The 288,358-nt window shown below is 41.4% G+C and overlaps 3 protein-coding genes, 1 long non-coding RNA gene and 1 pseudogene across 9 annotated transcripts in view; 2 read left to right on the forward strand and 3 right to left on the reverse strand.

Annotated features, from left to right (window-relative positions):
* Window positions 1–11,455, forward strand: part of BACH1 (BTB domain and CNC homolog 1) — an 11,810-nt gene extending 355 nt beyond the window's left edge. Inside the window, 7 exon segments of the mRNA XM_082220744.1 lie at window positions 1,293–1,586; window positions 4,607–5,965; window positions 7,885–8,091; window positions 10,795–11,068; window positions 11,071–11,109; window positions 11,112–11,129; window positions 11,132–11,455. Of these exon segments, the coding sequence (XP_082076870.1) occupies window positions 1,350–1,586; window positions 4,607–5,965; window positions 7,885–8,091; window positions 10,795–11,068; window positions 11,071–11,109; window positions 11,112–11,129; window positions 11,132–11,295 (2,298 nt within the window). The 5' untranslated portion in view covers window positions 1,293–1,349 and the 3' untranslated portion in view covers window positions 11,296–11,455.
* A 23,343-nt stretch (window positions 11,456–34,798) lies between these two features.
* On the forward strand, window positions 34,799–125,424 carry LOC309531359. 2 transcript variants are annotated; one of them, XR_014219246.1, is made up of 5 exons: window positions 34,799–35,348; window positions 52,242–52,324; window positions 57,523–57,664; window positions 122,153–122,276; window positions 124,726–125,424. It is a non-coding gene; the product is annotated as an uncharacterized lncRNA (long non-coding RNA). The 2 variants fall into 2 exon arrangements; XR_014219247.1 differs by lacking the exon at window positions 57,523–57,664 and having other exon boundaries at window positions 34,800–35,348.
* GRIK1 (glutamate ionotropic receptor kainate type subunit 1) lies at window positions 57,169–222,873 on the reverse strand. Of its 4 annotated transcripts, XM_082220735.1 has the most exons (18): window positions 221,520–222,873; window positions 131,943–132,110; window positions 127,570–127,827; window positions 123,721–123,902; window positions 117,906–117,959; window positions 116,149–116,322; window positions 113,559–113,702; window positions 99,238–99,345; window positions 96,445–96,489; window positions 91,609–91,722; window positions 90,917–91,120; window positions 89,739–89,962; window positions 77,945–78,063; window positions 71,732–71,949; window positions 67,566–67,791; window positions 65,139–65,389; window positions 62,552–62,717; window positions 57,518–57,654 (listed from the first exon to the last, which is right to left on the reverse strand). In XM_082220735.1, exons 1-17 carry the CDS (start codon window positions 221,641–221,643, stop codon window positions 62,568–62,570), a joined length of 2,763 nt encoding a protein of 920 aa, XP_082076861.1. In that variant the 5' UTR covers window positions 221,644–222,873; the 3' UTR covers window positions 57,518–57,654; window positions 62,552–62,567. The 4 variants fall into 4 exon arrangements, with proteins under 4 accessions (XP_082076860.1, XP_082076862.1, XP_082076861.1 ...); XM_082220734.1 differs by lacking the exon at window positions 62,552–62,717 and having other exon boundaries at window positions 57,169–57,654; window positions 221,520–222,870; XM_082220737.1 differs by lacking the exon at window positions 96,445–96,489 and having other exon boundaries at window positions 221,520–222,871.
* Window positions 222,874–281,181: 58,308 nt separating this feature from the next.
* LOC309531260 (claudin-8 pseudogene) lies at window positions 281,182–281,847 on the reverse strand (annotated as a pseudogene). The gene has a single exon. The product of its transcript is annotated as a claudin-8 pseudogene (transcript).
* A 5,541-nt stretch (window positions 281,848–287,388) lies between these two features.
* LOC309531345 (claudin-8-like) overlaps window positions 287,389–288,358 on the reverse strand; it is a 1,536-nt gene continuing 566 nt past the window's right edge. The window contains exon 1 of the mRNA XM_082220812.1: window positions 287,389–288,358. This exon is cut by the window's right edge and continues 566 nt beyond it. Within this exon, the coding sequence (XP_082076938.1) occupies window positions 288,078–288,358 (281 nt within the window). The 3' untranslated portion in view covers window positions 287,389–288,077.

Genomic DNA, 288,358 nt, shown 5'->3' on the forward strand with positions numbered 1-288,358 from the left:
TTAGGTAGTTGGTAAACAGCTTGGATTTTACAAACTTTATCCAGTGTCCATAAACGGTAAGCCATCACGGATGCTAAGGCACTGGTGTACTATGCCGTTGAAAACCCAAGTCTGTCAAGAGATTAGCTGCTATATTTTGCACCAGATGAAGTTTATGAATCCTATGTAGAACATTTTACAGTAACATAGTCCTGCAGTTAGAAAGATAGGCAGCTAGTTTACCAGGTTTTGAGTGAGTTTCAGCCATCTGTCTTCAGTTATCAGGCAGAGTTGGTGAAATAATCTTCTGTCAAAAAAAACATGGGCTGAAAAGTGTTATGTTGTGATACTTTTTAAATTAACATTTTCATTAAACAGAAAATTGAAGGGAGCTAGTAATTAGAAGCATTTTTGCATTAAATTTATGCAGCTTCTGTTATATACCAAATGAAAGTTCTGCTTAGGGTGTGGGTAGATGAACTTTGATCTACATCTTCAGTGGTTTGAAACTTCCTTTTTTCAGTCTATGTAGCAAATTTCCTATGTACATTGTTAGCTTTGTACACAGTTACAACTACCTTAGATTGTTGTGGTTTTGTGTTTGGCTTTTATGTGTGTGGTGATTTAAAAAACCCAACAACACTCAACTTGATCTTAACATTTAAAATAAAACTACTACTACTACTACCATATATGTGTCAGCTATTGGTCACAGCAAAAATAAATAAAAGCACTGAAACAACAGAATAGAACAGATATACAGCATACATGTACTTGAATAGTGATACATCTTTGCCTCAGACCACAAATCAACACACTGGGTAATCTAAACTATCCCAACTTTTTAGAGGATGAAAATGATTGTAAGCAGGGAGCCAGGCAGGCCTCCTGGCAAAGGCCTTTCAGTTGGATTTTAAAAATCGTAACAATATTTATTTACTGTTTTATCATATATCACACTCGTTTACAACAAAATGAAAATATAAAACCAAACAATAAAATCGTGAAAAGTGAATATAAATTCAAAACAAACTACATTTATGCTTGTAGGACGAAGTGGAAGACAGGAGTGCCTGGCATGCTCTGGTTCATGGGGTCACGAAGAGTCGGACACGACTAAACGACAACAAATTTAATGTTGTTCACCTGATTAGATCACATATACAGGTTATAAAATGCATCTATTAAGAATTGACAGTTTTGTTTAGTGGTGACATATCTTCTGCAATGTTTTTTCTTGGTTTAGATTCCTTTAACTTTATGGTGTTTTGTATTATTGAGCATTCTGTAAAAAAACTTTTCCTTTATCTCAGGTGTGAAGAATAGAAGCATGTTCCCTCTGAGATCTTCATCCACAGACGTGATACAGAATGTCTTTAAGTGAAAGGAACAGTGTGGTTTTTGCATATGAATCTTCAGTACACAGTGCCAATGTTCTGCTTAGTCTTGACGAACAGAGAAAGCAAGACCTTTTTTGTGATGTTACCATCTTAGTGGAAGATCAGCGATTTCGGGCCCATCGCTCTGTGCTTGCAGCCTGCAGCAATTACTTCCGTTCAAGAATTGCGGGTCAGTTGGAACCTGATCTTATTATTTTACCTGAAGAGGTAAGTGCTGCTGCTGCGGCTGCTACCTAACTCACTTCCTGTGTATGCTATTCTACCTACTCACATGCTAAAAATGTTGTTCCTGCTCAAGGTGGTGTAGATATTACAATTAGTGAAAGCATACAAGTGATGTTTAGAATTACTATGTCAAGCAGCCATAGAATGATTTTCTGGGAGGGCAGAAAACCTTCTGTATTAGTATTAATGATTTGACTTAGTAGCTGTCTATTACAGAAAGTCTCTTAAGCAACTTACAATAAGGTTAAACGCCAAAAAGCAATGACATGAAGAACATCATTATTATTGCAGTTAATTAATTAATTTTGTATACTGGCCTCCATCTGTACATCTCAGGGAGGTTCACATTGTAAAAATACAAGGTAAAAACACAAGATACACTATAAGGTACATTTCAGTAAAACAGTACACTAACTTGCAAGCAGACAGACTACTAACCAACATGTCACATTCTGTCAAATGCCTGGGAGAACAGATATGTTTTAATCTGGTGCTTGTTTATTATTCCAAGATTATAAAGTCTATGAATACTTTGTGCCCTGTATGAGATAAAATAGAGGATGATCCAATCTCCTGCCACATCTTTCCCTCACTAATTTCTCAAAGAGCTTCATGTACATATTTTCATGCTCACGATTATCCCCTTCAGTTTATATCAAGTGTAAATCTGCAGATAATTGCATCAGCCACTCCTTATTTCAGAGGTGTTTGTCAATAGTGTGAGAAAACAGATGTATCAGTTTCTTTCCCTACTAAAGATACAAATACAGGCTCACTTATGTTGAAAGGTTCTGAGTTTATAAGGAAGAGCTTAACAGAAACCTTCATGATTCCCAGACAACCATGTAAACAGTTCTCTAGAATAACCACAATTACATTAATTCTGAAACTGACAAAAAGAACTTCTCTTGCTATGCAGTCCTTCTACATGCACTTCCTCTATTTTCTTCCACTTGAATTTCCATTTCTGTAGCTCCTCAATGTAAATTTTTCTCTTTCTGTAAAAGGGGAAAAAAGTATATAGAATTCCTACAACAAATGTAATAGATGGTAAGCCACCGTTTGCTTGTGTCTTGAACAGTCTTAAGTGTGTTGCATCCTGGTGTAGTGTCCTGTTCTACAGCTAACTTCTTTTTTTGAATACTCTAGGAACCTAAAAACTAATACAGTGGTACCTCTGGTTACAAACACTTCGGGTTACAGACTCCAGTAACCTGGAAGTAGTACCTCGGGTTAAGAACTTTACCCCAGGATGAGAACAGAAATCACGCGGCAGCAACAGGAGGCCCCATTAGCTAAAGTGGTATCTCACGTTAAGAACGAGCCTCCAGAACTTATTAAGTTCGTAACCAGAGGTACCACTGTACGAGTTTTTGATTATATGTGTTCTTGTACAGTTTAGCCACTATTCTCTCCAAGAAGTATAATCCAGGCAAAGTAGTGGGTGTGCTTCAGTCAAGCCACCAGTGTCACAATGCTTGTGGTACCCTATAAATCATTGCTGTGGCATCTCCAGCTCCTAGAAATTGTCTGTCCATGCTCTTCTGTAATAAAAACATCCTTCATACAGCAGAGATAGCTTAGTAATAGCACCAGGAGAAAACATCATAGGGATCAATATCTGTACTTTTACAAATCCATTATATTCCAAATGAATTTACTTTAAAATTTTAACAGAATGCATTGAATTAATTTAGGGCTTGGTCTAAAGGTACATATTGCTGAAGTAAAATCTACTTCAAGATCCATATCCTTTTTGCAGGAAAGATGTGTGAAACAAAAATAGATTATCCATCTGCTTTTCAATAATTATTATTAAATTTTGCATGTTTTAATATCAGTTTTGCATTTTGGTAGAACAATTCCAGGGTTTCCTTTCATGGAGGAAATATGATGTGTTGGCATTGACTCAAAAGTGGAATACACACACACCCACACACACCCCTCCATAGTCCCACTTTTGTTGCTCAGTTAGTTTCCAAAGAATGTGAGTACTAAATACCTACTCCAAACGGGCACTGAAACATAGTGGTACATGGCCATCACATACCTCCTCCATTCTTACCCCCTCAGATATTAGAGCAGCAATGGGTGCACGTAGAATGAGTTCCTTATTTCAGCCCCTTTGAGCATGTTTCTTTCCTTTATACTGCAACTTTACCACCATGTTTGCATTCCACGTAATGTATTGATATTTTCACAAAACCCAATGAAACATCTGTGTAATATATGTGTGTTCCAGGTTACCAGTTTTGCATGCTTAGACTTCTAGTCTTCAGCTTCCAATCCTTCAACTATTTTCATTAGTCTGGTAACATCAATCTCTAGTACGTCTCCTCATTACTTCATTCTTCACTCTCTTCTTACCTGCTTTATTCTTTTCCTTTGCACATGCATGCATATACTGCCTATGTCTTTGGCTGCAGTTACAAGATGCATTGCTCTTTCAGAAGTATTTTAGTATAACATTGCATAGAATAAGTTGGAATGCCCTATGTATAAAAATGGATTTTCAGGACAGATTGTGCCGAGGTGCTTTTAGAGTGAAAATACTTCTATAAAAAGCTGTAAAAAGTGAAAAATAAAATGCAATCTGATTACTATTCCTTTGTAGCCGCAAATAACTTTAGGTGTTGAGCCACCATGTAACAAATGTACCTATATAGAATTTATAGCAGTTCTACAAAGCATTATTTGTAATAAAATTCTGTATAGTCAAAGTGTCCTGCCAAATATGCATTTGTTCTTTTATTGAAAGTTTTGATTGATTCTCTTCTTATATTTTCTAGTGTACATTGTAGCATTTGTTTGTCTAGCAATGAGACTGTTTGAGAGTAAGCAAGCCAAAAATAAGTCTGGTTATTTAGAAGCAGTTTTAATCATAACTTGTTAATGGTTCACATTGCTAAACAGGAAGGGTTAATTTTCATACAAGTGTCATTTTTGTCTTTTGCAGGTTAGAAATTTAACATGCATCTTTTTGCTCCTCTTCCCTGCAACAGGTAACACTAAATGGATTCGAACCTTTGCTTCAATTTGCATACACTTCCAAACTTATTTTAGATAAAGACAATGTGGCTGAAGTCTGCAAGTGTGCAGAGTTTTTGGGAGTTCATGACATTGAGGAATCTTGCTTTCAGTTTCTTAAATTCAAATTCCTGGACCATAAATCCGGCCGGCGGGAATATCTCCCCCAAAAATGTTGTAAACAGCGCTGTCAGAAAGAGCTTCATAAAATAGATGCTGATGATGGGGCTCTAGAAATAGATGGTGTGGATGACATTTTACAAAATAAACGCATTCAAAATCCTCAGTTGAATGCCTGCAAAAATGAACAAAATTTGGAAATGTCTACTCTGCAAGATAATGCCAGTCAGACCTGTGAGTCTGTATCAGAAAGGGGTCATGTCTTTGGTTTAGAGTCCCTATATCCCAAATACAGGAAGTTCCAAAAAGCTTTAGGAAATGATAAAGTCGCTATTTCGGAGTCCAACTCCAGTATTAAAGAGATTGCATCCGTTCATCAGACTGAATCAAATACTACTGGTGCTATAAAGAAATCTCTTGACTGTGCAGCTGTGCAGCCAGTCGCAAAATGTGAAGATGCTCAGGTAGAGATGGAAGAAGATGGGAAAGAAGAGTTCATAAAAGAGACAACCCCTCTGTTCCAAAGTATTGAATGCTCTGTGGAGAAAATGGATTCTGCTTATGCCCCCCACAGTTTTTCTGTTGCCACTCATGGACTTTATTCTGCCTCTTTCTTAAATGCATACGATCAATGTTGTAATTTGACTTTGAGTGGTATTCAGAGCAATACAGAGGTAGCTGAAAAAAATGGCATTGTTTCCGGAGCTGGAAGTTGCAAATCAGTGAATGAAAACGTTGAGGGCCCATCTTTGAAATCTCATTTGTGCGACAGAGAAAATGTGAACAGCAGTTCGCCTAGTAATCGCAGCAGTGTGGAGAGAGAGATAGCAGAACAGCTAGCAAAAGGATTTTGGAGTGATGTTTACAGCACAGATCCAGCGTGTCAAGTCAGCTTGTCTCCTGCATCATCGAAAGACTTTACAGAGCAGGTCTGTTCCGAAAAGAAAACGGAGTGCCCATGGTTAGGTATTAGGATCAGTGACAGTCCTGAGCATGGCCCTCAAAGAACTTTTACAACTTTGAGCTCCGTCACTTGCCCCTTCATCAGTAATCTTGGAACTGAAAACAGCACTGATAATAATAGTGGAGACTGTGTTCCAGAGCAGCAATCAGATCAGTGCCCTTACACCTGTGTGATAAACCTGGAAGAAGAATCCGAAACTGATACAGAAGGAGATAGTGAATCCTGTTCTGCCAGAGAACAGGAATGTGAGGTGAGAATGTACAAAGTATCCCCTTTTCTGTCTTAAAAGTTGCATTTTATAATTCAAAGAGCTCTTTCACTTTATTACTGGAAAGTTTAAAAGAAAGCTTAAGAGTTTCCTCCTCACTTTAAAACGAACAAAGGTTTTATATAATGACAGCTTTTCTTTGCAATAGTAAATGAATTTGTTTAGGAAGTAAATTCTGTTGAAATGGGTTGCGTAATTGTGCTCATTTTGCACTTGCAACACCTGCCTTAAGAAGTATATTAAGTTTTGAAAGATGAACTGGCTGTTGGGATTGAAGAAGCACTTGTATTTTTAGACTTAGTTTTCCACCATGTGTACCTGCAGCTAAAGGTACTTCCCCATAACTGGTTCCAAGATAATAATCACCAGAATGGAATTGTCACTGCCTAGGGCTTGCCGATCAGAAGGTTGGCAGTTCGAATTTCCGCGACGGGGTGAGCTCCCGTTGCTCGGTCCCTGCTCCTGCCAACCTAGCAGTTCGAAAGCATGAAGTGTAAGTAGGTAAGGGAAGGTAAACGGCGTTTCCGTGTGCTGCTCTGGTTAACCAGAAGCGGCTTAGTCATGATGGCTACATGGTCCGGAAGCTGTACGCCGGCCCCCTCGGCCAGTAAAGTGAGATGAGCGCCGCAACCCCAGAGTCATCCACGACTGGACCTAATGGTCAGGGGTCCCTTTACCTTTAAGCACTGTAACACAGTACAATTGATACTGGATTCTGGTATGAAAATGTCAGTTTTGCATAATTTCTGTCCTCCACTGAAATATAATTGTTGAACAATTAGATATTTTATTGCAGCTAATGTAAATTTATTTCCACAAGCCACACAAAATAGCATTTGTGATCGTGTTCCCAACCAGATTGCATGGTGGTCTCTCAAAAGACTCCCCTTTCAAAATTTGGGATCATGCACAGGCCACACTTACTCTGGATATAAATACGGGTCGTTTTGTATTGTGCAGCAGCTGCCTTACTAACATCTGTCTACATAGGTAGATGTGAACCATTGAACTTTTTTGCTTCCGGGCTGCCCAGTACTCTTGCATGTGTACGCACACTTTCTCTAAAGGTGTCTAGGCACAGCTCCTCTTCTGCACAGGCATGCTCTTAATATAATGTGATCAATCTCTTATCATCACCCTCCCAACCACAGACTGGACCAACCGAGGTTCTATTTAGAACAGCATTGTGGTTCTCCCACATACTTGCTCTTAACTGATTATTGAATTTCCCTGTATTCAGTTTAGTGAACTGAACGGCGACAAGCAAACCACCCCTACAGCTTGCCCCACTAATTCCGGAGATTGGCTATACATTCTAATTGTTCACATATCATGCACAGTATGGCTTTCTAAAGTGGAGCTAGGTTTTGACGACATCAATAAGGTGTTTGGTCTTCATCTTTGAAGAACCCTGCTGCTCTTAAGTTCCTCTCATACTTAACATACCGTATTCAGAATGGCTAATATTCAGACCTGCTAAAAAGGTTTAAATTAACTTCATGTTTAAATGCTCATGTTCCTCACTTTTTGCTAAGGATTGCTACTTCAAATGCCAAACATTTATACAGAAATTCCTCATTATTGCAGATTTAGTTAGATAAAATACCATTCCTTTCCATGTGCTGCTCTAAATATTAGCACTATAAGCATACGTGGTTGTGTTTCTTTAAGCATATAAGTGGTTGTGTTTCTTTCTGAATGTGACTCTTAAGGTGATTAGATATATATTTTCACTTTTAAGCTATTAATGTACCAATCAATTAGAAAGCAAGTATTGAGATTGTTTTTGCTGTTTTTTGGCCTTGTAACCATTCACGTAAATGATTGCACTAGGACATGGGTCTCCACATTTTGAAACACAGTAGGGTGTGCAAGTTTCTAAAGCTATATTTACTTTCCAGGTAAAGCTGCCATTTAATCCACAGAAGATAATTTCTCTTTCTAGAAATGACTTTCAGTCATTTCTAAAAATGCACAAATTGACGCCAGAAGAGCTGGACTGTATCCATGATATTAGAAGGCGAAGTAAAAATAGAATTGCCGCACAGCGCTGTCGTAAGCGAAAGCTTGACTGCATACAGAACCTTGAGTGTGAAATAGAGAAACTGGTATGTGTGAAAAGCATTTTTAAACCTACATTTTCAAAAGAATCCTGGATCATTTTTGCCACACCTGTCGATTACTTTCATCATGGTTGTAAGTTTTCAGAGATAGCTATATTGTTGAGCAGCCTGAGATCTTTCTGACTCCCATTCTCTTTATACCCTCACCTGAACTGCAACTATAGCAAAGTGTCTGATGGGCAGTAAGTAGCTGGAGGGAGAAGCTGTGTACACGGAGGTGGCAGTGCAGAACTGTGCATTCCAGAGATGAGCTGGCAACCTGCAAGGAGAAGCTGAGCACAAGAAGGCTGCTGCATTGACTCCCTTCTGTCAGGCTAGCCACCTACTTCATTTGCAGCCAGAGCAGTAGCTGTACCACAGCCACCTTCACCATCTGTTTTTGCATTTTCATTGCTACACTTCTTTCTGCTAAGCAGTGCCAGGGAGCTGCTTTAATGGTGAACATAACGGTAGCAGTGTATGGAGGATTGTGTGTTTTCGCTCTTTACAGGCTCTGGAGCAGCCTTTCTCAACCTGTGGGTCCCCAGATGTTGTTGAACTACAACTCCCATCACCCCAGCTAGCAAGGCCAGAGCTCAGGGATGATGGGAGTTGTAGTCCAACAACATCTGGGGACCTACAGGTTGAGAACCGCTGCTCTGGAGGTTGTGTTTCTTTTAGGGAGATTGAGGTCATGTTGCCTCACCAATAGCAACTGTATCAGTGATGGGGGAAATTCTGTGATGGTCAAAGTGTGTCTTTTAAAAGGGTTAGAAGGTCCCATCCTGTTGCCTCCCCAGTAAATTTGATGAGTCTTTTCTTACTTCTTGAAAAACTTTACATTTTTTCTGGTATCTCTATAGGGTATTGTAGGGGATAATAATAACCTTACTGGTGGCAAGTATCTTGATGGAGGGAATTTTGAAAAATGTCCTGAAAATCTCCTTAGTGCTGCTGTCTTTATGTTTCTGAATGTGTGTTGGATCTGAGGTGTATATTTGACCCTGGTGTTTGGTATGTGGTGTCATGCCAACAAAACAAATTGCTTTACAAGTCAGTGGTGATTCGTAACGCTACCTAAAACAGCAGTCCCTGAGTCATTTGTAGTAAAGATGCCATTTACTGTAGCAAGGGCTCTTTCATCCAGAGTACACACTTTATCAGAAACAAAAAGACACTTCTAATCCACACTGGCTAACTAGTGTTGCATTTCTTCCCATTTTTATTCATACATCTTAGAAGTGAAAATCATAACGACATGCTACCCTATTACTTTATAAATATCATTCACACAACGGCTAAGGGAGCTGGGCATGTTTAGCCTGGAGAAGAGGAGGTTAAGGGGTGATATGATAGCCATGTTCAAATACATAAAAGGATGTCACATAGAGGAGGGAGAAAGGTTGTTTTCTGCTGCTCCAGAGAAGTGGACACGGAGCAATGGATCCAAACTACAAGAAAAAAGATTCCACCTAAACATTAGGAAGAACTTCGTGACAGTAAGAGCTGTTCGACAGTGGAATTTGCTGCCAAGGAGTGTGGTGGAGTCTCCTTCTTTGGAGGTCTTTAAGCAGAGGCTTGACAACCATATGTCAGGAGTGCTCTGATGGTGTTTCCTGCTTGGCAGGGGGTTGGACTCGATGGCCCTTGTGGTCTCTTCCAACTCCAATGATTCTATGATTCTAACTGATTGTTAGAACACAATTATGCTATTAAAGAGAGAAGCTGCTGGAAACATTAGTAGGTAATTGAGTACCCAAGTTTTGAAACTTGACTGTCGATTGACTATTTTTTACCACTACTTCTTGTTGTGTATGCTTCTTCAGCCCTAAGTATATGTAGCTATCTGTGTAGAGCCTATTGCTATGGGAAATCTGGATTATTGCCACCCACCTAATAGCTCTGTGTTAGAGCATCATAAACATGGCTGCTAATAAAATGCCTAACATTTTGTTCCTTCTGGTACAAACACATTCACATAGGGCTGTAAGCTTGTAGACGATGTTATTGTAAGTCTTTAAAATAAAATGCAGTAGCTAGATTCCCTGCTCAGTTTACCTAGTTGTGTTTGTGAAGGTGTGCTTCCTCCAGTTGCTTATGTGAAGTGGTCCACAGATTATTTGGTCTGATACTCATCATGTCAGAAAATTCCATCATTTACATGAGTGAAGGAGCAAGAGTCTAGGAAACATTAAGAGACATGGGTATCTTCAGACAGAACACCACTCTTCAGCATGCTGCATTTTGTCCAAGGAATACCAGTTATCTACACTGCTACCTTTAAATGGATTGAAAGTTCAGTGTATCACCCTTTCACAAATATAGCCAATTAGATTGCTGAATTAGGCCACTTGAATTAAAGCTGCACATAAGTAACATTCTAGCTTTACTTTTGAGCTGTGATCATATTCCCACCTCCTTTGGAACCACATTGAACTCAGTACTTATATGTATGGGAGTAGCTATTAGTATTGTTTTAACACTGTTCGTGAACTTGTGTTACATTTCATTTTAATTTTTGCAAATGACTACACATCAAGCCATCTAGTGTCATCCATTATTGTTTTTTCTAAACTAATCCACACACCTGGAAGTAAAATTTAACTTTGATTTAAAAAATAAAATAAAGCTGCACAGTGCATTTCAGAATAAAGCATACTGCATTTCAGAGCAAAGTACCAAACTTATAACTCTTTTGTTTTTCTGTAGCAAAATGAAAAAGAGAACTTGCTGAAGGAGAAAGATCAAATTTTGTCAACACTGGTTGAGACAAAGCAGAATCTGACAGGACTTTGCCAACAAGTATGCAAGGAAGCAGCACTGAGTCATGAGCAAATACAGATTCTTGCAAAATATTCGGCCTCTGATTGTCCACTTTCGTTTTTGGTCCCAGAGAAGGAACAACCAGCACCAGCTGATGTTATGTCTGCAACGCCATTGTGTGTAGAATTATCTGCAGGCCTTTCTGTTGCATCAACAAATGATTAGAGTTCCACTTACCAAATGTAAAAGGAGCATGTGATACAGATATGATCAAGCACAAAAAATTGTCCAGTTCCTGTAATAATATCTGAGAAAACATTGTGTCCAAAGAGGTGTGCAGAACAGTATTGGTCTTGCCAGTTTTCATCAATGAATGATAAATGCACTACAGAAAAACCGTATTTTTGTCACACTCGTACTAACAGGGTTAAAAGATTGGTTGCTTAGGAGGAATAGTGTGAATCTGCTCATGCTTAACTATCCACCATTCTCTGTGAACCCTAAAAGTAATTATGGGCTTCTCTCTTCTGACATGTGAAGGAGCTGTTGTGCAATTTAGGCTGCCAGTGCCATATGAATCAAAATAGCTGGAACAATTTGCCTTCTTCTTAAAAATTCCCTCAAGTATCCAGCCTAGATGTGTTTCAAATGAATAAATGTACCTGGTGACACATCTTTGGGAATAGTGGGTCATTTCATTAGAGGCTTTCCCCATTCTTGGCGTGTTGTTCTTTCATGTTCTCCAAGGGTCGCACCCAGTGCTGCGACAGTGGGGTTCTGTTGACATAGTGGGACTCTTGTTTCCTTTCCTCCCCCAAACACCCACCAAATCTGCTTGGGGGACCGGAGTGGACAGGAGAGGAAATTCCATTCTATCCCTTGGGCAAAAGTCCTTAGGCATTGTTGGATACTGCCCCCAATACGTGAGGTTCTGCTTGACATAAAATTTGTGCTTCTTGCTTGAGATTTGATAAGTGGTTATAAGGAGAATTAAAATGATCAAGTATTCTAGAAGGATTTCAGCTTTTACTATTAATAGTGGGACCAGTTCGGATGTATTTAAAAACTATTCTCTTAAATGGATAGTTAATTTATATTCAGTTTTCATTGTCTTGTTCTTCACTTATAAAAATAGAATCACTTCGATTCTTCAATAGTTCTAACTATTAAAAATAAGCAAATAGAGAATTTTATAGTAGGCTTCTCTGCATTGTATTAATTACAGAAAATCCATATAAAATCTGTAATTGCTCTTAATAACAGAAGCTTTATCTACAGAACCTCAAATATTTTTGCTGGTTTACAAATGCAAAAGCCAATGGAATTCTTCATTTCCTACCTCAAAACAGGCATCTGTTTTTATACCTATGTTTGGAATATGATCATCTTTCTATAACTGCTTTGCAAGATTTTAGCATAGTAGACCTGCTATTTCTTAACATGCTAAGATACTGGTTAAGTTAGTGTTGACTTTAGCCTCTAGGAAAGTAAAATTGCATTTTATAAAATATAATGCGAACATACATGGGGAACATTTGGCCAAATACATAATCTGAACAGTACTTTTAATAACCAGCATGTATTACAAAAACTACACTACCTCACAGAATGATTTCAAGATCATTCAAAGCTGCAGTGGTATTCATAAATACTTGTCACGAATTAGCATTATGATTTACACAGCTTACAGACTTTTGACTTCATTGTGGAAGTTCCTCTCTAAGTTCATTTGTTTTCTTTTGTGTATGTTCAATTCCATTGTGATAATTTTAGGGAAGGATTCTAGCATTTTGGGTGTTGTGTGCATTTAATAAGGCACTTACTCTTGAAAAGTGCACATAACTTCTGTCCTAGGAGTCATATGCTTCAACTTCCTTCTTGATCCACCCTGTTCCTTTCTGACAAATCAGTTAGCAGTGCCAAATTTGTTTAGGCTTATAATGTAAAACTTATACTTTAAAGAAGTAGCTCTGTTTTGAAAGGATGTAATATTGACATAATTGCTTTTGAGATACAGCTAAGTGTCAATACTGTAAACTAAATTGTATCTGTAGGGAACTGGATTTTCTATGGGCTGGCTAGTGTTGAGGTTGACAGGGACAGTCTGGCTTAAGTCTCTGTCTCTCAAAAGCCAACTAACAAAGAGTCTGGAAGACTGGATTATTGTCCAGTAGAGCAGTGCATCAGAGCCAGCACTGCATTCTTGCTGTTGGTTAATAAATTTACTGAGTGGTATTCAACTAGTTTTACTCTCTGTCAATTTTTTGAAATTAATGGAGCTAACATAGGCATGTTTGCTAATTTCTTTGGGTCTATGTTAAGTAAAACTTAATTGAATACCACTCATGGTCTGTGAATTGAAGCTCCAGATTCAGTTCACATTTTTATAGGAATTGTTAAATATGCTCAGTTTCTAATACCTAATTGAAAAAAGGAGGTGGTTTAATACCTAATCAGCTACCTCTAGGAAAGTTTGTACAGTGATGCCTCAGGTTGTGTGCAAACACTGAACGGCTAAAACATCAACTTGCAAATATTGGAATGAACTTCAATGGCAATTTTAATATACAAGACTCTCAGGTAAAATGTGTATTTTTTTTTAGTTTCAGCCAAGAACATTCAGTTTTGAACTTGTAATATATTTGCATCAAGGCATGTCAAAAGTAGTTTAAAATATTTTGGGCAAATTGTTAGGTGTTCTAACAACAAAACAGCATCAAGATTGTAAAAGATTGTAAAGATTGAGAGCCAGTTTGGTGTAGTGGTTAAGAGTGGTAGTCTCGTAATCTGGGTAACCGGGTTCGCGTCTCCGCTCCTCCACATGCAGCTGCTGGGTGACCTTGGGCTAGTCACACTTCTTTGAAGTCTCTCAGCCCCACTCACCTCACAGAGTGTTTGTTGTGGGGGAGGAAGGGAAAGGAGATTGTTAGCCGCTTTGAGACTCCTGAAGGGGAGTGAAAGGCGGGGTATCAAATCCAAACTCTTCTTCTTCTTCTTCTTCTTCTAAAAAAACGACTCTCCATTAATTACAATTGATTTTATATCTTTCATAGTTCAGTGTTTTCTAATGCAATAAAAACCACTACCCTTTCTAAGGAGGTCTTCATTTTTGTAAAATTTTGGCATTGTAGAATTGATGCATACTGATCGATTCATTTAGTACTACTAAAGCTGAACTCTGGAAATAACATTATTTATACAGTTTATATAATATATTAAAGCAGCAAATATTACTGAATTGGAATAAAACTCCTAAAAACTCACTTTCCTGAGTCTCATTCTTAACTTGGAGAAACAAACATAATTTGTTACTGTGGTTAAGCTTTGGGTCATAAAACTATCTGTTTCTTAGGAAGTTTCTGAAATCCTTGCTTATAAGGGCTTACTCATACAGTGATGTAGTTCAGACATAGAAAAAAACATGGTTTCATGCCATGTGAATTAAGCCACCTTGTGTGGCTGTAAAGAGATTATAAGGTTTTGCTTCCACTTTTGAACAAAACACAATTCCTTTTTATGTTCCTCTGCTTTGTTTAAACCAAGAATGTGGAGCTTCTTTCAGTCTCAGAGCTGCTTTTCCTCATGGGTAAATGGGCAATCTTCCAGGGGTGGGTATGTCCTGAATTTTTTTTTGAGGAAGGGGGTAAAATGTAAAGGGAGGTGGTTTGGTCAATTGTAAGGTGAAGGGAATTAGCAATGGGGTGACGGGTGACATGAGCAGGAGCACATCCCTGTGTTCTTATATTACAGTGGTACCTCTGGTTAAGAACTTAATTTGTTCTGGAGGTCCGTTCTTAACCTGAAACTGTTCTTAACCTGAGGTACCACTTTAGCTAATGGGGCCTCCCGCTGCTACACGATTTCTGTTCTCATCCTGAAGCAAAGTTCTTAATCCAAGGTACTATTTCTGGGTTAGCGGAGTCTGTAACCTGAAGCGTCTGTAACCCGAGGTACCACTGTACTTTGTAATACAGGCAACTCCCAATTTACATGGGGGTTACGTTCTAAGGCACCACTCATTTAAGTGAAAACACATATATTTGAAACACCATTGAAAAAGCCTGCAAACATCCCATTCCGCTCCTGTACTGCCCCATTCTGTCCCTTTGTGTGATGTCACTTTCAGATTCGATGTGATGTGTGTATGTGCAGTTGTGCACATGTAGAACGCTTGTAGATGAAGAGTTGCCTGTAGTTGCAAACTGGTTGAAAGGTGGGATATAAATTTGCCGAACTAAATCATGCCTGGGCACACCTGAAATCCATATGCTGATGTAATATTGTGCATGTAATTCAAACCTTACCCCTCCAAGTGTAGGGTGATTGTGTTTTAATTTATTTTGATTAGTCTCCACCTTTCACAGAACCATAGAGTTAGAAAGAACTTCGGAATTCATATAATCCAGTCCACAGCTCAGTGCACAATCTGCATTGCAGGATGCAATGACAGCATCCCTGACAGATGGTAATCTGGCCTCTTCTTAAATACCTGCAGCAAATGAGAGCCCATCAACTCCCCTCCATTACTGAATGGCTCTTAGCATTGGGAAACTTCTTATGTTCAGCAGCCATCTGTTAAACCATTGGTTCTAGATATGTCCTCTGGAGCAACAGAGAACAAGACTGCTCCATGTTTTGTGTGATAGCCCTTCAGATATTTGAAGACCACTATGAGGATTCCCTCTTAACTTTAATCTCTTCAAGCTAGTCAAGTTAGTTGGACCTCTATAAAAGTTAGAAAGCAAAATGTGGAGGCAACATTCTAAGACTGACTCGGCAGATCCAGAACTACTGCTGTTGCTAAGCAAGGAATGTGAGGCATATCTTCCATAATAAAATGGTTTGCTTTCTCTCAACAGGTGCAGCTTGCAGGCAAAAGTACAAGTACAGGAACAAAGCAGATGGTGCCTTGTGGCTTTAATAGCTGTGTGGGAGGCATAAATTAAATAGGGTAAGCCTATTCTAGTATGGAAATATCAATTATGAGAGAAGGTTCTGTTTTCCATTACTTGTACATTCTGCTGTACAGTGGTACCTCGGGTTAAGTACTATATTCGTTCCGGAGGTCCGTTCTTAACCTGAAACTGTTCTTAACCTGAAGCACCACTTTAGCTAATGGGGCCTCCCGCTGCCACCGCACCGCCGGAGCACGATTTCTGTTTTCATCCTGAAGCAAAGTTCTTAACCTGAAGCACTATTTCTGGGTTAGCGGAGTCTGTAACCTGAAGCATATGTAACCTGTGGTACCACTGTACATTACTTGTGTGTGACCCCTGTTTTACCTTTAGACCCTATACTTCAATACAGCTTGTAATGTAGGGTTGCCATATTTCAAAAAGTAAAGACCAGGTAGTTTTGAGGAAACCACCAAAATTGTTAAGCGTCTTTTAGGAAAACCCAAAAGTTATTGAGTTGATGTCCCCCGGACATCAATTCCGCCTTTGAAATCCCGGTAATGTCAGGGGAAATTCGGATGTATGGCAGCCCTATTATAATGTTCTGAAAACTGATTTATTTATTTATCACCAAAGATAAGCTTTATAAGCTAAAAAAGTTCAGCTCTATGAACTTGAACTAGTTTGTAAGAGTATGAACATTAGCTTGAACTAGCTTCTTTTGGTACAGGGTTAACATGAGCTAGAGCTTGCTCCTTTTTAAAATGAATTTTCCAAGCATTGGTGAAGAGTTATTATACAATCTTACTTCCCATGAAGCTACCAGGAAGCAAGCTAAGAATTGTCATTCAGTGGTGATCACAGCCATCCTTTTAATAGTGTCACAAAGAGCTGTGTATTACAGAGGGAAGTACAGCAAGTGAATTCTGCTTGCTATATAGACTTCATGCAGTCAGTATCAATTTGCTAAGATTTTACAGTGAAATGTCTCATATCACTCAATTTTCTTGCTTGACCTTGACGTCAGCAAGTCAGTTTCTTGATTTTATTGTTACTCTTTTGCCTCAAGTACAACATAGCATATCTATCTATCTATCTTTCTTTCTTTCTTTCTTCCCAATTTGCAAGAAGGCAGAGTCAGTGCAAGAAGGAGAGCCACAAGGCATCTCCTTTTTCAAAACCTGGTAAATGCATTGATTAAAAACAAAACAAAACAAAACTTATTTGTGACCAAAGTTAAGGGTATCACGTTAGCTCAAACTCTACAAATTTGGGAAATTGAGTCATGGCTCAACAGATGTGTCCCCGATCTGTAACAATGTTGTGCAATGTCACAAATTGTGGTTGCTTACAACTTGCCCTCCATGCACCCACCCTTTTGCTTAGTCATTCAGGACCTTGAAACTGGTTCGGTAGCAGATGGTTTTTGTATGCAGTTTTGCATAAGATTTGTTTATTATTTTCACTGGAAAACCGCATTACAAAATTTGGAGAAGTGCAAATACATAGCTGTATTTTGGTTCAAGAAGTTAATAAAGTAGGCCGATGTACAAAATGAATGGAATTAATTTCTCCCTCATACCTACCTCTAGGATAGCTGTGAGCAATCCCTGACCTTTCAGATGTTGCAAGACCCCAGCAGCTCACCTGTTATCAAGGGCCACTGGGATTGTAGTTGAGCAACATCTGGAAGGCTGTAGGTTCCCTCTGAACAGCTTGGGACCATCATGAGGACACCTCAAGGTTAGCATTTACCCACATGAGCTTTTTTAAACATTAAGATATGTCTGCAGAAGCCCTTATTCTCAGTATATTTCAACAGTTCACTCATTGAGGGAAAATGAAGACTATTAAAAAAAAAAAAGTTGCAGACCAGTTAAGGATATTTGTTTATTCAGTCACAACTATTTCAGATCCACCTTTCAGTATACAAGTCCAGGGTTGCTTACAAGTAACCTAAAATTTCCCATTGAAATATCCAGGCAGCTGCCATCTTTGTATTTCTACAGCTAATTTAACTCTCCTGATTTAACTCTCCACATTCCAAGCTGTTGGTGAGCCCAGTTGAAGGGGATTTTCCTCAGGTAGGTACAGCTGGGTCTGAAATCAATAACTTTTCAGCACCTGATTAAATCCTTTTTATTGCTGTTCTTAATCTGGTTTCATATTGAAATAGTGCTCTGTTGAATTTGAATAGTAGTAGTAGTAGAAGAAGAAGATTATGATGGTTGGCAGTTTCTGTGGAAGCTCTTGGCCTGAACTTGCTTAAACTAAATGAATTTTTCAAGGCAGCTTACAGAGGCACAATAAAACAAAGTACAAATTGGTAGTTTTAACAAATGTGAAAAGTGTTTAAAAGCATCAACAGTGACAATCTAACAGATGAGTAAGAAGCAGTAATCTGAAAAGCCTGGTGAAAGGAAAATGGTTCCTGCTTGTCTAAACAAAGGCCACTGTGCCTCTGTTTGAAGACTGTTCCGTATGTTGGCTGCCTCCACAACTAATTTGAGTAATGTTTATGGTTAATTTGATGGCTGAGGGACCCAGGCAAAGGCCTTGGGAGTAGAATAAAGTTTTTGCACAGGGCAGGGGTGATCCTTGAGATATTCTGACACTGGGCCATAACACCAACCTGAGCCCAGAAGTAGGCTGCTGTAGTGTAAGGCTTGATGGTTGTTCAGTGGGGTTTCCCTGTCTCCTCTCTTCTTCTGCAGCATTTTACCCCCACCCCCCAAGCTGCTCCTGAGGTGACATCACATAACTCTGGAACTATGCTGGCTGGGGCTACAGCAGGGCAGAGCTTTGATTTAATGCCACATTTGTGTCTCCATGACTATGACAAGTTCCCTATAAAGATTGTCTAAATTTAGCTTTACTTCAAAAAAAAAGGGGGGGAAGGGTTTTGTAAAGGTAAAGGTAAAGGTACCCCTGCCCGTACGGGCCAGTCTTGACAGACTCTGGGGTTGTGCGCCCATCTCACTCAAGAGGCCGGGGGCCAGCGCTGTCCGGAGACACTTCCGGGTCACGTGGCCAGCGTGACATCGCTGCTCTGGCGAGCCAGAGCCGCACACGGAAACGCCGTTTACCTTCCCGCTAGTAAGCGGTCCCTATTTATCTACTTGCACCCGAGGGTGCTTTCGAACTGCTAGGTTGGCAGGCGCTGGGACCGAACAACGGGAGCGCACCCCGCCGCGGGGATTCGAACCGCCGACCTTTCGATCGGCAAGCCCTAGGCGCTGAGGCTTTTACCCACAGCGCCTGTACTCAGCCGTTATTAGTGATGGCTTTGTGCTAGCACAAAGCACTTCCTTCGTGCACCAATGGAAGCGAAGGCACAGAAAAAACTCAATATGGAGGCCAAATGGCCGAAATACTGGGAAATTTTGGAACAAGATGGAGACAGAATAAAATTGCAGAGCTTTGAAAAATTGAAAAACAAAGTGCAAGATTGGCTCCATTATTACCAAATAATGGAGGCTTACAATTTGGACAAAAAAGTTGGTTTCCAGGTGGAAAAATCAAAATTGGAAACAGAATTGTTGGATCCAAAAATTAAGAATTTGTCAAGAATGTATAACTTGCTGTTGAAATGGAATACTCAGGATGAAACGGTGAAATCAGCTATGATTAAATGGGCACAAGATGTTGGACATAACATAATGATGGTTGACTGGGAACAGTTATGGACCACAGGTATTTGCCCGACAATAAATGTTGGAAATGTAATGAGACTGAAGGTACATTTTTTCACCTTTGGTGGACATGCCCAAGGATTAAGACATTCTGGGAGATGATTTATAACGAAATGAAAAAGATATTTAAATATACTTTTCTGAAGAAACCAGAGGCCTTTCTCCTGGTCATGGTCGGCCAATTGGTGCCAAAGAAGGATAGAACTTTTTTATGTATGCAACAACAGCAGCTAGAATACTCATCGCGAAGTATTGGAAGACACAAGATTTACCCACCCAGGATGAATGGCAGATGAAGTTGATGGACTATATGGAACTGGCGGAAATGACTGGCAGAATCCGAGACCAGGGAGAAGAATCGGTGGAAGAAGACTGGAAAAGGTTTAAAGACTATTTACAGAAATACTGTAAAATTAATGAATGTTAGAAAAATGTTGGAATGAAGTTATATGGCTTTAGTAGAAATGTTATAAGGAATTAAGTATAGATAGATTAATAGAGTATTAAAGGGAAAAATAAGGTTAGAATGTGTTAAGATAATTATAGGATAGAAAACAGAGGAAGATGGAAAGGAATTGCTGAAACAATTAATAGAAGTGGAATACAAAAAGGGAGGTGTGAGGAGGTCGTGGAAATAAGTGAATGAAAGATAAGATATTGAAATTGGATTGTGTTTTAAATGGTTTTTGTTTTGTTTTGTTAGTTGTTTGTGTTAGTGTTTTGTAGTGTTTTTTGTGTTGTATTGTATTGTATTGGTTTTTTTTGGTTTTTTGTAGTGTTGTGTTTAAACTGTTGAAAAATTAAGAAATATTATTTTTTAAAAAACAACAAAAAAACAAAGCACTTCCTTTGTGCAACCAGTTTCCACTAATTCTCCCCGCAACATACACAACCAGGCCCTGTGCCCCTGGGAAACTGCTGCTGAGGGCTGAGCTACCCTCTGCCGCTGCCTGAGGGAGATGTAGCACAGATGGCTGAAGCTGGTGGGGAGGAATCAGTTATAACGGGATGCCCTGCCTTGTATGAGCAGAAAGTGTGGGGGTCTTTGGCCCTGCAGATGTTGTTGAACTTCAGATCCCGCCATCCCTGACCACCAGCCAAGCTTGCTGGGGCTGATGGGAGTTGTAGTTCAGCAACTCCTTTTAAATATAAGTCAGTAAGACCTACAAATCAAAGCAATTTTCGAAGGGCCAAAGGTTCCCCACACCTGCACTACTGCAAAGCCATCATGGTACACAACTGTTAGGTTCCAGGCCAAAGGTTGGTTCAGATGCGTGACTTTCTGCCATTTTCGTCTCATTCATGTTATGCTTAATCTGGGCAGTATAATGTGTGAGTAGGTGCTTAAGTTATCCAGCCCATTTTGGCATATATTTTCTCTATCAGCAAAGCCTAAAATGTTAGAGGGAAAGTCATTTTTACATAAACTTGTTGGGTGAGTGCGCATGCATGATGTGCATGCCTTGACTTGGTATAATTGAGGTTTATTCCAAAGATGGTTGCTGTCACTTGCCAACTTTGAACAGAAGATGGCAGCAGTCTCTTGCACACTGCCTGCAGCACTAGCCCGGTGCTTAGTCCATGCTGCTAACTAAATCAAAAGGATAGAGGTATTAAATCGCAAACAGAGAATTAATTCATGAACTTGGCAATTAAGCAGGCTTCATGTAGAAGCAAAGTCATAATCACATTGAATAATGCAGTATCCAAAATTAGAAGTCCCAGGTATGACTTTCTGAGCCTTCCGAATTAGATTTAATGACTTTTAAGCATAGCATGCTGCCTTTAGGAAAGCAGGACACAAAAACGGAGGCAATCAGATGATGAACAATAGGGCTCTGTTTTAGTCTGCAGTATTTCTAAATGATTCAAAATGACTTCACAGAATCGTAGTCCAACCCTCTGCAGTGCAGCAATCTTTTGCCCAACCCCATGACCAAGGGATTAAGAGTCTCATGCTCTTGGAAGATAGAGCAGTGTGTGCCATGGAATCCGTCTTGCGCCACCTTACCTGCAGTGCCCTCAGGTGTTGGTGGTGGACATGGTCTCATTGCCAGTGCTGATAACAGTTGGCAGCTATGGACAGGGTGGGCAGCACTCTTCAACTCAGGCCCTGTCAGTAGACTCAGTACAGTAGATTCCTCGCCACAGGCACCCAATAGCTATCTTAGGTAATCATTTTATATGAATCGGGGAGTTACACATAAGTGCACTCTGAACACGATAGCCCTCAGTCCAACCACAGAATGTCCAGTCTATGAAAAAGAGTACCAGAGGGGAGATTATGCTCTCAAGTTAAATAGTTTACCTTCCCAATTAAGGAAGCATGACTGCTTAGTGGGGTAAAAAACAGTATCAGCTGACAGCAATCTCTTCCAGAAGAAAAATAAACCTTGCCCCATTGTTGCCTGCTTGCTAATGTTAGCTCATTAAATGTATCATTTCAAACCACCCATTGCATCTGCTGTTAAGGCAAGTTTAAGGATTTAAAAATGATATCAAAGAATGAAGTTCAAAGGAAAATCACAGTTGTGTGGTATTAAATCTCGCAGGGCATAATTCTATTATGAAACTGACTGGTTCCTTAACCCCGAAAAGGTTCCAACTGGATACCCCTTTATTAATCATAACCATTGTTAATGTATGTATAGCCTCGAATAGCTCTGCATGTGTGATTTGTTGAATGAAATGCCAAAATAAAGTGTCTGGAGACTGATTCATTCTTAAACTCTAGACTCAGAAAGGTGATATACAAAAAATGAAAAATACTCAGAATTACAAACTCACTCCTTCTTTCACTAAATGCTTATCAATCGTTTTATTCCCTTTCTGCAAGAAATGTACCGCATTTACATCCCTCTCACACTATCTCTCACATACTTATACTCAATGTCAATAAAATCCATACTGTTCTGACAGTATGCTCTTACCAAACAGTGATATCTCTCCATCATAGTATATCTATTCATAGTATATCATCATGGTATATCCATATCTACATAGTATATCTATTTTTCATACATAGTACTATTTTTCATATATAGTACTATTTTTCATACATAGTCTATCTATTTTTCATACATTCCATCAACAGGAGCCATTTACTTATAAATTTTGTCTTCCATCCCACAATCAAAACAAAGCTCTGGGTTTCTCATTTCCACCACTTTCCAAATTTTAACTAGCCATTCTTTAATTGTCGGTTGTAGCTCTTCCATTTTTGGGATTCTAACAAATGGGCAGCAACATTTAACTATTAAGACTGCCTGGGTTTTTACACACTTCTTGACATAGAATCCCAAAGTGTCTACTCCACCTTTCTGTTACATTACACGGGTTATTTTCACATGCTGAAATTTATTTCTTCATGACATCCCCTTGTTTGGAATTTTGATAGCCCAACAGATGTAATGTGTGTGTGAGCTTTATTAATTTGAGAAAACAAAATTAAGCTTATACTCCTCCATCTGGCATTGAGCAAATAATTACTGTTCAATGTTAATCTGTGTTTTCTTTTGCAGATTTAGCGTGAGTGATGTTAATTTTGATTGCATTAGGAGTAAGCCAATAAAGGGGAGTGAGAAGCTTTGGAGTTCATTACAAAGGTTTCATTCATTTCAAATGCAACTCAAGGCAATATGTAAAGAATTCTTCTAGCGCAGCTCTTGTGTAGGTGTGTTGTCAATGTGTTGTCATAATATGGGGTACGGGTTCAAGGTTTGGAGATTACTATAGGCATATAGCAAGTACTTTTGGGAATCTTCCCATAGAGATTCTATTTGAGTAAAGACTTTGATCATAGAAGAATTATATGAAAATCCTACACCACATTGTGCTACTTTAAATATTGAATTAAGGAGAAACCTTCTTTCTTTCTTTCTTTCTTTCTTTCTTTCTTTCTTTCTTTCTGACCACCCTTTGGAGAACACATAAATATTTGCTCTTTGATATGACTTAATCTTTCTCTCAGTTAGATTTATTGGGAGTGTGTGATCCCACAGCTACAACTGCTTCAGCAACTGTGAGAGCACCCCCAGGGAAAATTGGAACTGCTGGTGATGAGCTTTAAAGTCCCAAATGGCTGGGGACCAGAATCACTTCCTACACTAGGAATTCCTTGGTGTTGCTCAGATATTACTCTTCTACTCTTGGCTGTAAATAGAGTTTTAAAAAATGGCTGTTCCACACTGTTTAGGGAAGTTTTAAATGTTTGATGTTTTATTGTATTTTTAATATTTTGTTGGAAGCTGCCCAGAGTGGCTGGGGTATAAATGAATTATTATTATTATTATTATTATTATTATTATTATTATTATTATTACTACCACTACTACTACTGCACTTGATAATGTACAACATTTCTGTTAATAGCCAGGGTGGCCATTTAAACATCACCAAAAAGGAGACACAGCTGCATAAAACATACATGTGATGATTTATATGTATGTATGTTTACTTTTTTCATAAAATTTATACACTGCTTGATTGTAAGAAACCTCGAAGTGGTTTACAAAAAGATAAAGCAAGAAAATCAAAAGTTAAAACACTAATACAGGTTAAAATTAGTATAGATACAGATTTTGAAATACAGTGGTACCGTGGTTTAAGAACAGCTTAGTTTATGAACAACTTGGATTAAGAACGCTGCAAATCCGCAAGTAGGTGTTTTGGTTTATGAACTTTGCCTTGGAATAAGAATGTGTTTCGCTTTCTGTTGAGTGTGTTTCATTTGTAAATTGAGTCCCCTGCTGCTACGGGAAAGCATGCCTTGGTTTAAGAAAGCTTTGGTTTAAGAACGGACTTCTGGAAAGGATTAAGTTCGCAAACCAAGGTACCACTGTAAGTACTATAACTTAATAGAAATGCCATAGGGAGGAAGACTGTACCCAGGTGACTTGAGTACCTGCTCATTCTGTGGTTCAGGTGCTGTTGGTGAGCAACTATAAGACACCTCCTAGTTTTAATTATCTTTAAACCACCCCGGTTGCTTCATATAGAGGACTCCTTAAACAGAGGGCTCTCTTCTGTAAAGTAAGACACATGGCCACTTCGTTAACATCTGACAAGGCCCACCCACACAGTGAAGTATGAGGAAGGCCATTTGATGAGACCCCTCTAAGATGGAGTGGGGGTGAGTGGGGGGAAGACAATCTTCCTTTTAGTGCTAGAACACAAGTACTGTTGTCCATCAGCACTTTTTACACATCTTAGTGCTCTGGGTTACAGAATGCACAGGGCTTCTTATTTCTGAACTCCAAAGCTTAGTGCAAGAGAAGGGGCTTTTCCCCTTCCACTCTCTTATAGAATAAAGCTTTGAAAGCCATAAAGCTTTGAAAGCAGCAAGGGTTTTATGCTTAGATCTGAGCAAAAATTGCCACTTAAAACTGTACTGCGGTGCAACGTTGCTAAATTTTCTTTGGGTGGCAGAGAATTACTTCAACAAGTAGGTGGAGCTAAGTGTAAACATCAGTTTTCTCAGCAGCAGCAACTGTAATGTCAGCCTAGCAGATGTTTTGCATCTACCTCAAATGCCTCAAACCTGGCATTGTTCTGGAGTATTGTTATGTGTATGTATGTGGAGAGGTGGGGTTATGGCCACCAGAAAAACAACAGGGATTCAGAGATATACTGCTGTAGTACATAGCCATAAGGCTACTAGGTATTGATAGTCTTATACTCCATAAATTTATCCCTCACCCTTTTAAAGGCATCCAAGAGGCCATTGCTACAACTTGTAGGAATTAATTCTGCATTTGCCTCTCTGCCCAACACCCACCTTTATTGGAAGATCTTGCTTTCTAATATTATGAGAAAGGAAGGGAAAACATTATTTTTTCACTTTCCCCATTCTGTGCATAACTGTACACACTTCTGTCATGTTTTCCTCCTTACTAACCTTTCTTCAATATTAAAAATTCAACTTTGAGTCTTATAAATCAGCACAGCCTCTTGCTGCTTTCAAAACCTCACAATTCAACCATCAACATGACTAATAGAAGGGAGGGACACTCTCCCACTTTCAGTGGGCCTGTGAAGGCTGTGCAGAGCTCTCTGACTCAACACAAGGCCCATGCATGCCCTGTCCCACCTCAGTTGAAACTAAGGAATGTAGCGAAAAAACAAAAAGCATTAAGTGTTCGCAGTACTTGTGTTTCATCACAATAAGGAAGTCTGTGGAAGGGAGAGTCAGCAGTAAATAGAATCGCTGAGGCTGCAGTGTTTCAGGGTTTTCCCTCCAGTCCGAATGCATTAGATCTAAAAAGGAACAAAACAAAAGAACAATGGTTTGCTGACAACACCCTCTATATATGATCAGTAGGGAGTGAGTGGACCAAAAAAAAGCAATTGGCTAGTATAAAAGTAGCTCAGGTTATCGGAACCATCTCCTGTATCAGGAATGGAGAACCTGTGGCCCTCCAAATGTTGTTGGATTCCCAACTCCCGACAGCTCCAGCCAGCATGACCAATGGTCCCTGCCCTATATGTGTTCCAGATCTTCAGAAGAGGGCCTTCTGTATTCCTCGCCACATCTGTAAACTTTCTTTTGGTGTCCCCCACCACCACCCTGTTGCCTCCTACGGACAAGAGGTAAACAATCCCCATAGTTCTCTTCTGTGCCTGGCTCAAACATTCCCATTCCCCTCTCCAAAGACCATCTGATTTACAAGAAATATATCATTTCCAATCTAAATGTTGGCTGCCTTTCAGCTGATAGCAAATGTTTATTACTAGGCATAAAACTCTGTAAATAGCCATTTATAACTGAAACACTGATGAAACTAAGCAATAAAACTAGACAGCACATCAATTCCAATGTAGTTGCCTGCTCCTTGTGCTGGACCAAACACACACACACACACACACACACCAATTTATAACACAGTCCTACATATGTCTGCCCAGAAGTAAGTGCCATTGAGTTCAGTGTACTTATTCTTGGGTAAGCATGGGATTGCATGCACTATTATGTTACTTATTTCCTCTATGCTGGATTATAAGAAACAGTTGTAAATTTCTCAGATGTTTATATGAAGAAGTGGTAATCCTCAAGGTCACCTAGTCTTCCCAAATAATCCCATTAACATAAATGGGAATAGAATTTGACAATTAACTCTTCTGCTCATTGTACTGATATGCACATATTTATTTGCTTTTTAAATGACAAGACTAGGAAATTGTTGCTTCCAAAGCAGGAGGGAAAGCACCCATCTGTGAGTCTTCTTTTCCTTTCAAGGATATTGACAATTTCCAGTGTAAATAAAAAGTTCTCTCTGACTAAACAAAACAGTAAGTACAAATGCATCTGCGAAAAATATACTTATTTCAGCATATGCTCCCTATTACCAATTATGTCAAATCATGCTTGTGAATTAAAGGCAGGAACTGAAACAGATGAGTAGTAAAACTCACACTGAGAGAGAGAGAAATTCTCACAGTGTGATTTACAGAACAGGTTGTGGCTAGTATAGTGGACTCATAAAAACAAATATAATTCAGTTGGAATTTAATGAGACACTGTTTTGGCCAAGGACAATCCCTTTCTATCTGAAGCCTACCTCAAGGCTTTTTTCTTTCTGCCCAGAAAATGCCAAAAGAATCTTACTTTGTAATGCATGATGGAGATCCAATGAGCTGCCAGGGCCCCAGCAGAATTTTTCATGTATATAATTTTGTCCTGGGTTCAAAAGGCTATCTTAGAATCTGTTTCAGTTGAACAACCTGCTTTCCAGCAGTTCACCTGGGCTGATCTGTGTCCATATGGATAGCTGTAGAAAGCAAGCAGATCCCCAGATTCCATCCGTTCAATCCATCTGTTCTCTTTCTCTCTTATCCAAAGAGAGGCTCCAGAGCAGAGATCGGGAAACTTTTCTAGATGTTGCTCCCTGTCCCATCTGAGGGCCTTCTGGTGATCCCCTTACTGCGTGAAGTGAAACTACAGAAAACCAGACAGAAGGCATTATGGGTAGTTGCACCTGCCCTGTGGAGTACCCTCCCAATAGATGTCAAATAATTATACAACTATATAATTTTTCCTAGACATCTGGAGGCAGCCCTGTTTTGGGAAGCTTTTAATGTTTGATGTTGTTTTTCCTGTATTTTTGTTGGGAGCCCCCCAGAGTGGTTGAGGCAACCCAATCAGATGTGTGTGCTAAACTGGGTAGACTAGGAGGTGGAGTTGAGGAAGGGTGGGGCCCGGGGAGAACCCTGAGGACCAGAGAAAGAGATATCTGAAGGGCCACGCTGCACCCCTGGGCCTGAGATTTCCCTACTCTTACACTAAAGGTAAACAAGCTAAGTACTTAAAATTGTCATTCAGGGCACCTGTTTTGCTGAGTTCTCTCACAATAATAATAATAATAAATTTTATTTATATCCCGCCCTCCCCAGCCGAAGCTGGGCTCAGGGCGGCTAACAACAATCAAAATAGTCCAACAATCTAAAACATTCATTATAAAATTAATTAAATCAAATTAAAATCAAATTAATGGCAACCATCAAGCAAAATTTTGTGCAGATTGCCAGAGGAGGGGGTCAGGCTGCGCCCTGACAAAAGGCCTGGTGGAACAGCTCTGTCTTGCAGGCCCTGCGGAAGGATGTCAGGTCCTGCAGGGCCCTAGTCTCTTGTGACAGAGCGTTCCACCAGATTGGAGCCGCGGCCGAGAAAGCCCTGGCTCCAGTTGAGGCCAACCTAACCAATATTGCCAGGCAGGCAGGACCTCCACAAAATAAACTGACTTTTGCCACAAAAGGGGACTTCACACACCCAGGGGAACATATCACCTGCTTCTTCCCTCTGGGGAGCCAGACCCTTAAGTATCTCAACAATATCTCTATCATATATAAAATTGTAAAGATCTCGTCACACTGCACTTCACTTGGCCACAGAAAGGTGGCGGTAAAAACTACAGCATGGATATCCCAGGAGAGGAGGGATCTAGAGGATGGAAATGCAAGCCCAGGCAATGTGAGGAAGACAGAACTGGAGGAAGGAGATGTGGACTGTTGAGCATGGGGACAGCCTGGGCAAGATGTTGTGAAAATGGAAAAATCTCAGCCAAATCAAGCAACACTTCTCTTACTGAAGAATGACATGTATTTGATCAATTTTTCACATTTTGTAGTATATGCTTTTTCTGTTAGAATGAAGCAAAATTGCCAGATATATTGTTTCCCCTTGTAAAAGCTATTTAATGAGCTGAAAGCATGACAAACATTAAGTGGTAATCTTGCCCTGCCAAGTCTTGTGAATATAATTAATGCATGTGCAATAAGCCATGGGTTTATGTAAATAATGAATGTCCTTTGTTTTTAATGTGTTCTGTTTTAAATAGCATTACATTAACATCACACTCAATTTTATCTATAAGCCTGGGAAGCAGAACAAATCAGGTAGGCTGGCTATTTGCTTACAATTATAGAATGAATTTTACTAAAGAGCAGGGTATAAATCCCTGTACAAACAAACAAACAAAGTAAATAGGTTGTTCCTCACCCCATCTCCACAGTTCACCTGTTTCTACTTTGCTTTGATGCAACAAAAGGATAGATGAGCACAATCAGAAGTGAGTCAAGCAGCCACTTACTGTAGAAAATAAATACAATTACAAAAGTAGGTACAAGTGGCTCTGGAGACTAGCTTCCTGCAGGTGCCTTTAGAGTAGAGGTACTGCTATAGCAGGCCTACATAATTTACCTCACCGCAGCCCACAAGGTACACATTGTGGATTTCCAAGTTCTTAACAACACCATCCTCCATTTTAAAATTTCTGATGAAGATCAAGCATATCAAGTAAACTGCAGTACATGGCTGGGGACAACCTTTAGCTTGATGTTTGTTGTTGCCCAAGGTTGAATCATATGGTGATGAGGATGCCACGTAGAATGCCTAGTTTCCGAAATCTTTGGGAAGGTCGAAAGGCAAGGGAATGGTTCAGTATGTCCAAACGAAAGGAAAAGCCAAGCCTCAGGGCCTTTGTTTTCTCATATCATGACCCAGATCATCACAAGTGTTGTCCTACACATTCCACAAAATAGGCATCTCTTTCAAAGTGTCCCACATCACAGACTGTAATCCAAAACAGCTCCTCTGTCTTCCACCCACAGAGTGATGCCAACACTCCTCCAATGTGGAGCTCTCTGTTTTGCCTGCCAAAAAGAGAGGAGGTGGTATTCCCAGTTATGGTAGTCTATGGAAGGCCACAAAGCAGGGTGAGGAAGGACTGAAACAGGGACTGAAACAGCCCCAAATTCACCAGATCCCAAGCCAGCCCCACTGCCATCACTTGGCAGCCATAGCTAAGCACGAATGTGTGAGCATGCAGCTACTCGCAGTAGAAATAGTGGCTGCTTTGATTCTCCCCAAGCCATCCTGCTATGCTACCTGTAGCTAAAAGGTGGTCTGGCTTAGCCATCCATCTGAACCTGAACTTGTGGTTTATCTTGCTCCAGATAAACCACAAGCTGTAGCTAAAGTTAATTCTTGACAGACCACCAAAGAATAGTCTAGTTTGGCTCTCATTAGGTCTTAATAAATTTACATCAGCATATGTGAATGTTAAGCAAATAAATTGTGGTTTAGAGCTAACAAACACAGAAGCCCAAATGTTCCTTCGGTGCAAAGATCCCAGCAATAATATGGCTTAAAAATCTACTTCTGTTTACATAAAATCTGCCCCATAATAACATGCGGAGACTACTTTTTTTAGGAAGATATATAGCAATCATGAACAGAAGGGATTAAGAAACATACTGTCATTTATTACAGCTACTGTATCCATTACTGCATGGAACATCAAGTACGTAAGTATATTATAGGAATGCTTAATTATTCCAAACATGGATTTAGATGAAAGGAATCCATCAACATAACTTTTAAATAGCCATACCCATGTTTATAATTTCTGTTTGTTGCAGCCTTCCCTGAATTAATATTACCCATCTGATATTTTTAAGGGAATCTGATTGTCCATCTAGCAGCTGGCTACATTAAAAGTGTTACGTTTATATAGCTTTAAGGCAGTAGACTTTTTGTGCTAGACATAATAGAACATTGCCTTGTGGCTGTGAGTGTAACAGGCCCTTTTCAAAACTTAGCAGTTCTTCTGTATCACTCAGCTTGCTTGGCCATGAGGAGATTTTGCTAGTATTCCTGAAGGATATTTGTCGAGTGATGGGCATCTCATTTCTGAGTTATCTCTCTCAAGTGAAGGAATACTGTCTGCTGAAAATCTATGGATTATGTGAATTACCTTGGGCAAATGCTTTGCAAAACGTTGTGACAGAATTCAGAAAACTATTTCATTCAGTTAATATTATTTTTTAAATCCCCCAAAATATATTTAGATTCTATTTATGGCAAGAAAAAGAAATTAATTATTCTGTCATATATTGTAGCTTTTGATGAAAGTTGGCAAGAGTCTCTGGAGATGGCTTATTATTTTCAATTATTTAAGAACACTTAAATATACTAGAAATAAATGTAAAGTTGGAGGGGGAGAAGACCCCCAGTACAATCCTAATCAGTCTAATCAGAAGTAAGCACTACTGAATTTAATGGAACTGGAATTTAATGGAATAAAACATAATGACTGAAGAGAGCTAGAATGTCTGCCTGTCTTCACCCTAAGCCGAAGTTTAGAACGAGAGGCCCATATATTAATAAACTATTAGCGTTATTGGTCATACCTTTTTCTTAAGACCATAACTTTTGTCTTGCATTTCAGCCTGGCTGAGAGGTAGACCAGAAGATGGGCACTGGAGATGGGGCACCATAAAGCCGTAGTCCACTAACCTTCAGTGGAAAGCATTATGTATTCAGCGTTTTTCCAAGCTCCAGGCTCTCATGCCACAGAAAGCCACTTTTCAGACTTGGTGGTTTGAGCATCTTATCTTCGATCCTGTGGGTTTGTGTATTGCTTTTTAGAGTTCAGCTGTACTAATAAAAACATATCCATACTCCAAAGGTATATTGTTTCTGTTGTCATGCCTTCTCTCCCAGAATCTTGAAAATTGCAGTTTTGTGAGGCGCTGAGAATGGGAAGTTGATAGTCCTCTCCTTAAAGAACTACAGTTCCTAGGGCTCCTTAAGGTAAGGAAATTTGTATTACTATTAGATCGTTTTAAGTCTAGGAGTGGGGAACTGTTGGCCCTCCAATTGTTGTTGGACTCCAACTTCCACTGGCCCCTGTCAGTATGACCAATAATCAAGGATGATGGGAATTGTAGTCCATCACCACCTGGAAAGCCCCTGTCAGTATGACCAATGATCAAGGATGATGGGAATTGTAGTCCATCACCACCTGGAAAGCCACAGGTTCAACATCTGTAATCTAGATGTGGTTTTGCCATCACTTGTTTCTGGTGGTGTTTTTGTTTTAACTGTTTTAAGTCGTCTGTGCTGTTTGCTTGATTTTGAGAGACACAAAGGAGTTTGAAATAAGACATATTCAAGAATTTGATACTGGTCTCGTTCTAAAAGTGGAATGGCTTTCTTTTAATATTATAAAAATACACATGAACTCTCTCTCACTCTTGTAGTGGATTTCATCCTTTGGGGTGACAGAGGGAGGGAAGGCACAAGAACATATATATTGGATGAAAGAGAATCTGACCATTTAACATACACGCTTTCCTATAATCCCTTCCTGCTCCGATCATTTATATTTGCTCTTGCTGGAAAGGAAGAAAGGGGAGCAAAGCAGCTGTGTACTAGAGGCAGGTCATGGGTCTCTAATCTTCTATTTGCTACATATAAGATTAAAGATCTGCTTTGAGTTTTGATTAAGAATTCAAAGTTAAGAGATTAAATACCCGCAAGCCAAATTAAAGAGGTTTAAATCCAATCTCAGAATTCATCAACCTACCAAAATTTTAAGCTGTCATTACAACATAGGATTGTGCAAAGCTCTCCTGAATCTTGATTTGATGTCCTTTAGTCCTCGCTATTTCTTTCTCTTTACACTGTGAGAAAGCTATTGCTGTGCTTTAGAGTTCATTTCACCTAGAATTAAAAAACTAGTTAAAAATCCACTGTGTCTTTTGTGATCTGCCACCTAAATAGCCACAACCACAGCATACCATTCTACATTGTGTCTTGTCCCTAACTATATTAGAATTTTGCTCTTTTAGGGAATAAGAGAAAGCTTTCCTAATAATTCACCTTGTTCTGCAATATGTCCCTTCTATATCCTCACTTGCCTTGATTATTGAAAAAGATATGTCGAGTTATAAGAAAAGGGGGAATGCAGTAAATAAAATGGCTGATTAATTTTGTGATTAAAGACTGTAACTAATGCACATTCCTGATGATAATCAGGAAATATTTCAGATAAACTTGACAAAGATAAATTATTTCTAAAATGGGTAAAGATTAATCTCTGAATCCTTCTACCCCAAATCTCCCCAAAGAAATTATGCAATGATCTATATTCAGGAACTTTCAGAATTCTATTTTTGGTTGGGTTTCAGTCACAAAGCAGCAAATTCAGGCTGTGCTATTAAAGTTGATTTGGAAGTCTTGCACAACATACCCACTTCCCCCGCAAATCAGACTTGTTGCCATAAGGAGAATGCAAACAAATCGGAAAGAATGCTCAATGGAGCCATCTAACTTTCCCACAAACTTTGTGCAAATAAATCAGGATTAATGCTCAATATCTAGGCTGTCTGTAAATTACCTAAATCAGGGCAACCCAACTTTTCATACCAAGTGCACCGGAAGAATATATTTTGACATGTTAGCGGCAGGCTGCACATTGCCTTGTTGCACGGGTGAGGGGAGGCGAGGCCAATATTTTATGCCCCGCCCCCTCCAGCCCTCTCGCTGCCTTCCCACAGCCAGATGAGCTGAGAGGCTCTGGCAGGGTCTTAGAGTTCCCTGATCTCCTTCCCAAAGCCCAGCAAAGCCCAGCGTCTCGTTTACCTGGCTTTGGGATGGCAACTTGAGGGCTGGGGAGGGGATGTCAAATGTTGTCAAGGGCTGCCCCAAAAGCCCTTGAGGACCACATGTTGGACAGTCCTGACCTAAACTACAGTGGTACCTTGGGTTAAGAACTTAATTCGTTCTGGAGGTCCATTCTTAACCTGAAACTGTTCTTAACCTGAGGTACCACTTTAGCTAATGGGGCCTCCTGCTGTCACTGCACCACAACCATGCGATTTCTGTTCTCATCCTGAACCAAAGTTCTTCTTAACCCGAGGTACTATTTCTGGGTTAGCGGAGTCTGTAACCTGAAGCGTCTGTAACCCGAGGTACCACTGCTTGCATTTTTTCTTATTGTAATGTTTTGGGTCTTTTCCATTTGGGTACTGTTCTGTTTTTAAAGTAGATGGTAAGTTCTTGCAATTAAAATAAGAATATTTTACTGGCTATGACTGTAACCACTTGTATGTATTGCACTGGAGATTACCTCTACTCAAAATGATTCCCAGAATACTGTGTTGTGTGTGAAATGACCCATGGAGAAAAACTCCATATAAACCTGGGATTGCAGGGAAATTAGTAGAATAAGAAGAATGCTACTTGGCTAATTTTCATAACACTATATGAATGCACACAATAAAATGCAAATACTCTACTGTTTTGTTGAAAACATCAGATTAATATTAAGGATGTGTCAGGTGAGCTCTAAAACAAGGCAATTAAGTTATTTGTCAGAGTTTCCCCCCAGTTAATTTACATAGTTAAATGCAACACTAGTCTTTATGGCACACTGTTTCTCTTTGTTTCATATTAGCATAAATAAAAGTGAATTATGTTATTTCCTTGTGAAGCTGTACTGTATAAACAGTAGTTTATATTGCATCCTGGATGGGAAAGCAGTGTAAAAGCCTGACTAACCACACTTAGGCCTCAGTAACCCCTCTAATAGCAAAGTTAAATGCTAGCCTGTGGATATAAAGGGTGTCTTTCCAGGCAACCAAGAAAGAACAAAAGAAAGTCTCTGCAGATGGTAAAGTCTCCTTGCAGAAAAATAGTGTGTGGGACTCAAAACAAGCTCCCTGACAAATCCCCCAAATGTTCCTTGGCCACAAGCTGTTCCTATGTGCATGCGTTAGCTGCGAGGGAATATCCCCAGTAGCTGAAGGCAGCATACATATGCTAGCCCTTGGCCTGAGAGGGTCGGGGAGACTGTCCATATGGCAGAAATGCCTTAGCTGAGTGGAAAGCTTGCTTTCCTTCTTCGTCAACACAAAGAGCTGCCAGCTGACAGGACTCTGGGTCCTCCTGTCTGCCACTGTAAAATTATATGCTTCATGCTTGCCCCCCTTTGCTGCCAAAAGGATTGCAAGGAGAGCAGAAACAGGCAGGGCATTTTTTTTTATAAGCATATACTGTAACATGTGAGGGAAATCCCATGCAGACCACATGAATCCCCCTCCTTGGTGCCCTTTTCATTCTTCCTGGCCCGGGTTTGCATTTGGGGAAAACACTGAACATGCTAGATCCTGTTTTGTGTTTTCCTCCAGACAATGTAATCTAGCACCTGACACCCTTCTTTTAAGCCTATGTAACCAACATGAATTGTTTAGCTTATTTTGTAGTTGTTGATATGTTAACAGTGTTTTATAGATTGCAATTGTTTTGTTGACGATTTGTTAATTATTCTGTACGATTTATGCAGGGTTTGTGATGTCCTATCATGTTATTGTTATTTATTGTTTGTAAGTCACTTGGGGGTTCATTTGAAAGAAACGTGGCACTGAAACAGAAGAAATCAATCAAATAGTACAGAAGTGGCTTAATTAGGCCTGTTACTTTAAGGAGCTCCAAGGCTTTTAAGAGCAGGTGTGTAAATTGGGGTGGGGAGAGAGAGAAAGCAACCCAAGGCTTTGGAAGCCATTTTGATTAAGAGCTGCTGAAGAGCTGAAGAAGAGGATTTCAGGGCAGGCCTGGCCTACCTTGTTTTAAAGGGTAAGCCCTATTTGCCTAGTTATTATCTTGGGGGGGGGGGAGGTCTTTCAAATCCACATGGCGGGAACAGCAAAATAGATTTGTGACTGTTTTCAAATTTATTCTAGAATATGCTAGAACCCTGAGTCAGGAACTCGCATTTCCCACCAGGGCAGCTCTGCAGGGACCAACCCCTTTCCCCAGCAATCCTGCTTTTTTGGGTTAGGAAGGTTGGGGAAGCAAAAGGATATTCAAAGTCCTGAGTTGGAAGAAGACTTTGGCTTGGGAAAGTCTGCTGCTATTTGTTAGAGCTTTATCTAGTTAAGAGCTGAAACTGAAGGAAGTTTGAACCATTCATCCCAGGAAGACTTGCTACTTTTTGTATAATCCAAGTGTAGGTGATAGGAGGCTGTGGGGTTTTTTTGTAGTGGGTGTGTGTGTGAAATATAGGATAGTACTTGCTTATTATCCTGGACTAAACAACAACAACAACAACAAATTTCTTATACCCTGCCCATCTGACCAGCCACTGTGGGTAAGCATGGCTTCCCTGTTGGCAAGTAGTGCCTTATGTTTTAGTATCTGTCCCACAGTTTGTGTCTGATCAGGGGACTCTCCTGCAGATGGATCTGAGGGAAAGTTTTTTTGGGTTGTTTTTTTTTAATCCATTCAAACTCCAGTTTCTCAACCATGACTGACTGGTAGGGGAAGTTCATTTCAGAGTCCTGGTGGAACCTAGTGCAAGGCAAGGTCTGCTGTCTGAGATCTTCTATCTGCACAGTCACAGAATTTATGAAGGCAGGATCGATGCTGTGTGCCCGAGTCTTTAAAGAGAAAGGTGGCATATTTGCAGATGAACCAGACAAACAGTGGCAAGAAATTTCTGAAGTGCTGCTTCACTTTGGAGTGATGTAGGACGTTCAGTGTTTGTGTCTTTGCCTGCTGTTGCCCATAACTTTTGGCATGGGGCAAAATCTTCTGGCAGCAACTCTCTCAGCACACTCGCAAACGGAAATAATTGCATGACCGTGTGTCATATTATGCTGGATGACACATGAACAAGTATGACAACACAGATAGTTAATACGTGGTGAAACATACCTCGGAATGAGAATGGTGCAGTGTGTTATGGGTTGTGGGTTATTGGGTTGTTCTTGTTCTTGTGTTTATTATGAATTTTGTGTTTTTATATTGTCATTTTATGTTGTATACTGTCCTGAAACCTGTGGGTATAGGGCGGTATACAAATTTAATAAATAATAATAATAATTCTTGGCCTGCTGTTGTCCAGAGACAGGAGACAATACCAGCCTGTTCCAGAGATTTATGCTGAGCAGGATTTTGTTAAAACAGCAGCAACACCAAAGTAACTTTCTGAGTTGTGTACATTGTTAGCTAATTCTTAAATACAGTGGTACCTCAGGTTACATACACTTCAGGTTACAGACTCCGCTAACCCAGAAATATTACCTCAGGTTAAGAACTTTGCTTCAGGATGAGAACAGAAATCGTGCAGTGGAGGCGGCGCGGAAGCAGCAGGAGGCCCCATTAGCTAAAGAAGTGCTTCAGGTTAGGAACAGACCTCCAGAACGAATTAAGTTCTTAACTCAAGGTACCACTGTACCAAGTTTCTTTAGATTACTATTAAAATAAATGTTTCATTAAAAGCTTAATTATGCACATCTACTTATTTAAAATGTAGCTTTAAATGTCCTTCTGCATAATTTTAAAGTGTACTTTTGAGTTCATGCACCCCCTCCCTCCATGAAAATTCATTTTTAAAAATTATGGGTCCAATACTACATGTACTGGGATGCCAAAACCTTCCAATTAATTTTGGTGTCAAAGTGAGTGATTTTCTTTCATCACTGAATAGATTGTAAGGGAAAGAAGAACTGGAATGGTGGTAGTGGAAAGAAAATGGACCAAAAAAAAGTGCGCCCTTTTCCATTCCCCTCAGCAATTTACTCTTCCTTTTCCTGCAATTATTTGCATGACCTTCCTTCTTAATAATGTGGATGACAATGCAGCTTGAATATAGGAAGGAAATGCTTACTATTTAAAGACTCTCACTCTCTCAAAGCTGAATTTCTTGTAAAAATCATTGCATCAATAACTTGGTTCATCATTTTGGAAATAGTATCATCAGTGCACTTATCACTTAAGGCATAAGTGTTGAAGCAATTGCTTCAATCACTGCCAATCACCGTGTCTTTGTTCGGCTGATGGAGCTAGTATTACGCTTCATGTACATATTTCATTACGCTGTGTCTCATTGACCACCTACTGAGAATGCTAGACATTTCCCTTTGGGATTTCATGTTTCTATCCTTAGAAAAGCAGAGTGTTCCAGTAAAAGCTGAGATGCAGACTAGATGAGATATGTCTGAGAGTTTATTCTATTCTATTTTCTGTTTTACATAACTGTGCAGGCAGGAAATGGTGCATGTAGTCAGGTTTGGGGTTGTTTTTTTAAAGCAAAATTCTTTTAAGCAATGTTCCAATCATTGCCCTGTCACCACTTCTATGCATATTAAGGCATGGGTATGTTATTCTGGGTTATTTGTACTCAAATTCAAAAAGATAGCAAAGCGTCCCTGAATGTTCTTTGTTACTAGAATAGTGATGAACCACCCTAGGTATGGGGATTATTATTGCTACATGTTGCTGTTACCATATAAGTGTTCACACCCAGAAGGGTTTGACTTATTATCTCGTGGGGGGGGGGGCTCTGTGGCTAAGATAAACTCCACTTGAGGAATGATGAAGTAGTTGCCTTCTACATAAGACCTACCTACTATGACTTTATATGATCAGGTATCGCCTCAGCCTCTTTTTCTCCCCCACACCTAACTCCCCACAGCACCAAAAAAAGGCAATCCCCAGTGTAGTCCACACTGATGGTTTGGTTACTCTACTGATGGTATATTTTTCCTTTATTGATTTGGTATATATTTTATGTGTAAGATCATGACAACTTTAGAATAACCTAGATGTTTTATGATCATGCCTTTTAAAGGCTCTCCCCCATGTTTTATGTTGGTACTTGAATATAATATGCTGCTTTGACTCACATTTTTTCATAGGTTTCTTGCTTTTCCTTTGTATGAGAGTCATTATTGACATTTATTGCCATTTGTTTATGGAGCATTCTGTTATAAACAAATTTTTCAGGATACCACTGCTCTGTAACAATTAGTACTTTCTGGTCCGAAAAAAAAGCTGCCACAATATCCTCTAGGAGGCATCCCAAAGAGGCATTCGGGCTCTTCAATGAGAGTTGTACTGTATAGTCAAAGATATATAAACAATGCCGTGTGTGAATGGTATTTGGAGAAAGATGTCCAAAGTAAAGCACACTGTTGCAGAAGAACACTGAGAGAAAAATAGTTACCGTATTTTTCTGCGTATAAGACTAGTTTTCCCCCCCTAAAAATATATGTTAAAAAGGGGGGGTAGTCTTATACACGGGGGCAATCTTCCCCCCATGTTCTAATTCTGAGCCTCCAAAATAGGAGGGCGTGTTATACACGGAAAAATACAGTATATTATTTATAAAGACCTCTGGGGAGTCATTCTGCTACCGGCAGTTAAGTAAATCATCTTTTTCTTTTTGAAGCTTTATTATCTGTGGCTTCATTTATTTATGGCTAAGTTGCACAAAGAAAAGGGATCAGATTGAGCAAGCTGGATCCCAGTGATACTTCTTTTTCTTATGTAAATTAAATGGTTTTAAATCGAAAATTAATGAACAAAAGCATTCTTAGAAATTTCTAGTTAACTTGTTGAACAAATGTATGATGATAAGTGTGAGAACTAGCTATAATTTGTTTTAGTTCCAATGGATTTCTGGCATCGAACAATAAAGGTGAATTGGGCCTATTGAGGTATTTTGTACAATTATGTCTCACAGAATTCAAGCTTGATTTGTCTTAGTCAGTTGTGATTATGAACATTTTATTTTATACTTGACTAATTCAGAAAACCAGTTGTCCTTAAACTTAGCTAAGGTCTAGACAGTGCCACCAGCATTTATTTATGAGCCCTCAAATACTAAAGTTATCAATACTATAGAAATGCCTTTATCTAGGTGGCTAATTCCCAGAGTATAGAGTTACATACTGGCTGCTGCATATTCATCCCAGAATGACTTGATTTTGTCTAATAGAAATATGATCTGAAGAGAAACCAGAGTTTTCTTTTTCTTTTGCCAGATTGCATCCATGCCTGTTTTTGTTTTGTTTTTTACTAGGCTAGCATAATTATCAGTAAAGTCTCTTAATGGGGAACAATTCACTTGCTTTGTTAAGAATAGCATCAAATTTATATTTCTGGTTTTGTAAGACATATTAGGTTCGATAGAGGCTTGCGTCTAATGCTGGAGGAAAGGGTGGGAGTAATGCAATTTTTGCATATTTCTTTTACTATTTCCTTCCAAAAAACCTGCTCCAGTGGACTGGGGGGGGGGGGCTCTCCACAACTGCATGAGGTGATGCTCTGGATTACAGGGTAGAAGCGGAAAGAGTGAAAAATGGCTTCCTCTATCAGAGCCCCCCCCCCTTTGAATTTTGCTTTCCTCTGCAAAGGGAAAGAGCCCTTCCATTACAAGTGTAAATTCAACCTTTTTATTTTAAAAAAATGTTCTTTGTGTGAAACAAGTACCAGTCCTTCCTCTGGACACAGAACATTAATCCCAAACTGAAACTGTATGTAACGGGAAAAAAGGATTATGGATATATCTTCTGGTACTTTACTAAGAGCTTCATTTTCCTGGAAATCTAGACCACGTCAGTATTTTGTCATCTTACGCCACCCACCACCTTGCATTTAAGCCAACTCAAGCAACATGTAATAGTAAATCATAGCAGTCTAGTGTGTTTCCATGTTTTACTCTTGTGTTTTACTCTTTTTTTTTTTTGCATTTTTAAAAGATTTTATTAGTCTTTCCATATATATACATTAAATCCGTGTTTCATACATCTCATACTTTTGGACTTCCTTCAACGTCCTTGACATTCATTCGTATTTCTCTCTTTATAGCGCATTCCATTCTTTCGTACTGCCATTAATACCATCTTTCAAACATTGTTTTCCATAAGCAATACTTCTTGGTGTTTTACAGTGCCTCTTTAAATCCTACTAGCGTTGTATTTACTAAAAATTTGTTCTCCAGATAGTCCGCAAATTTTCCCCAGTCATCTATAAATTTTTGATCCTTCATATATCTAATTTTCCCTGTTAATTTATCTAACTCCGCATATTCCGTTAATTTTAATCTCCACTCTGTTATCGTTGGGCCTTCTTCTGTAGCATCCTGCTTGTGGTTAACGCTTAGCTGGAATGAAATATTCAACGCAGCAACAGAGAAATTTAAAAAAATAATTTATTTGTCAGACAAATAAATAAGAGGCACAGTGGTATATAGTTACCAAGCTCTGGCCTGGCCTCCTGCCATTATGGCCAGCACTTATATTCCCTTAATCCAGCCCCCTTTGCTCCTCCTGTGGCTGCCTCTGTTCAATCAGCCTGGTTGGATTTCCTATTGGCTGATTGCTATAATTAATTCTAAAAGATACACCCATATCCTCCTGTCCTTATATGGAACACAAAGAGCTATATATTGTTACATCTATAAATGACAAATAAGTAGTAATATATCTTACATGTGTCTCAACAAGGAATCTTAATTACCAGCTCACCTCTTGCCTTCCTTGCCCTCCAAAACAGATGGTTAATAATTTTAAAATTTTATCTTGAACAGATGTCAGAGACCTTGGGTTCATATTCTCATGCATCATCAATGAAATATCTCCTTTTGGAGGTCTTTAAACAAAGGTCTGACAACCATTTGTCATGCGGGCTCGTTTGGCGTCTCTTGTCTGACAAGGGGGGCTAAATACAACTATATGAAATCTAGCATTTCTTAAATCCTTTGCATAATTACATTTAAGACAATATATTTAATACATAACATAGATAGCTTTTTAGAAGGATAAACTTCCTCAAAGTAAAAAGGAAGAAACAGTTTACAGCCTCAAAATAAAATAGGAGAAAAAGCCTCTTCCCCTTTTTACACTCCCCCCCCCCCTTCTCTAGCCAGCCATGTGCTCTTGGCCTTTTGTCCTGTGGCTCAAGTTTAACGGTTTTATTATGTTTGGTCTCTGCCCTTTTTTACACTCTCAGTCTGTAATTCCAGCTTTTACGACTTTGAGAATTGTTTTCTGCTATAAATCAAAGGGGGGCCCCTTTGTCTAGAAAGAATACACTGTCAGTGTTTTCTTAAGCAGTTGGTCTGCCTGGCATGAATACTTTTGAAAATCTAAGCCCATTTAATTTAGGAACCTGATCAAGATATAAGCCAATATATGCCTTGATTAAAAATGCAGTCTATATTCAGATGCCACATTCCCCCCTTTCAAGCTCAAGGACCTTGCCACCAAGAGTCCTTGATAGCTTGAACTTCATCATATTCCTGAGTTAAAGCTCTGTATAGGGCCATGATATGAGGTAGAGTTTCATTCGAAATCATCTTGCTAATTGTACTTCTAAAACATGAAATGATACATGGCATCAAACATAAAACCATCACTACTACTGTCAAGAAAAACAAGCAAGACAATAGTATCCCTTTTAGGTAACCAATTGGTGAGCCATCCCATATCCCATCCTTCCCATGTTTGTACTGGGACATGTGCTATACTCTCCTTCTTTGTGGCCAACACACGGATTGCCTCACCATTATCTGAAATGTTAAAGCAACAGGCATTCCCTGTCAAGTTCAAGACTCCACATAGGGCTCCCTGCTTGGCAAGTACATAATCCATTCCCATTTACAGCTGCAAAATGACGGCTCTACTTTCATCCAGCTGTTATGCAATAAGTCCCACTACTGCTTGCAATCGAATTATTCTGTTTAGATTATAAATAGGATCCCGTGCCCCTTGTATGGGCTCACCAGGATTCCAGGAGGCAGGATCATAATAGGCTATAATGCGCTCTGGTGGCCAATCATCAGTACCGCTCCAACTTTGGGTACTTCCTCCTGCTATATGAGAAATATCAGCGTTTCTTCGTGTTTGCTTTGCTGAACTAGTGGGCATAATCCACACTGGTGGTAAAACCCCCATCCCAGGAAACAAGTCCCACTCCATTTGGAAGGGAGTTTCTTGTATGCCCATTCTCCACATATCCACCACAACCATCGGGTCTGAGGGTTTTGGTATGTGGAGTGCATAAGGCAAAGTATCAAAAGGGGTATAGAGTTCACAGTGCAGTATGTTAGATTGCCTTTTTCTGTCACAGTTATGTTTCATACCACTTTCCATGCATGAATAAAAGAAGGTGCACAGGGCAAGGCATTCCGAGTTCGATAGGTAGTACCGTTTGCCCAGGTATTCTTAATATTATCCCAGGTATAGTGACAATGAGAAGAGCCTATCATAGTAGAATCAGCTGCATCTGATGATTTATGTACACAGAATTCCCCTTATACAGGTATAACTCGTAATGGTTTAGTTGAGTTCCATCCGGGGAAATTCTGTACTTCTGTGTGGTGTGGCATTTCGCTTACCCTACCAATGGCATTTAATGGTATTAGTAATAAGGGCATACCTCCCTCTGAATCATCTGGCCCAAGAGAGCAAACAAGGCAATTGGTCCTATTTGCAACATTGGCTACCATTTCAGCTAAACCTACCCACATATTGTGGTCATAGCGGAATCCATATTTAGCAAATTTGGTCAGATTCAAGGACCCTTCCCCTTCCCAAGGGATCAGGATTAATAATAAAATCATGTTGATGTCTAGCATATGCATTCCTTTCACAAAAGATTACCTTATTGTGATAGCAAATAAATATCAGTCCCAATATAATTCCCCCAGTGACAGAAATGGGGAACCACCAAGACCAAAACATATATCCCAAGGATCCCCAATGTGTAATATCTCTGATAATTGTTCCACAAGGGGGCAGTCAATCAATTGTATAAGAGAATCTTTCCGCTCACAGTCTCTGGTTCAGACGCTCCTCAAGCTTCAGGCGTGCGCAGGTCAGCCAGCTTCCAGTGTTGTGGCTGCAGCAGGCCGGTCGTCTAATGTCGCCCGTGACCCAGCCCGTTCCCCGTAGGGCTAGATACAGGGGTTTTTGGAGAGAGTCAGTTTTAAAGGATTAGAGGGGTCACCTTTGCACGTCCAACTGCCTTCGGACTTCTTCAAACGGGAGTGATGAATCCAGGGGGGTCACCTCAGCTACCTTCACCGCTGTTGGAGTAGAGAGCAAGACGGTGTAAGGTCCACGCCACTTAGGTGCAAGTGGATCACGTTTCCACTCTTTCACCCATATGCTATGCCAGCCTGGAGCTGATGAATCGGCACGGCAATGCTGCACGGCGTGCGCTCGAGGGCCCACCTGTTAAGATAAAAACAAACAAACAAACAAACACGGGAGAGAGACAAAAACACGGGAGAGAGATTGCACTTGTCCCTGTGTCGCATGGTCTCCTATTTGTTTGAGGTCAGTTGGAATATCCTGAACAAAGGAGGGCGGCCTCCCATACAGGAGCTCAAAAGGTGACAACTTAAGTCTTTTTGTGGGTGTGCACCGAACACGAAACAGTGTTATGGGTAACACGTCTACCCTCCTGAGACTTTAGACAGATTAGTGGGCTTCTGGCATGCCCTGCAGATACCTTGCACAAGCATCTGGCAGTAAGTGGTAAGCCTGGCCAGGTGAATTGCATTGTTTGGATCCCAATTAGGATCTTCCAAGGGAAAGTTGTCCTGGAGATGACTGTCAATATTATAAATATTTCCCACTCTGGCCTGCTCACGCAAATATATCTGTGCCTTTTCAATTATGTCTCTCCTTTCCTCAGTGGTGAAGAGAGTATTCAGGAGCTGGCGACAATCTGTCCAAGTAGGACTATGAGTATTTACTATTGAAGTCACCAAGTCCATCATAGCCCGAGGTTTTTCTGCGAAAGATAGGGTGTTTTCCAATTCATCAGAACCGTAGTTGTGAATGGAATGTACTGGAGGATCGAAGTTCAAGGTGGCCGTGTTCCGAGTTGCCCATTAACCAGCACAGGCTCCTCAAGTGCATCTGTCAGAGCTGCTACCAGGTCCCAGCTCACATAGGACCACGCCACACAGCGTCCACTTTAAAAGAGTCTTTATTGAGTTACAGGTTTCATTTCCGAACTGCAGCGTGCAGCTCTACACCTTCTGCTCTAGGTCGGCGAAGACCCGTCTGAGTCCCCGCCTCTTGCACACCAGCTTAATACCCTAGCCTTGCTCCACCTCCTTCGCCTCTCCCTACGTCTCTGGGTCCTTCTGCCCCCCTGGGCCTCCTCCCTTCTACTCTCCTCTGACGCTGACCCCCCTGATCCTTCTGCCTCCTTGCGGCGGGCTTTAGGACCTGGCTCACTCTCCGGGCTGCTTACTGCTCCAGCTTCCGCTGCATTTGAACTTGGCGCGCGCGCCCAACTCTCTACTTTCCTCTTAACCGTTGCCTCGCTCTCTGAGGAGGGCGTGACCACCCCTGACTCGTGCCCTCCCTCCTGCTGACAGCCTCCGGAACCCGATGCCTGGCTACCTTCCTCCCTGCTGCTCTCAGTCTTGAGCGTGGGTCCCGACTTCCAGCTGCTGCCGCCCTCAGTTATGAGCGTGGGTCCCGACTTCCAGCTGCTGCTCTCTGAATCTCCTCTGTTCCCTTCCTCCTGGGGTGTCCCCCCGGATCCCCCCCTTGCTCTGCTCACTGGGGCTCCCTTTTGGGAGTCCTCTGACTCACTGCTTAGGCTTGGAGATCTCGGGTCGTCATCATCACTCATTCTCCCTTCGGCTTCCTCCCCCTCGCTCTCTGTTTCCACCCTTCTCTGCGTCTCTGCTTCTGAACCCCTGACATCCATCCCCCCCTCGAAGCCCCCCCTTCCCCCCTCCCCGCTGTCAGGTGTGGGTGCTGGGCGCTCCATCATCATGGGAGGGAATGCTGGATACAGGTCGCTCCCCGTGGGTGGCCGCCAACTGAAGACCTCCGAGTCTTCCCCCTCGCGGTCGTCGACGTTGACTTGTTGCTCTTCCATCTCTGTACCGCCGTGCTCGAACCCGAGGTCCTCCCCGAACACGTCCATGTCAGTCTCTGCGTCGGTCGCTCGACCTGGCATCTCCAGCCACTTCCTGCGCCATCGCTCCTCTGGTCGATCGTCCCACCAATACGAGTTGCCTGATGCCGAACCTGCCGGTGAACCTTCTGGGGAACGGGTGCTCCGTGCGGGTTCCCCTTCTGAGTCGAATCCATGGAACGTGCTGGAAGAAAGTGTGGGTGTGAACAACCAGTCGTCGAAGAAGCTCGCTGGCATGGGTTTGTGTGGGAAGAGGGCATGAAACTCGTCCTTGAGCAGGGGTTCCTCCAAAGCGTAGTCTGGTACCCAGCTATTGGCGCTGGCCCGGGTGCCCTCTCTGGCTAAGAGGTATTCGACTCCCTCTTCCCCCCATCTGGAGTCCAAAATCTCCGTGACCTCGTTGATGTGGTCCTGGTGCTTCACCTCCCGCGTCTCCGTCCGTTCCCGGAGCGGACTTGGCGCCGTCCCTGGCTCCTGGAACCTGTGAGGTGCTTTGTAGGGAGTGAGCACCGACCTGTGGAACACCGGATGCATTCTGGAACCCTCCGGCAGCGCCAGTCGGAAGGCTACCGGGTTGATCTGCGCTTCGACTTGGTACGGACCGATCTGCTTGTGCCCCAACTTCTTTTTGGCAAGTGACCTGGTCGGCACTGCGTGGGCTGCCAACCAGACCCAGTCTCCCACTTGGATCACTTCGCCAACCCGCCTGTGCTTGTCAGCTTGCACCTTGTAGGCGTGCTTAGCTAGCTCCAGCTGCCGTCTGAGTTGATCGTGGCGCGCGCGCCCAACTCTCTACTTTCCTCTTAACCGTTGCCTCGCTCTCTGAGGAGGGCGTGACCACCCCTGACTCGTGCCCTCCCTCCTGCTGACAGCCTCCGGAACCCGATGCCTGGCTACCTTCCTCCCTGCTGCTCTCAGTCTTGAGCGTGGGTCCCGACTTCCAGCTGCTGCCGCCCTCAGTTATGAGCGTGGGTCCCGACTTCCAGCTGCTGCTCTCTGAATCTCCTCTGTTCCCTTCCTCCTGGGGTGTCCCCCCGGATCCCCCCCTTGCTCTGCTCACTGGGGCTCCCTTTTGGGAGTCCTCTGACTCACTGCTTAGGCTTGGAGATCTCGGGTCGTCATCATCACTCATTCTCCCTTCGGCTTCCTCCCCCTCGCTCTCTGTTTCCACCCTTCTCTGCGTCTCTGCTTCTGAACCCCTGACAGCATCAAATACTCTTCTAAGAGGGGCTACGACGTGACCTTTCTCTTCGCTTTGCTCTAGGGGCCTCAAATCATAGGGGATGGTATTTGTCCCAAGGCGTTCTTTTAGCAGCTTTATACGCCTGGCTGTATTGCTTGCTGACCGATTAAGGTCTCCCTGTAACTTCTGTAATAATTCTCTAGGACTTGGATATACAGGGGTTTGGGGTAGGCAATCAGTTATTCCACTAAAAGAGACTGTAGATGGAGTTCTACTGGGACTCACAGGTGGAATAACCACTTCTGCTTGGGCTTTATTATAGGCCTCCAATGCCTCCTGAAGATATTTATCATAATCTATCAAGGAATCAAGTTCTGTGACTCCACCCCCATTATTCATTCCACTTTCTTGCCTTGGGGTTACAACTGGTGGAGGGTTTGAATTATGCTCCCTTTGATGTGGAGCATAGGGTGGAGATAGAAGCACCTCTTCCTCTGGTCCCTCAAAAATGGGTTTGAGTTTATTTGGCAAGATTCCTTTCCTAGCTTCGGCTTTTACAGCCAATAATTTGCATCGTTGGACTTTGCATTCCCTTATCCATGGAGGATTTTTATTTAATGTGCTCAGCCAGGAATCTATATATGAAAATTGTTCTGGGCACCCTCCAGTATCTTTGGCGATGTTAGGCCAAAGTTTGCTTACTAAATTTATATCAAAGGTTCCTTGAGATGGCCATCCAGTATTTTGTTTCGGCCACTCTAATTCACATAACGTTCTCAGGCGTTCTGGCGTCATTTTGACTCCATATGCCCCTGAGAAGGCTTTCTTAAAATTATTTAACATACATTCAAGAGGTGTATTTCCCCCCTTTGAACCCCCAACTCCCATTGTATGGCCCTGTGAAGTATCCACTCAGTCACTCACACACACACCTTACTGGGAAACGAAGTAGTACTCACTCCACACTTAGGTCAGCTACACATTGTACTTTCTCACACATGCAATGCGCCAGATACTTCAACCATACTCTACCTCCCAATCTTCCCTTTTCCCTACACCAGATCACCATCTGATGTACCCAGCCACCTAGCGTACTCAGTTCCCCTTTACTGAGACGCAGAAGTTTGATCAGGACTTCTCTTCCTCCCAATTAATTGGAGGGCCAAAACCCCTTAGTGCACTTACCCTTAGCTGGTTCCCTGTTTATTTCTCTGGTCCCCCCCGGTCCGTCGCCGTCAGTGGGCAGGGTATCAGACAGACGAGACTGCTGCGTTCCCCTGGAAAAAAATTTTCCAGTGCGCGCTGGGTAGGCAATCAGTTGTCCTCTCTCTTGTACCCCGTCCAGTAAGGCGAAGGGGCTGCGTTCCAGCAGACCACTTATCCGAGTCGCAGGCACCATAAAATGTAGCATCCTGCTTGTGGTTAACGCTTAGCTGGAATGAAATATTCAACGCAGCAACAGAGAAATTTAAAAAAATAATTTATTTGTCAGACAAATAAATAAGAGGCACAGTGGTATATAGTTACCAAGCTCTGGCCTGGCCTCCTGCCATTATGGCCAGCACTTATATTCCCTTAATCCAGCCCCCTTTGCTCCTCCTGTGGCTGCCTCTGTTCAATCAGCCTGGTTGGATTTCCTATTGGCTGATTGCTATAATTAATTCTAAAAGATACACCCATATCCTCCTGTCCTTATATGGAACACAAAGAGCTATATATTGTTACATCTATAAATGACAAATAAGTAGTAATATATCTTACATGTGTCTCAACAAGGAATCTTAATTACCAGCTCACCTCTTGCCTTCCTTGCCCTCCAAAACAGATGGTTAATAATTTTAAAATTTTATCTTGAACAGATGTCAGAGACCTTGGGTTCATATTCTCATGCATCATCAATGAAATATCTCCTTTTGGAGGTCTTTAAACAAAGGTCTGACAACCATTTGTCATGCGGGCTCGTTTGGCGTCTCTTGTCTGACAAGGGGGGCTAAATACAACTATATGAAATCTAGCATTTCTTAAATCCTTTGCATAATTACATTTAAGACAATATATTTAATACATAACATAGATAGCTTTTTAGAAGGATAAACTTCCTCAAAGTAAAAAGGAAGAAACAGTTTACAGCCTCAAAATAAAATAGGAGAAAAAGCCTCTTCCCCTTTTTACACTCCCCCCCCTTCTCTAGCCAGCCATGTGCTCTTGGCCTTTTGTCCTGTGGCTCAAGTTTAACGGTTTTATTATGTTTGGTCTCTGCCCTTTTTTACACTCTCAGTCTGTAATTCCAGCTTTTACGACTTTGAGAATTGTTTTCTGCTATAAATCAAAGGGGGGCCCCTTTGTCTAGAAAGAATACACTGTCAGTGTTTTCTTAAGCAGTTGGTCTGCCTGGCATGAATACTTTTGAAAATCTAAGCCCATTTAATTTAGGAACCTGATCAAGATATAAGCCAATATATGCCTTGATTAAAAATGCAGTCTATATTCAGATGCCACACTTCCTGCTTCCACTTCTGCGCCACCACGATTCTAGCAGCTGTTACCGCATACTGGAAGATTTTACAATCCTTTCTTTTAATGTCTTTTCCCACCATACCTAATAGAAAAGCTTCGGGTTTCTTTACAAATGTGTAGCTTAATATCTTTTTGATTTCATTGTAGACTTCGTCCCAGAAGCTTTTAACCTTCCCACATTCCCACCATTGGTGATAGAACGTCCCTTCTTTTTGTCTGCATTTCCAACATTTGTTATCTGTTTTATACATCTTGGCTAGTTTAACGGGTGTTATATACCACCTATATAACATTTTTAACATATTCTCCCTTAGCAGTACACATGCTGTAAATTTTATATTCACTCTCCATAATTTTTTCCAATTCTCCAATTGAATATCATATCCAAGGTCCTTTGCCCATTGAGTCATCACTTTTTTAACTTTCTCATCTTTCATGTTCCATTCTAACAGTATTTTATACATACTTGACAGATTTTTCCGATCACAGTTTATTATCTCTCTCTGAAATTTCGATGTCTTTTCATCATATCCCCTCTCTTTCACTTCTTTTTTAAATATTTCATTTATCTGATAGTAACTCAGCCAATCGTATGTATATCTTTTTACCTGGTCATATGGTTTAATTTTCCACTTCCCTCCTTCCTTCAATACCATTTCTTCGTACCTACCCCATTTTTTCCCCATATTGACTTTCTTTACACTTATCAACTCCACTGGTGATAACCAGTGTGGGGTTTTTGGTTCCAGTATGTTCTTATATCTATTCCAAACTTCTATCAAAGGTCCCTTAAAGATATGGCTACAAAATCCCTTATGTGCTTTTATCTTATCTCTCCACAAATAGGCATGCCATCCAAATTTGTTCTTATAACCTTCTAAATCCAATAGCTCTGTATCCTCCAACTTTATCCACTCTTTAATCCAACAAAGGCATGCCGCCTCGTAGTACAGTCTCATGTCTGGTAGGGCGAAGCCCCCTCTTTCAGTAATATCTGTTAATATCTTAAACTTAATTCTGGGCTTCTTTCCTTCCCAGACAAATCTAGAAATCACCCTTTGCCATTCTTTAAAGTTTTTTGTGCCCTTTATTATCGGAATTGTTTGGAATAGAAAGAGCATTTTGGGGAGTACCATCATTTTGACCATGGATATTCTACCCCAGAATGATAATTTCATCCTTGCCCAAATCTCCAGATTTTTCTTAATTTCATTCCACACCGGGATGTAATTATTTTGGTATAAGTCAATATTCTTATTGGTAAGCCAGAGTCCTAAATATTTAACCTTTTTGACTACTTCAATTCCTGTTTGTTCCTGTAGTAATTCTATCTTATCTTGGTCTAGGTTTTTAACAATCATCTTTGTCTTATTCTTATTTAATTTAAATCCAGCTAACTTCCCAAATTCCTCCATCTCCTCCAGAATTCCCTTTAAGCTGTCTATAGGATCTTCTACCGTTAATACCACGTCATCAGCATATGCTTTAACTTTGTATTCGTTTGAACCTAATGATATTCCCTTAATTTGTTTGTTTTGCCTTATTGCGTTTAACAGAACCTCCAACACCACTATAAAGAGCAGCGGCGAAAGCGGGCATCCCTGTCTTGTCCCTTTAGATATTTTTATATCTTCTGTTATGGCATTGTTTATTATCAACTTCGCTTTCTGTTCTGTATATATTGCTTTTATCCCATTCCAGAATTCTTGACCCACTTCCATAATTTCTAAATTTCTCAACATGAAGTCCCAGGTGACATTATCGAAGGCTTTCTCCGCGTCAATAAAAATCAGGCTAGCTGGCTTATCAATTCTGTCCGATAAATATTCTATTATATTAATTATGCCTCTTGTGTTGTTTTTTATTTGCCTTCCTGGTAGAAAGCCCGCTTGGTCCTCATGGATTATCTTCACTAATATCTTTTTAAACCTTTTTGCTAGAATTCCCGCAAAGATCTTATAATCTGTATTTAATAAGGAAATGGGTCTATAATTTTTTACTTGGGTTGGGTCTGTATCTTGTTTTAGAATTATTGTGATAAATGCCTCCTTCCAGGTACTTGGGATCTCTTTTTCCTTTAGGGTCTTATTCATCACCTCAACTAACGGAGCCGTCAATATATCTTTCATTTCTTTATAGTAGCTCGCAGTGAACCCATCTGGGCCCGGAGCTTTTCCTCTTTTCAGTTCCTTTATCACTTCCTCTACTTCATCTCTGGAGATGGGGGCATTTAACATTTCTCTTTGCTCTGTCGAAATCTTCCTTACCATTTTCTCTTTTAAATATCTCTCTATTTTCCTATTATTGTTTCTATCCTTATTCCTGTATAGTTGCTCGTAAAACTCCACGAATCCTCTTCTAATCCCTTTCGGTTCAGTTATCTCTTCTCCGTTTATTTGTATTTTATTTATTGTGTTTTGTTCCTTTCTCTTTTTGACTTGCCACGCAAGCCATTTTCCTGGCTTATTAGCGAACTCAAAATTTCTTGTGTTTTACTCTTGTGTTTTACTCTTGTGTCTCCAAGCTGTTTGTGGCAATTCTGGACTATCCTGGTTAATGCTCTTCTCACATTTCCCCCAAAGTAGTAAAGAACTGAGAGAATGAATGCAATTCTGAAACTGCAGTACTGTATCTGTATCTGTAGTTTACACAGATACATTTACTTCAGTTTGGAACTAAACTTTATCTGCTGAGTGATATATTTTCTCTGGGCTCAAATGATGATGATGATGATCTAAAATGTCTGTTGCTCAGTTTTTCAGTTGTGAGTTAAATTAGCACAGCCAACCATTAGGAAGTAAAGATACACAGTATCTTCTTTGGTTAATTGGGAAGGTTTGAAGAAAAACACACACTAATGTGCCAATTATGACATTCAGCAGTGCTAAGTCCCGGTTGCAGAAACTCTTTCCAGAATAAAACCACCACACATTAGAACAGGATTTATATGTTGTGACCTAACTTGGCAGGACCTTAAATAAAAGCAACAACAGCTAAGGAACACACATACTAAAAATCTAACCTGCATTTCCCCTTCACTGTGTACCTTAGTGATTTACAGAAACTTAAGTGTTTTGTATTGTTTTTGCCTATAGGTCCCAGGGGTGGAGTACTGTACTTACTCAGGCTTTTGTGCCCAGATAGATTCTGCTAATAGACCAGCACTCGGCGGAAACAGGTAGGTTCATAATCCGCTTTCTTTTTATTAGGAATGACATATAGAAACATAAGAATCTTGCCGCTAGACACAGCATCACATACATCAGGGGTGGAGAATTCTTTTCAGCCAAAGGAATACATTCCTTTCTGAGCAGCCGGGGGGGGGGGGCACATACCAGTGTGGGAAGGGTAAGAGGGAAAACTAGCTGGAGAAATGAATATAAATGTTACTTCTGTATGTAGGCTGCTTTCCACCGAAAATCACACACCCCTTTCTATTCTCCATCCTGTCAAGCAAGAGGAACTATCATAGTTCAAGAACACATTCCAGCCAGACGGTAATGTGCAAGGAGGGTATGAAGCAAGGCAGGTGAGGGGTTGGTCTTTTTGGCAGAGGGCCTCTGGACGGAGGAGTTAGTGTTGCCTGAGGAGAGTCCCAAGGGTCAGGCAGAGAGGCCTGGAGAGCCACATTTAGTCCCTCAACCTGAGCTTCCCCACCCCTCTCATACAGTCTTGCCACTCATTCAGGTACTTCTTTCTCACATACATGTGTTGCTTTAAACCACACCAGACAAGTATCAGAGAAGAAAGTAAGCTTTTACATAAAATGGATAAGATGCATGAAGCGACAATTCCCTGTTTATCGTTTTTTTAACTTTGCCTTTGTCAAATTTCAGAGGCTCTCTAAGTTTATTTTATGGATTTATAAAGATCTGCTTTATCTGTGCCATGAAATATTGATAGGGCAAGATAGCTTTGCAATACCATTGTAGTTCATTCTGGGAAAGTCAGAACCTCAGCCAGCTGGACATATTTATGTTCTGTGGGAGCCTCTGTACACAAAATTGGAGAGTTGGTGAAATACATCAAAGTGAGCCAAGCAGCTTTTGTCTTCTCCCCTGGTAACTGGCTAGCAAGCAGGAAGCAGAGGCAAAGAATATATGGATAGTTTTCACAGTGGAAAGAAGTAATCAGCAGGGCCCCTTAAGGATCAATATCCCACAAGGATCTGTACTGGGAAAAGTCCTATGTAATTCATGAATAATCTCAAGTCAGGAGTGAGGCAACCATATATTCAAGTGTTAGCAAATTATTCAGGAAGGTGAAAATTGATGCAGATGCTGACTGCTCAGTTGGTTAGAGCATGGTGCTGACAACACTAAGGTTGCAGGTTCATTCCCCATAGGGGATAGCTGCATATTCCTGCATTGCAGGCGGTTGGAATAGATGATAATTTATTTATACCCCGCCCATCTGGCTGAGTTTCCCCAGCTACTCTGGGTGGCTCCCAATCAAGTGTTAAAAACAATACAGCATTAAATATAAAAAACTTCCCTAAGCAGGGCTGTCTTCAGATGTCTTTTAAAAATAGGATAGCTGCTTATTTCCTTGACATCTGATGGGAGGGCGTTCCACAGGACGGGGGCCACTACCGAGAAGGCCCTCTGCCTGGTTCCCTGTAACCTCACTTTTCGCCATGAGGGAATCAACAGAAGGCCCTCGGTGCTGAATCTCAGTGTCCAGGCTGAACAATGGGGGTGGAGATGCTCCTTCAGGTATACAGGACCGAGGATGATCTTTGGGATCGCTTCCAGCTTGATGTTTTATGTTCTAATTTGTTGGAAGCTGGCCAGAGTGGGCAGCATATAAATAATAAATTCTATTATTCTAAGATCTCTCCAGACTGGGTGCGTGAGAAACAGCATGACATTCAATGTAGGTAAATGCAAAGTTTGAGACAATAAAGTCCGATTTTTGTATATGTACTGTTAGGATGTATGCTGGCTGTGACTATGCAGCAGACCTTGGGGTCATAATGAAATGTTCCATGGAAATGCCAGCTTTTGTGTTTATTCATTGCTATGGATTATTAGGAAAGGATCTGAAAATAAAACAGCTAGTATCATAATATAGTCTTTATAAAATATATATATTTGCAGCCGCATTTGGAATACTGCTCACAGTTCAATTACTCCATCTCAGAAAAGGATACTGAAGGTCTAGAAAAGGTTCAGAAAGGGTAATGAAAATGACAAGAGGTTGGAGCATATTTTCTACAAGGAAAACCTCTAGCATTAGAGGCTTTAAAAAACAACATGCTCATAGTTTAAAAAAAGTTATGGCGCAGATGAAATCAATATAATGGAGATATTCCCCCCACCCTTTCTTAATAGCACTTGTGGTTGATAGTAGATTCAAGATAGACCAAGAATGTACTGTTTGACACAACATTTACATAGAACTTGCAGAATTCACTTTCACAAGATGTGGTGGAAGCCACTAGTTAAGGTACGGTAAATATGTGAATGGTAGTCCCTGGTGGAGAAACAATAGGGCAGGCACGTCCAAAGCCCGTTTTGGGGGCCCACCGGTCAGCTTAATCTGGCCCCTGTGGCAAAATCCTAAAAAAACCTCAACAACTTCAATCCTAAAAAAAGCCACTTTGGGGTAAAATCCTAAAAAAGCTCTTCAATCCTTCACTTCATCAAATCTGGCCCCCCTTTGAAAAAAGTTTGGACACCGCTGCCATAGGGAGAGGCCTGCTGCCTTTGGCCCATGCTTGTGGGCTTCCTGGAAGTATCTGGCTTGTCTCTGTTAGAAGCAGGATGGATGTTGAACCAGCTGGACCATTTGTCTTACTTAGAAGATCTAGCTGCTAATTCTCCACCGAAAGGGCCTAAAGTGCATGGCACTATTACCTAATCAGACAGTCATGTATCCATGTGCCTGAGCCTCGTACTACATGGTTGACTCACTGAGAGTAATCAACAAGTACATCTCCAGATGACAAGTATCTTGGGTAATAAGATTTGACGAGGATGTTGAGGTGAAGTGAACGTTTGCATAGCTTGCAGCAGTGCTTCCTGTTTAAATACAATACAGAATTCTGTGAACAGGCTCAACTAACCCTCTGTCATTTGTAGTGCATAATGTGCTAATATGGGGGAGTGTTGATACAGTTTTCTTTAAGTGAAATATATGAAAATGGACTAGTGTCGTGAATTAAAAATTCTCCCACAATCAGATTCAGGAGGTTGCAAAACATTTCCTAATGAACAATTCACTTGTGCATTTATTCCTTCCTGCCCCCTCTGTTATCACCTTCACCCCGGGTAGTTTATGTGATTTGTTACTTTTAGTTCTTAGCTGGAACCTGGAGAGCTAAAGAATATGAGAGTGTTGTTTTGAATAAAAGTATTGTTACATCTGAACATTAAATAATTGTGACACCCAGGAATCCTCAGGAGGGAAAATGAATTTTCAGGAGGGTGGAATCCTGCTTTAAGCAGGAGGGAGCACAGTTTTCTTGCCTTTATTTCTTTGTATTTAGTCAGATTGCCCACATGACTGTGACTTTTCAAGATGTGAAAATCATTTGTTCCTTGATGTGCACATTGTTCCATGCAATACACAAGCAGGGGGTGGATGCTAAAAATAATAATCCAATTCCTCTGTCCAGAACACTTACATTCTGTCATATAAATAACACACACACATTATTCAGATGGGCATGATTTTGCTGAAATCAGTTGCACAATTGAGTACTTATAAACTTCAGTTCCGCTCATGGCTACCCAGTAGTGGTGGCAGCATGACACTTCTACTAAAAATGAGGATTGAGGAACATGCATGGTTTGTAAACTTACTCTCTATTGCCCATGTACACAATGCTACTTCACAATAATGGTTTTGTGTGTGCCCAGTGCCTGAAGCAGAATTGTGTCTATCACAGTGGCACTGAGAAAAGAAAATCTCTTTTGTCTTCTGCTGCAGAACTCCATAGAACTGCCCTAGAAAGCTTTCTGAGATCATCTGAGAGCTAAAGCTGAAGCCTAGAGATGGGCAGAGCTCTCTGATAGATTTTGCTAGTCTTACTGTTTCGTATGTTTTGCCAGAGCAGAAAGGTTCAAATTCGTCTGGCAATGTACCTTTAGAGGTGCAGAGTTCCCCTATGTTCATCAGATTTTTTATTTTCATCACTTGAAATTCTTCTGATTTCACCTGAGCAGCAACCGTGCAACCCTTGTTTTGGATGAAATTCAGGGGAAATTTGAGAGATTGTATGTATGTATGTATTTGATTTTTTCATGTAAGCTGTTCGGACATCAGCATAACCCTTTCCCATCATGGAAGTGTAGAACTTCCTGTCAGCATTTGGTCCTATTAACATATTGGCTAAACTCACTCATTTGTCATACAGAGATCCGGTAACCTCTAGGCTAGATTACTACAGTCTATACATAGGGCTGTTTCTGAAGACGTTTCAGAAACGTCAGCTGGTGCAGAATTGGGCAGCTGGGCTGCTCACTGGGGCAAGACAGTTTGAGCATATTACACCGATTCTGACCTAACTTGCAATGGCTGCCAATTAGTATCTGGGCCCGATTAAAAGTGCAGGTGTTGACTTATCAAGACTTAAATGGCTCAGGACTGCAATACCTCAAGGACCGCCTCTCTCCATCATCATCTGAGGCCCTTATTTGTGTTCCTCATCCATGAGAATGGGCCTTTTCTGCGGTGACTCCCCATTTGTGGAACGCTCTCAGAGAAGCTCGCCTGGTGCCTTTATTACATATCTTTAGGCACCAGGTGAAAATGTTTCTCTATAACCAGGCCTTTGGCTGAATAATGTTCTATATATAATAATTTAAGGAGAAACAAGATATAAAGCAGCATGTTGCATTATTAAGTGATTATGTACTATTATGTATTATTACTTATTTAATTTCTATACTGCCCTATACCTGAAGGTTTCAGGGCGGTTTGACCTTCATTGTATGGCAGCTACCTGAGTTCAATGTAATCATGCTGAAGAAGAAAATGTCAGGTGACTTCTGATGAGGAAGTGAAAGAATAATTCAATACTGAAAAATCCCTGTTTTTATTCATTTAGAAAGCACATACAGCAATGAATGGGGAAGTAGTAGAGAGAGATGCAAAATAGGTGATCGTACAAATCATTTCAAAAGTAAAAGCGAGACGTTTCCTGGGTGATTTGTAGTACATCAGTCTTATGTGAGTTCTGAATCTGCTGTACCGCCTCGAGATTAAAAAAGGGGAAATCACACTGAATTTCTGAGATGTAAGCTGTCTCTTTTTAAAAATCCCTCCATACAATTGTCTGGTAGGCATAAAAAGTTTTTTGTTTTGCCTTTTACTCAAGATCTTTTCCATGGGGAAAGTTGAACTCATTCAAGCCATGGTTTCTTTTCTCAGTGTCCGCCTCTGATGACAAGTAAGGATACTTGTGAATGACGACCGCCCTTTAGTTCTTGTCCTTTTCTTTAATTTCTTCTGGTGTTTGAGTGAAATTCCAAGTTCCTCCATGATGGCATTGAAAGAAAGACACTAGTAGAAGGTAGCAGATAAAAAAAATAATTAATTACATTTAGCACAGATTGTCACCCTATTTTGCACAATTAATTTTCAACTAGATTCTGAACATACTAACTGGGAAGTTTGAATATCTCAGTTCACTGAGTTAGATTTCTTCCACTATTACTGTGAATTTGCAGAATTGAATTAGGGGTGTGATGTGTAAAGGATTCTTTATGACCCCAGAAATTGTAAATATTGGTTGCTTCTTTATTGAAATGTGTATGTCCCAATGCTGGGAATCTGGCTAATTGGCATTACACAGAAATAAGGGTTGCAAAAGAATAGAATCACATATTTAATAATATCCAGCCTCAGATGGAATTCATGTTGCCCCTTAAAAATCTAAATGAGGATAACCAAGATTTGTTGATTTAGCAGACTTATAACTTGCTTCCTACTGCAAAGCCTTACCAGTTGAAAAAAAAAAAAACTATTAATCAGCATACATTTTTATCTAAATAGCACTGAGCCAAAATATTACAAAATCAATACTTTGGAGCAAAATGGTGCTTGTGCTGTGGTGGGTTTCTGAAAACCCTGAACCATGCATTTAATTTGTTATTCTGCAGCTGTTTGCAAACTTTGACCCCACAAGAGAAGTGAGCCCCATCAAAGGACTGGAAGAAAGGGAAGCATCCCCACATAGATTAGGCAACCAGATGAATTTTGCTACTTTCCTTTGCTGTGCTGCAGTGACTCACCATGTTCAGTTGAGTGCAAGAAGAGAGGGAAGCAACACAACATTGCCTAGGCAATGCAAGGAAATACCCGTCTCACTCTTGCCACCAGCACAATGAGTGAACTCTCCCACCCTTGAAGTCTCCTCTGAATAACTGACAAAGGGAGGCAGTGGTGAAACTAGGATTGGTACCTCAGCTAAGTACAATTTTGGGGACTAAACTTGCACATCCTGATCAAAATCCAAGTTTTGGGATTTTAGCTAGTTCATTACCATGGACTTCAACAGAATAAAGTCAGCTTACACCCAAGTACTTAGTCTTATTTTGGTTGCTCATTAGACTGCCCACCACCTGCTCTACCTCATTGTCATTTTGCCCCTTACTGATTTTGTACCAGAAAATGTAGCCAAAATTCTGTCTATTGTGTTGAACTTTTTCATGCTTTTTTCAGCATGTCCAAAATGCAATATCAAAAGGCTTTTCCAAAGCTTTATTCTCCTGTTTAAGTTTGTAGGAAGCAAGACCAATGCTTGTTTTCTTTTTTTTCAAAGAGTGACTAGAACTTCTTAGATAAGTTTCATGCGTGAACAGTTTAAACAGGAACATTTTAAGCAGCAACATATCACTGTAGTGGTGAGAATTAACAAAGAAATAGGTTAACAATAATAAACATTTGTGGGCACCCAGATTATATAGCCAAGTGCCAATACCAGAAGTTGAGTTCTCAAACCCATGTACAATTTTTTTGTTTTTCGTCTCAAGAATTGCAATCAATTGTTCTTTTGTAACAAAGAGACTAGATTGCAAGAAAGAAACTGGAAAGGACTCGAGCTATAATTTACTGAGCCTGTTGAGGTATGTAGGAAGACTTGTAGGCAGCCAACAGGGATTTCATTCTTTCCCTTCCCATATACTACACTGAAATGGGAGTTTGTAGCTCCTTTGTTTAAAAACAAAGAAGATGATTGTGAAGATTGCTATGGTGGAAGTGGTGTTTTTCTTTTAATTCTAGTCTATGTTATGCATGGACAGATGGACAACAGAAATTATTGCTTGTGGTGAAAAACCACAGCTCATTGAAACTTATCTGAAATCCTCAAAAGCTGCTGCTAGCCAGTGTAAGGTATCTCAAAATGTTTAATTAGTGTTTGCTATTCAGGAAAGGAAGGATTTAAAAATAAATCCAAAAGCTTAGAGCAGGAGTGGCCACTCTTAGGGCCTGCTGATGTTGCTAGACTACAACTCCCATAATCTCTGACACTTGGACATACTGACTGGGCCAACTGAAGAGCCACAAAATATCCATTGTATAAATTATTCTGGTCATGTGGGAACGTGGGAAAAATGGAGTACATCTGAAATGCTCTATACCAGAATTGTATGGAAAATGGAGAAGGAAAGGTAGCAAGAGTTTCAGTAATATGCTCAAATAATTTAAAATTTATCTTAATAGGATAAATCAGAGTTTCTGTTTTGTTTTAAAAGCAGCCAATGAGCAGTGTCTGTGTCTATAAATAGTAAAAAAGACACATCTGCTATAATCTAGAGATCATGAGTTGTATGTGGGAAAAGGCTGTTGTGCATGTGTCAGCAAATGGCTGTGTGGCTCTGGTACCATTTATATTGAAAATCCATGTAGTATATAGAAATGTGCAAGGGCAAAGTCAGGCTAATGGGCTGCCTGGCCTGGTGCCAGATTGATTACACGGGAGCTGAATGCAAACCCATGTACAAATTGCATGCCTGTCAGAAATACATGCAACATGTCCATTGACTTGTTTTCTTTCCTTTGCCAAGATTCCTTTTTATAACATGGAATTTATAAACAAGATACAAAGGTAAAGTGAATACAAGAGAAAACAGTGAGTCATTGATACGCAGCTTGTAGCCATGGTTTAGTTAGCTTACAGAACATGGAAGTCAAGGGGAGTATAGAAATATAGAAATGTTGATCAATTGGCAATGGCATAAATTGGAAGCAGAATTCATAAAAGTATTGCATTAAATTAAATTAAATATTACTCTGCTGCCTTGGGCCAAACTGAAGGTTACATAAGAGGAGAAAAGCGCAATGTTGTGTAAATAAAGGGGGCGAGCATTTAGGACCATAATTTGAAGTAGACAACTGATGACACTGTGTCGTTCCTAGAATCTTATTTTAAACTAAAAGTTTTGTTGATGTCTAAGGTAACAATTCTGATCACAATAACTTTCCACTCAAATCAGTTTAGCTCTGAAGTAGAAGCAATGATAACTGGGGTGTAAGTGTGTGAGCAGTTTTGAAGTTGAACAAGTTGTCCTTAGTGGGTTCCCAATAAGTCCTGGACCTACTGCAAACATTGTCAACTGTGAAAAGTGAAGAATTTTAAGGGGGTGGAGAGAGACAAATTATGAGTGATATTTACTCGAGTAGATGCATCGAAACAAGTGGCTCAAACACAATCATGTCCATTCATTTCAATGGGTCTACTCTGAGTAAAACTTTGTTAACTACAACTCTACAATATTTACACTGGCCATAGTATAGATGATAGATGAGATTTCAGTTTTAAAAAATGGGCTCTGTAAACACAGTTCCAGATGCTGGATCAGGGATGGGAAACAGCTGGTGCAAGCAGTTTACCATTCTAAATGCATGGAAGCATGCTTTCACACATGTAATGGCCCCAATAGGATTGAGTGTATTTATGAGTTTGAAAGATAGCATTGCATTTTGCCCAAAACATTCTCATAATTGTATTTGGAAAGTACAACACAATGAAGCACAAGTAAGGTTAACTAATTGAAGTGATATGCAAATGGACAGTGTTATCAGATTATGATGCTATACTAGAGTAATTTGGAAATTGGATTCATTACTGGCTTGTGAAGTCTAGATATTTTATGGCATATAAATACTGCAATTTATTTGGTAAGTTCTATCAACTGGATTTTAGTTAGAAATATACGATTTTTTGAAAATCTTGACTTCACGGGCACAAAGCTGTCAGCAAAGAATGGAACTGTCTGTATCCGTGTGGTAGTTCTCAGAAGTCAACAGGCACCTGAAAGCTTATGACTGGATAAGAAAGAACAGCACTGGCTTTTAGTGCAGGGTAAAACTTATTATCTACGGTAAAACCCTTGGTTTCAGGTGCTGGTACTCTAATTAGTTCTGCCAGGATAGAATTCAAACAAATTTGTCTTACCTGAAAATGCTGAATCATGCAAAAAGAATGGTAAAAAATTATTGACCCCAATCCAAAAACAGATGTAAGCAGCAAGGCACATTACTGGTGGAGTGATCCAAGACAACAAGCCTTGCAATGTAGATAGGAATTAACATCCTCATAAAAGAGAATGGATAGGGATGTATGTTTCCTTCCACATTGTTAGACAAATGAGAATGTGGGCCTGCTCCAAACCAATGCATTGTGGATAGGGATTACATCAGATGTGTAGTAGCCCTTTCCAATGTATCTTGTACAGTGGTACCTTGGGTTACAAACACTTCGGGTTACAGACTCCGCTAACAGTTTCGGGCTTAGAACGGACCTCCGGAACGAATTAAGTTTGTAACCAGAGGTTCCACTGTATTTTACCAAACAACAGTTATTAATTATAGCATTCTGTTACACTGTGGTGTGGCATTTAGAATGCATTTTTAACTATACCAATTCTCAGGATGACTGGAGAATCATCCAACAGTTTGAACATAAAGCCTTGGTAGAAAAAGCTTAAAAGTATTTTAGACACTCAAGTGGTAGGTATACCTAGTAGGATTTTTTTAAATCTTTGAACAGCAGTTCCTGATAACATACCACAACCTGCTTTTGAAAGTCCTCTCACTTTCAAAAGCCATTTGCTATTTGACACGTGGGGCTACTATAAGAAACTCTAGCCCAGAACTGACTTTAACACAGTGGGTAGTATTCAACTGAATAGTTGTGCTGGCAGAAGGATTAGCAAGCGTAAAGGGGGTTCCCCCCCTTCCCTACATTCTGCCCTCAAATCTGCTTCAGAGGTTTTTTGGGGAAACCCAGAAGAGATTTAGAGGTTGGCTGTGGGGAGGAGAGGGAGAGAAAGTTCTATTGTGGAAGAAGAACTCCTTGTGCTGACTTAGCTTAGTGTTCTTCTTTGGATTCCAGCCAAAATATGGTTTCCTGCTAATGTACATTGTTGAAGAGGTATGCCTTAGGTGCACACACCTTTGCTTTACTGTAACTATACAGTATGAATTGAGGGTTGTGTTCGAATCCCTCGTTCCTCCCGAATTAATTTGCCACAGTCTAACTCCGTAGATAAGGTAGTCCCAGAAGTGGAGTTGGATGGATGCGTTTGCTTGCACTGCAGTCCATAAAAGAAACAAAAGGCCTTTTCGCATGCAGAAAGGAAAAGATGGAAAAAAGAAAAATAAAGATAATAATGGTTAAGCAAACCAACAAGAAAGTTTAAAATAAGAATGATACCAAAACTATAGGAAATGGGAAATGAAAACTGTCAAAAAGACGAAAAATTAATGGCCCCTCCAGACAACCTGTTTATTGAGCATTCATCAAGATTTTCTTGCACAAAGCTTATGTGGAGGATTGGTTATATATTGTCTTTACTGAGCATTTATCCTGATTTGCTTGTAGGGTGTTTGTATGTCTTCCTGTTTGTTCCTTCCATACTTTTCACTGTATTTCCCTATCTCTTTCCAAACAGCAAAAAGTCATTTAAAAATGGATTTGTTGTGCTAGGGCGAAAGAGCCCTTTAATCCACGCTTCATTAAACAAACCTAAACTTCCAGTGTGTGCTTGAATTCCTGCCGCAAAATAGTGGCAGTCTGGAGGTGCCATAAGTTAACCTTTGAAGATCATGTATATTTGTACTTTAGATTATTAAATGTTCATATTTTCAAGAACCAAGCAATCTGTATGAATGCTTTATCCTTTACAGTTCTCTTAATTCTTTCACTGACTAATGACAGAGGAGCAGAATAATACCCATATTACCATTCACCAGGGATGCATATGAGATTTCTTCTGAGATTTTGGGTTTCTGAGTTACCTGAACTTTTTAAAAGAGCGGCAGTGATGTGTTACCGATCCACCATTTTTCTGGGTTTGATTATCTGACTTCTCAAACTTCTGCATATGCAGAGAGTTTGTTGCCGTATCCAGCTTGTACTTCCACCCCCCAAAATTTCTGCTGACACCATGCAAAAAGGAATCTTGATAAGATTAACCTGTGTACATTGATTAAATCAGAGCACAAAAAGGTATCCTGATGACCATTAACATTTGCACATAATCTCATAATGAAAACAAAGAAGAAAGTTATGCTAACATTAATTTTCTTAATTTTCAAGGTAAATTTTAAGGCAGACATTACAGTAGACAGGGCAGAACCTACCAACCTGCATAACGATAATGATAAAAAAAATAGGGGCAACTGCTCATCCACCCCTGCTCTTTACAAGTTTCTGCCGTACAGTGAGATGATTTTACATAAATATGATATGTATTATGTCAGAATTCTCCTCTTGTGATGCACAGAATGCTGATCTGTACATAGTAGGAATTTATCAGTTTCACTGAAATGAATGTGTTGTTTCTTACTGGCTTCAAGACTGTAGAAAACATATGCCACCCAGCAAACACTGCTCTTGTGCAGCCCCCAGTCATTTTAACAGGATTTGCATAGAAGCAACTGACCTTTACTGTATTATATAGTTGCTCTAATAACAAAGCAACCATCTATCAGGCAACTCGCCATGCATTATTTGCTAATTTTAAGGTAAAAATGTTCCAAAGGTAGGATTATAAATATAGATTTCAAAATAGCAGGCTGATCCTATCCTTAGTGGTTCAGACATGCAGAGCCTCAAGCCACAGTGGCTGCAGCAGCCTCCTGCATTATTCGAGCAGAGCTGGAAAGCTCTCTGTTGCTGCATAGCAAAGGAAACACCCATGCTATAATCTCAGGATCGGCCACGGCTTTTCCAGAAGTAATGAATTGAAGCCACTCTGTCAGCTTTTATGATGGGCATGTCAGCAACACCTCTGAACCTCATAGAGACGTTGTAACCTCTCTGTGTGAGTAGCAGGTGCCAAGCCACTGTTCTCTTGTACTGGTGTTGGGAATTTAGCTCTCGATCATCTGCTTTGGTGTCATTATAGGATGTCCCAAATCAACTGGTACATAGCTGGAAATACAGCAAGGCTACACCCAGAGCTAGATATTTCTGCCTTATTTCCTTCCAAGCCAGCCTATGCTTGATTTCCGACAATAAAACAACAACTGTGCGCAATATTAACTGTGCCAAAAAGTTCTGCACAGTTTTGCCAAGTATCAAAAATTGGATGGAGCCCTTGGTACTTCCCTCTCCTCATTAACAAATGTACACAAGGCAGTGCCAGAAAGTCTGGCAGACTGTTAGTGGAGGAGTCTGACTCACAGAGCCTATTCTAAAGCTGAGATTCCCATGGGAGCTCTTGCACTGAAATGCCAAAGCCTGCAAAAACCTAACCTGGGTCTTGACCTGCTTCTTAGGTAGGTAGCTTAAGCACTGCATTCTCCCTTGCAACGAAGCAGTTATGCAGAAAGAGGCCGAGAGAGACTCTCGGCAAGTACTGTATTGCCAGGTCACAACATAACCTTGACAGCTGTTGCTGGCAAATGACCCTGTATACAAAGATAGACTTTTGGAATCTATGGAGAGAGAGCAGTTTTGGGGTTCAGTCTCCCAATCTCAAACCACACGCGAACACATTTTTTGTACCACACAGACCCACTCAAACTCGACCTACCTGTTCGATGTCACTGTTTTTCCTCGATTTGTAAATAAATTCTCCAATAGCTACAAACACAGAAAGAACAAGTCCTGCTGCAAGCACTATGAAGATGCCCCCAATGTTCTCCACACCAAGGGCACTAGCTTCTTTGCTGTCCTCCTCAGGGCAACCATTGCCTCGCCACCACTTCTCCTTCATCATGTGCAGCTTTCCTTCCTCTTGTAGCTGGAGAATGGCAATAGTGATTTTGTCTCTGTAAGGGGAGCCTGGGCCAGGGTGGGAGGGAAGCAAAACAAGAAGGTTTGAATATGACATTCAGGCAAGAGCCTAGGCAAAAGTAGAGTTACCAGTCTGATCCAGCTCTTTGTATAGCTGCTGTAGTAGTGGTAGTAGTAGTAGTAGTAGTAGTACTAGTACTAAGTTGACAATATCAAGAGCACTAAAATATACAATGTGCATTCAAGGCATCCAGAACTGGACTTTGTAACAATGTTACTTATGCTGGTTATTCATATTGCTTGTTATACCACACGGAATGGGCAATAGTTCTTTTTAGTCTTTTTGAATCTTGGTGATTTCTTTGTTCAGCCATTGATCCCATGGTTTAGTAGGACTTTGACCTGAGATCCAATTTTCTGTTCGTTGGATAACACTGCTCTTTATCCAAACGGAAAGTAATATTACAGCCAGACACCTGAACCTTTAATTTATCCAACACTGATCACGCCTCAATCACAGATAAAGTTCTCAGTGTTAAGAGTTCAATCCTGAAACATGTATATTAGTAATGTAGAAAGTACCTTGGAGTTTTGGTTTTCTAACCGTTCCATCTATGTAGAAGAATATTTTCCTAATATTTGGACAAAATAAACTTTCCTATCCCTTCCTATAACCAACACCACCTGTTAGTGGCAAGGCTGACAAAGTTGTCAGATGTCTGTAAATCCTGGAGAAACTTGACTTTCCCATCAGTCATCTTGTGCATTTGTTTTTTGTTGTTGGCAGTTCAACAACACCGCAGAGCAATAATGCAAGAAAACATTTGAGTTTGTTGATTTTGCGAGCATTGTAGCTTATGAAATATTTTAACTTTTTTGTTTCTTTCAATTGTGTGGATGACATTGAGATTATTGATTTCACCATAAACACATACATATCTTCCCAAATCTTTCTTTAAATTCATATTAATCATATAAGAAACCTCTTATAACTACATCCCCCAGCTGTATTTCTGATGCATACGTTCTCCCTAAGGAGCTACCATCTGTTCTAATTTATTCCTTCATTGTTTTGGGCTTGAAGCATAGAATCTTTATCACTGCCCTGAAATCTTTACAGTGCATCAATCATTATCTTGGAACCTTTGCATTTTCTCCTGGGGGCAGTGGTTGACGACTGCTGTCATGAAAGAAATTCAAATACAGTCTGAAACATTAGTCAAAATGCAACAATACTTTACAAATTAAGAGAACTTGGATAAACCTAGTCTAAAGGCTAATCTAGAATCTTAATATTAAAAATCAGCAGCATTAAACTGGAATGATGAACTGACACAATTGTTCAAATTTACTGAAATTATTGAAAGTATTTATTAGTCATATTAAGGTTGTAGCTCTACATGTGTGGAGAACATTGCCCAGGGGGCTCCCCTAGACATCCAGTATAATTAGTCCCTTTCATGCCAAACATGCCATTGTTGTGCTAGGTATGGTCCAATGTACCCAGATGACTGGGGCCTTGCTGGGCTTTCCTTAAGTGGCCTTGTGCCTGGCTTTACTCTTGCTTTTTCTGAGAGCAGCCTGCATATTGTGAATCTGGAGAAGAATAAGCTGCTAGATGTTGCAAGGAGATGCCTGCACTTGACATGAAATCTACTCTTTCCTCTTTAGGACCAAGGAAACTGAGGAACAATTATCTGGCGAGTGCCAGGCATGTTTTCAAAGTACAGAAGGGGAAAGGAAAGGGCAACTGTCCCTCTCAAAGTACCCACCTCCGTCTTTAACTTCTTCCGATGAAAAAGGCCCCAGCCTGGCTTCCCTAGTAGCTCACCTTGGTGCCTTAAAGAAGGCAAGCACAACCGAGGAAGCAAAAATAGCTGGTAGGGAAATAGGGCAGGAAATGCTGGAAACTACCAGGTCAATGCAATTGATCTTGCTGCTGTTGAGGCCTGGGGTTTAGGTGAACCTCTACGGGAGGAAAGTTCCATCAATTTAGAGTGCCTCTTTGTTTTTTCTCATTATTAAAATGAGAAGATGATATAAAATAATATAAAAGAATATAAAATAATAGCTTGTGGGGCTTATTTGGATATATTTGTGAAAAACATTGGAACTCTTTCGACCTACCAGAGCTCTTGCAAAGCAGTGAATCTGTCAGATAAAAAGGATTTTAATTTACCTATCTCAGTCTAGCAATCACCACTGATATTCATACACTTCTTACCAATGGGAGTTCCTACACCATAACCTTTGGAATCAATGAGCCCTCCAATCTGGGTGAGATTACAGTTCCTCTGAGTGACGTATTCTATGCTGGTTGATTCCATAAGCAGAGCGTAGTCGGTGGTGAGCACACGCTGGATTCCCTCGTCATTGTTCTTTACCAGCGCTGTCTGCTGCCTGCTGCTCATGAATGCCCACATTTTCTCATAAGTTGATATTTTGGATTTCTAAGAATAGAAGTCACAAGCGTCAGAAATAGGTCCTATTCACACACTATTATTTTTTTTTAAACCCTCACATTGCTGGTTGGCATCAGCTCTAGTTGTTGAGTGTAGGAGAATCCTTTGAGAATTGGGAATCTTTTCCATTCAGATATATTCTGCTGAATGTAGTCTTATGGGTCAGCACTTTTACAAATTTCCAACAGCTAATATAATGAGCACATGGCTTCTTTTAACACCATTTGTCACAAAATACCATAGAGGCCTGCGGTCTGTTTGTGACCCAGTGAGACCTACAATGGAAAACTGATGGACAGTACAGAACAATTACTGCCAGGTGTTCTATAGGAAAAGAGCTGTGCTCTTGCTCAGCTGTGATAGAATGTACTGTATTGTTCTTAAAAATAGTCCAGTCTGATAAAGAAAGACAGTTTGTTAGCTTCAAACAAAAATATAAAGGGAAACTAATAAAAAAGAATACAGGAACTTAAATGAGTGCTCAGGATAACCAAGGCCCCTGGTCTCCATTATAAAATTGCAGGTGAACTGTTTAATTACTGAATATTCAAAATACAGGTTCAATTTTTAAATTTATAGAGCCCAAAACACAACTGTGTTTTCTTTTATTCATAAAGAACATTATAGTCCCAGCCTTGTTCTTCCATCACTGACTGGGATATGTTCTTTTGCTAGTGATATCTGCTATCCAAATCATCTCTGTTTGCTGGAAAACACCTGAGGCTTTTTAAAAAAAAAATACTTAAGAAGTTGAGATTTGCATACAGAATATGAATATCACTTTGGATGGTACCAGGATCTTACATGGTGATGCTTATATTTCTAGTCTTGCATAGAAACCAGTACATTTCCATCAAGTTAAAAGGATCCTCTCCCATAAATCTTTAAGGAAACAGCTTGTGAATAAAGTCCCTATTGCCTTCACCAAACAAGAGTTGAATCCCATTACAGAGTCTTTATATTCATGGATGGGTGTAGCCAATACTTTGCGAGACAGGATGTCTCTGTAAATATAATCTTCTGGGATGGCCCCAAGGCAGTGAGATGTTACCTTATCTTTAAGCAGAAACTTAACCTTAGACTTTTCAGTATTTGAACTTTTACTATGTCTCTTCTAGTATGCTATTTTAAACAAAACATTGTTTTTGACTTAAATGTCAAGGTTATTTTGTACGCATTGAATACCATCGCAAACACTTGTATAACCCATATTTTACTGTAGGGCAACATAAATTTCCACATAACTGCAATCTGGAAAGACACACACATTCTGGCAATGCAAATCTGTAATTAATTAGCAACACTGGTTTCAGTGTGCCAGATTACAGTATTTATCCTTACAGCAGTATTGTGAAATAAGTAATTTATTAATTAATTCCATTGATTAATCACCTAATTAAAATATTTCTCTAGGTGACATATAAAATAATATACAAAAGTAAGACAGTGCTACAGTTCAGTAAAACCAATAAAATCTACCTCACAACAATTCGGTAACAAAAAGGAATTATGATTCTGTGTTTAGAAGCAAACAAGTGCAGAGAGAGAGAGAGAGAGAGAGAGAGAGAGAATGACTTAAAGCATCACTAGCACTGAAGCACAACTTAGAAGTGATTCATGTGGCCATCAGGCACATGGCAATTTCTGGAAATTAACTTTAAATCAATTGCATGTTTTGTTATGACCAGTGGTTTTTAGCAAATAAATTTGACTGACTGACATTGCAAGTGTTTTGCCTTTCTCCCTTAGTGGCCTGGTTGTTTGTGTTGGCATTCCGCTGCCACACAAATGTATAGGCTTTTTGCATGCATCACAGTCCACATTGTATCTGGCTGGGTGAATCTGTTCTCACCTGTGAGACATGACCAGGTCTTAAGTGACAAGGCTGCACTCTTCCGACTCCTGTTCATCTACTCCTAGCATCTGTTGGGTGTCCTCTGCAGCTTCCATGAGGAGAGCATAGGAGAGCTGGGATTCCTGCCTCTCCATCCAGACAGGATTTCTTTCCTCCAGCCTTGGCTCCAGCACTTCAGCCTCCCCCTCTTCCTCCCTCTCCTCATTGCCTGCCAGCCCAAGCCTGACACCATCTCAGGGCACTTCCAATATTTGTCATGCCCTGAAAGCTTTGCTACAACTCTTTCCTGGTATGGGCTTCTGAGGGTCAATGCCTTTCTTGTATAGTGGCATTTCAGCTTCTCTGTGTTGCATGATTTATAAGTGTGCACAGTATTAAAAAAAAATTTCGGCTGTAGCTTCCAGAGCCATCTTAGCAAAAACATGTTTATAAATGATATAGGAGAAATGTACATATTTCTCATAAGGAAAAAAATGGGGAAATGGTTTAAAAATACAACTATTCTTTAATTCTATTTATTTTAATAATAATAATAATAATAATAATAATAAATTTTATTTATATCCCGCCCTCCCCAGCCGAAGCCGGGCTCAGGGCGGCTAACAACAATAAAAATAGTTCAACATTCTAAAACATTCATTATAACATTAATTAAATCAAATTAAAATCAAATTAATGGCAACCATCAAGCAAATTTTTGTGCAGATTGCCAGAGGAGGGGGTCAGGCTTGGAGAACACCAACAGAATAACAATAGAAAGTACTAAATACTAATGCAGTTAGTTTATTAATCTCATTTCCAAGCAGCAAGGAAGGCTTTATTTATGAATAAGGGTATCAAGGAAGTTTGACATTAACTGTACTTTTGCAGCTGTGTTAGTACACTTAGATATTGCTAGTTTTTAGAAGAGTCAAGAATATAAAGGTTGTGAACCCCAACCCCACAGTTTCACCATGAACTTGTAAATGTGTGGTCAGTAACTGAAAGCAGCCATTTATTAAGTCATGATGGCAACCATAGAAATCTGTTCGCAGAAAACAGCAGAGATAGCAGGAGCACATTCCTTTCCAAATTCCCATAGCTTTGTCAATCTGTCACAGCGTCTTTACAGTGATAGCTTCTTAAAGGTTAGCTTTGACTCTGTGCACCATGCTTAGATCCCACAGTGGGGATGTGGATAACTATAATTACCTGCATCTGCTCAGGTGTTTCCTCCCTGAGATTACCAACTGCTGTTTATAAAGCTCTGCCATATTCATAGCTTGTTGGCATAATCAGGCTCAGAGTATGAAACTGATAAACTGAGAGCTGCCCCTGTGAACTAAATTAAATTTAATGTGATTATTCCAGAATAAAATGTGTTAGAATTGAAGACGTGATTTATTTTATGAGTTAAAGGTGCAAACCAATGGTCCCTGGGCATGTGTCCCAGGTACCATAAAATTCTGGCAGAGCTCCTCTCGGAAGCCCCCTCCCAAGAAATGTGGGAAGGGCTGCTACTATTACCTCATCACCATTGATACTCTAGGTCTAAAATATATTTGGTTTATATCTATATAACATAGTTTTGAAATTATGTAATTTTGTTTATATTTCCTTAGTTGTGGTACATCTTTCCAACTAGTTCAGATAGATAATTGCCAGAGTTGGTCCAAATTATCCCAACATAAGTGCCAATTTGATATTGTGTGTAATTCTGCCAATAACACAAAGTAAAGGCAACTGGTGATATATCACTTGGGATTCTGTAGACTGACTGGCCACATTTCCCCCAATTTGTCTTTTACTGCAGTAAGTTTTGGCTGTTTCCCAAATGCTGAGCTGGAGTTCTGAAGGGCTTACTGGTGGCTCCAATCTATTTTGGGCTGCTTGTGCAATGGAGGGTTCCTTTGCAGACTGAGCAGTATGGCTTTGAGCAAAGATCTTTGAGTTCGGCAATGGAACAGTGCAGGTCACACACAGTTTCCCGCAGCTATTCCGACATGAATATCTCAGGTTCATTTGATTTCTCCATTCACATTTACCATCTAGTTCAAGAAAAATTGTCACCTGATAATGCAAACACCACCTTACCTTAAAGAAGGTCATAGTTGAGCCATCTCTAACAGCTCCGTATTCTATCTTAGTTTGCTTTGCCAGATCATCTGCAGAATCAATGGGGGATTCCATTCTCTCAACAGTCAAGAAGGCAGCCAAATTAGCAGTGTAGGATGAGATTATGATCAAGGTGAAAAACCACCATATTCCTCCAACTATTCTGGTGGAAAGAGCTTTTGGCATGAGCTCAGATCCTATATAACACCATCAAAACATTTGTATTACAATAGGGTGAAATAAATGTCAAACTAGTTCTACGGACTTACGTTTAGGAACATGCTAAAAGTATGAACAACAGACTACAATGATTTGATGTAATAATCGCGGACATACAGAGTTAACACTAAACAAGGAAACATACTTTGAAAAAGAAGTATGAATGCTAAATGATAAACACATGGATGTCCTTGGGTCTGAATTCCAAATTCACCCCCCAAAATTCTTTGTCATTAATAATATATCTAAATTGCTGTTCCCAGTAACATAATTGGGCTGTGATGCTGAACACACTCAGATGTAAGTTTCATTGACATTACTGTAATAAATGTGGTTAGGAACAGGGAACTTATATTAATGTGAATTATTTTCCTTCCACCTCAGTAATGGCTTGGTACCACGAAATCACATGGAGGAATAGGTTTACTTTAGTAACAGCTACAGAGCTTTAATGGGTAAGAGGAAAAAGGGGGGAAACACATAAATTGTCTTTTAAATATACAGTTAAGCTCTTAGGGACAGTTAAAAGTGAGAACCCTAAGCCATAATGGACACTGCGATGAAGCAACACACGATGCAGCAAGCTTAGGACAGTAAATGGATAATTTTCATGTTATTTCATTGTTGAAAGTAAAATTCTTTCCGCACATTAAAGATTTAGTTCTATCTATATGTTTATTGCATTAATTTGAACCCATTTTACCATCCCTGCCCCAGTAAAAATGGTTCCAACTTAATATTTGGTGCTCATTGGATGACTTTATGAAATGATCCTATTAAATATATATAACCATTTTTAGAGAGCCTGCTGACATCTAGGCCCTTCAGAATTAACAAATTCTCACAGGACCACTTCAACATCACTGCCAGGTCAAACTGTTATGTCAGAATCAGCCCTATTTGCCCTGCATAGCCTTTCAATGCATGGAAGACAGAAATATTATTAAAAGTTTTCTTCAAGCACCATGAAGTCAGTCTATTCTTCATGGCTGAGCTGACAGACAAGCATATTAGCAAATCAAATACTGATTCAAGATGTTTCCATGGCCCTCTCCTGCACATTCCCTTTCCCTTTCGCGTACTTGCTTGCTTCCCCTTCCTATTCCTGCTTTATCCAGGGAAAATTAACAAAGTGCCCTTCAGCCTCTGGGCAAAACGTAGACATGAAGTTAATTACCTTTCAAGAAAAGCTCCCACTCGCACACATTGTTAAACTTTCCCACCTCATGGGTGCAAGGTGGGCTCAGGCTTCCTTGTAGCAGCTATTATAGAGGGCTGGAACAAGGGATTGTGCCACCTGAAGCAGGCAGAAATATTGCTGCCACGCCACCTCTTCTCACCCTCCCATCCTCCTCTTTGCAGCAGCAGCGATGGTGCTCTTCTTCCTGCTCTTTACATGTCTTCTTCCCCCTGTGTTCTTCTCCGAAAAATGCATTAGCAGCATCATCACTAGAGGGAGGTTTATCTGCCTCCCTCTTTCCTCCAGCTCCCTGGCTCAGTGCCTTGCTATGTGGAAGGGTCAAAAGTGTCCAGGAGAGAGGCTGTTTAAACTTAGAAACTTTTCAAAAGATGCTTTTAAGTTACTTAATGTTTTTCCAATGCTTTTCCCCACTGTGGAGTGGGTGGCTGAGACCCTTATCTTGTTAGGGGGCAGACAGGCATCTAGCGGTGTTGGCAGCAGCGACAGCAGGACCACTGGCCAATAATGAGATGAGTTGGGGGCACTTGGGATTGGGACAGTTCACTGCTTCCCTATGACCGCAGCCCAAAACAGTTGTCTCATTTCTCCTCATGTTTGGGTTGACCCTGTATTTGCATAATAGAAACTGAGCACACCAAGTTCATCAACACAGTTAACATCGCATCTAGTGTGGCTCCCCATTTTGGGAACCAGCCAGTAGAGAGCTTTGCTAATTTTCACCAGGTATAGGAGGGGGATGTAGCAACAAGGGAGAGAACAAGGAACCGGGCAGGGTCTGTATGCTCATCTGTTTAGTTTCAGCTGGGAAATCACATTTGTGTATCTTCTCTTCAACTGCAAGTCTCTGCTCCTACTGAATTTACAGTTGAGTCAAAGTACATGCTTAAATGCTTATTGGACTAAAGCATACATCAGCATGTGGTCAAATTTTGAGCTGGATACTAAACACTTGATACAATTTGTTCAGCAAACATTTTTTGGCACTGAGGTGCTGTGCCTTCTAAGACAATTATGTGAGATGAATACAAAAGATCGATGGCCTTGGCAAATTTATTAGTTTATAAACTGTATGGCTGAAAAAGGACCATCATTTTCCAAATGATAGCTGAAAAATAAAACTTCTCTTTATATCAATATGTCTGTGCTAAGAATGAGTCAAGGCTCCAAGCATGTTGATGTAGGCATTTTGAGCGTAATTGATGGGAATTTCCTCCAGTTACTTAGAGTTAAGTGGGTGCCTCTGATTCTATTCTTTCATTTTGTGTTGTATTCTATGTACATACATGGAACGATAACTTCCATTTTATGGGGAATACTTGCCAAACACACGTTTCTTTGTAAATGAGATTGGTAATCTGACATATTGCTTGGGTTTTGGATTGGGATCTGCATATTTATGGCACATGCAGAGCTGCTTAAAAATTAACAGCCTGATCCAGCAAAGATCTGCACATAGAGGCCATCTTCCATGTGTGCACCCAGTGCAGATATGCAGCTAAAGTGCAATACTCAACCCAGTACCACTAAACTAAATGGATTTGTTTATTTTGTTTTGGATATGAATGATCATCTCAGCCCAGGGTCACTAGTTGTCTACAGTAAGAGCTGGATAGTGTCTGTTTAATGGGATTGTACTCCTCGTTACTCAGAAGCAAGTCCTTCCTGAATTTAACATGACTTACCTTCCAGTGAGTAGATGTAGGATTGCAGCCAAAGCTTCCTATTAATCTCAGAAATGCTATTTTTAAAACCAGTATCTTTATCTCCACTATAATTCTTTTCCTGGCACTCCAACAATACAATTTATTTTTACACACACCAACTCTTCCAGGGGTGATGCCCTTAGATTTGATCTGCAGCTGATCTAAACCAGCGCAAGAGGCAGCTGCAAAGAGTGCTGATTCAGTTCTTCATGAAAACATTATTTACTAAAAGCTCAGCAAAGGAATATAAATTATGTAGACACTGATGTAATGCCACATTTTAATGAATATAGATGGTAATAATGGCTACCTACATTTCAGAAACCATTGCAACTTGGAAGAATAATCTAGAAAATTGGCTTCCTAGATAGGTGTTCCACAATAAAACACTGGGAAGTTTTGAAAGGTTTCAACCTCTAGCTAATTCTAATTTCTCTTTCCTCTGATTTGCTATCATAAGGAAACTCAGTTGCTTGAGTGAAAACAGAAGGTCTGCATTTTACCTCTTTTAGATTTGGTTAGGTTGAAAATTGCTGAGCTTGTAAAGTGTCAGTGGACACCATCAGCAACTGCCTTAAGCAAGTAAGAAGCTGAAGGCAAGCAGTTGGCTCACAGGACCATGATGACTTACAAATTTTGATTGCTGATTCAGCACAGCTAAAGAATGAACACCTTTAGACCTACTTGGGTAGCATACAGATCTTTTTACAAGATATTCAAGAGAAATCATTGCTGTCTTTTGCCTCAGTCCAGATCCTCAGGCAAGCTCTGATGCGCACATGAAGCTCTTCTATGTGCAATTTCCCCTAGTAATCTTTTTGAGGGGAGCAGACCTGTAAGTGTAGAGCTTTATTGTTGCCCCATTCATCCCAGTGAAGTGCATGAGCTAAAACACCTGTGAATTAGGAGTTCTATATGTGCATCAGAGTTGTGGCACATACAGAAAATTGCTGGATCAGAAGGTTTTCTTCAGGGGACCTAAGATTCAGAATATGCTTAACAACCTGATCACATTCATGGGTTGGTTTTTTTCTTGCGTAAGCCCTATGGAGTTCTTTTTTTATTCTTTTATTATTATTACTATTGCTATTATTATTGCAATTTTGTTACCAAGCACAGGCTTGTGTTATGACACTAAAATACTATATGTGTCTAAAAGAAGAGTGTCATTGAGTTTAGGGAGATAAATGGACATGGGATTGCAGCCTTAGCCTTATTTCATTCATAAGATATTGCTCTTCAAAGCAGCACGATGTACTCATTTCAGAGGATTTTCACTGTCATTAAATAGGCTAGTAAGGTGGGAGCCATGACCTATACATCAATTAATTAGCCAAGTATTTTGATAACCTTTCAAAGAAAATATGCTGTATTTGTACAGAGAACTTAAATAAGAGGTGTGAGAAAATAATGCTATTATTAAGAACCAGAGTCAGACAATACTTGCTGAAGACTCTCTAGTGCCTTTTTATGGCAGACATGACAGCCAATCCTGATCCAGACTTTGCTCACGCTCTGTAGAAAAGAGAAAGTCTGATCATCACATTTTAAAATGTAATAAACCAGTGGCTTCCAATCAAGCACAACAAGCAGCTTCTGTTAACAAGAAAGAGCATAACAATAGATGCAGAGGTTAGCAACCATTCATCTCTTGTTCAGACTCTACATGTTAATGATGGTGCACTTACAGTCCACACGTACCACAAGTTTGTACATGGAAACATTTGCTTCAACTTACAATTTTGGTTTTTTGCTTTTAAAGCTTCTTCAAAGACAAGCAGAGTCTGGTTGGGGCTGACTGTCATGTACCCAAGGTAGTGGTAACTAGTAGGCACGGCATCCCACAGTTTGCTGTGGATGATGGTAAACTCCAAAAATGGAAGGCCATTCAGAACACAACGTATTTGGGCACTTGCACACACAAAGCATTCACAACTATAGACCTGTCCAATACTGTAAAACCTTAGTCTGTGTTTTACTGACAAACTGGGACAAGAAGCTGATTTTTCAATTCATCTTGGATAGAATCCATTCTATTCTGTGCTTGACATCTGCCCACCTTCCCACTTAGCCCAATAAATGCCTAATATACTACAGGGAACAAAATCAATGGCCAAATTTCCACTGGTGTTAGAAAATCAGGCTTATGAAATTGTGATGTTTGATTTCTACTCAACCCCAATTTGTTATTCCTCATATTAATTGTTCTTTGAGTGGGTCTAGGGGTGTTTTCACTTGCATGCCTTTATTAAAATATTTCACTATTCTCATGATTTTCTCAGTGTGTGGTTTTTTGAGGGGGTTCACAATGATTAAACATATATTCTGAACACGCACCTCACATAGAGGCAAAAGCCTATTAATGGGGGCCTCAGAATGAACACATCATATACACACATGGTTAGTATATGCACCGCTGATTCTTCACGTCTATAGCACCTCATTTCCTTTCATTGTAAAATGAGCATCTCTGTGCAGTTTCCAGAATCAACAGCTGTTAGGACGTTGTGGGTGTCAAAGGCTGGATGCATTTACAAGAGGCAAAACCATAAAGACCTGCAGAAAAGTGATTAATTAAGTTTGGGGATTTTTAAGCAATAGAAGTTTGACAAATGCTCATGAAATAATGATTCCCACAAAATGTATTGTGGCCCTTAAAAAAAACAAACCACCTTGCCTTATCAGTGTTTTATAATGGCATGAAGTCTAATTAAAAATTATTTTCTTCTGTAGTTTGATTCATATAGATTACTACTTTCAGTGAAAACAACACCAAAGCCATCTTGCTCCTTAGATTTTGCCTATCAAAGTACAACCATGTGATATAAAAAACAAACTTTGCATTTTATTGCATGCTTTCCTTCAGTAGATTTACTTTGGATTTTAAAAGTTTTAATTTCTTCCCCGGACCCCCTTTTTAATTGTTAATATATATAATGTTGTGGCATGTCTCTTGTCTAGATCAGGTTTTACAGTATATGCTAGAGCTACAAATGGTGGAGTTTACCAGCACAGAAGCTCTTGAGCAGACTGTGGGATGTGTGCAGTAATGAGGTGTAACCGGTGTACCTTGCTGCATGAGAGCTCCAACTCCAAACCAGAAACTATTAAGTAAAGTAAAATTGTTTTCCACCACATCTGAGTCAGGGTTGCACGGGTGGGGGTTATACCACTCATAGGGTGTAAACCTGTGGTAGTTAACAGAAACAGTTTGTAAACATCAGATTAAAAAAAAAAATACAGACAGCACCAGCAAACCTGCTGAACAATGCACAAAATGCAAAGATTAATGAGGAAAACAAAAGAGAAGAAAATTAAGGCCATATTCATAAATGTACAGCCACAGCATAGAAGTTCCAAGGCAGCTTGGCAATGCAGCAGGCAGGTTTTAGAGCACCAGAGTCAGTCACATGCCTTAACTATAATTGTACTTTGATTCTAATAAGCCCAGCACACTCTGCAAAGAGAAGGGAAACTGCTTCCAAATACTTGCTTTCCAGGTGACCCTTGAACTATAGTTTTGAAGATTCTTTGTGATGCAGAGAAGACTGTTGCTTCAGATGTGTTCTTGCCAAATGCACTCCAGTTTGCTCTCAGCTTTCTCCAGGCAGGCAGTGCAACCGCATGCATGCCTACCCAGAAGTAAGCCTCAAGTTCAGTGGGACTTGATCCCAAGTAAGTGTTACAGGACTTCAGCCTGAACAGCTTGATTTCTGGAAAAGGAATTGATCCACATAAATGTTCGGATCATTTCCATCCAGTTCACTATTCAGATGTGTATATTTGTGGCGCCACAAATTAGGGTCAATTCACGCTTCATACTGCAGTTGTGAATACCAGGATTATGCTGACCACATGCATACATTGTGAAAGGGGTGAAATATTTCCGAACATTTGAGTACATGGCGTGGATTCATAATTGGACATGGCCCACCACACACACCCCTTTCGTGTTTACAGGTACTCTTCTCATCTTCTCATTATGCAGGAGCTTCACACATATATCCCAGCGGTGCCAGATGCAAGGCTCTTCCTAACTCTTGTACAGTGGTACCTCTGGCTACGTACTTAATTCGTTCCGGAGGTCCGTTTTTAACCTGAAACTGTTCTTAACCTGAAGCACCACTTTAGCTAATGGGGCCTCCCGCTGCTGCTGCGCCACTGCTGCGCGATTTCTGTTCTCATCCTGAAGCAAAGTTCTTAACCCGAGGTATTATTTCTGGGTTAGCGGAGTCTGTAACCTGAAGCGTATGTAACCCGAGGTACCACTGTATCTATGTTTTGCATTCCTACGCAAAAATATATATAAAAAATCTGTTTCTACTTGCTGATCTATGACATGTGTTTCTAGAAATGAAATGGCTAATAATAAAAATGGTTGATATTGTGAAGTTCTTGTGCTCAAGTATTATATGGGTCAATGGAAGAAATTATAAATTACCCTTTTGCAAACGGATACCCTCAGTTCTTGCAGAAAATGGACACTATTCTTTTGTGATCTATACTTCACAAAATTATTTTAAGACTGTCCTAGCCACAGAATCCTGCCTGTTGCTGATTATCACAGCTGTAGGGCATACTTTTATTGTGATGTTTATGAATATGGCTTTAATTGACAATGTCATGCCAGTACATTTTAATTGCTGTTTTAACAATATAATTAAGCTTTGAATTTATGCACTCTTGCAACTAGAGTGCTGTGCTAGGCTTGAAGCAATGAACACTGATAATAATGAAGGCACTAATTGAAACAGTTTTTAGTTTAGGATGCTGTTAGTTAAATAACATCATCATTATTGGTACAATAGATAATTAAAAAAAACTGTAACACAAGATGCAGAATATAGCTTCAAGAAAAAAAATACATGCATTATATAAAGTCCCATTAAAAAACCCAAGTTCTCATATTTAAAGCACAAGAATAGCAGCATTGAGTCTAATTGAGCATCAGAGCTCTATCTGCCCTCAAGACAAGAGTTACACCTGCTCATATGACAGTTTTAAATGAGCTGACCTACCTGCTGTCCCTTGCTATCCATTGCCTACTTATTGTTGGCTCCCCCACTGCATGCTTATTATACTCAAAATGACAGCAATGGACAATACTAGCACAGTATGGAGGTCTCTCGAGAGCAAACGATTATGGCAGACAACATGCACTGGGGGAAAGAGCTGGGGAAATAGTTAAGTCCAACTGAATTCAAAAACCTGGTCTAAATTGGTCTATAATCTGTGTCACCTCCTGCCCACACTATTGCTTAACCCTCTAGATAACCTTAGTATGATTTGCTCCCTTGTAGAAAAGCAGTTTATGTGCTCCATCTGGAATCTATGGAACAAAATATGGATGGATGGACGGACCTAAAACTTGTCCGTCAAATAGAAGTAAATCTGTATGCTGAATTACAGCCATGAAGGACTTCCACTGAGTACAGGAAGCTGGTTTCTTTTTTAAAAATTCTTTTTTTAAAAAAACTGCAGGGTTGTATTCAACTAACTCCTACTCAAAGCAGATCCATTGAAATTGATGAACTTAAGTTAGTCATGTCAATTAACTTCCGTGGGTCTTCTCTGAGTAGGACTATCATGAAATATAACCCATAATGCTGAGTAGGAGCAACTTCCTTCAGACCTTGAAGATAAAGATGCACTCCAATTATTATTAATATTATTATTATTCTGTCTTTCTTCCAAGTTGGGATTCAAGGCAAATTATGTTATGTGGCATACTCTATTGCATTTCCTGTCAACTGCAGGGCTGTCCTACAGGAAGCAGAAGGCAGACCTACTGACATTGGGTAAAACCTCATTGGCTTGGTTGCAGGTCAAGTTCAGTTCAATTAGGAACTGACATTGATTCAGTTAGATTTACTGAATGCATGTTCCATCAACCATAGGAAAACATTCAACAAAATTGTTTCAGACTGATATATCCAGCAAAAAGTACAGTATATTTTTTTGCGTCCTCGGTCACTATCACTGCTTCTAGCTTTTATTTCCTTTTTAAAAGTGATCAATCTGAGGTAGTATTAGCTGTTTTTAAGATGTGAGGAAATCACTGTTATATAGTTATGATAAATGTAAAAATAAATAAAAGACATAAATGCCCTTTAAATATTGAGAGCAACTGGCATTTGAAACCTAATCCAATTCACCTTCCTCTGTTCACCTCAGTGCAAGCCTGAGGCTCTTAACATATTGTGCAGGAGGCTGCTGTGAAAGAAATACATCAAATTGGATTAAATTCTAATTTGGCGGAAGTCAGTGGCTGCGGCTAGGCATAATAGTATGCATACATAACATCCTTTAGCAGCATTAACAATATGTTAAACCACCCACAAGGCTGCAGGACATCACATAACCTCCCCTCCTTTCTTTAGACTTCAGGACCCTCTTGCAGAATCGAATCTACCACTAGATGCCCCATTCTATAAATAGTGCAGGCATGATGTCTAAAATTTTCCAATTCTGGCACAACCAATAGGCTCCCTAGGAAGAGAACCAATTATCACTCCACATATGTGCATTTATGTCCTATTAATACTGCATTCAGTATTAAAAAGCAAAGCATTTGTGCTAGGGTTGCATAAGCAATATAGCGATGTTTGCAAAAAAGTAAAGTGTGACTGTGTTGCTCAGATACTGGCTTCTTAAAATGGACAACAAGTTAGAATTACTGAACTACACTCCAAATATATTATGTTAAAATGATTTCTTTAACATAATGAAAACTTCAAGAAATACAGTCACCCAAAGTGGCACATTTCTTGGACTGAGAAAGGCCCACAGAAAAATCCCAATATAATTTGCTTCTAAAAGCTTTGTATTATTAGAAACAGACTTTTCCATTTATATTGCACTGCTGTAATAGCTTAGGCATTTTATGTGGAAAGTAGTTCACATCTGGAACACAAAAGATCAAGAAAATCTATGACAACGGATATCACCAATGAATGGTAAAAAGAATCATAGCTTTGGAAGATAAAAAACAATTTGGAAGTATAAGTAGAATGTTCTAGCATTTTTTTAAAAAAATGTAATTTGAGTTCTGTTATCTTAGCTCCTTAGCCATCTTTTCTCCCAAAGTGAGCATGTGCTGATAATCATAGTATAATATATCCCAAAGTTATTTTTGTCTAAAATCATAGCTCACAGTTCTGAAAACACTTCTATGGATTCCATTTCTCTATACAGGGCAGCAGCAGAGAACATAGTGGGGCTGTGCTGCTCATTTTACCTCCTTCCAGCTGAGTTGCTGCTGCATACTGACCCAAAGAGGTGGAGGCAGCAGTAAGGTTGGCCTAGAGACAGGCCAGAGCACTGGATTGGCACCGCTGGTGTGTTTGCACCATGCTGACCTCGCCTGCCTGCCTCCCTTCTCTTCCTCTCCCCCTGGTGTTCTGCAGCGACTCAGCCAGAGAGAGTTCAGGTGAGTGGTTCAACCCCACTGCCCATTGTTCACTACTGAAGAGGTTGGTGAGGCCATACGCAAAGGGGTAATTGAGATGTTTTTCAAAAAGCAGTTCGTATATGAGTATAGCTAGCTACGTATTTGAAAGACAGCCTTCCATACAGACCCTCTTAGGTGTTAAGATCAGTGATGGGAGATCTGTTGGGAGCTCCATCACCCTTAGAAGGTCAGGGTGATGGCAGTCTGCAAAAGGGAAAACTCTGGGCAGCCCCTAATGTTTGGAATTACCTCCCCATCAAGTTGCTCTGGCACTTTCATCATATAGCTTTAGTTATTTGCTGAATACATATCTCGTAACCCTAGCCTTTGACACCTGAAAAAGATGTTTTTAGGTTCTTTTGATTGTAAATTGTTTTAGCTGATTGTAATATTGTGTTTTGGCATTGCTGTAACCCACCTGGAGATCTTGTGGTGATGCACTGAGAAGAAATCTAATAATAGCAAGTACAACTTCTCAGGGGTGTCTTTGTGCATGTGTGCATGTCTGTGAGCATATTATAAAAATGAGGTATATTGAAAATAGAAGAAAATATAATTTTAAATGAAGAAAATTAATTATTCTCAGAAATAAGTTTGCAGAAGGCTTCCGATCCCACCTGCCTTAATGGAGGCAGCCCCCATGACAGCGGGGGATCATCAACGAGTGAAAAAGATGACAGAGGGTAAATCATCCTTGAAAATTCCCCGCAGGGACGGGGGAGGGGGGAATGGGCTTCACTTGCAATTCGTTTTGGTACCTGACTTTGGGTCTGGCATGGAATGTGGGAGGTAGAGAGGCGCTGAGTGCAAAAGCACTTTGCCTGGCAAAACCCCTCGTATGCCACCATTAAGGGCAGAATAAAGATAATAGTTTGAGTTCCTCACTTGAAGCTTTATAAATTTATATATTATAAAATCCTGAATGGAAATCATTAATTATAGCTGTTGTCTTAGGGAATTAATTGTTATTGTTATAATTTGGCTATTATTGGGGGTATATTGGAAAACTGATTTTAAAAATTACAAAAAAAGAAATAAGCTTGCAGAGATCCCTGTGTGGTGTTTTTTGATTCTAGTTAGCAATCCATAGCCCCCTGACCTGTTGTCTGGACACTTCGCTTGTCCGTTGAAAATTCTAAAATGTTAAAAGATCGCTGCTGCCGCTCTGCCGGTGAGTCTTGGGGAGGGCCGCTCCCCCTGCAAGCCCATTCTCCACCTTGGGCCTGGGAGCGGGCCCCAGACTCCACCTCAGCATATAAGGCCCCAAGGAGGCCTCGGGACATCGCTGCTGCCGCTCTGCCGGTGAGTCTTGGGGAGGACCGCTCCCCCTGCAAGCCCATTCTCCACCTTGGGCCTGGGAGCGGGCCCCAGACTCACCACCATCACAACTCTAAGGACACTGCTGCTGTGGCAGCAAATGTTTAATCGTGTTATATATTTTAAAGTGTTCTAAAAGTGTTTTTATTTTTTACTTTGTTGTACCACCAGAAACGGTGGTTTTTTATCCATGTATTTTTATTTTGTTTTGTTTTATTTTGGGTTGGGGTGGGATGGTTTGTTGAGTGGGGTGGGGATTGGTTTTGCTTTGGTGTAATTGTTTTTTTTTCTGTTTGTTTGTTTGTTTGCTTTTATACTTTGTAAATGGAGGCGAGTATGAGGCCTGGGATTCCTACTGTGGAGGGGCGAGGGAGGTATGGCGGTGGGGGCAGATGGCATAGGCGAAGGGGATCGAGATACGGATATGCTCGTACCCCTTCCAATCTGCGCCCCATCCCGAGAGACGAGGGTAGGGTGAGAAAGGATTACTCACCTCCGTCACTGGTGTTGTGCAATGCCAGGTCTATAGGCAACAAAACCGCCACCCTGCGAGATTTCATCATCTCGCAGGGGGTTGACCTGGCTTGTGTGACGGAGACCTGGGTGCGCGAAGGGGTAACTGTTACCTTACGAGAGATGGCGCCCCCGGGTTTCTCCGTCCTCCACCAGTCACGGACTGTGGGCCGGGGGGGAGGGGTGGCATTATTAATCCGGGAAGACTGTTCTTTCAGGGCTCTACCACCGCCATCGATCCCCGGCATTGAATGTGTTGGCCTAGTGTGGGGCTCCGAGGTGAGCTTGGCTGTCTGGCTGGTGTACCGGCCACCTAGCGCACCAGCAGCCACCCTGTCAGGCCTGCTGGAGGCGGTGGCCGGCTGGGCCTTGGAGTTCCCTAACCTATTGGTATTGGGGGACTTCAACATCCATGCCGATGCCACTCCCTCCTCACAGGCTCTGGACCTGGTGTCTTCTATGGCGACACTAGGGCTCTCCCAGTTTGTTTCGGGCCCCACACATCAAGCAGGCCACACGCTGGATCTGATCTTTGGCGTCGGTATAGATGTGATCCTGTCTCCTTCGATGAAGGTGCCATGGTCGGATCACTATGCTCTGAAAGCCAGGATTGATGTTCCACCCCCACCCTGCTTAGGTGGTGAGCCGATTTGGGCTCGCCCGCGGAGGCTGATGGACCCTGATAGATTCCGTCAAACCTTGCGGGACCTTTCTCCCCCTGGCGACTCATTGACTGAGCTTGTTGAGGGCTGGAATACCCAGCCCCTGGCAGCCATCAATGAGATCGCACCTAAGCGCCCTCTGCGACCCCGCAGAAACTGGGCTCCCTGGTTTACTGAGGAGCTCCGGAAAATGAAGCGGGACCTCAGACGGCTAGAGCGAGTATGGCGGAGTGCCCGTGACGGAGCCTCAAGAACATCTTATAGGGTTTTTATGAAAACCTACGAGATGGCAGTGAAGGCCGCCAAGAAGTCCTACTTCTCGGCCTCCATTGCATCCGCTAGCTCTCGCCCGGCACAATTATTTAGTATAATTCGGTCTTTAATGTCCCTCGAAGGACAGCCAAATTTAAATAACAATTCGACACATAGCTGTGAGGCATTTGCGAGCTTTTTTGCGGAGAAGGTCCTGTCGCTCCGCCATGACCTCCCTGCCAATTTGGATACAATAAAAGAACTGGAGGCCCCTCGACTGTCCTCGGGTCCAGTATTGGACCACTTTGACCGGATATCCCCAGCCGATGTGGACAGACTCCTCCGAGCTGGAAAGCCCACCACTTGTCCTCTCGACCCGTGCCCGTCTTGGCTGATTAGAGCATGTCCAGACGAGGTGCAGGCCCCCCTGGGGGATATCATCAATTTGTCCCTTGGCACCGGGACATTCCCAGGGGAACTGAAGGAGGCAGTGGTGCGTCCGCTCTTAAAGAAAACATCATTAGATCCCTTAGATCTATCCAATTACCGCCCAGTTTCGAATCTTCCATTCCTGGGCAAGGTGATTGAGAGAGCGGTTGCTGAACAGCTTGGTAGGTTTCTGGATGAAACATCGGCTCTGGATCCATTCCAGTCCGGCTTCTGCGCTGGTCATGGGACCGAGACGGCTCTGGTCGCCCTAACAGATGATCTCCGTAGACAGCTGGATCGAGGCGGGTCGGGGCTGCTGATTCTTCTAGATCTGTCAGCAGCTTTCGACATGGTCGATCACGAACTTTTGGACCACCGCCTCGCCGACGTGGGGATCCAGGGCGCAGTCCTTCAATGGCTGCGCTCGTTTCTCTCTGGTCGGGGACAGAGGGTGGCGCTTGGGGGGGAACTGTCATCCCGCCACTCCTTGGTGTGTGGAGTGCCTCAGGGTGCGATTCTCTCCCCGATGCTTTTTAACATCTTTATGCGCCCCCTCGCCCAGCTTGTCCGGAGTTTTGGGCTGGGCTGCCATCAGTATGCCGATGACACCCAACTCTATCTGTTGATGGATGGCCATCCTGACTCGGCCCCAGACACACTGATCAGATGCTTGGAAGCTGTGGCTGGATGGTTACGTGGGAGCCGGTTGAAGTTAAATCCTTCGAAGACAGAGGTCCTCTGGCTGGGACGGGACGATATGGGATTGAGGGGGCAACTCCCATCTCTTGCGGGGGTGCAATTAGTGCCAGCACCGTCCGTTAAGAGTTTGGGTGTAATCTTCGATACCTCCCTCTCTATGGAGGCGCAGATTGCAGCTATAACAAAGGCGGCATTTTTTCATCTCCGCCAAGCTAAGCAGTTGGCCCCTTACCTCTCTCGCCCTGACCTAGCCACTGTGATCCACGCGACGGTCACCTCCAGACTGGATTATTGTAACTCGCTCTACGTGGGGCTGCCCTTGAGACTGACCCAGAAACTCCAGCGGGTGCAGAATGCCGCAGCGAGACTCCTTACGGGGTCTTCGCTGCGGGATCACATTCATCCGGTGCTATACCAGCTGCACTGGCTCCCAGTGGAGTACAGGATCAGGTTTAAGGTGCTGGTTTTAACCTTTAAAGCCCTATACGGCCTAGGACCCTCGTATCTACGGGACCGCCTCTCCTGGTATGCCCCACAGAGGAACTTACGGTCCTCTAACAAAAACATATTGAAGGTCCCAGGCCACAGAGAGGTTAGGCTGGCCTCAACTAGAGCCAGGGCTTTTTCGGCTGCGGCTCCAACCTGGTGGAACGCTCTGTCACAAGAGACAAGGGCCCTGCAGGACTTGACATCTTTCCGCAGGGCCTGCAAGACAGAGCTGTTCCACCAGGCCTTTGGTTAGGGCACAGCCTGACTCCCTCCTTCAGCAATCTTTACAATACTTTAGTTTATGGTTGCCATTAATTTTGATTTTAATTAATTCTTATGATGTTTTTATATTGTTGCACTTTTTTAGTGTTGTTAGCCGCCCTGAGCCCGGCTTCGGCTGGGGAGGGCGGGATATAAATAAAATTTTTTATTATTATTATTATTATTATTATTATTATTATTATTATTATTAACATTTATCTTTAAAGCTTCTCCAAATAACTGGAGAAGCATCTAAACATTTTGTCCTGATATGAAAGGGAAGGAAGCACTAGAGATTCCACCTTTCTTTTCTGTTAGAACTTCTGCGTCCTAAAGAGCTCATGCCTGGCAGAAGCTTTTCTTATCATTTCATCTCCATGCTAGGAAAATACTGCTAAGTATCTGCTTCTCAGATAACTGTTGAGGACACAAACACTTTGCTAGAAGAGAAAGCTGGTAATAATAACAAAAAATGCTCATATCTATCTATTACAACTAGGCGGATATGTCAACGTTTGGAGATTGGCATACATTCAGAGCATCTTGTGTTGACATTGCTGAATCAAGCCCAAGAGAGAGGAAGTTGGTGGTTACTTATTTTCACCCATCTTTTTCTTAGAGACTAGAGCTAGTTTCAGTCTTGGCTCATTACACAGAAGACAAAAGAAATCTGTCAACGATGGTCAGATTGTTATTAGTCATGTATGAGCTCATGGTCCATGCAGAGTCAAGTCTATTATTCATGGTACAGTGAGCAGAGTTTGCCAGAGTTTATGACTGTAAACAGTGGCTGCACTTGCAACAGCCTTGTTTAGGATTTGCATGGAAAACCAGACCATTAATTTCACACTCTGCCACACGTACAACTAAGTTGAATATGGTTTTTGGATATTTTGCTCTAACTGTTCATTTTAAAGTATGAAACAACCCTAAAAAGTACAGTTTGATAGCATATCTACTTTGAAAATCACTTTGGTTGAACCAAATTGATTTATTCACAGTACTATGATGTAACCTAGGAGTTTCCAAACTTTTTACTTTGCAAAGAACTTCTCTGCATCAGTATGCCAGCTACAGAATCCCCACATACTGTGGAAGAGTCTGGGAAATGTTCTAGAGAGCACAAACAGTTCAGGTGGCAACTGAAATTGCAAACCAACACTCTGCTTGTGACAGTGTGCCTCAGCAAGACAATGTTTAGTTATGTGCAGGCTCATGGAGGGGGGCGGGCAGCAGCCAGGTACACTTGCCCTGGGCCTTGGAGGACTAAGCTAGTCAGGGAGTCCTGTTTGGTCTGCTGAAGTTACGCTGTCATGCCAAGAACAAGATTCCCGCCCTGGGCCTCATACAAACTCTGCATGGACCCGATGATGTCCATTCATTATTGATCTTGGGCTGTGCTGCACAACCATAAAGTCTCTCTTCTGGTGGTCAGGGGACACCCCCTCCCAAGAAAGGCCTGGGATGTGAGGGGGGGGGGAGAGAAGGGAAATGTTCAAAATCAGGGGAAGTAGATTGTACAAGCTTCATCACATTATCCAGGCCGAAGATGCCTTGACCTTCAGTAAAGGCTTTGTAGAAGACACAGAGGGTTGATTCAGGAAGTGGGAGGGAAGACCACTGAAAATATCTAATAAAAAATCCAAAGCATCTCATGTTTCCCTCAGTTATAGTTTGGAAAGTGCTGGTTAAATGCCTTGCCGAGAGAGACTATAGTACAAAGTAACTCCAGCTGTATATCTAGTTGCCAGTCCCTCCCCAAGTGCATGTGACATGTTGCGTATCCTGGCCATTGTCAAATCAAGAGACAGTGTGAAGCCCTTCTATTCTCAACTGCACCATCATAAGTAACCTCATGCATAGTGCTAACATCCGTGAGACCGAGATGGGGGTCTTGTTGTCTGGGTAGCCCACCACCTCCATACACACTGCGTAGAGGGATGCCAAGTGCTAATATAGTAGAGTGTTGACAACGCTACCACGTTGCAGAAATATTTGCACCAAAGGGAAATTTTGCAGTTTAGTATGGAGTAGAAAGGTACATCCCCCTGTCGTCGTCCCCATCCTGTCTCCCACATATTCTTGTTTTGTTCTTGTTAACTCTGGCTATTTTTAGCCAGTGATGCCATGTAAAGGAGCTTTAAGTGTTCATTTAAAAACATAGTATTGTTTTTTTCTTAATATGGTAATAGTAACCCTTAGGTTACAGGGTGGCGCTGTGGGTTAAACCACAGAGCCTAGGGCTTGCTGATCAGAAGGCCAGCGGTTTGAATCACTGTGACGGGGTGAACTCCTGTTGCTCGGTCCCTGCTCCTGCCAACCTAGCAGTTTGAAAGCATGCAGTGCAAATAGATAAATAGGTACCACTCCGGCGGGAAGGTAAATGGCGTTTCCATGCGCTGCTCTGGTTTTCCAGACGCGGCTTAGTCATGCTGGCCACATGACCCGGAAGCTGTATGCCGGCTCCCTCGGCCAGTAAAGGGAGATGAGCTCTGCATCCCCAGAGTCGTCCGCAACTAGACCTAACAGTCAGGGGTCCCTTTACCTTTACCTTTAACCCTTTCTTAATATGCCAATTGACTGTGGAAACCCCATCTGCTCTACAAATTTTTCTGTTTCCTGTTTCTACAATAATAAAGCTCTGGAGTTCACAATATTATGTATAGAATAGTGCACAGAATATCATGTGATTATTATTTTGGAGACAAGAATAATGTATGTGGTCAGTGTACAATGTATAGAAAAAGAGTTATTAATGTGGCTTAGTGTTAGACATGACCTTTCAACTTACCTTGCAATGACAAAGAGCACACAACTGACTCCAAGGCAAGCTAGGAGGACATACATCCAAATATCAGGAGAAAGAGGGTTTAGAAAGGAGAAAACACCAGGGTTTGTGCCATTGGGCTTCCGATACAAAATACTGATTCCCAGCGTCATGAAGGGCTTGGAAAAGTCAATGACTTTCTCTCTTACGTAGGTAATGGTGAGAGGAGCAACTGCCAGGTCAGCTTTCTGAGGACAAAAATTGGAAAATAATATTGTCATTTAAAAAATAATAATGTACCCACATTTTTTATTTCTCCACTTTCCTCAAGCGTGCTGACACAAATAAGATTCATTTGCTCATAACTGTAAGCACTGATAAAATTTAAATGAAAAATAACTTTCTCATTGAAGCTCAATGGGGAGGAAATATAGCATCATTCAGACTATGTTAATTTCATAGTAATAATTCAGAGTGTGTGGTGCAGTGATGCCTTGAAGAAGCATTAAAGCAGTTACAGCCTTTTTCCATTGGACTTCCAGACTGACACTTTCACAGCAAAGCTTTCATGTGGGAAATACAAATGTACCACTGCAGATAATCTTGGCATCATGTGGTTGTGGCTACAATAGGCCCACCCATGCTTCCAATAGAAATGATGCACATATTAGACGTCTCCATGTCTATATCATAATAGCTAGACTATGCATTGTGCTCACCACATGAGAAATGGGCTGACTCTGCTTGTTAAGAACTTTGAAGACTCCCTGCTGCTAAAGAAAGCTGCTGGGGATTATACCCTAGAGGAGCAAAGTGGCAAGATAAACAGATACATTGGACCAATCTGTGTATGGAGAAAAATTAGTCATAAGTTTCCACTTCCTTGTGATCTATCCAGCTTTCTTTGGCTGTTGACACGAAGCCTTCAAAGTTCTTATAAGATGCAGCTAAACTGCTTACCACATGGGGAAGAAAATTTGGCTCTTGTAGGAAAAAAATGTTTTTATGCAGAAACTGATAACCATACTCTTTCCTGAGTATATGTATGTACAGTATACACTTTCCCATTCTAATTCTTCTTGCATCTCAAATGGTTATTCTGTCTATTATTATTTTTTAAAAGGCTGAGTGTCCTGCTAGTTTAAATATATATATCCAGCTATTGCTGGTTGACAAGCATGAAGAAGATGATTCCATCTTACGTGATCGATGAGTTCTTTGACCATCCCATTCCATTCTCCTTTGTCATTCTGGGCTCCGTATTTCCCATCAGACACTAGTTTCACTTCATAGATGAAGCCTAAAATATTTGATAACTCCTTCAACAAATCCAAGCAGTACCCTTCAAATCTGTCGTTGCCATAAAGGGGTTTGTCAGATTTCTTGTACATGACATACGGATCTTCCTGCATGAAAAGACACAAGGCATGTCTCAGAAATTATTCTTCTTAAGTACATCTGTGATTGATAAAATACAGGAAATGTTTAATTGCTTGATAAAATTGTACATGGGCTACTTAAGAAAAATAAATACTACATAAAGAATAGCACAGTAGCATAAAACTATGGCAGAGCCAAAAGTCTGGTATAAATTTTTAGTGAAGAAACTGACATGCTTCCCAAAGATCCCTGGTTGGTTGGTTTGTTTGTTTGTTTGTTTGTTTGTTAATAGCATTTATTAGCTGCTCCTCACCTTCTGTAGCAGATTTATGGGGTGTGCAGGGAGAGGGTAGGATGGGAAAGTTCCCCTGCTAAAGCTTCTTGAGGCTGAAAACACCCATCCCTTTCATGAATGAACACAAATGTGTAGTGATTAAGTAAGTGGTTAGTAAGGCAACGTGAATTAACCAAAGATAATACACAAAGTGTAGCAACAACGCATGCCAAAACTTACCAAAATAGTGGTGACTATGAGCGTTCGGTTCGCCAGCGAATCAGTGATATTGGTAGATCTGTCTTTATTGCTGTCAGTCATATTAAGGCCACTGTTTGAGTTCCAAAGCCCAATCTACATAGAACAAATTACATAAATGGCTGCCAACCTTCATTAATTGTGTTAAGGAAAGGATAATTCATATAAAAAAATGCAGTTGACAGTTCTGCCCAGGAATATTTTTTTTTAGGCAATACTGTACTTTACAGCAATTGAGCAACAAACAAGTTATATAGGATATTAAAGGAGCAGACCAGCTGCATTTTAAAGTAACGGATCTATAATAAGTGATGGATGATGAGTACTGTTAGTTGAGGGAAACACATTGCTCATTAAAAAGTATGCTGAGATGGCCTAGTCACAAGACTGTTACATTAGTTATGTATAAAAATATTAAAAATATATAGTTTTGTTTAAGCAAACCAGCCTGCATTGTGGAACACCTAGATTTCTCTTCTAAATGTCTAGTTCATGGTGGTTGTTTTTGTAAAGGTGAAGTGGAAACGTAAGAAAACCTTTCCTTTCTAATCCATCAGTTTATAGAATATGCTGAAATAGGCTGCTATATTCACTGGCCCTTCTCTTCTGTTGAAACCTGCTGAAGGTACAGATTTATTTTAGTTACTTTGTGACTATTGTATATGACAGAACCAATAAAATGACCCACTGATCAGTGATAGCTCAGAAAATTAAAACAAAAGAGGTAGGGAAATCTGGCCTTGGCCTTTTTTCCAAACCCAAGAGCATTTTGTAACAAGACGACTTTTAGGTGCTTTAGGCCTAGGTATTCAGGAGGCAGATTTCTTATTTCAGTGGAATTTGAAATCCCATCTAGTGGCATGCATGTAAACTGCAAAGCAAACAATAACATACTTGTAAAATCAACTGTGCATGAATCCAATTTTTCAGCCCCTTAGGCTTTAATGGAATTGCAGGGGAAGAAAAATAGCTATCAATGACCAGTGTGAAACAACCAAGAATAGGGCCAAAGCAGATGTGTTGATTGCACAAATCCACATGTTTGTGGATTTGTGGGGGGGGGGGGAATGGGACTGCAGGACAGAGAGAATAAGTTTAATCCTTCTCCACCACTATCTACATCATTGGTGCTAAGACTTCCCTGTCAATGCAAATAGCTCACATAGTCTCAAAGGTGCTTTGATCACCTGTACCTGTCATCTGCATTACAAAAAACGGGCATATTAATTGTATTCCTGCAACTGGCATTTACTTGAATGGAGAGGGTGTTTCTGCTTCTACGTTGAAACTGTGAAGCACCCTTGTTATTTTTGCTAATAGATGCTGCATGTTTTTAAAGTAATCTTGTTATACTGTACGTATAATATTGACATGTGGTTTTGTTATTATTTTTGTTTTGCTGTGTTTTTGTGGAATTGTTTTTGTAGAGTTCGTTTGAAATGCATCCCTATTTCTTTATTGTAAGCCGCTTTGAGCATGAGATGTGTGGAAAAGCGGCATACAAATAAAATAAATGAAAGAATGAAAGAAAGAAAGAAAGAAAGAAAGAAAGAAAGAAAGAAAGAAAGAGAGAGAAATACACCAGCTAGGTAGCATTTATATTAGTACATAGTTAATACATATCTGGATTTATTGATGCTTCATCCAGTGAAATTTGGACAGATTGCTTTCTAAGACCACTTTATAATATTGTATACCAAGACTGCCAGATAAGATGCTGTCTGTTTGAATCTGTGTCTTGCTGATCTTATATATACCATTGGTCACCATTAGAACTTCTACAACGACCATTATTTTAGTGGTGTCACCAGTAAAACCACATTTGGGGCATCTGTGACTTGTATCAGGGTCTAAAAGTTTAGATCTTCAGATCCAGCCCAACGAATGATTCACACCCACACAACTCAAATAGCAGCAGAAACACACAAGCTCTACTAGTGATCTATCAGATTCTGTCAATTTCCTGCCAGATTTCAGTCCTGATCCATTAGATCTGTTCCATTTTGCCAATGATCTGTCAGTGTTCTATTATGCTTTTCTCATGACCCAGTAGATTTAATTCAGCCTGGATGGGCACTATTTTTGAAATCAGAAAATGGCAAGACGCCATTATCTGTCAGTTGTCAATATTGACTTTGGCAACATAATTTTAAATTAGGGGCTCTCTGAATTTAAGATCCATCAGCATCTTTGGGTTGATTCTTCAGTGATATTTAGTGGAATGTGTGAACTGCCTCTCTGAAAAGTATTGTACTTGAGGCAATAAGTACAATACTTAATTATTATTTGAACTGTTATAGATATTTCAGGTATGCAAGGCATTATAGGAAAGTGCTGTACTATAGATGAAATAATAAAAAATCAGGTCTTCAGTAGGTGAAAACCTGCAGGCTATCCTTAGTTTCTTAGGAAATTATTTTGTTTTTACTGCCTCGGCCTGCTGATACCTCATTCCTGCTTTAATTTTCATGATTAAAGCTATATTCTTTGAAGTATTGTGCTCAAAAATAATGGCCATTTTTGGGTTGTTTGTTTGTTTCAGTATTCTGGGGCTGATTGTCAGCATCAACATGAAACAAACTATCTAATCCTGTTCTTTGCTTCTGTTTGTTTGGAATAGCGTTGCTATATTTTTGTTTTCTCACTATAAGCTTTCTTTCATTCACTTTCAGAGGGAATCAATTCAGTGGTATTGATTCTAAAATAAATGAAATACTTGTATAATAATGTAGGTTTGCCGGGAGTGAGGGGAAGATACACTATTCATAGAATCAGATTTTTTTCTTTGCAGTCTTTGCAATAAAGTCATAACTGTAAGGAACTACTGTGTATTAAGTCAGACGAATGAGCCATGTTGTCCGATGCTGTCTATCACTCTTCAGCAATTCTCAAATCTGCAGCAATTCTCAAATCTCAGGCAAAGCTTTTTCCCAGCCCTGCAACCTGATAGGTTGTGGCTGAAGATAGCAGAGGTTGAACTACAGGTTATACATGTAAAATGCGTGTGCTACCACAAACCAATGTCCTGTAGGTTTCCTGCTGTACTTACACTGAGTGTGGAATTGTTGACAATGGGAAATTGTAACACATTCATACCAAAAAATAATTAAAAATGGAACAATACAGTCACAAAACTTACAGAATACAATATATACACTGTACATTAGCATCAAAGGAATGAGAGTGTAGGCCAACCTTACAGTTATGGGAAAGGTCAGGAGAGCATTGAAGGAACGAGACCAAAGTACCACAGCACTAGGGTGAATTCAGGAGATTTATTGCAGTTTAGTGACAAGTTCAAAGCATAAAATATGGCAAATAGTGTCCAGTGCATTTTTTTAATTCATTCGAATTTGGATTAAATTAATTCAGCATAATAACTTGAACTTCCAACAATGAAAAGAGGGGGTGAAAGCCCACCTAGATTTGTTACAATATGTCAGATCATGACACATTAGTTGATGAGAAAAATTGGTTTTTAAAAAATCTTTGACTAGTTTAAAAAGGTAAAGGTAAAGGTACCCCTGCCCGAACGGGCCAGTCTTGACAGACTCTGGGGTTTGTGCGCCCATCTCACATCTATTGGCCGGGGGCCAGCGCTGTCCGGGGACACTTCTGGGTCACGTGGCCAGCGTGACAACGCTGCTCTGGCGAGCCAGAGCCGCACACGGAACGCCGTTTACCTTCCCGCTGGTAAGCGGTACCTATTTATCTACTTGCCCCCGGGGGTGCTTTCGAACTGCTAGGTGGGCAGGCGCTGGGACCGAGCAGCGGGAGCGCACCCCGCCGCGGGGATTCGAACCGCCGACCTTTCGATCGGCAAGCCCTAGGCGTTGAGGCTTTAGCCCACAGCGCCACCCGCTTAAGTTTACTGCTTATTAAAATATGTTTAATAATTAGGCATTTTATTAGGTTATAATGAGATTGATGAGAAGCTGTAACTAATAATACTGTGCCTGGAGTTTAGATAGATAGATAGATAGATAGATAGATAGATAGATAGATAAAAATTATTGTTGCAAGATATATAACCATTATCCTAGGTTTAAACAAGTGGGCTGCAATGAGAGCTTCCTGCTTTGTGATAGGAAAATACTTAGGTTGTTCTCATGCATACACTATTTCTCTTTTAATTGGAGAAGCTCCTTAAAGGGCAAGGCTAAGTGCATGCAAACAGTGCCGCTTAATTGTGGCATTTACATGGAAGTAAGCTTTCTCAAAATAAATGGAAAGTACTTCTATATCATATGTTTTGGACTAGGGCGTAGCATCTAGATAGTGGTTAAAACTTGGTCCTAGTTTTGTACACTTTGCCATCAGATACAATGGAAAGGTAATCAGCATTTCAGACTCCCATAATCTGATCTCACTAATCAGTAGAAAAAGACTATATTATTGTAAAGGAATTCTTAAAACAGGCTTCCTCAACCTCGGCCCTCCAGGTGTTTTATTTTTCCAGTATCACTGCAAAATATTAAGGCTGCAATCCAGCTGCCTTGTTACTCGTGTATAAATCCTATAAGGTCTTGAAATGAGCATTGCTAATAGCAGGATTGCACCCTAAAGTGAAAGCTGTTACATATAATACTGACTCCTCAGCGGATTGTGGCCAAAACTCACTGTGACTTCAGCACTCTACAACTGGATAGATAAAACGTAGTGGTTAATCAAAAATCTATACTACATAGCATAGTTTATTCTAAGACCGACTTTTATTGTCTCTAAACTGCAATTGGAGACCATTTGTCAAAACCCTAAGGAAGAGTTTTTTTCAGACTCAACCTGTAGGTTTCTTACATCATCTGTCTATATACAAACCTTCTTCCATACTTTATATAAATTATTAGTAGCTTCACCAGCAGCCTTAATTTAGAAAAGAACAGAAAGGGACACAAAACAGTTCTTCAGTCAAAATATAAAGCAAATCTGTATGTTTTACATAGTCTTAGCATTTTCATTTCAATCTTATCATAGCATGTACACTTACAGAATCACTTACTGTAGGATTGAGACATTATTGTGTTTAGTAATTGGTAGTACTGACCTTTCATTTAACTAAATTAGAAAATTTACTCATGTTAGAATGAATTCAGTGCCTCATCTCCTCTCTCTACAGCCCCCCTGATTAAATAAATAAACAAATCTAATGCATACTTTGCTTGTGGATAACAGTGTGGATTTCCCACACTGAGTCCCAGCATCTCCCCCCGCCCCGTCCAAAAGCAGACCAGTTGCATATTATATAAAGAGGCTTGTTAATCCATAATTTAGTCAGTAGCAGATCAATTTGAATGGGGGTCACACAACACATAGATTTAATAGCTTTGCAGCTGCTTTTGTAAAGCGGAATCAAGTTTTCTGGATTGGAGTAGTTTTACGTTGCTCTTCTAGTGAAAAAAACCCAGCGGCTTCTCAAGGCATGTTATTAAGAAAGGCAGGCTATTTATGTTTCATCTTGTGTAACAAATAGAGGGTTTAGATAGCTCTATTGTTTTTAGGCTTCTCAAGGCTGTCTTGATAAAATATGACTGTGCCTGACCTTTTCGCTTGGGTGTGATGTCTAAATCAAAAGCTGACTGAAAGCAGTATGAACAGAATATATATGACATGATCTTTGCTTATGTAGATATAGCCCCTGCAGGTGAAAGAATCCCCATAGGGCTTAACAGAGCCCTGTTTTCATCCCTTCTTCCCCTCAATGCGGGCAGAAAGGCATGCCAACATGTCAGGGCGCTCTGGGAAATGGGTTTTTTGTGTGTTCTCGCCTATCACCATTGCAGCTATTTCCTTCTGTTCAATTATTAAAACGCCAGAGATAACATGCTTGTGTGTACCTCTGTGCACATACTGGAGTGGGGGGCAGGACTCTGTAAAGCTCTTCATGCAGGTAATTGAGCCCCCAAGGGGAAATATCATATCCATAGTTCTCAAAGAATGCAGTGTTCGCAAGGCAGGTGGACAGACATGGGCAATTAAGAATGGGGTAGAAAATGTTAACAAGTGCTACTCTGTTGATAAACATGAAGTGGTTTTGCTGCGGCAATGCCTTTGGCCAACATACACTTGCCTGTGAGTAATTCCCTCTGTGTAAGAAAGGCACATGTGTACAGCTGTTTGTGGCTATGGTAAGAAAAGGACAGTCATCTGACTGTAGCTGTTATCAGACGTAAGTTGCTTGCATCAGATGCTGTCTTCCGCATGCAGAGGAAAAGAGCTCTTCCTGCTCTCAGTAGAGCATGAGACTCTTAATATGGTTTAGCTGATATTCCTGCATTGCAGGTGGTTGGACTAGATGACCCTTGGGGCCCCTTCCAACTTTCCAGTTCTGTGATTCTGTACTCAGAGGTCCTTACATTTTCTCTGGCCTTGACAGGTGCGGTCTTGCCTCTCATCTTGTTCAGCACCTCCGGAACTCAGCACAAGGCCAAGGACAATTCCCTGCTCCCATCCCCAGCTCTAAGCATTGTGGATCCTTGCCCTATCTTCACAACATTTCCCCACATTGTGGAATCCCACAGCTGCCTTTGCATACAGAAAGCATATCAATAGAACTGTCCACTGTGCAGCAGGACACTTGTGCATGCGGATCTGCAGTGTGTGGAGGAGATGACTAGGTTGGGGCAATAATCATTGCTTCACTTAAACTGAAAAAGACAAAACATAGCTAAAACAGGGCAGAGGGTTACTATAATGCTCGATCCATTTATTTTCGAGAAATTGCATTAGAACAGTAGGACTGGTAAGGAGCAAACTATATATAAGCTGGTTTTCAGCATCTGTGCATGTATGAAGATCCAAGAGTGTGTGTATATTTTCCCAAAGTGTACCATCCAATTCACTTATTTCAGTAGGAATACGAATCAGTTTTTTCTTTGTTAAGATTAGAGTTTAGGGTTGGTGCTATGAATGTTACTTGGTATAGCTGAAAAAATATTTCGGATATAAAGTGATGACATTAGACATAATTCAAAGATGATCGGATGTGGAGAGTAGAAACAGGGACCCTTATCTATCAGTGTGCATGTGCATTAGTGGAAGTAGAATTCATACAGCCTGTAAAATAAGCTGCTATGTTGCCAATCAGCTGTTTGGTAGGGAGAATAGAACGGGGGATAAACTGTTTATCACCACGTTTACAGCATACTCTATAGGGCTTTATGTACTGCACTCTACTACTAAATTGGGTTGGAAGAACTGCCTGTGCAACACACAGTTCCTTGTGCTAATTGCACAGGTAGGTGACTTCTAATTAGGTTAGGGTATTATATCTAGGTTTCTACTTGGAAATTATTACGAGCTACAAGAGGTAAATAAAAATTGAACTACCAGCATTTGAACTACCCACTTTTATTTGCTTCTATTAAGTGTGTATGCTTCAGGATAATGCTGTCAATTGGCACACCACAAGGATGTCTGGTTGAACAAACGTCATCAAAATGATTGAGAAATGCATACAAGAAGAAAAATGCTCATACTTTATATTAATTTCAGTGAGATTTGTACAGCAAGGTGCCCAATATTTATTGTTCCTTCTGCCTTTGAATATATAAAAATCTTGCTGTCTGCACCGTCTGGCTCACAGCATGCACACAGTGGTACCAAACTGGTTACCTTTTCTGTTCCTTCCTCCTTGAGGCTAATAATATCCAAATCAAAATCCTTTCTTAAGCCATCTGTTTTGTTGAAAGTAATTCGCCCTGTCAAACCATCCCAACGAGCCTAGAGAAAGAAAGGGAGAGAGATAATGTGTAGCCTCAACTTTTCAAGCCCATCAAAAATAATTGTGCATAATCTCTCTTTCTTAGTAGAATTCCTTTCAAAAACACTCCAAACAAAACAATCTTCTTTTATTGATTTTCTGATTTTATTCAACTCAATGCATTATCAATAGTTATATAATAAGGACAGAAAACATGTGCATGGAACTTGGGGAACATCTCCAAGGTACATTATCCATCAACAACATTCAAACCAAAAATAATTCATGGGGTTGCAAAGAGTTTTGAGCTGTCATATGTCCTAGTCTCAGGCCAATCTTTGCACTGTTGGAATTACAAAAATTAACAGAGATGCCATTCTGATAGACATTAACCCAATTTATTACACAAAGAAGCCCTATCAGGCAGCAAGGAATCCATAAGGGCATATACAAACCACTTTTCTGCTTTCAGGGAATAAGCAAGAATGACTGTAAATTTAGTGGAAACACTGTGCTACAGAATCTGTTTTTCACCGCGACGCCTGGCTCCTTTCCAGAGGACACACTGTATGTCTTGTAGAGCTGGCCCAGATCCAACACATTTTAACCAAAATACAAGGGAGTCAAGTGTGAGCAACTGGGGTAGTTTACTGAAAACAGCAGTGTGTCCATGTAAGGAACTAAAGAGAGCAAGGAAATGAGATCAGAACTTTTGCAAAAAAGTTTTGTTGTGGATTGAATGGTTAACTAATGGAGGCGGATACCTGGGCTGTGTTCTGGCATTAATATAGCCCTTGGTGGGAGCACATAATGGAGAATTTGCCTATGAAGGGGCGGACAGAGGGAAGAGAATTGTGAAAATCAAATGCATTGTTGTGAGAAGTTGTAGAAAGGTGGAGGAGGGAAAGACAGGAATGGAGTTTTGTGGGTGATTTACTTTGTCTATTAAAAAAAATTCTGCCTCAACTTTCCACCCAAATTTGCTTTTACGGTGACTTACAAAGTCCAGAAGAAAACCATGCACACACACAAAACAATTACAAAATCAATTGACAAATTAGATAGCACTTAAAGCAATTAAAACAATCCAATACTGATTAACCAAAAGAGTCAAAGAAAGAGAAACATTAAGACCTAAGATATAAACCAGCCAAACTAACAGAAACAAAAAGAGCAGTAAAAATCACTTTTAACTGTCAAACCTCAGGTAAACAAGATGGATTTCTCCTAGTGCCTAAAAGAAGATGCTAGGTGAATATAACTCAGGAGAGAGTTCTATTATATGGTGCAACCACAAAAAACATGGTTGTGTGTTCTCTTGTTACATAGCACACTGACAAATGTGGTAGCATGAAACATACTTAACAGTTCCTTTCTTTTACTGGGAGTAATGAAATGATTAATTTGGTAGTTGGGCATAAAGGCTACAACCAACATTTTTGGTTCTTGTTGTTCCCACACAAACATATAACTCTTTTAGCCTCATCTGCTATGAATAACTGCATCACTGTTGAGAGTTAAATAATATATGTGACAGCCTGAGTCAAAGGTAAGCCTTAAGATGCTGTTAAGAAAAAGCTGGCAGAGGTGGACTTGTATGCAGGCTCCAGACCTACCACTGGGCAGACTAAGGAGACTGCTTCAGGCACCTGATTTGGGACTTTATAAAAGGACAAGAAATGGCTAGCTACTTACATGATTATAGTTGTATTTTTATTGCCAAGAAGGGGGAAGAAAGGTGTTTGTGAAGTTTCTGCCTCAATGTCAAAATAAGTTAATTGACCAGGCACTCGCTATAGCCAGGTCTCTCTCTCTCTCTCTCTCTCTCTCTCTCTCTCTCTCTCTCTGTGTGTGTGTGAGAGAGCGCTTTGCTGTTCCATCTGAGGCAACAAACTGCTGCAGTTTCTTTCATACAGCTTTCTTTTAAAAAACTCTGAAAGGTTTCTAATTCAAGAAATATTTTATACATGATTTAATTATTTATTTGATTTCTTGCCTACCCTTTGCCATAAAGTCCCAGGGTGGGTTGCAGCAATAAAATATGCAATTATATAACCATTACAACCACAAAACCACAAAAGTGTAAAAACAATTTGAAACAGTTCAATATATTAAATAAATAAGCAACAACACTTCCATGTTTAAAAACAATGTAAGCATTTTAAAACAATTCCATATTTAAAAACAGTTCTAGTACAGGTGCAGTCTTCTCTTCCAACGTTTCCTGTGTATACAAACTGGCCTTTGGCTAGTTCCTAGTGACTTCCATTGTAACACTAGAAGAAAATAGATTTTCAAGTGTAGACGATCTTTATTATCCTCATTTAGCTTGCTCCTTCATGAAATAGCTTAAAAATGCCAGGAAGTCTCACAATATATTATAATAGAGCAAACTCATCAGTGTCTGCTTTACAATTCTAATTACAGGTTCTCTCAGCTATATATTTATTCCTATTCTGCATTAAACACATTGTAGATAGCTATCTGACGCAGGTGGCGCTGTGGGTAAAAGCCTCAGCGCCTAGGGCTTGCCGATTGAAAGGTCGGCGGTTCGAATCCCTGCGGCGGGGTGCGCTCCCGTCGTTCGGTCCCAGCGCCTGCCAACCTAGCAGTTCGAAAGCACCTCCGGGTGCAAGTAGATAAATAGGGACCGCTTACCAGCGGGAAGGTAAACGGCGTTTCCGTGTGCGGCTCTGGTTCGCCAGAGCAGCGATGTCACGCTGGCCACGTGACCCGGAAGTGTCTTCGGACAGCGCTGGCCCACGGCCTCTTGAGTGAGATGGGCGCACAACCCTAGAGTCTGGCAAGACTGGCCCGTACGGGCAGGGGTACCTTTACCCTTTACCTTTTAGATAGCTATCTACTATGAACCTGGATGGTGTACACAAAACTTACAGAAGTATGATTAAGTTTCCATCTTTTTTTATCTGTAGAACTGAATCTACTGAAATGAATATTATCATGTGCACAGCAATATCATAATCACATGGTACCTAAATCCTTTACGTAGCATTTGCAGGGGATTTTTGTGTTACAGATAGTAGGGTGGGATCTTTAAGAGGTCTGTGGTGATTTAAGGTTCACAGAATAGGCTCTTCAAGAGTGTAAATGGTAGTTATCGTAGGAGCTCTCACTGAGTCATTCTCCTGATGGTTCTGCCAGAGAATTATCAATTTTCAGTTGACAGTCCCTTTGTCACCTCTGTTTCAGAAAATATTCTCACATTTCCTATTGACTTGCTGGTGGGCCTACCCTTCTCATTAACTGACATCCTCCATAAGCAATAAGTTGTCCACTTTTGTAGTTACAGATGCTGTAATCCAATGTATAAAATTGGGTTAAGCATTAGATCCCAACTTATTTGACCAGAAGTCCCAGCAACATCTTACTTTGAACTAATTTCAAAGTGTGAATGTGTCATCAATGAACATTTGATGGCCAGTGTTTAACTGCCTTTAGAGTAAAAACTAGATTAGGAAAAATCCCCTAACAGGGCTCCTTCACAGGGCTTTTTCTCCAGAAAAAGGTTGGGGCGGCAAGGAGCTTCCTTTTCCTAGGAGAAATCACTGACTCCCCTTCTCCTGCTGCATACCGTACTTGTTGGTGTCCTGCCATTCACTAGAGTATGTGACTCGTTCAGTTAGTGATGGTGCTTGGAGAGACATCCTTGATATCTATCCAAGAATACTGGAACTTCCACTTGTTCCTGACACTTTCTTCAGGGAACATTTCCTATATTCCTATTTTAACCAAATTTTAAGACCAGTTGGCAGAGTTCTGGGGATTTAACATCTGTTGTCTTTGCAGTTTAATTTGATTTTAGCTGATTGATTTGTTATTACTAATTCTGAATGTTCTATATAGAGCAACATACGCATTCCAATGAAATAAAAGGAGCTCAAAATAAAAACACATATTGAATTTTATTTTCAAAATACTTTAAAATAGCATAAGCAGCATGCTGCCTTCAGATATCCTCCTTGATGTTAACCAAGGCCCCTTGCCCCTCACATTTTTTAAAAAAGAAAACTGAATATTTTTGGAGAGTTGCTTGATTGGTTGGGGCTGTTTTGTGGAAAAGATGCCTTCTTTTCTATGTGTTTTGGGCTTGGGGGAGAGGCGCAGACATTTTTCCTGTTGTTGTTTGTTTCAAGTGGGAGGTTCTAAGTTCCACCACTTTTTCTATTTTGTGGTTTCCGTGACAGCTTCTTAGATTTCCAGATGTGCCCCTAGGCTCCAAAAGTTTAGGGACCTCTGCTTTAATTAATAATCCTAGCTGCTGTTGCAGAATAAGTTCCACATCCTGAACTAAATGACCTTGGGTGTAGTAATTATGTAACTGTACTAGACCAACTGTGGCCCTTCTGTTCAAAAAAGCAGCCTGTGAGTTTTCAAGTAGTTCTTGGTTAAGTGAAAGTTTTGACAATCTGTGGTAAAATGTGTGAGGCACTTAGCAACTGAGAAGATGCCAGCAACTAATCTGGACAAGACTGAAGCACTTGCAAAGTATTGTAAAGTTCTTAGGTACTAGTTACCTTCCCCAGGGTTCTCTAATTATTATAGAACGGGTTGTGAAAATATGTTTCTCAATGATGTAACTTCTTAGTTAGTTGCTGACCAGCAATCCAGTGAGACTGCCTGGCCCACAATATTAATATTGTGCCAGAGAGCTGGGATGCGTGTTATGCTTGCCATGGTGATGTAACCAAAATGGCAACTTCATGATGATTTCCCCTTCTTCATGCCATGTACAAGCACTTACCATATGATTTGGCTCCATCATATGGGGAGCATCCCTTCCATGGTCTATTTCAATAGGGACAGATAGATGGTGTAGGACAGGCACTTCCAACTCCCAGTATAAAAAAACTGGCAGTGATCTACCCATTGTCATTGCTGAGAGTTGTCAAGTCTTTTGGGGGGAGGATAGCTTGTAGATTGCGATCGACTGCTTGAACATGCCTGGTTTAGGACAATAGCTGCCGCTTGTCAGAAACAGGCATTATTTAATAGCTGCCAATGACAGTTGCATCAGCAGAAGGCAGTCACTGTAGAACAGTGAATTTTTAGTCCCTGCAAAAGCGTGATTTAATCCACCTTCAGACCCTGTGCGTGGAAAATGTTGCTGAGATGATTGTCAACATGGTAGTTGTTTGGAAAAGGCACCATAAACTTGGATTTAGCTGTTTTCATTATTGCCACCCTAGTTGATAAGCTAGCTACCCAGGGGCGCCGACTTATAAAAAATATTGGGGGGGCCCATACCGGGGTCCTGCCGCTGGTTCGCTCGGGTAGCCGGGAGAACGCAGTTCGAGGTGGCGGTGTTGGGGAGAGACCCTCGCTCAGGGCGCCACTAGACTTGGCGGCCGGCGGCCTATCTGGGGGGTTTTGGAGCGTATTTCGGCGGAGCGATTGGGGAGGAGGGGGCTTGTTGCCGGATTCTTCAGCTGAGCCGGAGATCCGCTGCTGGGGGGTCCCTGGGCCGAGTTGTGAGCACGGCCTGCTGAAGGGAGATCCAGCCGATTGCGCGACGGGGACGGCCGGGGCTCTCCGGCTAGGGCGCGCGGCTGGCTGGCTGGCGAGGGAGCAGGTGGGGAGGAGGCGGGGGTCCTCACTCTCTTAGGAAACACACCCACGCGCCCGATTGCCACGAAGTCCGAAGGGTGCGTGTGTGGAATTAAAAAGCAAAAACGAGATACGGGCAGGGCAGGCAAAGAGTTTTCTGCAAGAGGATGGAGGGCAGGTTGAAGAGAAAATCACTCAGGATGAGACAGTCAAATCAGCCATGATAAAATGGGCTCAGGATATTGGGTATAACATCATGTTTGAGGACTGGGAAAGGTTATGGACCACCGGTATGAAATTCACGGCATGTAATGCCTTGAAGGAAAATATTATGAAAATGATTTATAGGTGGTACATGACCCCAGTCAAGCTTGCAAAAATATATCACCTGTCTGATAATAAATGTTGGAAATGTAAGGAGGCTGAAGGGACATTCTTTCACCTCTGGTGGACTTGTCCAAAAGTTAAGGCCTTCTGGGAATTGATCTATAATGAGTTAAAAAAGGTATTTAAGTATACCTTTCCCAAGAAACCAGAGGCCTTCCTCTTGGGCATTGTTGGCCAGAAAGTGTTAAAGAAGGATAGAACTTTCTTTATGTATGCAACTACAGCAGCAAGAATACTTATCGCAAAATATTGGAAGACACAAGATTTGCCCACACTGGAAGAGTGGCAGACGCAATTGATGAACTACATGGAACTGGCTGAAATGACTGGCAGAATCCGAGATTTAGGAGAAGAAACAACGGAAGAGGACTGGAAAAAATTTAAGGACTATTTACAAAAACAATATAAGTTGTATGAATGTTAAAAATTTACACGATTCGGAAACTATAGCTTCAGCAATTAGATTTGGGAAACAGGAAATTATATTTTAAGTAAGAAAAGGTCAAAATCTAAGGTAATACTATGTTTAATTTAAGATATAAGTAACTGATGAAAAGTATGTTAAATTTAGAGGTATAGTATTTGAAAAGTACAAAATAAGGTACGAAACAAGGTAATAATTTGCTGATATCTTTATTATAAAGAATGCAGGGTAAGGGAGATGCGAGGAAGTCCAGTTAGTTATATAAAAAATGTGTTGAATGGTTGGTTTTCTTTTCTTCTTTTTTTTCTTTTTCTTGTTCTTTTACTTTTTTCTTCAGTGTATGTTTCTAACTTTGTATTTGAAAACTTAATAAAATATTTATAAAAAAAGAAGAAGAGAAAATCCTTTCGCTTTTCTGGGGCTCAGGGAAGTCTCAGAGCCGGAGGTTGGGGAAGGGACCCCCTTTGCTCTGCCCTCTTCTCCCGTCTTAGATTCGCATGGGGGTCCCCGCCCGAGCTTGCCTGGCCACCGGGCCACACAAGGGCCGCGCTCTACGCGGCGCACCTTGCTAGCCGCGCAGCTGTCCTCCGCAGCTGCGGAGTGGCCCTGCACCAGTGCCCAGCCCCTCTGGGCGCCCGCTGCGCTGCCAATGACAAGCGGGCGACGTCGCGGGCGGGGAAGGCGTCGCTTTCTTTCCCGATCCTGCATCCTCCCAGTCTTCCAGCCCTTTTTTGGGTTGGAAGCTCGTCTCGTTCGCCCTTCTCCTTTCTTCACCCTGCGCGCAATTTTCCTCCCTCGTCTCCCTCCCCATTTCTCCTTCCTTCCTGACTGACTGACTGACTGACTGACGGGCTTGGGCTCGGGCTCAGGCTCGGGCTCCGGGTCGGGCTCAGGCTCAGGCTCGGGCTCCGGGTCGGGGTCGGGCTCAGGCTCAGGCTCGGGCTCGGGCAGCCACAGCGTCGGCGGTGTTGGCGATCGGCGGCGCGGGGGAATGGCCCTTCCGGGGGAGCCGGCGCTGCTCAATGGGGTTGCCAAGGAGACAGGCCGGCCGCCCCCCTCCTCCGGCCCGGCGCCCCCCGCCGCGCGGGTGCCCGTTATCGAGCTGGTGCGCGCCGGGCGCCCTATAAAAGCCGCGGACGCGCCCACCGCCGCCCGAGATTATTGGGGGGGCTGAGCCCCCCCAAACGAATTTTTGAGGGGGCTCGGGCCCCCTCAAGCCCCATGGAGTCGGCGCCTATGTAGCTACCACAGATTATTGAACCAAGGTTATGCATTCATGAAGTGGCACCGCATATGCATGCAAGTGAAGCATTAATTTATAATATAACTAACAAATTGTGCAGGAGATGCTAACTTTCAGTGGTCAAAATTGTCTCAATAAGCATAATTCATCTATAGGTGCAGTATTTGAAAGATAAATTGTCACTGCAATAATATCTGAAATCTATATTTTTAAATGAGGTTATTAACCTTAATAAAAACAGATTGAATATGAATGTGTATCGATCTTAAATTCAAGCAAATGCAATTTTCCCTGAAAAACTCTATCATTGTACCATTGATTGAGATCATTGTTTCACTTTCTCTAAATTTATTAGTCATGCATTATTGAGAATCAATATTACACCATGGTTTCTAGCCAACAGTAGCCATCAGATCAGTCAGAAGTTTTTAGTTGTGACTGTACCCAATTAGAGTAGTTGGCCATTCTAGGGAAACTTTCCCACACTGAGCTACTCTAGATGAAGCTCAGTCTGACCCAAAAGTCTTTTACAGTTATGGTGAAGCAGACATTTCTTTGTGTTATATTAGCTAAAGAGAATAAACAAGCTTGAAAGTACTACAAAGCGCACACCATCTCTGGGCCATTACAAACTACCCAATGTGAGCTCTCTCTGTGTTTTGTGTATATGCTTAGCTCAAAACATTAAGATATTGATCTGTGTAATTTATAGAATGGGGTTAAGCTGACTAATTACACTTTCTTCTGCCCTTACTGCAAAGAGCTTGGTGTGGTATACAAGATCTCACACATTTTATCATTGCAACAACCAACAGTTAGAGTTAGACTGAGGGAGGGACAGGTCCAAGGCCAGCCACTAAGCTACATGTGGAAATTTTGAACTGGAGCTCTCCAATCTTAATCCAGTACTGTAACCACTTTACCAGAACTACAGTATATACACCTCTTTGCTCTTTGCATTTAGTTTTATGTCCTTTAAACCCTAAGCTCACCCTATATGCTAGAATGTGAGGCTGGCTTCTAAGGCAAACCACACTTACCCATATCATACTTAACTGGTTTGAATTAAATTTTAAACATTACTTTTTAAGATTTTTTTTTTAAAGTGATATGTTAAAGAGCCTTTCAATTTTTTTCTTTATTCAAAATAATAAGTTCCAAACCAGTACGAAATATAAATAGGTATCTATGTTTCCAAACACTCTCTGGCTTCCTGGTTCATTCTTTCTACTTCTCCCTCCTCCATTGCTTTTTTTCTTCCACTTGCCTTTTGTTTTATCCTACCTCTATACCTTCTTTCACCTCCACTATCAATAGTATATGTCTCCTGAAGGATGTCCAGTTTATGCCCTTTCATTTTCCATTTCTATTAGTTAAACTTATTATTATCAGGTATTAGTCAATGAGCTGTAATTAGGGAGGAAGTGAGAGATGAATACCTCTGAAAAGCTACACATTGAACCACCCCAATGCAATCTTTGCCAGATGGGCCGGGTTGCATATTGGTGAAAAGCAGTTGGAAAACAGCTATACATTTATCTGAAGAGAACATAAAGACTATGCGTGAGCAAACAACAGGATGATCTAGTGTTAAGGTGGGGGCGGGGAGTTAATTCAATTGAATTCATAGGAGTCATGGAAAATCTGGACAGATTTAATTGACATTTCCCCTCCTCTTCATATTTTGAATTTTATTATACTGTTGCAGTTACAATATCAGCTATTACTACAAAAACAAACTTATATCCAGCATTTATCCATAGTTACTTTTCCAGTAAACAATAATAAATAAAGCAATACAAATAATAAGATCTTCTATGAATACCTTCCATCAACTTATCCATTTCACTTAGTTCCAGACATTTTTAACAGCCATTCCTGGACAGATGGCAGCTGAGAGTTTTTCCACTATATAATCCCTACTGTGTTAGCAGCAGTCAATAAATTTGGCATGTGAAGCTCAATTAAAATCTAAATTTAAGAATGTTTAGTGTGTAGAGTATAAAATGTCCTCAACATTCCTCAAGGACTGCAATTCTGTGAACCACTGATCTGATCTGTGAGCCACAAAGTCACCTTTCTTCCTTGGAAGTATGACCCTGGAAAGTTATCTACGGTAATTCCCTGAGCCAGATGCATAGCCCAATTCACAACTCATGTGTATGTGTAGTTGTATTTAAGATTTTTAAGTCTCAATGGATATGTATAGTGCAACTAGTAGTCATTTCATTTCCTCAAGACATTCTGGAAACTGAAGTTCTGCGTGTGCTTCTTGAGAAATCTCAGCGCTATAATCAAACTTCAGTTCCCAGGATTCTTTGGGGAAGGCACAACAATTAAGCCAGTATAAAAATTATAGAAGTGTGGATGTGCCTTTCAGGCCTTGACTGTAGTTTCTTTTCCAATATGCAGTTTCCTTTTTTCATTTAGTTTAGCACACTGCACAATAATAAACAGCTAGCTTTGGATTTCTCCCTTCTTTGGCTTTCTATTATTCTTCGTCTGCTTACTGTATAATTACTATAATGACTGCATAAGTCATTGCACATTTTACCAACTAGAATATGCACTTTAAGGCATAATTTAACATATTTTTCATGCTAATATTTCTTATCAAATTATAAAGCTCTCATAGGTTTATTGAGTTCTACTAACAATCCTCATGCAAACCTGCCTGTTATTTTTCTGTAATCACCATGCTGTGAAAATTGTTCAAATCATCATCAAATGTTAACTTTAACAAATTAAGTTTTTATCTTGAGTTAAATCCATATCTATTGTACTGTATAATTGCAATGTTAAATCCATATTTATTGCACGTCATAATTGTAGGGTTTTTGGAGTTAGAGAAATGCAAAAATGTCATATATATTGGGGGAAAGTAACAAATATATTCAGAGAAAGCTCAAGGGGACTGTGGAGCCTCTGGCTCCTTTTGTTCATCTACTGTTTATTTATGATTATTTCTCCTTTAGCTAGCTTTCACAAAGGGTTTATAGTTGGACAAATAGCTACAGTCCCTTCTATGTTTGCTGCTAATGGGAATCTTTAGTATATCCTCAATACTTTACTTATGAGGGGCGTGTATATTTTGCATTTATCTCATTTCCTTGCTCATGGAGCCTGGTGGTGGTGCTCTTCTGCTTTGGGTTTTTTAAATGGCTTTTCTCCCTATAAATCAGGCCTGGTTAACCTTTGGTCCTTCAGGTGTAGCTGGAATACAACTCCCATAATCTATAACTATTGGTCATGCTGGCTGGGCAGGTTATCTTCATTAAAAGAATCACAGGTTAGCCATCCCTGGAGACAGAGAGTTAAATAGCAAGGCAGCTGTCTGAGGAATTAAATTTAATTCCTCCGAACTGATTTTAGCTGTCCTGAAGAAAAATATAAATTTTATTTTGAAAGAAAATGACCTGTTTCCCTCTTTGTCTGGCAGGGAATATAGATTTGTTTGCAAACTGTTTCATGAGGGGGCGAAGGATTAGAGTATCATTTAGATATCAAATGACATTAGGTCACAGGAACAGGAACTTCTGGAAAGGATTTAGTCTCCCCGTCTGATTGTAACTGAATGCTGATCCTAGGCAATGTACTGTATATAATATCCACCCACACAAAACCTGGCTTGTGAACTCTAGTTAGGTTACCTTAAACCAGCAGGAATATCCAAAGGGTTCCAGCAAGCTTATATTTCTCCAGCAAAAGCTTAATGTTCCCCACACTCATACATAATATCCAGGGTTTGTGTAAAGTAACATTAATGGTATTTCTGTTGCAATATTAACCATTTTGTACATTCTTGGATATTACAGGACATTTGTTGTTTAAAGTGCATGGTAAGATGTTGCATCTAAAGCACAGCCATTTTTCAAAATCAAGGGACAGGCAGACAATTCAATAAAGTCTACTTTAAAATGTCTAGTACTGCAGGGCTATAAGTTCTAGGTATGACTGGTGCTGCCTCAATTGTTACTCCCTGTCCCATACCTCTTGCTTAGCAAAAGCGAGGAGGAAAAAAGGTAAATCAGCAATCTACTTTTCTAATATATATAAATTAGTTGCTAAATGGCAAATATAGTGATTCTAGATTCCTTGGCTGCAATTATTTTATTTTTTATTTTGTGGTTATTGCAGAGATCCTTCCTTTTGTAAAACTCAGCAGTCACATAAAACTAAAACTCCTTTGATAGGAGAATTTCAAAGGAGGGAATCTAATACTGTTTGTGGGCACACAGCTCCTATTGATATAGCTGTCTAATTAAGCCTGAACAGAAAAGCTTGGGGTTGGGGCAATTTAAAAGTTTCTTCAGAGTAGTGGATGCTGTGATTTCCTGATCAAAATTTCTCCTCCCAAATGCTGATTGCTGCACAAGGAGCAGCTAAGTATGTTTGCAGGTCTGACAGGGAAAGAGGCACAGAGGAAAAGTACTTAACACCTCTTTTCTATTAGTAAAGGTAAAGGGACCCCTGACCATTAGGTCCGGTCGTGGCCGACTCTGGGGTTGCGGCGCTCATCTCGCTTTATTGGCCGAGGCAGCCGGCGTACAGCTTCCAGGTCATGTGGCCAGCATGACTGAGCCGCTTCTGGCAAATGAGAGCAGCGCACAGAAACGCCGTTTACCTTCCCGCCGGAGCGGTACCTATTTATCTACTTGCACTTTGACGTGCTTTCAAACTGCTAGGTTGGCAGGAGCAGGGACCGAGCAACGGGAGCTCACCCCGTCGTGGGGATTCAAACCACCGACCTTCTGATCGGCAAGCCCTAGGCTCTGTGGTTTAACCTACAGTAACACCCGGTCCCCTTCTTTTCTATTAGCTCTTAAGAAATTCTCAGTCCCCTACAAATGTATTGCAGTTTTGTCTTTTAAGAAATGCCTTGAAATTGAATCACAGATCTCTCACATAATGTGTAGCTGCCCCTTATGCTACCTTTCCAAAGGTTTCAGAATAGCTCAGTGTTCACACATATGCACTATACAGTATAATTTTATTCTTCTTACTTTTAGATATTTGGGCTTTATGTCTAATTTTCTCAGATTGCAAGTTTCCCTGCTGATCTAGTTGCTCTTTAAAGGGATTTGTTGCTTGGATTGTTATTGTTTTAAGAACTTCATTAGTTGCTCTCAGAGGCGGTTGCCTGAAGTAGTGAGACATAAATCCTCTTAATAAATAAATACATATGTACACACTGCAGCAAAAATAGGAAGGCATAGATAAGCTCTGGCATTATCTATTACACCCTACAGTTTGAAAGCAATTACTGCTGTGGAAATAGCGCAGCATAGTGGTGTGCTGCAGTTTTCAATCCATCATGGTGATTGTCATTTTTCTCTTTTGCTAAGTACAAAAAAACACACTTCAAAAGATAAGAAGCTTGAGCCTTTTGAGTTAATGTTTTATAGACCATAAAATAAATTATCTGTGAAACTACCAGTAATTAGGTCAGATCTCATGTGCCATGCAGAATCAAGCTGTACACAATAAATGTGAATTGTACAATAAAGTCACATATCAGACCATGAACTACATTTACTGAGAAGCTGTGTTGCTTTGGGGCATAACATAATTAAGGCATTCTATGAAAACTGCTTAAGCAATGACACAGTCTGGTTGGAAATGTTTCACAAATGTTTTGATAAACTTTCCCACAACCTCATTATTATTGATATGCTAGATACTGTGGAAATTAATGTGGAAGACTAGTGAGGAATTGGGTTTGGAGTGTAAATCTGGGTTAAGATGATTGAATAGATGTTGTGAAACATATACCATATTTGTATATGGAGTAGGATTAGCTGAGTTTCTAAAAACAGAAAAATGTGTAGAAATTCAGGCATTAGCTCTGTTTGGACATCACAATCAGCTAATGTTTCTTGTGACAGGAACAAGCATAAGAGAGATTCGACTCATACAAGAGAACAGGAGAATGAAAGCCTTCCCTTGGAATTACAGTTAACCATAATTTAGTGTTGTGAGCACATGCTAACATGAAATTACTCTGAAGCTTCATAAGCCATTGTTTGAAGTTGGCTTGTTTCAACAAAGCACAGTACTCATCAGATCTGAATATACAGTTGTGTAAGTCTATTATTGTATAGAAATTGTATGCTTGAAATAATCAAAATATCACACAAATTAACTTCTAGGAATTGATGTTTAAAAAGAGACAAATTTGATACTCACATTTCAATATTTATGTTCTTTGGTGCTAGCATCAAACATTTTAACTGAAAATGATTACGGTATATTTTGGTTTCCCCAAGCTCTGTGTGCTGATACAGGCTTACAAAAATGAAAATCACCCCCGAACTCCCAGTGGAAAGTTCACTAGAAACCTTAAACTAATAGTTCAAATGCAGAGGGCAGGGGTGATCTGTGCTTTTAATGGCCCTTCAAAAGTTACGTCAGGTTTGCTTTGTACCAAATTGTAGGCTGAAGTTTTTAATACTGTACCAGGAATTTCCTTCAGTAAAGAGGATATGTGAATATTCTGCTGTTAGCTAAGCACTAGAAATGACACCAAGCATTGTGTGGTAGAGAGAGTTTCTAGTGTATTAAACAGCAATAGAGAAAAAGGCTATTCTGAATTCCAGCAAATGGTCCATGCTTACCTCTTTTATCAGGTTCATAAATCTGGGTCCAAAACGCCACGGCTTATGTCTGTGACACTGCAGGGAGCTGACAGTCATTTGGGAGGCACGCTGGGAAGCCACTGCAACCATGTAAACAGCATCATACACCAGAGCTGCTTCTGTCTGTATGTGGGAAAATAGAAAGCACTTTTAAGACAACATGTTTCCCCTTCATTCATCCAAAATATGAGCCCTATGTCTAAGGCTTGTAGTACTCTCATCAATTATCTGTGATTATGTAAGAGTAATGTCTAATTTTAGACATTAGTTTTCGGAACCAGCATAACTTCTTTGGATCAGGCCCTTAGTGAGCAATTATACATTTAAACGACAGAGGTTTGTTGGGTCTATAAGACCAATGGATAGAGTTAAAGACTCATCTGTTTAATGAGACATATTATTATTTATTATAAAACTTCACACACTGCAAATCTTTTGGGAAATTAATAGATTAATTCTATGCTTCATTGACCTACTTACACTACTTATAAATACTAGATAGTTTAGCAATCAAATGTGATCTGAATTTACTAACAATTCTTAATTTAGTACAGATCTGTGATCATTGTTGGTGTACAAATTAGGATTGGCATAAAATCAATAGCTTTGTTTGAGAATAAATTTAAAGTCTTAACTTGTTGTGAGCAGTGCTTCCCATATAATCTTTCAGATCTAGGACCTGGCTTTAACCACAAACTACAAATGGGAGCCAGTTTTAAATTGTTTACCTATAATAACCATCATAAAAACCTAAGATGACCCCTCCTGGATCAGACCGAAGGCTCATCTACTCTCATAGTAGCCAACCATATGTTTTTGGGAAGCCTGCAAGCCAGACCTGAGTACAACAGCACTCTCCCCACTTTCAGCTCCTAGAAACAGTTATTCAGAGGCACACTGTCTCTGCAAGTGGATGTAAAACCTAAGTTGTTTTGGCTTTATCCTCCATGAATTGGTTCAATCCTCTTTTAAAGCCATCCAGGTTGGTGGTCATCACTACATCCAGTGGGAGCGAATACAATACAGGTAACTAGCAACTTACACACATTTAACGTGTGCACATTTAGCTGCACACACCTGACAATTTAAAAAATGAAAAATAAAAAGGGGGCAGTCATCTGGGGGGAAAAGACTTTAGCAATCCCACCTGTTTTTAACTATATACGGTTTTGGCTTTACAGGGAATCCCTGAAACGTAATCCCAGTGTAAGTTGAGAGTTGCCTGTATGTTAACTATGCACTCTTTGTGGAAATACTTCCTTTTGCCTGTTTGAGTATTCTAGTATTGTACTTCACTGGACAACAATGGGCTCTAATATTATAAGAGAGGATTTACTTTCTTCACTTTATAATATTATACACTTCTGTCATGCGCCTTCTTACTCATTTCCCCCCTAAACTAAGAAACCCCAAATGTTGTGTAACCTTTCCTCATAGTGGAGCTGCTCCATCTCCTTGATCATTTTGATTGCCCTTTTCTGAACCTTTTCCAGCTCTAGAATATCCTTTCGGAAGTGAAGCAACCAGAACTGTACACAGCATTCCGACTGTGCTTGTACAATGCATTTGTGTAACAGCTTTATGATATTGGCAGTTTTATTTTCAGTCCCTTTCCTAATGATTGCTAGCATTGAATTTGCCTTTTTCACAGCTGTTGCACACTGAGCTGACATGCGAGCAGAGTCATCCTGCACAGAAGATGTAGCTTGTCACTGTACATGAGGAAAAGAGCTACAGTGGTGCCCCGCAAGACGAATGCCTCGCAAGACGGAAAACTCGCTAGACGAAAGAGTTTTCCGTTTTGGAGGTGCTTCGCAAAACGAATTTCCTGTGGGCTTGCTTCGCAAGACGAAAATGTCTTGCGAGTTCCTGCTGGTTTTTTTCCCTCCCCCCCTTTTTCTAAGCCGCTAAGCCGCTTATCAGCTGATCCGATCAGCAGATAAGCCGCTAAAAGCGCTAATCCGCTAATCCGTCAATGGGCTTGCTTCGCAAGACGAAGAAACCGCTAGACGAAGAGAATCACAGAAAGGATTCTTTTCATCTTGCGAGGCACCACTGTACACCTGCTGAAATTTCCAACACTCAAAGGCACAATCTTACTATTTATTGGGTTGGATGATCTTCAGGGTCCCTTCCAACTCTACATTTCTATGATTTATTAACAATCCTTATTTTGCTACCCAGTAACAATACTCTAGGTGGCATAGAATGCTAGATTTGCTAAGGCTCCAGTTCTATACACACACGTGCCTTTGAGTAAGCCTCATTGTATTTAGTGGGGCTTATTCTGAGTAGACATGCATAGGATTGTACTGTAAAAGACAACTATAAACCTGAAATAAATCACCACCACCACCACAGCATAAAACCTCCAGCAGAAGAGATGAAAAGCAGTATAGCAAATCTTTTAAGCAACACCAGGTTTTTAACAGGTTTTCAACAGACATTAAAATAAAAAAATAGTCTTTATCAAGCAGCTGAAAGACCACAGAGCAGACCCCATTTTCTGCCAACATTGTGGACAGAAAATGGACCTTGTGGATATAGTAGACAGTGCTCTTTCACTTACAGTCATCATGCCATCTAGGAGACCCGTCTCTGGCTTGGGTGGTGCCTGTAGTCGTTCCATTGACCACTTCTCAATAACTGATGACACTTGTGGATTGTCAATGTTGAGTAAGCGAAATCCAGTCATATTGACTCCACTGTATCTGTAGGGTTCCAGGTCTAGTGCAAACAAATCCTAAATAATCAAGGTTTCATTTTGGGGGAAAATAAAGGAATAGATTGTATTAATGATAAAAGGAACCATCCTATATATTGAGTCAAGCCAGTAGCCTAGTAGTGCCAACCTAGAGTAGCAATGGGTTTCAAAGCCATGGCTCTTGAACCAAGGAATTGTTTTTTTCCTAGCCTTGTACTGTTTTTCCTTGATCCCAAGCTCACCAAAAATGGCATTCATTATAAAATCTGAATAGCTTTGATCTGAGTAGGATTTATTTTCCCCACCTTGACTTTAAGTTCACCAGACTCCAAGCTCACCAGAAATGACATTCATTATAAAATCTGAATAACTTTGAGCACAGTAGGATTTATAACATATCTCATGTTTGATTTGTTGGAACATAAAACATTAGATGCTCACAACATTATTTTATAAGCAAGTTTCAGTGCAGTACCTGGTATTGATTTATATTATCCCAGTAATAATGTTACAGCTATTACAAATGAAAAGAAAAGAAAGAAAAGCTTGAAAAATTGGCTGGTCAATGTTAAGAAAACTTTCCAGCCCTGAGAATGAAAAAAGCTTACAGCAGTGTGATGGACAACACAGTTTTAGTACTTATGAGCACCATATTTCTGCTGCCTTGCCAGCTTTGGTAACATGCAGTCACTGTGTCTGATACTGTATATGTTTCAAGCTGGTGAAGAAGTAGTTCTGTGTGCATTAGAAGTTTGCAAAGCAGGGATATAATGGAGGCCTTAAGTGATATTATTTTTGTGACACATTTCATAAGCAATGTCATGGACCCCCCAAAAAGTGTGAGACACTTGTCAGGATTTGTTTCAAGGAAAAGTATTGTTGATGCTGATATCAACAGTCTTGCGAAGAAACATTGTCAATCTCTGGCAGGATTTCAGTCCCACTATTAAAACTTCACAATGTTTATAATACCGCAATTACTTCTTTAAATTATAGGATACAAAGCAAAAGCTTGATAGTCTTTCCTATGGAAGGAAAGATTCCATGAGCTAAAACGTGTTTATTTGGCTTTAAGCAACAACAAAGTGTCTCACAAGGGATGACAAATTAGTTTCCTTTCTATATACCTCCTATGTCTTGTAGAACACAGCTAGAAATGTGTCACCTTAAGTATTTTTTATTTAGGAATATTTTTGCCTAGCCTTCATCACATAGCAGTACTAGGATGGAGTAGCATGACTCTAGCACATTAACATTTCCACTAACATAGAGAAGCACTGTAATGAGTTAAATAAGATGCCCTAATTTTGAATAGTCTAGATTTGGTTCTCTCCATTCCCCCCCCCCCCCCATTTCCTTAGATATGGTTTTGAAGTATGGATTCACAGGCATACAATTCTATTTTCCCCTATGCAGCACAGAGAAATGAGACTGGGGTGGAAATAGGTTTGGTGAGTGTGACAGATATACTAGGCCACCTCTATTGCAAGATGGCTTTGCTATCAACAGTAATACAGTTAAGAAGCACTTTTCATCTATAATGGTTGACACACAGATCATAGGGGATGAAGGTCTTTAGCTACTACTGCTGTAATGGATACAAATTTATCAAAATGTCTTACCAGGGTTGTAAAAAAGTAGTGATAGTATTCAGTCATCATTCCCATGGAGAGGATCTGTTGAGAAAGCAGATTGGGAAGGAGATAAGCCAGAGAGAGAAGCACAACACAAATAATAAGCAATCTACGCGAGAAATTATGAGCATATTTGTATGGCAGGTGACTGCAGGGCTTATATTGCTTTTGCAGATCTACAGAATAGCACGGTGCTGTATGTGGTGCTGAGGGATAATAGCCTCATATCTAGATTGCGCCTTATCTTACTTTCCTTACCTGTATGCTAGTTTAAAAAATGGAAGTGGGAAAGTGAGGTTTCATTTTTCAGGGAATGGGTTTGGGACAAGATTTCAAACTCTGGAGTGGAGAATTGTCAGATAAAACATATTTGATACATTTGTGCGGGTACGTTTTTTGTTTGTACATAATCAGCAGCATAGAAATCAGCACTAGTGAATGAAGGAATAGTGGTATGCTTTGTTTTGAACACATGTTGCTGCTTTCCCACTGTAAGGTTGTACTCCCTGTCCATAGCCCCCAATTCTCCTTCTGAGGGGAGAGCTATGGGGAAAGCAGACACACATACTCTGGAACACTGGATCAACCAGTACCTCTCCCCCCCCCTTCAACAACAGCAAAACACTTTCATGTATTGTCATTTTTATTGAGCATATTTATTTGATCATGGAACTCAAGGCAGCATGCACAGGGCTTCCCAAAGGGCCCTCCCTATAGACCAGTGTTTCCCAACCGGTGTTCCGCGGCACACTACTGTGCCGTGAGACGTTGGCTGGTGTGCCGTGGGAGGGAGGCGGGCGAGTCGGGCGGTGAGAGGCGGCGGCGGCGAGGATCCGCGTCGAGCCGGGGGCAGCTCCGCGGTGGTGGTGCCGAGCGGCGGGGCAGCGCGTGCAAAAGGGAGGAGCGCGAGACAGCGGAGGAGGAGGAGGCCGGCATGTCTGGGCAGCAGCAGCAACAACAGCAGCAGCAACTCCCGGCGACGGCTCCTCAAGCCCCGCCGCCGCCCCCTCCTCCGCCCGCTATCGCCGCCACCACCACAACAGCCGCCGCCGCCTCAGTTGCCGCCGTCCCTCAGTCCCTCGCTCTGCTGCCTCCTCCCACCCCCAAAGCTTGGAGGTTCCACGGCAAGGGGGAGGGAAAAAACTTTCACTTTCGTGCGTCCCTCCCGGCGTGACGCTGCGCGCTGACGTCACAGGGCTGTAATGGTGGTGTGCCGCGAGATTTTTTTCATTAAACAGGTGTGCCGTTGCCCAAAAAAGGTTGGGAAACACTGCTATAGACCAGGCTTCCTTGACCTCAGCTCTCCAGATGTTTTTGGCCTACAACTCCCATGATCCCTAGCTAGCAGGACCAGTGGTCAGGGATGATGGGAATTGCAGCCTCAAAACAGCTGGAGGGCCTAGGTTGAGCCTGCTCTAGACACTGATCAGCCCCAGGCCCCCAGGCATGCTTAGCTATAAGATGGAGGCGTCATATGCCTTCAGAACATGCACTAGCCAGTCGAAGTCTTACCAAATTGTGATTATGAATATCATAATATTCTGATTTAGAATGAGAATATCAACAACAACAACAACACAATGGTAACTGCTCCATTACACCTGAGGAAGCCAAGACTTGGAAGCAGCTTATAATGTCCTTGTCTCTACTTGGGGAGTGGAAAGGGTATGGTAGAAACAAGCTTCATCAAGGTGATAATGCTTGATTTGTGAAACAGAGTCAGTTCCAAGCTACAGAGTAGCAGATAACAGCTGCTGTTGTATTCAAGTGCTCTCCGTATAGTATGAACTCATATTGCTATCCTGGGGTGGCCTCCTTCTGCGCACAAGCTTTTAGTGTAAATGTACAGCAATAAATTTGACAGAGTAGCCAAAGAAATTGTTCTTTAAATGGTGAATGCCTATGGAGAATTGATTGCTCGAAGGAGCCACAAAAAAAGCTAAAAGAATGATTAGGCATAGCTTTCAAGGCTTAATATGTTTCAGATCTATGTAACTTAAAGGAAACTCTCTGTGGGAGGTACAACTTTCCCTGAGAATGAAAATAACACCTTTAGCGGTCACACACTCATAGCCACATCCTGACTCAACAGCACAGCTAGCAAGCTAGAACCTCAAGAAAGTGGTTGGTTTTGCTGTACACACCACCACCTCTTCTCTCAGGTCAAAGATGATTACTAACCTCTGCATCCTTCCAATCTCTCTGGCAGGCTTCCTTCAACCCCCCCCCCCTTTTATGCCTTTCCTCCAAATCCAGAAAGGTTGTCAGCAGAATACAGAATAAAAAGTCTTGAGGCTGATAAATTAACTGGAAAATGCAGGTGTCTGACTCCCACTAACTTTGAAACTCAGATCAAAAGACACAAGCTTAGCATGCTTAGATGGTTCAGTTTTCATCACTAGTAAATTCTTTCCGTAGAATTTTTTGGTTCAAAGAATTTCAGAATATCACAGACTGAGCAGAGTTATAAGATCTGTTGACTGAACAGCTTGGTGATATCTGTTGGTATAGATACCACCAGCCAATTTTCTCCAGATCATAGAGGTTACAAACTCCATCAAATAAGTATTAGATATGAATTCAATGTTGTCCGGGGCTTTACTTAATAACATGAAATCATATCTCCATTACAGATAGGATTCAAGCAAAATATCTCTCCCTCAGCTAACCACACACACACACACACACACCCAAAACGACCATCCATAATATTCTGCTGTATGACGTATAAAGGCTTCAGATTTCCAGGCTATAATCATACTGAAAATGGAATTTTCTCTCTGCAGTTTACCCTTGGGGGAAATTCAAGCAGCTATACTTATAATTACTTACTGCTTTTCCTTGCTGTTTGAATATGACAAGGGTAGTTATTCTTTGGTCACAATCTGTCACATCAGACAGAAGTGGCCATATTAGCCCTTGACTAGAAAAACTGAATAGAAAATAAAACTTTCTCAGGTGAAGAAAGAAATAATATCCCGAGGAGAGAAAGCAGTGGTGGGAGGAGGTGGTTTGAGATTTTGCTTTTGTTGTGCACTTACCATGAAGCAAAATTTAAACTGGCTTGTATATGCAATAAAATAAATAAATAAATAAATCTGACAACATGTTGTGTTTCCATAATACTAGAGGAGGTAGGAATACTGTTATTAACCTTTTTAATCTTCCACCTCTGGGCAACCCAGCTACCCTCCAGACTTCTCATTGCCTCACTGGGAAATCAGCTTCTTACCTAATCACCTATGATCAAAAAGCTTCTTGGGTTTCCCCCAGCTCTGACAGCTTCCCAGAAAGATACAGCAGTGGTATCCCTCATGAACACTAAACCCTAAACAAAGAATAAACTCCATAGAGTTGATTCCCCAGATAAGCACAGGTTCTAATCTTCACTTGATTCATCTAATCCCACTCTGCTTTGTTGATTGCATGATCTTCATCACCCAAAAACGCCTCCAGTACTCTCTATCCTGGGAGAAACTGCCTGATACTGGGAAGCAGAGGTGGGGGGGGGTTAAGGTGGAAATGGGATTTGCTGAGCTCAGGTGATGCTAAACAGGGATCAGCAAACTTTTTCAGCTGTGGGCCAGTCCACCATCCCTCAGACCATGTGGTGGGCCGGACTATATTTTGAAGAAAAAATAATGAACAAATTCCTATGCCCCACAAATAACCCAGAGATGCCTTTTAAATAAAAGCACATACACTACTCATGTAAAAACACCAGGCAGGCCCCACAAATAACCCAGAGATGCATTTTAAATAAAAGGACACATTCTACTCGTGTAAAAACACGCTGATTCCTGGACCGTCCGCGGGCCGGATTAAGAAGGCGATTGGGCCTTATCCGGCCCCCGGGCCTTAGGTTGCATACCCCTGTGCTAATAGTTCTCGTGACTCTACCCTTTATGAAGGCTATGCCAAACATGAGATCCCCCTCAACTTTTGAGGCAGAAGAAAGGTGGTCTCAAAGATACATCAGAAGTCTCACTGTGAATTGATGAAAGGAAGATATTACCTCTGTGGGCCTTCTCAGTAGTGGCGCCCACCCTGTGGAACACCCTCAGATGTCAAGGAAATAAACAACTATCTGACTTTTAGAAGACATCTGAAGGCAGCCCTGCTTAGGGAAGTTTTTAATGTTTGAAGTTTTATTCTGTTTTTAATGTTCTTTTGAAAGCCGCCCAGAGTGGCTGGGGTAGAAATAATAAATTATTATAAATTATTATATGTGACAGGGAGAAGAATTTTCATGTCGTGATAAAAAGACATCCTTGAAGAAAGAATAGTGGACCAGGGTTTGTTGAAAGAATATACTTATGTGAAACTATAATGCTGCAATCCTACACAAATTTCAAAGAGGTAAGCCCTGTTGAGCACAGTGGGAATAATTTCTTAGAATTTTTTTTACAGTTTTCATGTACAAGAAACATCTAATTATCTGCATTCCACAATTGTGTAAAACTCCAATATTCGGATGTCTATCCAGATATGGGGTTTCTATCTCGATTTTTTTTGCAAAAGTCTGCCTCTGATATACCCCAGCTCTTTGAAGAGCTCATAACTGTGTATACAGCCTATGCATGAACAAGTGGTGTGCATGCACACAGGCAGCAGGCAAAGAGATGTGTTTGGGCATGAAATGCCAATCCAAGGCCTCACACGTATGTGTTGTTTAGTTGTGTCCGACTCTTTGTGACCCCAAGGACCAGAGAACACCAGGCACTCCTGTCTTCTACTGCCTCCCGCAGTTTAGTCAAACTCATGTTTGTAGCTTCGAGAACACTATCCAACCATCTCGTCCTCTGTTGTCCCCTTCTCCTTGTGCCCTCCATCTTTCCCAACATCAGCGTCTTTTCCAGGGAGTCTTCTCTTCTCATGAGGTGGTTTATTGGAGCCTCAGATTTAGGATCTGTTGTTCCAGTGAGCACTCAGGGCTGATTTCCTTAACAATGGATAGGTTTGATCTTCTTGCAGTCCATGGGACTCTCAAGAGTCTCCTTCAGCACCATAATTCAAAAGCATCAATCCACACATATGTAGGCTTTGTTAATCTTAATTTGATCAGGAATTGTGCGCATTCTACTCATAGAAGGCCCAATCATTCATTCTTCCTCGAATAATCACATTATCACAGGATCCTGGTGGGCAGGGGTGCCAACTTGAATAAAATATGGGGGGGGGGTGATTGGCAATGCCCATGAACAGTGCACCAACAAGTGCACTGTGCTGGGCTTATAAATTTTAGGAGGGAAGTTCCTGCTCCTAACCTCTGGTGGCTGCAACATAATTACATTCACATACACATAGGTATACACATTTGCACTTCAGCCTACCATGCATACTATTCCTGCAGGATGTATCTCAGCACAATAGCAGATCAGGCGCTAAAGAGCTTTACAGCCTGATTTTCTTGGTTGGGATCCTAACCCAGAACTACTATATGGGAGAGCTAAGGAAACTCTCAGTTTAGAGAGCTTACCCTCAGCTGCTGGTTCTGACTTCTACGCACGTACAGGACATCATTAAAAGCTGCAAGAGCCTCTCCAGGCACAGGGTAGGTAACCTTTGAAATCTTCCACATGTTCATAGCCTTTAAATCGGCTTTTGAGAGATGTTCACACAGGTTTTGCTTGTCCAAAAGGGGCTCAAAGAGAATCCCACTGTTGAAAAATAGCTGCTCAACACAGTGATAATGAGTCAAAATCTAATCCACCTGAATGCGGTTTTATTGCTTCCCAGAAGCTGAAAAGCAGATGGCATGATAACTTTGATAGAAACAAATGGGCATTTTCTTCCTTCTTACCTGTTTAAGGATTTCTGCTGCCGTTTCATGTGAGCAATCAAATATCACATAGAACTCTTTGCCCTTCTTCATCTCCTTGAGTAAAGGCCGGGCATCTTTATTCCCAGAGGGCAACTGCCGGATTTTGATTTTAATGTTGTATCTAGAAGGGGCTTTGATGAGTTCTTGCAGGCGAATTAGACCTGGAAAATGACACCCAATCATTCAAATAGCTGCTCTGTGCAATGAATCTTCACTGTCATTTAGACTCAACATTTAATTTCACCATTCCGCAATATATTTCAAATTTACTCCATATAAAAGCTTAATGTGTTAGCATATCATTTATCAGATCTTTCACTGGTGAAGCTTAAGGAGTTTCTTGTTGCTTTATGGGCACCTTCACCCAGGAAAAAAAACACACCCTGAAAATCTATTTAGAAACTTATTGGCACATAATTGTTTACTTATTAAAATTATACCACACCCTCTTCCCAAAAGAGCACAGGGCCTCTTTCTCTGAGCCTCAGATCACAATATCCTTTAATATTAATCAAGTCACACTCTGAAAACCTAGCATTTAATTTACATTAAAGATCAGTAAGCAATGAAATAATAAAGAAAGTGCAATGAAAGGCCTGCCCTTCTGTTTTGTGGATCACATGTTTAGTGAAAGTGGATTGCTGTGACTCTTGGCACTATGCAAGCATTTTGTGGTCAACTTCTATGTGGTTAGAGAACCAGCCAGGAATCCAAAGACAGGTCCAGTTTAGCAAGGTGTTGAGATGAATGCTGGTCTGATATTTCAGCCAACATTTAATTTGCACCCTCCCATCAATGGTCAAATGGAAACTGGGGAGGGTTGTGTTCTCTGTCTGTTTTCTGTTTCCTTGAGTCAGCATTGTGAAATGGTGGAGTGGAATATCTGTTTGATCTGTTTGATTTTAACTTCTTGTCTTTCCCAGCTTTAAACTTCTCCGTCACATTGTTGGAGGGCTATAAAATGATTCTCTTTGCTCCATGTAGTTTATCAGCCCAGCTGTGTTTGCTGGAGTTACTGGACACTCCAGAGAAGGCTGACAAACTTCAAAAAGCCATTTAAAGCATTGTTCAGATGGGAGACATGTGACCATGGTGGCCAACGTCAAGACTCAGACAAAAATGGAACCAGGAGGAGTTGGGGAGAGGCAATCCCCCCCCAAAGTTAGACATGTGCCCAAAACTAGAGTAGCTGGTGTAGGAATGCAGTGGCTGTTGCTAGCTGGGCCTAAGGGAGAAACAAGAGGGCATAGAAACAGAAGTGGTTGCAAAAATATCCATTCTAGAAAACCCATTGAAACAAATGGATACTCAGTAGTGTGGAATAATCAGTCATATATAACCAACATGCTCTAATTAATGCATGAAGGGGTTAAGACCATAGAGTAAGCTGTCCCGCCAGGCTTAGTTAGGTCACTCTTCTCAACTTGGGAATAAGGGTTATCTAGCCTTTGCCCTTCCCATTCCACCATGTGACCCTTACCAGTAAGGAGTTCTAAGATGGTTGATCCAGCTTAGCTGTGTGGCTTAAGCAAGTCTCCTTTATGTTTCTATACAAATAATTTAGAAACAGCCACCTTTTATAACCTACTTTTTATTGCTTGTGTTTTCTAACTGCTTTATGGGAAAGCACATGAATCTGACCTTTGAAGAGTTTGTAAATAAACCTTTTTTTAACTTAAGAAATGTGTGGTCTCTTTCTATGCTAAGGGAAGAGGGTAATTTAGGAAGCAATTTAGAAGAGGATATTTTAAAGGTCTAACAACCTACACTTTACTTTGCTGCATATTTTGTGATTTTAAATCTCTGTTGGGGTTCTCTCACTAAGAGTACTTGCCCCAAACCTGGAAATTCTCCCTTTATTTGCATATCTTTATCTTTAACCAAATCAACAAGTAGCAATGTGTAGAACTGAATAGCAAAGGGATGCCTAGGGTATCACTATCCAGAGCCCTGAAGGTCAGCAGACAGAACACACCTGCCAGTTTCCTAAGCCTTCATCTCTCTTGAAAATAGAGCTATCTTTCAACCTGTCCTGAGTTGAATAATTTGGCCATGGTTGACAAAAACAATCACTGTCCTGTAATGCAGAAATCAGCGGGGTGGGGGTGCAGGATGCTGGATTCCATTGACTTGAGTCAAGTGTATTGCACAATCCTATAATTATTCAAAAGTAAGCCCAACTTGATTCAGACATACTTCCTAGAAAGGGTGCTTACAAATATATTCCAAATCTGTTTATAGCCAAATATGGGTGGAGGATCAGGCTGCAAATATTTAAAATACACTAGGTTGCTGTCTGTTGAGGTCAATAGGTAAATAATCCTCTGCTTTAAAAAAAGACATTCAAGAGTTTCTTTAGTATATTGCAGCCTCTGTCCAGTTATGTACAAAATTTGTTTACTCATTCATACACATAAACACACCCTTATGATGTTCTCCAATGAAGCCAAAGGATAATGGGGCTGTTTAGAAAAAGATATTGAATTAAAGCAGGAATCGCCTAAAAGCCCTTTTGACAAATGGTAATTTTGAAAATGAATCATCAGCCTGCCAGCACATTTGATTTACTTCCTGTGCAAACCTACTTAGCATCTCTGGCATTAGAAGTGCACTAATAGAATGCAAGCTGAAATATAAAGCAGCATAAAGTATCACCCTATTTCCTCTGATGTGAAGTGGTGATTGCTATGCTGCGAGCTATTGGCTTTAGCTCAAGGCCTCGCATTGCATGAGGAAAATTGACTTTTTTCCTTGGTAGACTGATTCTCTCCTTTCAGTTTTTAAGCATCCACAAACCAATACAGAATATGAACCATTATGATTATCATAGGCGCCGACTCCATGGGGCTTGAGGGGGCTTGAGCCCCCTCAAAAATTTTTTTGGGGGGGCTCAGCCCCCCCAATAATCTCAGGCGCCGCCGCCGTCCCCCGCCTCCTCCCCACCTGCTCCCTCGCCAGCCAGCCAGCCAGCCGCGCGCCCTAGCCGGAGAGCCCCGGCCGTCCCCCACGAGATTAGGGAATCCCCGGGGGCGGGGGCTCCTGCCTCTAGCCCCAGGTTTCCCGCATATCAGCTGTTCCGGAGCTGATAAATAGGCAGCAGCACGCTCTCCCCTATTCGCTCACGAGGGGGCGGCGCCACTTTATTTGCATATTCATGAGCTTATTTGCATATTCATGAGCTTATTTACATTTCACGAGCTTTCCCGGGCCCCCCCAATATTTTTTATAAGTCCGCGTCCCTGATGATTATTCAAGTGGAAATTGTAGTAGCACGATACAAAGCATAGTTTGGCTGCTAAAAGGGAGGCCTCAAACTGCAACATTCAGGTTCACAGGCTTCCTGAAAGGACTTTTTATACAGTTGATGAGCTAGCAGAGGGAAGCTGGCTGTAAATCCACAGCTCAGCTGTATTAAGCAGCAAAGAACCTGGTTCAGCCACTGTGACACAAGTTACATTAACAGAGAAAAATGGGGCTTCAGGCACAATAATTTCAGGTGTAATTTCCGTTTACTGATAAGAACTCTTTGGCTCAAAATGATCCCTTTGTCATATACTGTCCTGTGGCAGCAAAAGTCCGCATAATAGCTACTGGTGAGTTTTAAGGAAATGGAATTGATTAAGGAAAATGTCTGATCCACAATTGATGTTCAGAAAACACGTGGCCATCTATATATATACTTGCATTCGTGTGCAGTGGCAAGAAAATATTCCACAAAGGAAAAGTAGAGAAAATCGAGAAAATATATACATTTGGTCTCTTTTTTGATATTTATCAACTTTATAATAATAAACAACAGTGTGTTTTAAAAAGTGTTGTGATGCCTACCTGTACTGTCTTCGTATACTACAGTTATTATCTTCCAGTTGTAATATAGCACCAAATCCAATACTGCTCTGCTGATGGCTGCATAGTCTGGGTAGAGGTTGATGTAAAAGGAATCTTTGTTATCCACCGTAGGATGTTTCCATCGGGTCTGTATATGTGGAACTTCAAGTGCATTGCAGATAGATTGTACCGCACTGACTGATGAGCTGTGAGATGGTCCAAAGAGGGCAGCTACCCCAAGAGCAAGCTGGTCACATGCTGTATAAGAGAGGGATAATGAAAAGCCCAATTATGCTGTAGGACCATTTTACGCTTTTGCTCCTTTCTCTAACTGAATAGGTGAAATTGCTGAATTTGGGGGGAAATGAGTTCAAAATTGGGGGGGGGGAGCAAGGGCCAGCACATCAAAACTTTATACCATCATTGTTTTCAACAACACAGATGGGATACAGCCTATTACAAAACCCCAAGAAATTCAAATAAAAATAATGCAAGGGTTTCACTTCATTACTTTTAAACAGGGCTGACTTCAAATCCCTCAGTCACGATTGTGAGACATTCAGGAGCCCTGAGCTGTTCTAGTAATGTATTCACCCAATGAAAGTCTTATGAATTATGATGCATGGCACAGTGACCATAGATACATTTCATTGCAATAGGCACAGCAAGGATTTCCAAGCTACCTGACAAATTGCTATCCAAGGGTGTTATAGTTTGTTAATTTCAAGGCAAACACTCATAGAGGATAAAGGGTACTATTATTCATGGTGACACTTTATGTTGTGAGATGTACTCATTTTATGTGGGCCTTCGAGGAAAGCAAAGATGGAACTAGAGATTTGCACATTACACTAATATTTGTCTTGCATTTAATCATTTTTTCAAAGCCAACATTCTGTTGGTTTGCAAGCCCCCTCCATAGAGGCTGGCCCCTCTCACTGTCCTCGGAGCTTGCTTACCGATAACCTCCTCTGGCTGACATCCAGACAGACCAGGGAGATTTTGATAGGCAACATTTTCCCAAGCGTGGGTAAAATGCACAACCCCTCTCTCCTGCTTCCGCAGGGGAAAGAAAATAAGTCAGAAATCTATTTACATGATGTTTATTTCTGACATTACAGCACTAGAGAAAAACACGTCAGTTCAGTTCTTCTAGCAAGCCTGACAAACTTCCTGAACATGCGCAAATGGAAGGTTTCAGATTACACTCTTCACAGAGACTTATCCAGCCTGTGAAGGTCCTGGGAAATTCTTCTTTCCCACAGATAGGCGCATCATTTGATGTCAACAATCTGTGTGTCTGCAGCGGTGATGTTTCCATATACTGACACATTCTAGTAAAGTGAAATCAAAATAACATTTTACATGTTGATCTCGTCCGAGTCCCTGATAAAATGCAAATTATTTTATTTGAAAGACTGGAGTCATTTTAATATCCTTGAAACAGCATGTATGATTCATACTTAAATTTGCTGCTTTCATGACAAATTATAATTTATTGAGGAACAAATCAGAGAAATTCCTTACTGATATTTAAAATTCCTTTAAATATCTATATGCTGATTTCAACAACTTCAATCCTTAAAAAAGTCACAACTTTGGTTGGCCCTTTGGTTGGCCCTCACGGCCTTTCACTTCATCAGATCTGACCCTCTTTGTAAAAAGTTTGGACACCACTGGATTGCATTAAGACACTTAAAGGTATTGCTGATGAATACCACTGAGCATCTAAGGAAGCGGTGTGCAGAGTCAGAGCCAAAGTGGACCCATCACCCCTTTTCTCTCAAATCCTCTATTCCTCTGCTTCTGCTGCTGCAGAAGGGACAGACCATTCTTGCAAGAGGCCTGAATGGATCACTTACAAATTGCTTTTGAAATTAGGCTGAGAGCCACATGAAATTAGACTGAGGGGTACATGTGGGCGGAAAGGTGCAGTTTGCCCACTGTTTTATTTTAAAGGTAGTCAGAAGAACCACTTAAGAGCCATCTGACCAATGAAAATGAAACCATCCCAAAAGTGTCCTTTTCTGAAAGCTATGAGCCTGTTCTGGCTTTGAAACTGGGACCAAAGCAGATGTTCTGAACGGTTCTACATTCATACAGTGAAGAACTTTGCACAGCCAGCCTTGCCATTAGAAATTGGAAGAGGCAGTTGATTTGGGATGTCGTGCTTTATTGTTGTATGCTTAGCCAAAGGAGAGGTACTTTGGGGATTCATCAGGTACCAAAATAACTTGGTCAGCGTTTGGGACTACACATCTTGACTCTGCCTGGGGTAGCTCCATTTGCGGTTTTGTCTGAGACAGAAAAATGTCCTGTGTAGCATCTAGTAGAAGACTGTGTGCATGTGTGTGTCACCATGCACTCAACTGCAACTCTAATCACAACTATCACATCTATATAAAGCTACCTGAAGTGACTTGAATGGCAGTAAACAATGACTGCATTTCAACCTGGATACGTCCTTCATCTACTTGCATCAAGTCAACCCATATTCTCAGCTTGCCAATGTAGCAATATGGATTTTATCACCTCAGGCAACTGGTCAACAATGAGAATCTAACTAAGAGGTGAAAGCAAACAGGGTTGATTATCATCTACTATGGAAAAGTTGTCAGAGAAATTGATGGTATGACCTTAGTCCCATTATGTTATGTTTTAAACTTTTAATATAGTTGTTGTTATTATTTGTTTAGTGGCCTCAGTTTACATATGCTACCTTCCACAATATAATTTGCAAAAGTGAGGTCCCCACAAGAAGAGTACACTAAATTTAGAGAAGGTAAAGGCAGGTGGAAGAGGAGAGAGAAGGTAACAAGGGATGTGGGATACGACTGTCTGATCATGAAGTATTCATACTTTATTCCACAGGGATTAGAATTTTTTAAGCAATTTATTAAATTGTTCCTCAGGATGCCAGACAAGCAAGCATTTAATCCATTTATCTTTCTCTAAAGAAACAAGGCATGTCTGACACCATCTAATCTACATGCAGACCAGAAGTCTTGCCTCATCAAAAAGCCCACTTGGGACTGTTGATTTTTCTTAGGCACAACTAGTCATTCACCTCTTAGAGGCCTTCTTGACATATATCATATAAATGGTAATTTATCTCATGGTCCTTTGAAATAAAGACCTGTACATTTTCTGATGGAACCACATGTGGCATCAGAGTCATGAATTACTAAGAAAGGATTCAGAATGCGCTCTGCAAATGTATTCACTACATAACGGACTTCAGTTTCTGAGAATCAAATAGGTTTACTAGCAAATAAGTTTATGAAACCGTCTACCATGCTGCTGCTGCTCACATAAACTTATTACAACCTTGAAATCCAACAGTGATTTCCGGCAATATTTTCATAAACCTGATTAAGGTAGCTTTTAGGCAGGAAATTTTATTCAGCTAAGGGATCTTTTACTTCTATTTTCTTTAACCATGTTTTAAATAACTTTTTATTTTAATTGTTCCTTAGAAGTTTCAGTGGGGCAGACAACTATTTATTCTGTTACAATTGATGTATTGCTTTTTTACCATGCATGTTACCTTGGAAGAATTTTTATTCAGAAGAGTAGGATAAGTTTTCAATAAATGAATAAATGCTCAAAAATGCAGATACAAATGTTCCATTTTAACATTCTGTGGGGCTTTCCTCTATCAATTTTTAATTTAAAAGGTTATTGTTTAGAAAAGCTTTCTGTTTTCAAGGTTATACCATTACAGGCTGACTTGATTGAAGTAGACTTTTGTGATTCAAGTAGACTGTGGTCTAGGGGCATTTTGTCAATACTCCTATATGGTCAGGGCTTAATTAAAAATATTTTACAAAAATTCACACTCAGAGACACAGGCAAAACAAATGCAAGGATAGTAACAAGTCTGCTCTCTCAAAATATTGATAGTATGTCTGTGGTGCACATCAATACACACAACTCTTTACAAATGCTTGAAGATTAAATACTGAAATACTATATGTCCCATACTGTAGAAAGGCTGCTCATTTATAAGCAGGGAAGAGAGAAAATGTTTGATTTTCTGTCGCATACTATTACTATCACAGAGCTAAATATTAGAAAGAAGATCAGCTCAGCATGGCTCTCTAGATATTTCAATATCGCAAGCAATTACAGCCATTTCAAATCTTATACAAAACAAAGAATTAGATTGTTTCAGATAATTATGCAGTAAAGGCCTAGATTGTGGTTGAAGAAATATGCTGGCCTGGGTGTGTTGTCACAGATTATACTGAAAAAAACCCAACCTATTTGACATTTATTAGCTAAATTTAGCTGCAATAAACTGACTACAAGGAAAGACAGAAATTTTTAGAGGCAATGTGGGCACAACATTTGAGAGTCACTTAGAAAGTTACCTCGTCTTGAAGCTTCAAAACTATCAAAAAGGTTAATTCTCTGGATGTCATAGGTTAATGTGGTATTAGGCATCAGTGTTCTGTTTCTGTTAATGTTGGTGACTGCAAATTTGAAAGCTAACTCTTCCACGTTGACAGGTTCATTTTCCACAGTTTCAAATATCCCGCCTGTGAAAATAAAGAGACAAAAAAATAAGCTTTAGTCATGTTTTAGCTTGTCTTAGCATGTCATTAGATACAACACCAATCTAAATGAAAATAAGGAATGTCCATTTCAGAACAAGGAATAGAGAAAAAAATCGGTGGAGAGAGCAATTTTATTTCTTGTAGCACCTTGGTATATTGGTATTCAGCTGATGGCTTGACCATCAGTTAGTCAACACAAGAGGATAATGAGAAGGTAAACCGGTTTGAGGTTTTTAAAAATACCAATCAAATGGTATATAAATTGTTTGAAATAAATGAAGAAGTAAATTTTGATTTCAATCAACCACAGGGCAGTTATGGTTTGTTATAAACCATGGTTGGAACAACAAACCAGAGTTTAGATGAACCAGTTTTTCAGGTTCAGATTACATGTATCCAGAGAAGGGCAACAAAGATAGTGAGTGGCCTTCCGCCTATGGTAAGCGTGATGTCTGAACCAGGCCTCTGTCTTTCAGCCTTTATTGAAATAACAGCATGAAGGAGTAAATCACAACATAAAGATTGTAAGTGTATAGTATACAATAACATAACACATATTTTTAAAATTTGAGGTCCAGTTTAAGTGGCACCTGTCATTACTTCAATAAATATCTCTCATGCCCCAGCTGTATGTGAACATGTACTGTAGATAATGCCCCTTAGATTATATCAATCTCATGGCCAAATTCTGTGGAAATGTGGGGCTTGAGAAATGCATAATAAACAGCATATTTTGAAGCAAGTTCTTTAAGCAGCCACATCTAGCTCTTGATTTGCATGTATAATTTACTCATTTACTGCTATCCACTAGAGAATACTTTGAATTTTGCAGCCACTTATTTCCCCATGTGAAATTCACAATTCACATATTGCTTAATATTTCCCAGTCAACAAAATATAATCTGCTAATGTGCTGCAAGGGCTCTTTTGCTTTTTATATGTCGCCGGTATAGAGTAGCATAGTCATTATCTCACAATCAGGAAATGGAAATACACAGTAGAATTACAACCTGCTTTACATTTTAACTCAGCAGTCACAATGTTAATAGTTCTTAGAAGAAAATAAGATTGAAATGTCATACACTTTTTAAGCAAGTAACATTAGGTTTACCATTTAAATAACATGTAATTTTATAGATGATCACATCTTAAACAATTTTATTATGTATCCCTTTATATTACAGCTGCCTCACAATTCTTTATCCCATAATTCTTTTAGATAATGAATAATGGCATTACCAACCAGTCTACTGGTCCCTTGGTTCACTCTACTTAGCATTCCCCAATAGTACTTCGTTTGGATTATAGTACCAACTACTGAGCTACATGCTGAAATTAATGTCAGTCAGCTCTGTCCATCATATTTTTCTCTTATCAGGACTCCTGTAATCTCTGGAAGATTTATATCTATAAGTTCCCTCCAGCCATCAAGAAACATCTGACAGTTCCTTTGTCAGTTTGAACATGAACCAAATAACTTTCATTGCTACTATTTGTCACCGTCCCCTCACTCACTGAGTTGGCATCCACCTTTTGGGTTTGCAGAATCCTGCTTTTCCTATAAATGCAAACTTATTGCAGTTCAGCCAGTTATTTCCCTGCACAAGCTTGATAATAAAGAATGGTGTTACAAAAAGGGTCACCGCCTTGCTTGTGATATAGGACTGCCTAAGAGACAATCCATGTAATTTATGAACAAGACAGTAGATATCCTGTTAGATACCCTGGACTCACAGAAAGGAAAGGGCCAGGCCTGCATCTTTTCCTTTCTAGTAATCAGTTAGCCTTGAGACACAGCAGCCTAGCATGGTTGGGATTGCAATCAAATAAGGCTCCTTAATCAACTCCAGGTTTCTAATTCAGTATAGTTTATTAGTCCTGCAATCCTAAATTCTTTAGGAGGGCGCACCAACAGTCAAAGGGTGCATTGGATCTCCCAATCTGAGGTCAGGGAGAGAGAGCTCCAACTTTGGAAAGGGAGATCAAGTGTCATTTTCCCGCCCATCTCTGACTTGTACAACCACCGCTGTGGCTGTTACCCTACTAGTATTGAACTCTGACGTGGTAGGACCAAAAGGGGTGTGTGCTGGGAAAAGATATGAAGACCTGGTGACTTTCCAATCATCTGATACTCCTCCAAACCCAGAAACTTGAGAATCGCCTCTCTCCATATGAATCTACCCAAATCCTGCAATCATCATGCAAGCCCTTCTTCGTGTGTCTCCTCCACAAAAGGTCTGGAGGGTGGCTACATGAGAACGGGCCTACATGTGTTTTTTAAAAAACACATCCACATGATGCCCTTCAGTAGTTCCACAGGTGGGTAACATAGGGTGTACATTGTATCCCCCCCCCCATTACCACATTATCCATGGATCAACATTGTCTGGACACAAAAAGAACGTGTACATACAGGGTACATCAGATCCACTTTAATTTGCTGGATGTACACAGCCTCGTTATTCAATGAAACTAAAGGAAGCCTCCAGACTAACGATTGGAAAGTTCCTCAGCTGTAAGATCAGTCATTACTTACGCTTAGCTTGTGCCATCTTTGTTCATGCCAATATTTAGTCCCTTTAACACCATAAAGTTAAATCATTTCCCTGATTCTGCTGCTTTTGCTTTGGCATTGATTTTCCACCCACCCCCCACCGCATGATCTAAATGTGCAAACTATTTATGAGATTATTAGTTCTCCAGTGGTTCGTCTTTGAAAATAAAACACTGAATACACTTTATGAGCTTTCCTGTAGAAGGAATCATGACATATATGCAAGTAACAAATTATTCATCTGTTTCAATATTTACTCAATGCCTCACAAGCTTGTGAATCATAATCTCTAGACTGACGGTGAAATGGAAGATTAAAGTGGCAGCCTTGATGGAGAACCCATAAAATGTCAGATGCTGTATATAGGTAAACATAATTAGTGTATCTTAGAAATTAACGGCCTGGAAAGAGCTACAAGGAAGAAACTCAATATAAAAAAGATAATGAAATAAATCATTAAAAATGCTAGGAAAGTCTGCGCATGGAAGTCAGTGTTGATCTTTGGACAAATGTGCAGTTTATAGTAAGTATACATACGAAGATCTGAGTGGAAGGTCTTTAAAGGTAAAGCCTATAATTTCCCAATTCATTTGTTTGATGTAAAATTACAGGTCCATTCTATTACAGGCTTTGCAGCCTAATAAAGGCCTGGAACATTCAGATTAACAGCCACATCCTACGTATGTTTACTTAAGAGTCTCACTGAACTGAATGATGCATACTTTGTTGTAAACGTGCCAAGAACTCCGTCCTGAAGCAATCAAATGATTATTTCAAAATGGATTGGCTAGAGCATTCCTGTGGGATTAAAGACACTAGCATATCCTTTACTCTTCCCAAAACTCTCATAAATTCATGGGAAGAATGTGATATTTAATCCTTTAAGCAGGGGAAGGGAACCTTTACATGCTGCTGGACTAAAAGTACCATCAACCAATGGCCACGATGGCTGGTATTGATGGAGTCCAACAACATCTGAAGGGCCACAGATTCCTTGCCTCTGTTTTAAATGGCACAATAGAAGTGTAGAAAGCTGCTTCATACCAGTGCAGACTAGTTGTCCATCTTGCGCAGGATGTCAGGCCGAGAAACTTTTGCATAACTGTTACCTGATCTTTTTACCTGGAGATGCCAAGGGTTGACTCTGGGATCTTCTGCATGCAAAGAATGCATTCTAATACTGAGCTAAACTCATTCCCACACATACTATGGCAAATGAGCACTTTGGAGTGACGTGTGCTATGGATACATTCCCAAATCTTCCTCTAATTCTGCCCTGATTCTACATGGGCATGATTATGAATCCATTTTGAGTGCTGTATGCTCTATGCAGTTCTGGTTACCCAGCTCAAAAAGGATAGTGTAGAGCTCAAAAGTACAGAAAAGATCAGCCAGAATGATGAAGGTTTGGGGGCATTTTCCCTTACAAGGAAGGCTCAAATGGTTGAGGCATTTAGTTTAGAGGGAAGTATGACAAGAGGGCTAATCTACACTTCCATTTGTCCCACGATTTCTTCCGTTTGTCCCATGATTTCTAGGCATGGGTCCAAAACATTTTTCTTTAGTCCCACCATTTTCCTCTGACAAAACTTGCTGTTTATTGCTGAATCAGAACAAACGTCAATCTGCCGAAAACCCAGTTGACATTTGCTTTGTTTCAGCAATAAACAGCAGGTTTTCTCGGAGAAAGAGGCAAGATAAAAGACAAACCTCTTGGAGCCATGCCTAGGATTCATGGGACAAATGGGAGGATGAATGAGCATATATACAGAATAAGGAATAATAATACATTTGAATTTTGGCATAAGATAAGCTCCATTGTCCTCTTTCTCTGAATCCTTCCTTACTACTGTTGACATCTGATTGCACATGTATAAAAGTATTAAAGAATGAACTAACATCTGATGGATGTTTCAGGTGGCTGGACTAAGATGTAGTTACTAAAATCATTATTTCAAAATGTAGTCATGTCATACATCTTGTGTATGCTCTGACCTTGATCTGTCTACAGTAAGTGTCTAGTAAATAAGTCACACTAGAGAACATAAATGCATATACCAAGTAGCAACATTTTTTGAGACAAAGACAATAACTGATCTGATATTTTACCAAATGTGTTATACTTTGCATGTAAGTGCTCTCAGTTCTATACCTAACATAAATGAACTCCAGTTAAAAGTTAGCAAAGCTGCAAAAAACTTTTGCCTGGTACTTTTGAAGGCTGTTGCAAGTCAGTGTAGACAATAGTGGGCTGTATTAGAGGTGGGTAATGTGCGACCCTTTAGATATTGCTAGACTGCCATCTTCACCATTCCTGACCATTGTACAAACTAGCTGGGGCTGATGGTTTAAAGCAGGGACTGGGAACCTATGGCTTTCTGGGTGTTGCTAGACTACAGCTCCCATCATTCCTGACCATTGGTTATGCTGGCTGGGGCTGATGGGATTTATAGTCCAGGAAAATCTGGCGGCACACAGATTTCCCACCCCAGGTTTAATGGCATCTTTTTGCTTCCATTGGAAACTATGTACCACACCACTGTTTTCATTTCAACATAGATTCAAACCAGGACAAGAGAGTTATTTCATTATTTTCATAAATAACTAAAGAATAATTGTGAAATACCCCTTATTTAACAGTGTATCTTTAAATACAGTGCACTTTTAGAAACAAGAAATAAGTATGAACAAAAAGTAGCTATAAACAAAGAAAATAAAATGCAGTGGCTAGAATGAAGACCAGAAGGGAATTCACTTTTAAATGCCTTATGGGACAAAGTATGGGTAGACTCTTCTCTGAGCTAATATTACTGACTTTTTCTCTGGAATTATTATACAATTATGTATAGTAAAGTTCTGTTTGTGCAGTTATGAATTAATTAAGGACATGTAAAGAACTCACACATAGATATTAAAATCACCATATTCTCACACTCTTAGATGAGAATGAGGCTGGAAGGTTATTAGATATTTCCGGCAACCATTTGCACTTCAGTCAGATTAATTGCATAGGTACAGAAATACCTTTGGACATTACAGCCGGAGACATTGTCACAGCATATTAACATTAACCCCATGATCAAATTAATATTTCAACCTTATGTGTTCCTGCCATAACTCCTGGGGAAGCAGAATCACAGAGCTGAGAAAGTCTTGAAGGTGAGCTAAGACAGGATGTTCTAGATGCAAACCTTTCTAACAAATTAGGCTACATCAATTAAAAATATGGATTTGGGTGTTCAAATCAGTGGCAGTAGAGAAGGCATCAAGGAATCATGCTTCCTATATCTCCGCTAACCCAGGAATAGTACCTCGGGTTAAGAACTTTGCTTCAGGATGAGAACAGAAATTGCGCGGCAGCGGCACAGCAGCACCAGCAGTGGGAAGCCCCATTAGCTAAAGTGGTGCTTCAGGTTAAGAACAGTTTCAGATTAAGAACAGACCTCCAGAATGAATTAAGTTCTTAACCCAAGGTACCACTGTAGTTTTTACTGCTGCCACTGCTGTGAACCAAGACGTAAATCTTACTTCTAAACTTACTTTACAAATTTTTGTCTGATTCTTTTTTAAGCAGGGTAAGAAGGGGGCAGCTACTTCATAGTTGAGATTGCTCAAAACAAGTTTTTACAGCCTAATTCCTATGCTTTTAATGTTGTTTCAAACTGTTCAACCCACATATGTGGGTGCCTGGAGGGATAAACTGCAATTAATATATCCTCTCCTACCCAATGAATATATCCCCTCCTACCCATTAAAACTCATCTCACACTTTTAGTGTGGATACCCACGTTGCTACCTCATATGGAGATGCTCTGGGTGGATGACTGTATTCCTGGAGGGATGCTTCACAGGCTAGCTAACTATACGGTTGTCTGTGGGGAGGAGGGCAGTTATCCTGTGTCCCTTGACAACAACTGAGGGGGTTTATATGGTTAGTCAATCAATTAGTCCTTCTGATTTGCCATAAATATAAAGTTATCTCTTGTGAGCTGCTCTGAGTGCAACTTTCTTAATAACAAATATGAAATAAAATGTATAAATATGCATGTAGATAGACAGGATAGATAAAACAAATTTTGTGTTTATTATATGCAGGTTCCTGGTTCCCAACAGAGTCTTTTTCAATTAGGCGTTCAAGCCTGAAAGGATTTCCCTATGGCTCTATTGACATAATTCATGCTCCCGAGTTTCTCAGTAATGAATCCCTTTTTAAAAGAACAACTGACCTGATTTACTTAGTTTTGGACAGTGGGCACGTGTCTGTAACATGTTAAAAGATTGCCTGGGAAGCAAAAACATTTTTGTGTGCCTATGAACACCAGTTATGTGCTGGCGAAGTATCAGAATAACTAGTGAAGCCGGGGTATGAAATGTAGTGGTTAACTGACATGCATTTATTCATTGTACTGTCTGACCAGCATCTAGTGATGAGGCAGGAGCTGAGCAAGAGAACATTGAAGGAAGCTGAGCCAAGAAGCCCAGTAGAATCAGTTATCCCAGCAAGAGTCCAAGAGCTACTGAGAGTCTTATATTCTCTTGCCAGCCTCTCCTTTTCCTCTGACTTCTCCCTCCTGGCAAAAAAAGCCTCTCCTATGACAACCCTGAGTTTGTCACCACTACTGCCTTGAAGTCCAGGAGGCAAATGGGGAAAATTATACACATACAGACACAACCTGGGGAAGGAAGCTTTGAAATGATGGAACTGTTACCTTTTCTGGACAAAATAAATCCTCTATGGAGCCCTTTTCTGGGCTTTCTTCAGAAAACAAAATATATATTTTTGACCATCCTTATCAGAGGAATTATGTGAGTGAGAAACAGAGGAGCAAGAGAAGAAGGGACTGTTTTGACACTTAAGGGCACCCAAAGCCCAGTAATGTGTGAAATTCCCTTCACAACTATGTCACATCAAAATTTTGATTTCCCGCAATACCCTCATCAAGGATCCTACAAATTTGCTTTGACATTATAAACATGCCCATATCATGCCTCAGATGATTAGACACTGAATCCAAATAGAGCAACCTTGACAGTAACTTCCTTCAATAGTGTTGGTCTATCTGCCAGAAAGCGGCTTGGTCATTCTGGCCACCTGACCCGGAAGCTGTACTCGGCCAATAAAGCGAGATGAACACCGCAACCCCAGAATCGTCCGCAACTGGACCTAACGGTCAGGGGTCCCTTCACCTATACCTTTATGTTTTTGATAATTATCCACAGTCAAGAGAAGGAGCACACAGATGGATGCAAACCCTGAGCAGTGTGAATTAACAAAAATGTTATTTTTAATCAAATGAAATTATAGACATCAATATATCAGATTATCACTTTTGCCTCACATCTTTGTTAAGCACATGTAGAAAGCTATAATGCAGAAAGTGTTCCACAAAATAATAATTAAAATATACTGGTAATCATAATAATATAGCTTACCACCTTGGGATGGGAAGTAAAGAGATTCTTAAGAAAAAATCTTTACCTTTCATGCATTCAGTGCATATTTTTGAACTAAGACATGTAATGGTTTGATCTTGCCCCCCACCCAGTCCTCTTTCTTGTTATATGGGCTATGTGTACAAAGAATAAACATTATGTCTTCCTCATCAAAAGTTACACTGCTCGAGTGCCCATTAGTTATCTATAAGGCGCTTACAAGCATAAGGTTTTTACTGTAGCTGCAGAAATCTGGGCTTATCCTGGAAAAGTATGGATTAGCTGAGATCACAGCCTTTTCATATAGCACAGCTTTAAAAGAACAATTTGATTTTTGGAATAAAAATAAAAGAGAAAGAAAGAGAAATAAGAATACAGTGTCTTTTGAGTTATATCTGATTTGTTCCCTTCCTGCTACCTTTTTCTTCTGAACTAATTATGTTAACTGCAATGGCATTTCATTGATCAATGAAATAATAAGCTCCCTTTCTTCTCAACTCCAGGGAGTGATCTACCTAGATCTTTGGAACAGCTTTGAGATTAGGAGGGAAATATGTGTGCTCTTTTCTACTTCATGCAGGGGTGAGAGGGAGAAAAAAATGCAATACAGTTGGATCTAGGATTGAACATTAAGAACCATGATGACTGCACTGCTTAATATCTTCCAATTAATATACACATTCATTTGTTTAAATGTAATATTTTTCTACCCTGACTTTCATGACATACTTTCACAAGGTGGCTTACAATGAAAACTTTTAAATATTTAATATTTTTATTGTATTGAACAAACGTAATAAAAGCAACATCAGATTAAAAACATTACATGCCACATCAATCTCCACAGCAGTGCAAGATTCCAGGCACCTACCCAAGGTTCATGTTTCCTTTGGAAACAATATATAGGATGGTGGCAATAAGAGCAGTCAAAAGACTTAGCATAATAAAAGTATTTAGAGAAAGACCACAAGAGAGGAGCCCAGACAGAGCCCCTTTGAAGAGGGCAGGATTCCAAAAGTGTGCGAAAACCACTGAAAATGTACATGCCACCTTCTAGATACCACCTCTCTGTGTGTGTGTGTGTGTGTGTGAGGGAGAGAGAGAGAGAGAGAGAAGAGAGGGAGGGAGAGAGAGAGAGAGAGAGAGATGAAAGTGGGAATACCACTAACTGAGAAGATTAGTTTATTCTGAGATCTAATGAAATGTTATCACATCAGATAAATAACCTATTTACTAACTGGTCATCCATAATGTATATCAGGCAACAAGAGAGGAGGTTGGGAGAGGTAGGTATTAGTTATTTGCTTCTTCAGCACAGCCACCTAGTAGCACATCATTATTTAGCACCAATACAAAATGAGTACATGTTTTCCTTCTCCTCTGACGATAGTTAAGAGGCATCTAATTGCTAAGTGGATGAGATATGCAGAGCCATTCCAGTGAGGGTCTGGGGAGCAGGGGCAGCAGATTATCTGTTCTATCCAAAGCTTTTCCCCTTACAGTATTTGCACCATGCCAGGTCCAAACTCGTAGCTGAGGGGCCAGAGGATTGGTCTCCTTGGAAGATACACTGAGTTTTAGATCAAAAGTTGCCATCATCCTTTCTCCTGGCTTGTTGACAGGAGGATCAACAGCAGTAGCTTATTGCCCACTTACCAGTGGCATGATCATAGAATTGTACAGTTGGAAGGGAATCCCAAGGTCAGCTAGGCGGCTAGCAGTGAGGCAGTGCTGCCCCACCCACCACTAGGGGTTGGGATTGTAAATCATCCCTGCCTAATTTTTTATGGTAAATGCCATAGCTGCAGGAAGCAGTTCATTTCATGAACAAATCAGTATCTTTGACCATGCTCAGTTGGTACACAATTACCATGGTTGTCATTGTATGATACAGATATGTAGAAGATGTAAGGCATAGATTAAATATCGCTTGGTTAGGACCAAGCAAAGATTAAAAGCTATAAAGAGCATTGAGAGCATCTGATAAAAGGACACTATGGTGAATTGTGTTGGAATATGTTCAGGCGGTTGTTGCCATCCAAGCAGAACTGTTCTCTGATGCTTTTGCATAAGGGACCATTTACACTTGACCGAGTCTGTCGCTATGTGACAAGCAAACACAGCCATTCATGGGAAGACGAAGAAGAAATGACAGTATGTGTGATGCTGCTATAGACAAAAATATTTCCATACTGAGCTTTTAAGCTGAAACAGTTTCTTGTGATTTTCAGGCCAGCAACAAGGTCAGGTTGCAGATAATGTTAGCACCAAACACTTTCCATTTTTGTATAACAAAACTTCAGCATTTGACAGAGGGAAGCAGCTACCTTTGCCTGACGCTGTGCAATGTTCTCTTGGCTAGGATCCAAAGACCTCTTAAGGCTCTCCTGAGGCTTTTGGCTTAAATCAGTAGACCCTTCCTGCCAGATCAGTGCTTTTACAACTCTCTTCAGTCTTCTGTCATGTGGCTGTTCAAGTCTAAATCACTAATGGGTGCATGAAACAAGAACTATCTAAGCATTTTACACTGAAGAGGCTTGTTCTACACTTTATCACCCTCTTTGGGAAAACTGCAGTTGTATGGGCGGTAGTACCATTCTTCTATTTTTACCCATGATGCACTCCGAGAGGAAACTTTCCATCAGCACATACATGTGGAACTGCACTCATTTTTAATTTCTTTATAAGACTGTGTTCTAAATGATGTCTCTTGGCTGCCGTATAGACATTAAAAGTAAGGGGTCTGGGTTTTGAAACTTTCTTGGCAATTATCAATCTGGAACATTACTGCTTCTCAGTCCACCAAGGGCTGTTTGAATTGAGAAATGCTCTATTCATGCCATCATTAGTGAATACTAAAATTCCAAGATACTGCATTGTCTGCACCCACTCCTAACTCTAGAGAGCAAGCTTTGCTAGTTAAAATGGCAACATTGCTTCATGACAGTTGTTTTTTAATCTTTTTTATGGGGGAAATGTTTTTTCCAAAAGCCTACACTTCCTTGCCAGCTACTGAAAAATACTTCCTGTGTGAAATAAGATAGGTATTATTATTTTAAATAAGACCATAGCCCTATTCAGGCATTTCAATTACTTCTGAATGATCTGATGCAGTTCTCTGCTTTTTAAATATATATATAACAAAGTCTTATTTGTTTTATGTGCATTTTAATAGAACGCCAGAAGTCGTGCCTTTTACCAGTTTGGGCTTCAATCTTCCCATGTCTACTCAGACCATACATTCAACAGGGTTTATTCTGAAGCTAAGTGGGGGTAGGGCTTTGCAGCCTTAGATTGGTACACCAGCTGGTATACCCTAACTAAAGTGTTACACTTGTTGCTAGTGGATTTCCAGACTCATTTTAAATGCTGGTTTAGACCTTTAAAGCCCTAAATGGTTTGCAGCCAGGTTGCTTGCCTGTCCAAGTTTTAAGACTGGCCCACTTGTAAGATCAGTTAAACTAGTGGATACTAAGGACAGGGCCTTCTCAGCAGCGATCCCTAACCTTTAAGATGTGCAGGTATAAAAAAACCCACCTGTTTGTCTCACCTCGTGCAAGAGGTGGCTGGGTTGGATATGCTGTTTTGTTATTTTATTGATGCGACTTTGGGAATGGTTTTATCTTGGTTGAATTATATTTACTATATGCAATGCTATACTATCGGACTGTATTTTTATGATCATATTGCTTTTCACCATCACGTGTTCTGGGAAAAGAAGTATTTAAATATTTAAAACTAACTAACTAACAAATGGAAATGTGTTTTTAATTACAATTTTTCATGCAGATTTTTTTTAATAAAAAAAAAAAGATTAATGTGGAAATGGGATGGAACAGACTTCCGAGTGAACACACATGAAAGCGACGTGAACCAGAAACGGACTGATTAGCCCATCTGTACTTCTAAGAGCTGTGCAGCTGATGAGAACAGAGAACCCCCACAATAAAGTGGCATTTTAAAGTGGCTGCAATGTATTTCATTCTTCTCTTTGCTCACCACCATCTGCATTTTACTTTTACTTTATATTTTGTCAGAACTTTAAATAGCCTTCGGTGGGCAACTCGTGTTGTTGCATGTTAGATTAAATATCTTTTAATGGTCAAGATGTAGAGCTAATGGTCAGCAAATCTGGGGAAAGAAAGAAGGTTGCAATTAAAATAATCAGGAAATGAAAATAATGTGAATGCCACCAGAAGCATGAGTGTTAGGACCCAGTGACTACTGTGAGATATTTTAGTGTGATAGAGAAACAAATTGATTCATTTGCGAAATTTATGTTAAACCTCCTTTCTCGGCTATTACTTTGTTAAATCCTGCTTCCAACTGGATAGCATATTTAACAGGTAACTTAACTTAATGGTTGTTTTTTTTAAAAAAAAAAAGTCAAATCCTCTTTGTAACCTTCATTTCTTCCTAAAGATAAATAAGCAAAACTTACTCTAAGCTAATAACTACAATTAAGCCCAAAGAAGTACAGGGAAGGAGGAACCTGCACTTCCCAGAAACTAATTAACAAGTTAAGTCAAGCAAGCAAGCCATAACGTTAGCTTCACTTAGTGTTATGCATTTTCATAAAGGACATGACCCCTGCTGGGATCTACTCACCCCAGCTGGTAGGGAAATTGATTTTTTCCTCCTTTATGCTAATTAACAGCAAGACTGGAGATGAGCGGTTGCCCCATCCAAGATTTTAGCAAGAGAAATCTGGATGACTCAAGCAGTTTGATATGCTGTAGCTACAGGGGAAGATAATCAAACTTCCAAACCACCAGCCATTCTGGCATGTGTGAAAAATTTCTTTCTCACCTGGCCCATTTTAAGGAATGTGCTGCTATTGTCGCCCTAATCTCCAAATGTAATGCAGTGGGAATGGCTGTACTGCCAGAGAAAGGGATGGTGGGAAGCCATTTTGATCTCTTAAAATGCTATATAAATGGGTATATAGACTGAAATGGCAGAACAGTGCTATGGGGAAGAAGTAACTAGGCACCTTTTAATTTATTTTAAAGGACTGCTGACCAATTGGGTATGATTAAAGTAGAGAAGCACTCAGTTTTAAAAGAACTGAACAACCACACTGTTATTTCACAGACATGAAGACGGGTAAACTGCGTCAGTCCTCATCAGTGATATAAGGGGCAATATTCAACAGGTGACTTGTCATTCCAAGTTGGAAAACAAATAACATTTTAGCAACAAAGACTCTACCGGGGGGTATGATTCCTTCCCCACCCCAGTTTTTATGTGCATGTTCAAGAAGGAAAAATGAAAACACAACTTGGAGGAAAGATATTCATAACCCACATGACACCACAGAACTGCAAGTGTCAGGTCATTGCTCCAAAAAGAAACCACCTATGCAGTAATATTGAAAATATTAAAGCCGTTATGGCAAAGGTATAATTTGCTAGAGTCTTTTTGTGCCTTTCAACCATCCCAGCACAGGGACCATCTCCTGCCCTATCTTTAATTAGGTATATAAACCAATGTACCTGTTAAAAGCAAAGCCCTGTTGTTTCAGCTGGTAGAGTTCTAATTGGTCCCCAATAGTATTAAACTGAATTACATCTAAACCCTGTATAGCTGGTTTGTGGACTAAGCAGTGTGCAACCTAATGAACCTAGATTCAGCATGTGCATGCCTTACTTTCCATCAAATGTGTAATATCTGCGCCAGAAATCTGTATTAATAGAAAAAAGAATATGAACTTTACAACCAGGACCATTTGTTCTCCTATATTTTTGAGTTCACAAAGACAAGTTTGATGTAATTATCAAACCCCAGCAACACATCATCCAATTGTATTTGAGAGACAAAAGCAAAAAAACCCAAAACCAGTTACCATGGTACCTCAGTTCTCGAATGCCTCCATTGTTGTATGTTTCAGTTCTGAAATGTCAAAAACCCAGAAGTAAATGCTTCCATTTTCAGACATTTTTCAGAACCTGAACATGTGATTTAGCTTCCACCGAGTGCAAGAAGCTCTTGCAACCAATGGGAAGCCGCACCTCGGTTTTTGAACGTTTCGGAAGCTGAACAGGCTTCCAGAATGGATTCCGTTCGAGAACCGAAGGTCCGCTCTATAAACATAACCACCAGAATTAACAGAAACTATTGTCTGTAGCTATGTAGATGCAATGCACTGGTAGACGCTTAATTTAAATATAAAACTACTCACTCTACCTCAAGGAAATAAATGTAGTAGCTTATGAAGATTATAAGGCATCAAGTATGGTTCACAAGCCATTCTAGGGCTATGATTTCACTCCATCCACAAGCTCTTAACAACTTGAGCAACTTCAATGAAAACTTTTGTGATAGTCCTATGGAGCACACATGTTTTGCAATGAGTGGCTTCTGCCTTTGGCTTGCTAAGTCACTGAGAATTTGTATGTTCTGTATTTTATTGGGCAGCTGTCAAACATATTCAAGAAGTACTGTTTATATAGGAGTCACTTGTGCAATTTGAGACACATGGAATGCAAGTCTATGCATGTTTGCTCATCATTTTGTTCAGTGGGGCTTATGCTGTAGTAGGACTGCAGTCTTAGAGCTCCATTACACCTTCAAATTGCATTTATTGGATTCGTTGATGTGGGGGGGGGGTCAGGATTGTGCCTGTTCAGTAGAGATGTAAATGGAAGTGTATACATGCATGGTAGGACCTGTACAAATGATCATGGACCATCTTGTGCAGGGTCCCAATCAAGTGAAAGAACCTACTTATGTACAGTTGTACATGTGAAGACTGCAATTTGCAACTACTGCTTAGCATAATGAAAATCTAGGGTGTGAAGCTAGCTGATTCACATACCCCATTAGTGAATGTAGTTTGAAGATATGGCTAGGGCTAAGGAATGGGTAGCCAATGTGGTGCCCTCCAGATTTTGTGGGAATACATCTCCCATCATCTGGTGCTGGTGAGAGTCTAACAACATCTGGAGGACACCATATTGGCTACCCCTGAGCTAATTAAATTAATTTATGTTATAGTTGACAGAACTGAATAGCTCAGAGTGGTCTTGTAGTAGCATTGTCATGAAATCCAAACTTAGGTTCCGTATGCAGTACACTTCTTTCTGGCAGCATTAAGATCCAACCCCTGCCCCTGTTATGTGGCATGGAATAACACTTGCCCACAGCTCCTCCATGCAGCTTACACCAACTATTGTACCTTCCAACAAGCATAAAGGCTTAGGAGAAGCATCTGGTATACAGCACCTATGGTCTTCTCCACAACTTCCAAAGTTGATGGGAAACTTGGATGCTCTCTATGTACTACTTTCTCCTACTGCATGCCTTTCCTTAAAGGTAAAAGGTAAAGGTACCCCTGCCCGTACGGGCCAGTCTTGCCAGACTCTAGGGTTGTGCGCTCATCTCACTCTATAGGCCGGGAGCCAGCGCTGTCCGCAGACACTTCCGGGTCACGTGGCTAGCGTGCCGAAGCTGCTCTGGCGAGCCAGCGCAGCACATGGAACGCCATTTACCTTCCCGCTGGTAAGCGGTCCCTATTTATCTACTTGCACCCGGAGGTGCTTTCGAACTTCTAGGTTGGCAGGCGCTGGGACCAAACGACGGGAGCACACCCCGCCGCGGGGATTCGAACCGCTGACCATGCGATTGGCAAGTCCTAGGCGCTGAGGTTTTACCCACAGCGCCACCCGCGTCCCATATGCCTTTCCTTACACTACCCTTGAAAACAATTTGCATCATGTATTACCAGCTCCTACTGGCTTTCCCCATCCCCCATTAATATGGTGCAGAATCCCCTAACTACTGAGGTTGACACAATCCCCAACCTTTCATGAAACCACCCAAGTCACTATTTTCACCTTGTTGGTTTCCTAAAGCCAACCACAGCTCTTGTAACATGACAAAAAAATTGAGACCCGAACCTAAGCAAGAATCCAAGAAAAGGAAGTTCTCTTGCTGTGGGACACCAAGTACTTCACCATGTACCTTTACTGTCTGAGCGTGGATGGAATCATCAAAAGGGCAGCCTAAGAGATGGCAATGCAACATGTAGATAAGATAAACTGTAGGGTACATAGAGCACAGAGCACCTGTAGCCCAAAGCCACCAGCTTTAATTGTGAGTGGCATGGAACAGGAATCCATCCCATGCAGACCCTGCGGCACTGATGTCTTCTGCTCTCTTCTGGAACGGATAATAAGCTTAACAGCTGTTCTGATAGTAGTGGTTTGCATTTCTGACGAGCCTGTCAGATTTGAAAAACCCCAGTGAGCTCAAAAGACAAAGTACAGACTCCTGCCCAAAAAGAATAATGCAAAAACAAATACTAGCTACCTTGCCAGAAACAGTTGGGCTAAAGAAAAGTTACACTAGTCCTGTTGGGATGGATCCCTCAAGATGGAAAATGAGGGGTATTAGTAATGTTATTAATACGGAGCATTCTGCGTGATTCTGAACATAGAGACTCGGGCAATTAGAAGCTATGATTTACTGTACTTTTCGTTCATAAATCAAGCACACATAGAAGATGATTATAGTGCTCTACGTGACATGCCTTTAATGATTTAGATTGGATCCTGCTGAGAAGGATTTAATTTAAGGCACTTGTAGCCCTGGGATCAAATTATTTGTAACAGTTGATTGAAGCTTATGCTTCCCCCTACAGCTTAACATTTAGCCAGAGATTATCCTTGTAGTAGATTCCATTTGACTCATGCAGAGCTTCAGCCATTATTTTCTCAAATAGTTCAATCTCAAGCGGTATTATCTATCTCTTATCAGCATTATTGTAAGGTACCTATTACTTTTAAATCACCTGTCAGAGTAAATAAAACTTAATGGATAATACAGTACACTTATTGTCCCTTTCCCAATCATTTAGCATAAGATTTCCAAGTTTTAGAAAATCACTTTCTTTGATAAAAAGAATGGAAAATGAAAGCTACACATTTCGTTGGAAGTGCACTTCAACTAAACTAAGTGAGACTTCTGAGTAAACATGCATAGGATTGCACTTTTAGCTCTTAAGAGCTTGTTAGGAAATGCTGAAGCAACTGAAACGGTTTTTCAAACATTTCAAAGATAGTTCAAAAATCATGATGACAATCCATATTTTTGGATAGAAACAAGAGCAGATGCCATACCTTAGAATCAATCCATATCATGATACCAACTGTACCATGCCTTCCTCTTCCGCACACGTTGAACAAAAAAACACACCTAAGGGATGTGGCTTGATTTTTGCTCCCATACTCTTTTTGTGCAACGAAAACAGCAGCTCGACACATCAACTAGGAAGTTTTCTTATGCTGAATCAGACCATTTAAGCTTAGTATTGTCTACACTCACGTACAGTGGCTTGCCAGGATTTCAGACAGGGGTATTCCCAGCTCTACCTGGAGATCCCAGGAATTGAACCTGTAACATTCTGCATGCACAGCAGGCGCTCTGCAACTGAGGGAAAGCCCTCTTTGTAGATAAAAGCTGGCTAATTCATTCAAACAAATGAGGCAATTGTCTAGAAAGGTGTCTGTCAATTAGGTCAGAAGCTTTAGTTTGCCTCTGAATACCACTTATTGAGAACCACACGTCCAGGTATCTGCTTGGCCCCTGTGAGAACAGGATGCTGGACTAAATGGGCCTTTGTCCTGATCCAGCAGGCCTCTTCTAATTTTCACTTGCACTGCTTCTTATTTGGCTGGCACCACATGCAAACTGTGGTGATTCTTCCAGGAATTCTCTAGGACATTGTAGAGATTTTATTCAGCTCATGTGGAGATAGCCTCTCCCACCAGACTTAAGTTTTCAGAACCCATGAGCTAGCCTTCTGTACAAAAGGCTGGAAACAATATGATGAATATTGGGTTGGATCCCGACTACATTAGTTGAACTTGTGTCCCACTGAAATTGAACAGGATGAGTTGATCAAAATTTTACTTCAACAGGAACAAGTTCAAGAACAAGTTGTCTGGATTCCATTGAATGCATAGCATTCTACTATTTACCCATAGCGCCAATACAAAAGCAGCTACCTGTAGAAAATAATGATCCAATCTCACTTTATATTCACATCGTACTCAAAATGAAAATCAGATTAATTAGTGCTTTTGCTTCATATATGAATTCAGCAGAGTGGAACTCGTAATCACATATAACATTTAAATAAAGTTAATAGCTTTCTCTTTTGCTTAAAATGGGGGGTGGGGGGAGAGAACACCACCACAATGAATTGTGCAAAATCTGTAAGGAAACAAATCTGCTTAATTAAGAGCTTTCTGGTGTATGCTGCCTGTCAAGGAAACTGTAACATTTTGCATAGCATGTGCTACAACCCACAGATTATGTTTTTCTCAACACTGATGGACATGATGCAGCAGCCCTATGGCTGAGCTCATAGCAATAGGAAGTCCTTAACATGGAACAGATTATTATAGATTACCGCAGCTGACTGCTGCAATTTATAACCGTATCCAAAATAGGCAGCGGCAAAGTACAATGTTCTCCTAAAAAATGTTAAAATAGTTCAAAAAGCTGGTGGAAAAACCCATCACAGCATGCTACTAAAAGGTGGGGAAAGTACTACATGCGAAATCTGAGCATAGGAGACCCCAGGAAGGCGTGAGAAGGAAGTGATCACTGAGGACGTGGTAGAGCCCACATCCCTCCTTCCTCTTCTCTAGCTGGCCCTCTGTACACACACACACACACACACACACACACACACACACACACACACATTTCTGGTGGATAAGTCCAGAGTCTTTGGTCTGATCCAACAAAGCTCTTCATACTGATACCTTCCATATACTCAGTTTCACTAACCTTGGGATGGATCATGTTCCAAATTATACAAAGCCAGACTTCCCCATATCTTGGCACTTTTGCTCAAAGCTGTGATCTACAAGCCGCTTATTGTGGAATAGTCCCATAGCAATTAACGGAGGTGCTCTGTAAAAGGAGTATTTCAAATGCAGCTTCCTTTTACAAACCAAGACAACTGGCTACTTCAGATACTTCAGTACGAAGCTTTCACACATGTATATAACACAACTCATAGTCATGTTAGCATTTTAAATATATTTCAAATCACTAGGCCATATTTAATTGGAGTCCTGGTTACTCCTGAAGAATCCTGATCATATTACCAGCTGGTTAGCATGTTAGGTATAAGTGGCCCATATAAGCAATATCAACAGTTGTGAATATAGAACTCAGAAATGGTACTTATTCCAGACGAGTTAACATCAAATACATGGGGAACATCTTGTTTGTGTAGCATAAATTCCAGGGATGACAGTGACTAAGCACCATGTGAAAAGTTACAGATATCGTCTTCTCTCCCCTCTGCAGAAACTTGCTTGCTTGAATGGGAAGATTCTTTACAACTGCTCCTTTCCACTTACTGCTGCCAGTACTCAGAGTAGTAGTGCTGACTGCAGTGTCAACCCAAGCAGTTGCTTATAGCAGCAATGATTTTATAGATGCCTATGAAGAAGTATCAGAGCCACGGCATGTTTATATTATGATTTGTGAATACAAGCCAGGATCAAACCATGGTTTCTGATCCTGGCTTGCTTTGAAACCACAGTTTAATACACTGCAGTTCTGAGTTTGTAGGCAAATGGAATTGTATTTAAAAGAAAGAAAGCAAAATAAGCAAACCCTTCCATGAAAGGAAAGGAAAGGAAAGGAAAGGAAAGGAGAAGGGTGTGTCCCAACCCAAGGGCCAGACAGGCTCTTTCACATTTTCCTATTATTTCTTTACTGGATCCATGTATTGCATATGCTGGAGATGGCAACATGTCTCAGGCCAGTCCTGCACAGTGCTTAGTGCACTTGCATGCAGTTATAACTATTTTATTCACATTTGTGCCATAATGTTTGCCATGGCACCCTGGAGATGTTTTCATAACTCAAACCTTAATTATACAGATTTCTTTTTTAAAAAATTAAACATCTGAAAATAAGCCTCTCAGATGCACACAAATGAAATCCAAGTTCTTTCGCAGCATCTATGGTTCACTGCAGATTCTTCTATATACATTAAAACCTTTGCCAATATCCTTTCTTGCACTCAAGGGACTGCAGTTGCACTTACATAACTTCATAATTAAACTGTTTACTTAAAATGGGTTGGAAAGCAGTTTGCTATTCACTGTACCTGCTGAACTTGCTTGCCTTTGGAAAACTACCCAATCACTTATTTTAAATGGCTGCCAGAATTAAGTTTAGCTTCCAGCCTCCAATTTTGTGCTCTCAGATAATCCAGGATGCAATTTATGAGAAAAGAATTCAAGCATATTTTATACTACATATGCATTCACTATCTAATTACACGTCATAAGGAATGCTACCTGCTCTAAAATACACCAGGAGCAAATTAGGCCCAAAATGTGCCTGCAGAAATCTGCAGAAGGATTAAATGCTCTCTCAAGAACTGAAAGCTCAAAAGCGCAGTGGCAATTATAAGATTATTCTACAGACCAGGAAACTGGCACTCTTGCAAGAAAATGCTTTAAATCGCATTTTAAAGGGGTTTCTGGGTCTTTATTAGAACCTGCTCTATAGACTCTAACTGCTTAATCCTATGTCAAGAAAGCTTGAGCTAAACTGCAAACAAAGAAACGGTAGAAGCATTTTCCTCACACATGTCAGCACTAGAGCAACACAAGCATCCCCTTCTTAGCCACAGGGCCACCTGCCACCAACTGGCTTATGGGAAGGATTCCATGAAAAAGCTCCAGCTCTGGCTGCTGTAGGATTGTCCCCTCAGCACAGGATTTTCTCCCACCAACTGACATGTGGGAAGGAACTTGAGGGAAAAGCAAGCAGATAAAGTAGTGTTCCTGCTCAAGCTGATCTTGTTTGGTGTTGTTTATTCATTGTATTCATTGCATTTTATTAATATTGTGAGTGACTTTGAAGACTTCAGTCAAAAAGTGACATACAAATATAATAAGATTTGTTGTTTTTGCTATTATACTATGTATTTCATGTTTTTATTTCATAAACCACCTGTAATCTTCAAAAGAGGACGAGATATAAATTTAATAAAAGAAAAAAAGAATTGGTTACAGTGGTGCCCTGCAAGACGAATGCCTTGCAAGACGAAAAACTCGCTAGACGAAAGGGTTTTTCGGTTTTGCGTTGCTTCACTAGACGAATTTCCCTATGGGCTTGCTTCGTAAGATGAAAACGTCTTGTGCTTTTTTCTTAAAGCCACTTGAAGAGGCGCAGTTGCGACGGACCGTGCTTCGCAAGACGAAAAACATCGCAAGACGAAAAGACTGGCGGAACGAATTCTTTTTGTCTTGCGAGGCACCACTGTAGCTCAGTTGGTGAGCGTGTGGTGCTGATAAGGCCAAGGTTGCAGGTGAAATCCGTGTGGGACAGCTGCATATTCCTGCCTTGAAGGGGGTTGGACGAGAGAATCCTCCGGGTCCCTTCCAACTCTACAATTCTATTATTCCATAAAACATAGAATCTTGGTTCCCCTGCCAACTCATCCCTTTCCCCTTGTGTGTCATATCACTTAGATTCTAAATCCCATGGCAGGGATTATCTTAATACAGATCTTACAATCCATTCTGGGAGCCTTTAAAACTTAAAAATATGGGTAAAAATGCTTTAAATAAAAACAAATAATTATTATTAAACATTTCCTAAGTATGTCATATCGCAGAGTACTGTACCTGCAGTCACTGAATTCATCCGGTAGGCACTAATATTTTATTTTAATATCTAGCATGCCTTGACTCAAAGTCTTAAACTGTATAGCAAGATATAAAATGCAATCAGATTGTAACAGCTGAAAAACAAAGCTGTGGTGTGGATGGGAGGGTGCTGGCCACGCTGTTGCTGTGGCCTGCTGTTTCCTTCTGCTTTCCAGTCCTTTTCACCTCTGAGTAACTTCTATAAATATAGGCTGTATATGTCCGTTAGTTAATTAAATAAGTAGTCCTCGGAAAAATGCTTCACTTTGCACGAACAGGTATTTCTGAGAATGATAAGCCACAGTAGGAGTGGGGAAGGGGGGAAAACATCAAAGAGATTTATGCATAAAAAAGGTATAAACAGCCTGTCAAAGAGAAGCCTAGCAGATGCTTAGTGTGCACTTAACCAGGTGGTTGAATTGTAACTCTGGTTTTCTATAATTGAAGCTGTTGGGTTCTTATTTGAAGTCCAGTAGTTTTGTGATTGCTTTCTTTTTTTAAGTGAAGGCATTCTTTTGGGTGTTATTTTTCATAGTTGAGTTTAATGGGACTTATTGGCTAAGAAGCAAGCTGAGGAGGAGGGATATCAGAGAAGATGCTTCCATACTAAACCCTAAAGGCAACTGCGTTGTCTGAAAACTCCATTGCACTTCAGAGTCTATATGATCTGAAAGTGTTAATTAGAACATGAGAGAACCAGCGGGTTCATTTTCACTGCAATTTGGGGTAGGGGTCATTTGTTTAATTCTTCAAAAACACCAACTAATTTTAGTAAGCGAGACACACAAACCTTTTGCAGCAAAAAATATGCATAAAGTATTATATTAGACCCAGATCTGCAGACATCATCCCTTAAAAGTCACTGGGACATCTCCAAAAACAAGAGGTTTCAGCAAAACGAGAGGCTTGAGAATTTCATTTTAACTGCTTTTGAGATCTCAGTTCTAATCAGTGAGACGGTTTTGAATAATGCTCTGTTTGTTACTAAAATGAAATCATTCTGAAAACAGTGTCCAAATACAGTGCTAGAATTAGACTGGTTTTGTAACTGCTACAAAAAAATGAAACAACAACCACAAAAATCAAACGATGTTTTCTTCCTCTACTTAGAAGCTCATTCTTTTAAATGACACAGACAGATAAGATGTCTGAAAGTGCAGATATGTCACACTATGGATCTTTATTCCCAACACAATTCTAAATTAAAACTCTGTTTCAAGTGCATTTTTAACAATTGTTTGTGTTGAAATGAAGTTGGCATTGATGATCTGCACAAAATGCACAAATAAACTGGAGAACTGTCACTTGTAGCCTATATAACAAAATTGTGGAAGGGTTACATATAAAATGACCTGTTACTGAAACGCTACCATGCCCCATATAGTAATTATGGCTAAATCTTATATTGGAGGTGCAGCCATGGTACAACAGCAGCCTGCCAGAGTCAATAACTCTTCAAAAAATCAATTACATTTTTATAAGCTAGATTTTTGAATACCCTTCATTTTTAAAAGGTCTGACAGTTTATGTGACTCCAGTTGAGGTAAGCATTTTCAAAGTATAGCCTAGATAGATTTTTACAAGATGACTAATGCTTGATTATTTAGATATCACTCAGAGTCTTCAAAATCCTCTTCTTGAATGTTTTTAAAGACTGGATGATATCCAAATTATCAAACATAAGTCATACTCAGAGCAGACCCACTGAAAATCAATGGAATTAAGTAACTTAAGACAATTGATTTCAATGGATCTACTCTGAGTATGACTTAATTGGATATTATGCGGTATCTGTGTCACTATTGAAATATTAATGCAAGGAAATAGCATATCCAATTTAAAAAACCCAAAGCAAAATAGCAGCTATTTTCTCATGTATTTTGGCACCAAATTTGTAGAATGCCTTATACAAAAATTATAGGCAGCTACTGTATATCGGTTCATTAGTGGGGCGGGGGGGGGGAGTACAAATGCCACAGTAGTATATCCAGATATCACAGCTGGAAGGAACTCAGTCATGACAGGAAACACCAGAAAAACCAATACTTTACTACCATGATGTCATGAGAGAGAAATCTGAACATGGAAACAGGTTTCCTCACACAGATTGCCTTCAGGGTTTGATCTTGTGGCTAGTCTGGGAAAAGCTTAATAAAAAGCCCAGGTTTGAACAAGACACCAAACCAAAGGCACAGCGAGGCTTTTCTTTACATTCATTTCCACTGTTTATCAGTTGTGTGCTCTGTATCCACCTGAGTACAAATATATTAAAAAGGGCTGGGGGTGGGAGCAAGACCAGTTGCTTTTCTCTTTCAAGGATTCCTTGGATATCTGTATTTCTATATAAGGACTAAATACTGGCCACGGCCATCATGGTGCCCCCCTTCTTCAGTCTGTTCAATAACTTAATTTGACGAAATATGCCACATGTTTTGGTACATTTGTGTGTCCCACATGGTCATACTACGTCACATTTTCTTTGTAGCTTTAAGACTGTATATACACGGTTCTATCTAACTGAATCAGGACTAGGGAACCTTTTGATATTTTGTCGCATTATTATTATTATTATTATTATTATTCTGTTGGGAGCTGCCCAGAGTGGCTGGGGAAACCCAGCCAGATGGGTGGGGTGTAAATAATACGTAAATTGTTGTTGTTGTTGTTGTTCAAACCAGGGGCAACATTCACTTCTTCCAGTGGCCAGTGCAGAGCAATGAATGTGAAGTTTACCTTTATGCAGAAGGATGGCTTCTACACATTTGCACACCCCTCTCTAATCTCCATCCAGGGAAGCAAGAAGTATTATAAGAAATCAAGGACAAACCCCAAAACACTCAAGGAGGGGGTGAAGCGGGCCCAGTAGGTAGAATCTCAAGGACCATATAGAAGAGGTTGGGGAACTACATTTGATCCTAGGTCTGAAGTTTCCCACCCCTGCACTAAGTCGTACAGTAGACACACTGAAAACAGTGGGCTTCAGTTAATCAAGTCCATTGGTTTTGATGTGCTTACATTGCATAGTACTTGCCGTAGCTGGAGCCAATCCACAGAACCTAAGAAGAGCTTGCTGGATCAGGCCACTGGCCCATTTAGTCCAGCATCCTAGTCTCACATTGGTCACCCAGATGCCTGTGGGTAACCCTCAAGCACTGGAGCCTTCTCCCCTCCTGTGGTTTCCAGCAACTGATATTCAGAAGCTTTGCTGCCCCAGACTGTGGAGGCAGAGCTTAGCCATCATGGCTAGTAGTTTTTGTTGTTCTCATGATAGCATGTTTTGCTCACAAGAATAAAGACGACTAGGCTTCAAAAGGTTAAACTATAGCAAGGATACATAATATCTGCTGCAAAAAATCACTCAAATGCAAATACTCAGGTGAAAAATGGTTGAGAATACGTGCATTAAAAGAATATGCCATAACTCTTCATGCAAGCATGGCTTGCAGGTGTACGGAAGATTTCAGAAGAGGATTCAAAAGTGGAAACAGGATTTTAAAAGTCCATATGCAATTTTTGTTTTAACTGTTATCAATATTCCATCGGATAAATGATAGGGTGTGAGGCTGGAATTATTTTTCTCATCTGTAGCCTTTATTCCGACCCTGACAGCTGCAATCTTCTCATCCTGCAATGGAGGAAGAAAGGGCCCACACCCACAGCCTTGCCACCGGAGATTATTTAAAGCTCCCGGCTGTTAAAGTGAAACAAAAGATAACAGCTCGAGTGACAGCATTCATTCTTATCCCAGACCTGTGTGCAGACACATGAAAAGAAGCTTGCACGCAGAATACTACTTGCATTTAGAATATCATGCCCAGAGAAATCCAAAAGCGGGTTTTAAAAGAAAAGTTAAGTTACTCCACTGCCAACACTTGGCTTAAACACCACTTTTTCCAAAAAGGCACATACTGAGAAGGTCAAGGACACTGTGACTGCAGCTCCTGGGAGAGTGGCCTCTTATAGGCCAGCTCAGGGGTGGGAAACACTAGGGATGGGCAAATCTGACAATTTCAGCTTCTCTCAGTTTCCTCCTAATATACACATCTTTGCAAAGAAATTTTCATTGCATTTTGCTTGGACATTTTATCCAAATACGTGCGTTCTTGAAATGTTACTTGGCTGGAGAACTGCACTGCAAATTTGGAGGTGAGTAAATAGTCAAAGGATGGCTGCAGTTCAGTTTGTATATTGTTTCAGAAAACATGAATCAGGTAGGTTCACCTTTAAATGCAACTACAATGGATACCTCTCTCATTTGTACCTCAGGCCCAACAATGGCTGGAATGTGTTTTGGCCTCTCATAATGCCTATATGTGCATGTCTGTAGAAATTAGCCTACTGTGCAAAGACAAACTTTTTCTATTTATTGCTCAGCCCATTTTTGCCTCTGGCATGTGGCCTCAGGAAGGTTGCCCAGAAGGCAATGTGGCCCTCAGGCTAAAAAAGTTCCCCACTCCTAGCCAACCTCACAGGTTTATGAAGCTAAAACACAGCACCTTGGGCGCAACCACATGAGTATCTCTCCTGCTCTATGAGCTATTCTGGGCACTTGCTGCCATTTCTCCCTCCTTCCCTATGCACTCACCTACACCAGGCCATCTTGTAAATGGGATATTGTGCAGAAGCAGGTAACACTCTCATAAATGACAATGGACTTCTCATAAACAACCAGCCATATTTTTCCTGAGCGGCTGAGTTGCGGCTAGGAGCCCTCTTGTGCACACCAATGAGAATGTTCACATTATGCATGCAGACAAATCAGAGGCCCTTTGAAAATGTCATGTTTTCAATAAATCGCTCCTGCTTCTGGCAGATTGTTCCCTGAGCACTGAGTCACTTCTCAGCCTCTCCTTCAAAAAGTTAGTCATCCATCAAATAATTAATCATGCGCCCCAATCTGAGAAATAAGGGGAATCAAAGTACAAGCTGCTAGGAATTAAAACCTTACCAGAGGTGACGTCTCTCCGGCTTGTGCACCTGTGTGCAAGCTTTCTGCATGCTTCCCTTACTGAACCCACCATTCTTGAGATGGAGAATAAAAGGCCTCAATAAATGACTTCCCTCATTATGAAATGTCTTTGGCTCCATTTCAACATTTTAGTGCTCGCAAAAGCTGCTTGTTGCCTGATACACGCCTCCATTCCTTAATTATGAATGAACTGCCAGATCTTGTTTTGTTTTTAAAATTAAATCTTCTTTAATGCCTGGAAGCTAAAGATGGATGAATTGCTTGCAATGAGTGTAACATTGTAAGTAGCCTCTAACCCAAATTTCTTTTTTATTTGGTTTTGATAGGGCCAATTATCTTCCTATTATGCAGAAATCAGTAACGCAGTTCTCAGCATTATTATTTGGTCCACTTGCTTTAGAAAGTTTCTTAAACGGGTTTTTTGAAATTTATTGGCACACTACGCTGCTTTTTTCTCCAAGGAAACCAGGGGCAGTGGAGACCTCAAAAAAATGACGATCCCACCCTGACCCACCCTGTCAAGCCATTCTCGTTACATTTTTCTTTGGCTTCACCCAGCCAAGATTCTCCTATTTGGTCTGTTCCAGTTCTGTCTGTGAAAACCCATCAGATCAGTCCTCACTCAGTGGAACCTGCATATTCTACTTGTGAATATCTGGCTCTAGGCAGATGATGTTACCTTCATGACAACTGTGGGAAACAGATTGTGGGATAAAGGTAAGTATTTTTTGTGTGAAGCCATTGGCAGAACTCTCCCAGCTACCTCTGTTGTAAACTGTTGGGGGCAAGAACTCTCCTCTGTGAAGTGACATTCACACAGATGACAGACAGACAATCAGAGGGTGGTCTGAGCATCAAATACTAAGACACTTCAAACCTCCATCCTGTTTCACTGCTACACACTCTCCACTTAAAAGAGAGGAAATTGCTGAGGCTGAGAGAGAGAAGTGATTTGTGCAAGACCAAAAAATGTGGACTGCATACACAACATACATTTAAAGCAAAATGATTTCCTAAAGAATCTTGGGAACTGTAGTTCTTTAAAGATGCTGAGAATTGTAAGTTCTGTGACGGCTAAACTGCAGTCCCCAGGGTAAGTAATAATGTATGGCATGCACACAGCTTTAGTCTTGAGCAAGTACAAGACAAAACTGGAATCTGAGGTGCGGACACCACAATAATGGCCGCTTCTGACTCTCTCGCGGAGACGAAAGGAGTTCCATCTTAATCTCTCAAAGTAATGCAACAAACATTACTTTTTCCACACAATGTGTAATTAATTTATGGAATTCACTGCCATTGTGGTTAATATGTCCCCAACACTTAAGGTCTCCAACTTCATGGAGAGTAAATCTGTCAATGGATATTAGCTGCATGGCAGGGGAAATTTGAATCTGGCATAGGATTTAACCTTTCCCTCTGCTACTGTGCCAGAGTTAAAATAAAATAATCCCCCTTCCATGGCTGCTTCTAACACATTAGAAATGCAAGTTCACATCTCTGACACTACATCTAGTTTGGACTGCACTCATACCAGAAGCAGTTGCTGTGGAGAGCATTTCCCCTCACTTTTCTTCAACACAGACACCTTATGTTTTCACAGCTCTGCATCCAGTGGGAAAATGAAGTGGTAGGAAGTTCAAATGGGCAGCTGTTTTCCAGTCAGCAGCCACCCAGCAGCACCTCAGTAGCAACCCTGTATCTACCATTTATGCACAAACACACACTGTGGAGTTGCCCACGCAGCACTCAACACTTGTATGAAAGGACAAGCAGAAAATAAAGCCAGCAAACAGCTGGGGACCAGCTTACTTGAAGGATCACCTTGCCCCATATGTGGCTACTCAAGGGCTTTCATCTGTGGAACATTCCCCTTTACAAGTGCCTTTTAATGTTCGTTCCATATCTGCTAGGAGCCAGTGTTTTAGCACTGCCTATTAACATTAAGCACCCAACTTTGCTGTTTTAGACCTGCTAAAAACATTTTTCCCCCAGCAAGCCTACTCAGGAGATAATTTAGCTATGTATACTTTCCTTCAACACGCAATGGTTTCTTTATTGTTTCATGCACACCACATAGGGCTTTGTTTGTTCTGTTAAGGAATTTATATGTTTTTCATAATTAATTAATTAATTAACTGATTGATTAGAACTATTTCTGACTTCCTCAGTTGGCTCACGGCTGCTGAATTTTAGTTCAGACCTTCAACTAAATCTTATTTAAGAATACATACTGGCCATGTTTATATGCATTGATCTTAAATGATATTATTATTATTATTATTATTATTATTATTATTATTATTATTAGCGCTTTTCCGAAACAGCAGGAGCAAGCATGTTGTGTGCACTGAATGAGAAGTCAAAACTGTGGAAAACAAAATGATTTCTTCTCAAATGAGCTTTGTGGATTATCAGACCAGAAATGACATTACTTTTGGGGGGATTTGGGGTTTAGTAAAAATGATGAAATGGGGGGCGGGGTTTTAGGTAAATCCCACCAATTCTGACTTTGCTGTGCTAGCTGAGGCTGATAGGAGTCAAATCCTGCTCTGTCTTCAATAGACAGTAAAGTATGGGAAATGAGTATAAGCTCTTGGTCAATTTCTGGACCCAGTTTCAAGTGCTGATCTTAATCTTTATAGTCTTTCACTGCTTGGGGGCAGCAAACCTGAAGGACTGCTTATATCCACATTTAATTGGCCATACTTACAGATGTCCATACTTGATTCCCACAGAGTCCCTTATCCAGCCCAACACCAACAGCTGAGGTATGGTAAGTTGGGAGCTACCAGAGAGAGGGCCTTTTTAGTGATGGCTCCCCAGCATCTTCTGAGAGCCCATTCTGGTGTCTTTCTAGTGCCAAATTTTATCATTTCCATTTTATTCCCTTTCCTTTCTCTATTTTATTTGGGTGCTACTCTTAAAGTGTTTCTGTTTTTGGCTTATTTTAATGGCTCAATTATATTTTGAAGCTTTTTGTTTCTTTAAAGCCACACATACTCTTCATAGAGCTGCCAGGAGATGAGGGACAGGCACTTGCCACATATTCAGAATCATATCTGCTTCAAATTAAGCAAAGACAATGACAAGTTCTGGGCTCAACTTTTGTTCTAATAAAACCTTCGCCACCCCTGGGCAGCTTTGGTTCTCCTAAATCACAGTCTTCAAAACCTCACTTTCGACCAAGTGCCAACAATAATTTCAAGTCACTATGCATAAGCCAGAGGGCATGTATGAAAGTCCTGCTTATCTTCCTTCTCACAGTCTACAATGCTAAATAACAAGAATAAGACATCTTATGTATTATCATCAGATTGGGTGGGCAAATCAGAGGGCTTTGTTGGTGCTTCCTCAAGCAGAGAGGGAGAAAGGGCTAGGACTGGCCTAAGACATTCTGCAAGTCACAGTGCATAATACCCAGTTCAGCCAAGTTATTTTGGTACCTGAAGCAGAAACCCTCCCAAAAAACCTCTGTGATCACCCCACAAGCCATAAAAACAGCATCGTCATCAATAAATAATCAATTAGTCAAATCACAATCTTTTACCCTTTCATTATATCCAAAATCAGCTGCCTGAAGCAGCCACTGCACTCTGCCCAATGGTTGGGCCGGCCTGGTGCTCATTTTTACTACCTTTTTACTATAAAAAGTAGAACACTTCATCCCTGTTTCAGATGTGAAGAAGAAATGTAGTTGTGCCCATCATCACACAGACAGCTGCCAATGAAGGGAAGAAGGGGGATTCTGACTGCATTCATGCACATTCACTCTCTATTTAAGGAAGGCATGCTAAGACATATGTGGGCAATTTCACTGTTTCAAATTAATACTGCCAAGATCTTACTCATTAATTCCCTGCCACACTGCAGGTACAATCCTCAAGACGCAGAGTGTCACATTGCAATCCTGTGATTCTTTCTGACATATTAAGTCATTTTTAATTTGGCCTCATCTTCTTGAACCTCTTGAGATGATGTGGAGTAATTCGGGGTTTCTAAACAACCTAGGATGATTTAGGTGGGAAACAAGGAAGTTATAACTCTCATACAAATGCCTATTTAATTGCCGGAGTGCTTTTATTATCATTTCGAGCATGAAAAGCTGCTCCCTCTAGACAAGGGACGAGATGATTTCCTGGTGGCTTAAATGAGCCTCTCCAACTTTTTTTCTCTTGGCAGATAAGGCTAGGAAATGTTCATGTTAAAAATCATCACAACATGTGTCAGTATCACATTTGATTAAGGCAGTCTATTTAGACTTTGTAATGATAACCACCACAACAAAAACAAAGCATCTAAAGTTTTCTAAATGCTATACAAATATTGAAAAACACAGTTCCTTAGGAATGTAGATGGGGAACATCGGAAGCTGCCTTGTACTTGAGTCAGTCTGTCGTAAGTCACTTTGAGTTGCCTTTGGCAAGAGGAAGCAACCAATAAATTTAATGAATAATAAATAATTCCTCCATCTAGCTCAATAGTGCCAACACTGATAGGCAGCACCACCACCAGGCTTTTCAGGCAGGAATCTCTCCCAGCCCTGCCTGGAGATGCCAAAGCTTGAACCTGGGACTTTCTACATGCAAAACAGATGCCCTGCCACTCAGCTAGGGCCCTTTCCCTTCTCACAAGCTTACAATGGAGACAATATAAAAGGGGGGGGGGAGGACTGGGAAAGAATTGGAAAGCAAGCAAATCCAGTACTAATTCTCCATAAAGTAACACAATACTGTTATTTTTGCAATGACACAGGGATGATGATGTAAAATGTCCTCTCCCTGGTTGTTAAATGTTACTGCTACCACTGTTTCAGCTGCTGCTTCTGGAAAGCTCCTTGGGGAAAATAGTTTACTTCCCTCTCTCTCTCTCTCTCTCTCTCTCTCCCCCCCCCCCCGTGTCCTCAGATGACCAAGATCAGGTCTCCTCAGATGATTTGGTACCAGAGGGGCAAGGCATTACCTCACAGAGGAACGGAAGTTTGCAACTCCTGCCATTAGTGGCAAGGGTGATGGATGACAGAGGTGACAGAGATGGACAATATCCGCCCCCCAGAGTTAGATTTTGCTCCGGCTGTGACTATTCAAAAATAGAACCTGGTTTATGTTCTTTGTACAGATCTATTCTGCTATAGGTAGAGAAAGGAGAATAAAATTTGGGAGACCTATGTCTGTGCACGCACAAGAACCCAGCGGAGTAGAAGCAGGCCCCAGGCCCCACTATGAGTCCCTATGTCAGGGAAGGGAAGGATTGTAATAGCTAAATATGAACGGGAAAAAGCCTGATAGCTGATACCAAGCATGTGGATTTCCACAGAAATTAGAGAGACTGGCACAAATTGTGCTGCACAATAAGCTTGCTTTGCACAGCAGGAGTAGATTGCACAGCACAGATTTCTGGATCCCTGGACAAGGGAAATCATCCTAACTTCATCTCAACATATTCTCAAGCGCAGTTTCAAATCTTTTGAATAGCAGCCCTCATGTTATAACACCAAGAATCTCATTGCCCAATTTTAGTGTGATTCAAGGCATGAACCCTCTGATCTATAGGCAGATACTTTCCCATTGCTGCCAAAGTTCCTGCCCTTACTACAAAATAAACAACTATATGCTTTTGTTGCAATTCAGCTAATGGCAAGTTCACTTTAAGTAATATGTCTCTGAGATAGTGGATCTTTGCTTCTCAGCCAAACTGTCAAAGCTGACCCAGTCTCCTGCTAGTTGGCTTTTAATCTAATGGGACAAGATGCAGCTTTGAACCTGTAGAATGAATGGCAGAGCTTTGAAAATGTGCCCTTTGTCAAAGTCTACTTGCTACAAATGGTGATAAAAGCTTATATGAGTCTTCCATCAGGAGTTGATGGAGCCACATGCAGAGGAGAAACTGTACCTAATGTGGAGAGAGAAGAGAGAATTATTCTTGGTCGACAGCCCACTTTCAGGCCTTCCAAATATGAGAAAGTAAACTTACAGAAGGGAATATTGACTATGAGTGCACTAGTTCTGTCTCTTTTATTTCCATTTTTATCACCTTCTAGCACAATCCAAACTCAAGATCCAGAGGGATGAGTGACATTGGAAATAGGGGCCTCTTGGGTTGCCTTGGCGAATCCGAGGCTGTGCCAGAACAACACCCTCATCCCAGCTGAACCAGGGATACACTGGCATAAGTCCCTTAACCTGCCTGAGATGGAGCTATGCTGAATCAGCCAAAGCTCAGCTGGAAGAACTTATGCCAGTGTAAGTCCCTCAAAGGGGGCAGGAGGAGGCTCGGAGAGACACCTATCCCAAACCTATTTTAAGCTCAGTCATATTACCTGGCAACCCATCTGAACTTGCACAGACAAAAAGGGTGTTGTAAGTCAAACTATGTAAAAGCTCAGGTCCCTTCAGCAGGCAATAGACCTGATCCTGACTGGAGTTGGGGATATGGGTAATTTAGGCCATCTTAATTTAATTTAATTTGACATAAATTCCTCTGGCTTACTTTTCTTAGGGTTGCTCTGTTACTCCTAGAACGTAGCTGACTGAATTGGGGACTCAAGAGCCTTTTGTGTCTGTGGAGGCTCCCCATGTATTTTGGAGCCTGGATTTTCCAGGATTCTAAAACACGCCAGAAGCCTCCATGAAAATTGGAAGGCAACAGGCAGAATGACAGAGAGGGAGCAGAATCGCCGTGCTCAACCCCACTGCCTTCCTCTCATGTGATTTACTCCCCCCCTATTTGAAATGCCTGAAGAGGACATACAATTAATAAATAGTACAATCTTTGCTAACTTTTTCAAGAAACTAACCTTGTTGCCAGTCTTTGGAATTTTGATTCTATTCTGCAATATATATATGCACTGGAAAGCCATAAACAGTCATGAAGAGAAAGTAAAGTGTATGTATCTGCTACCAATATTATGCATTTGTTAATTGGAAATGTTGCCTTGAGACTGGGAATTGCCGGTGTTGAAAATAGGTGGGTTGTTTAGTTTAGTTTTTTACAAATCTGGTAGCACAACAAGTGAATTACTTATAAAAAGAAAGAGAAAGAAACTGGTGGCTGTTTTCAGCCACTACTGTTCTTGCAGAACACTTTTCTTTAGGAAAATTCCTCTAAAGCAGAATAGAACTCAAGAAGCCCTATTTTTGACACAACACATACTGGATCTTCACCACATTATACATTTTGTGAAGTTGAACAAGGGATACATCCTTTTGCACTGCTTGCCTTTGCTCTGTTATTCTCATTACATGCTATTCTGATGTTAATTTCCCTCCCTGCATTATTCAAAAGCGGAATTATCCTTCCCTATCAATGATGCTCCTTATAAGAAAGAATCTCTCATTGCTGCAACATGCCTGATTGCTCATTAAAGCTAAGCTGAACACTGGATGAATCCAATGCAGATACACAGTCAAATCCTCTTTCATCTCTCAAAATGCACCCAGGACAGCAAAAGCAATTTAAAACTCAAAGCATGCGCCTTTAAAGAATTTATTTTTCCTGTCTGGAAGTACTGCCTAATTATTGCGATTCGTCAAATGTATCTTTACCGTTATAAGAATGTTTCTGTTCATGCATTTGTTGACAAAAAGATAATTGCAAATGGAATGGACAAAAATGACAAGAACTTTAATTACATACAATAAGACAAACATCTCCCAGGCCAGGTAAGTTTGTGCAAGGACAAAGTCTGCTTGTACAACAGAACTTTCCTCCCTTTCCTCCCACCCAACCCCAAATATGCACTGGGGGTTCCCCCTGTGACAAAGGGGAGAAAGGAGAGTTTCTCACACCCTCTTCCTTGCCCAACTGCTGCCAGCTGGATCTTACTCTCCAGTAGTTGCTGCCACCATCACCCTTTTCAAATTATCCACACAGCCCCTAAGGCAGGTATGGCCAAACTTGGCTCTCCAGATGTTTTGGGACTACAATTCCCATCATCCCTGACCACTGGTCCTGTTAGCTAGGGATGATGGGAGTTGTAGTCCCAAAACATCTGGAGGGGCAAGTTTGGCCATGCTTGCTCTAAGGAGTGAGACCTGGGGTGAATCAAAGCAATTAATTTGAAAAGGCTCTGAGCTGGCACACCCTGCACTTCTTGGTTCAACCTACATACAGATTGCTGGCTTATTCTACCCCAAGACCAGGCTTCCTCAACCTCGGCCCTCCAGATGTTTTTGGCCTACAACTCCCAAGATCCCTCGCTAGCAGGGCCAATGGTCAGGGATGATGGGAATTGTAGTCTCAAAACATCTGGGGGGGGCGAGGTTGAGGAAGCCTGCCCAAGACCAAAGCAGCTTGCTCATTTCCCTGACAGACCCCACTAAACTTCCCAAAACCCAAGAACTCTGAAACCAACACACCCTGTGTTTCCCAGACAGTCCCCTTAGAAATTACTCAGAGTGTAAAGGCAGCCCATACTGTGGAACTTTATTAGAGATACAGTGGACACTCGGGTTGCGAACGTGATCCGTGCAGGAGGCACGTTCGAAACCCGCAGCGTTCACAATCCGCAGCGCCACGTCTGCGCACTCACAGGTTGCGATTTGGTGCCTCTGTGCATGCGCGAGACCAAAACCCGGAAGTAACCTGTTTCGGTACTTCCGGGTTTGGCGCGGTGCACAACCCGAAAACGCACAACTTGAAGCATCTTGAAGCAACTTGAAGCATCTGTAACCCAAGGTATGACGGTAAAAGGTAAGGGGAAAGCAATCAGAAAGTCAAGAGAGTACAAAATAAACCAGAGCAATGTAGCTCTACAATGGGACTAATCCTAGCCTATTTACTATACTGCTATATAATTGTTACGGTCCACTTACAAGTAGGCAGTGAAGATAAAGAATTTCTTCAGTTGTATGCAAGACCCAGCCAGGACCCTGATAGCAGAAAGATGCAGCTGAAAGGCAGCTCAGCTTTTGAAAGGCTGTCTCTATAGTGACCTCTAACTCTTTCTGACCAATGGGGAACCAGCACCAACTGGTTATGGGTCACATCTCGCAGGTACCCTCTTGCATTTGAACAGGACTGGTGGAATATATATGGCAGAAAAGCTGCCATCCGTTATATGCATGCGTGCTTCTGTTCCCTCATGATTCAGCCATGGAAGAACTGTATGCCAGAATACCGCCCAAGATTTCATCATGTGAGTGGCAGTGGTATGATCCATGAAAACCACAGGGAAATTACAGTGCACAGCTCCTGCAACTTTCCGGGTTAATAGGGTTGCAAATGGATTTTTTTCTGAAAGCAATTCACACTGAATAGAGCAGTAAACTTCTGTGAGATTTCCAGAAGTGGCTTTTACATCATGGGAAAGATCACATGAAACGTGAAATTATGCGGTGAGGAAACATCAGGAAAATAATGTGCTGTCTGAAGTGCAGCCTTGCTCAAACATTCCAGCTTATCTTAAGTGCTGGGTCATGGTGACCACGACCATTTATTGTCAAACTTTGTCTCAAAGAACAAACATAAGCGAAGTGCTTTTAATTGGGTCCTTGCACACTGAAAAATGACATTGGCTTGGTTCCTACACTTCTTCCTATCCCTATCCCTTCCTCCCCACTGCATCATTCTTGCCCCATCTCACATTGTTCAAAAAGCCCCCCCCCCCAAAAAAAAAAATCTCTTGGGAAGGCTTTTCAGGGTGCACAGAAGTCTGAAGGAGGGGCAAAGAGGTAGGAAACTTTCCTTTTATGGACTTCATCTATCTTATTTTAGGATCCAAGCCTATAAATCTATAAATTACCCTCATTAAAAAAGAAATGGCTTCCATGTTGTTATGAGTTAGTGGGGCAACAGGGATCCCCCAGATCCCTGGGTTGCAGATTTTTCCCTCTGGTTTCTTGGGTGCTGGGGTTTAATCAGAACTGACAGGCTGAGCTTGTTTTTCTGCCAGAGAGAGGGGCAGAGGGAGATGATGAATAACTGACAGCTTTCTTAGGATTCTTCTTCCTGTTGGTGGGCCACAACAGATTTTGACCCCATCTACAAGGCAAAGACACTGCTGTTGGGAAAGATGGAGGGCACAAGGAGAAGGGGACGACAGAGGAAGAGATGGTTGGACAGTGTTCTCGAAGCTACCAGCATGAGTTTGACCAAACTGTGGGAGGCAGTGGAAGTCAGAAATGCCTGGTGTGCTCTGGTCCATGGGGTCATGAAGAGTCGGACACGACTAAACAACAACAACAAGGCAAAGGACCTACAGATAACATGGGGGGGGGGTTGCTGGGACAATGTGGGTGTGATACAACACGGGGAAAAACCTGTCCTTTTGCACAGAGGTGGTATTTTGTTTTTTTGGTAAGGCGTTCTGAGAACAGGAATAAGGAAATGAGGAGAAAGGAATATCTTAATCCACTTTTCCTACCGTGTGCAATTGTCTACACCCATACCATTAGGTAAAGGGACCCCTGACCATTAGGTCCAGTCGTGGCCCACTCTGGGGTTGCGGCACTCATCTCTATTGCCAGAGGGAGCCGGCGTACAGCTGGTCACGTGACCAGCATGATTAAGCAGCTTCTGGCAAACCAGAGCAACGCACGGAAACTCTGTTTACCTTCCCGCTGGAGCGGTACCTATTTATCTACTTGCACTTTGACGTGCTTTCGAACTGCTAGGTTGGCAGGAGCAGTGACCGAGCAATGGGAGCTCACCCCGTCGCGGGAATTTGAACCACCGACCTTCTGATCAGCAAGTCCTAGGCTCTGTGGTTTAACCCACAGTGCTACCCGCGTCCCCACCCATACCATTAGTTAGCCACAAACACTGTATCCTTTCCTTATAGGGCACTTGCTCCAGCCCCTTGGATCATTTTAGTTGCCCTTTTATGAACTTTTCCCTAAGTAATATTTATTTTCAAGTAAACGAATACAAATTCAGTTATATTCAAAATTCTCATTGGTTCAGTTTCACCTCTTATTCACCACAACAGTCATGAAGATCCCTTAGAAACACCCTTGCTTTCTATTTTCATATTTAGAGAGATGTGCTAGAAATGTAGAGGTGACCCAGGTTCAAGCCCCCACTCAGCTGTGAAACTTTCTGGGTGACCATAGGCCAGTCTCAGGGTTGTTATGAGAATAAAATATGGGAGAGCTATGTATGCTGCCTTATAAATGTAATTAAAAAATAGCTGTCATATACTTCTGATTACAAGACAACATATTTTAGAGGCAAAACATAATGGCAATAATAATTACAGCATGACATGACTGACTGAGATTAGAGGGGTCAGAAATTCTCACACTTTTCTACTGATTGCCTGGTCACAACTATGCTTACTAAGAGGAAGATATGAAAAAGTTAACTTGTGTAGATTTTCTGGAGATCAATCTCATGGGCTTTTTCAAACAATAATATAATTTCCCCTCATAATTGGAAAAGAATTCATTTTACAAAAAGCAGCATGAAGAATAGTGACTAATATCTTCGGACTTGTAGGATTTAGATTAAAGTTGAGGATTTAAAAATAGATTAAAGTGCAGCCATCCTTGATGAGCACATTTTTCTCACATTTGTTCTAGAATTAATTTGGGGTGGGAGAACTTAAGTAGAAAGTTAGGATGCAGGTTAACTGTGAGAAATTGGAACTGCTCAACACCTACGGTACTTTGCCTCTGTGGTCACCCAAAAGGAAAGCAGTGGCCAACCTGGTGACAACAAAATAAACAATGCAAGGAGGCAGCTGCAACCCAAGATAGAAAAAGAGATGGTAAGGGAATTCTGCTCTACTTTAAATGAATTCAGACCTTATAAGCTGCACCAAAGGATCCTAAAAGAGCTTGGAGATGTAATCTCAGAGTCTCTGTCTATAATCTTGAGAATTCCTGAAGAACAGGTGAGATCCTTGCATACTGGTGGGAAAATGCTGTCCCCATCTTCAAAAAGGGGTGACCGGGAAGAAGACCCTTCCAGTTGTTCGACATGTAGGCTTTCTACTCAGCAGGGAGATTCCACAGTGGTTATTGCAGTCCTGGCAGTCACCTTTGTTCTTGTAGATCAGGCATGGTCAAACTTGGCCCTCCAGCTGTTTTGGGACTACAGTTTCCATCATCCCTGATGATGGATGCCAACAGGAATGTAGGCTTTGTAGCACCTTTATCACCAGAGTAAATAAAGATCACTAAATTCTAAACAATAAATGCTGAGGTTTTATTCTGGCTCCTTTAAATGTTCTCTCTCTCTCTCTCTCTCTCTCTCTCTCTCTCACACACACACACACACGTGTATAAAAACATGAAACATCTATAGTGTGGGGTTTTTAAAAAATTTGTTGCCAGACCTGTGTGAGGCATAGTAGCACCCTTTAAGGGCATTAATACTGTCAAATTTCAGAAGGTTCGTATTCCCCTTAAGTCACAAAACTACTCTACCCATCTCTCCCCCAATTACCCACCCTGGTCGTTTCCTTACATGAAAGGTTTGGAAAGAAATGTCTGACTCTCCCTTTGCTTCTGTATCTCTGAATCACTCACAAGACTTTGGGAAGACCCAGATTTGGCCTAGACCTAGAGTAATTCAGAGCCCAATTCAGCTCAGACATCTGCCAGATCCCTTCAAATCAGCCTCATTTGGCTCAAGATGTGGAATTTATCCAAATCTGATGCACAACCATACTAATTACCATTATTTGCATGGCAAAATATAGTATGTATAGAAACTATGCATGAAATAAAATAGCAGATGTCAAGGGTTTGGGGAAATCTATATTTTGTTTATGCCCTACAACATGTTTCAGAGCCATGGAAAGAAACCATACATAATTCTTCACTTCCCCTCCCTACTCTCAGTTTTCTGATTCTGACATTTATGTTCTGCATTTGCTACTCATGCAAATGAGTATATCAAATCCTGTTTTTCTCAGTGACCAAAAAGGCTGTTCTAAAAGCTATGTTCTTCAAGCTGCCACTTGAGGTATGCCAGACTTGCTTTCTCCCTCATCCCAGATCATATTTTAAGAACATGGATATGCTCTCATGAATCATACCTGCATCTAGTAATACTTTCTAATCAATGGATCAGAAGAGTGATACGGATAAGCACTTTCATGACTCATAAGTGCTATAATTCACCTTCTTTATTTCACATTTGCATATCTCTTCAGATATGAGTGTGGACCATGAAAATTGAACACAGGGAGCTGCCTTATATCAGATGATTATTTACCCATCTAGCCTAGCATTGGCCAAGGTCTCCGGCAGAACTTTTTCCTATTGCCTACCATCTGATCCTTTTAACTTGAGATGCCAGTGGGTTTGAACCTAGCGCCTTCTACATGCAGAGCAGTAAGGAGACTTAGAATTTTTACATGAATTGTCTAGGTGTAACAGATTTGACTATTATTTTTGTAGAAAGGGGTGGGATAAAACCAGAGCTTCATTAATTCACTTCTGCTTACCTAGGCTATAGCTTGGCTCCAGATCCAAACTCCTGTGAACATGCATAAAGGCAATAACTACATTTACAACATTACACACACGTAACTTGGCAGCAAGCTCCACTGAATGCATAAGGAAATATGCATAGGGTCCGGCTGGGGCTGGCCTTCAATAAACTTCCATCGTAAACCAGTTGTTGGATTTCTAATTAAGGGGTATCTGAGGCTAGAAAAGACTCAAGTTTAACAACTTGAAAAAATACAATGTGAGGGTCACAGGCTTTCTCCCTCTGAAGCTTTGGCACATAACGACTGCAAGCAGTTTCTCTTGACTTGCTGTTTTTGTCCATAAATTGCATCCTCCATAAGCTCAAACTTTGTCAGAGAAAAAACAGTGTGCAGTTCCTCCCCCCCCCCCCCCCGAAATAGAAAAGGATTGTATTTTGTCAACAGTAAAAAAATAAGTGTTATGCTTTTCGGGCAGGATAATAACAGAATAGTGGTATAACCTTTTACTGTATGATAGCTTGAAAAGGAACTGTTAACTGACAATGCCATCGGAGGGTTTAATGCAGCTAATGGCAAGCATATGGTGTTTATATACTTTGCTGGATGAGTGGCAGGGGCAACATAGTCAGATGGGCAGCATATAAATAATAAAATTATTATTATTAAATTACTGATGGCCATATCCCAGTAGGAAAAGTTACACCAGCTGAAGGTACGAAACATAAAACTGACTACTGTACCAACGCAGGGTATTTTCTGGAATTTATTTTTTCTCATATTTATGTAAAGGTGCATGAATCATTTGCCACAAAATGCCACAGTTGGCAATAGAAATCCTAATCCAAAGCCAGTTTAGTGCTGACTTTTTACTTGCTATTTCTAGGATAACTGCAAGAATTTGGCACTGTAGCTAAATATTAAAGTATAAGGCAAGACATTCAAAAGGAAGACAAATGGAATGAAAATGACAAAATTAGTTTTCATCTTTTAAAAAATATATTCTATATTTGATACTGGGATGGTCTTTTATTGGTGCACTTGAGGAACGCCATCCAAGATTTGCTTGGCTAGAGGCGTCTTGGCCAGAATGGGAGACCTGGACCTTTCTCACATCTGCTTTAGCGATGGTACAGAATGGCACTTTGCTCATTTCAAATGATCGATTCTGCCACCCAAGCAGAAACACAATGAGCTGATGCTGGATGAATTTTAGATGCTTTTGAGGACCTCTCTTCTACGCTATGAAGTGCTGCCTGATAGAACTCTGTCAGATATGAATTATGTATTGACATTTCACTCCTCCATCATTATACCTTTCATTCTGCTGGGTCTGCACAGATAAGATTGATTCACACACATCATACATTGTAACATTTATTATGAAGCAAAGCTAGAATTACTGCCCTTTTTTGTTCTCTGAAAGCAGAAAAGAAAAAGAGCTGTGAACAAATATACATTTGGTATAATCACATTTATGGTCAGCGCTATGGATTCTTGAGTGCATGACATATCAAAAACCTTCTTTGCTTTTGTCAAAACATCAGAGACCTAATGTTCAACACCCACTTACATATGGTCTTATAAGTGAAAGAGTTCTCACATTTTGAATGTGCTCTTTTCTTGAAGAACACTTCAGAGGAGGCGTATCAAACGCTCAAAAGCATCACATTAGCCAGCGCACAAAAGTGGATCACTTCAACCGTGCAGCGGATTAATCGGAACAGAAATGTTGCAGATAGGAATGCCATTAAGTGCCAGTAATATGGTACTTATTTTTCAGAGAGGAACATGTGCTTTATAATAATGTGCCTATTTTCTGCCTGAAGAGAACCTACTTGTTTTGCTTTTGATTGTGCGCATCTTCTCACTGCCTCATTTCGTTTCTTTCCCCTTTCCAAGCTTATTAATGGATTCTGTGTAAATACCTGCTAGCTGGAACCCCTGCTCTCATTTTTATGCTTACAAGCCACATTTGGCATATCCATCTTCAAAGAGACTGATTGCATCCAAACAGGTGCAGTTTTACAGAGATGGAACTGCAGGACAGAACAGGAATGCATACCCAATTGTTTACAATGCTAATCAAAAGGATAAAACATCCATCAGGGTAAAAATTACAAATCCTACAACTCCCAAGGGCAATAGTTTTACCATTAAAAAGTCCTACTGACACCCTAGAATCTAGCAGCTTCTATATTGTTTTAGCTTGTAAGGGAACAATTTAGAAATAGTTTAGACAGGAGGATTTGAAAAGTTAGCATTCTCTTAGATCACTATACTGAATGGCATGGTTGTGGTCCTATAGAATGAGGGGCATTGGCGAGAAATGTATCTTCATGAATGTGCGATGTTTAGATTTGTCATAGCTATTTCTATGTTCTAGTCTAGTTTACTGTTTTTAAAGGCCTAGGTTTTGTTTTGTGTTTCACTTCCTTCCAGCTTGTTGGTTTTGTGTGTTTTGGTATGTCTTGGCCCAGCCTGCTTCCCTTCCTTTCGAAATCCATCCGTCTCCATATGCTACATTTGAAGGCAGAAGTATTGCCACTTGCCCTTCTGCTTTACCTGCTTCTGATCTACAGTCAACTTGGCATCTAGATTCTGATTGACAAACACGCTTGCATAGATACCGTTTGCAATGAATTCGAATAAAACTCTTCCTGTGGAACGCATACACTGTACTAAGACTGCAACTATACTGGTCATTTATGTGCAAACCCTACAAACATTTTTAATGTTAAAATAAGTGCCAAATATATTTTTAGAAGTCTGTTCCTTTTTCTTTTCTTAAAAAAAAAAATATGAATATTTACTGGGAGCTAAAATTCAATTACAATTTGCCAGCATCTGTCAACAAGGATTTGCATATATCTTGGCAAGTGTCACATATTTCTCCTTACATCTGAGCGTTTCTGTGTTTCTGAAAGTGTATCAGTGATTAACATCTTCACACAAAGAGTCAATAAAATGTGGACCACTATCAGCTTCCTGCATGGTTTTTTGATAGTGGGAAAGAGCAGTGTAATTCTGATCCAACACATGATGTGCAGAGCAGCTGTGGCTCTGTATGTGGAGCACACTCTAAAAACCCAGATGCCACTGAGGGCCGCCTTCTCTCACACACCTAGTAGGTGGGATTTTAACTTCTAAATAGGGACTCTGGATAGCTCAGTCAGTAGAAGCTGAGTATTAATATTAGGGTCGTAGGTTCAAGACCCACGTTGGGTGAAAGATTCCTCCATTGCAGAGGGTTCGGCTAGATGACCCACATGGTACCTTCCAGCGCTACAATTCTATGATTTTATGACTTTGTACATAAAACCATAGTGGTTGTTTTTAGGAGGGACAATTGCCTTCACAGGATCTGTTTGTGCATGCTTCATCCTGCTAGGAATGCATGCACATAATCTGTGTATATATACCTTTAGATGGATTGGGACAGCTGTGACTATTCAGCTACCAGTCCAACATTGTTAGAAGATAAAATAGGAAGAGCTAAGGTGCAATCCTCTAAATCTATATAAATCAATAGGGCAGTTGCCACTGACTTCTCCAAACCACAACATAGATCGAGCCCAGCAAGCATGAAGTGCTTGTTGCTGATTGCAACACAAAAGCATAGCTATTTCTCTAGGGACCTGAGAGTTCTGCACCACAAAATGCCAGGTCCTTCCATAAACAAGCACACACTGTTGTCAGCAAGTGATTCAAATTATCGAATCAGGACATAATACCCCACTTAAGGGAATTCTAGTATGGTACACAGTGTAGATCAGACTTCCCAAACTGGTACCCACCAGATGTTTCAGACTACAACTCTCATCAACTCAAGACATGAAGGTCATTTGGGGATGATGGGAACTGTAGCCCAAAACATATGGAGTGCATCAAGTTGGCACTGTCCCCCAGTGTGGGCTGCAGATATCAACAGCCTGACCCACGCCTATGTTTATATGCCTTGAGAGAAATCATATGGAGTGAGAAATAGCTGTTGAATTAGAATGGATAACGAGACATGGCACAACTCCAAAATCCAGCTGTGAGTGGAACCCTACAATGTCACCAGCTGAAGATGTGGAGCAGGCTTTGAGCCTGATGCTGGTGAATTGAACATAAGACTGGTAGGCAGGAGCTCACTGAACCAGATCCCAGAGTACCAGGACACATAGAACCAGAGCTAGGACCCTCAAGGATGACTTTCCCTGGACCTGAGGAACCAAGTACCTCCCACATTATCTCTCTGGTTCAATGGCATGAGGAATGTTCCATGTGGGAGAGCCTAGAATGCAGAAGTGCCCATATTTAGGCCAGAGGCCTGATCCTTTTGGATATTTTAGTTCCCCGAAAGGGGGCATTGGAGAAATGGACTGGAGGCAGAGGCTCAAAAGGCCTCAGTTCACCTCCAACTCTCATTGAAGAAAGCTGCTCAATGCCTCGCAGAAACGAAACAGGAGAGCACATTTACTTGGTGTTAAATTAAAAAACAACAACATTTTACCTAGAATATTTGTAGTGAATGTGAGTGAGTGGCCAATGTTGATAAATTCACAGGAATTGCTATTCCAATGAGTTACTACAGTCCCTTAATTGGGGGCAATGTATATCAAAATGTCTCTTCCAGCAACTGTCCACTGGTTGCTGATAGTACAGTCTCACATCTCAATTGCCTGAGTGAACCCACTATCAAATAATGTCCAGGGTCTTTCCAAAATATCCCAAACACGTACACTTCAGGAGGAATGTCAACTGAAATCAATAGATTGCTGAGCAGAATTGTCAATGTTTGTCTAGACTAACTGATGCATTGTGCAGTTGTTGTGGCCTTCAAATTGTATTACATATAACAGAGTCTTTAAATTTATTTAAAGGAATTTTTTTAAAAATATGCATGCCATAACTTTACAATTTCAACACATTCTACTCCCACCTTATTAAATGGAGTGGTGGTGTCACACAATAAGAAAAAGCCTGCCCTTGAATAATTAAAATGATTGGGTACTTTTTATTATTTCTTGCAAGAGCAGGGACAAATTAATGACTAAAAATCCCCACTGAGGGGATCTTCTAAGAGGGTAACTACTTTTTTTTATAAAGGTTCCACTCCATTGATCATGATAAATGAGCATTTCCAAATTAGGTTCCCCATAGACCTTTTTTTCCCCAATCAGTGCAACTCCTAAAGTTAATTCAGACTCTATTTTTAAAAACTCTGGTAAAATCTGGACCCTTTTTTTCTCCCCTACAAATAATGAATGGATAAAGAACAACCCCCCCTCCGAGGTAATGAAAACCAATGTAAGGTGAGTTGCCCTGCTTTGTAGAAATAGGAGGCAAAAACTATAATGTATAATGTTTGAGAATATCATGGGATTTATGCTCTACTCAACAGGCATAAAAAAGAAAACTATATTCATACAGCAGATGCATTTTTATAAAATCACAGAAGCTGTCTTTTGCTGACAAATCACTTTAGGGATAAGGCTGACAGCTTGCTTTAAATTAATAACAGAAGCAAGAGACAATCTCCAGATCCGTAATCTAAAACAGCATCTATCAGGTGCTGAAGAGGAAGGAAGGCCATTCCCAAAAGATGTATTGGCCAGTTAGCAGCAGTGCAGACTTATCGTGCAATCCCAAGAATTGTTCTATTAAGTTTAGTGGGACTTATTCCTAGGTTAGTGTTTATGCAGTTAGCATGAGAATCCCAGTCCATTTCTGCACCAGGACAGCAGCCCCACAACACAACTATGTTGGTATTGAGGCCAGTTTTTATGCAGCACCAAAGTACTAGTGAATAGGTTTCTTCTTGAGGCTATAGTAAGCAGAGTGGCACTCCCTGCAATGCACACTCAAGCCGATCAGAGCATATTTATCCCCATAGCACTGATGCACTGCAGTATTGCACAGCCGCAAATCTCTAGCTCTAGGTTTAAATGAACTGAGGTTGGTGTGCTTGCTGCTGCTTCTCTTGTTTATGCAACTGCAGCTGTTGCATCTGCTTTTTGTGCAGCAGCAAAGCCTGATTCCACCAACATTTAAAGGTAAAGGGATCCCTAACAGTTAAATCCAGTCACGAACGACTCTGGGGTTGCGGTGCTCATCTCGCTTTACAGGCCGAGGGAGCTGGCGTTTGTCTGCTTCCGCAGTCAGTTTTTCTGGGTCGTGTGGCCAGCATGTGCCAGAGCAGTGCATGGAAACGCTGTTTACCTTCCCGCTAGAGCGGTACCTATTTATCTACTTGCACTGTACTTTCAAACTGCTAGGTTGGAAGGAGCTGGAACCAAACAACAGGAGCTCACCCTGTCGCGGGACCGCGAACCTTCCGATCAGCAAGTACAAGCAGTCCAGTGGTTTAAACCACAGCGCCACCTGCATACCCATCAACATTTAGGGTTTCTACAATTCCATATCTTGATTTCTCAAGCGCCAACTCAGACATTTCACATTGCATGAACTAATTTGTGAACATGGCATGGTACACCTGCACCAGAACAACCATGCCCCAGCTGCAACAAAACATGTCTCTCCCGTATCAGTCTCAACAGCCACAGCAAGTGCTTGTAACCCTCCAGCCGTATGAGTTCACCTCCAAAGGTGCACTCTTCCATTTTTTTTGTGACAGACAGATGGATCAATGTCCTGACTCCATATGCTCCAGTGCTTTTCAACCCATGTCATATTGCATTTCTTCAGTGCTGCTGACCGTTGTTCATCTGTGTTCTAAGTGATGTTACAGCATAAGAGCATGCCTTGTAAAACATGACCTCCAAGAGGTCAGTCTTGAGCAACGGAACTTCAAAGATAGCCATCAGCTTGAAACCACTAAACTGTAACTTATCACATAGTTCATCAACTGCTGCCTTAATAGAGAGAACTGGTTGTATGCCACTAAAGGTGTTAGGTAATTTACCAATGCCAGAATGTTTGTGTTATCACCAACACTACTTTGTAAACAGTTGATATAATTGTTTTACAAACACTTAAGATTTTGTGATGTTTGCATTTCGTTTCTGTCTGATGACCTCACTATTTATTTTTCCTTCTCTCTTCTGCAATAATCGATTTGTTAGTATTTAAGGCCCCACAAGACTGTTTGTTGCTTTTCCATACTTAGCTTGATTAGGATTGTATCCTTAGTCTCTAAGTGTACTAAAGAATTCAGCTTTACTGTAAATATTAGATGCATTTCATTTATACATTGATCCTACACACATTTACTTATAAGTGAAGTCTCATGGAATTCGTTTCAGTGGGACTTACTTCCATGCAATTCTGCCTAGATTTGCTGAGCATGAGGTAAAAAGGTAAATGACCCCTGGACGGTTAAGTCCAGACAAAGGCAACTATGGGGTGTGGTGCTTATCTCACTTCAGGCTGAGAGAGCCGGCGTTTGTCCACAGACAGCTTTCTGGGTCATGTGGCCAGCATGAGTAAAGTACTTCTGGTGCAATGGGACACCGTGATGAGTGCCAGAGCGCATGAAAACATCATTTACCTTTCCACTGCAAAGGTACCTGTTTACTTGCATTGGTATGCATTAGAACTGCTAGGTTTGCAGAAGCTGGGACAGACCAATGGGTGCTCACCCTGTTGCATGGATTCGAACCGCTGACCTTCCGATTGACAAGAGGCTCAATGCTTCAGACCGCAGCACCACCCACTCAGCATGAATGCCAAAGTGTCATTCATATTCTACTTTCTAGTATTTTAATTGACAACTGCTTTCCCTTCTTTGCTTGACTTCTGCTTTTCCTGAGACAAAAAACCTCTGATAAATTGTGGCCTTTTGTTATCAGTTTCTTTTATAACAAGCAAAGCTGAACAAAGTATAAATCTTATCTACTAAATTAGTCGTGGGTCCCCTGAGAATCCTCTTCTTGGGTCTTAAGCTCATGTGTGTTTTGCACTTTGTCTTCATGTTGCTTTGTTATTCTTCCTTGCCTTGACCTACCACCTGCTTCCCCTCCCCATCCCATTTGCCCTTATCTGACATTATCACTGGCAGTATGCAATTGTTCAGATTTCTTTCCACTGCTTTCCCTTTCTCTGCTTTCATTTCTGCATCATGCATCCACACAACAGCCTCGGTGGGAGCAAATATTGTACTGATACTTCCAGCATTGCTGATGCTTTATCGTTCTAGTTCTCCTTCCAGTCACAATTATTTGTTAGGAGGTTGCTAAAATCTTGCAATAAAATCTCTGCACCACTGAATTTCCTGTCCTAAATAGTATTAATGCACCTTCACATTCTAAATGTGAATTTGTGGCTAACATAAACAAGATTATTTGAACGCTCCACTAGATAATTTAATGCACATTTGAATTCTAAATTTTTGATATATTCTTGGCTGGTGGGGGAAAAAAGAATAGATGCCATTTTCAGATTTCAAAGCCACAAAAGAGAAAGCCTTTAGAGATAGAAAAATATAGCTTGCCCTTTCACCACTGGAATCAGAAACAAGATTTCTGTGGGTGGTCTTCACATTTTTGTGCCTTAAGAAACTGGAAGGGTGGTAGGTGGGGTGGGTTTTTATTTCATTAGTTAGCTGGCAGGCTGTGGACATCATATCTTTTCCAGGTCTTTGGCCTGGTATTTCTGAAGCTTCACTGCATTCACAGCTGAGTACTCTTCCTCCAGGGGCATCTCTATCTATCCCAAGGAAACGAATTTCAGATGAAGATATAAGATAAGCAACAAATGTGTGTGTGCACACAATTAAAAACATTTATCAATCACTTGTTTGAAGTGTTGGCCTTCAGGGAATAGTGATGGATGAATAATTCAGCCATTTTCATACTTATGTCAGTGAATTATGTTATAGAAGAAGAGAAGAAGAGTTTGGATTTGATATCCCGCTTTATCATTACCCGAAGGAGTCTCAAAGCGGCTAACAGTCTCCTTTCCCTTCCTCCCCCACAACAAACACGCTGTGAGGTGAGTAGGGCTGAGAGACTTCAGAGAAGTGTGACTAGCCCAAGGTCACCCAGCAGCTGCATGTGGAGGAGCGGAGACGCGAACCCAGTTCACCAGATTACGAGACTACCACTCTTAACCACTACACCACCTGGTGCTCCCAAGCCAAAAGTCCAGGGTCTCAGTTGACCCAATAATTACCCCCATCCCAATGCAGACTTCTCCAAGAGGGTCTAGTGCTACTGCATCACCACAGTGTTCTTGGGGCTGGGAAACACACACCAAAGTGAGGCAGCAGAGCACTGGGCTCTCTCAGAGAAAGAGAATAACTACTATGATGAGTCCCTGGCCCTCTAGCTTGGGGGCACAGGGACCATAGGACCCAACGTAGGCAGGTAGAAATGACTGAATCACCAGAGAGCAACTCGCAAAAGGAGCAGAAAGCCGGGTACTTTAAAGTTTAAAAGGTACTTCAGGGAATATGATAGGGATCCCCCCTTTTAAGGCTTAGGATATAAGTAAGTCCTCCCCTAAACAATGACCGGATTGGTGGCTGCATTGGGATTGTTGGGAGCAGGAAACTAGTCTCGTTTTCTGAGGCCAACCACATAGCTCTGATGATTAGGGCTCAGGAAATGGTGGTGCATCTCTTACGTATACAGACATCATTGATACTCATTGTGGCATATGCATAATTGACCCAAGCCAGGAAAGAAGTATAAAGCTTCAGCACTCAAGTATCCTTCATGGATTGAGAGACCTCTGCACACAGAGCTGTTGTGCATGCACATCAACAGAGCAAGATGTCTGGATGCAAGACACATGAGCCCTTTTGGGGGGTTAGGATAAGGACATGCATTACTACACGTATTGCAATTCAGATGCAAATACACACCCACAGTCACTGTACCATCCACACGGTTGTGCATGCCTGCACATGAGTGGGGACCGTAGTGTACATTTGGATATGTACGAAACATACATTATGCCTTCTTAAATGCTGCTATCTCTTTCTTTACTACATGAGGCACATTTGTTTTATGGAGTAAGTTATATAATAGCAGGAAAGTCACTGCACACTGTTAACATTCATGCATTATATCTCTCTATCATCTATCTATCTATCTATCTATCTATCATTCATGCACATGCGCATGTACACACACACACACACACACACACACACACACACTCTTACTTTAAGGTTTTAACACACCGGGGATTTGTTGGTCTTTCTCAGCAGAATAAATGCCAACAGCAAACATTTGGCATGAAGACCAGAAAGGGGGTCACAAATCTAGTGTCAGAAACATTCAGACCCAAATGATGAAGCCTGCTATCCTGTGGCATGCCCTTTAGACTTCCATCGGGATCTGGAGAAGTGCAAGCTATTTGACAATAAGGGCACAGCAGCATCTGGGGCTCATGAGCCGAAAGCCTGTCAGGGTCATCCCAGGCAAAGCTTGATAATGAATTCCTGCAGAATGGCCAGCTAGCTGGAGGTGCCAAGAATCACCTGTGACTTCCTTTGCTATTGGAGCGTAAAATCATAGCCAGAGCAGGACGAAGCACTTGCAGCCACTTCAAAGCATATACTGCTGGATGCAAGGACTGAAGCTCAAATTATTGTTTGATGCAGAGTTTGTTATTGGTATGTGTTGCTACTTTCTAAGTTGATTAATGAATTAAACATCATTATTAATTTGGAACTTCAGGTTGATGGCACAGAAAAGTCTGGCAACTAATGTTCAGCAAGGAGACTATGAAGAATGGAAGCTCTCTCTTCATTCCAGATGGATGGAGAGGCTGCCCTATGCGGACACGGAGCAATGGATCCAAACTACAAGAAAGAAGATTCCACCTAAACATTAGGAAGAACTTCCTGACAGTAAGAGCTGTTCGACAGTGGAATTTGCTGCCAAGGAGTGTGGTGGAGTCTCCTACTTTGGAGGTCTTTAAGCAGAGGCTTGACAACCATATGTCAGGAGTGCTCTGATTGTGTTTCCTGCTTGGCAGGGGGTTGGACTCGATGGCCCTTGTGGTCTCTTCCAACTCTATGATTCTATGATTCTATTCTATGATTCTATGAAGAAAGGCTCCAGAAAGAGGGGACATGATAAGTTTATAAAATTATGTGTGACATGCAGTGCTTTTTTTCTGGGGGGGGGGAACGCACACCCCTAGACATTTTGTGAATCTAGGTTTGGCCTCATTGAGTGGCAGTATTTCAATATTAGTAGGAAAATGAGAGTACCCCTAAACATTTTTTTAGAAGAAGAAAAAAACAGTACTGGTGGCATGTAGAAAGTGGACAGACAAATGGTTTTTCTCCCTCTCTCGTAACACTAGAACTCACGGGCATCCAATGAAGCTGATTGTTAGAAGATTCAAGCTAGATAAAAGAAAATTCATGCAGAGCATAGTTAAACTATGGAACTCACTCCCATAGGAAGCAGTGATGGTCACCAACCTGGATGGCTTTAAAAGAGGATTAGACAAATGAAGAGCCAGTGTGGTGTAGTGGTTAAGAGTGGTAGACTCGTAATCTGGTGAACCGGGTTCGCTTCCCCGCTCCTCCATATGCAGCTGCTGGGTCACCTTGGGCTAGTCACACTTATCTGAAGTCTCTCAGCCCCACTCACCTCACAGAGTGTTTGTTGTGGGGGAGGAAGGGAGAGGAGAATGTTAGCTGCTTTTGAGACTCCTTCGGGTAGTGATAAAGCGGGATATCAAATCTTCTTATGAGGTAGAGCACCGTCAGTGGCTAATAGCCATGATGTCCACAGTTGGAGGCACTACTGATTCTAAATACCCTTTACTAGGGTGGGGAGGGGAGAGTTCCTATGCTTGAATCCTGCTTGCCAGTTTCCCACAGGCATCTGGCTGGCCACTGTGAGAACAGAATGCTGGACAAGATGGGCCAATGGCTGGATCCAGCTAGCGCACATAATACATACATACAGGCAGGCACACACACACACAGCCACGCCTTCCTTCTCAGGAAGGAGGCAATTTGAATCTATTGTGGGGGCTTTGGTTCCACATACCCCAGCACTGTGTGTACTTTAATGTTTTGGTTTGGGTTGTGTGTGGTTTTTTACTTGCTGCTGCTCCCACCAAAATCAGTGGCTTTGAGGGGGAGGCAGATCAAGTCCTCAGACTGGAGGTTAATCATGCCTATAGGTACATTCTGTCTTAATACTTCAAAGAAAAGTGCAGATGGCAGAACTTATCCCCACATTGGGACGGCACACTTTTTTTCCCCATAGGAAGATTTAAACTTTCCCCCTTTGCAGAATACTTGGAAGCACCGTGACAGAGTTTGTTAGTAGCTTGGCAATCCTTTTGCTGCTGCTTCTGGGTAACATACAAGGTAACTTTCAGAGCAGGTCCAGTTCCAGCTCTGGAACCGTTTATTTTACTAAGTGGATTAGAGTTCATGTCACGATAGATATTTCCCCTTTTGCAAGAGGCTGTATTTTCTCCAGCTGAAGTAGGAAGAAGACAAATGGTTACAGCTTATCTAAGAGTAATGTGGCTTGCAACGTCCCCCATATTGATGCTTTTTTTCCAATTGCTGCCAGCTGTGCTGAAACAATTCCCGGTCATGCTTGGAATGCAGACATGGGGGGGGGGGCTCTGCCTGAGCACTGCTGAAGTTTGCATAGAGATTTTCTATGCTACAGCACCAATCCACATATCGAGGCCCCTTCCATATATTATAGCCGCCATGCGGTGCTCCCACTGCCAATGGCCACCACAAAGCGTGTTCTCCCTAGCAGAGAGCACGTGTTGCGGTTGGGAACAGGCCACCCTCCAGTGACTAGGCAAATTTAGTTGAATCCCGACCATTTAAATGGTTAAACTGGGTTGCTGGGGTGTTTTGATTGTTGCCAATTCAGAGGAGGGGTCAGAGTCTATATATACAGGGGCCAGACGTTGGCACGGCCTCTTGGCCGTTTTGCATCGGATCACATGGAGCACTTGGACAATCTTCTCATTGTCTGGTTACATTTCTTTATTTCTTTATTTTCCCCTTCTTTTTAATCCTCTCTAGTCCCTTAAATAATTTAATTACCCCCCCTTTCCTGTTCAATTTCCCACCCCACCCCTTACCCTGCCCCGTAGGAAGATTCTCCCTGTATCTGTGGCTTGCCTTTCCCAATAGGGAGAGAGCCCCCGTTAGGGGCTTTCTTTCGCAAAAAGGTTTCCCCCATTTCTCTTGTTGAAATTGTGGGGCTAGTCAGGGCTGTTCCCAGCTTAGCTGGTATCACTTTCGTTTATAGTATCCCCAAAGGTTGGCTTTATGGCTCCCTGTGCCTCCAAGGACTATGAGCACTCTGTATATGCTCTTGAACTATGCTGTTTCTGAACAAGTTTATTTTCTTTAAGTTTGTTTTGCCCTGATAGTGGCGACTGCCATTTTAGAGATGCGCCATTGTGGATTAGTGGCTAAAGTGTAGGACTAGGACCTGGGAGACAGGGTTCATATACCCCTCTTAGCCATTGTTATAACAAAACAAAACAAACTGCTCCTTATGGGCTATTCTGTTGCTGGGTAGTTCGGCCCATTTGTGATATAAGAACTTTGGGTTTCTTGAAGGGGTGCTTCCCTCTAAAAGGGCAAGCAGGGGTACCTGGACAAGCTGTGGGCTACCTCAACTCTGCTATTTCACTGGAAACATTTATGCCTGGCCTAGCAGGTGACCCTAGGGCTTTGCCCTAGAATTCGATGGCCTGTAAGTGTTTCCGGCCTCAATAGTGTCCCCATGTGGTCCATGAAGAATTGGTTTCACTGGGTCAGCGGATAGTGCCGGTAATGCCTAGGTTGCAGGATTGGTCCCTGTATGGGACAGCTGCATGCTCCCCTATTGCTCTACCTGGACACTTAAGTCCTTTTGGTGGTTACCTCACTGCGAGGGATGTAACGGGCGCCATGTTTGCAATATGCAACTGGGAGAAAGCACCTTTGCGTGCGTTGCAGAGCACGGCGCTGCACGGGCTGCAATTGCATTGCATTGCTAGGAGATTTGCAGTTGCATTGCACGGAGGGTGTGTGCATTGCACGGAGGGTGTAGTTGCATTGCACGGAGTTTGTTGTCGCATTGAACAGAGGGTGTGCAGTGCACGGAGTGTGTAGTTGCATTGCATGGAGTGTAGTTGCATTGCATGGAGGGTGTGTGCATTGCAGGGAGTGTGTAGCTGCATTGCATGGAGGGTGTAGTTGTATTGCACAGAGTGTGTTGTTTTGTTTTGTTTTTGCAGTGCATGGAGTGTGTGTGCATGGCACAGAATATGTAGTTGCATTGAACAGAGGGTGTGCAGTGCACGGAGTGTGTAGTTGCATTGCATGGAGTGTAGTTGCATTGCATGGAGGGTGTGTGCATTGCAGGGAGTGTGTAGCTGCATTGCATGGAGGGTGTAGTTGTATTGCACAGAGTGTGTTGTTTTGTTTTGTTTTTGCATTGCACGGAGTGTGTGTGCATGGCACGGAATATGTAGTTGCATTGAACAGAGGGTGTGCAGTGCACGGAGTGTGTAGTTGCATTGCATGGAGTGTAGTCGCATTGCATGAAGGGTGTGTGCATTGCAGGGAGTGTGTTTTGCATTGCACGGGGTGTGTAGTTGCATTGCACGGAGGGTTTGTGTGTGCATTGCATGTAGTGTGTAGTTGCATTGCACAGAGTGTGTTGTTTTTTTTTTGCATTGCACGGAGTGTGTAGTTGCATTGCATGGAGAGTGTGTGCACTGCACGGAGTGTGTTTTTTGCATTGCACAGAGTGTGTGTCTGAAAAGGAAGCTGGCTTGGCGGCAGCTTGGTTGGGACTTCTTTAGGGGTTCTGGCCAGCATCGGCCCTGTAAATCTACATATCATGATGGCAGCACAAGATGCCCCCTGCCCAAACGGGGGCTGGAAGCTGGCAAGCAATAGCTCAATACCATTTGCCCATATTCCCATTTTATTTAGGGATCCAGTTGGATATCGTTGCTAAAACATACCACTTGGCTATGGAGAAGCTGTCTGCCTTGAAGGAAGTTAATTTGTAATACTTCCTCTGTAGCAAGTGATGCTTCACCAGATCCGATCTTGCTGGGTCACTTAACTAATCTTCCCACTAGGCCAGGCTGCCTAGATTTCACCCCTCCCATATCCAAGAATCTCCTGAGGAGTCTGCTGATTCTCCAGAAAGGAGGAGGCGTGTTCTGGTCTCTACTTATTCTGCTCCAGCACCAAGTCAGTCAGTCAGTCAGTGTCAGAGAGGGAGAGAGACTGAGTCTTAGAGATCATGTGTAGAGATAAGGTTGCTGCTAAGGGCAGCTGCAGACACTCAGTGCAGTGCAGCATTTATTTATACTTAGACCTATTAAGCTCTGTATATAGTTTGTATAGTTGTAGATAGAATAAAGAAGATATTCTACAGAGCTGCTCTCTGAGTTGTTTATATACTCTGCTAGACTCTGCTGTACTCTGCGGTGCGACGACTGTCTTTTTGTGGGAGTGAATCCGGTGCTCACAACTCTAAGCTGTGAGTCCACAGCACTTTGACCTGTCCCTGTGCAGAAGGTGGTCTCTGGAAGTGCTACCCAGCTCGCCTAGCCCAGTTGGGGCTGAAGTGGATGAGTCCAGTTGGTGGCACTGGCTCAAGGGCGATGCTGACAGAGGTCCCCTTACCTTTGTGTATGCCTACCAAGTGTGGTGAAGGCAGATATCAGGCGATGGTAGCAATTCCTGAATGTATGCAATAGTAGTTCGCCATGGCAGGATACCTTGAACCCGCTCAGGGATTTTCAGGTTCATGCTGGTGCTGCTGGATCTTTGCCCTTTGGTTTTTATTTCAAGGGCTGCTGGTGTGCAAAGCTATGGCCTCAAGCCTGGTGTGGTGAGGCAATCATGTGACATAACTTTTCTTGAGTTTTCCCCATTGTAGTAGCAGTTCATGTGGCCCGAGGAGTTCAGTGACCATCGGATCTGCTTTTGGTCTGATAACCAGGTGGTGGTGAGCGTCTTGGCAAAACAGTCCTCATGCTGTAACACAGTCTCTGCCCCTCCGCTCATGCTTTCGAGCTGCGCCACTTAAGGTTTAATATTGTGCTTTCTACTCTCCAAATTACGCTGACACTATCCGATTTTCAGATGAAGCCTTCAGATCCTGGGCTCCAGACTCAGCTATTGCCAGACTTTTCCAGTCTTGTGGCATTTTGACAACAATTAGTAATTTCAGAGAGCGGCAGCTTCCATTTCCCCTTCTGCTTTTACCTCTTATGGGAAGGCCTGGATGGTTTTCTTAGCCTTAAGCTGGCAGTTCTTGGCCATTCGGAAGAATTTGCCCCCATCCTCTGAGCAGATCCTGCAGTATTTGGTCCACCTGCTGCAGATTGGGCATGCGGTTATAACTATCCGAATTCAGTCCGCTGCAATGTCTGTTACATTGAAGCTTTATTTTTTCAGAGACCCTTGTATAAAGTTTGCAGCGCGCAGGGCCTTGGAAGGTTGGAATAGGCTCCAACCTCATAGGACAGTGGGCAGGGAGTCGGTCAATTTTACCTATGCAGTATCTGCAACAAGTTAAAACTTGTCTGCAGGTTAAAGATCAAGGTGAGACTCCTTTCAGTAGTCCATTGCATTTTCGCACTGAGGGTTGGGGAAATGGTTGTTGGAGCCAGCACGGGGCTGAGAGTCTGGAGGCTTATTGCTTCAGGACTTTTCCTTATCCTTTGGAGCTTGTCATTAGAGCTGGTAACTCTAAAACAGACTTAGTGGGCAGGAGTGCCACAATCAGGCTTCCCGCCACAGGTGAGGAGGGCCCTTGCCCGGTTATGGATAACAGAATATTTGGCTTTTTATTCCCTGGGGGCTGGCCCGCTCCTAGTGCATGAAAATGGGTTCCCGTTAGCCCGGCATCAATGTGCTTACGTCGTGCACCAGTTATTACAGCCTGCGGCTTGCTTACCGCTGAACACTCCTCATTCCTTACGATTAGGTGCTGCTGCAACGGCTGCACACTGGGGGCCTGTCAGTAGACAGGATTGTGAATACGGGTCATTGGAAGTCTGACGCTGACAAGGGTTATATCAGGAAGTGTCACAGTGATGTCTGTGCTGATGCTTGTCTGTTGTTTCCTTTTTTCATAGGAGCAGCTGTGCACATTTGGGCCACAGCATTGTACACTAGGCTGGCAAGCATGTTGACGGGTTTGGACTGGGGCGTCATCTCAGTCTTCCTGCCCATGTGAACATATACTGGATGTCCAGATGGGGAATGCTTTGGGAGGAGATCCTTCCTTTGGTGCGGTCGAGTGTGACCTGTGCAGGTCCTCCCGCAGTGCTGGTGGTACAGCTGGGCGAGAATGTTTGCTGTCTTCCTCCAGCATAAGTTTGCATTCCTGCATGCAAGAGGGCTTGGATTGAGTTGATGGCAGCTCTCCCTGGACTCAAAATAATTTAAGGCATTGGTTCAAGGTGGTCTGGAGGGGGGGTTGGAGCACCTGTCCCCTCCAATGCGCAAAGATGTTCCATTAAGGAAATCCAAGGATTTGCCATGCTTTTGTCGACCCCTTTTGAGGGGTAGGGCCATGCAAGAGTCCCTGGGAGCATTTGGGGTGAGCTTGAGTCTGATCCTGGTTCATTCCTCCCCCATGCTGTTTACTGGAACTGACGATATGGTGGGGCCCAGTCGTCAGTGCTGCCCTGCTGAGGTCAGGTGCAGCTAGTCGGGAGCCAATGCCTAGACAAACTACCACCGAGCAGGCCAGAAAGCATGTTAATAAGGCGGTGGATAATAGAATAAAATAAATAAAGTAAATAAAATAACAAATAAAATAAAATAGGTCCTTGCTTTAGGTGGTTCTGTAATATTGCACCCTCCTAATTTTCTTCAAGGCTATTGCCCTCTTTAGGGCAGATGGGGTGCATCTTTCCCCTATGGGGAACGACACCTGGCGGGATGCGATTGCCTTGGGATTCATTGCTCCCCCACAATGTTTGCTGGTACTGACGATATGGTGGGGCCGAGTCGTCAGTGCTGCCCTGCTGAGGTCAGGTGCAGCTAGTCGGGAACCAATGTCTAGACAAACGTACCACCAAGAAGGCCGGAAAGCATGTTAATAAGGCAGTGGAAATAAAATACAGGTCGTTGGAAATCGAATGCATTCAAAGATTATGTTCGTTAACATTATTGGTGTCTTACAATTTTTGCTTGTTTCATCTTATTTATCAGGTTTAGCGGTGACCCGTGTTTGGATTGTGGGGCACAGTATCGTCCATTGGGCTGGCATCGCAGCACGGCAATCTGGATTGGGTCCAGATTTCGGCTTTCCTCCACATATTCGCTTGTCTTGGCTGTCCAGACGTGGGATGCGCTGGTCGGAGTTCCTGCCAAGTATCCGGAGGCAGTTGCCCCTGGAGGGGCCGCCAGCTGCTATTGTGGTGCAGATTGGTGAGAACGACCTGGTGCCCATGGACTGTTTGTCACTACGTGCTGCAATTTTGGGTGACCTGGAGACGCTGCGTGCAATGGTGCCGACAGCGAAAATTTTTTGGTCAAAGCTTTTGCAACGCTGCGTTTGGAAGGGCAGTCGTTGCCCGGCTGCCACTGAAAGGGCCAGAAAACGCATCAATTCTGCTGTGGTCAGAAAAGTTTTGGAGCTGGTGGCGATGCAATTTCCCACCCAGAGATTCTTTTTGAGAGGCCATCTTTTTTCCTAGCTGATGGCATGCACCTTTCCGCTTCAGGGAATGAGGATTGGATAGGTGCGGTGGTGACCAAGCTGAGGTCTTGGTTGGGGCTGTGAGTGGTTTGGCGGTGAGCTGAGGGCTCCATGGCGGTTAGGCACTGGTTAAATTGGTGCTTGGAGGGGTAAGTGCCTACCCCTCCAAATGATGCGAATGGGAATTCCGTTAAAGGAAATCCAGGGGCTTGCCATTCTTTCGTCCTTGTCCCCGGAGTCGGACTTGGGCCGTGCAAGCCCCACAGGAACATGAGGGTGAGAAGTAATGGTCTGGTGCCCAGCTTTATTTCTCACCCAATACTTGTTTCCCACACTGGCTTCCGCTGGTATCCGGAAGGCCAGCACTGTCCCTGAGGGCAAGGACAGATAGTCGGAACCAGTGCCTAAGCAACCACTCACATTTTTGTATTTGAATAAAGTTGTGGCCAAAATTATGCCAAAAACCTTAAACAAAAATTGATGTGTGAAGTGTGAATTATTGGGGGGCTACTGTGACTCAACACGCAAAGCGTGTTCTCCCTAGCAGAGAGCACGTGTTGCGGTTGGGAACAGGCCACCCTCCAGTGACTAGGCAAATTTAGTTGAATCCCGACCATTTAAATGGTTAAACTGGGTTGCTGGGGTGTTTTGATTGTTGCCAATTCAGAGGAGGGGTCAGAGTCTATATATACAGGGGCCAGACGTTGGCACGGCCTCTTGGCCGTTTTGCATCGGATCACCCGCCCTCCCTCCCTTGTTTAAGGGGGGTATTGAAGGATTGCTTGACCTTGCTATGCCTGTCATGGGGTCGTTCGCCTTGGTGCGAGGGCCTGGTAGGAATTTTGCCATCTGGCTGATTGGCTGGTGCCATTTGGTTTTTGCCTACTGCGTAGCAAATCGTCACAACTTGTAAGGTTGGCGGTTAGGCACTGGTTAAATTGGTGCTTGGAGGGGTAAGTGCCTACCCCTCCAAATGATGCGAATGGGAATTCCGTTAAAGGAAATCCAGGGGCTTGCCATTCTTTCGTCCTTGTCCCCGGAGTCGGACTTGGGCCGTGCAAGCCCCACAGGAACATGAGGGTGAGAAGTAATGGTCTGGTGCCCAGCTTTATTTCTCACCCAATACTTGTTTCCCACGCTGGCTTCCGCTGGTATCCGGAAGGCCAGCACTGTCCCTGAGGGCAAGGACAGATAGTCGGAACCAGTGCCTAAGCAACCACTCACATTTTTGTATTTGAATAAAGTTGTGGCCAAAATTATGCCAAAAACCTTAAACAAAAATTGATGTGTGAAGTGTGAATTATTGGGGGGCTACTGTGACTCAACACGCAAAACTTCCTTTGCTAGTGATTGGAATGTCTCCACCAGGCAGTTTGGAAAACCCACATGGCAAATAACTTCACAGCACGAGCTCTTTCAACTGACCTCTATGTAACTGGTGCGTAATGAGCAGACTTGGCCCTCATATTGAGAAGCATTTGGGAGCACAGATCCTTCATGTATATGCATAATTGCTTTAAATTACCCTTGGAATAGGGCAAAATCTCAAAATAAATGAACACATGCTTGATAGATTTATCTCTACAATGTTAAACAAACTAACAACAACAACAACGGTTCAGACATCGCACCAAGGGAAACGTCTTGACTTTCCCATGCAAGAACTGAGGGAACATTTTCATGACAAGAGATAGTTATATGATATGATCTCAAAACAACTGGCGGCATGGGGAGCAGTATCAGGATGTGGGCGCTGCAAAACCATTATTCCTAGTCATATACATTTCATAGTAAAATATAAGATGACCTTTACAGTAGCTTGCAAGGCAATTTTAGATTGAAACAAACACCGGGCTGATTTACCAGCCACTTACATGGGTGCAATTAATTTGGAGAAAAGTACTCCAGTGTAAGTGCTTAGTGTATTAGGTCCTCAATGTTAGCATTAGACTATCCTAACAGATCACTTTATTATTCCTTTTAAAGGAATAATAATTTCAAGTCCTTCATTTTACCCTTGGTTACTCTTAAATCTCCTTTGATAATCTTCTCGTGTCATTAATCAAGCTTCAGTTTAAACTGTTAAACATCTTTCTGTGGATTAGGACTTTTAGTTGATTGCCATAAAGCTAGCTGCCTACTGGACTAAATAAGGGACACCAAAATGACTCGGAACAACAAGAGTTTGCATTGAAGAGTAAAGATCTTAGTGCCCCATTGAGGAAAATACCCATGTTGAAAGTGGCTGAATTTAAGGTAGAATCTGCTGTATATTGACATCTTCTGGAAAGGAAAATATACTCCATGGTGTGCACTGCATACTTTTGCTCCAGCACAAGTAGATTTCTGAAGAGGAATTGCTAGGAGCGTTTCCAAAACCCTGCTGGTTTGAAGTTGCTCAAAGCTACGGACCAAAAAATAAGGAAGCTCTTCAGAATGGTATGAGGAAAAGCTCTATGCCACGCACAGCAGTTTCTCAACTGACAGTTGTGGCGGGGGGCAAAGACTCTGCTTTTGTCACACTGAAGCAGAGAAATAAAGTCTTAGGCAGAAACCCTGATCGATAACGGGTTGTTGGTTTTCTGCTTTCCATTTAACTGCAATCTATTTTGTTAGGTTCTTGGGACTTTGTCCTCCAGCTGCTCTGGCTGAGATGGGGAAAACATGAAATGTGATCTTGCCTTTTGGTGGCTCTCTGTTCTAGTCAGAAAAAAAATAACGAGGGTCCAACCATATGTAATAGTACTGAGTGCAGGATAATCCCAGCAGGAACAAGTTCTCCCTCTCAGCAAAAGAGTGGGGGGAGGAATGCTTTTAAGACAAATTGACTTCCTGGGAAGAAAGTTACAAGCGACAAAAGAGGCACCACAGAGGAAAAGGGGTTGCTTTCTTACATTTGTTCATAATATTTTGAACTGGATAATATTCTGTCATTTTGAGAGTAACTTTTATTTTAAAAGCCAGAGATCTTTAAAACAAGGTAATTCATCACAGCCACAGGCATAGAACAGTTTCTATATGGCATAGAAACACATTTTCTCCACAGAGGGTCAAATTCCCTTAGGGGGTTACTTTTCAGGGACCCCATGGCAGCTGAGAGTGGTGCCAAACCCAGCAGTGGACAGAATCAGAGTCAGAAGAGTGACATTCCTTTCACTCTTTCCTTCCCTCCCTGACCAGTGGGCTGACACAGGGAGACAGGGCATTTTTGTCCGAGGTTTGAACTTGCAGAGGGCTTTTGTAATTAGGGTAAGCTTTATGCAGCCTTAGGGCTGCAGGTTGCTCACGCCTGATAGGAAGTCATAGCTGAACTGCTGTCTGCTCCCCAGGGGCTTAGTGGGGAACTTTTTTTGGCTCAGGGCCACATTCCTATCTGTCTCCATCCCCACAGGCCAACTCTGATAAGTGGGTAGGACAACCATCTGCCAATCACTTGGCATCATTTTGACATCAATCACAATGACAGTAACTCTGTAAATTACGGTAACACTTCAATGGGGCAGGAAACCATCAGCCTGGTTTGCACATCACACTATGGCTCATTTTACAGCATCACAGCAAAAGCAAGACTGAGGAGCAATCAGCAATTTCAATCTCCTCTCCAGGAACCCTCAACCCTTGCATGCTCACACTAAGCCATCATTTGGCTGGGCATTATGTGTGAACCAGCCCATTGTCTTTGTCCTTGCCAAGATTAATTCAAACTACTACATCAGTTCCGATTCTGCTAATTAGCATTTGCAGGGAGCCTAACTTAGAAATTCCTCTGCTGGAGAATATCCGACACTGTGAGACATGCAATAGCTCCTTTGTCTTCCCTTGGTGATGCTAAGGAGAGAGTCAGCAGACAGTTCCCTGGACTAAGCATAAACCACGGCTGACACATTGATGATTTGGTGGATAAACATTTGCTTCTGGGAAGGAATAAAACAACAGATCCCAACTCCAAGGGAAAGCCCATTTGCTGTGATTTATACTCGCACTGCAGTGGATAAACACTAATGCCATCATGATTGCCTGTTATAAAGATCCTATCATCTGCACTAACAACCTGGTGTTTCCCCTGCCTGCTGAGGCGCTCTGTGCTATCTATTGCTGAAGAATAAAACTCTAGAAGGGCCTGTAAAAGTAAGAAAGACTTATCAGCTGCAGTTTTATTATTTTCATTTTACATGAATAAGCTGGAAGAACCAGTGCTTTTTCTGCTCCTTAACCAGGAAGAAGCTGTTGGCCATGCAGACACCAGTGAAGGGTCAATGAATCAATCCACCATTGCCAGGAGAGAGTTCCTGCACTCTGATGAAATGCAACCACTGAAGATGTCTAAAATGTTCAAGTCTTGACCTAGAACATGGCAGAGTTCACAGCAGAGCTCTCCCTGAAGCTTTATACATCTCCGGGCACTTTGCTGTATGCCTTGGATTTGTGAGGAGTGCATTTGTGTTTCACAGCATAGATGCTCTAAAGTCCTTGCAGTTCTGTTTCTAATTGTGTGCCACGCAGGCTGAAAAGTATGGCAGGCAGAGGTGTGGGGAAGCAAGAGCAAAATACAGTCCTGTTTGTGTAAGATTAATGCCAACCTTCCATTGTTGTCTTGAGAGCACTGAGGGGAGGAATTATGAGCTGGAGTTTTAGCCTTTTATCCAATTTCTCTCTTTATCCTCTTTATGTGCCTGTGCTTTGGGACAAAACACCAGGGACACCAAGGCTGAACTTATCTAGCAAAACCCCCCAGCCATTACATCATCTCACAAAAGATTAGTTTTTACCGTGCATGACCGTTGGCTCTAGGGAGTTTATCCAACCAATGAAGCAAAATCCACTGTGACATGGTGGGCTGCAAGTGTGGGAGAAAAGCAAGCAAAATGAAAATGGACATAAAGGGTCGTCATGAGGAGAACTTCTCCAGAAAACATATTTAAAATGATCCATTGGTCATATATCACTAAAGAGAGTGGTGAGGAGAGATCAGGGAGAGCTAAATTTAACACACTGAGTGTGTTGACATTGAATTCAGTTAGACGAGGACTGCAATAAGAATGCCATACAGAACTTTGGACTTGCTTCCAAGCAGATGTCGAGGTAGAATTGGGCTTAAATTTTTGGTATACCAAACTGTGTCCCCTATATTGCCCTGTGTCTAGAAACAAACAAAAGACTCTCAGTAACAAAAGCGTGGCTGCTAACATTTTAACTTTGGTTGTCGCTCCATTACAGATTTGAACCTCATAGTCTTGTTGCGGCCGTGTTAGCTGAATACCAAGCATCAGGAGGGTTAAGAGGGACTGAGAACAAGATTAAACTGATAGGAATCTCACTGGACTCCCTGTACTGCTTATTGGGAAATCCTGTATTTGAGATAATTAAACGCAGATTGTTAGACAAGGAATTTCAAGAACCTAGTAGCCAAATCAGGAATAGTATCTGTGCAAGTTTGGGGATGGTGCGATGTGGACAGCCAATGACGACTTATCTCTACCATCTAACCAGCCTGAATCAGCATCAGGGAGTACCTGCTAGTGAGACTGAATGTGCTACCTTCGGCAATACTGCAAGGGAGATTTCCCAAATTCAATCTATGTTCATTAATCAGTTGGTTGTTAGAAGGGAGTGGCAGTCAGATAAATGTAAGGTAGCCTTCCTAAGGCTGGGGATAAGATGGAGATAGTAGCCAGGCTTCTGCAACAGGCAATCAGGATTCATTAACAGTATTTTAATGGCTAGATGCAGATTTTGCTGAGTGATTTTATTGTACTGAACCTTTCAGAATCTTGTATACATGCCAAAAAAGGATTGAGATTGAAATTGAGTTATTTGATCAGACTACTGGCTGGAATAGTGCCCCTTAGGAAACGGTTCATTTAAAGAGCTAATAAAAAAACAGTGGGGAGCATGAAGAGAATTCCCTCTGTCTAACCACTAATGTGATATAGCTGCCCTGATCCAGCATTGGTAGCTGCATAACTGTGCAAATGTAATGGTTGGTAGCCTGTTGTTGGGGAAATGCTTGTTCCTTCCCACGGTCTCAGATAGACCAGTGTTCCCAAACTGGTCTGTTGACCACCAGTAGTTCACAGATTTCATTCAGATGGTCTGTGATGTGTCTGTGAATTAGTGGTTGAAGATGGGAGAAGACACATCCATTACATTGAACAGCTGTGCTGGTTTTTCCAGTATAGACAAATACATAGCTTAGCAGGTCTTGAGTAAATCCAGCAGAGTTTAAATAGATAGAGTATTTCATAGATAACAAATTGGATGATTAAAAAGATGTGGGATACAAGTTGTAGAAAAGCAAAGGAACCAAGAAAAATGAGGAAGGGAAGTCATATGGTGTATGTATACATGCTGTATTTGGTACGAAGTTGCAAGTTGGACGGCTGAAGGGAGGGGTTAAATATGCTCTGTTCCTGTTTTTGAAAATGCAAATAAAAGTTGAAAAAGAATAGCTGTCCTGGTTTTTAAAATTATGTGTACTGCTTCTTCTTTTTTTTTTGGTATTTGATCGTATTAACATTTGAATTGCTACATCAGGCAGAAAAATAATTAAGTGGTCTATCAAGATTCTCAGCAGTTTTCAAGTGGTCCACGGGTGGGGGGTGGGGAGTTTGGGGTCCACTGGTATAGACTGTACAACAATGCCATACACCTTCTCCAATACAGATGTTGCTGCTGTGCCTGCCTCTTCAAGCCCCTCCTGGTCCATGGAGACTGTGGGGAAGAGGGTGGGGAAAATTCTCCCAACCTACTCCTCTCAGGAAGAGTCCTTTCCTCTGCTTCTGACATGTCTTGCACATCCTTCCCCATCTGTAAATGTTCAGACTCTTCCCCTTCCTCCAGCCTTGAGCTCCTGCTTCGCAGGTGGCACAAAAGCCCATAAATAACTGACTCCTTCTTCTGGATCAGCCTTGGGGGAACCCGGCCTCCACGGCACACTTCTCAGAGCCCTGACAATCCCTGACAATCACCAGTTGGGGATGGGGCATAGATGGAGGCAGGGCTTTGTCCTTTAGTTCTTCAAAGCTTTTCAACTTGAGAATCTTAATGAGCTTTAATTATATGGATGAATAACAACAAATTAGCTGGTGCTGCCTTCAGTCGGAATAATATATTTTTGTCAAAATATAAATCAACCAAGCAGCAATTAATGGCGCTTTTGTTGTTTCTACAGAGATCATTTCAAGATCTCTCTACAGACTCCGTCTCTATACATGAAGCCCTGTGAATTTGGAAGTCGCAGACATTTTGGACATTATTATAAAATTTGGAAACTGCTGCCAAACTGAAACTTCACAGAATATTTGGAAAAGCTGGTTGGTGATCGACAGAATATTCGGCAGCATGATGCGATATGAAACACTAGATGTGTACGTATGTACATATTCAGAAAAATGCACACCACAGCCCTTTAATCTACATAGCATGAAAACTGATCACAAATCAATGGCCATGCAAGAATAAACTGAAGATGATGAGACTCTACTTCAAAAGTACAGTAACTGAGCAGGTTACTGCTATGTTGCGTTTCCTTTTTGTGCGCCATTGTTGCAATACTCAGCATGTGTGTTTGTTGAATTCAAGACAGAGGTATCTCTCAGTGATAAGCATTTGGTTTAAAGAACTCGGCGCACTGGACTTAGGCTGAATCTACATATATAGGAAAAAACGCTGTGAAAATGCTTTTTAAAAAAAGTTTTAAAATATACCTTATATTGAATTTACCATTAGCTCATCATCGCCATCTAGTGTCACTTTTGTATAATGCACTTAAAACGTTATATTTGCAGCTGTATAGCCAAGTCCTTAGTTCAAGACAATGAGTATTACTATGGATGCAACGCTGAATCACTGGAAAGGGGCCTGCATCTTACTCATATGCTGGCTCCTGTATTATGCCTATATTTCCCCAACGCCTATGAAATTTCACTTTCTAAAACACTGATAAATTGTCAGTAAGAAAGTGAATTCAGTTTTACAAAAATACCTTAATGTGCAGAAAGTCTTTGGCCTCCAGGTTCCCAAATTCTGGCTTTACTGTAAAACATGGTACCGTTTAATGGAGAACTTTCAATCTTATGTACCGTAAGTAGTGAACAAGTCCCATAAAACACAGTGGGGCTTCATTTGAGAAAACATAAACCAGGCTGCAATTTATACAACATCCCTTGAGCAAAAACTATGTGCCTTACTTTTCTGTGTATAAGATGCCCCCTATTTTTGGGACTCAAATTTAAGAACATGGGGGGAGATGGCACAGAGTTGTTGAGCTTTTTTAAGGGGAGGATTGCCAAAAATTGCTCACCTCCACGCATCGCAAAATCCACCTCTCGTCTGTCACCTCAACAGCAGAAGCTGCCAATCACCCACCCAATTGCTGCAGCATCAGCCAATCAACACCACCCATTGACACAGCAACCAATAGCGTGCACAATAGCTGTTAACAGCCACGGCAGCAACCAATCAAACAGCCACCCTATGCACTACCCATGTATAAGACGACCCCCATTTTTTGCATGATTTATAAAGAAGTAAACCTAGTCTTATACATGGAATAGCACGGTAACTTCCTAGACTGGAAGAAATATGTCTCCATGTACAATTTTAAGAGGGCCCCGCTTTATCAGATTGTACTTATCCCCATTGTGGACATTTGTCAGTCACTCAAAGGCATGTAAATCACTTTCCAGCAGTATTTTTGGGCTCACGCAAAATGCACATTGTGTATTTTCTATTGGCTTCCTTTCCAAATTTTAGTGAGTGAAACTGTTTATTCCTTATGAGTACACACTGATGGAGGGCCTTCAGACTTTCCTTTGAGACTACTCTGTTTCAGTTCCTATGCAAATTTCATCTTAGGAGGTTCAATAGTTGTATCCTTTCCCCAAACAGCCCCAGAACAGTGCAATAAAACAATGGCACAATCTGCTCTGATTATCTTGATAATCCTGTCATAAAGTTATCAGCAATGGGAGATCTACGAAAAGTCGCTACACAGTTATGGGTTTCTTCTTGGAGGAAAGATCCCTTGTGAATACCTCCAGAGAAGTCGCCCCAATAAGTTCTAAACAACTCTAGGATCTCCAAAATAGCAATGAAATTTCAATCAGGTTATATGGGAATGCGTTTGCCAAAAAGCTTCATCACTGTGTAATGTAAAGGTAAAGGTAAAGAGTCCCTGTGGTGATATCTCCACCCCATCATAAATGATCACAGTCACCATCACCTGTGGGAAAACTCAAATTTGAGAACCGCAGATCCATGTTGACATTTTCATATTTTTATACCAAAAAAACCCTTAAAGGGGAAAGAACAAAACAGAAATCACTTTACATGTGGAGGAACAAGATCTGGCAGAAAACTCCTATCTGTTTTACTGCCAGGCCCTACAAAGAATTATAATCATGTTAAACCAAATGTCAAAGCAATGAGAATGCCAAAAAAGCTCTAATGATGGATTTTTCCAGTTACTCTCAGAAACTCCCGAGTAAATCAGAGACAGGGAAAGTCCCATGACACTTGTCTGTTAACTTTTACTGTTAAATGAGGCATATCAAAGAGATGGCTGTCATCTTCAATATTTTAAATCATAATTTCTTTTTCGCCACGTGCTTTCCTTTGAAAAGAGTTATCAGTAAAATTACGGCCACTTGCTTAAAGTTCTGCTTCAATGGAAACAGAACCTGTGAATGATCACCTTGCCCAAGCACTGAAATGCAGGTGCTCAGCAAGAAACAAATTCCTTATTTGCCTGTTTTAACATTACTTAATGTACATATGATTAGAGTCCCTTTTCTCAAGTCGATGAGGCAAAAACCACATTAGTTCAGGACAACCGAGTGTGTAAATAAGTCTGTTGAAGATGACTTTTATCCTTATGCTCTCTACTTACTTCAGTTGAATAATTTATCACCGGCCTGAGTAAAATGAGATTTCTGACCTCTAGGGAGATGGGATGCATGAAAGGAAAAGAGATAAAACATTTCACTGCAAACTGAGGGGAATGTCCTGATCGTGAGGCTAGGGGACACATTTGTGGAACATTTGCCCATCGCTGACATTTTTAAAAGACCTGAATGGTTTGCATGGATGCGAGTACACTCTGAAATTGTATGGGAAGGGGAAGAGAGTATATAGCAACACTCACATATTTTTTGTAAAATAATGCCGAAGAACTTTATCTTATTTTTAAAGCTGCTTCACAGAATTAGTGCATAGACAGGAGACCTAAGGGTGGTGTCCAACTCAGCATTACTCACAGGGGACTCACTGAAACCAATGACTAAGTTAAGTCCGTTAAGCTCAACACGTCTGCTCTGAGTAAAATTTGGGACTCGGCTGGATTGGTAAAGAAAAAGTGTTTTACAGTGGTGCCTCGGGTTACAGATGTTTCGGGTTACAGATGCTTCAGGTTACAGACTCCAGGTTACTAACCCAGAAATAGTACCTCAGGTTAAGAACTTCAGGATGAGAACAGAAATCGCATGGTGGCAGCGCAGTGGCCATGGGAGACCGCATAAGCTAAAGTGGTACCTCAAGTTAAGAACAGTTTCAGGTTAAGAACAGACCTCCAGAACAAATTAAATTCTTAACCCGAGGTACCACTCTATATGCATTATATGTGATATACAACAGTGACACCAGATGGCGTTGTGGAGTCCCATGTTTCCCAACCAGATTTCCCTGTATGAGTTTAACTGAAATGCTTCTTTGATGTGTCTAGATCCAGTCTTAGTTGAATACTACTCTAAGGGCCCAACTACATGTGACATTTACCACGTAGTTTGCCATTTAATTCAAGCTTCTTCTTTCATAACTGATCTGAAACAAGGCCCTCGCATGGGGGAGGGCTCTAATTCTTTGTCCCCTGCTCTACTCCCTTCTAAATTGGGCCCCTCATACCTGCAATATGCATTAGCGGAGGAAAGCTCCCATTAGACCAATGACGGAGTTAATTCCCAATTGCCACCAGGGCACACATAATCTCTTATTAGAACCACAACAAGGAGGCAAAGGGTTACAAATAGAGGTCTATATATCATCTCACACATATAACTTCTCCCAATGACATAATTGCCTGGATCTATTAAAGCACACTGCCTAATGCGAGTACCGTATTTTTCTGTGTATAAGACACCCTCATGTATGACCCCTATTTTTTGAGCCCCAAATTAAGAAATAAATAATTGCAACATTCAGTGTATAAGACGACCCCCAATTTTAAACTTTAAATTAAATTGGGTGGAAATACAGTCTTATACACAGAAAAATACAGTATTTTGACGCCTCTACCTTGCATGACAAACTTTGGGTGTGGGGAAGGATGTAATCAACTACTGATGTGTAAGACAGGCTCTTCGTTCCAAAGTGAAAAACCTACATCCTTTATTTATTTATTTTTAAATGATATTTATTGAAAGATTTTTGAATTACAGAGAAAAGACAAAGCCGAAAAAGAAAAAAGAAAAAACAAACCACATCAAACAATACAACTTCAAAAAACAAAAATACACCGCAAACAGACAAAAATAAATCCATCATTCTCATATCCTCAACTCTCATTACCTTCTTTCTTTGACCTCCTCCTCCTCCCTTTTTTTGTATCCTGGTTAATAATTATCGCAGCAAATCATTTCCATATTTCATAGTATTCTGTCATTACATTACCTTAATCTATTTCATCTTATCTTATAGAGAACCTTAAAAACTTAAAACTTAAATCTTATTTTTACCGACTTCTCACAACCATGATATTCTTACCTAATTCTTTAAACATTTTTGCTAGAGCCAAGTAATTTCGTTCCAACATTATTCTAACATTTGTCAATTTTATAAAACAATCCTGGTAATAAAAAAAGAAATAAAAACAATCCAATCTTCATCCAGCGTCCCTTCCTCCTGGTCCCGGGTTTTGTCAGTCCTTTTTATCCCATCGATCTAGCGCATTAACCTGGTAACCTTATATCCGAGGCCCTTAAATCTCTTCCATGTCCCTTCCGCAGCTCTTCTTCATATTCTCCTTTCACTCGTGGGAACTCCAGCTTGGTGATGTTTTTGACCCTTTTCATCAAATCAGCCCCTTTTCCATAGTCCAGACTCAACTCCATGTAGTATTTAAGAAGATGTTTCAGAATCCATCCAAAATTGAGAGCCCCCACAGCTCCAAACATCTCACGGCCCATTGCCAGACTCGGAAAGTCCAAATATCCCTGCATAGGGGGGTCTATTCAACCCCCCATTTCCAAACCAATCCAGACTTTATCTTTCCAAATCTGGCTTTTTCCAAGTTCATTTGTCAAATCCAAAAGCTCTTGTTCCTGCAAGGCCGCAGCTCCCTCCATCTCTGGCGCCCAAGATTCAGCAACATCCTCTTCTCTCATCTGCTCTGTCAGGACACACTCCTGATCTAATTCCTGGGTGGGCTCCACATAGTTTCCCACTGCCTATTCAAAAATTCTGGCCGCAATAGTCATCAAATCCATCTTCTCACTTAACTGTTCCAGTAGGGCACTTGTTTTACAGAGAGCACACAACAGAGCCTCCGAATACATTGTCCTACAAGGTCACAAGTCCATTCCCACGATTGTAATCTGAGACAGCTGCAAGCTCCCTGGAATTAGTTACAGTTTCACAGTCTCCCTCTAGGGGGAGAACTTCTATTTGTTCTTGCAACAAAGTATCCTTTTTGAGATATTTTGTCAATATTTGTTCATTTTAAAATACGAAAGGAAACAATGGAATCACTATGTTTCTCTTCCTTTAACTATCTGTCAAAAGCGTTTGTCTCTGGTCAAAGAGCTTCAAGTGTCAGTCCTGACACCCCGCTCCAGGATCAGGACGGTGGAAAGTTACTTTACTTTAAACTCACTTCTGCAGGTTTAAACAGTCCAAAAAAAAGATCCCCCTTCTTCTCCTGCTGCCGAAGGGGGGTTCAACAATTTTAAATGATGAAATCCAATCCTTTAAAAGCGATTTTCTAAGCTCTAGTTTACGTTGTCTTTGCTTTATTCTGTCTACAAAGAAACGGAAGGCTGACTTCCTGTTTAGACCTTCCCGTTTCAGTACCAAATTGAAATAAATTTTAAAGTCAAATTCCTTTCTGCTCGCAAGTCCTTATTTAAAGTCCGATTGTTCAAAGTTTAAGTACTCACGGGTGCTTATTTTAGAAGCCAAATTGTCCCAGGAAAAAGGCAGCGCTCTCCGGCAACGGCTATGCGGCTTCGCTCCATGGAAATAGCAGTTGACTCACAGCACCGCGCCACTTCCCCCTCTTCACTTCGGAGCCCGTTAGTGGGTTCCTTTGTGGGTTGGGGGGGCGCTAAGGGTGCCCGCCGAGTCCCATGGTCACAGGCTTCGTCCGCCTGTGATTTTTAGCAGGGTTCCCACTTCGCCGTAGCGGGAAAGACCCGTTTCACGCAGAGCTCGTCCCTCCAGTTCAGAGGGAGTCCGCCATTGCCAATGGCGCCACCCCGGAAGTCCATCCTTTAATAAGTATGGTTCAGAAATCTTTATTTTGCTCAGTGAAGCAAGTATACAACTTAGAGTGGCAGATAAGGCTGGAAGAGGTGGGGTATTTGTAGCAGTTTTTTTTGCCTATATTAAAATGCATCTCGGGCAAAGTACCCTTAACTTTTTCTTCTATGTTTCCAGCTGATAAGTAAACAATTTAGATGGAAAATGAAATTTCTGAACATAGCCGTTATTGGAAACAAATCAATTTTTATTCATCTTTGGCTACACCACTGTTGAGTTCTGGATGGTTTGGTACAAAGAAAATCAAGTGGCTATGGATGGGTGAAAAACCTTCTGTGCCCAAATTGATAGTTCAGAGATCAGTGGCGTAGCGTGCGGGGTGCAGGGGGGGCCGGCCGCACCGGGCGCAACATCTGGGGGTTAGGGTTAGGGGGCGCAAATCCACAGATTAGGGGGTGCAATTCCATGGGTTAGGGGGCGCAAATTACTTGCCTTGCCCCGGGTGCTGACAACCCACGCTACGCCACTGTCAGAGATAGATAGATAGATAGATAGATAGATAGATAGAAAGAAAGAAAGAAAGAAAGAAAGAAAGAGAAAGAAAGAAAGAAAGAAAGAAAGCTTCTAATGAGAGGTTTCAGGGGAATGAGTCGGTGTTGAGCTGAGGCCGAAGAACTCTACAGTTGAGTAGATAGGAGATGCAAAAAGGAAAAAATACAAGGAGGAACATTCTAATTAGCAAGAACCAGGAGAAAAGGTACACCATGAATTTCAATAGGGTACAGGTCATTATTTATTTTCCACCAAATAGCCCCATCATCTTTGATTTTTTTCTTGTAGCACAACCACAGCCAATTTGTGTTCCTAGGGGGGGGTTCTGTCTCTTTTTCCAGACAATGGTCTAAATGCTGGAAATTCATTTTGCTTCACACAACAAAGTTCTCCCGTCAGGTGAGTTCAGATTCTAAAATACAATGAGCTCCACCTAAGGACTTCACATACACTCAGACAGGCACATATATATATATATAAATTCATATTAAATATTAAGGTGAAGAAGCTTTCTCCCACATAGTGTTATTCATGAGGGGGAAAGCTATCGTCAAGCTATCTTACTGACCTTAATTAAAAAGCCTATTTATATATTCTATTATTGTTCTACTTTTCAGCCATTGGTCTCCAAACTAGATGCCAGGTGACCAGCCTGGGCCAACCACCATCTTAGAGGGAAAGGAACACATTCTCTTGACTGTGAGTAGTAAGCAGAAATAGAGGTGATGTTTTCTTCTAACATTCATTTCCTACTGGTGGGCATAGACATTTCTGCATTTGTCTTGATTTTGTTTATAATAGGAACAACATTAGACCACTCTAATATACCTTCTCTATTCTTTCTTGTAGTTTAGTTGCTTAAGTCATCCAGAGGAAGTTTCACCACAGTCGAACTCTATGCTGAATGGTCTTTCAAGTAAAGAAAGAGGGTGTCTAGGCATCCTTCTTCCGACAAATTCTAGGAGCTCCAAATTGGGTCTCCTACTTGGCTATGTGTGCAGAGTTATGCCAGCATCTCCTAGAATCTAGGGGCTGGATGATGACTTTCAAATACGGGTTAAATGTTCATTTTAATACAGACCCAGAAAGTTTACTGATTTCTTCTTTATTGAGAGATACACATAATTTTACGTGGTTTTCTGATATTACCCTCAAACTCAGGCATATAGGGATTGCAATAGAATCCCTTCTTCTATCGGATGAGTCACAAATCTTCTCTCTCATCAAGCAGAGACCACTAGACCATGAAATCCAAAAACTCCCAGCCTTTTGTATGTTCATCTGCTTACTTAGGATTGAAGCCCCACCATGGAGTAATGCCTAATTACTTACATAATTTAGATACTCCATTGCATCACAGAGCTTTTATGCTAGCTCATCTAAATACATTTCCTTCCTCTGTTTTGTCTGGAAGGTGTTTTTTAAAAACAAACAAACAACAAAACACTTCCAGAAAAGATTCTGCTCCTATAATAAGAAAACACCACATACAATATATCACATAAATTTGGATTGCCCTCTTCTCAACAACCTTTGCAGAGATCTCCTCCCTTACATCTTAAAATACTGATTTACAAAGAGTTTGTAATCCAATATTTGTTGAGGGATGATACTCCCAAAACTACCAAGATTGTTTTGGTATATTTAGCCAAGATTTTTAAAGCTAAATCTAAAGTTGCCTGATTTACTCAAGGGTGGCTGTCTAGTCTTTTATGTATTGTATGTGTTTGGATTATTGTATTTGGATGACTTTGTATGATTTTATTGTTTAAACATATGTCAATAAAGGCCAATAATAACAAGTAAAGAAGAATTAGTAAAGAAGATGGCCAATTGTTTTTTCTAACTCAGCAAGTTTTGAGACTTAACATATAAAGCAGACAAATTAAGTCATAGCATAATTCTGTCTAACTTGTACTGCTGACTCTAGCAATAGTTCTTCTAGATCTACCACTTACTATCCTTTTTCAATAAGACAAAAAGGATTCCATTCATTGAACCTAGAAATCTTGGCATGTGCTCTGTCACTCAGCTATGCCCACAACTGCATAGCTTCCTTCATCCTCTGAGTAAATGTTAAAGAAAGATTCTGAAATCAGCTGGTGAGCCATTTTGCCCTTTGATTTTCCCTCACTCTAGTCGCTTCACTAGCTCTACAAGCTATAACTGCTCAACTTGAAGAGTGTGTGTGTGTGTGTGTGTGTGTGTGTGTGTGTGTGTTTGTGTTTTCCTGCATGCAGGAATCTTTTGCCCAACATGGGGCTTGAACCCACAACCCTGAGATTAGGCGTCTCATGCTCTTCCAAATGAGCTATCCAGGAGCACTCTGAGTTTTCTTTTCTTATTCATTCCCTTTCATTTTCTTACTCGTTCCCTTTCTTTTTCTATGCTGATTCTTCAAATGTTGGAAAGAACTCCCCAGTAGAATTACATTGCTTGTTCTGGTAAAATATTTATTTTTGAAAGGCAGCTAGCTTACTTTGCATCAAAGGGTGCCAAATAATTCCTCATTAGGCCCAAATAATTCCTTATAGGCCTACTTCAGCTGCAATATGAATAAAATTGGGAAGCTCCGTTTTATCAGTTTTAATTGGAGTTGACCCAGACCCCAGATGTATCTTAAATAACTAAATTATCGCTAAAGTTCTGTTTGAAGGCTAATGTACCCATAGGAATGGATCAGTCCATCTGTAGAAGCCTATTATCTACACAGATTACCACAATCAAACAAGCTCTCCTCCAGCGCTACCATTAAGCATTAAGAAATCACAGGGTCAGGCAACAGAGAACAATGTGCTGGATCTGCAATCCTTTGTTGCTGTTTCCATCACTCTCCTACTAGTGAAAGACAACTGCCTGAAATGTATTTGCTGAGGTCCTCCTTAAGTTTAGAACCCTGGAATGAATAGTGGTGACCTCTCACACGTTTCCTTAACACTTAATGGTAACACGTGGAGAGCACTACAGAGGTATAGAGATGTGATACAGTTGCTACAGTAACTTAATTCCATTGGCAATATGTTTTACTCTTCAGATCAAGATTCCATGGAACTAGCATCACAAAATAACTAGTGTTTTCATAGCAGAATCAAAGCATCATATACTGTTTACAGTAATTTTGAGGTCTTAATGTTTCAGTGAATGGAGTATACAAACATTAGGCCATTTTATGCATTGCCCCAAAACAAGTAAGTTTGCCACAAAGTGCACATGTTTTCAAAGGCAAGTTTACCATATTCATACTTCACACTTTTAGGCACACATCTAAAAGATGTAAAGTGGGAAGTTGTTCTTGATCTGGAGTCCCTTCCACCACAGTCACCCTTCTGTAAAAGAACAAACTACACTGATTGACCTCTAAAGGCCATTGTCAGAACATACAAGATGGGGATAGTATGATACTTGAAGCTCAAGCCCATTAAAAGCCTGTTGTCTTCAGTGGGAGTGAGCCGACTGCATGCTTAACCCTTCCTTTTAAATTCTGGATAGACTGTGTCAGAAACAAGAGTAAAAACAGGAAAAGGTTCTTACACCCTCCATAATTTTCTGGCTGCAAATACAAGTAGTTGGGTTTTTCCTTTAGTATTCATACTCATCCACACACAATTTAAAAAGAAAAAGAAAAAAGAAATACTAGCTACAGTGAATGCAGTCCACTGGGAACTGTTCCATGTGAAATGAACAAGAGTCACAAAGGAGCAGTGCAGCAACTATTCGCTGCATTGCTCACCTGAGTGTTTTTGCACAATTCCCATTCACTTCAGTGGCAAATTGATACAATCACTTATGAATTATAGAGGCAGCTGGTCATTATTTTTTATAAGCCTGTTGTTTAAAACATTTGATTTTAAACAACTCTATTACTGTAAAGTTTTATTTGCATCAGCAGAGAAAGCAAGGTAACGGGAACATTCCCTTTCCTAAATCATAAACTCTCCATAAACTAGGACAAACTGGGCTTCGAGGTCACAGATCCAAAGCTAGGCAGTAAAACTAATCAGTTCTTTGGACAGGATTTTTTATTTTTTTTTAACTGCTGAACAATCTCTGGACCAGTCAGTCAAATCAAGCCTTTCTGAGAAAAGAAGATTAAAGGGAGTTGCTTAAAATACTTGGAGGGGAGGAAAGATTTAAGCTTTATTACTGAACAGTATGTACAAAATAGTCCATAATGAAGAGGGGAGGGAAAACACCAAAGAGGTCGTTCTCCACCAGTATAAACAGAATGTACTTAGTTTTATAGCAGGCATGGGAGATGAAAACAATTGCCCTCTGAGCAGGGAAAATTAGGAGAAGTGTTTTCAGTATTGATTGTCTGTGAAATTATTTGCAGAAGTGGGACACTAAGCATGATATGGAAAACCTGGGAGCGAGGGAGGGAGGGGGAGAGAGGGAGAAAGAAAGAGAGAGAGATCGAGAGAGAGAGAAAGATCACACATATATTGATATATTGCATGCATGTATAGGTATATGAACCCAGGGTATGCTCTGACGGCTCAAGCTGGTGACTGCAAGGAAACCACAGGCACATTGCTTTAGGTTAACACACACATATATTTGTGCGCATGTGTGTGTGTGCATGCACATATATACACACACATGCATACCTACTCTGGGCAACATACAAAAAATGATAAAAACATTTAAAAATCCACATCAAGAACCTCCTATACACAGCAGCAATGATAAAAATGGTAATTTAATATCAGAGAGGGAAGCCAAAGATCATAAGCAGCAGCAACAAATAAATAAAAGGCCTAACCATTTCCATGGAGTTGAGCCGATGCATGAGCATACTGCACAATGCCGGAAATTAAAAGCATGGCGGTTAAAAAGGTGTGTGAAATGCCTGGCGCTAAAAGGACTTTATAGTACAGTATGTGCCTGACCCAGCTCTCTGAGGAGGGCATTCCATAACCCAAAGGCCATTGCTAAGAAACCCCTTTCTCTTGTGGCAAGGGCACTTGGAGAAGGGTCTCCATTGATGACCTTGGGACTTGGATAGTTACATATCGAAAGAAGCAACACATCAGCCACTGTAGTCATAAGCCACAAACAACTTTGGCCCTATCTACGCTATGTATTTCCATATCACTTTAAATAGTCATAGCTCCCCCAAAGGATCCTGGGACCTGAAGTATGTTTAGGGTGCTGAGAGTTGTTAGGTAAAGGGTGAGGAATTTAGTTGTGCATTAATTAATGGCTTATGGAGTTTGCAGGACCAACTTTTGTGCCTTCATGTTGCAGCAAAGGCATTGCCTATAGCGTGAGCCACTGAGGACAAGAAATGTTCAGTTCTGTATGCCATTTAGTCTTCAGATTATCTTTTATAAATCTAAATGCACATTGCAAACAATTATATATTTTGTTCCTATCCATATATTTTCCAGTTATTGAAATAGTTTCTATCTTTCAGGAAGAACTCAAGTTTTAATGCAATTTAAAGGAATTTAAGCATAATCTAGCATCATTCCCTAATTGCTGCTCCTTCTGAAGATTGTTTCTTTTAGAATTCCTGAGAGGCTTTAAAACAAGAGCTAATTACTGACCATTTGGATTTAATTGGAATCTAAGTGGTTGCCTTTTGCATAAATCTGAAATTCACCCAGGTTTCAATACCACAGCAGAGCAAGGCACAAACCTCCAAGGAATAACATCTTGCCAATTCTTTGATTCATTCATTTTTATGCTGAAATAAAATTACAAGCTCAAGTAAGCAAATTACCTGAAGAAAGACCTCTCTCACATCAGAATTTCCTAAAGCACCAAGTCTTCTGATTGACTGCTATGAAACTATAGCAAAGCATGGAATCTGTCAGAGCCAGAAATTGCTGGATGCTGTTTACATGTTGGCGCAAAGTGGAGAGAAAAGCAGAGGCCTGATTTCTCACCCAACATTTCCAGTGTATCTTATTATTGCAATACATCTTCAAGGCCAGTTCTGAATATACCTGGGCAGGAGGACACATATTCAAGTGGCCAAACACAACTGTTAGACAAAATAGTGTGCAACAATTCCTCTGATCAGCCCTGGGACTTGGCTCAAGACATTATTTAAGTAGTACTGATGGGTGAGCCTACACCAAATCATGGAACTAGTTGGGAGAGCCAGCCCACTGATGAGACAGGGTGAAGCATCCGCCTCAGGGGGTAGAAGCACAAAAGGTGGCGCCCTGCCTTCCCCACTGCTTCCATCTTCTGGAGTGCCCCAGCTCTCGCTGAGTTTGATGAGAGGGGCTGTTCCTGGGCACAACATTGCTGCTCATCTTCCCTGCCCTGGGGAAGAGAAGATGAGTGACACCACCTTCCGAACTGCCCTGGCTCTCACCAAGACTGGCAAAAGGGGTGGCATTCCAGCGGAAGTGGGGGAACTGTGGATGGAATAGATGATCATGGAGCTTTGTGCATTCCCATTTCACCTCAGGTGGCAAAACACAATGGGCCTCGGCTGCCGGTTGGTATGCTAAGAGGTTAATGCCATGATCATGGGAGCTGCTGTGATTGCCCAGCATTACAGAATTTGCTGGGGGGAAAGAGCAGATTCATGAGGGAACTGGAACTAATGTACATGATAATGAGTGACCTTTCTTGGCTCAGGACATGGGACTCTGGTGAAAGAAGAGTCTCTGTTTTTGGAAGGTAGGCTATCTGAAATTCCTTGTGGTGGTTCTGCTTTCTCTTTGAAGGTTGATATTTCCAGTGAGCTGAGGGCTGGGGTGACTAGAAGAGTCTTGGACAAAAGAGAGGGCTTTTGCCTGGATGTTTTGGCCATGTTTGTCATAGTGGTTATATCATTTCTTTTATTATGTATTGTGGTTATTGTGGTAAAAAAAAATCATTTGCAGACAATAAGAATACAGTACAACAAAGGAAAAGAACAAAGCAACAACAAACCCCACCATCAAATCAATTGTCTCCTTTGTCTTTTCAGGTACTCAGACTAGCAGAGGAAGGGAGGAAAGAAAGAAAGAGCATGTCAGATAAACTAGGAGGAATGGAGGTTTTGCAGAAAGACTCCTATTGAGCAGGGGCATAATGGGTACATCTCTTTTTAGTCACATAAATGACAATGTCCCACCAAACTTCCAGAATGGACTCTGATTCTGCCTTTCCTCCACAAAGCTTCAGCCGCTGTGCTAATTTTTCTGACAATGCAATAAAAAAAAGCTTTTATATCAAGAGTCAGTACTTAGTAAACATTAAGCCTTCCATCCATCATTGTGCTATTGCTATATTTATTTTCTTTTTTCTATTAACCGCTTTGATACCAACTTTTTAAAAAGTTATATAAATAATTGGAAGATGACTAAATATTATGTGAACTGATCTAAAGTGCAGGTAATGAAAGAATATCAGGCACCATATTCAAATTATAAGAAACAGGGACAGTTGCAAATGAAGACCTTTCCAGTTTTGCCGGCTTCCGGAGAGTTGCATAGAAAATATCAGAAAATATCATTCTTATCCCCTGAAGTGACTAGTAGCCACAGTAAGAATCAGAAAAGCATACCAAAATTGAAAAATAACTAGACAAGCTAACTATTAATGTAGCAGTTATCGCCTCTGGAGAATACAAACATATTTGATAAAGTGTGGCTCTTAAAGTCTAATCCTATGCACACTGGCAGCAGAGCACACAATTTCACTGCAAGCTTTCAATAGTAGCCTATGGGAGTCACCTCTTCACCATTATGCTGATGCTGTAGTGCCCATTGGCACTCAGCTTTAGCCGATATGTAATTCACATCAGTGTTATGTAAGGTAGCAGCATGTGGGAAGGAGCAACAGAGGGAGCCAGTGTCCCAACCAACTTTTTGCAGCCCATCATAGAATTTCACATAGCCCTCAGCTGCTAGAACCAAAGCTCTGGAATAGCCAAGACAAATGTATTCTATAAAGCAGGAGCGGAGTGTAGCTCCCTCCCAGTTCCAATCATCCCCAGTCAGCACAGCCAGTGGTCCAGGGTGTTAGGAGTTGTATCCATCCATTCACCCTTCCATCCATCCACCCAGTCATCCAGAGGTCTCCATCCCTGCTAAAGGCTCACCTGGTTTCATACACTGGAAGCTTTTCTACGCCAGGCTAAAACATTTTTGTTTATCCAAGCATATTGCTAGCACATGCTTCAAAGTACTTAGGAGGGCTCTTCACCTGCACCCCTCACTTTCCTATTATGTTTAACCCAACTTTGGTGGTAGGTATGGCCCAGAGAGCAACAACCCACAAAAGGCAGCATCCTGATTATGGAATTCCCTCCCTACTGAAGTGATGCTGTCTCCCATACTGCCCTCATTTACATGTTGCCTGAAAGGATTTCTCTGCATCCAGGCAATTGGTATGCTCAGCAACTATGTATATATAATGAAAATATGTTTTTAGTGTTTAATTCCATTTTTAAAGATATTGCTTTATTTATGATGTTGCACAACTGCCTCCTTTGGAAGGACAGGATAAAAACTGAGGTTAATACTACTACTACTAAATAGATGAGACCGTGGCTTGAAATTCTGAACAGAATGAAGGGCTGAATACATACATTTTAAATAAAAATGTCATTTCTATTTATATTCAGGGTGTTCAGGGTGATCCATAACAACAGTTACAGGAGTCTCTGGGGCTAGAGACTTGAACCTCTGGTTCTATGTTCCCTTGTCCTAGTGCCAAGCCACTCAGAGCTGCCGATGAAAAGGTTCCCAGCATTTATTAAGTTGTCTCAGGCTCCATATTAAGTCTTCGAACCAAAGGAGTTTTTCCCTGACCTGAAAGGGTGATAAAATCTTCCATGTCAAACTTGGGTTTGCCAGGGCAACAATTTGTTTGCATCTTGCATGCCCAGCAGATACCCTCTGCTCTCTGCATAGTAGATTCCCCTAAGGAACCAGACCTGGAGACTAGTGCATTTCTTGCACCTTACGCTGCTGGTTTTCCAGCCTACCTACCACTGGGCATCACAACAGCTGGTGATCTGTTTCTAAAACACTAACATGTGGGGTTTCCCCCTTAAATGCATTGCCCAGCTGTATATTATGGACTCTAAAATAGAACACATGTGAACAACATATTTCAGGGGAGGGGGGTTCAATTTCTGACTACTGGAATTCCACTTGAGGTAACCTAATCTACACAGGAGAAAGATTTACTGTTGTACCCAAACAAAGGTGAAGGCAAGATTCCAAACTGAGTCCTTCTGATGGGCTTCCCTGCCTGGGCGTGGTACAAATAGCCATCTCCAGGCTCTCTCCCAGTGCTGGGCAAACAGGAGAACTTCCTCCTGCAAGAACTGCAGCAGCTTCTGAAACTGAGGAGTGCAAGTGCGCTTGCCAGTAAGGGGACTGGAATTGTGCAGTCATACTTGCCCCATAGAGGATACCACTTTGTCTGCTAGTCTGGAGTATATGTGATTGATAACAAAATGTATTTCTTTTACAGTGGTTACACAGAATCTCAATGGAAGCTGTTGGTCACATGACTATTCACCTTCCAACTGTAATAGTCAATCAATGGGCTTTTGTAACAGGTTTGTAATTTAAGTGAAGATGTTGTAAATCAAACACATTACAACACAATTACCCTGCAGGTGATGGACTTTGGAATATAAAACTCAGATTGCCACTTTTTGTCTGAAAATGAAAAACATAGCTCTTTGATTGCATATGGATTTCAAAAGAATGTGGCATTTTTCATCCTGCTCATTCAAAAGCAGATATTCTAGAATAATCAAATGTGATGCAGCAGGCGTTTTCTAATCCCTGCATCATCATATCCTCATTTGGCTAAACGGATGTTTGCATTTTGGTACAAGCAAAGCTATCAATCAGTATCAATTCACATAACTGATAAATATATGTGTTTACTATATTTTCAGGACATTTGCCTTTTATTTATCTGGTGTAAATATATTTTTGTAACCATGGGTTTTAAGACGGTAATGATAAAGGCACTAATTCTCACACACATATATAAAACCGTAATAAGATGCCTCTTGCAAGATTGATTAACATGTTGGCATTAATCAGTGAAAAAGCACAAGAGTGAACGTCGTAGTCAAGTTGGGCCTGCAAAAAATGTTATACGGCAGAGTGGAGTGTTCCTGTTCAGGGTGCCAGCCAGCCCTTTCAAGGATGCTCTGTTCACCTAGTTCTCAAACATGCCTTGAAAATTGCTGAGCATCTTGGTGGACCAATTAATGGTTTTTCTCCCTGCTCTAGCAATTGTAATATGTTGTGCTAGATGCTGCATGGTTTTTAATTGTATTTTCTTGCTTATTTAATTTTTGATGTATTGTACAATATCCTTCCTATCACTACTGATTCATCTGGCCCTTCTAAACAAGTGAGAAGCGAACAGAGGAGGAATTGCTTCCACCCACCTTGTCCTCTGCTTTTGGACAGCTCTACAGATGGAGGCCAATGGAGAGGGCAAGTTGATGAACAGTGATGACAGAGAGATGAAAGAGTGGCCCCACTCAGACAAGGGGACTACGGTGGACAACTTCTTATCCAAAGACCGCAACAGCTGGAGCTCTGTGACATGAACTCTGCATGTACATTTCCACTTTGAGGGGTCAGGTTGTATCATCCACTAGTTAATCTCATCAAAGCCTCATGAACTGTTTGATAAAGTCTTGTTGTTCTTCTCACTACAGAAAATGAAAATTCTTGGATATCAAATCAAATGTATTGGGTTCATGAACTTGGTCTCTTTTTTTGGTAATACGCATGACTGTGTATGCATATAAAGATAACATTTTTGCTATTACTGTGGAGTGCATTGCGAGCACATACATCAAAGGAAAGGCTTTTGTAACATGTTCTTGGAAATCATAAAGTCAGTAACCCACTGAAATCAAAATGTTATATTGTCAAAAAGCCAGTTCATTCTTTATGTATAGATGAAGTAAGTCTCTGATCCTCTATTCCAGTGCAATTTTCTTCCATTTCAGTAAGGTTTTCAGAAGAAGCTGCCTGCATCAGTCGTCTCTGAAATGAATGGGAGTTTTACAAATTCACTTCAATGGGGCTTGTACAGGACAACTTCCCAGTAAATTGGGGGCATAGTACTTTGATACTGCATCACACAATTGAACCTTTCATTTCCGTGAAGTTTTTATTCAGTGTATACTGCACTGACATAGTGCTTGGAAAAACGGATATGAAATTTCCCAAAAATTAAACCAAGGATAAGAACAATAATTGACACTACCTTAAGAACTTTGCATGATCTTACCACCTCCTATGAAAATATTCATATTAAGTTAACCTCTTTCTCAAGTTAGTCATCCTTAATAATTGCACTTCAGTAGGTGTTTTTTTTTATATAAGTACAATTCAGCTGAAGTCAATAGTAGTTTCCACACTGATGGAGACAGTCTTGTTGAATAAGAGAAAACTGGACATTAAGAGATTTGAGTAGAAATCATTGCATAGCTGTGGGCTCAGTTGCTGATGTTGACAAATCACCCATCTCTCAGGTTCCTCAGGGAAACAGAAGCAACCATTTGCCGAGTTCTTGGTTACGTATAGCTAGCTCTACATACATACAGTCATACATCCAGGGCCCTTTGCAGACATTCAAATGAACATGGTTAGATTGTGGATGGAGTTTGCCAACTCCAGTCTATGAGGTCTAATACTGAAAACCTAGAGAGGATATAGTATGTGGAGGGGATAAGTTATTAGTGCTCTCTATGATGTCATAAGCACCTGCCAATTTGTGAAATTCTTGTTATTTTTATTGTTTACACCCCACCCATTTGGCTGGGTTTCCCCAGCCACTCTGGGCGGCTTCCAGCAATATAGAAAAAATAATAAAATGTCAGACATTAAAAACTTCCCTGAACACGGCTCCCTTCAGATGTTTTCTAAAAGTTGTTTAATTCCCTGATATCTGGTGGGAGGGCGTTCCACAGGAAGGGTGCCACTGCTGAGAAGGCCCTCTGCCTGGTTGGTACAATGGTGAGTCATCCAAGCACTCACAGGTGTAACAGAAGTTCTAGTGTATCTGAAGAAGTGTGCATGCACACGAAAGCTCATACCAAGAACTAACTTAGTTGGTCTTTAAGGTGCTACTGGAAGGAATTTTTTTTATTTTGACTATGGCAGACCAACACGGCTATCTATCTGTAACTAGAAGTTCTAGTGGTAGAATAAGGCATGTAGACATTATGCAAATCTATGTGGCATAGAAATGAGCTGTTTTGGAGGCTGCTTATTCCTCACTTTATCCCTGAACACCCAGGTGTCATTGGTAACTTGAACACTGATCCCAGTTTTAACTCCGATACTAAACTCATCATACAGACACTTTGAATAATGTCAATATCCTCGGTGATTATTTATTTCACACCAACATGGCCCTGATGTCATCAACTGGTAGTAATTAATTCAGATTGCAGATCTTTGCCTTATTGCTGAGTGTCATCCCTGTCACTCTGTAAATCTCAATGAACCTAGGATTGAACCTATGAACACATAGGGACTTACTTTAGATTAAACATGCACAGCATAGTGCTGCATGCCTTTCAATTCCTTTCCACACCACATTCCCAAATGAACACTTTCCCAGGAGCTTAACCAAGCAATAGACATAATTGCAATCTTTAGCAAATCCTGCTAAGTGGATTCTGGCAGAAAACAGACTCACTTAAATAAGAAGAGATTTATTAATCAATATAGACAGGAGAACATATATTTTCAGTGTAATAAGAAAATAAAGATAAAAAGAATATATTTTTTTCTAGGACAGAATCAAAGCATGCAGCTGTATCTTTTCATGGGTGCAGATAATTCAAGACCTGAAGTTAAAAGCCAAGACCAGATTCTAATAAGTAATAATGACATGGCAACTGCAGCATGGTCAAAATTGCAACATTGGAAGTGCAGCTAACACACCTTCCACCAACTGAAACCCAATTGCAGCAATGCTTGCTCTACTTTTCTTTGTTTGCAGTTTTTAAAAACTTACAGTATTTAGGAATAAGTACTTTGGTTCAAGATGATGCAGATAAATGGAACAACAATCAATTGTTAAGTGTATGAACAGTTTCTGCACTGGAGCCTGCTCTGCCATGTGTCAGAGAACAGGAAGAGATATCCCTTCTTAAGAAATACAATAGGACAGACTCACAAGAATTCATCATATGAGGGGAAATGGAAGCTATGAAGCTCACTCTGTGATATTCCCCTTGTCAGTTTGAGGAAGAAGATGTTCCCATCTGTTAATGCCATCAGTTTTCATACCTGACAGAGCTTAACAGCAAAGTCCTCCTATAGTAGACTAATTCCTGCTAAGTTACTAACCATATGATGTCATGCTGTGGTGTACAGTCTTGAGAAATCCGGCACAATATACCTTTTAGTGAGGTACACAAGTATATTCCCTACCCCAATCCCCCACTCAGCACTCTTCATCTGATCTGGCCAAGAAGAGATTATAAGCATCTGCTTCTGTTTTCAACCAACTGCTGATTATCATTTTATTTTAACTGGGAATTTGGTTAGTTTTCACTATGGCTCATCCTTGCAGATGCTGCTGTACAACAAATCATCATCATCGACTATTGGACATGCTGGATGGAGCTGATGGGAGTTAGAGCACAACAACATCTGGTGGGCTATAGGTTTCCCATCCCTAGTTTATCTGAAGCCAGGATCGGAAACTATTGTTTGCTCTCAGTTTGCTTGGACAAATCATGCTTTAAAACAACCAGAGTTTGTTCTTATATGGACAAAGCAAATTACGTATAGTTGTAAATGGAAGTGGACGTTTCCCATCCTCTTTTCACAGCCACACTGAAGAGCGAGAAGGAATGGGGGAGCAAGCTTGTGATGCAACACTAAACTATGGTTTTGTATTATGTCCATGCTTCTTTCTAGGTTCTGGACTGCAGAGATTCAAGCTATCATCCTGATAGCTCCTTACTTGAATGCTACATCAGAAGAGTTAACACAGCCCTGGGACCCTAACTTAAGTTGCTACAAGGGTTCATGCTCCCGGGTTTCTCCCATAATCTCTGTGTAGCACAGATGAGCCATAGCAGGGTCTTTGTATCATTCTTGAGTGGATAGAAGAAGAACAGGAAGAACACAGAGCCCCTTTCTGCCTTCTTGCACAATATAGCCCTATAGAAGCCATAAGGGTCAGTGTTAATTGTGCATTACTACATGAAAAAGGACAGATTTCCCAGCTAGCAAGCTAAGAATGCTCCTTAAGAATGAAATCAGGCTTCAGATGCAGCACAGCAACTTAAGCTGAATTAGGGCTGCTGGTCTGCCATTTTCATCTTCCGTAATCTGATATAGTTTCCACAACAATTTCAGTGCAATAATTAAGTGTAACTAGTTCCGAGATTGCATCCTAAGCCCCTCTTGATGTGCATTCTCTAAAGCAGCTCACACACTGTTGAACATATTCCCATTATGCATCAAGCTTCCATTTAATCACAAAGGGGAGCTCATTGACTTTACAAGGATTATTCATGTAGGTAGAGTGCATATGAGTTCTCAGGATCAAGGTTAGATAGGATGCAAGTGAAGGCCTTTCAGGAACAACACCCAAGATAACCCTTTGGCATGTTATGGGCTCTTTCCATTACTTATGTTTGCATGTAGGTTCTTACAGAACACTGTCTAGTGTGGACAGTTTCCCATGGCTGATCTCAGAAACATTATTCTTATTCTTATTTATTGAATTTATATACCGCCCTATACCCAGAGGTCTCAGAGGTTCACAGAAGCATGGCTGTATGGGGATTATTGCTGCTTTTAATTTTTAATGCATATGTCCCTGCAGCATTTCCCCTCTTTATTATATTGCTACTGCACTGTGCTCTCATGTTATAAAGCACTATTCAGACTGGATGAGATATAGGCATTTTCCTATACAAAAAACTGTTACGTACTCACAAAAGAAAGATATGAAATACTCAGCATCGTCAAGTCCCACTTGACTTGCAAGGAACATCTTGCCTGTTTTGTAGGAGAGAGATCCTATCAGCATGAGAACAATTTTTCCTGGAGCTTAATTCAAATTATACAGCCATATGCCTATTGATATAACTGAATTCCTTTCCATTTAATAGGCCTTTCTTCACAGTTACAAAGCATTAAATCTCTGAGATAGTCTCAAAGTTTCCTGGTTAAAGGACGAACTTAACATGCATCTGTTAGCCACTTCGCTATGCAAGTTCAGTCAGCAAAAAGAAACATGTTTGGGAATCCTGCTTGAGTCATGTATTCTTCTTGTTGCTTTTCCCCAGTGTCTGCTTCCGTTTCTTTTGATACTTGGTATTCACTGTCTCACTTGACTGACACAAGAAGCCCACTGTGGGAAGAAACACTTCCTCTGAACTTTGCTTGGTTTCCATGGAGCAAAGTTTTCCCTTTAATTCTCTCTCCAGTAAACTGCACACATGTGCAGCCTTTGTGGTGTATTTCTGCCAAGTAATCAGTACCAGTGTGGGGAAAAGAACTGTGACACACCATCACGGCAATGGATCAACAATACTGTAAAATTTTTAGCTCCAACTCTTTGTTCAGATTCAAAGAAACACTTTCTGGCTTGCTCCTTGAAGTCATCAAGTCACACCGTTTCTTGGGTGCCATTATTTTTTTTACAAAGAATAACCACACTAGCTTCAAATGCCCTGTCAGCAAGTGTTTTAAATGCCGTATCTTTTATTCAAGGTTGTGCTTTGTTAAATAGGGAGAAGCCGCCAACATTTCCCTAGTTTGACACCCAAAAGAACTTAATGTGAAGTATGAGCACTTCAACACCATCGGTTTCAAGCGAGTTAGACTGAATGGAACCACCAGAACATAGTTGACCCAGAATTAATGTAAACTAACATCCTCTAACCTACTTGCTCTCATACACATAAACACACTTCCACACAAACACTTGGAATTCAATGGGTGAGGGGGGCAGGGAAATTAACCCTTTACTGCTCCATTCTTGCAAATGCAAGGGGTGGGGGTAGAAATCCATACAGAGTGGTTTCCAAACCAAAGATAACCTGAAAAGGGAACCCTAAAGGGGAAGAAAACCGTTCCTTTTTCAGGGCTGAGTGCTGAAGAGTGCAACTCACCTTAAGAAACCCCACACATGCGCACACAACCAACCAAACTTCTTTTGCTCGTTCTATTTCTCAGACCTTCTGAGTAGCTGCATTTGGAAAGTGGGGGAGAATGCTACTGATCCAAGAAACACGAGGAAAGAGAAAGAGAAAGCCAGGAGGCAATCCATAGACGACACAAACACCTCCCAAGAAACAGGGACCGACCAGAGTTGGGGGCGGGGGGGAGGCAAGAGGTCAGTTGCGTGCACTGCAGCCAGCCAGCCAGCCAGCCAGCCTCTCAGCAGCCCGGGGCTACGAGTGTGCCCAGTCACCACCGCACACTGCGGACCTGGGCAAGCGCTTTAGCAGGTAACAAGTCAAGCTTTCCAAGTCATGTGAAGGATATATATACACACACACACACATATAGATACACACAGGGAGATATACATACATAGAATTACTGCCGGCTGATTTTTCTCACAGCGTGGTTATGGGGCGGGGATGCCTTACCCCATTTTCATCCCTGTGCGTGCAATTTGTAATTTAAAAAAAAGGGGGGGGGTATTTCGTGCATAAAAGCCAGCAAGCAGATTTCCCCTATGTAAAACAAATGCACACCCAATCCCCCCCGTTCCGGGCCCCCGCCCCCCTCTCGCCCGGCACTCACCGATCCGGAGCACTTGCTGGGAAGTCTGGGGGACGCCTAGGCAAAGGTAGAGCAGGAGGATGAAGAGTCCTGCGCCGGCCTCCATCGCGGAGTGCCTCGGCTCGCAGCAAAGGGGTCTCTCCATCTTCTTCACTCCTCGCCGGGATTCATGCTTCAGCCTCTCGGCCCCGCTTCTGCTCGCCCCTCATGCAGAAGCTGCTGCTCCCACTCGGGCAGGATCGCGATCCCTCATTCTTGCTCGTGGTTTTGTTTCATCCTGGTAAGGAGCGGCGTGATGGATGCTTGCGGGGTGCAGGGGGTCGGATCGCGGCGTGTGTGGGGGGGTTATATTTACACCATGAAGATCTGCCGATCTTGCTGCTTGAGGGGATCCACTACGATCCCTCCCGTCGTCTCCCACCCCCCACTTTCTCCCCCTTTTAGTCCATCACGCTGCCCCTCTGCATCCAACAGCCGTCGGGGATGCTAAGTGTGTGTGGGGTGGGGAGGAGGGTGGGGAAGGAAGATTTCCTCCCAGAGATCAGCGAAGCGGTTCGTGAGGTTGGAAAGTTGCCGCTCGAAATGGCCGGCGACGCGGCTCCCTCATGAGACCTGCCAAAGTGTCCCTCGGGAGAAAAGGCGCGCAAGCGGGGGAAAGATCCGGGCTGGAGCGGGAAGGGAAGCGGGAAGGTCCCCTGGCCGAGGCGGATCTCCAGCAGATGGGAGCGGGGACCGAGGAGCAGCTTCTCCGTGCGCGCCTGCCTGCCTCTCTCCCTCCGTCTCTCTTGCTCGCTCTCTTTCCCCGCACAAACTAAACTACTTTGGGCGCCTTCGCTCCAGCATTGATTGAGTCTCTGCTCGCCGCCTGATGATCCCGGCTAAGCTCCTCTCCGCATTGGCCGGCGCCGCTCTCGGGGCTCATTAAAGGGGACACTGTCAACTCCAAGCCGATCAATTGGACGGAAAGTGAACGAAAATCCTTTGGTGACGTCAGGCGGCGCAGCTCTCCTCTCCGGCCCGCCCGCTTGGCAGGTCTCTCCTGCCCCTTCGTCGCCGCCTTCTACCGAATTAAATACTGAACGTCTATACGGACCCGGGGTCCCTCGGGGGCCGCTGCTAAGACTCAGCTCGGGGCATGCGGAGATCGGAGGAGACAGCGCCGCTGAGCATATGCAGAGTGCCTTTCGCTCGCCGCTAATGGCAGGCTCGACCCGATTCGGAAACGCAGCTTCGAGGTTGCGGGGCTAAGCAGCGAGACTAAAAACCTCTCCCTCCCCGAGGGTTACTTACTTTACCCAGCCCAGCAAGCTTCCCGGGGTGTAAATGGCGCGTGTCGAGGGCTCAGAGCCTGCAGCCACGCCCTCAATAAAACTGCAGGGGCTGCGTGGATACATTTATATAGGGATCAGCTGCGAGTCATGATTGGGAGGGGGAGCCAGGTGCTTGAAAAGTATGGCCTGAACCCAGCTATAGAACTGTGACCGGCTTCACTTATTGCTTCCCTTATGCTGGTATGCCGCGATCATAGTGAAAACCTGAAAGGCACATTCGCTTGCCAGAGTCCATCAGTTGTCCAGGTGCACCTGCAGATGACCTCATCGCTCCTGCTGGGGGGGGGGGTCTAGAGACGACTTTCCCGCGATCCACTTCAGCCACCAACACTTCATATCCAGCATGCAACCTTTTTTAAAAAGCCCATGGGACTCTGTTGCTTGCCAGGAACCACAAGTGGCCATGCTATACGATTGGCCAACGGGAGGTTGAGCGAGAGTCAATGACAGGCAGAGCCACCTCCTTCCTACAAGTAGCAACGGGGAGACCAAGGAAGCTAGCAGGCAGGGGTACCAACTTAAATAAAATATGGGGGCACAGGTAAGCCCCACCCCAAGCAACCAACCACAAGATGTGGTGTGCACCATTTGAATGGGAATGCCCATCACCTTTGGGGAGGTGCAGGCTCCACAAATATTTTATTGGGAGGTGGGGCGAAAGAACTTTAGTCCCTGGGAGTTGGCTCCTATGCTCCCTAGACTGCATGTAAGAAAGATGACAGGCAGGTGAGGAACTGGGTGAGGTGGTTGGGACACTGCCCCTGGATGGACGGTTTTGTTGTTTAGTCATGTCCGACTCTTTGTGACCCCATGGACCAGAGCACGTCAGGCACTCCTGTCTTCCACTGCCTCCCACAGCTTGGTAAAACTCATGCTGGTAGCTTCGAGAACACTCTCCAACCATCTCGTCCTCTGTCATTCCTATCTCCTTGTGCCCTTCTCCTTGTGCCCTCCATCTTTCCCAACATCAGGGTCTTTTCCAGGGAGTCTTCTCTTCTCATGAGGTGGCCAAAGTACTGGAGCCTCAGCTTCAGGATCTGTCCTTCCAGTGAGCACTCAGGGCTGATTTCCTTAAGAATGGATAGGTTTGAAGTCAAAGGCCACTATGGGGTGCGGTGCTCATCTCCAGCCTCCACTGCATTTTGCCTGCTGCTGCTTGGCATTCCCACACAGGCCAAACCATTGCTTGGGCTTCCGGTGGGCAAGGCAGTTACCCTTTTTCACTGAATCCACTAGTAACCTTCTGAAGTGCACCTGTTTTCAGCTTGTGGCAAGCTATGGTCTGGATTGCATCTCAGAGGCCAGATTTATTCTAGTTGCAGTGAGTCCCTATATGTTCTCCATGGGGCTGACTACCAAAGCAATCCTCATGCAACCATAGATTTCCTAATGAGCAGGGTTTATTCAGAACTGGCTTACTGGAGACTGAAAATATAAGATACAAATTGGGCTCCAAGACGTGGGGAGTTCTGGCCTGCCACGATCAGTTCCCTGCAACGCAGTATTTAAAAACATAATTTACAAGCACTTCGGAAGGAATTTACCTGTGAATTCCATGAAAATATGAATCAAAGGCAGCAGCATTCATGTGGGGCCTGCCAATATCTTGTCGTCTCCACTGACAGAATATGACTGAATGATGATTAACAAGTTTTATTTCCACTGCTCTCCTGACTTGATTCATAATGGGGATGCATGAACAAGTATCAATTTAAAAGTCAGTCACCATACTATCCACTTCATTGACATAAGGCAATGTTTCTCAAGCAGAAAATTACAAAATTGAAATGGAAAATGCACCGGCTGTACTAGTAACTTATTTTACTCCTAAAAAATCATGTAAATGCTTTTTCACACAGGAAGTAAAGTACAAGAAAATGAACAAGTACAGTATAACAAAACGTAGGAGATTTGTTACTGCCAGCTACTGAATTCATGTATGATATAAATTTTCAAAAGTAAACATGAGACTATTCAAATGCTACAAAAAGGCTTTGATAGGGTTTAAACTGCATTACCATGCTAGGCTGTACCAATTAAGGATGATGTGACGATTTAAAATTTTACCGACAGTAACCTTAGGCATAAGTCTTGTTTAACTTTTAAGTACTGGCTTTGTTATGGCAGGGGGTAGAAAACACACTGTAAATCAAAATAGACTGTGTGTGAAAGGTACAGGCAATATTTGCAAATTTGTTTTAAAAGAGAATGTCACCCGTTCTTATCATTATGGCTCTCCTGGAGATTTTTAGCCTCTGGACCTCTTGAGTCAACAGTTCAGAATTCACATCAGTTCTTGAATTAGTATTCAGTGGCAACACTATATTTCAGTGCACTTGGAGGACTGTATTGTCTGAAGTACCAGCCTAGGTTTTAGTTCACATCCAAATCATGTTCCCTGTTGCCTTTCTCTGGCCAGCATCCTGACGTACCCTCAAATGAAACAAACAAGAGTCAAGAGGAAATCCCAGCTCTTTTCTGGCCAGTGCTCCCTTTCTGTGTCAAGCAGATTTCGGTGCCCAGAGCCTTTTGCATGTGAGATGTTGTTCAGAGCAGGCTGGCTGCCACATTTGCTTACTCATTCATTGCACTGCCAATATTTAATTCCGTGCATTAGTAAAATACATTGGAATACCTTGAGAATGTTCTAAGCTCCAAAGGCACTCCATGGCAAAACCACAGTGCTTGCAAGCTGCTTACAATGTGGAACTGGCCAACTGCATGCAGAGCCTTCGCAGTAGTGGTTGCCAGGCATGCGTAGCACTGGCAGGGAGACTCTCTGTGTGATCAGTCCAGACAAATCTATGTCTCGACTGATGCTTGCAAACATGGCTCCTCTGCGAGCAGCACCAAACAAAAGCCCTTTTTCCCAGGGCTGCAGCTTAATCAACTAAATTGATCAATTAATTGCTGGGGGACAGTTTTAATTGGTGGGGACAGGTTGTAATCAATTGGGTTGTGAGTTAAGGGTACACTTGCTTTAGCTACTTTGGTTCTGGTGTGCTATCATAATAGCAAATTAAAGGAGGGGAATTAAGAGAGTGTCTCCTTCTAACAATGCATAGCCATCTTCTTTGTTAAACTGGAAGTTATTTAGGATCATAGGGAGCTGACCTTTTGCCAAGTCAGACACCGGTCCACTTTGCTCAGCATAGTCTTCAATGACTGGCAGTGGCTCACCAGGTTTTTAGACAGGGATCTCCTTCAGTCATACCTGGAGATGCTCAGAACAGAACCTGGGACCTTCAGCATGCAGTGCAGATGGTCTATCACTGAGCTGCAGCCCTCTCCTTATACTTCCTTTTATACCTCAATAAAGGCACTTGTATTGCCAACCGTCCAAATAATTGCACCATTATTTCCACATCTCCAAAGGTGCTTTGAGTTTTGGTTTTTTAACAGCAGCCCCCATGTTGCATGGCTCATCATAATTTTTGGAACTACAGAGGCCTTCATAAGTAGCTAGTGAAACAACATGGGGATCTTCTGCCTAAAGGAAAACATAAAAAAAATCTCACTGGACATGTCAGCCCATGGGCATACATAGTGCAAGCCTCTGAATTCGGCCACTGAAGTTTTGGTAATATGCAAATAAAATGTGCAAACATATTTGAATGGAATGCATTGCTTAATTAGCAGCACAATCCTGCACAGGTCTACTCAGAAGTCCTACTGAGCTCTGAGGTTACTATGCACTGGTTTGCAGCTGAAAAATATTTAATCAATTTGAACTGGACCCAAATGTACACACATAAATGTTATGCCTATTAGTAATGTCCCTTCATTTTAGAAATGGGAGCTTACTTGCAACAACACAACCAATTATTTTAGGTTGCTTAAAATGTGTTTCTATTGTTGTTTTAAGTCATGCCAAAATTGCTACTCCAACTTGGCCTATTATGGGAGTAAATTTGACTTTTACTGCAAGAATCCAGCTTAGGGTAGTCAAATGAAGGCTATTTATATGTCCTACATTATAAACTTTATCCCTGTAGCTTTGATGTAGGACTGCTACTGGAGCGATCCTGCATGCATCTGTTTAGGCTAATGAGACAGACATTCACAGCTGAAGAATTCATGTCAGACATTCCTCAGGCTGCAATACCTACTCAACAAAAGTGAAAGAGAAGATCAACAGGGCCAGACTGATATTCAGGAACCATCATCTACATGACAGAGCTAGAAGAGAAAATTGCAGGACACTACTTGTCACTTATAATTCCCCACTGAAAACTCTCAAACTTCTCAGTGACCTGCAGCCTATTGTGAACAACGACATGCTTATTAATACAAAAATATCACATTTCAATATCTGTTGGGGGGGGATGTATTATTTCTAAGAAAGAAAAGAAAACAAACAGCCCAAAATAAAGTGTGCTGAACCAGCTTCTAAATGCTTAGAATATAGCTCACCAAAGCAAAAGCCACATCACTGCAACATTACTGGACACAATGTTTAACTGAACTATGGAAATGTTGAAACAATATAACAAGCAAATCAATTTAAAAATATTTATGATGGGAAGTGTAACATTTACTTTAAATTGATCTAGAGTATTTCTGTTGTGGGCATTACAGGTTTGGCTCACAATGTCCTAAAACACTGAACTTTTAGCAACCTTCCTTGTTGAACTTATCTTTCAGCAAAATAAAAAAAAATCCTTCTAGTAGCACCTTAGAGACCAACTAAGTTTATTATTGGTATGAGCTTTTGTGTGCATGAAGTGTCATACCAATAACAAACTTAGTTGGTCTCTAAGGTGCTACTGGAAGGAATTTTTTTATTTTGTTTCAACTACAGCAGACCAATACGGCTACCTACCTGTAACTTATCTTTCAGCATTCACTTATTATCTTTATATATTCACTTATTATCGATTTCTCCTTATACTTCTTCTCTCCTCACCTCAAGATTAATTTAGCATCTTGTATACACATCCACTCTGTCCTTTGTACTGTACCTCGTTTAGAATCAATATGTGATTCTAAACAGTTTCCCCTCAGATTCCAATGCTCTCCAGACTTCTTAAAATCCACCCCACTTCTTAGAAACATACACAATCTTCTGGCCCCAACCCAGAAATTCTAATTTATTGCCAACGCATACTGAGTTTCAAAAAAATAAAATTATTACTGGCCACAAATGTTATTACATTAACAGTGTTTGGGAGCCAACCCACTAGTCTCTCCCCACCCCTCAGTGCTGAAAGAAAGAAAGAAAGAAAGAAAGAAAGAAAGAAAGAAAGAAAGAAAGAAAGAAAGAAAGAAATCTGTTTTCCTATAGAATTACTTCTCAGCTATGTCTGAATTAGATATGTATGGAATAATATATGGTTATTTCCCCCCCTTCAAAACCCAAAGCTTCATAAATTACATTTTGTCATGGCTAATGAGTCAACATCATTGGCAGTTTTGTGTTCTTGCAGTCATACGAAGTTGTACAATCTAAGCCAAGATCTGGGAGCGGGAGCAAGACAAAGTCTGAGACTGCTAGTGGCAAGCAGCTGAGAAACCCATCCTAGAGGCAAGAAGCAAAGCCAAAAACCCTCACCAGCAACTGTGGAATCCTTTCAAGATCACAAGAGTGGGAGTGTAGTCAGGGCAGACCAAAGCCAGCAGCCAATCAATCATCTGGTTCAAAGGGGAAGGAATGACTATGGTGCAGTGCAGCCAGAGAAGAGAGACACTCAAGTCAGTGGGTGAAAGCAGTCAGAGTAGCAAAAATGTGATGAAGGGCAGGATGGAGCAATGTGTAAAAACCAGCAGTGTAGGAGGCATATCTAGGCAGCAGGGGCACAGTTATGTAAAGGATGCTGTCAGTGCCACTCCCTTCCCCAACTCCACTATCTCAAACCTGCAACTCGAATTGAGAGATAGAACTTGTATCAATCTGCTAACTAGTTCAAGAGCTTCTATGCTTGTTGGGTTTGTGATTCCTGATGAGCCAACATTATAAAATGGTTAGAGTGTTAAACTAGGTGCAGGGAGGGCTGGGCACCAAATCGTCCAGCAACCATAACGTTGCCCGTTGCTATCTCTCAGCCTAACTGACTTCACAGGTTTGTGGATTTAAAAAATGGGGAAGTAGATAACCTGTTCACACACTGGTTGGAGCTTCTTGGAAGAACAATGAGATAAATTTGAAATAAATACTGTAAATAAATCCCAATGAAACAATTCTTTAAAGCAAGCAGCTTCCTTTAACCTCGTCTCACAATCATAGCTGTCAACTTTCCCCCTTTCTTACAAGGAATCCTATTCAGAATAAGGGAATTTCCCTTTAAAAAAGGGAACCGTTAACAACTATGCTCACAATACCTAGTTCTTTCATTCTTCAGTTGATTTCCCCCCCCCCAATAAAAACAGATAAAATTAGTAGTATATGGATTGATAATGGGCCGCACAGACTTCAGCTCTGTTGTTTGTTTTGTTTTATCCTTGACTTTGGATTAATTCACATTCTGTCCACTCTGTTGTGTTGCTGCATGAATGCATTCATTGCAGCTAGCTGATGACAATCTTGTTATTTGATCCTATAGAAGCACTTCATTGTGTTTTCTGCACAAAATGAGACAGGATAATATATCTCAGTCAGGATAGCTTGTTTTTGCTGTATTGTGAATACGTCTGGAAGTTAGTTGCCAGCATTGCCATCAACTGAAAATGGATGCTTTAGAATACTGTGTGATAGCTGGGATAGAGAAAAATTTGAGCCATTTTCTGCCCTCGTGCTTATTGTTAGGTACATGGATCAAACTTGAGGTCAGGGAAGGTCGACCGTATCTCTAGTAATGTTGTCAAGTGCACTGCCAGCCTTCCCCATAGATCACTTTGGACTTCTTGTGATTCTTAATTATCTTGAAGTGCAGATAATTGAAACAATCCATTTGATATAGGTCAAGTTCCTCCACTGTGACTATGATACATAATGCAGTGTTTTTAGCAATAAAAAATGCCTTTGCAAAAGTGAGAAATCAATCAACACGGTTATTTTTAATCCCTTGGACTGCTACAGACTTTCTGTGTAATGTTGAATAGCACCAATTCCTGATCTTCCCATGTTGAGGTTCAGGTGGTGTTTTTCTCACCTTAGGTAACATAAGCTCCACACCTGGTTCTGAATTTGTCATTTTGGCGTGAGGTGAAAAAGTACTAATAATTGAGTGTTTCAAATAACAGCAAGGGGAAATGGTGGCATCTTTATTCCCCTCAGCTGGAAAACTGATATCTGAAATAGTATTTCCCTGTGAAAGGGACAGGGAACCTGTGAATACTGCAGGTGTTTTTGGACTTCCAACGCCCCTCAGCTCCAACCAGTATATGGGCAAAGATGATGGGATTTGTAGTCCAGTGTTGTCTGGAGGGACACAGCTCCCCCAGGCCTGCTGTGCTGCATAAGGTAAGTGTAGTGGTGGGAATGGGGTGGTGTCTAAATTGTATTCCCAAAGCAGTGTATGGATTAGGCACCTGGAGCTTCCTTGACTGAAATTACCTGGACTGTTATCCCAGACACTGTTCTTCCAGCCTAGTTCTAAGAAAAGAAGCAGAAGTTTAAGAGTAAAGGGAAGAAAGAAGAAGAAGAGGAGTTTGGATTTGATATCCTGCTTTATCACTACTTTAAGGAGTCTCAAAGCGGCTAACAATCTCCTTTTCCCTTCCTCCCCCACAACAAACACTCTGTGATGTGAGTGAGGCTGAGAGACTTCCGAGAAGTGTGACTGGCCCAAGGTCACCCAGCAGCTGCATGTGGAGGAGCGGGGAAGCGAACCCGGTTCACCAGATTACGAGTCCACCGCTCTTAACCACTACACCACACTGCAGGAAAGCAGGAAGGAAGGAGGGTTCAGCATCCCTTATGTAATAAGCTTGATACTCAGTCCAAAGCTATGCCATGTTTTAAAATGAAATTGTGGGTGTTTGCAGTATCGGTAATATTGGACAGGAAGAAATATTTTAAAACATCTTATCAGGTTAAACTGTGTTATGAGTTTGGAGTGTTAAGCTTTATGCCAGACCCCTCTGATCCCTGGATTCAGCAAATGTTAAAATCTAACCAAGCCTTCTCATTCCTGGAAATAGCAAAGCTATTTCTCAGTTAGAAAACACAACAACGCATGCGTTTATACGTCTTGCTCTGTTTTCGGTGCCTTCTTTTGCTTTCAGGTGCTGTCATTCTTATTTTTATTATGGCTAGGAGCCTCAAGAGCTGGAAGTGGGCCAGAACACTTTGGACTTCCGATAGTGCTGGTCCCACCCCCTCGGTCATTTTGGGCACCTGCTTCTGAATCTTTTCTATTTTCGAGGTGAGAAGACCAGAACGCTACATGGTATTCCAAGTACGGTTGCACTATATATCTGTTTAGCATCTTAGAGACTATAGATTTACACATCATTGATTTGAAGGAGAAAAATGTTACAGCATAATTATTTGTATCCTGTAGGTATTACATTCATTTTTCTTCACCACTATATTATGGTATTTCTGTTCTTTGGCAGGGTGCCAGGCCTTTGGACCGGAATGCTAAAGAAAGATCAAAACCACCCACCCATAAACACAGGTTAATAGATCACAGTGGTAGATATAGAGATAAGATATGTGACCTAGGGAACATATAGGAAGAGATTAACAGATTTTTTTCTTTAAAAAATTATTGTCAGCATACAAAATGTTTTACAATCTTGGTTTCCCTTCACTACAACCCTTGGTTAGGTTGGTAGATAATGGTTTGCTCATGAGCTTTAAGGTAAAATGATTATTGTAACCGGGTTGCATCTAAGAAGATGACCTCTGACTAATTTGTACCAACCTTCCTCTCTATTCAGCCCACTTGGAACAGACCTTGGATATGACCTACCACGACAGTTTGTTGACAAGGGCATATTAGGAGGCTGTGTGCCCCAAATGCATATTTGCTTCTCATGATTTGTTCAGACTTTACTCACACAAGGTTTTCTTATTTTATCCCTACAGCCGATATTATTCTTGACATGGTCTTCTGCATAGTCAGACCTTGTTTGCAGCCTGCCTTTGCAGCACAAGGAAGCTGAAAGTATGCCCTGAGTTTTAATATTTATGTCAAGTTCATTATATTCAGAAAGCAGTTTTAGAGAATTTGTTGTATTGGCACTGTGGTTTGGGGCTTTACCTTGGATTGCAGATATCCTTTTCATTCCAGGCAGGAATGCTCCTCCAGGAAGGATTGTGGCTTATTTTATGAGGTTATACATATGCATGCTTGGGTGGATTTCTTTAACTGTTCTATAAGTGTATTGTGCTAATATGAAGACTGTATTTCTACTCTTGGTTATGAGTCACTTCGGGTACGACTGTGTAGAAAAGTGGTGTACAAATTAAAAGTATTACTACTACACGTCATCATTCCTATTCCTTTTTGCATTTAGAAAAGGATTAATTCTGAATAAGCAAGCTTAGGGTTGCAGTGGTGCAACTCTGCTTACTCAGGAGCACATTGCTGCGTGTAAAACATTTTATTGCTGAATAAAGATCAATAGAATTGCACTGCCTATCTTCCAGCTGGAATTGATTTTAAACAGCCATTGGATATTCACTGTTTATCTGTTTAAAAATTATTTAAAAGGAAGCATTAACTTATATGTAAAATAAGCAGCATGATTTCACAATTCCATCTCCCCACCCCATCAAGTGCATACTTTTATTCTACAGTAAAACCGTGTTTATGGTAAGAGAGGAATTTGATGCAAGAAGTCCCTTGAACCAACTGCCTGCAGTTCTTATGCTGCAGCACTCTGCAGTGTGGAAAGCCCTAAGATGCTTCCCTTCGAATCTCTGTGTTATTGCAATAAAGCAGCTGTCTTTTCATGGCTACAGAGGCACTCTTACATTACGTGAAGAACTTGTAAAGCAACCCAGAACTACTTTCTGCTATAGTATGAAAGGGAATACGGGCAAAACATTTTCTCCCTTAGAAAAGGTCACGAACTACATGCTGTATTAGCACTGGAGATGAGAGATGGCTTTACTCTGTCAGCTAAAATAAATTCCTCCTGCAAAGGAAAAGGTTCTAAATGTTTTTATGGTTTTAAACAAGTATTTGTGATTACCTAAGGGACGGTGCAAAATATTTATCATTTACTAGTTAGGCACACTGAAGTTTAATTCCCCAAGTTTATTTTCCTTGAATTCATTCCTTGCTTGAGGAAACTGTTCTGTTCCCAGATCATGTATTCGGTGCTCTTGGAGAATACTGCCAGAAGGGGAAAGAATGCAGAGCAGCAGGGCTGGGAGTCTGTGGCTCTCCATGCGAAGTTGGCCTCCAAATCCCAATGGTCCCAAACACCATGGCCCGATGGGCAGGGGTGAAAGGAGTCCAGAAACATCTGGAGGGTCACAGGTTCTTCATCCTCTGCAGTACAGTCTTTTTCATTCCAAATGAGAAATGAGAAACAGGGCCATTACAAGCACCAACACTAGACAGGAATGCTTGTATGCTTGGTATCTGAGGCAAGTGAAAAGCCACAATAATTCACAATCAGTTGACTGGATGCTATACTGAAAGGAATGGTATTCTCTATACCGTTCTTTACTCTCTCCCTGTTCAGCCCAACTGATCTGTCATGGCTCAGTTTAGTCTTGCCATAAAACGCGCACACACACACACACACACGCACACACACTAAGCCACACTTGAGGCCATCTCAGTGGAATTACCTAATTTGCAGAGAGACCCAGTTCTGGTTCTTATGAAAACCAATGGGGTGGTAAACCTATAGCAATTCAGATTGCAGGTGGGATTCACATGACTGAAAGCTTCTCTGTAGTTAGTGGATGTTTTGCATGCATGGAGTTCAAGATTCAATCCCAGGTGTTCCCAGTGAAAAGCAGGGCTTTTTTTCAGCTGAAACTGATGTTTGCACTGAAATTGTAAGCCCAGCTGAAGCAATAGTCTCTTGGTGTCCTTAGACATTAGCAGCACACTTTGCCTAGGGATGACACTAGCAGAGTGCTGATTGTCTACTTAGTGGCTGTGGTCAGCTGTTCTGAGCGCAGCCGATTCCAGAACACCAGCAGAGCATGACAGCTTCATTTAAATTAGGTACAACTGTAGACAAAGCTACAAATGGGATACTGGCTTAGAGTCTTTTTTTAGAGACATGGTGGAATTGGTTGCTTACTTCCCAATGTCCATAGGCTGTTGTGCATTAGTGGAGAAACTAGGTTTCCCAGGCTGTTTCCCACAAACAATATGCATTGATTGATTGATTGATTGATTGATTGATTGATTGACTGCATTTATATCCCACATTTTTATCCAAGGAGCTCAAGGTGGCATGCATGAATCTTTCCCTCCTCACTTTCCTCCTAACTCTGTGAGGTATGTTAGACTGAGAAGCAGTGACTGGCCCAATGTTACCCAGTGGCCAAATGGGGATTTGAACCCTGATCTCCCCAGTCCTGGACCACCACTCTAACAAGTAGAAAACACTGGATCTCAAAATAAAAATAAAAATACAACAATGTTTTCTTTACACCAATGCTGCTCTAAAATGATTTTGTAATTACATTTATGTAAAAGCTATATGGAGGATGCAGAGTAAATCTGAATCATTACATGTTTTGAGAAGTCAATCTTCAGAAGGTTTATTCAGTAGACATGCCAAGGATTACACTGTGTGAGCCTCCTACCATTCTCCTCTGGGTTAATCTCATGTTCTCAATTCCCTACTGGAAGGAGTAGAATAACCACAAATCAATTCATCCAATGCATAACCCAGAAAGTAGAGAAAGATACTATGGTCAGTGATGCTGAAGGCCACTGAGAAATCAAGGAAAATCAACAGGGTCACATAACCCTTTTGTCTCTGCCAATACAGTGGTAGCTCTGGTTATGAACTTAATTGATTCCAGAGGTCTGTTCTTAACCTGAAACCATTCTTAATCTGAGGTACCACTTTAGCCAATGGGGCCTCCCGCTACCGCCACGAGATTTCTGTTCTCATCCTGAGGTAAAGTTCTTAACCGAAGGTACTACTTCCAGGTTAGTGGAGTCTGTAATTCGAAGTGTTTGTAACCAGAGGTACCACTGCATAGATAATACATCAGAGTGACCCAAACAGTTTCTATTTGAAAATTAGATCAGAAACTAGACTGAGATGGATCTAGATGATCAGTTGCATCCAGGAGAACACTGCACTGCCCAGTCACCACCCACCTGAGGCGAGTGATCCTCAGAGATCTGCCAAGCCTGATGACAGGTATCTGCCAAGCCTGTACTTCTTATAATCTGCAAAATCCAACAATGGCTCATATAACAGTTTTTGTTCTACTTGTTAAGTTGTTTCCCACCCCCTTTTGTTTATTGAAGGGTTTGGGGTGACCAGGTTTCAGAAAGATCCTGCCTTTTGAATCTTGTTTTGTGATACCTTTTATTTTTATTTCTACACCCAGGGTTTTACAACCATGGTTCTTTTCGAAGAAAATGTAAAGCAAGTTTAAGCTGTAACAAGTATATTGAGCAGGATATATTAGCTACAGTAAGAGCAATGCATCTTTATTAGGCTGCTGCCACGAACTCAGATATTGTTACTGAAGGAAATGAATGCAAAAGGCAACTTCTGAATTGTCTGGAAATGTAACTGTTGCAGATGAAAATGCTAACAAAACAGAAAGGATCAAGAGAAATAGTTTCATTTCATTAAACAGACATGGATGCAAAGAATCACTTGGATGTTTGCAACATTCATGTTGTACTATTTTCAGATCGTGCTTCTCTGACTTCTTGAAAGCTGCGATGCTTACAACACAGGCAGGAAAAAAATGTATGAGATGTCTGATTACTACTGAACCATATCACAGGAATATTTTGGTGTGCTTGGCTCATTACAACTCCATTAATTTCAAATCAGGATGAGATGTGTAGTCCAATAATTGGTTTAACTCAGTAACATATTAGGGGGGAAACTCTAGAGAGTCTCACAGCTATGAAAGCTTCCACGCCTCTGCAAGTCAGCATTATGTAGGATGCACTTCTTTGCACACTTACCTGGAAATAACCCTCACCGAGCTAAATGGGACTAACCTCTGAGTAGACATGTATAAGATTTCCCTTCAAACATCATTTGCACAGCAGCCTTGAGTACTGAGTGGTAAACCTGTGGCCCTCTAGATCAGGGGATGGCCAGTCTAGAGGCCCCAAATTCTGAGAAAGTATCATGAGTGCCAGTCACAAAATGGATGTGTGCGGCACAATTCAAAGTGTCTGCCACATCTAAAGGAGCAGAGAGAGAGTTCTACAAAATGGTGTGAAAATGCCCCCGCTCAGTGGAAGAAATGGTGTTTACATCAGCCACCACCCAACCCGACCTTAGAGAGAAGCTGTGTGCACCTCTCATCTATTCAGAATGGAAGGGAGGCTGGGTGTTCAAGCTGGCATGCAACAAAACGCGGACACATTTAAGGGAAGTGTGTGTATTTTCAGTGTACAAGAGGCCAAACAGAAACTGAGGAGAAATAGCCAAGAGTCTCACATATGCTATGGACTTTTGAGGGGATATTTGCTGAGAACTCTCACAGGTGCTACGGGAGGTACTGGTGGGCACCCTTGAACCCATGGCCCTGATGTTGGCAACCTTTGCTCCAGATGTTTTCAGACTCCGATTCTCAGCATCCCCAGCCTGTATGACCAATAGGCAGGCATGATGAGAGTGCCAATTTGAATAAAATATGGGGGGGGCAGTTAAGCCCTGCCCCACATAATCGATCACATGATGCACACCATTTGAATGGCAATGCTCATTAACTTAGAGATTGGGGCCTCTGATATTTAATGGGGGGGGCAAAAACCCCTTGGCTCCTTGGTGGTATATAGATTCAATAAATCATAATCCTGGGAGTCACAGTCTAACAACATCTAGGTGACAAATTTTATAACAAATAAGCAAATAATAAATAAAGCAGGTTCCCTATCATTATTGTGCCTTTGATTGTGTGTCTTGGAAATGGCAATACCTCCCATATAGTGGAATACAGACTCTGTAGGAAGGACAGGGCAGAGTGGCAGGGCAGGGCGCTACTGCTTTCCTATCCCACAGGCATCTTGCTGGCCACTGTGGGAACATGATGCTGAGCAAGATAGGCCTTTGGCCTGATCCACCAAGGCTCAACTTAATGTTCTTCATGTTTGGGGATCCACTAATTATGGGAATGCATGCAATGGGGCTGTATATAGCAACATATCATAACACATCAACCATGAGACTGAACTGCCTTTATCACTGGAATGAGGAATCTGTGGCCATCCAGATGTTGTCAAATGGCAATTTCTATCATCACTGAGTGATGGCTGTAGAGGCAGTTCAACAACATCTGGAGAGACACAGGTTCCCATCATATATATATATATATATATATATATATATATATATATATATATATATTTGCTTTCGTAGATTTTCACGGGTACAGGAATGCAGGTTTTGGTGTCTTCGGGTGTCTTCCCGTGTAAGAGTCGGGGTGTCTGTGCGACGTTTCGACGAGGTCTCACTCGTCATCTTCAGGCTGGTGCTTTCGGCTTCTTGTTACTGGAACAGAGCAGAATCTGGTGTTTGAGTTCCTATAAATACTGTTGAGGGGCGTGGTGTATAGCCTCCAACGTTCTGGGCAGAGAGGAAGTTCCTAGATTAGTGTGCCTTTTCTTCTTTTGTTCCTTAATTACTTGAGGGATATCTTGAGTGATTTCATGAGTGATATTCTGAATACCACTGGGTGGGTCATTAAGTGTAGATTAGTTGCTAAAGCTTTTGTGTCTTGACCTCTTGAGCTTGTAGGAACTCAAACACCAGATTCTGCTCTGTTCCAGTAACAAGAAGCCGAAAGCACCAGCCTGAAGATGACGAGTGAGACCTCGTCGAAACGTCGCACAGACACCCCGACTCTTACACGGGAAGACACCCGAAGACACCAAAACCTGCATATATATATATATATATATATATATATATATATATATATATATATAATTCCAGCTATTATTTCTGCTTTCAAGGAATGAGGGAACGTAAAAAAACAGTTACTCCCCTTTCTAGCTTTGTTCCTTGTTTTTAATGCTTGTGGGGCAGAGTACACTGTCCAGTCAGTGTGTGTTCAGATCAATGCATCTCTTGCGCCGTATAAATATAACTACTGTAGTTATTTTAAAGGCTGAAAATTCACAGAGCACTTGTGATGAGGCAGAATTTCTTTTTGCTGCTGCCCATGAGCAAAGCCACTAACAACCCCAAGTGCGAACAGTATATCTGCTCTTTCCAGAGCAATTTGCAAACAGTAAGTTATTAACCCAAACAGTTTGGGGGATAGGTTTACTATTATTACTAATGGAAACCATTACACACTAGAGGGAAATAATAGAGTTAATATTCGTATTCAGACAAAGTCTTACATCAAATGGGCATATAGCTGCAATGAGAATTTAAGTTTTATCTTTTCTTTGTGTTCTAGTAATATTTTTATCCCACAAAAGGAATAAATGGTTTAAAGCCTGAATCTCAGTGAGGCGAGCGTATGGGTCTGCATAATCAGTCAACAAATACATTTACATCCTAGCTGTGTATACTAGACTTTTAACCCTGATAATATGCAGTGAGATATTCACAGCTTCAGTTTCAAATTGAACAAAAGGGAGTGGTCTGTGCAATTTCACCTTTGTCACCTTTCTGTGCACCACCATGACCTAGAAGTCAGTTTGTTTTCTTTAGTCCCCTCTTCTTCAGGATATTATTATTATTAATTATAATAAATACAGTGGTACCTTGGTTTAAAAACAGCTTAGTTTATGAACAACTTGGATTAAGAATGCTGCAAACCCGGAAGTAGCTGTTTTGGTTTGTGAACTTTGCCTTGGAAGCAGAACATGCTTCATAGAATCATAGAATCATAGAGTTGGAAGAGACCACAAGGGCCATCGAGTCCAACCCCCTGCCAAGCACCTGTTGAGTGTGTTCCATTTTGAGTCCCCTGCTGCTATGGGAAAGCACGTCTTGGTTTAAGAATGCTTTGGTTTAAGAACGGACTTCCGGAATGGATTAAATTCGTAAACCAAAGTACCACTGTACTGTGTATGAGGTTATTGTTTTTGTTTGCTACTATGTTATGAGTCTGACCAAGCTGCAGGAGGCAGTGGAAGTCAGGGCGTGCTCTGGTCCATGGGGTCACGAAGAGTCAGACACGACTAAACGACTAAACAACAACAACAACATGTTATGTATTTTTGCGGTTTTATATTGTAAACTGCCCTGTGATCCTCAGCTGAAGGGCAGTATAGAATTTTAATGGATATTTAAATATGACTTATATAGAATCATTTATAATGTGTATAATGTACAGTACAAAAGGACAGATTTGTGCCCAGACAAGCTAACAATATGAAATGTAATGCAGGGGAGACAAAACAAAGTAGGGATAGGGTTGGAGATAGGGAAAAACAGAGGAAGACTGTGTATTTGTTTTGAGCAGCAAACGTTAAACAATTAATTGGTTAAATTAACTGATTAAAAATATTTCCTTGATGGCTAAAAATGCATCTTTGATTAAACAGGCAAAATATTTCTTTAAAAAAGTAATGTTTTAGTATATGAATGTATAAAATAGGGAAATGCAAATGATTGGGTGAATCACAAATCCTGAGCCAAAGGCTGGAGTTTTGAAGATTATGAACTTGTCAGAGGCAAAATGGGATCTTTATAAGCTATCCTGAGTCAAAGCTCCCCCTCAATTGTCTCATGGTGTCTGGGACACAATCCCTATACCTCCCTGCTACAGACAAGTGTTTGCTAAAAGTGAAAATAGTGTCTCTACCATATAAGGAGAATATGGTCATCCTTGGATGCCAAGGAAACAAATAACCTTGGTCTCACATGCTTCTTCCCCTTGCTCTTAAAAGAATTCTCTGGGATGTAGCCAGGGCTTTCTTCTTCAGCCAGAGCTCACAGGAACTCTGTTCCAGCCCCTCTCAAGTGGGCACCATTGCCATTCTAAGAAAACGAGGGTGAGTTCATGGTGAGTTCCAGCACCTCTTTTTCTAGAAAAACAGCACTGGACACAGCTATTGGAGTGAAGCTTTTTCTGCTGAAATTCATCCCAGCTCCTCAACCCATCCTGTCTTTTCTAATTCTATTTTTTCCCATTTATTATTTTTGATTTAAGCAAACAATTTGCATTTGGGTCTATAGTTCTAGGCTATAGTTCCACACAGTGAAACATCATGCAGAATAAATTTATCACCTTTGTCACCATTGCACAGTCACACCTTATAGTTAGCAACCCTGTATGATCACGATACATATACGTGATGCTGGCACCAAACTACATGGTGCCTCTAGAGACTGGGGATGGAGACAATGGGTGCCTGAGTTCTTCCTCCCTCAAGCTCAGATGTGCCTTTACTGTTGCAGGGCAGAAATGTGGTTGATACATAGCTTCTGCATGGCTGGCATCACTTGTAGGGGGAGCAAGCAGCGCAGCAGAGTCTCTGGGATCACTTGGAGCTGCCACAGTGGAGCCAAGCTGTGCCATCAGCCTGCATTGCAGGAAGTAGCTGCAATGGGGAAGATACCAGGGCAATACACCAGCAGCAGCCTTACAATGTGCCTGCAGAGTGAACCCCACTCAGCGAAATGTCAGAGAAGCTTGGCAGAGTGAGATAGAGTACAGAATTGAGGTGAGGGAAATATGGGCCCACAAGATGGAAGTTTCTAGCACCCACACAGTTGTACTCTTCAATAATAATAATAATAATAATAATAATAATAATAATAAACTTAACTTGATGCTCTGTGTGCAAAGACCATACAGAACAATTGAGGAAATACTTTTAAAAGCCAGGTTGGAGGGAGGGAGCAAGAAATGAACAGGAAAGAAGGGAGTATGATATGAATGGAATACTGGGTGACTTCAATAGGTGCTGAAGACCATGTAAAGTGAGGCCAGGGGAAATTTGTGCAGGTTTATTTGATTGACCAAGCTGTCAGTTGCCCCCCTTTCTATGTTTGGGCTCTGAGCAGCATTGCTTTAAAAAACAAAAAGCCAGTAAGAGAAAGAACAGTCCTAAATAGCAGCTTGTTGTTTGAATTGACAATATGCCTATGCTTTGGGAAAATATATGCTAGTGCCACATTAGTTAATGCCTATAATGAATAGATTTAGAAAGATAATTCACGGTACGTTCACAATGGTAATTAAACTTTAAATTTTCATGAAGTGCATCCCTCTTCCTCCCTTATACAGATTCTCTTCAATGGGTTGGAGTTAATAGAAAATGAGTCTGGGGATTGAATATTTCTGGAATGAAACATTTTGCTGACACTGGATAAGCAAAAGGCAATGCAAAAGGCAAAGATCTGTTACTGGTGGCAGAGATGCTGTGAGCAGGGCGAGTCTCTGCAAAATTAATTTCCTCTACAATCATTTGCATAGAGCTGGAAAAGAAAAGATCAGCCTTATGAAGGATTTAGAGACTCTAACTGCCTAACTTTTCTAAAATGTGTCCTTCTTTCCTTAAATTAACAACCAAATGATAACTGCGGGAGTCTCCAGTTGCATGTGAAATACTGATGCGCTTTTTAAAAAAGCAACTATCAATATCAAACATCATATTTCTTTCTTTCTTTCTTTCTTTCTTTCTTTCTTTCTTTCTTTCTTTCTTTCTTTCTACAAAAATGGGAGATTTCATTTTGCATTTCTTTACAAACTTCTAATGCAGAGAAAACTTCCCTAGGTTAACAGCTTGTTATGCTTAAGAAGCAAAAAGCACCGGAAATTATTGCAGCCCATATGTTACTAAAAGGGCTTTTGCTGTGGATTAGTGTCTTACGTAATGAGGGGGCCCAATCCACTTTGGGATTAATTTAGCTTCTCTCCACCCTTCTTAAAATGTTTGCTTCCTAATGATAAACCTGGTATTAGTTTAATTTACAATTTGTTGTTTGCTTGCGGGCATAATCACCATACACTGCAATAAGCTCTTTCAAAGCTGGTAGGGACAAGGTTATTGTATTTTCTGTTTGATTTCATATATATTATTGGTTGTTTATGGAATTACCAATCCCACTGTTATTAAACTGGGTGTGGAGGGGGAATAAAACAAGTCCACCAATTTGAATTAGCTTCTGGTTTCATCAGACCACCTGGAAGCTGTCGCCAGCATGTAGAAAAGTCAGCACCATATTTGATACTGATGATGATTTTTTAAAAAAAACAAACTGCTAAAAAGATGTATCAGTAAGTAATATGCAACTATATAATGTTTAATCATAACAGTCACCCCAAATGACAGCACACTATATATCGTTCCCTCTAACAGCAAACTCAGCTGGTGAGTGCCGACAGGAAAGCAGTCAAAACTGAGACACGAGGAGGTAACAGCTAAACTGTGCCAGGGATGCTACCCTGCTCACTGTAACCCCATTTGCAGACCAAGAAAAATGGGGCAGCATTTTCAGCAATGTTATCAGGAACAGGGAACAAGATAAACATTTTTCAAAATTTCAAGCCTGGGAGGGGGCTGGCTTGAGGAGTGTGTGTTGTTTTTCTTTTTCAACTGTTCGTGTATCTTTTACAGGTTGGAGAGGAAATAGAAGCACAATAAGGGACTGGGGGCATATTTCAATTTGACCACCCTTCCCCACGAGTGTGTGTTCTTTTAAAAACTAATTACACTGGAACACTGAAGTTGCTGTGATCTTACTTGCCTCCACCCGCCTTGCAGGTTGCAGGGGAGTTCTGTATGCATGCATCTAGGCTGTCTTCCTGCACAGCAAAAGTGCTTGTGAATGTTTAGCTAGCAATAGTAGGGGCCAGAATGGAGAGCCAATAGAAGCCTAACCTGCATGCAGAGCTGAGTGCTTCCTCTCCCCTTCCTTTCTTCTGCATCTGGAGTCCCAAAGGGAGGTTTCTGTCAAGGGTCTAGGCAGGGAAGTGTTAATATGCTCCCCTACCCCTGCGTGTTGCTGAGACACATTTTGTGCAAAGTGTTCTTTCAGCTCAGTTGCCTTTTCTCTTCAGGTGGGTGCAATGTGAGCTGAGAGAGAGAGAAAATCCCCATATTGAATGTCTATTGCAGGAGAAATGGTCTTCCTGTGTGGGATTTATATATTGGCAGTATATAAACTGATTGGGTGCTGGCTTGCACCATAACCTATGGTCTGGCATGGTGACATCGGTGGGGTGGACACTGGGTATGGCTAAATGTTATCCTCATTGAGTACAGGGCTGATGTAAAGTTGATGCAGTTGCGGTTTGAAGCGACACTGGCAAATATAATAGGTCAACCTACATGTCAATCAAGCAAAGTGTGATCTCCTCTAACTGCAAACTTCTCTCCAGCAGAAGCCTTTCATACCACCTGTAATCTGGCCCATTTTGATGAGAGTCCTGCCACTCCAGCAGTGGCTTTCATTCAAGTTTCAGCTCTATGGGTCCCTTATGATCAGGTCATCCGTTAGCAAAACTGCATTTGCAGTGCAGCTGCCAACATAATTTCTTGCTTGTCAATAAAGCAGTTAAACCCCTGGGGCTCTGTATCACTTAGTGGTAATACATCTTAAAAATAATTACGTCTTTAACTCTCAATTTAACTGGAAGAAAGGAGGCAAGAAATACCCAGCATGGCTGATTTAAAATGGAAGCAGACAAGTGTTTGTTATTGCTGACAGTGCCCATTAATTGAAGGATGCATTAGCAGGAGTGCCTAATGCTTCCATCTGCATGATCTTGCCTTTGAAATAAAGATTTGAAAGTCCTAATCAATTCAGTAATTGAGAAATCCTTTGGCAATCTTGTGTGAGCGTGTACTTTGTAGTTTTCCATGCCAGTAGCACACTGGAAAATTCAGTGCTCAGTTGAGCATAATGTCCACAGTCTAATAAATACCTGAGTATGCTTGAGCCCATTGCCCATACTGTACTTGAACTTAAGAGTTTTTAATTCTGCAATAAAGTGGCGTATAAATATAGCTCTTTGTGACAAACAAGTATTCAGGTAAAGTTCTTGAATCCACAGCCTTTGAACTTTAAAAAGCTTGTTGTAAGAGTTGCTCTTTTTTGGAGTCCCCTCCATCCCAGATTTTATAAAAATTTGAAAAAAAGATATACAAAAGTTAATATCAAATACCCATTTTTATAAGTATATTATATTTTATATTTTATATTTTATAAGTATGTTATAAATATAAGTAAAAACACAATTCAAAAAGAGAAAAAGAAAGAAAAAGTGGGAAATAACTTCTGATTCTTCGTCTATTCCACTTTCTAAAAACCAATATTTCTTCAATCCTCAAACCCAGATATCACAACTTTTCACTTTTTCTTTCGCAATTTGGCCATTTTGGTCTCCATGATCTCATGCGATTTTACTCCAAGATCTCCGTCTGGGGAAAAACACCACTTTTTGAGGGCTGCAATCTTGCAGAGTGTCCCAAAACACAGCCTCCCCAGCACATCTTTGGGGCTCCATGATCTCATGCGGGTCATGTGACTGATGTGGGAGCACAGATGGGAAGACGTATGTCCTGGTTTGGGGATTCCACATGTTGTAGGGTATGTTATACCACAGATCCCACTTTAGGAATTAAATCAAAACAAGTAAAAATTCCTACAACCACCATAAAACTGCACAATTAGAAAAGAACAACAAGGTGCAGACAATTAAAAAGACATTTAGAGAATCATAATGGAACAGAAATAGTTTGCTGGCTAAATGCCTGAAGGACTGGTCGCTGGCAGGTTTGACTGAGTGAGCACTATGCTTAAATACCTGGATATGAGTGACTCAGAGGAAGACTACTTTCCACTTATCATGTGACACAAGCATCTTCTTCGATGCAGCAATAGAACACCCTTTGTGCCCATCAGCTACCCAAGTTAGATGTTCCTTTCAAATGAGAGGCCTTTGAAGTTTGCTTTTGAACACTATTATGCACCTGGCTCCACAACAGGGTGTAAACAGTCAACAAGAGACCAAAACTGTGTAGGAAGGAAGGTACAGAACTGAACATTTAAATAAAGTGTGGGTTGTGTTTCATCTTTGTAGGGGGGGAAATATTCTGGTTTCGGAATTTTCTCTGTTCCAAGAAAAATGCACAAAGCATACAAAATAATCCCGTGAATTATAACCAGGCAGATAAGAAATTTAAGGAAATCTCATGTATCAGCCTAAAACAACACTGCCAAATTAAACATCTTGCACACAATTTACCATCACAAAATACACTAGACCTATCTCACACCAAAACTTTCTATCCTTTTCTATCTAGCCCCTGCCCTCACACTTGCTATCTAAAAAAGACATAACGCAAAATGAAAGTGGATTGCAAGGAAGGAAATTTGTACTCTGGTCCAAATTATTGTTGTTGTTTAGTTGTTCAGTCGTGTCCGACTCTTCGTGATCTCATGGACCAGAGCATGCCAGGCACTCCTGTCTTCCACTGCCTCCCGCACTTTGGTCAAACTCATGCTGGTAGCTTCTTTGTCCATAGAGCTTTCTTGGCAGGGATACTGGAGTGGCTTGCTGGTTCCTGCTCCAGGTGGATCACATTTGGTCAAAACTCTCCACTATGACCTGTCCATCTTGGGTGGCCCTGCACGGCATAGCTCATAGCTTCTCTGAGTTATTCAAGCCCCTTCGCCATGGCAAGGCAGTGATCCATGAAGGGGTCCAAATTATTAGTTACAATTAATTACAGTTAACAGCTAATTGTAAGGGAGCATACTCCAGTGGATTCCGAGCCATCTGTCCATACAAATATTTCAGTGGCCTGTAGTCTTAAGCATACTTAAAGTACTATATATTTTGAAATTAAGGGCCATCATTTCCAGCTAATTGCATTTAATAGGGTATAGGTGTAATGAATGATGTTCTGTAGTATTCAATGAAGGCAGATGACTAATGTGGAAAAAATAAATATGGTCAGACATACAGATCACAGCAATGCAGTGCACAAATCCTCACTTCAAGAATCACCTTAGGTCCTGCTTCTGGAATGACTCTCCAGAGCTTTGATTAATATATATAAGAAAACAACAAAGAGCAAAAAGCAAAATGAGATCAAAAGGACAGAGATGATACAGGGGAGAAGAAATTGCTCAAAGCACCAGTAACCTGTGCTGCAGGGGTATACGGTATGCCAGATAAATTTATATTCAAATATATCTTATTGGCACGACATGCAGTACAAATGCTGCCCAGGAAAGAGAGACAGACTCCTGAAGTATCTATCAGGGCTCTAAAGTCCTTGGAGGAACACAGAAGTGGCTTAAGACGAAGCAAGGTTAGGATGATGAGTGATGTTTGAAATCAGTGTGAATAAAACATCTACAACAGCTTTTCTGGCTGGCGGGGTCGACCTGGACTGCTGACAGTGAACATTGAGCTCTTCAATGGGTTTTACTTCCGGGTCAGAGGTTCGAATCAAGAATTATTTGTAAGCTGCTGCAGTAAAAAGAGAAGATGTGTCTCAGTTCTGGCTGACATATTAATAGAGCTGCAAAATAAAGATTAACATTTGCAACCACTGAGACGTAAGGAAAATGTCAATTCTAACTCATTGGGTCAAAGCATCCTCCTCTGGTAAACTTTTACTCATTTTTTTAATACTATTGAAGCAAGAAACACTTAACCCCTGTAGCAGCTTCAACAGTTTCATTTAAAGTTATAATGGGGTTTCCTCTATTTAGGGACTGAAAAGGTTCTGAAAGAAACAAGCAGAAGCAGAGAGATAAGTTGACCGGAAAAAGCCTCCTGAAAAACTTATGTGTTGGCAAAGATCCCATGAAGGGTCTTGTGGGCCTATTTAAAAAGTGAATTCTATACTGAGAAGCAACTCAACATGGGGAAAAAACAGCATTCCTGAATAGTCATAAAGCATTCAGGGCATGTACAGAAGGTTCTCTTTAAGGTACCCTTTGTCCCAGCCATGTAGTGTTTAAAGGTAAATGACTAGCATTTTGTTCCATACAGGCTCCCTGCTATTTTTTAGGCCCAAGTCAATTTAGTTATTTGTGAAGTATTTATATACCACTGTGTCACAAAATTATATCACAGCAGTTTACAACAGTATAAAAATATAAAAGCAAAGAATACAATTGTAACAAGTGAAAAACAAAAAGAAATTAAAAACAAACATGATAGACCATTGTAGGGGATGTACTCTTAATTGCCTGCATAGGTTTGGCAGAATTGGTATTTTCCCCCAGCAGGCATTTAAAAGTTGGTACAGAAGGCGCCCAATGTTGCTGTCAAAGTGGCTGGTATGAATGGAGTGAAATTCAAATCTCACATAAATGCAGCTTAGACGCAAATTTAAAAAAGGGGGGGGGGAGAGAAGTAATTTTCTACACCTTTTCAAAGAAAACTTGTTGTCAAAGCTAAATAATTTCTTCCTACCACAAATTATTAAAGACACGATTCACCTAACAAACCCCATCAGCAAAAACACTGCACAAAGGCATCCATTTGTGCAATGGGACATTCATCTCAACCCACCCTGAAATTTGTTTGGGGGATTCAGAAGAACCCCCAAAACAGTGTACGGGGGAGGAGGGAATAATTCCTTCTATCAAGCTGATACGCTCACCCAGACAGAATGTTTGTAATAGCATGATGCTGAATTTTACCCTAAATTACTATTTTTCTGTTCCTCATTTACAGGAGGAGGGAAAGGCATGATGTTATCTCCAAAGATGCCTTTGTATTTTTTGGACATTCTTTTATGAAACTGTCCTCTTAACCTCATCTTTTTATTTCCTTCTCCCTTTGTTCGTCCTTCATCTGTCTGATGTTCAAACATAATTTATCTAGCTGTTTTTCTGAATGAAGCTGCCTTTCCCACTCCTGCTGTTCCTACTCTTTCCTCTCCTACATCCACCGGAAATAGTCAAGTTCTTTGTTGACTTAGGGCTCATCCATATTTACTTTGGCTCTGCATTTCTAGGCACAGGTTTATGCTTTCCAGAACAGCTTATTTTATTTTTTATCCCAGCACTTTCCCCAGGGAAACCCACTCTTTACCACTGAATCAGAGTAAATGGCAATCTGCAGAAAACCTGAATTGCTGTTTGCTCCAATACAGCACAAAATACCAGCTTTTCCTGGGGAAAGTAGCAGAGTGGGAAAAGTCACTTGGACACATACAGGGAAAGCGTGGATATGTGCCTGGAAAACGTGGGGCAAAAGATAAATGTGGATGAACCCTTAGTCACAGAATTTGGAAGGGGCAAAAATGTACAAAAAAATGCAACCTTGTACAAAAATATAATTCAGCTTTAATCTTACAAGACGTATGTACATAAAATGTATGAATGAACTTTCTAAGATACTATGGCACAATACCAAATGAAGCCTTATCATCAAACAAATGTGGCAAACGATGATAAAATTAATGCTAAGGACCAAATGCTTCTCAACCCCCATGTGGTCTTCCTCATATTCATAGGACTACTTTGCACATATGGTAAATCTGGATTGATACAAAATGTTGGGCTTTTCTCCTGGTTTATCATCTGTGCACAGTAATCCTATGGATATGACTGGTCAGCTCACTTTATCTATCTAGATCACCCAAACGACAAAATTCTGGTGACAACATTGTGTGTTACACATTCATTGACAACTGAGGAAGACACCTTAGGAGTAGGAACCAATTCACACAATGGCTTATTGTGACCACACAACCACTTTGCTCCTCCCAAAGTTATCTGTGTTAGGGCCCCTGATAGGCCCTTTCAAATTTAGTGGTTTTGGTGGGCAATCCTGCCCTGCAATGCGGCTGGCCAGGTAAAATTTCAACAGCCAGCCAAGTCCGTGGGTCCTGGCTGCTGAGGATTGCAGCAGGCCCACAAGGGGCTGCGACAGCCACCCACCCAAAAAAGGTATGAGCACCCATTCCCACACTACACTAAGCTAAGCCAATGTATGACTGTGCTGTCAAAACCCAAGCCACCACCCACCACTGTCATGCTGCTCCCAGAAGACTGCTGACAAGGGAATGATTCCACTCTAGAAAAGGTTTCCCATCTCTGGCTTAAACTTTCAGTGATGTTTAGCTAATGCTGCATCCTACATACGGTAATTGACTTGCCCTGATTCTGGCTCTGCTTATAGTGTCAATATCAAGAGAAACTCATTGCCTGCCACTGCTTGGAAAGGCATGGAGAAAAGTCACTGAATCCATGGTATTAACTGTTTTTGTACTGAATGCCTCCACTACATGGTAACAGTTTAAAGTAGCCTTCCCTTTGTGAGCATAACATATAGGCTAGGCCAGGTAAGGAGAATATAAACACCTGGGCTCTATTCATTAGCCATCGGATGTCACTGTTTAGCTGTGAACTGTTGGCGGTAGGCACAGATAGAACCACCGTATTTCCCAATTATAACATGAGCTTGCTTCTTTTTATGGCTTATACTTAGTAGAACTAAGTAAAATCTATCATCCCAAAAGTTTACTTAAAATTTACTCCCCTGATGCCAAAGAATTAATGTAGTCTTACATATATACTTTCTTTCGGTTGCCTGCTTTTTTAAAAAAGGTCATTTAAAAAAAATGATCTCTTTACTGACTTCAGCTTCATTAGAATTAGGACTTCAGTCTTTAGTCAATTAATCAGTTAGACTTATCACTTTTTAAAAAACCTTTGGACCTGGATAATCTTGGGCTGGTTAGTGTCTCTCAGAGCTTGTCCACACTTGGGTTTATTGGGTGTGTGCATTCCCATTTAATTTTCATAGGACCACATGAAGTTACTCCATGCATTCCTCTGTATACACTGGTACATCGGTTGTTGAATGTAATCCATTTCGGAAGACCGTTCGACTTCTGAAACGCTCAACAACTGAGGCTCAATGGGCGGTCGGCAAATCTCATTGAGAAAATTGAGAAACATGCCTTGGAAGCCGTTCGACTTCCAAAACATGTTCGAAAACAGAAGCATTCACTTTCGGGTTGCCGACGTTTGAAAACCGAAATGTTTGGCTTCCGAAGTGTTTGACAACGGAGGTACTACTGTATTTGGGTTCACCCAATGTGGGTATAATCCAATACCCATATTGGATGGGTCAGGGTTGTTTTGGTGTTTGGGGGTGAGTAGATGAATTGTCACTTTCTGCTGCTCCCTTTTCCATGCTCATTACTTCCTCAATGTTTTCAATTTTTTTCTATCTGCGCTCATAACTATTTCCAGTATGCTCCTAAATGGAGGATTTCCCCCTGCCCTCACTTTGATCCCTCAGATATGCACAAAACCAGAAGCCTACACAAACAAATTTATAATTGCCTGACTGTGTTCATTTGCCTGCTTCCCGGAAAGGGAAAATTTATATCTCTATAAAAACAAGATGTGTGCACAGTGTGCTTGCCCTGTTGGCACTTAATCAGCATAACAGAATTAACAAATAAACACAGGAAGAAACACAAAAGGTATTGGTAAGAATGAGAAAGACTGAAATTGCTCCTCATATACAAAATCAACCACAAATGGGTATGGACTACTCCAGTCTAATTTGAATGGGAGGAAGAAGTGAGTTAACAGCTAGATAATGCTCATTCGTGGACAAGCCCTCCCTCTATCTTACCTCACGGGGCTGTATTGAAGATTTAAAAAGAGTGGGACCATATATGAATACCACCCTGAGCTTCTTGGAAGAAGGGTAGGATATAGACATAACAAGCAAATCATTAAGTTAATAAGCAGATAACACTGCGCAATTGGGCAGCAGAGCTTCAAAGAACTTCCAAAAACTTTGGTTTCAGAAACTGCCTTAGAAAAAGCATTCACCATTTTGCCTCTTCTAAGATGGTGAAATGGGTGTGCGTCATTTGGTGAGGGGGGAGGGAAATATGTATATATTTAAACTGAATACAGTGGGATTGACTAAAGCAGGAGTCGGCAATTTTTTTAAGCCGTGGGCTAGTCCACTGTCCCTCAGACCTTGTGGCAGGCTGGAGAAGTGGCACCGGGGAGGGGGGAGCTGGAAGAAGAGGCAAGGGGGGCAAGTAGTCCTCCTCCCCACCCCCCAGCCCCCAGCCCCAGCGCTTACCTTCCCAAGGGCTGCCGCCACTGCCACCACCGCTGCTGATTCTTGTGGGTAGGCAGAGGGAGCTCGTCCGATCTGCTCTCTGGCCCACAGGAGCACCAGGGCAGTGGCGGCAGAGGGAAGATGAGTGGCGTGAAAGGGCTGGCTCCAGAGAGGGGCAGCTCAAAATGGCGTTCAGCCAGCTCAGCCCAGCCTCCTTCCTCTAGGCAGGGTGGGAAGAAGCCAGAAAGAGGGAGGGAGGAGGCGCAGCTGCCGTGGTGTGTGTGAGGGAGAGGAGGGGAATGAAATGCCACAGCCCAAACGAACAGAATCCCCACGCCAATCCACAGACAGACCGTGGGCCAGATCCTGAAGGCAATTGGGCCTGATCCAGCCCCTGGGCCTTAGTTTGCTGAACCCTGGACTAAAGAACATAAGAACAGGCTGCTGGATCAGGCCAGTGGCCTATCTAGTCCAGCATCCTGTTCTCACAGTGGCCAACCAGATGCCTGTGTGACATCAGCAATCAGAACATGAGCACTAGAGAACTCTCCCCTCCTCTGGTTTCCAGCTACTGATATTCAGAAGCATTTCTACCTCCAACTATGGAGGTAGAACGTAGCCATCATGGCTGTTAGCCGTTGATAGCCCTCTCCTCCACAAATTAGTCTACTTCTCCCTCAAAGCCGTCCAAGCTGGTAGCCATCACTATCTCCTGGGGGAACAAGTTCCACAGCTCGACCATGTTTGACTTCTAAGCAGGCTTGCACTGTTAGGCTTATTGTTAGCATATCATGCCATTTCATCAGCAAATGAGCTCAGCTTATGCATCTCCTTTCTATTATCCACTCCTACTAAGGGTGGATTTCATCTTTTAAAATTGGATATCTGGATTCTCATTAGCTAGAATATACCCCTTCTGTTTGTTAGCATCTCACTCACTTAAAGTCATCTCCTAATCTTCACAATAGCTTTAGAAAAATTGTAATACCTGTTCCTTACAAGCACAAAAAGTTATGGGAGGCAAAACATTTCAGTCTAAATGGATAACATTCTTTCTAAATGAATGGAAAAATAGTTTAAAAAATAAGTCTCCGAAATTCTAGTAAATGAACAGGCGGTGAAGAAAATATTTCCATTAAGCTCCCTAATGTGTGTATGTGCGTTTGTGTAGTGATGTGCTCATAAAACATTTTCAAGGACAAACAGTATATTATAGGCTTCAGTGAACCATTACGCAAAATTTGCAAAGATTGGATGTCTCTTTAGATAAGATGGCCACTAGGTCAGCAAATCTACAAGCTAAAATAGACAAGAAACTTCATCTGAATATTGGTGTATATTATTTTATGCTTAAGCCACTGCTTGTTTTTGGGAATATTTAATGGAATAAACATTCCTTAAGGGAAAAGGTATGTAAAAATGTATATGTAAAATGTATTTGAAGCGATTTCTGATTAATAGCTGCCACAACCAATCATAATCAAAGTGTTGCCATTGTGTTACAGGTATGAATTAATTTTTCTAGGAGTATATCCCAAGAAAAGTTAGTGCAGCCTCACCTCACACTGATTGATGTCCCCTTGTATTACTCCACTTCAAGATTTGCAGGTCAAGAAGGGTGAGAAATTTGACTCAGTTTGCATTAAGAGGCAAATTTATCATATTGTTTCAGAAAGTGTGGATTTGAGAAAGTCCCTCCAGTTTGGGAGCATGAAGACTGTTGTGTGTCTAGACCCCGCAACCACCCTCTCATAAAGAAGACACCAGGACACAGATATTATGTTAATGTTATTGGGCAAATTTTGGCCACAACTTTATTGATTACAGACTGTGAGCAGTATTGGCTTAGGCATTGAATGAACCTGACTATATCTGACTCTTGCCCGATGTGCAGGAAGTCTGGTAAGGGTAAACCACCAGAAAGGGAGCCCCGTCGATGCAGACCAACTCGAGCTCTCCCAAATGTTCCTGTTGGGGTCATGGAATGGCCCTAGCCCCGCGCTGGGCTTCGGACAAGATCCACCCCCCTGGATTCCTTTAATGGAATACCCTTAAGCTTGGAGGGGCAGGTGATGGCCGCACCTCCCCTCCCCCATCAAAAAGGTCAAACAATGCCTAACCACAAAACCTTACAAAGTTGTGACGATTACTACGAGGTAGGTGAAAACCAAATGGCCCCATGCCAATTTTGCGAAGTGGACAAATTCCTACCAGGCCCCTCAATGGTGACCAACCGAGGTCCATAGCAAGGCCAATGAAATAGCAAACTGTAAAATAGGGTGGGAGTTTAAAGAAGTGAGCCAAGGGGGGTGCCATCTGGCTTGCGCCAAAGCTTAAATTGCCTGGCCATGGCCCCCCCCCACCGGATTGGCCGGTTGGGCGATGACGTGGCCGGCATCCCCTGGGCAACGCGGGACTCCGTCCCCTGCCCCCAGAAGAGAGTGGGTGGCCTCATGGTCCACCACAACTCCTCCCAACGGTGAAGTGGAGGGGACTTGTGTCTTATGTCGCTACACAGTTTGCTTTCTTTTTCCCATCCTCCAGTTGTCTACAAGCCTCAGAAAACCTTTGAATTAATTGATTCTTTTTAGCAAAATCACTGGTGGAAGTTGCCCTTACAAACTCATCAATAAAGTTTGCATTCAGTGCAATCCCAAAAAAGATTTAAGAAAAATATAAACATGTTGATGTCTATTTCTTTGCATGTTTAGACATATGGGAAGAGTGCTGACCAAAAGATTTCCTGGGCGTCTTTGTTTCATATTAAATGAGTACTATCAGATTTCTGAGTTCAGATCTGAAAAGCAGCTGAAGGGTGCAACAAGTGCAGAACCTCAGAATAACATGGGCCATAGTCAACAACTTCAGAGTACTGGTGTTGCAAACTTTGACAGCTAGCTAGCTCGTCCTTTCTTCCCTTAGTTCATTTCAGCATAGAAGGAAGGGGCACTTGGAAAGGGATATATTTTAGTAAGAAAGGAGTGTGTGTGTGTGCGTGTGCACTGTGAAATTATTTCTGTTTATGAATCTGCAGATAATTACTACAGGTAGATCTAGTAGTCTTATTGGTATTCTCGGCCAACATTTCCTCATCAGTTGGGAGTTGGAAAATAATTGTTTATGCACCAACAATTGCCTCACTATTCAAGCAAGGTTTTTGTATTCCATACAGCATTCTACCACAACCACCCCCTCCCATATGCAGTGTGGCTGTGGGGACGAGGAAAGAATGTGCAAACAGTGGTTGTTGGTCTTGGCATTTCATTATTATAATTTCACTGTTGGGGTTCTGTCATTCTGCAGGATTCTACCAGTGCTGTTAAGATGCGCTTGCACATTTACTTTATGTGTGATGCTCCTTGCCATTGGAAGAGGGTTGCAGGTACATATGAAAAGAGATCAAATGAACTTAAAAGCTGGTATAACTCAGCCAGTAGAGCATGAGCCTCTTAATCTCAGGGTTGTAGGTTTAAGACCCATGCTTGGTGGAAAAAAATCTGCATTGCAGGGGGTTGGACTAGCTGATCCACATAGTCCCTTCTGATTCTATGATTCAAGTTATGTTTCAGAGATACTGTGGCAAAGAGAATGACCAGCAGATCTGCTTTTATGGGTATGATAGCCATGTTACTATGCTTAGGCCAGCCAAACCTGCTTTTGGAAAATTACAGATCATGCTGAGATGGTATTTTTTCCTGCCTTTTTTCCTTATGATCAAAATGCAAAGGGAACACCTGCTTTTGTAATAAATAGTTAGATAGAAATTCACTGATGGGTTACTAAAAAGAACTACAATTATGCCCTTTCCATATTGCTTTGTATGCATGGTAGAGAGCACTATATATTAAAAACAAGCAATTCAGGGCATAAAGTAAACATGGAAATCCACTCTCAGTTATAGCCACCCAGTACAAGCAATTATGTTGTGGTTTCATTTGAAATGCATCTGTTAAAGCTGAAATTTGGCAAAGATGTTCATTTTTGTGTCCTTGTCTCATATCTAAATGCCAGAAATTTTCAGAGTTGCAAGGGCCTCACAATTCAAAATGGCAGCCACCAGACACCTTGAAAACATATGTTCATTTTGGTGTCCTTCACTCATTTCTAAATGTCAGTAAGTGTCAAGAGTTACAAGGGGCTCATGATTCAAGATGATGGCCACTAGACATCTTGGAAATAATTAATGGAGCAATAATAGTGAAAGGAACAAAGGAAATATTCAGTCAAGTGTCTCCTGATTTGCACTTGGAACAGACACTAAACAGATCTGTGAAAGAGTCTGCAGTCAGCATTAAATTTGGTGAAGTATTATCTGTGGGTTCATTAGTGAAACAGATAAACATAAAGAACAGTGGTGTACAGGCAGTTTCAGGGTAGCACAACTAATTTGGCCACACTGGGCACCACAACAATGCTATAGAACGGAGCAAGAAAGGTGGGGGTGCCATATTTTAGCTTTGCACAGGGCGCCAATGAAATTTGAGAGCTGCCATTGTCTGGTGCCACCACACTTCAGGCCAAATTCAATTAAGCAGCCAGCTTTAGTAATGTTCACAGCAAAACTTTGCAAGACCCTAAAACAAAGGCCATCTTATGCTATAACTCAACCAACACCTGAGAGAGTTGCCCTTGAAGACTTATTCAAAGATAAAATCATAACAATAAAGGAAGCGGACAAAGAGGGAGCTAGTAATAATGGATACCAGCGACATGGATATGGCAACGACATCGGTCAGTTTCCCTGAACAGACGAATAGTCATCATATCAAAGTATTTCTAAAGGACTAGCCAGTATAATATAAATGTAGATATCATCTCTCTCTTCAGACCATAATGTGCAACAGATAGAAAGAACAAAAAATGACCAGACTACCATACAGGTAACAAAATAAGGCATTTCACACTATTTTCAACCCAGGCCCAAACCCAGGCAGCATGTGACCCTCCTTGCCCACTCCAGGAAGAAGAAGGGCAGGATGGGGCACAAACCTACAGACTTCCTTCTCTCAGTGGTGGGAGGGAGGACAAAGGGGAAGGGACTGCATTATTTTGCTGTATAAGAATTCCTTGTGGATTGGCTGACTTTGGGTGGTTTGCCTGCACATGGTGGAGACGCACCCGCCCTAGGTATAGCATGGGGACTTACTCTCAAGGACATAAAAGGAAGTGCAGAATTTTGCTCCCCTATGGAGAAACTTTTATATGCCTGTTGTCTTTGTTCATGGAGTCCATGGACTGGTCCCATCACCTCCTGGCAAATAGAAGGGGAAGAAATGGAGGTAGTGAGAGATTTTACTTTCTTGGGCTCCATGATTACTGCAGATGGTGACAGCAGTCATGAAATTAAAAGACGCCTGCTCCTTAGGAGAAAGGCGATGGCAAACTTAGACAGTAGCTTAAAAACCAGAGACATCACCTTGCCAACAAAGGTCCGTATAGTTAAAGCCATGGTTTTCCCAGTAGTGATGTATGGAAGTGAGAGCTGGACCATAAAGAAGGCTGATCACCGAAGAATTGATGCTTTTGAATTATGGTGCTGGAGGAGACTCTTGAGAGCCCCATGGACTGCAAGAAGATCAAACCTATCCATTCTTAAGGAAATCAGTGCTCACTGGAAATCAATGCTCACTGGAAGGACAGATCGTGAAGCTGAGGCTCCAATACTTTGGCCACCTCATGAGAAGAGAAGACTCCCTGGAAAAGACCCTGATGTTGGGAAAGATTGAGGGCACAAGGAGAAGGGGATGACAGAGGACAAGATGGTTGGACGGTGTTCTCGAAGCTACAAACATGAGTCTGACCAAACTGCGGGAGGCAGTGGAAGACAGAAGTGCCTGGTGTGCTCTGGTCCATGGGGTCACGAAGAGTCGGACACGACTAAACGACTAAACAACAACAACAACAAATGGCGAAACTGCGGATACGGCACTGTTTCAAACCGAGGACAATCTCCAACCGAACTTCTGTCCAAATGCATGTTCGGGTGGTGCAAACAAGGGAGGTGCTTGCAATAATTCTGTCTATCAGCCTGCTCTTTATATAAATGTATTAAAGGCATGGAAATGTCATTGGTCATGAATAAGAAATGTGTGATCTCTTCCTACTATTTTATTAGGGTGATATGAGAAGCAGTTGTTATCAGAAGTACCATTCTTCAAAGATCATTTTTATGAATGTGGATTTAATGACATCTGAGGTATTTTAATTAAAGAACTGTAAAGCTGCCTGGGCCATACAAATATTAAATTTGAATTGATGTATTTTTAGCCTCTGTCTCAGGGCTTAGAAAAGGCTCATGAGAATTCATAATACTCTTTTAACTATGGCTCGGCCACGAAAACCATCAACTATATTTGGTTTCCACCCCTGCTACTTGTAATTATTATTCTGCTCTCCAATTCAATACTTCACAAATGCTTGATATTAAAACCAATATTAACATCATTTATGTGTATGCATTATTGCTGAATACTTTGGATACAGCAGAAGTCACTATCAGTATATTTGTTCTTTTAAATTTATAGAACTCGCCTTGAGCTATTAATCAAAAACAAACAGAGGAATAGAGGAATTGGAGTTAAGATTTGTAATGCTGAGTAGTGAAGAAAAAAGGGTGCATTTAATTTATTCCTTCTGTGTGCAGATAAAAAAGTTATTATCCATCCCACTGTGTATCAATTATTATCAATAATTACATAATTAATAATAGCAGCTATCTCCACTGCGTAGTGTCAGCATGGATCCTGGTCTTCTGAATGATAGGCTTGAAAGTTTTGTCTTTTTCTTTGTTAATAGACAGTCCTAGCAAATTATCTAGGACAGCTGTTTTCCTACATGCCAGGTACACATATTAAATGCAGTGAGATTTTATTAACAGGCATCCAATAAAATGTTGATCTGTGAGTAAGTATCCATTTCCTGCCAGAATTAGTCTTTAACCTCTGCAGAAGTTCATAGGGTGCAATATTTTCATGCTTTTGATTTTGTTTGGTTTCTCTTACTTCTTCTTCTTGTTGCTGCTGCTGCTATGGGCTTGTCTACAATACAGTTTACTGTGCTTGCAGTTGCTTGCGTTCCTGCTTACGGTAATTTGCATGGTCCCATAGGACATTAACAGCCCCAATCTCAATGCTTCCCCCCTGAATGTTTGACTTCACCAAATACAGTACAGGGATAGTCCAATAAATTGAGCACCAACTGTTCCACTTGGGTCACAGTTTATTTGAGGTGGATGGATCAATGGTTACTTTCTGCTATTCCCCCTTCTATGCCCACTACTTCCTCAATGCTTTCATTTCTTTTCTGGCCATGCTTGTAACTATTTCCAACACATTCTAGCATACACTCCAACTTTTAATATCACAAATCTGTGACATCCCCGTCCCCACCCACCCCACCCCTCCCAGGCCATGACAGTGGAGGAGGAAGTGGAACATCCAGGATTGATGAAGTATAGCTTCATATATATTTTTTCTTTGATCCCTCAGATTTGCCCATAACCAGAAAACTACACAAGCAAACCATATTAAAAATTGTGTGCTGAAAATTTACAAAAAACAATAACCCCCAAACCAAAACCCAGCAACTTGGGAACAATCGGGGGAAGGATGGTGAGGCTGATGCTGTCTCTGCACTGCCCTTGCAAAACAACTTGAGAACAATCAGGAAAGGGGGGATAACGGTGAGGATGCCTCTGTGCTGTGTCCTCCCCAGCTTTGGAACAATACGCATTGTTTGGCATGCAGTAGCCATAACCTCCCCTGATATCATAGCCAATTGGGTGGTCCTTTCAACTCCAGCAAGTGTTCTGTGCTACAGAGACAGAAGAAGCATTATACTTATCCCTCTGCTTCGGTCAGGTTGGTGACTTCCAGCTTAGAAGGTTGCCTGCACATTATGCTTTCTAACTTTCTAGAAGGGCTAGACAATTACAGTGGTACCTCGGTTTACGAACTTAATCCGTTCCAGACGTCTGTTCTAAAACCAAAACCATTCTTAAACCGAGGCGTGATTTCCCTAACGAGGCCTCCCGCCAGCGGTGCCCTTCTACCATTCGGATTCTGTTCTTAAACCGAGGTAAAGATCTCAAACCAGGACACTATTTCCGGTTTTGCAGAGTTTGTAAACCAAATCATTCTTAAGCCAGACTGTTCTTAAACTGAGGTACCACTGTCACTGGCAGAGGAACAGGGGTACGGGGGGAGTGCACCGCTCCCAGCAGCACAATCCTGGTGGGGTGCCATCATGATTTCCCCCCCCCCGGCGCTGGGCGCCAGACCTCCTGTGGGCAGCGTGCCACACCCCCGGGATGCACGCCCCCGCCTGCTCTCCACCCCCTGCCAGAGCTTGAAGCTCTGCCACTGACCACTGTACTATTTTTAAAGGGTGGAGTCTCTGCTGGCATAGGCCCTGGTGCAATTACTCCTGATCTGAACCTCGGATTCCTATTGACTGGTGTACAAACAACCCATTTATCAATCATAGCTATGACTTCTCTCATTGGCTAAAAACACTGACAGGTGGGAGAGAAGCTAGGCTGGCTTATTTAATAGAAAATGCTTAGAAGGTTTCTTGAACATTGCGCTTCATAACTTTCAAGAAGGGGTAGAGATTTACAGGAAGGAAGGAAGGAAGGAAGGAAGGAAGGAAGGAAGGAAGGAAGGAAGGAAGGAAGGATAGGCACCAGGTCTCAGTGACCCTGGGTGCCGTGGTTCCCACAACATTTTAAATGAGGAGGCTGAGCACCCACAAAGTTCAATATGGCCGTGTGCACCCACCCACCCTGGGATGCATGCGCTACATCATCACAGCCCCTGTGGACATGAGCTATGACCCCTTGCCCCACTACAAGCACAAGTGATGTCAGCACGTGGGGGAGGAGTGATGACGTAGAGCAAATGCCCCTGTGGTGTAAGCGCGTGCCCCAGTGATGGCACACGGCCCCGGGCAGTTGCAGGGGCAAGACAGTGCTGCAGGAAGGAAGGAAGGAAGGAAGGAAGGAAGGAAGGAAGGAAGGAAGGAAGGAAGGAAGGAAGCTGAGAATCTGCCAGTTAAGGCCTTCATGAACAATGATTTGAACCGAGGAGTAGGGGAAATGGAAACAATGCAACAAACTGAAATACTAAATTTCAACAATGGCGATTCATTGTTTGTAGTCACGTTTCAAGGATATCCTCTGATGTTAACAATGTATACTTATATCTTGGGGGCCTTCAGCTGCAGAGGATCCTAATTCTTGTGCATGCTATGCATACTTATAAATCCACCACTGATAAAGGGGTATCTGTTGAATTCTTCAGGAAGATCACATGTTTGTACTGAAGCCTCAGGATAGGGCAAGGTGAATGGAAAGAATGTGAAGGGAAAATAAAAAGAAGGTAGCTTTAGCTTTCTTGGGGGTTTGAACTCATGCTCATAGTTGTTGAACCAGTAGAAGTATTTCTAGCAGGGTATTTACCAATGCACCAGTGTGAACCATAAATAAATTCCTTTCCACTTGTATAACTTGTTCTTCGTGGTTATGCTAGCGCTAAACCTGTCTGCAGCTTAGAATTGCTTTTATTCTCCTTTCAGCTATTAAAATGGCATGGGAAATACGAGAGTAGAGTAATGCTACAAAAATATAACTTAAATGTTTTATACGGTACTTTTAACGAGAAAGATTGCAAAAAAGTGGTAATTTTTACCACTGCTTAAATTTCCCTTTGGAACTACAGGCTCATCCTTGGGCATAATAATAATTTTTAATTGTAGCTCTATTGCTATTTAAGCAAAAGGAAAGAAGTGAGCTATAAAAACTGAACAAGCATTTAAGGTTTTGAAACATAATGCTGAAAAGAATAATTTGTTTATTTCTACCAGAGCTTACAGCTGGTTGCCAAAATTGTCCCTGAGCACTTTTTAAGACAAGCTGTCTTAATTTGCTAATGATAGAAGAGGCTCTACTTTATCTTTTTGTTGCTTGATTTGCTTTTTGTATCCCGTGCTTCAAGTGTTCCAAAACATGGAATCCTTTAGAGGAGATGCTAACGCAATGAGAGATGCATTAGTACAGGAGTTGATAACCATGCTCAGCTCTTTAATAATGGCAAAGGTCTGTGCTGTGCTACCTGCCACCATCTGTAGCCCCTGTTTTAAGCAGAGAGCAACAGCATTTGCCTTAAACCTGTGCATGGATTGTGTGTTTCTCCTAAGGAGCTCAATCTGTTTGTTTGGCCCAGCAATGTGGTATATTCTGCCAACTTTGTTTCCCCATACATAGATGGCAATATCCCCAGCAAGCATCTAGAAAAGACTCTTCATTGGAAAAAATGAAAAAATAGGCATTTACTTACTTACTCACTTACTAAAAAGGAGCAGGTCACCTTAAAAAAAACCATTGGAAGAATATAAAGGACCAAAGAATACAGCAGTAGAACTTATGTACCCATACAAAGTCTTTCTGCAAGTCAGTGCCAATATGGGAGATTTGCATTATATCAGTCTCTGCAGCATCTAAATGCACTTCACTTAGGCATGATTCAAGTATCCAGGCAAGTGCATGAGTGGCCCTGGTAGATGGTCACATGAAGTCCATTTTGTATGGCAAAGCTGTCTGTGTATATTCAGTAGTCTTCTCAATGCTTTTGACTACCTTCCCTCTTTAGGGAAAATGTTCTAATGGCGTTCTCAAGATTGTTGAAACTGCACGGGGAGTTGTTTCACTTGCCTCATGGAGTAGCCTCCCCACACAGTGATATGTCAAGAGCACAAGTATCTGACAGAATGTGAAATGGGTCTACTGGAGGGTCAGGTGGAGTGCCTGTATAGGCTTGTCATTTGGGAATATCATTTCTGTTGCAAATAGGAATCATTCGTCCCAAATCCAATCCTTCTGCTAGAGTCAAAGCAGGGTGAATTGTAGATGCAGAAAAGTCAAGATCCAGCCACTGGGATCTTGAATTGGACAGGGATAATTTGCTGGATTCTGTTGAGGTTGGACTGAATGAAATTTATTTATTCTAGCATGAAGCATCTATATCTCTTGGATATGTCTGTGCATTCAGAAAAAGAAAGGCATTGGGGCATTCTGAGGCTCTGCTGGTTTGACAGCATCAGATGGCATACAATCTGCTGTTGTTAGAGCATCTGATAAGCCTGCCATCAATTATACAAATTAAATAAAACAAAGCAGGTTGCCAGCCCTATCAGACATTAAATATCAGTAATGTCCTTCCTTCCTATGGGTAGACTAGTGCCCAGAAGTACATCCCCTTATTCTTTGTGTACTTTTCTCCCAGTTCCTGACTAGCTATTCATACACAAACCTATGTTCCAGTTCATATGAAAGTCTGTTCCTAATCCAGCATTCTGTTTCCTCCAAAGGCTAATCAGTTGTTTCTGAGAAGTTCATAAGCAGGACATGAAGGCAGTGGCCTTTTCTTGTCTATCCACAGCATCTGGTGCTCAGAAACCTGAAGCTTCAATTAGCTATTATAATGATCTCATACTACAGGGAGAGAAATCTGTAGCCCCTGAGATGTTGTTGGACACCAGCTCCCATAAGCCCCAGACAGCATGGCTGGTGGTTAAGGATGATTGGAGCTGTAATCCAACAATGTCTGGAGGCTCATGGGTTTCTCATTCCCTTCCTTTAGGTAAGGGCCATAGCTCAGGGTTAGAGCAGTGTGGTGTAGTGGTTAAGAGCGGTAGTCACGTAATCTGGGTAACCGGGTTCGCGTCTCCGCTCCTCCACATGCAGCTGCTGGGTGACCTTGGGCCAGTCACACCTCTGTGAAGTCTCTCAGCCCCACTCACCTCACAGAGTGTTTGTTGTGGGGGAGGAAGGGAAAGGAGATTGTTAGCCGCTTTGAGACTCCTGAAGGGGAGTGAAAGGCGGGATATCAAATCCAAACTCTTCTTCTTCTTCTTTGCATGCAGAAGATCCCAGGTTCAATCCCTGGAGTCTCTAAGGTAGAGCTGGAAGAGAATCCTGCCTGAAATCCCAGAGAGCTGCTTCCAGTCTGTGTAGATGATACTGAGGTAGATAAAGGGTACAGGTAAAGGACCCCTGGATGGTTAAGTCCAGTCAAATGCAACTATGTCGCTTTCAGGCCGAGGAAGCTGGTGTTTGTCTACAGACAGCTTTCCGGGTCATGTGGCCAGCATGTACTAAACCACTTCTGGAACACCATAACAGAAACCAGCGCACACGGAAACACCATTTACCTTCCCGCCACAGCAGTACCTATTTATCTACTTGTACTGGCATGCTTTCAAACTGCTAGGTTAAACAGGAGCTAGGACAGGGCAACAGGAGCTCACTCCGTTGCGGGGATTCGAACTACCGACCTTCTGATCGGCAAGCCCAAGAGGCTCAATGGTTTAGACCACAGAGCCACCTGTGTCCCAATACTGAGGAAGATAGATTTGGTATAAGGCAGTTTCCAATGTATAATAGCTTTGTAAAAACGTTTGCCCCCAAACTTCATACTCCTTACCCAGGAACAAATAGAGGTACTTCATCAGCAAGACAAGATTTTTTCATTTCCTGTTTACTACTTGTTGTTACTTTATTATATATTGCACCACCCACAGGCTATAACAATCTCAAAATATGAACAACACAGAATGTCAGAAAAGAACCTCAGACTACAAGAATCCAATACCGCCAGACTGGTTTGCTTTTGCAGTGACCAGGGCAAAAGTTATGTACACCTCTCTATTTTGGGGATCTTAACACCAAACAAATTAGGTATTATATAGGGATGGGCCATAGGAGATTGTGCCTAAATTCAGAATTGCCATATATTAGACATATCATTTGATTATCTTACACCAGACACCAGATACTGCTCTTTACTAGCACAAGCCTATGTATGTCTGCTCAAAAGTAAATCCTGCTAAGTTCAATAGGCTTAGTCCCTGGTAAGTGGGTACAGGATGTCAGTCCTCAGCTCCAATAGACAAGGGTGAAATGACAGTAGTACAAACCTCAGGGCTAGGAGCTAAAGGCAGCTCTCCATCCCTCTATATCTGGTCTTCAGGACTATGTCCAGACCACACCCCTCTCCTCAAGCCACAAGGCTCCTCAAGGCTTTTGCCTGCCTGGATTGTGTCCTTGAACTGTAATAAAGGCTCTGAGCTATTAATATAGTATCAGCAGCATGCTGAACCAAGATACACTTTCATTGTTCTGTCTGCTTTTGCCTCTGGCTTCCTTACTGTTCATTTCCATCATGGTCAAACATCTGGGTCATGTCTGGGGGGTGGGGAAGTTGTTTCAGGGACACAGGGGCTAGCAGTACACTTGATGCATTGGCGGCTATAACCCCACCACCCATGTGTTCAAACCATGTACTCCACCCAGGAAGGAATCCTAGATCTGAACGCATGGAACCAGTGAGTGCATGGCCACCTGGTGCATGATTGGCAGGGATAGGGCTACTCCAAACAGCCCTATAGCCCCACAACATGTTATTTCAGTGCATGGAGCGGAGCCCCGGTAAGTTGCAGATGGAGAATGTTCCATGTTAGGTGGATAAAGGAAAATCATATAGTACATAATGTGACATAAGAGCTGCCCACTTTTTATTGCACTTTGCAGTGGCATGCAGCACAAAATGGCATCACAAACAAGAGAGAGGTAGCCCTGTATGTATTCCATACAGAGTGCCCTGTGAGCAGCAGTTGCATTTGCAAGAATATACCACTACTGTGATGCCTCCCAAACAAAAGGGGCTTGAGAGTAGATTGCACCTTGTATAAGATTGCACTGTTAATCTTTGTATGATCTCTAAAGCTCTCCTTTGAATCCTTTTTCACTTTGTCAGTGCTGTTCTTGATTGGTGGTGTCCAAATAAGAACACACTGTTCCAAAATGAGCTCTTACCACCGATAAAGAAATAGGCCACATTGCTGCCATAGTCTTGGATATGACTCTTCTTTAGACCATCTGAAACTGTTCTGTCTTTTTGTTATTGTTGTTGTTTTCTTTCTGTCAAAGCACTACATTCCTGATTCATATTCAATTGGTTATATCCACCCTAAGCCCTAAATCTTCTCTAATACCTCTGGCTAACATGGATACTTAATTTTCTGTTTTCAAAAGTACTAGTAGTAATGTATTACAGATTAATGACAGAAATTGAAAATTTTAGACAGAAAGATAACCAACAAGAAAATGTGCTGAAAGTATTAGTACATACATACATGTCATAGACTCATAGAATCCTAGAGTTGGAAGGTACCCAAAGGTCATCTAGTCCAACCCTCTGAAGTGCAGAAATCTCAGCTAAAGCATCCATGACAGATGACCATCCAACCTCTGCTTAAAAACCTCCAAGGAAGTAGAATCTCGTGGGAGTCTGTTCCACTGCCAAACAGCTTTTCCTGTTCGAAAGTTTTTCCGAACGTTTAGTAGAAATCTCCTTTCTTGTAACTTGAAGCCATTGCCTTGAGTCCTACCCTCCAGAGAAAACAAGCATGCTTCCTCTTCCATGTGACAGCGCTTATGATATTTGAATATGGCTATCTTATCTCCTCTTAGTCTCCTTTTTCCAGGCTAAACATACCCAGCTCCTTCAAGCGTTCCTCATAAGGCTTGGTTTCCAGACCCTTAATCATCTTGGTTGCCCTCCTCTACACACATTCCAGCTTGTCAACATCCATTTTAAATTGTAGTGCCCAAAATTGAACACAGTGTTAATATATGAGTAATATATCTGACACCTAACCGGTCACCTGTCAGGAGGATGCCATCAACAGGGCTAACTGCCAATGAAATCAGAGATGCAGAGAGCTTCTTCCCGTTCTTTATTTAAATGAACTGAAATACACGCAGACCATAGCATTTCATCCCTCAATCTTGAGTTGTTGCTCAGAGTGCCTGGTCCTCCCCACTGGCAGTTACTTCCTAGCTTCCAGACCCCTCCTCCTGTTTACAGTGGCCAGCAAGGAAATCTTTCTGGCTCTGTTAGGCTTTCTGCTTTGAGACATGAAGGGAGTGCCTGGTTCTAGGAGAAGGAGTAGGCCCTACCAGGCTTTCAAGTGACATGGTGTCAATTGTCTGTTGTACTGTTTCAGATTTGTGTCTCTGTTCAGGACTAGGGCATCTGCTAGTTTGCTCCTGCTCCTCACCCTGCATGATTTCCCAGCTCTCTTCTTTTGGGGTGTGTTGTGTTTGCCACCACTATGAATCTGACCTGGGTCCATGCTATCTTCATTTGCCTCCTGCCCAGAAGCCTCCTGGGGTGACTGTCTCCACCACTCTTTCTCTTCTGGCCAGTCCCTGAAATCACCATTGATGGTTTGCAGCTAAATATGTAACCATGTGTATTTCCTGTATTTGTACTCACCTGCTGATCTTCAGGTATAAAATTGTCTCCTAAGTTGCAACTCTTTTCTTTATTATATTAAAGAAATATAACTTTGCCTATTTACTTGAAGATTCTGGGTGGTGGTGGCAATGACCAGCATTCTGTTCAAAACTTTTGCTAATGTTTACATCCTCACACACAAGGAAAGGTAATTTGAAGCACATGTAGCAGGGGAGACTTAATTATAAACACCTACACACTCTTATTTCAAAGGCACAACTTCTCCTCCACTAAGCAAGTTTCAAAACGGTTGCCCTCTATCAAAACCAGTGAACCAGATACAGAGGCCTTTGAAACAAATTTAAGTGTCTTCCTGACTTCACCAGGCTTCAGTTTCATCACAGGTCATGGGCTCTATGAAGTTCAAGGAAGATCCATTCGATTTCTATCTGAATAATTACAACATTGAAAAGTGTTGGTCATATGCTACCTTGGTGCACTACAAGAGACTACATAGAATGGGGGCAGGGAGTGATTGCTTCAAACCTTTAGGTCAAGTTGCAGCTTACTGATTGACATGATTTTCAGTGCCTGTTGAAGATGGTAGGAAAGAAACATGGTGTGTGGAGTGTAAGAGTCAGGCAAATGGGAAAACAAGCCAGCAGGCACAGACTGAAGTCTCAGCATGCTCAGGAATGAGGACCCTGTGGGTCTCCAGATGTTGTGAGATTTCTGTTCCTATCAGCCCCGGATAGTGTGACCAATAGGCAGAGCTCATGGGAGTTGTACTCTAGCAACATCTGATGGGGGCATGAGTTCCCCCCATCCCTGTTTCAAAACAAGCCTTGGTAGGAAAGTCTTTGCAAGTTTAGAAGGGTATGCATTTTAATAAAGCTTGAGAAATTCTGGGCCGAAGGGTTCATCATAATGTGCATTTGGAGTTTGCAGTTCAAGACATATTATCTTCAAATGTTTTGCTGGTGGTTGATAGTTCTCTGAAAAATACTGGTGAAATTAAGTACATTTCTCAAAAGGCCCAGTTTTCTTTACAGAGTAATTCCAGTTTTGTCAAAGTATAAATGCTACTCCATTTGTATCCAGCCTCCTGTCCCAAAAGCAGTGTTTGTTTTCTTTGTTTCGGGTGGACAGGGGAATTGATTCAGTAATGTTTAATTCATGAAAATATATCTTCTAAATGTTGCTTCCAATACATATGAGGAGCAAAAGTATTGCTAACGGAGGCACCTCATGAAATCTCTCTGCTTCTGCAACAAAAGGTTCAGCAAATTGAATTATTACCACTAATGGATGTCCCAACTCCATAATTGTACTCCAGCTTCGAATACTGTAGAAGCAATTAGCTCCCTTCAGAAATACAGATCATAAGTTCATTGTAATCAGAAAAAGAGGACATCTGGACTTAAAGGAGTGCTGCTTTGTCAGAAATCTGACAAATTACTGTCAACTTCGTGGAACGTTTCAAGTCATTCTGCCCTGATGTCTATTCTTAAAGCTGATCATAATGATATACGAATTTCCCACCTTTTGGTCCTTCTTAATTAATATATACAACCTAGTGAAAATAAATAAATTCTAGGCACAGAGCTTTTTCCTGCTGTGCATAGATCCCATAAATACTTATAAAAATGATGAAATGTCATGCTAAGTAGTGATTCTAGGAAATGCAGCATTTTTCATTTTCCTTTGGGCCTCCATCCAGTTGGGGCCATTGCAATACAGCAGCTGCAGCACAATCTCTACCTTTTCCACACAAGAGGAACACCAGGAGCAGAGCTGGCTCCATTCAACTGTAGGCAAGCAGAGGGATTAATGGGGGGGGATCACAGGACAGAGATCCATGTCATTATTATTATACCTCTTCACAGCCTGAAGCCATCAAAGAGGCGAACCATAAAATAAAGATACAATCTCTTTAAAAAAAATGATGCAGAAATGATCTTCAGCTCATTTGCTAGAGCATGAGACTCTTAATCTCAAGGTTGTGGGTTCGAGCCCCACGTTGAGCGAAAGATTCCTGCATTGCAGGGGGTTGGACTAAATGACTCTCGATGTCCCTTCCAACTCTGCAATGCTATGATTCTAAGGGTGTCTTTCGAGGCAGGAAAGCCCATTTCATCACTCTAAGAGGCACAAGTGGCATTCAAAGCAATGAAGTTGCTCAGTTTATCTGCTCCGGATTATAAACTGCTGTGGTTGTTTCCCTAGCTCACTAATATTATGTTTAGGGGCAGCTGCTCCTTGGAGGCTACATGGAGGTGCCACACACAGGTGAAGTCTTTTCACTCATAGAATTTCACTATACAGATCACACACAACCATTACAAGTCACCGTCAACAATATTTGATGTGTGATGATCTACTATGCTGATCTGCAGTATGATCCAGTACACATGAAACAGGAAATAAGTTCCAAGGATGCTTTGTTGAGTGAATTAAACCTGGGCTTGCCTTATTCAGTGCTTTAATCAACTGGGTGGCCACATAGGAAAGCAGTAATGTCTTTTTGATTTATTGCATATAGGTCCCTAGTCACAGGTTGTATTTACTTCCTTGGCAGAATATTAAGCTTGCAGCCAGATACGTACTTAGAAAGCCAAACCCTACCAGTTTAGCTGATCAGAATGAAACACACTCCCCCTACCACGTGTGCTTGTGGATGTCTTTGTTTCTCAGTTTTGTGTCTTTCATACAACTAGAACACTTCTGTAGATATGAGCTGCTGTGGATGTAGAACAGATTTCTGCTGGGGGGGGGGAACTTTCGCTTGATGTTACTTTATGGACCATTTTGTACTACAGCTGGTATCTAGGGTATTTTTTCCCCTGCAGTATCTGCCTTTTGCTTTCCCATGCTGCATATGTTACTATGGCATCCTTGAGCTTTGGGGATGTACATCATCAAATTTACTTGTAAAGGAACTGTTGGCATAGTTAACCTTACACTCTCTTTCTGTGTCATGCTTAATGCTTGCAGCACATGGCAGAGAGAATGACCTTGCAAATGGATAATGTGACACAACTGCTCAGGCAAGAGGACCATGCCTCACTGAAGAGGGCTGAATTAGGATGACCTTCCAACCAACCAGTTTTATGATTCTGGAAGTTTTCTTTAAAAGTGTTCCTTCCGTTCATTAACTATTAAGGAAATGACACTGCTTCAAATAAAGAATTTTTGTATTTTTATGTCTGGAAAGTGACTGCTATTTATCATACTTGCATTAGGTAGGCTATAAATGGAAGTACTAAGCAACTGATTCATATTTGTGATACCATACTAAACAATCAAGAAAGTGTGCTAATATTTTTCCAAATATTTATGAAAATCTTGTTTAATATGAGACAATCAGTGTAGCTGTACAGTGGACACTTGGGTTGCAAACATGATCCATGCGGGAGGCACGTTCGCAACCCGCAGCGCCGCGTCTGTGCATGCGTGGGTCGTGATTTGGCACTTCTGCGCATGCGCAAAGCGCAATTTAGCACTTCTGCACATGTGCGAATGCCGAAACCCATTCTGGTACTTCCAGATTCGGCGTGGTGCAGAACCCGGAATTGTGTAACCTGAAGCATCTGTAACCCAAGGTACCACTGTATTGGGAGTTGCCTGTTTGGTGACACCTGTTGATAAAAACCTGTACTAATAAGGCACGTTTTAAAGTGGAATTATGAGGAAATGGGAAAACTGAATGTGTTGTCAGATAAGTACAGTCTTCAGCCAGAACGATGTTGTGCAATTACCAATTCAAACCTGGCTTATTTTAGTCTAATTAAGGCCATTTATACCTTAGCTACTCACACCCAATAACAACCTTCTATGCTTATTTACTAGGAATTCTAGAAGCAAGTTATTACTGTCTGCAACATCGCATGTGAAGCCAATAGAGGAGGGGGTGTACTATGCCTTTTTTGATAACTCAACCGGTCCTGAATGGGGTAACTGTGCCCCGGAAGGACCAGGTGCGCAGCCTGGGAGTCATTTTGGACTCACAGCCATCCATGGAGGTGCATGTCAATTCTGTGTCCAGGGCAGCTGTCTACCAGCTCCATCTGGTACACAGGCTGAGACCCTATCTGCCCGTGGATTGTCTTGCCAGAGTAGTGCATGCTCTACTTATCTCCCGCTTGGACTATTGCAATGCGCTCTTCGTGGGGCTACCTTTGAAGGTGACTTGGACACTGTAATTAATCCAGAATGCAGTAGCTAGACTGGTGACTGGGAGTGGCCGCCGAGACCATATAACACCTGAGAGACCTGCATCGGCTCCTGGTACATTTCCGAGCACAATTCAAAGTGTTGGTGCGGACCTTTAAAGCCCTAAACAGCCTCGGTCCTGTATACCTGAAGGAGCGTCTCCACCCCCATTGTTCAACCCGGACACTGAGGTCCAGCGTCGAGGGCCTTCTGGCGGTTCCCTCACTGAGAGAAGTGAGGTTACAGGGAACCAGGCAGAGGGCCTTCTCAGTAGTGGCGCCTGCCCTGTAGAACGCCCTCCCGACAGATGTCAAGGCAATAAGCAACTATCTTACTTTTAAAAGACATCTGAAGGCAGTCCTGTTTAGGGAAGTTTTTTAATGTTTAATGCTGTATTGCGTTTTTAATATTCGGTTGGAAGCCACCCAGAGTGGCTGGGAAAACCCAGCCAGATGAGTGGGGTATTAATAATAATAATAATAATAATTTACATGAGAATAGGTCACTTACATATTACTAAGCTCATAATAGAATGAAGAGCTAGAGTCTGGAACCAAACTGGATCCTCTTGCTGGTTTGCATTTTTTAAAAAAAAAAAACACCACCACTACCACTTTGGCTAAACCAGTTAACTGGCTTGTAAGTCAGCTTTTCATCCTGTTTGAGCTCTACCATGATCTGTTGGGTGGATGAGTTTGAATAATAGATGCACCACATTAACCGCTCCATTTAATGGTGGTTTTCTCATTTAGGTCCCCAAATCTTTTTCACAAGCTGAAGCCAGGCTCTGTATCTCCAGGACTTCTGTATCACATACACTAGCTGCCGTGTATTTCTCTAGACCTGTATGCTAGCTGGAGAAAAGAAAAGTGCTTGCCTGCGTGTGCAGATTATTGTAGACTGTGATAAAAGCATTTGCTGGTCTTGAGAGAGAATACCTGAGCTGATGTCAAAATCAGGCTCCCTCCTAGGCAAGGCAAAGGTCTCTGTGACTTGGGAGGCGAGAACAGCTAGAAGGAAAGAATCAGCTGAGCAGGGAAAAGCAGATAAGTAAAAAGGAAGAACAGCCACAGGGAGAGATCACTGAAGTCGGGTGCCATCAGAAGAGAGATCACTTGTGCATGCAAGAGCAAGATGGTGCAAACCTACGTTTGAATCCTGTTGTGTTCAATGGGCTTACTCTGTAGTAAGTGTGTCTAAGCTTTTAGCCTAAGACAGTCTAAGCCAAGGATGTGGTTCTGCAACAAAGGAAATGGACTCCCACCTAAGGTTGTTAAGTAAAACATTGTTATGTCCAAGTGCCACTAACCAACAAGGTTTACTTATGGACATGGCAGCTGTGGGCAAGTCCATCTTGTAGCTTCTGCTCTGCATATTTAAATTAGGGATATGTGCAATTTTGTCTCATAGAGTTGGTTTGATTAGGCTTGCCATACATCAGGAAAATTCCTGACATGTCCTGGTTTCCTGGTGTAAAATTGGCATGGGGGGGGGATTTTGCTGAATCAGCAAAATGTTGGGAAAACCCGGATGTATGGCAATGTGATGGAAAAAGCAGTGGAAACAGCTCCAAAAGCTTAAACTCACCAGTAATTTGGGTTTGGCCCCAAATGGCAACCTTAAAAAGGTAAAGGTAAAGGGACCCCTGACCATTAGGTCCAGTCATGGCCTACTCTGAGGTTGTGGTGCTCATCTCACTTTATTGGCCTAGGGAGCCGGCATACAGCTTCTGGGTCATGTGGCCAGCATGACTAAGCCACTTCTGGCGAACCAGAGCAGTGCACAAAAACGCCATTTACCTTCCCGCTGGAGCAGTACCTATTTATCCACTTGCACTTTGACATGCTTTTGAACTGCTAGGTTGGCAGGAGCAGGGACCGAGCAATGGGAGCTCACCCCGTTGCAGGGATTTGAACCGCTGACCTTCTGATCAGCAAGTCCTAGGCTCTGGGGTTTAACCCACAGCGCCACCCGCGTCCCCGGCTTAAAATCACTAGTAATTTGGGTTTGGCCCCAAATGGCAACCTTAGGTTTGATGATATATTTACACTCTCCATACTAACAGTGTAATCCTAAAAATAGCTACTCAGAGGCAAGTCCTATTGAATTCAAAAGGGCTTACTCTCAGGCAAGTCGGTAGAAAAAGTAAATATGTTTCAAAATGTCATAAATTAGGAAGTTCATTGAAGGGTTTTTAAGATGAGTTCCCTCTAAGAGGATGTGTGAAACTGTTGGAAACCTCTACCAGAAAAAAGGCACTTGCTCATTTGTCTATAATAATGTTTAAATATGTGCAATTAATGTTATTGATCATGTTGCTGAGCATTATTTTTGCTTTGTTTTTAAATTATTTGCTGGATTCCCTGGAAGCATAAAGACCAGCTACACTGGATACTAGCACTGTGCAAAATAAAAATGGTATCATTGCTTGCAGCGGTCTTCATCAAAGAAGACTTTGAGGACTAGACATAGGTTCTCCTGTTTGATGATAATAAGGCACAAGGAGCGGGGGGAGAGCAAGGCATCAGAAGAAGCACTGCAACAAATCGATCATTTAAATTGCAGTAAGTCACCAGGGTAAAAACTTCGTTCCAGCAGACCTGCAGTGAATTAGGAGCAGAGTGAGAAAGCTATTGCTAAGGGTCATGCCAAAGCCCAATATACTGCTTTAGAACAAAGGCTTTTAAATTTATTAATGAGTAATTCACATTAGTCACTTCTTTTTAGTATTAAAATGATGCAGCGGGAGGGGAAGAAGAAAAGAATCAGGCTGATTATTATGTATACAATTCTTGGCCTCCAATGCAAGGTTCCTGCTGTGAGCCTGAGATGACTGACAACTCATTTTTTCAGCCTAGCCTTGCCAAGCACCAACTTTCAGCACTGATGTCACCAGTGGCAGGACTATTCTGATAAGGGAGAGATACAGGATGGATCGCCTTCCATCTTGTTGAACAACATCCTCTTTGCTTTTGAAGTTGCTCTTAACAATAACAAGAACATATTCCTAATGCTCTTTAACTTTTCAAAAATACACTAGAACAATGTGAATACAGCAGCTGTGAGCTAGAAAGTGACATTTATTGATACTCAAGTCTGCAGAATGCTGAACATTAAAGTGCCTGCTTAGTGGAGGCCTGACAAGGATTTGTGATGTTTGTATATTTTGCCAATAATTAGAATTTGAGTTCAATATATCTCCTTCCTTGATTGTCACATCTATGTATGTTAAATTGTATTTTACCGTTTTCTTCTGTGATTCTGGGCTAGTTATAGAGATTGATTTGTTTGTTGTGCACAGTCTCTGCATAAAGGTATTAGAAAATACAATGCAGTCTTGCAAATAATATATCTCAAGAAAAGAGTGTTTGGCAAGAGTTTATCTGGGGCTCTAAAAGTTATGGCAGAACAGGAAATGGAAAAGGTAAAAGCCTCATTTTGAGGGGGGAGAACTGAGAGACATAGGCTGAAGGAATGCAGGAATAAACAACCAGAGCCGCCTTTGAAATATTACACGAACAACACAGTACAGTGGAAGTTGAAATGTCAACTCATACATTTTGTTTTTGGGCAAAGAAAATGTCTGAAGTGCTGCAAACTACCAGCAGGAAAAAAAAGGAGAGAGAGAGATTGCTGGAAAACACCATGGCCTTGAGGATGTTGCTGAGGAAGAAAAGTTTATTTAGAGCTTTAAAAAAGAAGAAGCTGTTTTGTGAGAGAAGTCCTATGGAGCGCCCTCAAGCAGGGCGCAAAGCAAGGGGGGGGAGGACATGCGACAGCAGGCACAGGGCAAGGAAGGCACTCTTTGGATGGACATAGTAAAAGAAAAGAAAATGTCCCACCACCAAATTGTTGGGGCTGCATTCATAATTGCTTGGGGGTCCCCATCAGGCATACAGGCCAAGGGTTCCTCACCCCTACAGCAGGGTATGGTGCCAACAACAATAACTGTACATAGCTGTCAACTTTTCCCTTTTTTAAAGGGAAATTCCCTTATTCCGAATAGGATTCCTCACAAGAAAAGGGAAAAGTTGGCAGCTATGCAATAATAGAACCCTGTTTGGCCAGTATCTGCACTCATAAATTCTCCTTCATTCACAACTTTGAGATCTACCTCTCTTTTTTGCTTTTCTGCAAATTATTATTATTATTATTATTATTATTATTATTATTATTATTATTTATTCCCCAGCCACTCTGGGTGGCTTCCAACAAAATATTAAAATACAATAGTCTGTCAAACAATAAAAGCTTCCCTAAACAGGGCTGCCTTCAGATGTCTTCTAAAAATCTGGTAGTTATTTTTCTCTTTGACATCTGGTGGGACGGCATTCCACAGGGCAGGTGCTACTACTGAGAAGGCCCTCTGCCTGGTTCCCTGTAACATGGCTTCTCGCAGCGAGGGAACCGCCAGAAGGCCCTCGGCAACTCAATCATGATTTTCAATAATTTCATATGATCCTCCAGCAGTGGCTCATCAAATAGAATTTCAAATTCACTGATAAATCATGCACAGGAAGTACCACCTCCAAATTCCCAACTCTTCAGACACAAAGCAGTTCTCAGAGTTCATAACAGAGTGCCACCACAGTAACATGAATGGAGTATGGAATCAGCTTCCGGTGTCCTTTGCAAGAAAACATTTCATTGTGTATTAATGCTTCGCCTCCTTTGCTATACACGGCTAATTTATTGCTGGAAACCAACAGCAAATGGTGATGTTTTGTTTTTCTTTTGAAGACTATTTCCACACACTTCTCAGATGACATTCTGCACTTTCTGGGTGTGGTGGCAGTGATGAATTGAGAGCAAGGAAATGACACATGCACGGTTGTATTTGGTGGAGCCTCCCCTAAAACAATAACTTCACAATATATATACATTGTGATGTGATGGAGTAATTTAGCCAATCATTCACCAGACCTTTAGATGTTGTGCAGAATCTCTCAAGCCAGTCAGGCGATGAAAATCAAACCAGTATGTCAGCCTTCCTCAACCTGGTGCTCACCGAATACTCTGGACTCCAAATACAATCAGCCCCAGCCAGCATGGCCAATGGCCAGGAATGATGGGAACTGTAGTTCAAATCATCTGGAGTGCACCAGGTGGGTGACTGCTCATATATGTCATGGTTTCCGGAGTCATCCTAATACAGTAGGGATAAAGATTGGGGTACAGTTTAAAGCTCTTCCATCCCTGTGTCTCCTGTATCTGTCATGTCTTCCAGATCCCTCCCCAGAGATGCCATTATTACTACCTGCCCTGCCCCAAAGACTGGATGGGAGAAAATGGAATGAGAAAAGGGCTCCAAGTAACCATAGCATTTCATGATCTCAGCAGCCGTCATGATGTAGCTCAGGAGCCCTGCTGACTGGATTGACATCCATGTCCCAATATGGGTCAATCCTTCTGCTTATCCACCACTATCACAATACCTTCATAGACTGAAGAAGGAAATTTGTATGCATAAAGAAAATAGGCTAATGGGTTTTATATGATCCTCTGCAATCCCCACATTAAGCAGCATCAGACAAAGAAGCATATTACATGAACAGATTGACTTCTGCTGTTCAGGTGAATTGTAAGGTATCTGAGCATGTTAAGCTTTTGCTCTGATTCATGCTAATTGGGGAAAATGCATGCAACAATACAGAAGGCGATATCCGAGTCTGAGGGCTGAAGCTCTTACTCTGAGAGGGAACCATCTGGCACTCCATCATGAAATCTCTAATGAAAACATCATAGATCAGTCTCTCTGTCCGTCACCTAGGCATCTGACAGAAATTGAAATGCAGATTTACCCATCATCTTTCATCTAGTAATCATAGGCAACATAATAAAGCACAGGAGACGGAGACCTGAAATTGATTGCACGTGCCCCCAAACTGGGTAACATGGATTTCAAAACACTTCTTTGAATTAGGTCAACATTTGGTGCAAATGTCACTGATATTTCCCTTTTATTTTAAAAATCTTTCCCAACAAGCTTTTATTTGGGGTTCAAGGTAAGAATTAACTTGCAGACAAAACCCTGCAGATCATAAATAGGACACGAGGCAGTTGCTACTCTCTTTACGGTATTTAATGCTGCAAGTGGAATTCAAAGGACGGCAGCAGCACAATAGTACAACCTCTCTTGGGTGGTTTGGATTTGTACTTCTAGAGGAGCCAGCCCTCCTCCCACTTCACAGAAAAAGCTGTTTATTCATTTGAATAGGATTCCTGCACATGGCAGGAAGAGAGCTTGCTGGGGCAAGAAAACCCCCCGCAAAGAGTACTCATTAATGGTTACTTGTCATCCTGGGAGAAAGTGACTAGTGGGGTGCCGCAGGGTTCTTTCCTGGGCCCGATGTTGTTCAACGGCTTTATAAATGACTTGGATGAAGGAATTGAGGGGATGCTTATCAAATTTGCAGATGACACCAAACTGGGAGGGGTTACTAATGCCACAGAAGACAGAATCAGAATTCAAAACGACCTTAACAGATTGGAGAACTGAGTGCAAGCTAACAAAATGAATTTCAATAGGGACAAACGTAAGGTTCTGCACTTAACCAGAAAGAACCAGATGCAGAAATATAAGAGGGGGAAACACTTGGCTTTCTAGCAGTACATGTGAAAAGGATCTACTCCTACTCCTACCCCTACCAACACTATTGCTGATTAAAGGAAGCACTGGGGAGTTGCCCTTCTTTGGTAAGAGTGTTAGGACATATTCCGAATTCCCACAATCTATGGGCCTTATTCCTCCCTGCCTTAGAAGTTGTTGCAGGAAGTGTAACTTTAATTAGGATTCATCCTCTCTGCATAAAAACTACTGCAGGAAGATACTGTTTTTTAAAAATCCCGTATCAGCCAGTTGAGGCAGCCTGAAACATTCCTTCCTGAGTCCCGCAAAGAGCAGCCAGCCAAAGCCTGTGGTAATCCCAGGTGGGCAGGCTATGGTGCTTGCTTGTTGCCATCAAATGAGACTGAACTTGGGGAAATAATCTGATATAGGCATCTCCCAAGTCTCACTAGTGTACATGTTATGATTGCTGGAAAATCCTAGCCATCATGAGATTTCCTTCTTCAAAATCTTTCTGTATCTGGGAACCCTGAAGACACTGCAAGATTCAGTCACCTTTCAGCATTCCACTTTTGCCTCTGAGAGTTGCAGGTGGAAGTCACAACCTCTTGCCAGCCCTCACAGACCATCCTGAGAAGCAGGAGGACTAACGTGAATGGGACCGAGAGTTCTTTGTGCAAAGTACAGTGGTATATTTGGATTGCAATCCTATGTCCACATACTTGGAACGAAGCCCTACTGAACTCAGAGGGACTTATTTCTAAGATTGGAGCCTGATGCTTTTTTGTGAGTTTTTTTGTGTATTTTTTTACAGCAAGGAGTTTCTCTGAAGTTATCCTAGTCACCTTGAACACATCTATTGTTTGAGATAATATTTGTCGTTTAAAAATCATACTTTATTATCAAAAGGTATTGAAATGCAAATACTTTCCCATCATTTGCATTCCACTCTTTTGGCGCAGTTGTGTTTTTCAATTTACAGTGCGAATCATTATGGTGGCAAGCAGCCACTTCTTCGAATCAGATAAAGAAACCTTGATCAAGATGGCACTTCTCTTTTAAAATGTATTTTAATTAGCAGCGCTTGTTCAGATAGCAAGCTTCATTATCTGAATCCATAATGTCGCTGGAAGATAAACATGCATGTAAGCTTATTTTCCCATTAGCTCAGAAACCTGGGACGAGAATGGTAAATACTTCAAAGGAGAAGCTTGATTTGTGACTCTCTGCTCCTTTTTAACCCTCAGAGAACTCCAATGTATTTAAGCAGGGTAGAAAGAAGTCACACCTCCTCCCTAGGTGGAAGTATACATTACCTTGGCAAACATACTTCCCCAACCTACATTTGTTAAAGTAACCAGCATGTGGGGGCAAATATTATGAATAGGTAACACCACCTGCCAACCTCCCTCCCCCATCCCCAATTGGGCTTACTTCCTATCTAGGAATCAGGCTAAGGATAAAAAGAATCAAACATGGCCCGATGGTGGCAGTTACATTACAGCAACTTCCGAAAGGCACTACATTGGATGCATCTGGCCTCATGTAACAATTCCATTAAAGTAATGGACATGAGTGGGAAACCATAGGGCAATCTCCCCTCCCACCCCCTACGAAACACAAACACACACACATCCTGGTACCATTCACATGGTTTGGACTACAACTCCCACAAGCCCCAGCCTGTATGGTCAGCAGCCAAGAATGATGTAAACTGTAGTCCGAAAGAAGTGACAAGCACCAGGTTGTGGAAGGCTGCCCTACAAAAGATGTACCTTTGAGCTAAATGGACCATAGTTCTGATAATGTAAGGAGCTTCCTATGTTTCTGAGTAATGGTTTTGTGTCTCTTTTATATGGATGATTTTAATTTCATCTTGGGGCCCTAGGTTTAAAGGTGAAGGAGAGATAAATTTATTTTTAAATGAATATATATTCCTGTATTTCTGAACACAAGCAATAATGAAACTGGTGTTGCAATCAAGGCACAGTAATTAAAATAGATCTGACTTACTAATGTTTTAATTTGAGATCAGGTCTATGATCTATACGAGCTATTAGAATCTGAAGATAAACTATTGTTCAGTAGAGCAACAGATGTGACTGCTGTTGTTAATTGCACTTGTCACTATTTCACAAAATAGAGCAACTTACAAAATAATATAAAGATTAAAACCTGAACGAAATAAAAACCTACTAACATAACCATATATGTACATGTAAGACATCCTACCCACTGGAAGAGGCCACAGTCCTCTGAATTAAGGGTCATTGGTAAAAAGAAATGTTTTCACCTGGTGCCTAAGAATAGACAGTGACGGGGCCAGGTATGCTTCCCAGAAGCCAGCATTCCACAAGTGGGAGCCACCCCTAAAAATGCCCGTTCTCATGTTGCTGCCCTCCACACCTCCTTCGGAAGATACACATGGGCAAGGGCCTCTGACCCGGAATTATAGTAGCAACTGTCTCAGAACTGTTTTTCAGATCTATCTATCAGCCCCTCTCCATGTCACATGTCAGCAAAGCTTCACTACTTTCATGGTGTTTGATGCTGGTTTTTGTCAGCTGTTGGCACATTCCATCTGAGGTACAGTATGTATTTTCTGGCATTGGAAGAAAAAAGTTCAGGCTGTCGGATGTAACAGTTGATTTATTCAGGGACAAGTCGATACCGTGACACAATGTTGTAATAACTGGTAATCTGAGATTATTGAAACCAGAAAATGTACATAACTGCATTAGAAAGATGAATTAAGCCTGACAAGTGAGGCTAGCAAATGTTTGCTATTGATTTACTCTCCAAAAAAAGCGATAGGGTTGCCTTTCTTCAAACGTAAATGTGTATTTACACAGTATGTCTGCCATTTTTAGTATCTATTCATATTGATTGATCTGAAATTAGTTTATAAAAAAAAACTATTGCTGAATTATGAAAAACTAGTCTTTGATTCAGCAGCCCTGGTATTCCTTAAAATAGTACGCACCAGGAAAAAAGATATTTGAGTGTGGCAGTGTTTGGATTCCACTCCTAAAACTAGAACATCAAATCCCACCCACTGGATCCCAGGAGAAGGTCTTAGGTTAAATCCCTAGTGTCTGCAGGTGAGGTTCAGAGAGACTCCTGCCTTGAAATCCTGAAAATAGCTGCCAGTCAGTGTAGACAATACTGAGCTAAATGGGCCTGTGGTCTAAGTTAGCTTTATATAGTCCTTTGTTAACCAGGTCTGGGGGCCAGAAAGGCACTTTGCCACACAATCTTGTGCATCTGCTCACAGAATTGTCAGGTGATATAAGAAATTTGATACCACTTGGCAAAAAGGGCTTCCCTATTATATAGGATAGTCAGTCATTGCATATAAAATTCAAGGACAGCTGTAGCTTTATGTCTCTTATCATTTGAACATTTACTAACAAATTCCTTCTAGGTGAAACTCTGGGCAACTTTATCTTGCATTGATTAAAATTTATCTGGAGTCTGGATAAAATAGCTCCAGGGAACTTATCTGGCTCTTCTTGCACACTTTCCCTTCCCTTCCCTTCCCCTCTGATTTCATTTACGACCTCCTGAAACAATTTTGACCCATCAAGCTGAATGCCGCCAATTAACTAAATATGGTTACATGGGCCTTAAGATACCTCTCTCTCCCTTTCTGTTCTCGTTGTCTGAATGCTTGCTACATTGAAGAAGAGAACCAGAGGAAGAAGCTGCGATTAGAATGCTTTAGTTGAAATAATATAACATATTTTGCCTAAAGTGCCCCACAAATGAAGCCAGGGTCCTCTAGCAGGTTCAGAATATAACTGAAAGCACTTGTAAAAAGCACTGAATCCTAAAGAACCGATGGCACTGTGTTTTTAATATAACTTGGAAAATTAGGCTACATTAAACAAACAAAAAAGTTTCTTGCATGTCACATTAAAATGCTGAAGAACCATATTCACCTTGATCCATAGAACTTCAGGAGCAGCAGAGAGCGGTGTTCATATTGCTACCCATGTGGAGACAATGCCTAATGCAGAAGCCAGCCAATACATAGGGTAGCAATATATAGTTATGGTATGTCAAATCCCACACACTTCTGCACATCCAAATAGCAGATCCATGCATGGAAATCTTTTTGCACAACTGAGTTGTGTTTATTGGATCTGGGTGGCTCTGGCCTCACTGGTGTATATATAGGTTGAAAGAATTCTGCTGTTGTCCAAAGCAAGCTCAACATGCAACACTGAAATAATCAGACATAAGAATGTACACTTAGAGGCATCATCCTGATATGTTCAGGTTTGTTCAGTCTGCGACTGGATGGCGATGAATCTCGGTATCTTCCAGGCTTTTCTGCAGAGGCACAAAAGCTGCAAAATATGGCTCCTCCGCTGATTAGACATGCTGAGGTGATCCAGCCTAAATAGAGTGCAGGTCCCAGTTCACGTTTCCGGCCAAACTGGATTACTGGATTGTGGAAGTCCTCGATGATGTTTTTGGCAGTCCAGGAAACAGGAATCAGCACAATGACCCCAGTCAGAAGGAAAATTGCTCCAGCTGCCAACAAAATCTTGTTCTTCATCTGCTCATTACTGCCAGGACATCGGATGCACTTTGTGCCAGCAACGGCAATCAGAAAGGCAATAACTGACAGGGCACATGCTGTGCACATTAGTCCTCTGGATGCTTCCAAGGCAGGTGGAAGGGCCAACAAGGATCCGTAGAATTTGCACTGATGCTTCTTGAAATGATTGACGCACACCATCCATAGACCCTCCCAAATGGTCTCAAAGACTATGATGTTACTTTCTGTGAAGGCAGATACTTTCCACTGAGGCATCAGAGTGACGGTTAACGTTCCAACCATGCCAATGCCCCCAAGCAGCAGGGCCACAGTTTGCAATGCACAGCAAGCCATGGGGCTTCTCAGAAAGTGATGCCCAAGCAAAAATAATTCAGGGATACTTTTCTAAAGTAGATCTTGCATTTCTCCCCAAAACATACGAATCTTCCCCATAGTTTCTTCATGTGGCAGATGAATTTAAGATGGACTATGCCTGTAATCCTGAAGAAAAAGGAGGAAGAAATCCACTTCTGCCTAACCTGAAGGAGCTTCTATATATTTCATCTAAAGTTCCACAGTGAGTCAAGGCCTTTGTGGCCAATCAGATTCTGTGCAAGGGTGAGTCCAGACATATTCTACCTGACATTGTTGTTTTGTGTGTGTTCGAGTGCTGCTAACATGCTATAATTAAATGATTATGCTCTAATTTTAGATACCCAATTACAGCACTAATAATTATTTTTTCAGCAATAATCATTGCATCAGTGTCAAAGCACAATAGCTTAATCACGTTTTCCGGTTAAAAAGTCACATAAACACATTTACAATTTACTGGTGACAAAAAAAAATTGTAAGGTTTATTTAGGTTGAGTTTAGAAGTTTTTCAATGCTGCAAACAAAAGAATATGAACCTGTGTGTGGATATATGATACGATACAATAATCTTTATTATCATTGTCCCATACAGAACAACAAACTTGAAAAAAAATCTACATCAGACATTCAAAAACCAACAAGCCTGCTATCCCAGCTATCCCAGCCTGGTTAACCCCCTAAAAACTCTGATAGTCCATAATTAAATACAATATACTCCCATAGAGACTACCTTACACTGCGTTTAAAACCAAAATCACATTTGGATAGAAACTGTTTCTGAGGTGGCTAGTCCTAGTCTTTATAACCCTGTACCTTCACACACACACACACACACACACACACACACACACACACACACACTTTTACAATGTAAATCAGGGTGGACAACCTGAGCTCGTGCAGATGTTGTTGGCCAACAACTCCCATATGTCCCAACCAGTATGCCCAATTGACAAGAATGGTGGGAGCTGTGGTCCAACAACATCTGAAGGGGTATAGGTTGCTCACCCCTGCTATATGTCTTTTCTAAGTTCTGCCCAACTTTCTCAAGAGATGTGCTTAGTTTGCTAATGGGATCTTAATACACAAAGGGGAAATGTGTGTTGCCTTTTCAGCAGCCACTCCCGTCACCCCTCCAAAAAAGATAGAGGAACCAGTACAGACAGAAGGGGGAACCTGGAAAAATGTCCTGCCCACTTTCTGATGGAAGACTCTGCTGGGTCAGAAAGCCTACTGTCAGGAAAGGGACATAATTTGGCAATTTGGAATTTCTAGGCCATTAATGATGCATGAGAGCAATGTTTCTCAAAGAGTGAGCCAAGACCCACCAGTGGCTCTTCGGCCACTTTCAGATGGGCCTCGGTGCCACAGCCTGCCCAGCGCCTCCTCACTTGCCTTTCCCCACCATTCAGCCATGACATAGGCTTTTGGTTGGACCAGTGCCAGCACTAGCAGCTCCCTGCATGCTGAGTAAAAACAGCCAGGAGTAGGAGGAAAATGTGACTATAAAAGGACCAAGGAGGAGAGAGAGAGGAAACTGGGAGGGGTTCTGTGGGGGAGGCACGGAAGATATAGTTCAAGAAGAATGGGTGAAGAAATGATAAAAAATACTTTGGGAGGCACAGTAACATAGAATTGTAGAGTTGGAAGGGACCCTGAGATTCTCCAAATTCTCCTTAAAATGGGGAGACTGAGTCACAATAACCTCATAGCAAATGTCTCCTCTAAAGCTTATGGAAAGCTGAGCTCTGAAACTTCACACCACAAGAAAAACACGATAGCAAAAGGATTTCGCAATTTCAAAAGATGGAGTAGAAATCAGTAGAAAGTGATGCCAGCTGATTATGCCAAATTCTGTCTCCATCTGTCATCATTTTGTAACTGGCTCTGACCCTGCACTATCCTTTTGTGATGGGGGGAGGGAGGAGTGGCTCAGCAGTTTTCAGCCATCTCAAGTGCACCTTGGGGATAGAAAGTTTGGGAATCCCTGCACTGTAGATTGAGAGTGCAGTAGCACAGACACATTCTGCACTCACCATGAAGTTTTGTTCTCTCCTCACAATAATATTGTGCCCCATGTTCTTCCCTTCTCCAGAAGAATTGTAAAGCATATGTATTTAAGCAAATATTAAGGTGTATATGTACATATATTAGGTAACGGTATAAAGATCCTGTGCAGAGTCCAAAGTCCAGGGAAATGTCACTTTCTTGATGGCGTAAACTTGAGTAGCATGAAGGCATTCAGGTTAAGCAGACTTTTGAGTGCCAAAACCCCAAAACTGTCATAAAAATAATGAAACTTGGGGCACAGTATAGCAACATTAATGTGAAAAACAAAACTCTTAATGCACCCTCTTTTACTCCCCACAAAGCTGTCTCAAATTGTATCAGGGCCACAGTGTCTCTGCAATTTCTTGTTTTCAGCAACTTGCCTCAGAAAAACTGCCTCACAGATTACCTCAGAAGATGGCACCTACTAGGCAAGTGCATTTTGGCCCTTCCTTCTTGGAGGCTTCAAAGGTATGGTTTTTGTTTGTTTAGGAATCAGGGATACATTCGCCCTTGCTTAAATTGCCCAAGTTCCTCATGACTTGTGACAGAGAGGCAATTAAAATTGGTAGTCAGGTGAGCCACCTGACGAACTAAAGCTGCTCGCATACCAGTCACTGTAACTAACATTTGCAATAGAGCTGAAATATTTGAGGAACAGCATTAGACCGCACCAGCTAAAAAGAAGATTGTGTTTATTTTTGTGTGTAAGGTGTAACCATGCTGAAAGACACTCTTGTCATCTCAAATGATAGAATAATTACTGGTATTGAAGCCTGAGGGGAGTGAAATAGCAGCAGGACAGATGAGTATATAGGTATTATGAATTCCACAAACATAGACTGTATCTGAATGTGTTCTCCAGAATTCCAAAGGATATTGTGGGTTTAGTTTGCGATTTATTTTATTAGCAAACCTGTAAAACAAAGTTGAGTAACAATCTTCATTATTGTTATGGTGTAAAAGAGAAAAGACTGAGGTCCTGGTTCCAGTTTTCGACTGCAAACCAGGTTATTCTGTGGAAAACCCATGAAGGGATAGTTCCCACTCTCATTACTGCTTTGCTATTTAGCAGAGGCTCTGTAGGGCTGCCAAATGGGACAGAAAATTTATTGCCCCTGTGAATCAGTGTAAACCTGCCGTCCTCATGTTTTAACTCTCCCAGAGACTGCATGCTCCCAGCTAAGTTGATGTTCCTGGAACATGTTCTTACATCTAATTCACACATGCAATGTTAGTCATTTGGAAATGCAAATAGATAGAGGCTGTTGCACATGGCAAGCTGTTTCTGTCACTCCTCCCAGTTCTTACAATTTTCCTGGAATTCAGCAGTAAACAGAGCAAACAAAGAGCATTGCACTGCCTGAGATGCAGACCCTCTAAGTGTCCCTATTTTCCAGGGACGTCCTTGATTTAGAGAAGCCATCCTGGTTTCTGATTTGATCCCGGAATGTCCCACTTTTCCTTAGGATGTCCCTATTTTAATTGGCAAAATGTTGGAGGGTACAAAGTTATCCGACCCCTGAGCTGTCTGAAAGCAATCCTGTACAAGAAAGTTTTTAAATGTTTAATGTTATATTATGTTTTTATATATGTTGGAAGCTGCCCAGAGAGACTGGGGCAGCCCGATAAAATGTATGGGGTATAAATAGTGAAATTATCATTTTGGAATGGACTATCCCTCTTTTCATCAGAGAAACGTTGGAGGGTATGGAGTTGTGTACCCGCCATCCTCACTCTTCCTCTCACCCCACTTGCTATAAACATTGTTTTGCTATTGCTAATGCAGCAGCATACATGATCTCTCTGCCTTAGCCTCCTGTGTGCCTAGCTCTTCCTACTAAAGTTACCGTATTTTTCGCCCTATAGGGCGCACTGGCCCATAGGGCGCACCTCGTTTTTTTTGGGGGGGGGAAATGAATAACAAAAAATTATTTTCCCCCCCCCCAGCCGCAGGGCTGGGGCGGGGGAAGCTTCCCCCGACCCCAGCCCCCAGAACAGGCTTGCGGACACCTGCGCGAAGCACGGGGCGCCCTCCAGAGGGTGCCCCGTGCTTCGGGCTACAGGCTGCTGCCCCCAAACCTTGCAAGCCCGCGGGAACTCCCGACGGGCTTGCAAGGCTTGTAGATAGCTTCCTGAAGCCTGGAGAGCGAGAGGGGTCGGTGCGCACCAGGCTTCAGCGAAAGCCTGCATTCGCCCCATAGGACGCACACACATTTCCCCTTCATTTTTGGAGGGGGAAAAGTACGTCCTATAGGGCGAAAAATACGGTACTTTATTAACCTATAACTTTTATTTTTTATTATTTAAACAAAAACAATTTCTAGCCACAGCAAAATGGCTAGACTTTCCTGGGCCCCTCAGCCAGAATGCTTCATTTTGAGGAAGCACATGGTGGCTCAGAGTAAGGCATGAGGGTGAGACAGGTTTCTTGGAGTCCTGAGGAGCCTTGCCAGGTGGTGGGTAGTGGTGCCAGTAGAAGTGGGTGACCACAAGGCAAGCGAGCAGGGCCCAAGAGTGTGCTAATTTGCTCCTCTCTGGGCCCTGACATTAATTCAGCTGGATTTCATGAAATTGCTCCCGTATGAAAATAATCTAACAGTTGAAAGCATTTCCACAGTTAAAGGACATTTTGTTAGTTCTTCAGCATGGCACACATAACATTCTGCTGCAGTTTAAACAGAGCAAGGTTATCTTCAACATATCAGGACATTGTCACATAAATATAACCAATACCTCTATAAGTAACAAACCAATAGAGTAACTTTGAATATGTTTCTGGGAAAGAACTCTGCACAGCAGTGGGTGTGGGAAGTAGGACAGGGTGGAGAGTCAAGATAAGAAACATTTACTGCAGTGCTGAAGTCTTTGGGGTGGGGAATTTGCTGAAGTCTTGTGGAAGGGAGGGAATTGGCTGGCATCCAGTTCAGCTGGTGGAAAGACTGGAATAGCAAAAACTGTACAGTATGCTTGGAAAACTCTAGTTATATGCTATGTGACTCACCTGATTATATATTCAGTTAACCTTTTTAAAAATTACTACACTACACTTGATCTTAGCCTTAGCAGCTACTGTAACATGAATGGTTTGCATTCCCTACAGACCTGTCAAATTAACTAAGCTAAAGTGCACTGTGAGTATTGCATGCATGCATGCATGCACACACACACACAAACACACACACAGGCAAACCTTGTTAGTGTTTATACTTGGATTTGTAGTATTTGTGCATTTTTCCATCAGCCACATACAGTTCCAGAAAGATGCCAAACTGCATTAGAATTCGCCTACAGGACAGCATGCCACATGCTTCTTCATGGCTGCCATTCTGCATGTTGTTGTGGTTACGTATATCTTTACAATTCTGCCTAATGCACCCTGCAAATCGCCAGGAAGGTCACACAAAACAGATGAAGTTTAAAACATTTTTATTAAAACGTGTTAAAACTCTTTTGCCACAGAACAAACAATAATGTGCAGGAAAATAATGGTAGAATATAGTTAGATTGAAAAACAAGAAAAGAAAGCACACAACCTTTTATCACTACTAAGAAGAGTTAGTACTATTGGGCAAAAAAAAAATGTTTTCAGGAAATGTAGAATGCATACTTTGAAAACTTTAAAATTTTAAAAAATTCATGCACATCACTTCTCTTCTTTTTTTTACACAGCTAAGCAACACTTCAATAAAAACTTTATGTGGTTAAAAAAAAATCAAATATAGATTTAGAGAAGTCCCCCCCTTCATTTTCCCCCTCACCTCCCAATAAGAGCCTCTGCTATATTTTGCATATTAATATAGTATTGAACATAGTGGACTTCAGTAAGTTAGAATTTTTGCTGTAACCTACACCCCCCCACACACACTGCAAAGCAATTTCAAATCGCTATTAGAATGAAAACATATTCCCCTTAATAGATGCTAATAAAAAAAATACAAAAACCTTGGACAATATTCAGTTCAAATTTCTGATGCTGCTCTGAAATATCTGAAGATGTTCCCTTGTGTTCTAGAGCTTGCTTTGTCTTAGAGGTCACAGACAGTTTCCTGGATCTCGCTCCATTGTACACAGTGTGCTGTACTAGCAGAGTTTCTTCTAGAATCCAAGTTTGATCAGAAAGGATACTTCCCTTGGAAAGACAGTAAACCAAAGGCAGACTAAACATACTGACTTTTAGTGTACGAACTTTCAGCTCTTCTTGGCGTACGATGGCTCTGGAAGGCTGTACGTTGTGAAGGCACAGAGTATCGATAGCTTCTGGTTTTTTCTTCACAACGGCAGAAACAGCAAAGAATTGCTCCTCCGGCGACGAGGCAGAAGGCAGACGTCCAGCCGATGTAGAGGGCTTCGCCAAGCTCCCGCTTCTGAGCCAGCTGAATGGCTGGATTGTAGAAGTCTCGGATGATGTTGTGGGCAACGAAGCACACTGGGATGAGCA

This window comes from Podarcis vaucheri (genome assembly GCF_965113315.1).
Source record: "Podarcis vaucheri genome assembly, chromosome: 4".
Taxonomy (NCBI): Eukaryota; Metazoa; Chordata; class Lepidosauria; order Squamata; family Lacertidae; genus Podarcis; species Podarcis vaucheri.

Excerpts from the sequence above, each read along its gene's own strand:
- GRIK1 (XM_082220734.1), bottom strand. The coding sequence starts at position 221,643 with ATGGAGAGACCCCTTTGCTGCGAGCCGAGGCACTCCGCGATGGAGGCC. Across the intron at positions 123,903-127,569 it reads AGTATACGAAGACAGTACAG|GTCTAATTCGCCTGCAAGAA; the intron begins GTAGGCATCACA and ends GTCATTTTCCAG. Across the intron at positions 99,346-113,558 it reads TTATGAACCTGATAAAAGAG|GCTCGTTGGGATGGTTTGAC; the intron begins GTAAGCATGGAC and ends TTCTTTCTCTAG.